Source organism: Hippoglossus stenolepis, chromosome 11, assembly GCF_022539355.2.
Source record: "Hippoglossus stenolepis isolate QCI-W04-F060 chromosome 11, HSTE1.2, whole genome shotgun sequence".
Taxonomy (NCBI): Eukaryota; Metazoa; Chordata; class Actinopteri; order Pleuronectiformes; family Pleuronectidae; genus Hippoglossus; species Hippoglossus stenolepis.
Window position 1 is genome coordinate 2615149 of NC_061493.1, and position 232100 is coordinate 2847248.

The following is a 232100-nucleotide window of genomic DNA, read 5'->3' on the forward strand; positions in this document are numbered from 1 at the left end:
CACATAGAGAACCTGAGGCTGATGTCCACCACCTATTTCCTAAGCTGAAATGATTATGATCTGATGAACTTTGAAGTAATAAACTTTTATTTTACCATGTAAAAGTCTGTGAAGGAGTTAACCTGGCACATGTATGACTTTACATATCTGTGTATTTGTGTTGAATGTTCCTCTAGGTGACTCAGACAGCCTGCACCTGTGGATGTCCAACATGAGACACAACTGGAATCCAACCAGAGGGTCATCACTTCAACACTGACTCCAGGTACAGACCTGTTTTCATAACTTACAAACAATCAAAGCAAAGTATTGCACATAATACATAATGCATTAAATTATATATGCAATACTATTAATGTGGAAGAACTCCATACTGTACATTCATTGTCTTGGTAGTGCACTGTTTAATCCAAAACCATATTCAAATGCAGAGTTGAATATCCACAGAAAATAAGGATACAAACTTTGTTCATAAGTAACACTTCCTCTACAATAATGCCATACTTTTATGTATCCTGTCATTTTATTAGTGACGGACGAGCCTGAAGGACACAGCTGTGCTGACTGTGTTCTGTCTCTTATGGCAAAGAAGAAAAATAAAACACTGGGTTTTTATCTAAAGTGTATCAAATCAGAAAGTAAAAGATAAACATTGTTCTGATAAGTGTTCATTTTTTTAACCAACCATAATGAATATAGAAATTAACTCTATTATCCATGACACTTAGCAATGACTGCCAACTCTAAACAGTTGCAGGCCATCTTTAGTTAAGGGAGGTAAACATGAAGTGTTGTGCAGATGAAGCTGGTGCAGGTCGTCCTCATGTTGACCAGCCTGAAGCTGCCGATCTCCACCATGTTGCTGCTGCCACAGTGGATGCTGAGGACATCAGGTGCTGCAGTGCTTCATCTAATGAAAAGAAGAAACTCACTATAAAAGGATGTTTTATGTTGTGTATGTTCCAGCAAAGACTGGTTCTTACAGTTTATTCTGTGTTCAGCAGGTGGAAGCACCACAGATTTCAGACAGAACCAATGTACTGGGCTCTGGGTTTGTACCTCATGGTTAAATGCACATATTGTAAGTCGCTTTGGATAAAGCATCAGCTAAATGAAATGTAATGTACTGAAAGAAATAAAACATTGTACAAATAGATAAAATGTCTTTCTACCTCATCTGTAATATTCAAGGTGATAATCTCTCACAGAGCTGTTGATAACAGTCCACATCAAGTCTCTCCACTTCTCAGTGTGGAAACATAATTATATAATAAATATGAGAACCAACAGTGGTGTGTGGAGATTATAATCATATCTAAACTGTCTAATTCACTGTAAATTCCATAACAGGCTAAATAAACAAGGTGGCAATAGTAATGGTGGTTATACCAGCCTGTATCAAACATTTGTGAAACATATAGTTACTATCACATGCAACTTACACATGTAGCGTATTGATATTAACTTATTATAAAATTAAAATCAAGTCACAACCAAACACACGACTCTGTAGTAGTGTAGTTAATTTGCTTCAATCTGTTCATTACACGTGTTAACCCTCCCGCTGTCCTGCCAGATACATCTGCCCATGTAAGGCAGCATGACTGTCACGTGTCACCCCTAATCCCATGCCTGGAGAGCTATCAGAGGTATGACGGCCCTGACGTCATTTGTCACGTGACCCTTGTCTTCCTAGCTAGGGAGGGATACATGTCATTACATGTCACAAATACACAGTGTTATCCCTGTTCCTATATGAGAGTCTCTGTTTCCTCTGTTTCATTGTGTTTATTCGGTGCATACACAATAAAGATGTACTACCACTCACGAACCGTTGTGCAGTGTTTCATTGTGTTTATTCGGTGCATACACATAATAAAGTCCTCCGTGAATCCCTGGATCGATCACGTGATACGGTGTACAGTTACGGTTTCCTCCCGTGCCCCTGTCCAAGCGGCGGCCGCGTCCCCCGAACCCGAGCTCGGCGCACGGGGGGCAGTAGGCACACGCGCATCGGTTGCAGATGTAGGCGTTACACCGACGGCACACAGTGCTCCTTTCCCAGCAGCTCGAGGAACAGCCTCCTCCTGTTCCGCTTGCCGGGCTCCAGTCTGGATGCGTCTCCCTCCATATCACGAAGGCGTTGTAGGCTGACACGTCGAGGATGTTGTGGAACACCGCCAGGGGCCAGCGCGCGGCCATTCTCCTGCAGCTGTACATGGCGATCAACTTGTCTAGGTTGTCCACACCACCTTTGTTGCGATTGTAGTCTAGGACGAGGGTCGGCTTCCTGTCCGCGCGGTCGCTCACCTCTGCCTTTGCGTGCAGCGTGCTCAGGAGCAGCATGGGTTTCCCGGTCCTCTTGGGGAGGTAGGACACTAGAGCGGCGGTGGGCGTGAAGGCGAACCTGGACGAGAACACGTCTCTCCCCTTGGACACGAGCAGCGCGGGCGGGAGCTTGGTCCTGTTCCTTCGAATCGTGCCCACCAGGGTGAGCCCCCTGAGCAGGAGCTGCTGGCCCAGTTCGTACGAGGTGAAGAAATTGTCGCAGGTGATGTTGCGCCCCCTCAGGCCCTCCGTTACATCGAGCACTACCCTCATCCCCTGGTTCTTCTCGGGGGCCCGCCAGCGGCTGGCTTCCCCGTGTACACTTGCATCTTCCAGGCGTAGCTGGATCTGGTGTCGCAGGCCACCCACGTCTTGATCTCGTATCTGGCCGGCTTGCCGTGCATGTACTGACCGAAAGGACAACGACCTTGGGACGACCACAAAAGAGACGCACGTCATCGGCGTTCGTCACTACTATATCGGTGTCGGAACTTGGCACTGACAATTGCTACTGCTACTACTACTGCTGCTGCTGCTGCTTGATGATGATACTACTGCTGCTGCTACTACTGCTGCTGCTACTACTGCTGCTACTACTGCTGCTACTGCTACAACTGCTGCTGCTACTACTACTGCTGCTGCTGCTACTACTACTACTACTACTACTTCTGAACCGACAGATCAGTTGCTCGTCCACCGTCACGTCGGGCCCGGGGTTGTAGAGGTATGGCAGCCGCTGTGCCCACTTGTCCCAGACCTCTCTCACGGCCGCCAGTTTGTCAGAGGTGCGTCTCGTCGGCCTCGTCTCGCGGTCGTCGAAGCGCAGTAGCCCCGAGTACGCGTAAAACACTTTGAGCGGCATCGTGGAGCGGAAGACGACCCTTCCACTATCAGCGTCCCACAGGCTGGCGGCGGCCTCGCCCCAGGACCTGTGCACGACCAGATCAGCAGCCCTACGTAGGCGCGCAGGTCGGTCTCGTCCATCCCTTTCCAGCCGTCTCCGTACCTTCGGAACCCCTGCAGGTTGGTCATGTCCAGGATGATCTTTTCCATATCCGGCGTGACGAACATGCGGAACGTCCCGAATGCCGCGGGATGGGAAGATAAGGTACAGGCTCAAGAAGCACGTGACTGCGGCAAGGAAAGGTCTCCCATGTAATATAAGATCTAAGAAAATGAAAAGTTGTAAATAAAATTGACCATGACCACTGGGTGTTTTCTATCTGTTGTGTATACCTGTTTGTCTTTTTACGCTGTATTTTTTATCCTCACATGGCATTAAGGGCAGCTTCACTAAATATAAACGGGGGTAGAAGTGCTCACAAAAGGTTTTTAGTATCAGAACTTTTGAAAGAAAAAAAGCTGGATGTTCTCTTTTTACAGGAGACCCACAGTGATTGCCTGGATGAGACAGACTGGGGAGTATGGTGGGGGGGGGGGGGCACGTACTCAGCCATGGCTCTAACCTGAGCGCTGGAGTCGCTGTTTTATTTTCTCACTCATTAAACATGAACATTTTATCCAGTACAGAGATCGTGGCAGGCAGGTTTCTGATTATAAGAGTGGAAATACACAATATTATTTTTAATTTGATCAACGTATATGCACAAAAACAAACTGTCAAATCCACCCGGTTGGTTTCACAGACCATCATTTAGTTTTAGTAGAGCTGCTTTTATCTCCTGCTAGAAAGCCTGGATCCTTCTGGCATTTTAATGTTAAGCTCTTAAATGATTTTAATTTCTGTGGGAATTTTAAACTGTTCTGGGCCAACTGGGGATCCAAGAAAGAGTCGTTTCCCTCCCTGAGTCAGTGGTGGGAGGTCGGCAAGGGTCAAATCAGGGTGTTCTGCCAGTAGTACACTTTCTACTCTACAGAAAACATTAAAAGAGCAATGGAGCAGCTAGAGGCAGATATAAAGGAGCTGGAGAGTGTATCTACTAACACGGAGCAATTAATAGTGAAAAGACAACAACTGAACTCCTTTCTCCAGGAGAAGGCCAAAGGAGCTCTGGTCCAAGCTCGTTTCCAACAATTAAGAGACATAGACGCACCTACCACCTTCTTTTTTAACCTGGAGAGATCCGTGGCCCAGGGGAAGCAGATGGTGTGTCTCCGGCTGCCGGGTGGGAATCTAACATCGGAACCAGCCGAGATGAGGAGACACGCGGTGGATTTCTATACCGACCTGTTTGGGGCAGAGGAATGTGACGTGGAAGCTGTTGTCGATTTGCTGCAAGACCTCCCACAGCTGAGTCCAGGTGAACGAGACACCCTGAGCTCCGACATCACTCTGGAGGAGCTGACCACTGCAGTGTCACAGATGGCTGCAGGCAAGGCACCAGGGTTGGACGGATTACCGGCAGATTTTTTACAACATTTCTGGAATATTATGGGACAGGACCTGCTGGATGTATTGAAGGAGTCGTTTGGGAAAGGACTTCTTCCAGCCTCCTGCAGACGTCATAGCCCTCCTGCCAAAAAAAGGGGATCTAACCCTGCTGAAAAACTGGAGACCCGTCTCTCTTTTATGTAGTAACTATAAGGTTTTATCTAAGGTGTTAGCAAATAGATTTAAGGTTTTTATGGAAGTGTTTATTGGTGCTGACCAATCGTATTGTGTACCAGGTAGGTCAATGCAGGACAATTTGTTTTTAATGAGACATTTTTGATTTGTGTACAACGTATAATATTAATATTGGCATTATTTCCATTGACCAGGAAAAAGCATTTGATCGTGTCGATCATTCATTTCTGTTTGCCACACTGCAGGCTTTTGGTGTCGGGGAGCACTTTCTGTCCTGGGTGAAATTATTATATAATGATAGGTGTTGTGTTGTGAAGGTGGGGGAGGGCTGAGCAGACCTGTACCAGTCAAAAGAGGGATCAGGCAGGGATGCCCCATCTCAGGCCAGCTCTACAGCGTGGCCATCGAACCTCTCCTGTGTCGGCTCAGGGCTCGGCTGAAAGGCCTGCGTCTGCCTGAGCTGGCTCACAGCCCCCCTATAATAGTATCAGCTTATGCTGACGACGTAAACGTCCTTGTCCAAGGTCAGGGGGACATCCAAGAATTAGAGGGCAGTCTGGCATTATATGAGAAGGCTACGACAGCAAAAGTGAACTGGGAAAAGAGTGGGGCGCAGGGAGAATACCCCGTCTCCCTGGGAACCTGACATGGGGAATAAGAGGGTTAAAAGTCCTCGGATTGCATCTAGGCAGTGAAGAAATAGAGAGGCAGAACTGGGAGGGAGTGCTGGGGAAGGTGCAAGCAAAGTTGTCAAAGTGGAAATGGTTGCTACCCCAGCTGTCCTACAGGGGAAGAACTCTGATAGTCAATAACCTGGTTGCAGCATCCCTGTGGCACAGACTCCAGGTGCTTACTCCTCCACCGGGACTGCAGAGGCTGCTGGTGGACTTCTTTTGGTCAGGTCATCACTGGGTGCGGGCGTCCGTTCTGTACCTCCCTGTGGCAGAGGGGGGCCATGGACTAATGGACATCATCTCCAGGACTGCTGCTTTTAGACTGCAGGCAGCCCAGAGGCTGCTGTACGGCTCCCCACTGTGCTGGTCGGCTGTGGCACGCCTGCTGCTCTGGAGAGCCGGGGGCCTCGGGTATGACAAGCAGCTGTTCCTGATGAACTCTCCTCAGCACAAACTGACTGGACTCACTTATTATTATACCTCTGTGATAGATGCCTGGAGGACTCTCAGCTTCACTAGGCCTCCTGACCCCACGCCTGGGATGTGGCTCTTTGAGGAGCCACTGTTTGACAATGGGTTCCTGGCCGACTCAGTCCTAACGTCAACATCAACATCAACTACGGTAAAGAACAAGTTCAGGGAGGCAGGTATAGTGAAGCTGGGCCACCTGACACGGACGTCACTTGAGAGGCTGGCGGAGGTGACGGGGATAAGATCCACCAGAGTGCTGCGGAGCCTCGTGGACGAGGTGTGGCAGTCACTGCCCCAGCCTCTTCGGACCTTCGCCCAGAGCCAAAGTCAGGCTGAGCAGTGGACAAAAATACAAGAGTACAGGTTTCCTATCCTGAATGTGAGTCCTGCTGTGGGGGAGTGGAGAGAAGAGAGCGGCCGACTGCTAACCCTCAGGACTCCAGCACTGGGCACCTTCAACACCTCTGGAGGGAAACAGCTGTACTGTAGCTGTGTGAAGGTCCCGAACCGCCGCTCTCTTGCAGGAGTCAGGGAGTCGAGATGGACTGAGGTTTTTGGCTCAGACTCTTCCCCTAGTGGCAGTTGGCGGGTCCTGTATAAACCCCCTGTGGAGAAACGGATGGCAGACATCCATGGGAGGATTATACATGGAGCTCTAGCTACAAACAGATACAGAGCTCACCTGGACCCAAGCACTGAGGGGTGTCCTTTCTGCTCACTGCCAGAGACCCTAGAACACCTAGTAGTGTCCTGTCCCCGATTAGCTAACTTTTAAACAACTGCAAGAGTGGGTGGGGGGTTTGAGAGAGGTTTTCTCTATGCCACTCTTTGTTTTTGGACCCAAATACATAGCAAGGAAAAAACACACTATGGTTTTAATGAATTTTCTCTTTTCAAATGCAAAGATAGCGACTTGGATAAGTCGGAAGAACAAAATGGCTGGGGGAGGCTGGACTGATCCACTGCGCTGTCTGAGGGGTTTGGTGGCAGCTCGGCTGAAGATCGAACATGCATACTTCAAACTGACGGACAATTTGGAGGGTTTCAGGGCTGTGTGGGGTGTTGGACAGGTCCTGTGCTCACTGGGGGACAGCCAGTCTCTGGTTTTAAATTTTTAGCAGAACATCTTTTAACTCTAGTGTTGGTGTATGATGTGTGTGTGTGTGCATGAAAGGAGTTATCCTTTCTGTTCACATAGTTGAATAATTAAGATTTACTTGACAAGGTGTCATAATTAAAGTTATTCAAAAGTCAAAGTCTCCTTCTTCTTCTTCTTCTTCTCCTCCTTCTTCTCCTTCTTCTCCTGTGTCTTCTTCTGCCGCTTCGGTGTCAAAGCAATCTGTCCTGTGAGAGCGAAGCCGCCCCCGGACCTCATTGTGACCCGAGAACACTCATGAGGACGGCAAGGAAAGGAGCCTATCGGCGTACCAGGGAAACCGACCGGCATTTAGTACCGTGTCGTGACACGCCTCCGGGCTCCCCGGGGAACAAAAACAAGTGTGGGTCACAGGGACCCGGCAGGACAGCGGGAGGGTTAAATAAACGGTAACTTTTATAACAATTACTTATTAAAAAACACTTGAGGCATGTAAGCATATTTGATATATGATATATGATTATGATAATAGATAAAGCAATAGGTTTTGTTGTTGTGTAGTTTCAAGGTTACTTACCTCTAGTGAGTTCGTTGTAAAGATCGCGACCATCCTGAAGCAACAACTTCGGTTTGCGGCCGCGGATAGCATGTAGCTATCCGTAGCCTAGCTCCTTAGCCTGAGCTAACCAGGTAACGTTGAGCTCTGCGGGCGTGGCTCAGCCTTCAGTCTTCACTCGCGCTCCTCCTCTTTGCCCATTTATTGGTTAGCCAGGAACTAGGAGGAGTCAGCACCGGCAAGATGGCGCCGGGTGAACGCCTACTACTAGCCTCATTTTCACTCTTCATAAACCAACGGGTGACGTCACGGACCCTACGTCCATTATATATACAGTCTATGACTGAACCTTTAACAGGAGACAAGAAGCAAACCTCACATCCCTGCCCCTTGCAATTTGATTTCCCAATAATTGAATCAGTGGACCAAAGTATCCCTTTATTTATTTAGTTGTTTCTTGTGTATTAAGAAAGCATGAATCTGTATATAATCAATTAAATTTTGCTGTTATTTTAGTAATTGAGAAAGATCTATAAATTGATACAAATAAAAAAGCATACCTTCATCACAGAAAATTTTGCTTGTTTTTTGTATTTTTCTGTAATTCTTTGTGTTATTATCACTATAGGTACACGGTTAACTAAGAGAAAAATGACCTGGATGGTCCCGGTTCTTGTCATTGATCTCGGTAAGCTAATAATCTGAAGCTAATGTAGCATGGTGTGTACAAGTACTACGACATGTGTATTGCCTATTGTAGAGAGCCTATTGTAGAGATTCTATGGAGAAATGCAGTTGTTCAATTCAGACAGCGAATTATAGCAGTAAGTGCTTGGTAACAACAATGCTATTGAAATGGTAACACTTTTACAATTTAGCTGATACTGTAGCAACTCTTTTATTTTCTAGTTACACATTTTTTCCATGTTATAAAGGCAGTGTTAACTGGTTAGTAGTACACGCTGACATAAGATGTTAAGATATTATATTGATGTTCATTATTATTGTACTGTTATTTTTGAAGATGTACTCTCACAAGAGAGAGGGCATTACAGAGCCATGGGTAACACCTGTGTTTTCCTAATACTAGATCAAGGTGATACTTAATACATTTGTCATAATGGTTCTATTAAGAAGTCATGATTAATTAGTATTATAATGTGTTGATGTATGCTGGTTATGATTCATATATTGATATTGGGACTTGAATTAGAGTGTAATGCAAGGCCTGAACATATTATCATTAAGTGTTATACAGTACGTTTAAATGTTATGTGAGTGTTATACTTTAGTATGATTGTTGTGAAACAAAAAGATCAAACAAACTCTTAAATTCCTGTTGCAAAAACAGGTCAGGTCTTATGGACAGAGTGAGAACAACTTTTGAAGATCCTTTCATATTGATGGCGAGCCTCCCAACGTCATTCCATCTGGAAGAGGATATCCATCGAATATTCCCTGTGGTGGTAGGGTGGTGCTAGTCACCCGGACTGCTACATACACTAATAAAGGGTGCACACTCTTTTAAGGAATTGTCACAGGACCAGTCACTGTCATTAGTGAGCCAGAGAATTGACAAAACACATCAAGACTGATCACAGGAAACAGACTTTAAAGACGACTGACGTAAAACGACTGATTTATTTTAAAGGGCCCAATTTTATTTTCATACAAATGTTTTTCCCAATGCTTGTGAATTATCACCTGCCACTTAAGTCAGTAAAGTTACATTTTGCATTTAATTGTTTGTGTATTGTGTGTACTTTAATTTATGGTTATTACAGTCTATGTCCCTCAGCTACTCATCGGACCTCGTAGATCGTAACCTGGCCACAAGTGGGTTACACTAACATATACAGTAAAGGACATTATAAGTATCCGTTTGTTGACATCATGCATATACGGCAGGCATTGCAGTATTCAAAAGAAACTAATTTGCATTATAAAGATGTAATGCCCAACTTTTTTCCAAAGTGATGCCCTAAATATTGAGATATTAGACAACATCTAATATTGTTTTTGATGAATGTGCAAAATTGTGTGTCGACATGTTGCAGTGTTGGTGTTGTGTACACAGCATTTGCAGCTTAACTGTATTGCTGTTATAGGAACATGGCTCCCTGAAGCCTTTCCAAGCGAATCTGTAAAGATTTAAGATATCATAACCGGCCTCGTAGTTTGTCTTATAGTAGCAGTAACCAGACATTGACAGACATACAAGAACAACAACATGGTGGAATTAGCATGTATATTGCAGATAATTTGACATCCCTTCTCTCCCAAGTCCAGGAGCATCTCTGGCTTTATTCATCGCTCAAGCAAAGCGACCAACAGACAACATGAGCTGCAGATGCAGCTGGACCTCCCCATGGACACCCTCATAACAGATATAAAAACAAGGTGGAACTATACATTCCATATGCTCCAGCAGCTGGTGGAGCAGCGCAGGGCTCTGCAGATTATGATCCAACATGGGTAAAGCTCCAACAATCATCTACCCAAATGAATTGAGGTTAGCATCAGACATGATGCTAACCTCATGTCACAGCGTGCAAACCTAAACCCTGCCACTCTCTCACTCACTCTCACCCACACACCCACACCACATAATTAACATTGTGTTTTACTTTGTGTAGAAATAAAAAATACATCACCCCCCCCAAAAAAACGACGACAGGTAGTAAAAAATCCCTGTGATCAGTCACACACACAAACAGCTCACTGTTTAAATGTAATTTTTAAAAAGTAAAAAAATAAAATATATAAAAGAAATTGTTGAGCATGAAAACTCATTGAGTATGTTGAGTATGAAAACCTGCATTTTACTTAATACTGCATGTGTTGTGTTTATTTATTCACTGAAGTTTATAAAAAACTTGTTCTGAATAGTTATCTTACTCTAGTGATCAGAAACATTGATCTGAAGCTCAATTCTAACGCTGCGCAGCGCCAAGGAAAGCTGTCCGGCTATGAAGACCATCATCATTTACCCCCGAACCCTTACATTGAAAGGAGCATACAACAACAAGTGGAGAAAGCAGAATCGCGGGCTGACCGGCGCGGAGAAATGCGTGTCGGTGTGAACAGCCAGGCAGCTGCACGCGCGAGATTTAACACTGTGCAGCGCTTCGGGGCGCTTCTGCGTCCGGTGAAAACCCGGCGTAAGGCCGTTCTGTAAAATAGTTCTCTAATAAACAATTGATATAGCAACTTCTGATCAACCCATATCCATGTCAGGCTTAAAATACCAACTTCCGGGTTAAGCCCCGCCCACTTCCGAGCACGAATACGGATACAGATAATTTAGTCGGTTGAACAGATACAGATAATGGTGTACTAGCTCATCCCTACTCGTCAGGCATTCTGTCATCAGAAGTTTGGAGCAGATTGGACCATGTATGTCTGAGATACAACAACTTACTGTTTCATGGGGAATCAGTAGGTGGCGCTATGACTGTAATTCAATAATGAAAGGCATGCTTGGACAATGCACAGTGGAGTTTTAAAAAAACGTCCTTTAAATGGCGAAGCAGTAGTTGGCGCTATGACCCTGATTTATATTTGACACATGAGCAGGCCGGGATTCTGATTATAGGTGAGTATTTTGGTGTTGATTGGACAATGCACAGTGGAGTTACAACAACTTCATTTTCACGCTGATCAGGAGGTGGCGCTATGACCCTGAGTTAATATTGACATATTGAGCTGTTCAGGCCTGGACTCTGATCATGTGACAGACTTTTGGGACTTATTGTACAATGCACAGAGGAGTTACAGCAATTTTGTGTGTCAGAACGACTTGTTTAAGTTTTATGCTACGCCACTAACATGGTGTTCAATGAAAACTCACAGTTCCCATTTAACTTCATCATCAATGTCTTGAGACCCTTCCGACAAAGTTTGACATGGTTGCGGTCAATTGACAAGGAGGAGTACATCAAAGTGTAAGACATGCAATAAACAAGACAATATCCTGTTGCCACCAGGGGGCGCTGTGATTGTAAGTCATGATTTCTGTGTAGATGTCATCAGGCCGGGACTCATGTAATACATGTCCAGTTTGGAGTCAATTGGACCATGTATGTCTGAGATACAACTACAACATGTGTAAAATGGTCGAAATGCGCACTAAATCCAAAATGTCTGACTCCCTGTTGCGTTTTTCATAATGCTCCTTAAGACTTTTTTGTTTGTGTGGTCATGATACACATGTGTGAAGATCGGTCAAAGCAAACTCAGGGGCTGCGTTTTAGGTGGCGCTGTTGAGCCATTTTGCCACGCCCATTTCAAATTTCTCCCGAATACGTACATTTTGGTCACTTTTGAATTTAAGGTAAGGTAAATTAATTGAAGAATTATTGTCAGTAATAGTAGAGTATGTGAGTAGGGATATTGTTTATCAAGCTGTCTTGTTGAAAATAATAGTCCACGATCAGCTGACACCACGATCAGGATCCACCATCACAATCAGATGCCACCATAATCCACAGTCCAACGTCATGATCCAGTGCCGCCATCAGGATCCACCATCACCATCAGCTTAGACCATCCTGCAGTTTCCTCTTTCTTAACATATGGATCGTTGAGCAAAGCTGCACAATGTTGTACTGACACATTCATAGACAGAATTAATTCAAAATGTAGAAATGTTCACCTTTTGTTAATACTGCTTTAGTTGTTACTTTTGACTTACAATTCTTATAAGGTCATATGTAAAGAGACAGTATTGTGTTTTTTTTGTAGTGGACTGTATTAAGGTGTTTCTGATATTATATCCCCCTCATAACTTCGAGAATTCATCTGTCTGCTTTTGCATATACACAACAGATTCTGCTGAATCCATTTTGACCACTGCACTCATTGTCCATGCTGGCTGTGAGTGATTTATACTCAAAGTTGCTGAAGGCGATTAAGGCAGCCATGGGTGAAGACTATGCAGAGAAGGGCCTGTGGAGGCCTGTGATTCAGGAGCTGGGACTGAGTCGAGACTCAAACCTCGGGGCAACCAGAGAAATATGCAGAGAAAATGCATCCACAGATGCAACACTTGGCATGAAGGAGGACTATCAGTGGACTAATGAACTGCAGCATGTGTGGTAAAACTAGAAACAAAAATACAACAATATTTCACTCTTGAAAACACTTATCGCCTTCATATTTACCATGTGCATTGTTGAGGAAGTCTTAACAACACGCACTTAGAAGTGCGGTGTTGAATTTGGTGCAATTTGGACATGCAATATGTTCAATATTATTAACAGAGTCTTGCTAATTGTTAAAATGCTAAGGACATATTTGTTAACAAATCATATCACAGACACACAAAAAACTATTTTGTTTGATGTAACATCTTTTGATTTGTTAAAAAAAATTGAGAAAATCTGCCTAAAAAGGCCTGTTCTCTATTGATCTGATTAATCAGACTAGGGAAAATAATAATAGTTAATATAGAGGCACATGAATAAGTTATCTTGAAAGGAGATAAGCATTGTTAGGGAAAATGAATGTTATACTGACAGGATGAAAATTAAATTACATATTTCATCAAAGATTTGTTTTTATCTTATTCTATACAAGAATTGGCTGCTCAGGAACAGACATGCATTTGGAAGCAGAGAAACTGATACTGTATATTGCCACTAGACTTTGCCCACCCTCGTCTCACTATTGACATCTTATGCCGCTGATGGTCTATTCCTTTTCATGATCATCTCTTAGTGGCCCATCACTTAGGCCACTCACACACTGTTATCCATTCATTTAAAAAATAATAAAAAAATAAATTTCACTGATATCTTGCCCTTCATTTGTTGTCCTCAGAGACCACCAATGTGGCCTGAGACACAGGCCGTCTCCATTAGAAGAGTCACCACTCTTCAACAAATGATAAAGTGCTAGTCTATCAGACCTTTGTGAACTTGCCTTTATGGGAACCTAAGCAGAATTTGATTTGGGGGCACCGCACCGCCTCACTGCCACCAATGTTTTATCATTCACACACTGTAAATCTAACAGACATTGTCAATTTCATTAGTTGTAGCTGTGTTGCTTATACCAATGCTAGCCTTTTTGCTTTTATGGTTTTTAATGTAAATAGGTAGCAAACTCACAATGCATTTATTGTAAAGGAGCTAACCACTCTAATTGCTTATATTAAAAAAAATGCAACATACAAAAGTGCAGAACAACAATCAACTACAAATGAAATTCAATAACTCAACTGCATCTTCTTTTATAAATAAAAAAAAGGCAACAGAATGACAAGTCAACTAAAAATAAATACTTCGATAATAATAATAATTTAGAAAAAACTCTTCTACTCTCATTCCTCCCTTTTACAAACTGCCTCAATATTCTACTTTCTACTTAGAATCTGTATTTTCTGGCTTCTCTGGAGGCAAAGTCATTTATGACATCACTGTAGGAGATCTGACAGCCAACTTTGTTGATGATACTAATAGTCTTTCTTTTGCCAAGTAAGACCTCAAGTAGGTCTTGATCAATTTGAGCTTAGAAAAGCTCCGTTCTGCTGAAGCAACAATCATAGGGAGAGTGCAGGCTATCTGGAGAGCTAACCAAAGATTTGGGTACAACTCACAGAATTTATTTTCAGACAGGTTAGTGAGAAGCTCAAATGAAGGACAATAATAAAGGTATGCAGGCTGGGCTGTTAGCAAAAAATGTCATTCACTTTTTATGTGCCTTGTGGAGCACATACCTTTAAATATAATGGTTCAGATGACGCTAAAGTGTCCAAGGATGACACATTTTTGGAATTGTGGAAAACTTTTACAAACTGTTCTCATGTTCTTCTCAAAGGTCGGCCTTCTTGCAAAATCATGTGCACATCACACTCAAGTCATGGAGTAACACAGGATGAGAGGGCCGGATTTAAAGCATTGAACCATTACGCTACCAAGTAGACAAGGTGAGAAAAGGTTTGTTGGAAGTCAGGGAACAGGCTAATGACTCTGTAGTGGAAGCTGATGCCCTCTCCCATGCTGAAGAAATTGTGTCATTTAGATTTCAAATTTGCTTCGTTGTCAGTATGAAACAACATGCAACTTGATGTTGCCGTGGCCAAACAAAGAAAATTAAATCAACTACAGGACGACTGGTTTTAATAATGCACGGGTCTCAGCAAAAGCAATTTTTAAATTTTAATTCATTGCTTACAAAGCAGCTGATGCAAGGAAGAGATTAGAAGTATCCCTTTTTAATGCTGAGGTAGATTTCAGCATCCAGTTTTATGAGGAACACTTTCAGTCCTTAGGGGAAGATAGACAATTTTGGAATGCTTCTCAACTTTAGCCAGCTTGATGCCCAGACACTGAGGGACCAGTATAAGCTTCTTGGAGACTAATGTAGTGGAAAAATAAGTAAGTGTTGTTGAAACCTATTTTGTAGTTAAAAAGTAAGCTTTTGCAGACCTGTCTAAATACCTTTATGACCTGTACTGTTTATGATCTGAACTTTTATGACCTGAAACCTTTATGACCTTTTTATTACTTATTTACTCTCCAAATAACTGAATTTATGTCTGCTTTATCTCCAAAGGAAACATGTAAATCAGTTTTTTGTGTCTTGATTCCTGTCTCAAACTGCGCCTACAGAACCAGTCTGAACTGGCTCAGAGAGACAGCCTTAGTTCTCCTATATACAATGCCTAAAAAGTATTCACCCCCCTTGGATGTTTCACCCTTTTGTTGCTTTTATACATGAAATCATGGTCAATATAATTTGGCTTTTTTGACAAGAATTTGCAAAAAAACCCTCTTTAATATCAAAGGAAAACAGATTTTTACAAAATAATGTCAATTAATTAAAAATATATAAGGTAAAGTAAATGATTGCATAAATATTCACCCCCTTCAGGTCAGTATTTGGTAGATGCACCTTTGGCTGCAATCACAGCACTGAGTCTGTGTGGATATGTCTCAATCAGGCTGGCACATCTGGACACTGCAATTTGTCTCCATTCTTCCTTGCAAAACAGCTCAAGCTCTGTCAGGTTGCTCGGGGATCGGGCGTGAACAGCTCTTTTCAAGTCCAGCCACAAATTCTCGATTGGATTGAGATCTGGGCTTTGACTTGGCCACTCCAGAACATTCACCTTGTTGTCTTTGAACCATTTCTGTGTAGCTTTTGCTGTATGCTTGGGGTCGTTGTCTTGCTGGAAAATAAATCTTCTCCCAAGTCGTAGTTCTCTTGCAGACTGAGTCAGATTATCCTCCAGGATTTGGCGATATTTTTCTGCATTCATGTTCCCCTCTACCTTTACAAGCCTTCCAGGGCCTGCTGCTGAGAAGCACCCCCAGAGCATGATGCTGCCACCACCATGCTTCACGGTGGAGATGGTGTGTTTGTGGTGATGTGCAGTGTTTGGTGTTCGCCAAACATAGAGTCTAGTCTGATGGCCAAAAAGCTCAATTTTTGTCTCATCAGACCAAAGAACCTGCTTCCAATTGACCTTGGAGTCTCCCACATGCCTTTGGGCGAATTCCAGGCGAGATTTCATATGAGCTTTTTTCAACAGTGGCTTTCTCTTTGCCACTCTCCCATACAGCTTCGACTGGTGAAGAACCCAGGCAACAGTTGTTGTATGTACAGTCTCTCCCATCTGAGCCACTGAAGCTTTGAACTCCTTCAGAGTGGTCGTAGGAGTCTTGGTGGTCTCCCTCACCAGTCTTCTTCTTGCCCGGTCACTCAGTTTGTGAGGACGGCCAGCTCTAGGCAGATTTAAACAAGTGCCATACTCCTTCCATTTCTTAATGATGGATTTAACTGAACTCTGTGGGACGTCCAGTGAGTTGGAAATCTTTTTGTAGCCATCTCCTGACTTATACTTTTCAATGATCTTTTCTCTGAGTTGCTTGGAGTGTTCTTTTGTCTTCATGTTGCAATTGTAGCAGGAACACTGATGAACCAGAGACTGGACCTCCCAGACACACGTGTTTTTATACTACAGTCACTTGACACACATCAACTGCACTCAGGTGATCTCCATTTCACTAATTGTCACACTGCTGGCATCAACTAGCTGGACCTCTGTTGAATTAGGTCAGTCACTTTAAAGGGGGTGAATATTTATGCAAACACTTATTTTACAATATATATTTTTAATTAATTGACATTAGTTTGTAAAAATCTGTTTTCACTTTGACATGAAAGAAGCTTTTTTTGCAAATTCTTGTCAAAAAAGCCAAATTATCAATAATCATACCATGATTTCATGTATAAAAGCAACAAAAGGGTGAAACATCCAAGGGGGTGAATACTTTTTATAGGCATTGTAATATCCTTGCATTTGACTGTTCTCCATCTTCACTCTGAGATCCCTGTGACTCTCTGTGTTGATCCTTTCTGCAGAAAGCCCCTATTAAAGTACACAAAGACAAATTTGGTGTTCCAGCCTCTTGTATTTTCAGATTTCCATCACACTAACTAAACCTGTGGAGAAGAGGCTGATGTTGATGGGAGTGAACTGGCTATATAGATGGAGAGCCTTCCAGAACTCCCCAGTGTAAACATGACCACATTTGACATAGATCTGTAATTCATGTGTTATTATAAAACAAAACAAAAAGTGTTTCGGTGTCAGAATCAAAAAACGGAAAACCAATCCTCAACTACCCGTTTTGGGTATTTTAGATTCGGATTCCTTAATTTTTTTTGGGGGGGTGCCTGAAGAAGGAAGACGCAGGTCAGGCAGTTAATTTTATTTCAAAATAAAAAACGGGTCCCAATTTTTTTTTCTATAAATTTATTTTTTCATTTGATTATGATATTTTTTTAAAGAATATAAGCATGAGGATAGAATGTCCAAGTTAACCAAAGGGCGCCTAATTCTAATTCCTAATTTTCGGATACTAGCAGAGTTAGACTTGAAAATGAAATGCGATCACCTAGGTTATTTATTAGTTTACAGTTTGCTAATGTAAGCTGAACATACTTTGAGTGAGCCAACTGAAGGCTTGTTTGAAGCATCTATCTGGCCAGTGAATGTTTATGGTAAAACCAACCATGCAAACATACCTTTATCTTGCTTTCTTTTATCTTTCTCTGCTTTCTTTTTCTTTGGTTCCACAGTGCATGACTATGTATCACTACAGTGCACATGCATGCGCAAGCATCAACGTGACACCAGCTCTCACAGTGTTAGCAGGAAATGATTAAACCAGTAGAATTAACTTACTTGTTCCTTAACATAATATTATGTTTTTATACGATTGCTGCAATTGATTTTATATTACCTTATTGCGGCCCCATCTTGTGTCCAACCCTTTACTCTACAGTGTTGTTTATTTAAATCAAGGTGTGCCCTTCCTGCTCTGTGGTTGGCTGAATTCAGGAAGGCTTGGCCTTCCTCATCTTCCCCAGCTGCTCATCTCCTGCTCCTGGTGCTTGTTCCCTGATTGGTCAGCCCAGTCCACTCTCCACCAATCTCTGAGATGCCATGAACCTGAAGAGTATATAAGCCCAGATCACCTGCCAGTCATGGCAGCTGCACTTGCCTAGCCACATATGCCTCTTGAATTACACTGCTTAACTTTGTTAGCATGTTATGTGTTGGTAACAAATGGGCATTAGTTAAACTTCACATTACTTTACTTGAGATTGAACCAGGGTACTAGTTTCAACACTAGTCTTACAGGTGCTGCCCTCTTGGTTCTTTTGTTTGAAATAATGTGTAGTCAAATTGTGAGATTTTTTTTTTTTCATTTCCTGATTTCTTTTTTCATTAATTAGTTAACTCTAGATTTAAAGTAGTCCTTTGGTTATTTGTTTCTTTGAGTCGGACAGCATCCTTTGGTCCTTTTTCCTTTATAGTTGCCTTACCTCTTGTAGTTCTGTAATATTGCTCCCATCTTTTGCAAAATATATAACTTAACTGATCAATAACATCTGGTTTTATGTTTCTCTTATCCACACAAGCTAACGGTTGTAACAATCCTAATATATCTTTAAAAAATCAATCTTTCTTGTGGGGCATTTCAAGGGTTCTTAGGGGCCTTCTCTTCTGGTGGCAACTGGGGCCCTAAGCAGTCGTTTGTTAACTTATTCGTCTGGCTGTCTCCTGTTTTGATGAAGACTTCTGTGGTGGTTCTGTAAAGCAAACACACAGGCTGTGTGTTTCAAGGAATATGGTTATATGATTTTTTTTTTTTAGGAACTGAATCTATGCAGAACTCTGCACTTCATGTAGTCTCATTTTATTCTGACACTTGACGACAGAATTGTGCAGCATTACTGGAAATTAATTTGGGAAACCACTGATGGTGGATGGAAACATGGATGCACAGTAGGAAGGCAACAACCAAACAGATGAACTATCATTATCATTAGCTGCTTTCAGACATGCACTGAACACCAGATATCCTGAGGATTTCTCCAGAGTTTCTCCTGCCATCCCCCCAAGTAACGCAAAAATTAAAAAAAAGATACAACAAAAATTTTAGGTTGAAAAAGAGCAGCCATACAAGGAAAACACACCAAAAAAGCTGTCAACTTGGAAAAACAGGATTTGAGAACTTTAGGTGAAAAGTTCCAATGCCCGTGTCGATGTGCCATAAACACAATTTTAATCTTTGTAAATTACGTCCTACCTCCTGAATATTCCAGCTGTACCATTAAGCCGTGATAAGGACAGGACATCTGGCCTATGGCTAAGTACTGGACAAGTCTTGTTGGACATGATGTATGAGTCCCACCTTTAAAGACTTGGGTCAATAGCAAAAGGGCAGTTGTTGATCAGGAGTTAGAATGATGCGACTGCTTTGCTCATTTTGTAGCTACCATTCTACCTTTCCTATAATAGCTGACAGCTCTATTCTCAATATATTGGAAATATGTCAGACTTTTCTGTACTTAGAGAATTTTACTGCTGACCAAGACAGCAGACTAACACTGAATAAACACTGAATCAATGTTAATGCATCAACAAAACTATCATTGAAACAATGAATTTAACATTGACTTACATCAGGTTTGGACTTATAATTAATATTATTTCAGTGATTAAGTATATTTTAGTTCAACTTAAGTCAAATTGATCATTGAACATGGAATAAACATTTTAACAATATCAAATCCTTGTTTATGTACAGCAGGGTGCTATGCGATTTGTCTGTTTGGACGAAACTGAAGTGCCTTAACATCTCTTTTAAATATGAGAAGCTATCCCTCAGGCCTCCATAAGCCCAACAGAGACTTCTGAGTTCACTTTTATACATTTTGAATTGACTGAGCCTGTGCAAACAACTCCCTGTCGGATATATTCACCTAATACACTTCTTTAGATATGACGATAAGCATGGTGCCCAAACTCTGTGCCAGTGGTTTTCGAGTTACAACCATAAGCTACTTTCCAACACACACTGAACTCCGCAGATCTTTACAATCAAATATGCAAAGAACGTGACAGTATTAACAACTATAAGACATTAATAATCCTGGACTGGTGGTAAGAGGACCAGCCAGACCACTCAGGTCAGCTCTTCTCACTAGTGTATTTAAGGTTTGAAACTTTCTTGAGAGCTCGGCTGCATCCAACTCCATTATTTTTTGAAAAACTTCAAAGGTGTAGCAGAGCTTTGATGGGTACCTCATATTAAAAGTGTAAAAAAAAGTCCAAACAGCACTGCAGCTGCAAGGGCCACATTCTCCAGATCTTGTAGCCCCACCACACCCTGGAGGATTATTCCCACATCATACAAGTCACTGCTTGGAGTTCCTCTGGAAACATAGATACCGACAGTTGTTCCTTCGCTCAGTGTGATGGCCTCAGTCATGTCCTGGTAAAAGGAAAATAACTTCTGAAAGAATAGGTTCATTTTTTTTATTACTCGGACCTCTTTCATACATATTTTATAAGCTACACATTATTTCAACCATTATCGACCATTAGCATGGGGAAAATGGCAGAAAAGAGTGACAGGACTATTAGAGGTGAGGAGGAGACCATCAATCTGTGTGTCTGTGGAGGTTGGATGTTGGGAGGAAATACAGGAAAATGACATAGAATTATGCAGAAGCACATCCCATGGTTCTCAGTCTGTGCTCTGTATCATGTGACCCGGTAATATACACTCACTTGCCTCTTTATTATGTACGCTTGTACGATCTAATGTGATCCAATACAAAGCTCTGCCATGAATCCTGCCTTTACAAAAATTGTACCTATGTTTATTATTGAGGTAGTAGTTTGCGGTGACGTTGAGCTTAACAGCATTAATATTTTTCACTATTTATGAATACATTTAACACAGTCATTCTTACCATTGCAACAAAATTTGTTGATTTCCTGCTACATTACTGACTCACTTTATCCCAACGTGAGCTCAAAAAGTTCATGTGCTCTCTCTGCATACAATGCCGTTTCTACACAATACAATAACATTTTGCTTCAGAGTATGAAACAACTTTGTAAAATGCACAAAAGATGCTTAAATAAATCTAACAGATGATCAGTCTCCTTTTTTTTTTCAGTGATTCTTCTCTAGTTTTGAGTTCTGCTACTGTCCATGTCACTACTAGTAGCATAAGGTGGTACCTGCAGCCCAATCAGGCTGCACAGGTAGTCCAGCTCCTCCAGGATGGCACGTCCATACGTGCGGTCTCAAGAAGGTTTGCTATGTCTCCCAGCACAGTCTCAAGAGTATGGAGAAGACACAAGGAGACTGGCTGTGACATGAGAAGAGCTGGACAGGGCTGTAGAAGGGCATCACCCAGTTTGGTGATGGGTCAGTGATGGTGTGGGGAGGCATATCCCTGGAGGGTCGCACAGACCTCCGTGTCATAGCTGGTACCCTGACTGCTGTTAGGTACCGGGATGAAATCCTCAGAGAGATTGTCAGACCTTATGCTGGTGCTGGGTTCCTCCTGGTGCAGGACAATGCCCGGCCTCATGGAGCCAGAGTGTGTAAGCAGTTCCTTGATGACGAAGGCATTGATGCCATTGACTGGCCCTCTCATTCCCCTTACCTAAATCCAATTGAGCACCTATGGGACATTATGTATCGGTGGATCCGACGCAGCCAAGTACGGCCACAGACTGTCCAGGAGCTCATTGATTCCCTGATCCAGGTCTGGGAGGAGATCCCCCAGGACACCATCCACTGACTCATCAGGAGCATGCCCAAGATGTTGTAGGGAGTGCATACAGGCAGCAAGGGCCACATTGAGTCACATTATGAGTTGCCGCAATGAAATTCATGCAAGTTGGATCAGCCTGTGATTACAATTTTTTACTTTGGTTTTCAGTGTGGTTTTGAATCCAGCCCTTGATGGGTAGAATATGTTGGTTTCCACTGACCATTTTTACGTAATTTTGTTCTCAACAAATTATACAATGTACATCGGTAAAGATTTTCAACTTGAATAATTCGTTCATCAAGATCTGATCGAGATTTAAGTGTTCCCTTATTTTTTTTTTGCTGTGTGTGTATATGTGCAAAGGCTTGCACCCTGCTAATGGGACTGAGGCTTGTCTTGAATCAGGAGTACCATACTAATCCGTAGAGATCCACAGCCCTTGTCATGATAATTTGTCACCAGTGGTTTCAACCCTTTCATATCATATTCCTGGTTTCAAAAGACACAAAGGAAATGTATGCCACTGCTCCGCAATCTCGGGTACAAATGCATTTCTGTGTTTCATATTAATGTTATTGTTAATAAGCATAGTTATAGGGAACACTTCCAGAGGCAGAGCTGCAGAGCTGCAGAGATCGCCAGGACCAGAGCACCTATGGGCAAACTAGTCAAAGAGAGCTGCCAAAGTTGTATATTGTAATTTACAGATCATTAAGTTTTCCTTCTCAATGCCCTTTCTTTTTTGTTGTCTTCAATTAGTTTGAAAGGAGGAGGCTGAGACAGGAATTAAGCACTGCATCATGGCTTCAGAGAGTGAGGAGCACTGTGACTGAAGGTGTGGTGGTACAGCATGAGATGTCATTTGCAAATGCTTACCTATCCTTTGAGTTATTTATGCACCTGTCCTGACCTATAATTACCTTCAATACCATTCAAACGCCTGTGTCTTCTCCTCTGACTGATAGTTCATGCAAAAAAATAGATTTGATTTGAATCGCTCCTGTGGATTTAGCTGAGTGATGCTTACAATGGAATTTTAGGTTGGGTTATTATAATAGTCTCATGGTAAAGTACAATGTGAAAGAGAACAATGCTTTGTGAAACCTTTCCAGTCGTTAGTAAAGGCAGTTATAGTAATGTCACTGTTGCAACACCTATATTTGTGTATTCAAATATTTGTTAGAATACATTACCCTAATTTTGTAGTTGTAGTTCCACCCTAATAAAGTGTTTACTCACAGATTTGTTACATTGTGTTCTGTTACAGATAACCGCTCATTAACAAGTTGATTATGTTCCTACTCTACCTTGGTGTCAATTTAAAGGAATGTTTCATAGGCATCTCCAAATAAATAATTTTTGCTAGATGTATAGAGACATGTGATCAAAGGTGTTTTAATGTTAAAAACTTGAAAATGGAATGAGAAAACATAATATTTTGACCTTTTTAAAGTTCAAATTGTACATAAGTGATATCTTATTAAAGTACTTCTTGTCTTTAAGGTGGTCTTTTTCAAACTGTATACTAAACTGGTAATCAGCACTAATTACTTCAATATGTTTTACTGAGATTCCTACAGTCGTGCATCTCTCTCTTCTGAGATGATCTAATACATATCTAGACACATGGGCCACAATGCAATTCAGAGAAGACACTTCTTAACATTGAATAGGCAGATAAAAAAAAAAAAAAGGATATTTAATAAAGGCCCAGGGATGACCAGGAGTAGTCACATCTCTTCGGTTAAAGGTAGGGTTATGTTTCCGATTCTTCACGTACCGATAGCCATCAATTAATAAAGTTGTCTAAAATAAAAAAACATGGTGTCTGTGGCCCTCGAAGGAGAATGATATGATCGGTCTGTGTTCCTGTCTCTGAGCAACCTGCCTGCCCGTCCTCTCACGTGTCTACTGGGGAGTCATATGCCACTGAAGCAGAGACAATGGCCTGAAGTTGGCAGGAGGGGTCGGCTTCTAGCAGTCATCAGGTCGTGTCCGATTATGTGTTTTGGGGGCGTAGCTTTAATGAGAGGGGGGCGGTGGGATGTATGGTTGACTAAACCTAGCATTAAAACTCATAATTCTTACATCCTCCTCCTGATTACTGAATGATAATAAAATGCATTACAGATGAGATGGCAAAATATTGCAACATTTTGATTACTGTACCTCACCACAACCAGTCCCACCCCCTGCAGGACACCATCACAGCACTGGGCAGCACAAGACCGATTCACCCTATGTGTCTGAAGGAGAGGTATCGCAGGTCGTTCCTTCCTGCAGCAGTAAGACTGGACAACCAGCTCTGCTCCCAGTGGGCCTCATTTACTAACATGTGTGCAAAATCGCCGCCGGATTCATGACACCGACGCAACCGCCGATTTTTGTTTTCACCCCCAATGCGTATGTTTGTGAATCAGAATCATTATAAATCCACAGGCGTGTTTCTGCTCTCTGCAATTAGCATACTGCCACGCCTCTTTCTCCATATAAGGACATCTGTTTGTCATGAAGAGAGCGGTGTGCTGAACAGTTGAAGTTATGAGAGACGGCCCCAAAAGGTAAAAAGACACAAGAATCTCACAACAGCAGAAATTCAAGGCGTCTGAGGTGGAAGACACAAAATACACTTTTCTGTAGCGTGCCCTCCGGAGTGACTGTTTAAAAACAAATAAAACCTGGGCTGCAATAACTGAGGTGAACATTTCTCTTAGATGCATCGCGAAGTGGACGTGGACTAATAACCACCGCTGCTCCAGGATCAGCACAGACGCACATTAAAGGTCCGGTCGCCATGTGTCAGTCTCTGTCGGAGTCTGCTTCCTCCTCAATCCTCTGACCTGCGCTCACTTTACACTTTAACAATAAACACCATCATTGATCACAAGTTGTTGGGACACGTACAGTGCTGATGTTTGCTTTGTGTTTGTTTGAGTCGCTCTAGAGTTTGAGACACAAGTTTAAACCTGTGACACAACACAAGATGTAACATGACGCGCACAGTCAGAACATCAGGGTTAAAGAGAGCGGAACAGGATGTGTGTGTGGAGGTGAGGGGGCTGGGAGAGCACCCTCACCTGCACCACAGAGGATCAATCAGCGCAGGTGAGAGCTGTTAGCTGATTGGTCCTCGTGCTTAAAAGGCAGCGTCTGCGCTGCCTCACGGAGGGACTCGGACACTGGAGACTCCCGGACACTCTCCGACAGAGACACTGAGCTGGAAAGCTCAGGGAGATTAAGTTTGTAGTTTGAATTTATGTTTGGATTCAATAAACATGTTAAAAGCAGAATGGTTCGTCTCTGGTTGTTGTGGTGAGAGCCACAATGTGATTATCAGTTTGTGTGTGGAGACGGACGAACACACACACCATAGTTCCTCCCCCAGATTACATCATTTGTGCGTACGCATGGTCTGAGGAAATCTTTACACTGTATATACGGGTTTAATTATATTTATCTTTTTTCTATATATTTGTATTTCTTTATATTCCTTCACCCAAGTACTGCATGCTGCTGCAACATTGCAAATTTCCCCATTGCGGGACTAATGAAGGACTTCTTAATCTTAGTTGCCCAGTCTTTATTTACACACATTGAACTATGTAAAGACTGACTACAGTTACTGGCTCCTGGCGGTTCTTTTACCTCAGGACATCCAATTGACAAGAACTACATAAGTTTAGTGTGGCAGTGGACCTTGCCACGGGGCTCTCACCACAACAACCAGAGACGAACCATTCACTTTTCAACATGTTTATTAAATCAACAAACATAAACTTAAATCAAACATAAAGCGACTAGCTTTGCAGCTTAGTGTCTCTGAGTCCTCTGGTTCGGGCAGTGTCGGAGTCATCTCAGACGCTGCCTTTTAAGTGTGAGGGCCAATCAGCTAACAGCTCTCACCTGCGCTGATTGACCCTCCATGGTGCAGGTGAGGGTGCTCTCCCAGCTGCTGTGGCCATTTACAAATCAGTTTTCTCTCTTTCTTGGTGTGGCTTTCAGAAATCATGCTGCAACAGACCCAAGTTGCCACGGTAATGGGCTATTACAACAGACAAAGGTGGCCATCAAATCAATTAATCAAATTTTACTTGTAGAGCCCATATTCACAAACCGCATATGTTAAATAAAGTGTAGGGATTTATGTAAAGGACAGGGACCAGATATGAGGAGGAAGGAGCCCAGGAAGTGTGATGTGAAAACATTTCTGGAGCATACAGCGCATGAACATGCTAAAAAGCCGGTAATTAGTACTTTAAGGTTTCATATTACAACATGTTATCAGAGTTAATTGTGTTACTAATGTGTTTTAGGTGGTGTCAGGGCTTGAGGGACAGATGTCTCGCACAGCTGTCAGCCGGCTGAAACAGCTGCCTGGTGTGTGACCCTACACTGCTGCAGGATGTATCTCACTGGGCCCAGTTGGTCATCGACACACACGCATACCTGGAGACACGCACATCTGCGAAACAGCTACTCTGCAATGAACCATTTAAATCATTTATCAGCGATGACCGAAACCCATGTCCACCAGAGGAGACGAACAAAGTATGTGGTATCTGAAAATAGATACGCTAAAAAATCTATGGTTTCACAAAAGTATACATGTATATGAAAAAATAATTCCTTAATTCTCTCAATCCTTCCACAAGCACATGGGTAGACCTGACAGCCTCACATATTTATAAAGAAAAGGCATGAAGAGGATTTCACGTATAAAATAATTCTTTACAGCTGCCACAACGAAGGGTCAAACTCCCGAAATATAGGTCCGATCAACATGAAACCTAATACTCAGCAACTGAAAATACTCCACATCTTTGCCTCTGGGTCCACTTTGTACATGTATGAACGTCATGTGATTTGAATGTATTATCTTCTTATTCCCAGTTTCTAAGAGTGACTTAATAATATTAGCATGTTGTTAGTATCAGCCGCACACAGTCCTCAAGCTCAACTGACAAAATCTGGACTTGTACTTGAATGTACATTTGTAAGACCAATATATTTCCTGCATGCAGAGAACATATCTTGTGTGTTCCAACATTCACCTTGTTACAGCCCTCACAACTCCCTTGGTGCCTGCTTACTCCTACATTTTCTTAAGTTTTGGGAAGAACTCCAGAGCCCAAGTTCCCCTCGCAATTATCTCCAGTCAGGCACCAGCAGCAAAGCCCCCAGCCTACACCAACAACATATTCCTAATTAGAAAGGTAGTGTCTGTTGCCTGTTCTCTCATTTAATAGCTCCTGTGACTAAAGTTTGTAACTCTGAAGTTTTCACTTGCAACTTGTGTGCCATTAATATTATATATTTTGCACAGTGTGTAAGGGGAATTTATGGGGCCTTAAAGTGGTCTCTAGCTCGTGCACCATATATGAGGTGTTCATTCTGTGCTGTTACTCTTAGTCCATCCTCCTGTTATCATTAGGACCCCTGCGTATTCCATTCTTCTATTGCGGCTTTGTGAAAACCACAATACATTTCAGTCAGAGAATAGTGTTGTGGCTCTGTGCTGACCAATAAGAAGACGTGTGCGTTTCTTGATGACCGGCTGTTCTCACACTGCCTCAAGAATCACAACCTGCAGATTTGTCATTTGCACTCAATAGTTCAAATGATGGCTCTTAATACAGGGGTCTGAATAAAATGGTCTCACAATTGATTCTTCTCAACCTTTCATTCGTCACTTATGACATATCATTGATATTTGAATTGAATACCCAACTGTGATCAATGAAGTCCCCCAGTTTGAGGATTCTCTCTGATATCTAGCTTAAGGAGAGTGATGGATGTTTTCAAATACACACTTGACTATTCTTTGAAACAGGACATTTAATGTTACATTTATGCTGTTTATTTAATTAAAATGTGTGTGATTTGAAATTATTTGGAAATTACCTGCCAATTCCAAGTTACTTAAAACGTCTAGCCTGTAAACTCCATGCATTGTACATAGTTGTATATGGGCAACTCAGTCCAGAGTCCTGTTCACTCATATCTTTCATTAAATGTATATTAGAAGATAAATATTGCTAAAGTTGTATGAAAAGCGATATATATTTTTGTTGGTCAAGAGTTTTCACGCACTTTTATATGGTGGTTTACTCACTTATTATTGTCTGATTTTTAAAGGTTTGAGTCAAATTCAACACCATTGTTTACTGAGTGTTATATTATTATAACAGGACACAGACATAAGGTGGACTTTTCCCTTTTAACAGCCAAACACAGATGAGCTGTAACCTAGGGCAACAGAGGGCTGTGTGTATAGTCATGTTGGTTTGTGACATGATGGTATGCCGAGTTCCATTACACCTCAGAGCTTAGATGACGTCACACCCGAATTACCTGGTTGATAGCATTCCAGTTCCAGCCAGCAAGATATTGTTAGCAAAAAGTGTTCATAATATCGCATTAGGCGGCTGCTGCTGTAGCTTGGACACAGTAGGCTCTGGAGGCGGCTGAAGCTTGGACACAGTGGGCTCTGGAGGCAGCTGATGCTGAGGCACAGGGCCCTGGAGCAGCTGCACAGGGGAGACTGGAAGGGGCGTCAGCCACACCCTCGAGCATGGAGGAGGAACTAGGGTGGCGCCTGCCGGGACCCCCGTTGCCAAAACAGGAGTGGTGCGCCCCAGCCAGGACTTGAGGTGGCTGCCTGTTAGCAGGCCGAAGAGGAAATTGGTTGAGGCTGATGGCTATTTTGCAGTGCATATGCGGGAGGACCCAAAAATGTAGAAGCAAGCCAGATAACAAAAAGTGACCTTTAATTAAGGCTAAGGTTCAAACAAAAATCCACAAAAAGAAGAAACACTGGAAACTAGAAAATGACTCAAAGAGGCTAAACTGAAAAAAACATGGAAAACACTAGGGAACTAGAGCAACTCACAAGTGCAGGATCTTAAGGTGAATGACGTGAAAGGTAATAACATAAGACGACGGACTGACAAGGACAAAGGGAAGCACGAAGACACACAGGGGAGGCAGGGATAATTGGACACAGGTGAAACACATGAGGAACAGGTACATACAATCACAGGGGGGAAACAGGACAAAGACAGGAAGTCAAGTTAGAAACACAAGAGGGCCAAAACTTCAAAATAAAGCAGGAAACACAGAACTCATAAATTAACATATGAACACAAACCTAAACACAAGGAAACACAGGAAAAGTCTATAAACAAAGAGTCTAACTCATCTAAGAGTTAAAGTCAAGAGAGTCACGACAGTTGATATAAGGAGGGGTGGCGAGGTGCCTCCGAACCTTTGAGTTGAAATTCTGACTAAAGGTTGCAACTTACGATTCTAGGGTTGAAAATTCCGACCTCCAAGGTTTAATTGAACGCGGCACAGGTGAACGGTCAGGCAAACACAGGTGGCTTGTTCGGTGTGTGGGCGTGTGCGTCCCCTGGAGGTTCAGAGAATACTGCAATGATCAATGCATAGGACGGTGTTTTTAGTGCCAGTGATGTCATTAAAGATTTAGTGCAGAGGCATTTAAACGCACAGCAACAGGGATGAAGATCTGTCACTTTTTCAAACATCTAGCAAATGGTAAATAGTGGTTTCTTGTTTTAGCAGTTAGTAAGATTAACAACATGCCTGTGTGAAGGCTTGATTTGTAAGACATTTTTCTTAGCCACATTTATTTAGGCTAGCAATCACAATTTAAACTTAATTTCATATGATGCTGTCTGGACATAAACTTGGCCATTTTCACAAAGAATGCACTGTGTATGTTATTATTACACATGCATTCATTTCAAAGCAGGATTTTACTGCTGTCTCTTAATATTTTTTGTGTGCAGAATTCTAAACTTATGAAGTAACTAGCAACTATAGCAAGATGCAAAATAATAAGAGTGAGTAAAACATTCTTGTTTTTTACCACTACAGCACTGATGATAGCAATGTGCCGAACAACGCATCTGACCACAGCTCACATTAAGACAATCATGGGCAATCAGATGGATGCAAGTGTTTTTACTATTTAAATAACTGAAGGCACTGAACGGAAAAATTAATAATAATAATTTAGCTAATCTGAGCAAAGTGATGTCGTCACGGAGGCTGACCCAAGGTGCTGCAGCTGGAGGAGAGCAACTGCGTGGTCTGACTGCAGATGGCGATGGGTTAAAGTCAGACAAAATTTCTAACCAGCATGCATTGTGTTAGGACCAGCATGCATCACTTTATGTCAGCGCTGTGCAGTTGGAAGCACCTTGTGTCTCGAGCTGGGCGAGGCTGAACCTACTTTCCATTCTCCCTCTTAATCCACTGCTTCTCTTCATCTCTGATTGCCAACTGTCTCTTGCCAGCTCGTTGTTGAACCCACAGAGAGAGAACATCTCTGCCAAACTCCTGCCTTGCTTTTCGTTGTTTTTTGTTAGTTATTGGATTTTGCCTCAACCGACTTACTTCTGTGCCTCAGACCTGCAACTCTCACCTGTGCCGCCCAGCTGTGTCCAGGATTGTCTTCCATCTCTCCTGCCGTTCCTGCACTCACAAGCTCCTGGTGCTGCTTCCGAAACCTGCCAAGCTTTGGCTCTCACCTTCCAGGACCCGCTTTGGGAGACCCTGCTCGGGCTACACCAACTCTGACCTATAGCCTGCCTGTCTGAAGATTCCCTTTGCTCAGCCCTTCACTAGCATAGGTCTCCTACTCCACCATTTACCTGCATATTGTCAATAAACGACCAAACCTTCCTCTGTGTTATGTGTCTGTATTGTGGGTCCAGTCCTTTTGTGAACATTGATCTTAATAGTTGCACAATATCACAGGTCCACTTATGACCTGATTGTCAATAATCTGCAATAGATCTACAGCTCCCTTTCAATATAGACTATCAAGGAACGTGTTATTAAGCTGACTGATTTTAAAATATGATGAAGCAGGACTATCTCCAACAGAAAAGAACATTTAAGTTATATAGTAAACGCTAATGACGAATCATAGATATGCAACATTGAATGTCAAACAAATCCAAGAGACAATATTGGGTGTTGGTTACTGAGTGGTCCCTGACTGATGATTTGAGTCTTCAACATGGATCAGCCCTATGATCCCAATGAAGGATTCTGACAGTAAATGTTTTTTATAGTGCTTATGTATATTTTACATATTTACAACAGCACTGTCCCAGCATATGGAGTGATACTGCATCACTGCTGTTATCAGACAACTAAAATGCTGAATGAGGACAGAAAAGGGTGACTATCAGGTCTGTGGAACATTACATCCATCATCCCCTAATGCATCTGACTACATTTTATAAGGATGAAAGTAAAACCAGAGTACTGAGAGGAAGGCTGTCATATTTCCACGGTGCTGCCACCCTAAAGGGGAGATGTCACGCATTCTTTTTGTGGAAGGTAGATTTAAATCTATCTACCTGGGGCCTCCTCTCCTTCTAAAAATAGCCATGCCAATCATGTTTATTCCTACAGGAAATTATGCATGTAGTCTGACGTGTCATACATTCTAACAACAAATAAAAGCTTGTGGAACATTTTGAATAGAGCATAATATTCAAGTAGCACAAAAGCTGGAAATGAAAATAAAATGTGGAGAAGGGACGTCAAGTTTGTGTAAGACGCTGGGTCTCAATTTGTAATGCGACTGACATGTGCGCACATTAAAGCAGTGAGAGGGATGACAGGGGCCGAGAAACCAAAAATTCAATAGGAAAGGAAGGAGTGACAGGGACCAGGAAAACAGTCCTTGCAGAGGAGGTAACTTGAGTAGTTCAATCAGGAGAGACTTGATTCACAATTTAACAATGTTTATTTTGACAAATGCACAGAAGTAATGTGAATATTTATAGTCTTTGGCATTTCAGACCCCTGTGTGATGTCATCAGGATTAGAAGGGGGTGGAGCAGAGCTTCGAACAGGAATACCCCCCCGGGGTCTAGACACTGGTGGTGGTTCATCAGTCAATCGTTTGTTTGGATGGCCCATATTATGAGCATTGTCCTGTTGGACTTTGCTAAGTGTGACATCCTCTGCCCTCAACCCTCAAGAGTAAGGAAAAAACGTAGAAAGCTCAGGAAGAGCCGCATGCGAGGGATCCCTCTTCCAGGACGGACAGAAGTGCAATGGCTACCACAGGCAGTCTTTAGATTTTTAGTCCGCGATCAGCTGCCACCATGATCGGGTGCCGTCATGATCCACTGACACTATTGGGATCCATCATCATGGACCATGATCGCTGCCAACACGATGTGGGATTATACAGTACATACAATCAGTTGAGGTCGGGATCCGGAAGAGGTGATGAATATTCTGCTGAAGGGTGGAGGAGGGGTTATGCGTGTCACTGAATGACGGCTGACTGCGGAAGAGAGAAGGGATTTTTAAAGTTTGACAGCTGCTGAATGATTGGCTGAAAGACACCGTGGCAGACCTGATTGGACATTTACGAATGCCCGCAATCAGCTGATCAATATGCAGGTTAAGTCTTCCTGACTGAACTTACGCTAAGCTTCATTTCAATCAGAAGAGACTTGATTCACAATTGAACAATGTTTATATGGCAGACCATGCCACGGGGCTCTCACCACAGCAGCCAGAGACGAACCATTTGGGTCTTAACATCTTTATTAAGTCCAGACACACACTTGAAGAAACCTAAAGCGACTAGCTTTACAGCTCAGTCGGTCTGTTCGAGAGTCTCCCAGTGTCCTGTGTGTCTGAGTTCCTGAGTGTTCTCCTGAGGCAGCCTTTTAAGCATGAGGACCAATCAGCTCTCACCTGTGCTGATTGCTCCTCTGTGGTGCAGGTGCTCTCCCAGCCCCCTCACCTCCAGTTTATTTTGACAAATGCACAGAAGTAATGTGAATGTTTATAGTCTTTGGCATTTTAGACCCCTGTGTGGTGTCATCAGGATTAGAAGGGGGTGGAGCAGTGCGTCCAACAGGAATACCCCCATAAGAATATTTGTAAATGAAACATATGTGCAGGAGTGATATGGGATCTAAAATGTAGAACATAACAAAAGGTTAGCAAGACCAAATATAAAAAATGCCAACAGAATTATAAATCGGTACAGCATTAGCAACAGAAATTAAGTCGCTTGACACCAAAAATAAAGGTCCGCTGGACCGAAAGTAGAATGCCGTGGTGAATGCAGGATCTAAATGTAGAACTTAATAAAAGGTCTGCAAGGACCGAACTTAAATAAAAGGTAATTTGACCAAACCGAAATTAAGTTCCAAGACCAAATAAAATAAAATGTCAACAGAAATTAAAAATGGTACAGCAACCGCAACAGAAATTAAGTCGCATGATAAACAAAAATGAAGGTCCGCTGGACCGAAAGTAAAGTACAGTGTGCAACACATACGTCGCGAAGCACGTATGGGGTCCTTCAGACCATGCAAGGTCACCAAGACCGAGTATGCAATGAGTGAGGAGGGCGCCCAGGTGTGTGTTTAAAGTTACCTGTATAGCTAGCACGACTCAGAAGACTGAACAGATAATACAAAACCACCACCAGTTATATGCATGACTTACCGACATCAGGGTTTTAGAGATCTTTGATTCGAAAGGTGGATATGGGAGGTGAAAGCAGAAGAAGACCATCTTCCTTGTAGTGAAGAAGAGGAAATAGCTTGGTTGGCTGCAGAAGTAGCAGCTCCTATCCTGAAAGAATGAGCTGAATGGGGCTCGGGCGATAGGTTGCTTTTAATGAGGATTTGTTTAAGATGATGATTGAACCAGGTTCTGGATAAAGGAAGTTTCCCAGGAATGAGGAATAGGGGACAACGGGGGCTAGTAGAAGGTCTGATTTTTAGAAAATTAATCATGGACTTAAATGGGCAGAAAAGTGAATCGATGCTAGCCACTATGATTGAACAAACACCGTTGCATTTAGAATGTTTAAGCTGGAGAATGTAGTGAGAAGAGTGAAAATTTAGGTCGGAGAAAAAAATGTCAACATCGGGATTAAATGTGATAAACTCCCCAATTCTTAAAAATCCGTAAAAAACTAATAGACATACAGCATTGAGTAGAGAATCTGCGTAAGGGGAAAACATGCCGTTTCTAAGCACTGACAGCATCCTGTGCAGAACAGTGTGATGGGCTGTCTACGGTCTGAAAGGGGAGGATAAACTTTTGAGATGCCTTTAAGTAGTAGTTTAACAGCCGGATTTGAAAATAAACTGGGGAAAGAAGGGTTGTGACATCTGGCGTTGAACTGTATTCCTGCTACTAGTCCTCGAATGTAAGTTGGTTTAAAGTGCCGGACGTCCATACAATAACAGATGAATGCACAAATTATGTTTATGTGGTACATGAACGGAGATACAGAACAAAGCAAAAGTGCTCCAGGCAAAATCGTACATTTTTAGGGTAGACATTGCTAGTCCTTTCCTAATGTAGACCCTGGCCGATTCTAGGTATTTAGACAGGGGTTCATTGTTTAATAGAGAGCAAGAAGGTAGACGTGCTGTGATTATGAAGTTGTGTGATGGCAGACCACGTGATACTTCTCATGAACGGTGTCAGGGACCGAGCAGGAAGACCAGAGAGCCACAGATAGTTTTCTTTGAAAAAAAATGTATTTTAATTTGGTTTTCATTAACAAAAATGCAAAGGGTCAAACTTCACCAATCTGGGCCAGCAAAAGACCAAACTAGCTTCCGGTACCCAGTGAGGCCAAGTTAACGTCACCACCAAAAAACTGCCTTTCAACTTACATAGGGGAGCATATATATTGGCGGATCAAGCCACTCAAAACACAAAAGGGGGGTAGAACTAGACATAATAATATTGAAAACAAACTACAGCCACAACTTAACACCCCAGTATAAGGCCGTATAATATTAACTTAGGAACAATAATTAAACATAAATATCAAAAAGTAGTCAAAGACATTAACAACTAAAAACCTAAATAAGGAAACAATATCCCTCCCCATGATTACAAGTGACATGGTGCAGTCCAATTAATGCTCAAAGCCATTTAAGGTTGTCTGCTGCAGCTGGGCCTCCTTTTGATGAATGGCCAGATGACTCCAGCAGCAACCCCCAGGAACTGGTAACTCAAAGAAAACTTGATTAATTATCAGAGAAAAGAAAGATATAAATAAATGAAGTATGTTGTATGAAACCAAAATCTGTGTCCAGTTATTTAATAAATGAAGTATGTTGTATTAAACCAAAATCTGTGTCCAGTTATTTATCTGTGATGTGGGTGTGTGTGCAAAGAGGAACAAACTAAGCAAATTAAGAAAGGTTACCACCATGTTAATGAGTTTCAGTGTTTGTGATGGTGCGGCCATCACAAACGGCATGATGATCTTACAAGAGGAACGCCCTTTGTTGATTATATTAACTACCGTTTTGTTGTCGCAAAAGATGCGTTTGCGTTCCCAATGCTGTCCCCAGATACGACATGCTACGGCAATGGGGTAAATTTCAAATAGTGGACGACAAGTTGTGTCTTGGGAAGGAGGGAGGCCAGCGGCTTGCGAACCACTGTCCTTGAAAGAAACCCCCAAAACCCACGGATGGGGCAGCATCCGTGAAGAACTGCAAGGAATCAGAGGAATGAACCAGGTCTTCGTAGAAGAAAGTGACGCCGTTCCAGTGATGGAGCCAGAAACGCAGGTCGGATCGGCACCCTTCATCGAGCGATATTTTGTCGTGTAAATTTGGCACGGAGGATGCCGTGTCTAAAAGACAGGAGATAAAGGAGCGTCCTTGAGGAATGACGCGCATTGCGAAGTTAAGGTGACTGAGGAGGGAGCGCAGCTGCTGCTTGGCGATGTTTTGGGAATGCGCTGTAATTTTTCTAATGGGAGGGACGCTTTCATTTCGATGGAATTTAGCGTGATGCCAAGGAATTCCAGATGTGTATCAGGGCCTATTGTTTTTTCATCTGACAGAGGAACGAAGAGGGATTGAAAGAAGCATTTAAGTTTGGAGAGGGCCCAGCCTGAATATTTTCTTGTGGCTATGCCTATGGTGTTTGAGTGAAACACGGAGAATGGAGATGATTGAAAGGGACCGATAATGTAGCCCTTTTTTACTTCTGTCTCGAGCAACTGAGAAACTATTTCTGGTTAATTTAAGGCGGACTGGAGATTTTTTGCCACGTATGTAACTGTGGGAGAGGAGAGGACCCCCACTCGGAAGCCCTGAGAAAGTCCTGTGATTAAATAGTTGGGGTGGCAAGACAATTCTGCTGCTAGATATTGGACGTTTATTGGTGTGGAGGGATGAGTGTTCAGAAGAGCTTTGAACCACGACGTTTCTGTGGCTGAGGTTGGTTCCGGAATGGGTTCGGACGTCTGGGACAGACGGACCTGGGATGAGCGTCTTGGCAGATGCTGCAAATGTGGAGAAATGGGCAGTTGGGGTATATACACAAACTCATGTTAAATTGATGGCAAATTGGTGGTTTGTTGAATTGATGCACCTGGTGGCCTAGACTGTCGGTGTGCTGAGAAGAGGATGAAAAGGGGATCTTGTTTTGGAACGGCACTGAAGGACAGAAGAGGTATGTGTGACCCACATTGCCGCAGGAATTACATGAAATCGCTTGAGCGCCTCCAGAGACCATAATGAGTAGTTTTGTGTCTAATTCGGACCAGTTAAGACATGTATTGTGTTATAGACAGCGCGGCTTTGCTTGAGAAAGCTTTGTGGTAATGGTAAAATATGTTTCTTCCATATCTTAAATTTAAGTCACCGATTAACATCAGGTAAGCGTCTAGTTCTTGAGCAGATTTTATCGCGGTAGATGCTAAAGGCAATGAGGAATTGTCCGATTGATAAGTCTCTGTTTATACGCGGATCCGTGGTTCTGAGCACGGCAGTGATGTTTTTCCCCCATGGCAATGGTTTTATCTCACTCCGGCGATGGCAGAATGAGGCGGACTAGGTTGATGTTTTTTCATTGTAATATTTTTTATCTGAGACGTGCGGAAATATTGGCTGACTGAGGTATGTATGGCCTACCTACAGCCGGTGCCGGGAAGGCTGAGGCCAAAGTGTGTTGGATGGTTTCGCTGGGCAGAGTGGATGTGTGCGTGGCTAGTTGCGCTAAGGAGACCTGTGGGGCGCTGATGTTCGCTGAGCATGAAGCGAAGTTTGCGGTGTTTTCAACGGTCTCCAGCCGGGTATCAATGTTCTGCAAGGTGGTTGTCAGGATGTTAACTGGAGCTGAAGTGGGTGTAGAAGCGCAAGATTGGGTAGATATGTTGCTGTAACAAACCTCTCTGTTACCGTGGGTTTCTTGTCATGAACACAAGGGACCACAGGTATGATTTCCTCAATGCGAGAGAGAGAGAGACATTAGTTGACCTGGAACACCTGTGCACAATCAGAGTCTCTCCCTGGCACCGATCCCAGAACCCCATCCCCACTCCCTCCCTCCTGCAGCCGACGCTGATCACGCCCCACTACCACATACCTCCACTCCCCTCTGAACGGGAGAGGAAGTCGGCCACAGCCATCTGCGCCCCTGGCCTATGGATTGGATATGCGTCAAACCGTGAGACATCGTTCACCTTGCGATAGTCCACACAGAAGCGTATATATACCCATCCTTCTTGTAGCCAAGAAGGATGGGTATATATACACGCTTCTGTGCACCAGGCGCTGTTGGACTCTTCTATTACCCCCATCTCGAGTATAGCTGCCAATTCTTTCTGAACAACTTTTCTTTTATGTTCAGAAAGCCGATAGGGTCGTAAACGTACAGTCACCCCAGGGGAAGTCTCAACGTGATGTTGTATGAGTTTTGTGCATCCTGGCAAGGGGGAAAACACGTCAGCAAATGCTGCTGCAACATGGCGATCTCTGCTCTCTGGGCCGAGGAGAGATGGTCATCGCAAGGGAACGAGGTCGGATTGACGGAATTTGGTACCTCAGGTCCCAACTCATCTCTTTCGCTCACCAGTGACACCAGAGAAACAGGCTCTGCCTCTCTCCATGTTTTTAGGAGGTTGAGGTGGTATATTTGTGTGGCTCCACCCCTGTCAGAACGCACAACCTCATAATCGACGTCCCCCACCCGCCGTGTGACCACGAAAGGGCCCTTGCCACTCGGCGAGTAATTTAGAGCTAGAAGAGGGGAGCAATACAAGTACTTTTTCTCCCGGTGTGAATTGTCTAAGCTTGGCTCCTCTGTTGTACAGGCGCTGTTGACATGCCAGGGCCTGGAGCAAATTCTCACGTGATAACTGCCCAAGTGTGTGGAGTTTTGCTCTAAGGTCCAGGACGTTCTGAATTTCATTCTTACTGGGGCTTGGACCTTCCTCCCAGTTTTCTCTAAGTAGGTCCAGTATGCCCCGTGGTATTCTGCCAAATAATAGTTCAAAGGGAGAGAATCCTGTGGAGGCCTGGCACACCTCCCGCACTGCGAACAACAGGATCAAGCCATTTAGCCCAATTGCGCTCGTCTTCGTGAATGAACTTACAAATCGTGGATTTTAACGTCTTATTCAGCCGCTCGACCAGACCATCAGTCTTTGGGTGGTACATGCTGGTCCGAATAGATTTAACTCCCAGTAATCCATACAGTTCCCTTAGTGTTCGTGACATAAACAAGGTGCCTTGGTCAGTCAGGATCTCTTTTGGGATCCTGACTCGGGAGATGACCTGAAACAGTGCCTGCGCAACACTCTTTGCAGAGATGGTCCGAGCGGCACTGCCTCTGGATATCGCGTTGCGTAATCCACCAGGACTAACACAAAGCGATACCCACATGCACTCGCGGGGAGCTGGTGGTGGTTGCGCCGGGCTATGGTGTTGAAGAGGGGCCCTTCGGCGAGGGGCTGGGGTCGGCCGGTTCGGTGTGGGGGCGAACGGCTGCCTCCGCCCTGGCCGCCAGGATGAACTACGAGGTGGTCCTCTGCCTGGGTGACGGCCGATTCCAGCGTTGCGGGTCAATGGTACCACACCCACGCTGATGTCCGGTCCGGGAGCCCCACTATAAACTGTTCCAACACCACCTTCCCCAGGATCTTGTCCTCCGTGGTGGAGCCCCCTGGCTGAAGCCACCGTGTCGCTGTGTCACGCAGCTGTTGGGCGTACGCGAACGGATGGTCCGTGATCCCCAGCCTGGCGTTCCGGAACCTCCGACGATGGTCCTACGGCGTCAACCCCAGCCTGCCCAGCCCTCCTCACGTGCCGGTAGTCTCCTCTCGCCGTCAACGGCAGCCCCAGCGCAGCGTCTGTGCCTCCCCTGACAGCAGGGGGAGAGACGCCTGTCCACACGCCTCCACCGTCGCCTCAAACATATCGAGGAAGGACTCAGGGTCGTCCGCCTCCAACATTTTGTGGAGGGTTATGCCTGCCAATGGGGAGCGGGCCGCGGGGGATGGAGCTACCATCGGCCGGATGAGGAGATGGTCCATCTGGGTCTGGAGCATCCCCAGGAACTGTCTATTGAAGTCCGCCTGCTCCCTTTGCATGGCCGCGACTTCCCCCACCATCTGTCCATAGTTGACGAAAATATAAATACAAAAAGTGAGAAACTGAAGCTCGGTACAAACCAACTGCAGCTTCTGCTCTGATCAAGAAGCTGCGGCGCTGATCTCTGAGCAGCTGTGACGAGAGAAACTCGGTGTTGTCACTGTTTCCACTGTTAAGAAGCAAGTAAGTGACTTACCGGCTGCTTCACGTGAACAAGCTCTGATCTCACTGTGTGTGTCTCTCTCTGAGTGAGTGAATGGGGGCCTGTGTGTGTGTGCGCTGTCCGGGAGCGCGCACACACTCGCCCGCTCCTGGTATTTCATGATGGCCTGATACGATGATTTAAAAAATGTACGGGAACGTGACGTTCACTCACGTTCATCCTATGAAAATTGATTCGTTAAGTTCACCGTTCGCAAGGACGTATTCAAACCATGTTTTTAATTCAATTATATATTTATTGAACTGATTAGAAAAAACTGTGCATTAGCTTTATTCTATGCTGGAAACTGACTGTTTGATTTAATAATGAGTAGCTGTCACTCTCAGTGAACAATATACAGAACATTCCCACTAACACAATGAATAAGGCTTTTAACAGCCAGTCTGCTTTCTTGACATCATCAGCCATTGATTTTTTTTTTCATCAGCCATTTGATCTCAATGTGGTTTGATTCCATAGCAAATCAAATCTAAATTATTTTATTCATAAGCACAAATTCACTTTCCTTCCTCGTCCTAGACTTGCTTTCATGTATTTTGTTCATCCAATTGGCTTCACCCTTGTCTTGTCTTGCAATTTGGACTTGCGATACCTTCAATATTAATACAAATTGAATAAACAGGCGACCGGCACTCTGTGGCAGTATGTGTGTTTGTCAAATTAACTACAGCAGCAATTGTCAACTGTGGCAAACATCGGTGCAGGATCATTTCGATTATTTTGTTTGATATCGGACTAACTTAGATATTAATGCTGCAATGCTTGATATCCTGCTGAATTACGGAGCTTTTATTTGGGAAAAGTTGTGAACTTGGGTCTGACGATAGTGTCATTGTTTTACAGAGCTCTAAAATACCTGACATGCATAAACCACACATGTGAGCAGTAATAAAGCAAATTCTATTTAATTTAAAGGAAAACTGAGTATAAAATTGGCATTGCACATAAATCAGATAGGATGAATGCAACCTCAGTCTACATCACAGTATTAAAAGCTCTGCACACACCATCCAGCACAAAGGGATAGAATATTGTAGAACTGTTTGAGGAGGACTCACTAATGTCAAAGAACAATTTTGACATCACCAGCACATGTTTTGGCTTCATTTTTTCACAATGGGAAGAGTTATAGCTGTATTGTCCATTTTTTACAGCAATTGTGGCATCATGCAACATAGCCTTAACCATAAACTTCATATATAATGTTAAATATACTGTATTAAAATTAGACTTACACATGAATGTATTACATTAGCTTATTTTTTCAATTCTTTGAGGTTATCTTGTAGTAGCCTGCTGGTCGAGTTTCGAGTGAGTGTTAATCTGCTAATTATTGCAACCGTGATACTAGAAAATGCAAACTAGTTAAATGTAGATACACTGTAATTTACCAGGTGGCATCTTTGTTGCATTTTTATACAATAAAACCTTGGTCCCACAAACACACACAGCTGGTCTATGTTTAGATGGAGACGAATACCCCTGCATCCTTGAGCTGTGTGTGTGTGTGTGTGTTTCTGCACTGGAGTCCTTTTGTTTCCACTGTCATAGAGAGGATATTTCCGAACTTGAGAAGATTTGCTCCATCTTCACTGTATTTGGTCTCTCCTGCAACAGTTGATATAAGGTGCTTGGTGAATCTGATGTGACTTCATGAATGGCTCTCTTGCTTTATTGACTGTGGTCATCTAAATCTAAAAGCACATCCATGTCCAAAGGTTACAATACTCATTTTACAACCTTTAACTTCCTATCCAGAGTCAGGTAGACAGATATCCAACATGCTTCTCTGCAAGTCCATCATATGGACTTTGTTCAACGACTTGCTTACAACTTGATTTCCCTGTCTCCAAGGGGCCTTGACATATTTTTGTGTCATTGCTTTTCCATGCTTTTATTTCATCTTCACTACATGACTGCAATTCAATTTGTTCAGAGTTAAGCCATAAAAGTACCTCATGCTTTCAGTTGAAAACACAATTTCTCTGCTTTTAGCACATGATAAGACAAGATCACATCATCATCCCAATCCAAGCCTCTCTTCACTAGACACTGGTCACTTTAAGAAGTAATATTTTACTGATCACCTAAAAAGCTGCCCTTGGTTCAGCTCCCAGCTCCTCGGTGAGCCAGCTAGAGTGCAGCTGTGAATCCTCCTGTGGGGCTCTGCGGGCTGTTCCTACAGGGGACAAGGCTCTGCGGGCTGTTCCTACAGGGGACAAGGCTCTGCGGGCTGTTCCTACAGGGGACAAGGCTCTGCTGGCTGTTCCTACAGGGGACAGGCTCTGCTGGCTGTTCCTACAGGGGACAAGGCTCTGCTGGCTGTTCCTACAGGGGACCAGCCTAGCCTGGGCCTCTCAGCTGTAGAACCTGCCTGAGGATCTGCAGCTGCAGCTGACATCGTTTAAATCACTTCCTAAAACATAACATGGGACCGCTGTGGCTCAGGAGGTAGAGCGGGTTGCCCACTAACCAGAAGGTAAGTTCAATTCACTTTTCCTTCCCCCTTTCACATGCATGCATTTGTCAGTATCTAGTGTGCGAGTGATAAGGTGCTGCACATAGATGCACTGTATGAATGTGTGTGTGAATGGGTTAATGGCAAAGCTGTACCGTGATCATTTACTTAACAACTTGCCTCATGCTGTGTTTTAATGCTGTATTTTAATGTAGTTTTTTGTATTGCTATTATATTTGTCAGTCTTAATCCTGTTTTTAAAAACGTAGAGCAATTTGTAACTGAGTTTTGAAATGTGCAGTAAGTTCTTATTTATCATGATTAAAAAAGATTAGTAACTATATTATTGACAAAGTTAAAATTGGTTTATCATAGAAGTTTAATGCTGATATTGACATGAATGTTGGCCAATAAGTTACCAGTTATCATACTAGAAAAATTAAAAGGGCAGTTTATTTTTCAACTTTAAAATGTCTCATTACCAAATGTGCAAGTTCCTTGCTTTCGAAAGTGTGACTTAATGTCAGGGTGCGCAAAATGGCAAACGTGAACCCAAAAGCACGACACTAGAGCAATCTTAGGAATAGCAAGAGTTCTTGTTTAATGGATAATCAGGGGTCAAAAGCCAGGCAGACAAAGCAAACAAATCCGATAGAGAGCAGGCAAAACGGGACTCAAGGGATAACGCTGGAAAGCTAGAAACACACTAGACGATCTGGCAGAGACCAGAGGAAATGAGCCGGTATATATACTGGGTGACTAATGACTGATGGAAAGCAGGTGAGTCTGGGGGTGGGGCAGGTAATGGGATCTGTGGGACGAGGTGATGCAGAGCAGGGGGGAGTGGCTGAATTCTGAAATGACATGAGAATTAGTACATGCAAAAAATAAGATAACAGACAATGAAAATGTTAAGAGCTGACTGAAGTTGTGACACTTAATCCACTTTTTTGTCCAATTGTCTAATAATCAATTGTTTTTCTCATATGTAATTCAAAAAAAGAATTGGCTGATATGCAATTTCATAATCAGATTGCAGCGGCACCCTTGCTGTATGTAATCACCCTCTCTCTCCCTGCGTTTATATGTCTCGATACTGACAGAACAAAATATCTATGCTGTGCTGGCAATGACTTGATTGACTGTTCTTTGTGTGTTAAAGTAATAACTGAAAAGATGGTTTCAAAAACTTGTTTGTTCACTCTTACTGAGATCCTGTATTATTATTATTATTGCATTAGTTACTCAAATGAGTTATGTAAACTCTAGTGTCCCCTGTGGATGACCCTCAGTGGCGTTTATTATTACCCTCATTAATTTAACTACATAATTTCCCAACAGTGCGCAGACGTTAAGGACAATTAGGTCTATACTGTCAGTAATTGTCAGAATGAGTAGAGTTGATTAGCAGCAAGTAGCATCGCAGCTATAACGCATCCAGTTGTGTGGATCATGTGTTCTGTCACAGCAAGTTCTCTTTTTTCACTCATCCATTTCACAAACGTCTGATGAAAAACAGACGTTTGTATTCTAATCATTGCAGATGTCTACACAGGCCACTCCCACTCCTGAGTTTTACTAGCATAACCAAAGTGTATACAGACACAGACAGAGCAATAGAGCTGCTTCTTCTCTGATTCTCTGCTACTCGCACTATGTCTTGTTTTTAGAAATACTGTGACATTTAACAGGAGAACTGCTAAATTATTGACCGCTAAATAACAAATTTACAAAGATGCAACGAAGAATCTTTAAGAATGGGTTACACATATTAACGGAAACTCTTCACATGTTTAGTGCAAAACAACATGAGACATTTATCACAGATTTGTAACTTCCTGAGTTACTTAGTGTGCATCTGGAAAAAGGCAAAAACTACAACTGGGACCACAATGCATTAGTGACATAGGTTTAGCGACTACATACCTTTTACCAACTGAAATGAAGTGGATTGAGTGTGAAGGTGCTCTTTCTGAGCATTGGAACATCAGCTGTCCACACTACTAAAGAGGATCCTGTATGAGTTTTAAAGTAAATGTTTGTACACAGAGGAACGACACAGGCTTAAAACAGGACCAGAAATCAAGAAGTGAGCTTGCATGCATCAACACACATTTGCATAAGTGCTGCAGGTCCCAGGCATTAAATCATGCAATTAGTTATTCTGACAAAAAGGCCAAATGAGCAGACAGGACAATGTCAGGCTGTTGCTGTGTTGACTCTCTGTAGCAGAATGATGAGAAAGACAAAGACATTCAATTCAATAAAAAAAATGTGTGTAGCGCCAAGTCATAACAAACATCATCTCACTTTACATAGTAAGGTCATGACATGCAAAATTACAGAGAAGTCTCCACAATGAGCAAACACTTTGGTGACTGTGAAGAAGAAACCTCTAGAAAAAACAGACTGAATGTGGGCAGACGTCTCTTTATAACAATAAGAACATGAAAGTCCATTAGCATGTTCCCAAATGCAATTTCAGATTTTTAACAAATATAATAATTCCCCATGCATATGTAAGTGAACTCAATTGGTTCACTTATGTGCAATGTAATTGTTGTTACTGGAGCTCTTGAGTTTTCAGCCCGACTGATTAAGGAGCAGATATACTCAAGCTAACACGGCCCACAGATGTTACAGTTCAGAGACACAAACTAAATATTCTTATAAATAAAAGTCAAATGAGCAGACAGGGCAACGTTAGGCTGTTGGTGCGTTGTCTCCCCGTAGTGGAATGACAAGACAACAAGTGGCAAAGCAGAGTTCCTGTCGGCTGCCAAACTCCCTGCTGCCACATCAGGACATTTTGGGGTATTGCTCAATAATTAAAAAGTCCACAAATACTGAGTAAAAGTCTCTAAAAAATAAACAACAAAAAAACGTGGCACATTGTTTTTGTGTGTCACATTATCACAAGGACAATGAAATTAGGCAACACCCCTTAGAGTGATATTACATCATGTGCACACAGTTAAACTTCATGCATCGACTGAAATGATAAGAAATTCTAACACGTTCCCAAGTCTGTTGTCTATCTTCAGTGTTAGCATGTGATGGGGATATTGGCACTCATGCAGTCGAACCAAGTGGCGCGTCTTTCTTGCATCAGAACTGAATTGAATTTTTTTCATTTGTACTGACAACATGAAATAACAAAGAGAATAACTCAGAAACATTTATGGATGTGACTCAGTGATTATTTCAGGAGGATGTATATTCCTTTATGCTAAAGAGAGCTTGTGTGCTCATAAATCACCATGCATGTAATTATATACTCTGTGCTGGAAGCTGCGGAGTTGAAAGTCTGACACGTTCTGCAGTTTGTGCAGTTTACAGCACAAATCCCTGCCATGCTGCTCCCACCAGAAGCTCTCATGAACACTGTTTTCTGCTCAAGTGTCAGTGCACACATCTCAATGCAATATCCTTTCCCCCCCCCAAATGTCATCAGAGGGGCTCCATAGTTTCCAACCTGATCGTGTTATATTTTAATGTTGTGAGTAGTTAATAGGTGACAGAGATACAATAAAATCTCCCTGGTCAGATTCAACCATGAACCATGGTTCATGCTTCACTACAAAAATAAGATCTCATGGCATTGTAACAAAATTATTTAAAATCTACTTTAAATTTGATTATGGTATGTTATGTTGAAAAAAATCAGTCCACCTTTACCTTACCTTTTGCCCCTCCGAGACATACTGTAGTGAGAGATGAAAAGAAGCTGGCAGAGAAGTGTATGAGCAAGCAGCAGAAATATAATATGAAAGTGTGTGAGGCCAATAATAATCTTGTGTGTGTGTGTGTGTGTGTGTGTGAGCAGCAATTCTTGGTGTAACTTGGCAGACTCAGAGGCTGCAGGCAGGCAGAGCAGGAAAGGACCATACACAGAATATATAGTATCCATAAAAAAGATTTGTTAAACTGCAGGTTTTTGAGATGTAAAAAGACTGAAACCAAGATAAGTCATTTCAGAACTTTTTATGTAACCTATGAAATTCAAGTGAAAAATATACTAAAACTGGAAATAAAAAACTTACAATAACATGTTTGCAAAAGTGTTTACACCTGTAAACCCTGACTTTGTTGATGCTGTTTTTGATTTGATCACAGCTCTCAGTCTTTTTTATTTGCCCACTCTTCCAGATCCATCAAACTGTGAGGGCATCTCCTGTGCACAGCCATCTCAAAGTCCCCACACAGCTTTCTCTCTTTTTCATTGTATTTTTGTAAGCACTGTTTATTTTCATTCATCAGAACAAATGACGGGTGTAAGAAACATTAGGTATGTTACATGGAGCCAAAGACCAAACAGAACAAAAACAATCCATATTGTTGCTCAGTCACCATAAACAGGACCAAAACACTTTAACTGGTTCCAGAGGGGAGGTTTGGACCTTTTCATAAATCAATCCAAAGAAAAATATGAAGCATGTAAATCATTTGACATTTGACAGCTTAAACACATTGTTTTCTCCTTCATTCCTAGTTTATTTCCTTCATCATTTGTCTCTTGTCTCTCATCTCCCTGCTCTCTCTCTCTCTCTCTCTCTCTCTCTCTCTCTCTCTCTCTCTCTCTCTCTCTCTCTCTCTCTCTTGTGTGTGTGTGTGTGTGTGTGTGTGTGTGTGTGTGTGTGTGTGTGTGTGTGTGTGTGTGTGTGTGTGTGTGTGTGTGTGTGTGTGTGTGTGTGTGTGTGTGTGTGTGTGTGTGTGTGTCTCAAACACTAACCGAAGTCAAAATGATTGGCTGAGTAGCATCATGTGGGATGATTCACGATTCAATACTTTATTGTCATGTGCACAACAATTACATTTAGCAGTCGCTGGCAATGAAATGCTTGCGTCACAGGCTTTCTTCTAACAATGCTCAAAATATTGCACAAGCAAAAAATAAAATAAAATATATTAAAAAATATACACCTAAAAAAAGTCGTGCAAAAATGGTAAGGTGCAGAGTTTAGAGGAATTATGGCAGATTGGAGGAGTTTAAAAGTCTTATGGCCTGGGGGATGAAACTGTCTCTGAGCCTGGTGGTGCGGGCCCGGATGCTGTGGTACCGTCGGCCAGATGGCAGCAAGCAGAACAGTTTATGGCTGGGGTGATAGGGATCTTTAATGATCCGGTTGGCCTTCTTCCTACACCGCTGGGTCTAGAGGTCCTCCATGGATGGCAGCCCCACCTGGTGATGTGCTGAGCAGACTTCACCACCCTCTGTAGAGCCTTACGGTTCAGGGCGGTGCAACTGCCGTACCAGGCGGCGTTGAGCCTCCGCAGCCTGCGGCGGAAGAAGATCCGCTGCCTGGCCATCTTCCTGATGGAGTCTTTGTGGTGAGTCCAGGTCAGGTCATCACTGATGTGAACCCTGGGGAACCTGAAGCTGCTGACTCGGCAATTGATGGAGAGGGAGGGGGGGCGTGTTCTACTCATTCCTGTAGTCCACGATCAGCTCCTTCGTTTTGCTGACGTTGAGATGGAGGTTGTTGTCCTGGCACCAAGATGTCAGGGCTCTGACCTCCTCTCTGTAGGACATCTCATTGTCGCCGGTGATCAGGCCTATGACCTAGGATGAGTTACAATATATGGAGTGGGTCTGTGAGATTTCTGGGCCACTTAAAGGGATGGCAGGTGTTAACAGATGAGTTTGAAATATGATTATTATTATTATAACCAGATCATTTCTGTGTGTGTGTGTGTGTGAACAAAATAACTGAACAACATTTGCAGATTTCACTTACTTGGTGGGAATATTATTTTAGAGGGTATCTCCAGATGATGAACTTTTGGAGCCAAACAGTCATATATCAAGGTCAAGGCAAAGATAATTAAGGTCCAAAAAACAAATTTTCGATAGTTTAAATTGAACAGGAACAGGAAATAATCTGTATTCTTATGATGTCATATGATAAGTGATGTCATAAAGAATTCAAAAAGTCAGAAAATGGCAACATGCATACTTCAAAGTAATACTTTACTAGACGAATAAACAGTAGAGGTTCATTGCAGCATATCTCCGTACTTTACATCTTCTCATGCTTTTCTGTAGCTGAATAATGTATTGCCATATATTAAAATATGAATAGTGATATTGAGTTAAGTAATTTGCAGTTTATTGATGAAATGGCAAGAAAAAAATCCTTTCATGGATGCCTAAACAGAAAACCCAGCAGGCTCATTCAAAGTTATAACATGAACTCTAGACGGGACATCTCCCCTCATTTGTTAGTTTCTCCCGTCTATCCCCGGAGTAATTTTGTCATTCAGAGGAGCTGGTGTCACCTCTAATAGGCAGAGAAAACAGCAGCTATAGAGACAACATTCCCACCAGGGGAACAGCTGATGATAACACTGGGCTTCTTGGTGACAGTTAAGCTATACAGCCCATAGACACTGAGAAAAACATACACTACATATCACTATTCTTTATGATGTATCCCATTCCCCAGGGGTGGGAAGACTGAGGCTATTGTCTTGCTCAAGTTTCATGATGACTCTTAACGTAGGCTTTCCATGAGTCATTTAGAACATTATTTCATGACTATCAGGAACAATTACAATTAACATAATGTGTGAAAAAGTGAAATTACCCAAATTATTCGTTAATTCCACCCATTCCTCGTCGGTGCCATCATAACCGTAAAATACATTTATCGACGGTCTTTGTTTTATCCTTCACATAGCATCACAGCGACAGACTGCAAGGGCGATGTCCTTATAGAGCAAATTTATGTATGTATATGTATCTATGTAAATGTATTAATTCCTATAAAGATAAGCAAGGGTTTAACATTATGGCATTGGTATTAGAGCCTAAAGAACTTGAAATAATCTTATATGAAAAAAAATGTGGAAGTCTTCACACTAAATCAAAATTTTCTTCTACAATATTAAGGAGTGATGTCAGAAATATCTTGGATCCTCTGTTAGGAATGCATTACCCTCTCTCTTCCCCAGGTGACGGATACAAAAGCCTGACCCACCCCTTCAGAGTTGGAGTTGCTCTGTAGACCCACAGGGCTATTTACCATGTTCTGAGATGGCTATTTGAATGTGAGCCCTTCTCCATGTCCATAGGCTACTTGTGGATTATTTTCCTTAGAAAATGTTTTAATTATTTTCTGCCTATAATTAATGAATATATCATATTCAAATTGAACTAAGAAAAAATTATATTTTCAGTTGATTGACATGTTTATTTCATGGTGAAATTAGGAACAAGCAAACACAATAACATATAAGTTAAATGTCAGAAATGTTTGTAATAGGTTCAGTATTGGAGGATGGAAGTGAGAATAAGCTGGGGAGGGAAGGAGGGAGGGATGCAGAGAAACATGGGGTGGTGTTCTGGATGGCTTGTTCTCACATGATAGAAAGCATCTTCCAATCGGTGCTGCAACTCTTAGCATATGTTTTCCATTTTAAATCCTCCTGAACCTGTGCTCTACATTTTTGCAGTACGCTGCTTATCATTTATTTGTTGACACCTCTGGCTTAGGCAGCACCCAACAACAGTAAGGGTGACTGTCCCTTCCAGACACAGAGCAACTCGCTCTTTGTGCAGTGGTTTCAGGCGAGGCCTTCCCTTGGAAGTAAAACCTCCTCAAACCATACGCAAATACAGGTCTAACGCAAGAACAGCTTGTCACGCCGTTGCAGGTAGGGATGGTGACAGCTGAATGAAATCAAGATGATTGTAATTATGAAACAAATAATTAAATGATATAATGTTCAACATTTGCTTATTAAAGGTAATTAGTCATAACTACAGACTCTTGGAAATGGAGAAAACATTTGCATCATGTCAACGTGTTGTGTCAACGCTGCCTCTTCCTCACGAGCGTGCACCTGCCACCTGAGTGTGGACACGTTAGTCGTGGCGAGCTGTGCCTTGTGCACCTTTCTTTGTGAGGTGCATGGGGAGACTCACCCAGAACTGCCTTTAGACAGATGTGTTAGGGTTCCCAGTGTCATGGTCTGCACCGTGGCCGCCCCTACCTCCTGTGTGTGTATGAATGTATATTTGTATGAATTCTGAATGGTGCAGCATGCGTGGGATGTATGTGTGTGATTGGTATGGCAGTTTTGGGCATGGGCGTGGTTTCTTCCTGCACATCCATGGCACACCTCCAGCTCATCTCCACAAATCATCTATCGCAGTATAAGAACCCTGGTCGTAACTCCACTCGTCGCCAGATTATAAAGTAAGACAATGCGGTACTATCTTCTGTATGGGCTCAATTCTGTTACCTGTCCGTGTGTACTCTCAGCTGCTGAGTTCCCGTATCTCTGCACTGCCTCAGGTGATTAACCTGCCTACCCACCCTCCCTGCCTGTTTTCCTGCCTGGACCACGTCTGCCTGTCACTTCAGACATGGGTGCATTCACTCTGCCCGAATACCTGCTTCCTGTTCTACGTCTATCACCACCAGGGGCGGCTCCTGGCATAGGCGACATAGGCGGTTGCCTAGGGCGCAAAATGCCGAGAGGGCGGCACAAGAGCCTGATTTATCATGACGTGATACGTGCAATGTTAACCAATGCAGTAACGTCACACCATCGTCCTCTAACCACGGGGACACACCGGAGGCAGAAGCGCCACAAAGCGCCTCGAAAAGCTGTGCGCCTCCTTTCCGCGCCCATGTTAATCAATCGGCCAATCAGAAATCTCGCCTAGGGCTCCAACATTGCCAGGGCCGGCACTGATCACCACACTTTGGCTACAGCTGCACCACAGCGCCCTGCCACTCTACATGGCATGCCACGCCATGGCTTTTTTATATTAAAAAGAAGGTTATATATTTAATACTTTTTGTGATGAAATGTAAACAAAAACTCGCAAATATTTCAGGTCAACTGTTGCTGCAGTCCAATAGCAGCTGGATTATTTGTTTATACATGCATTTGTGATACAGGACTTAAAATAAACTCCTATCTTGTCATCCATATTGGACATGAGCGCCACAGATTCCTGCATGGTGGTTGTGAACCCCTGCACTCGATTATGGATTATTGCAATTTATCCCAGAACTTTGAACTTTGTGCTACATGAATGGATTTCTTTATTACCTCCACCAAAGTGTTTTTGTTTTTTTTTCCTTTACTTCCTTTTCCGCATTAATATATATTATTTGACATCAACAATATGAAGAAAATAGCACAAACTCGCAAAATAAGGAGAGACTGACATTACTCTGCATGTTCAATAAATCAACCTACCATGGTGAGATAAAGACGCAGGATGCTTACATGAGTTATCAATAGCAGCACAGGAAATAGTGTCAAACCCACAACAAGACAGATTTAAGTTGCACTGAACATTTTTCTTTTCCACAAATGTATGGAGCTTGAAAATGTATATGTTTGGGTTTAGCTTTCTGATCAGTGTGGTTGACTTTGTTGTGTTCATTAACTGAATGTTGAAACCTAGTTGTTATATGATGTTAATGTGTTTTTGGTACAGGTCAGAGTAACATTGACTTTAGCAATTAACAACCTATCCTTTGTTACATCTAGCAGCCATCTGAATTCGCTACCATGAGGCTACTTCATCGGACAGACAGAAGAATAAAAAACGTCTCAGCTGTTAGCCAGTGTGACACAGGGCAGTTTGATTGTTGATCTTGTGAGTAAAATTGAAGGCTTGGTCAAACAAATTGAGGTGATTCTCATCTGCCCTCCATTTAAAACTAGTCACAGGTGACACCAACTGCCAGCCAGAGTCCAACTCGGATGTACCAGTTAACACCACTACAAATGTTGTACAATGTTCTAATTTATCTAAACTAGCCTCTAGAGATAACTGCAAAAATATCTCATAGAATACATACAAGAGCCCACTAGAATTTTTCTAAAAGGTCCACTAGGATCTTTTAAAGGACCACTAAAACCTCCAAAACCCCCCAGAATCTCCTAGAGGACCCATGGAACCTCCTCAATGGAAACAACATTGCAACATCCCCCTGAAAAGGGGCGGCTTACAATGCACCTGGAAGACCGTAAGCGTCTATGTGAGTATTCAATAAATAATGTTTTCAAATTGTATTCAGTTAATTTCTGTCTAAATAATAATACTTTTGGGTGTGTGGCACCGGCCAAACGAGAGTAAATGTAAGTGCTTAAACTTTTTACAACCATGGGACCTGAGGCTGCTCTTTAATTGGTTGTTGCAGATTTTCCATGGGACACAGCTCTCAGACACTTAGGCAATAGGCATTGATTTACATTTTTTACGTTGAGTTACTTCGGCTGAAAGCTGACTGGCAAAGATATGGTGACTTCACTTGAAACTGCGGGAAAATCCGGTAATTTCTTTACAAAAACACCCCAACAAGAAAAAAAGAGGATATAGGAGCTTAATCGATTTACAGATTCAGCAGCCGGCAAGTGATGAGGAAGGCTTACACCCGGGGCTTCTCCCGCTCTTGTTATGAGAAACTGAGGCTAACTGGATGTGGTGCAGGTAATGCCTTTTATTGCTTCCCCTGTTTGCTGTTTCAAAGTATTGGCAGGGAGGTTCTATGGACAACCACGGGGGTGCGAGACCTATAACATATCCCTGAAAAATCCAAACGGCATGAAAGTTGCCACAGTCATTTAAACAACAAAATGAGGCAAAAAATGTTTCGGCTAGACTCTTAAGACCTCTAGAATCTCCTTAAAGAACACTACATCTTCTTGAAAGACCCTCTACTGAAATCGTCCAATGATCACTTAAGCCTTCTAAAAAACCTAGAGGACCCCTACAGCCTTGACACTAATATGTCCAAAACTACATGTAGAACCTTCTCTATGGCCATTAGAGCCTCTAAAGAACCCCTACCAACTCCCTACCTCTAAATCCTTCTCCGTGACTCCAATCTACTACGACCACAACAAAGAACACCATAACCCCCTAAAGGACCTCTGAAACCTTAGATTTCCACTGAGCATTTAAACCCTCTAAGTGACCTTAAGACTCTCGCACTTACATCTGCTACTAAAACATTCTGTGACCACTAGAACCTCAATATAACGATCGACAGGGCCTTCTTTAGATTCAATTCAATTCAGCCTCAATCCAGGTTTTTTCCTTGAATGTGTCTCTCTCTTTTTTTCTTTCGATATATATATACAGTATATATATATATGTGTGTGTGTGTGTGTGTGTACTGTATGTAGAAGAGAGAGGAGATTCAACCAAAGAGCTGAGAGAGAGAGAGAGAGAGAGAGAGAGAGAGAGAGAGAGAGAGAGAGAGAGAGAGAGAGAGGTGGGGCAGAGGCGGTCTTTTATTCTCCTCAGTGCTACAGCCACACACAGCGAGAAAAAGAGAGAGAGGGAGAGAGCCAGTGGGAGTGGGGGATACACACTTCCTTGTCCTCAGTGTTGGGCAGATGTAGAGAGAGCAAGCAGCACCGAGAGACAGATGAGAGTGAAGCAGCAGGGCGAGTGGGAGCCTGAACACATCTGTCTGCACAAGGTAAAGAGCATCACTCCATTCAACACATACCTCTCTTTCTCTCCTCTCGTTTCTTTCTTTCTTCCTCCACATCTCTATCTTCCTTTGAATCCTGCTTCACTGCAGAGAAATGTTGTGGAAACTGCTGCAGATGTTGTTGTGTGTGTGTGAATGAAAAAGTGTTGGAAGAGCTCCCTACTTGTGTGTGTGTGTCAGAGAGAGAGAGACAGCTCGTCCATTGTGTGTGTATTATTTAGGAACATTTGTACGTGTGTTGGTGAATAAAAGACACTGCATCTGAGGAGGTGCTGGTTTTTGCCATAGAGAATAATCTTTGTCTTGTGCACTTGCGCTCGCTGTTTACACACATGCACACACACTTTTCTGTAGCCCCGTCAGCCAGTGTTATCGGTAGTGTTGTACACTGGGCAGTGCAGAGCTTAAAGGAAATCATTTGCACAGCCGACTGTGATCGATGTCTTGCAGTCCTGCTTGCAGACCAGGCAGCTGGGGCACCGTAGATTTTTGAAAGCACCCAACCTTATCTGTGGATTTGTCGAAGCCAATGAGACTGTGATATTTTTAAGCTCTGCTGACAAAAAGCTGAGACTTTTCTCAGTCACGCAAATGAGCGAAACATGTAAATCCCTCGGTGGATCAAGCTTCGGCTCTTATGTTAATGCAGCCAGTGAAAAGTTTTCAATGAGTAGAGCAGGAATGCTCTGGTTAATGTGCTGATCTCTGTTTGCTCTTTCATTTTTGGATCCATCTTTAGCTCATGACTGGTGATTTTTTTGTCATTTTAATAGAGATAAAAGATACAGCATGTGTGTTATCTCTACTTTTACTAATATTATTACTATTATCTGTGTGTCACATTTGATTCCCAACTGAATTTTAAAACACACGTCAATGAGATTAAATCCTGCTACTTCCACCTACAAAATATATCTCAAATTAAATCAGTTGTATCTCTCCCTGACTTAGAAAAGCTCTTACATGCCTTTGTCTTTTCCCGTCTGGACTATTGCAATTGATTTTAAGATTCTTTTAATAACTTTCAAAGCTCAACATGGGCTGGTCCCTACTTAAATTTTGCAGCCCTTGACTCCCTACAATCCTAGTCGCTACCTGAGATCGGCCAGCCTGTCCTTGTTAGCTGTCCCTAGGTCAAGGCTGGCTACTCAGGGGGACCAGGCTTTCTCTGTCAGGGCCCGAGGCTCTGGAACTCCCTGCCTGACGAGATCAGGCTCGCCCACTCACTACCTGTCTTTAAATCACTGCTCAAAACATATTTTTAGAGGGAAAACATTTTTCTTTCCTTTCCTTTTCATCTTACTTTCACTTGCAACTATATTTTATGTAGTTTCTTAAATGGTACAGCTTTTAACTTTAGTTTAAAAAGGCATATAGGTAATGATCTATATAGGTAAGCCACAAGACTACTGCCATACAAGCCAGTCAGATTTACCTTCAGCCTCAGCATTATTTATTTTATTATTTTACCATGTATTTTGTGAAGCACTTTGTAACCTTGTTTAGATAAGTGCTATATAAATTGAGTTAATATTATCATTATTATCACTGTATGTGTTTTGTAGCAGTTGGGATAGTTTGAGTTTCTCTAGGTGGCATTGCTTTTTTGCTGCTTGAAAAAAAAAAAATATTTATTTCGTTACAAAGAACATAGGTATAAAAAGATATAAACAAAGCAATGTTAGAACAACACAGCCCAACGGAAGACAGAGAAATGCATTACATGTAACATTAATATTACAGTTTTTGCCCCATGTGAAATATTTTGTTGGTTGTCCTAACAAGTTATTCTTCATAACAACACAGTTATATGTGTTAAATACATCTGTCTATATATCCATACTCGTCTTATTTCTCCACCACATTCAAACCGTAATTAGTGTTAATTTGCCCTAATTTACTTCTACAAAGTAAATATTAAATATTCCCTGTATTGACTTTGAATTAGTAAAAAAAATAAAGTATTCTGGCTTTACGTCTTACTTGCTGGTTGACATTATTTGGCTCAATTTGTTTTGACAAATATTGGATGGGTGCCTGTGAAGTTACAGAGATCCAGACCTCTCCAAGCAGCAGGTCGAGGTTTTCATTTATGAAATATCTGAACATCTACTGGATGGATCTGAAAATAATAACCCTGATACTACATTTATGGGCCCAGGGGGATGAATCCCAATTACTCCAATGTTCTTCTGACTGTTCCTTCAGCACCGCCATTTGTAGTTTTGTGAGGTGTTTCAGCTATTTAATGGTTTGTCTTGAAACTTGGCACATGCTTGTGTCTCCCTCTGGATTATTGGTAGTAACTTTGATAATCAAATACAATCCATTTCTCCAATGCCAAGTACCTGCAACATGAAAGTCACTAACATGCTAAACTATGATGTTATCAACCTAGAATTTGCATTTAGTTTAAAGCACTGCTATTTCAATTTACAGCTTCACAGAGCCTCATCGTTTATAATTGCTTCTTTTGTGAGGATTGAATGTATGTATAAGAAAGTTATTTTCTGACTGTGATCTTGGTCTCCACAGGTATTGAGTTGGATAAATGACTTAATGCCTCATTTAGTTACATAAACAAGATGTAACACATGAGTCATATTATTTTCAAATCCTATTTCATCTAACTTCATTCAAAGTTTACTTTAGAAGACCTGTGTGATTTAATCTACATGAATCCAGTCAGTCAGACTGATCATTTCATATTCCCAGCCCTTCTCCCAGGATTGCCTAAATAAGTACATTTGTGACACATTGTGTAGTTGTATTATAGAGCAGTGGTCACCAACCTCTTCAAGCCCAAGATCACTTAATTCCAAACATAAGCCCAGATCTACCACCCTGATATCTTCCAAAAAGCCCACTTAAGAGGGTCATATTTATTATTTTTACAATTCCTGTTAAAGGCTGAATGTACGAGCATTTAAATAAACGCAAAGACATGGAGTTATGCAACTATATCTATTCAATAAAATAATATGAATTCATATTTTTCAGCATCTGTTCAATGCACAATATTTAGCTTCTTAGTTCAACAATATGTTCTGCAGAGGAGCTGCTACTGCGGCAAAGTGTTTTCAAATTGGGTTTGCCTTGAAAATGGCCATAAATATGACTATTTCCTTGTATAAACGTAGTCCCTCAAATAAATACCAGCACTATACAGTATGAAGCCGTGCATCTTCCGCTCCTGTAAATTTCACAATAAAACCGCTTTTTTCAAAATAGAAGTCCAAATTGAAAGTGAAGGTTTTCGAGATTGACCAGTTGATAGACAGGTTGGTGACCTCTAGTATAGAGTCTACAATTATGTATTATTTCAATGCCCATACCCCTGAAGCATAATTCATTACTGGTGAGAGGCAAGCACTATACAGTTGATTATATTTTTAATATCTACAATCTTTTCATATCTTTGATCTCTGTCAGTTAGGGCAATAATAGCCCATAACACCATCATAAGTCATATATTCATCAGAGAAAAATCCAGGTATTTATGAGAATTGGCACAAACTGACCCCAAGGCCACCAGGGAATGTCCCGTTACTTCTGATGTCCTGTTTGTTTGTGAAAGCATTTAAATGTGGATTTACCTTTGTCAGATCTACTTCTAATGGTAGTTGATATCATTTGTATATGATCAGTACAATAGTGTCTTTTCTTTCCAAAGTCATGCTCCTTAGAGTATGGTAAATATTGGATGTGTGCCATGCTAATGAAATTACGCCAAAGAATGTCTTAAACTTCTTTTAGACATGCACTGAAATCTGGATAATCTCTGGACATACTTGTGGGAACGCAAATGTCCAGGTGAGAGGTACCAGACTTTTTCCAGAGTTTCTATGGGCGGCTGTGGCTGAGGGGTAGAGCGGTCGTCCTCCAACCTGAAGGTCGGCAGTTCGGTCCCCAGTCTTCCCCATCTGCATGCTGAAGTGTCCTTGGGCAAGATGCTGAACCCTGAATTGCCCCTCATAGAACAACAAAGTGCTGCTAATAGATGCACTGTATGAATGTGTGTGTGAATGGGTGAATGTAAAAACTGTACTGTAAAGAGCTTTGAGTGGTCATCAAGACAAGAAAAGCGCTATATAAATACAAAACCATTTACCCCCAGAAAATGCCAATATCTCACTAATATCTCTATCTATCAAATATGTCAGGATGAAAAAGTGCGGTACACGTAGAAGACACCAACACAAATGTCAATGGAGCTCTTGGTATAAGGGCTGAAGCAGATGTCAATGCGCTGTAAACAAAAACGTGATGACTGCAGCGTAATAAATACATTCATCCTGCCTCCTGTTTCTCCACACCTCACCTGAACATTCCAGAGATTTGTATATTGTGTGCATTTGTGAATGTGTTTGACCGGAGAATCTCCTGCTGCATTGTTCATGTGTGAAAGGAACTTCTCTGAGAAAGTCTTGACTCAATTATGTGGACATTGCCTGGAGGTCATGTTTTGGAAAAAGGCTTTAAAGAGACAGACCTTTAAAAAATGGTGACATTTTAAAGTCTCTAGTTCCAAATTCCTTTATCATTTTTGCTTTGTCGACAGCCCTTTCAATTCCTCCTATATTTATATTGTCCTTTATTTGTGCTATAGCCTGGTAAAGTTGTCACAGTCTTTAATTCATTTAGTCACACAAAGTTCATTAAAGGTGCCACGATAATCAGGAGGAATGTGAGGTTTAGAAAATAAATCCTTTTTTTTTTTACCAGGTTTTGCGTCTTATTTTCAGTAATGCCATAATCCAATGCAATTCAGACAGGGATTTTCATTCATGTCTTAGAACTCAGTTTATTTATATTGTTACAGAATTATTGTGGGTTGTGACTTTGTAATGGATCCAGCTTTAATAATTGCACTCCCGTGGAAGTGCCGTCTATGGAGCCATAAACACTTGTTAGAAATGAATTGAGTTTGCTTTAATTTCTCCCTTAATTACCCTCTGGTCAATGGGTCCTCACATTTTAGGAATTCCCCTTCTGCCTCCCTCTTATCTTTATAGAGTTTATTGTGCAATCCGATATGGGTTACTCATACTCATTTTCTGTTATGGCCCCATCAGAATGCGGAGGAAGGCTCACGTTCATTTCTTTCCACATTATTTCACAGAATGATAATAAAAAAAACTCAGCGTTCTAATTTGACCTACTTGTGAATTCAACAACACATGTTAGAATTAAATAAGTTGTCTGAAAATATTCTGGGTCTTCACCTCAAAGTCAAGAGCCCAGATAGTCACACAGAATGATATTATTCAATCATCAGTTTGATGGTACACTAAAGTAAGCATGGTTTAGTCTTCCAATCATGTTTACAACATATTACAGAATGCTTGCCCTTTAATGTAATTTGTAAGGCATACTATTGAGTCAGTCTGATGAATGAAGGCTCATGTTATTTTGCACAGCTTGGTTGTTACTCATGTCAGAGTAACAACCAGTCAGCAAGACCAAAATAACTGTGAATTTACAGTTCCAAAGAACTCCATTCACACCTTGTATTAAAATGTGTCTTGAGTTATCAGATTGCAATCACATTGAGATTGCCAACATGAAAGAACGGGTGTAAGAGCATTCCCAAGATACAACGAAGACAGCCCTGATCGGCTCTGGATGTGGTCAGTGATGCTCTGTGACCAAATGGAACACAAAGAGAACGATGGCAATGTCAATCCACGTACAGCATTTTAATGGATGGGAATAAATAAGGTTTCAAATAGGTGCTAGGCAGCTAGCAGTCGTTAGCGAGTAACCTGAACCAGTTCTCCGACCTTTGTTATGGTCATGGTGAAGACAAGATCATTGTCAAAGATGGCTTCGACCTCAGCTTTTAAAAAGCATGGAAACACAATAACACATAGCTTGCAACTTCCTCTTTTCTTTTGTTGTTGTTAGTTTTTTTGACTTGCACATTTAAGAGGAGGATGTGATGATTCGACAGTTGAATCTCATTGTGAACACCACAGACACAGATTAATCGGGCTAAAGTCAAAGCTGGATCTGAGACACATTGTAATTCCAGGTGTAAATAGTGTTTTCATTTTGTTGCATGCCAAACTTGTCCTCTTAAAATAGAATTAGCACCATATGAGGTGGTTTTTACCCTCTCTATTTTACCAAAGCATGGAGTGGGTTAAAAAAAAAGATAAATCTGCAGTGCTGTATAAGCTTGCATGCACACCAGAATGTTGCAGTGAAAAAAATTTAAATAAAAAAACTGTTAAAAGTGTAAATTCAGACTCAAGTTTTGGCTGAAGTGTCCCTCCATGGAAATTCTAAAAATGCCTTTAGAGCATTAAGACACACAGTTTTGTACTAAACTAGTTTACACAAACTACTCATTAATGTCACCATGTTCCAGAGACAGATGACACTGATTGGCTGTTCTAGTAGTTTTGTATATATTTGGTCATAAACCAAAGTGATGGACAGATTTTGACCCGGTGGGTGGCACTACATGGAAAGTCAAGGGATCACCAAAAGATCATTCTGACCAGCATCAGTGTTACTGTGTTTCAACTCAGCACGGACCAGTCCCACACAGTTCAATTCACTTAGGTTGTCTTTTGCTGTTACTCACACGCACATGCTTCTTTAACACACTCCACTGGCTCTTCCACTCCTCCGCTCCCTCTGGAGGGCTTAAAGTCCAGCTTCTTCAACAACGCAAACTCAAATATATATTCCCAAGAGGTGGGCAGCCGCTCTACCCCGGCTCCGTAGTGTTTGTTTTTGTGAGTGCTTGCGCGTGCGTATGTGTGTGTTTGTGTGTCATTGTCCAGGTCCAGCACCAGCATGCTACTGCCTCACAATAGAGTCAAAGCCTGTACGCATTAATGACTAAAGCACAGCATTAGGAATGTTTACCAAAAGCCCGATAGAATTTTTAACACATTTGCCGTGAACACTGTCAAATCTTGTGTCTACACATAGCTAAATCAAATGTTTTGATTTCACATCATGCTTTCATCGCTTAAGTAGAATTTACATAAAAAAAATATGACATATCCAATACACACTGTATGAAAGCCCATATTAATGAAATATAAGTTTTCCTAAATCCATTGATACCAATGAAAATTTTGAGATACAGTGATTTCTGTATACACACATACGTACATATTTATTAGCCACAATTAGTTAAAAAATAACAGTTTTGTGTCATCACATATAAAATAAACTTTAATCATTAAAAAGGTCTAACATGTTCACATGCCTCAGGAGTCCGGATGCTAAAGATCAAAAGGTTCCGTGAATGTATCGGTGGAGAACCTTCTCCTCCCGTTCACTTCCAATGGATTAAAAGCCAGTTTTTGCCATTCACACATTCACACACACATTGCTATAGTACATGTATATGCTATGTATATTAGAGGCAGCTTTGGGTTCAGTAACCAGCCCAGGAATGGAGCTGCCTGGGATTGAACCACCGACCGTGGGCGACCTGCTCTACCTCCTGAACCATAGCTTTCCAGACATTCCTGTGCTGAGCATGTCTCCTTGAGCAAGGAAGTGAACGCCTAACTGCTCCTGATGCTGTCTCCTTTGAGTGTGGATCTGTGTAAGAATGGATGAATAAGACATAGCTGAGGCACTTTGAGGGTTGAGAGTTTTAGGATTCAGGTTAGAAGTAAATGGTAAACGTGCCTCATAAAACCATTCTAATCTGATGGCAGCTCAGACAGCTGTTCACAGCTGTGAGGATCCTCACATTCCCCAAATGTCCTCTCTTTCCCTCTTGTCCTCACTCCAAAGGTCCAAGGCTTTGTTAAGACAGCAGGTTTCTCAAATCAGATCTTTAGGGACAGACTGTCCACACTGCTATTTGCAAGTGATCACATCAGATTTTTCTTTAGGCATCACCAGCCTGTCTGCATGTGTTACTGTATTAGCGACATAGGCGTCAGCAACTTCGTAGCTACTGCCACTCTGGGTTTGGTGCAGTTGTTGTGTGTTGCACAGTGAGAGACCTCAGATATTTGAGCAGCCAGTGTCTGAACTGAGATGCATCTGTGGAGATCTGATTAAAATGAAATTTAAAAGCTTTGGACTGTGGAGACATCTCATGTGGATTTTTGCTGTTCAGATTTTCTAAAACTGATCTGATCACACACACACACACACACACGCACAATTATTATACATACACTGTACAATAAGCAGCTTATATTGTTACTGCATTTGAAATGTTCTGAATACTCTTTTTGGACAACTATCTCGTGGAATATCTTAAGTTCATGACACATATGTATTTGATTTTAAAATCTAAGGTCAGATATTTTAAAGTTTGAATCTCTGTAACAAAGAGCCAGTTCATCTTTGAGATATGGAGATGTTTCACCTACCCTCAGGGGACTCTGGATGTGAGGTCAGAACCGCAGGTGCGACAGTCAAATCCCTTCTTAAACCTTCCTTCTTCACACCTTTTGTGTCTCAAATGTGTCTGAAGATTTCTGTGACTTTGTCGGGCAGCGGTGCGGAGGCGAGAGAACAGCCGCGGTTTGACTTTCTCTCTCTGAGCCCGGACATTTTCTTCTCTCCAGTTTTTACACTTCTGTTTCTGTCACTTCTCACATGTACGGCCGAGTGCAACACCATGGATGTGTTCCAGGAGAGACTGTGTGAAAGTGTGCGTCGTTATGCCCATGTGCATCGCCCTTCTCTCTCTGGTACAGCAGGCTTCTTGCTCTGCCTTCAAGTGTGGCCCCTGTCTGTGAAGCTATAAAAAGACACATGAGGTCGGACAACAAGTTTTTTTTAAGACAAAAAATAACCGAATGAAACGGGACTCCAGAGAGAGCGAAACATCAAATACAGATATTACACTATTGCAACAGAAAGCCTGAGAAACACAGCAACAAGCATTTAAATGGGATAATGTCTAAGAGGTCTCTTTGTTGAGATTCCTACAAGATGTGGAGACTCAACTCCACTGCTGCTGCTATTTTTAACAATAAAGCGAAAAAGCATGAAACTCAATACCACATATTCCTAAGAGCAGACCAAGATCTAGCTGACGGACTTGTCTGTTTACATCAGCTGACTAACAAATGCAAAAAGAGTGCAGTGACGAAAGCTGTCACGTGGCTCCCATGTGGATCACACTCTGCCCGGTGGACACGGCAACAGGGAACGATCGTGTCAGCCCAGACACATTAAAGTCTCTGCTCGTGAGGTTTGTGATGGCGCATACGGTTTCTTTACTTCTCTATTTAGCATCACTGCACCAAATCACAACATACATTATCTCAAGGCACTTTACAGAGTAAGCTTTAGAACTTATAGTGTTATAGAGGGAAACCCACAATTCCCACTATAAGCAAACGCTCGATGACAGTGGAACGATAAAACGAGCCTCTTAGAAGATAGAAATCTCAGAAAGAAACAGAGTCAGGGTAGGTCATGTTACCAATAACAGTAGCAGCCATGGTAGAGTCATGATAATCATAAGAATATTAGAGAGTGTAAGAGCTTCAGATCTGATTCAATTCAGTTTGATGTGTATTGCACCACAATATACATTATCTCAAAGCATTTCACAGAGTAAGGTCGAGCCCTCACAGTCATATAGAGAAACCCAACAGTTCTTACCATTAGCAAACACTTTGGTGACTGTGGAGAGAACAAACTCCCTTTTAACTAGACTTAATGTGGGTGGCCATTTGCCTTGACCGGTCGGGGTGAGTGGATAAAAATGGGGAAGCGAGGAGAGAAGGTGAGAAAAGAAGGGAGAGAAGAGAGAGAGAGGGAGGGAGACCAGGAACAGCTGTGTAACCATCACCATCAAGCTCTGTCAGACTGGTTATTTCACAGAAAGTGACATTTTAATGAGTGACAATTATACATGCAATGTAATTATAAACGATAGTGGCACAAATTATTATTAATATTAAATATATATTAACAATATTAATTGATTGAGTATAGTGTCATATCTGGATCCTGCAGCTCATGAGAGAGAGAGAGAGAGAGAGACCTGACTATCAGCTTTATCAAAGTGGAACCTTTTAAGCTTAACCCTAAATGTAGTGATGGTATCTGCCTCCAGAGTGGGAGCTGGTTCCACAGGAGAAGAGCCTGGTAGCTGAAGGCTCTGCCTCCCATCCCACTCTTAGGAACCACAAGTGAGCCTGTGTCTGGGGAACAAAGTGATCTACTGGGATAATATGAGCTGGGGCTTGATTGTTAAAGGTTTTGTACAGAAGGAGAAGCAGTTTGAATTGCATGGTGAATCTTACAGGGGGAACCTTTAGCTGATGATTGCTTTTACAGGTCAAGTCAGTTTATTAAAAGGACATTATTAGAGTTTTTCTAGAAGTGATTTTTCTTGGACGAAGGTTGAAAGAAGTGTTGCGTATATGGTTGAATGAGATTGTATATACAGCACTATGAGCTTTTAGGTCACGGTGAGTACTTCATATTCAGCTCTACTGTGACTAGGCAGCCAATGGAGAGAGCTCTGGTTGGGAGTGATATACATGTAATCAAATCCTCTGGTTATAGTTATAGATTCCTGCAGCAGAACATGCCACACAGACCAAGAAAGTTAGCACTGATCAAGCTTTGATGAGACAAATGCATGGATCAGAGTCTTTGTATTGGATAATTAATGGGATGGACGGATTAATGCTTGAGATGGTGAAACTCTTGACAGTAGATGGGATACTTTCTTCTTTCTCTTTCACAATATGCAGCTAATTTGGTTTGACAGTTATATACCCTAAATAAATATATATATATATATATATATATATATATGGTAAAGTCTCGACCTTACTGTATAAAGTGCCTTCAGTTTGCCCTTTAGGCCACAAACAAAAATTCCGCTAATTGCATAAACAGTATATATAAATACAGTATACAAACAGAAACTTTTGTATACTGTTATTTCAGTAACTTGAACTAAATCCACTATTATGATTAAAAAAAATATTGTGACATTATTTAACATCAATTGATTTTTTTGGCCATATTATGTCAAATGCAATGCAGTTAATCTGTACATTAGATCAAAGCAAACAGTGAAATGCCATGTGAGCTTTCATCTGTAAGGACAGGATGATATAAATCAATGTTAGGCTGAGGTGCAAGAAACACTGTACAGTCGGCTTTATTAGCATCAGAGAAAGATCATGGTTTGGGTTCAAATAAAGACTTCCTCTTCATCATGACTACAGTAATGAGTCTGTGGTTAGGGTCAGGCAGTGCCTGTGCTGGCCTATGTTGACTGTCAACTGGAAATGAGAGACAAACAGCAGTCTCCTGTGAAAGTCCCACATTCATCGATCCATTTTCAACATCACCATTCCTCCCTTGTTTCAGACACAACTAATTATTCTCCATCTAAACATCTGACATTAATGATTCTGAATGAATGATGATATGATTATATCATTTTTTCTCAGAGAGCGGTTCAGAAATCAAGATCAAAGTTATCTTTACTGTCACTGCACAAGTACAATGAAATGTTGGATGGAGAAGTTGCAAGAGCCTATCGACCAGAAACCAGAAATTATAAAGTGTAAAATAAGTTATAAAAAAATATATATAATTAACAATAAGATGTAATTGCTCTCACCCTGCCCTCAGGAAGATGTTACAGGTCAATAAAACTCAGACCTCCAGACTCATGAACAGTTTCTATCCTAAAGCAATTCAAACCCGAAATCAATACTCAAACGAATGTTGAAATGAAAACTGCCTACTACACCCCAACTGCACAATAACTTCTGTGGACTGTGCAGTAATCATATGTGATCCAAGCACTTTATACACCTACCTGTTATGTCTGTATGTCTCTGTGTATGGTGAAATGTGTTTGGAATGTGTATGACTGTGACTTTTTCTATATTTGCATACGTTCCTCAGCACCTTATGGAGTGGCACTATACATTTAATTGTATCACCATAAAATACCAATAAAGGCTTTCTATTCAAATGTTATTCTATTCTAATTATATTTTGTTATACCTTTTATGTTGTGGTTTTAAAGGTCTAGAGATATGAAAAATATAAACATAAGGCAAAATATTCTATAATATATAACATTTCATTTCATGTGGTCGATTATAATTTAAAAAACTAGTACATACAAAGTACACAAGTATTTATATGGGTTAGGGTTAGGTGGCTAACATATTGTGTTTATCAGCTCTTTATCTTGTATTTATCACATTACACACAGCAGCCCAGACCTGACTCTAATATATTACTGTTGTGACAACCCATTGTCATACAGTGATTTGTCACAGGTCACTGACTCGTCACTGAACATGCATTCACTCAGATCTCATCCGTGTAGGGAAGAAGGAGCAGGATGGGATGCATCTTTGCTTTTCTAGGACATTTTCATGAATTCCATTATAACCCCGGAGTTGTTCGTGAGCAGTGGGTATACGTAAACACAGTCACGAGAGAAGAGAGCACATCTGAATGAGTGTATTAAGAGTAATGAGCTGTCAATATATCTAAAAAAGAAAGACATGAGTAGGTGTTTGTGTCTGTGTGCACTTCAATGCAACATATTTTTATAATATGCTGCTGGCTACAAGCAGGTCCCAGTGTTTTTGTTTTGCGCTCTAGCAGCATGCACTGTAACCACATCACAGGAACACTGAGCTGAATGAGGGCACAGCAAAACACAGACGGCACCAATTGTCACATTTTACAGCAAATGAGCACCATCAGGATAAAGTGATGATACGTGGTACATGCTAATTGTATCCTCAGTGGCTTTCAAAGCACTGAAAACCCTGTTTTCTTTCTGTTTATTTTTAAGAGTGAGTTATTTCACATGGGAGACTCCTGCTTCTCTTCTTTTTCTCTGTTCTCTCCTCACTGGTTCGCAGTGGGAGGAGCTCTGTTAGAAAAAGGCTCGTGTCAAACACTGAAGCTCTGTCACTCACAGCTGCAATCAAACTGGAATCGAATGCATTAGACGAGAACCTTTTGTGGGTTGTCTGATCATTTTTAATCAGATTAGACCGAGTCAAAGTCCCGATGTACTGGAGCAGCTTCCTTGGAGTTACTGGGCGGCAAACTATAAATCTCTAACTATTTAATAATACCCCAAAAATCTTTGTAACCTTAAGTGTTGCAAATGTTGTCATAAATATTTAATATGAGGGAGAAATATTTAAATGTTTAAGCCAAGTTTTTAGCATTTGTAACTTTTCCAAATTAACATGTCTAAAAACAACCAGACCTGTTTTTTATTTTATATTTTTTATGTTATAATTTCAAATGTTTCAAAGGTTTCCAAACATAGTGACATCTGTAAGGTAATCTGTGGATGACACCATCTAGCGATGTAGTTGTCTTCCAGAAGAGTCTGAAGTGGAGAATGATGAGCTTGATAAGGGGAATGAGAAGACCTTCTGCAACGGGAGTTTTCAAACATCACCGTCTGACCGGGTGATCATGAGCCTCTCTGCCTTGATCAGCTCCACCCTGTGTGTCGGCTTCAGTAAATGCTTTCCCGCACTCGTACCATCACTCGGTGTTGATGGCGTTCACCATGTTCTACTTGTTGTTTTGCATCAGAATTTTAAGTCTTTATACTGTGGATGTCCTGTCAAAGCCACCATCTGTTTCTCTGTCACAGACATCAAACCACAAACCCTGCAATAGATGCAGTTTTTGGAAAGAACAGGGATACTGTGATCTCGACGAGCTTTTTCGAAACTTCAACAAATTTAAGCAATCTACATCTACAAGAGTCCTGCTGGAATGTGCTTCGGTTTACTATCCCCTCACCATTCATCCATCCACCTATCTAACCACGCATCCTCATCAATCAGTGCCTCTTCGTGGACGGCCCTGCATGCTGATAGAGCAGCACTGTACCATACATTCAGCCCATTCATCCATCCAAATGACATGCATCCTTAAAATGGATGGAAATGTGCAGCATCCTGCTACATTTACTTGCAACAAAGTGTTCCCATACAGCGTATCAAGCATTAACACGGCTTGCACTTGGTAATTGCTGTTCTATAATCAAACGTATCCAGAGAACCTGGCGGTGTAAGTGCAAAAGACTGGCTGCAGACAGGGTGTAAAACATCAACTCACCGTCCACCCGCTTCACATTTGTTATGCCCAACACTGCAACAGACCACACATTTGCATTTAGAGCAAGAACGAGTAACTTAAAAGAAAAAAATCATATATATACTCTCACACAATAAGTCTCTGAAGCAACTGACACAAGAAAATCTTGGGAAATTAAAGGGATTTTAATGGGAAATTATTGTGTAGAGCCTGTTTTGGTTCTGAGGCCATTGATGCAAAACATTTTCTTAAATCTGCTCTGAGTGCAGCTTATTCTCAAAATAGAAGTAACATGCATTTAATGTACTCCGGCATATAATTAACCAACTGTGTTGATTTACTCTAAAGTCATGTGGTGACAGCAGAACAACGACCTACTATCAATTGTTTTTGTTAACCTTCATATGATATTGTAGTGTCTTTTCCACACTATTTACAGTGATGTCTTTGTTATTGAAAGTATAAATCCACTGTTGTGTTACATAATAAAGAGGTAATGGGCATCATATTTAGCAAACAGATGATCTGCGGTAATCTTTGTTGGTTTGGATGTTTGTGCTCAGGATTGGATTGGGGATCAAACATGAAGGATGGACTTCAGAGGGTGTCATTTTCAATCACTTATGTTCTGTTTGCTAGTTTTGGTTAGCAGTTGGACAATTCAGCGGCGCTCACAAGTGCTGGATGTGCTCCCCCTCAGCAGACCTACCAACATTCAGCCATCACAACAAAGACGGGTTTTTAAAGAATCCTGAGCCAATATTGCCCCTCTCAGGCAGAGACTCAACTGAGGGGCAGAGTAACAGGAGGTTCGAGGTCAATGAGGATTGTTTTTAAATCGCAAATCGTACAACGCTATCTAGTGGAGTCTCAGAATAAAGGTATAAGATGGGAATAAGCCTTATATGTCCATTTTCTGCCTGAAGGATAGGGAATAGAACAAAATACCAGTAATTTTACCAACATGAATATGACTAAATAACCATTTTGTCTCAAAATCGTACCCTTTTAAAACAACGTGCAGCCTAGAACAAAGATCTGAGTAGAATAGTCTATACTTCCTCTGAGAGATGGTAGAGGCATCTCTAATAGTAGATTGCCCATCTCTCCTCCATTTTGATGCTGGAGCTTTATTTAGACAATGGCTAGCTGTTACATAGGGACGTGAAGACAAGAGACATTCTATATGAGTTATATACTCACAGGTCACTGGTGGTGATTATATTGGTTTGAATGATGATATCGGTGAGATTACATTTTAAAAGTTACATTTTGGGTTGCTAAGCGGCTACCAGCATAGAACGAACAATGTATTTTGCATGTGGCAAATTATGACATTATGAAGTCATATGGCTTTCGTGTTTCAAATGACACTGAATTCAGCTTAGGGATGATCATCATTAACTGCTAAACTGTGAACTGACAACAAGTATTAATGGTACCATCTGAGAGGGTCTCACTGTTAACAGACTGTCAACAGACTCCCCAGCATGTGGACATGTTGCTATGTCTGAATAAAAAAACAGTAGACAAGCTGTCTGCTGTGCTGAGGACTGAGGAAGGCCCGGCCTGTTTACAAGGACGGTTGATTACAGTGATTGTCTGCTGAACGTGCATGCTGTGTGCTCTTATGCACTCCAGCGTGACCCCCCCCCCATCCCCGTCGCAGGAACAAGCACAGTAAAAGCTGATTGTTGCCAGGTTCTGACAGCCGGGAAAATTAAAAAACTTTACGGATGTTTTGACAGTTCACTAGCATGGCAGGATTCCTCCCACTGCTGCCTATGGTTAGTCCGACTGTGACAGACGGGAAACCAATGTGTTTGTGAGAGAGAGCAGGGACAGAGCAACAGCTGCACAGTGAATACTATACACAGTCGGGCAATTAAACATTGGCACAAAACACTAAGTTATAAATGTGTTATGTTGTTATGGGAAGTATAAAAATGTTTTGATCATTATAAAACTGTGTTGGGACAAATGGAGCTATTGCAGTTAATTGCCATAGTGGCTGTTAATGTGAGACACTCACTGGCCCGTTGGTCAGTTTTATTCAGTTGTATCTGTTCACATCAGCTGCAGATGTGTCATGACTTTGTGAATCGTCATGTTCTATTGTTTGTGCTGCCTTTTGTACATGCAAAAATATACTTTTTTCTTTTTTAAGTTGTTCTGGTATTTCTTTTAATATCATAAACAGTGGTCCATATTAAATAGAACATTTTCAACTTGCTGGTGAATGGTAAATGGTTGATTAACGAGTGTTGGCTGTCAGTGAGAATTTTTTTTTTTTTTAAATGTAGCTGGTTATCCACTCGGAATAATGAATGGTTTCAGCACACCGACAGGCAAACATTAAATATAAATGTGACTCAAAGCTGCGAATTAAACAATGTGCCATGTAATGAGCCTCATTCAATCATATTTACATTTTACACTTGAATTAACTGCCGAGCACAAAGGACATTAGCAACTGTCTGCAAGAAACCTGCGAGCCAAGTTTCATGTTTAAATATAATTTCAAACTCACGCTCTCATTGAATGAAAGTATTTGCTGCGCCGTCCTTTACAAATCCTTTCAATAGTCAATACAATGTGTAAATATTTCCACTGCCTTTCCGTCTACCTGAAGCCTTTTCTGCAGTTATGGCTGTCTTCGCCCCCTCTGCTGCCGCGTTATGAAGATACAGTATTTACCTTTTAGGTTTCAGTGCATTTCACACACTTTCTTTATCTCCTTTCATGTATCTGAAGCTTCACTGCCAGTACCAGCGTTGAGCTGCACAGCAGGCTCTGAAAGCTCCCACAGGCAAACCATTCCAGGTGTCTTGTGGTTCTGGGGTCTGTATTGTAATTTTACAGTATACATCAGTCGGAAACTGCTGAATGAATCATTTAGTGAGGTGGTGGGAGAATAAGGATAAGTCTGGCAACGCCGCTGTTTCACAGTTACTACAGTCCTGCATCATGCATTGCTGGTTCTAACATATTTTTAAGTGGATTACACAAGTAAGTCTGATTGTGTGAATTAACCTTCACCACAGGAATGAAAACCACAACCCTGAAAGTGTGTGACTTATCACCTCGAGTAAAGGAGTGTGTGAAAGGAGAAGGATTAGAAAAAATTGATGAGCATAACTATTATGTATGTTGATAGAAACCTTGTTGTTATTCAAGTCACAGCCCCAGCCTTCCTTCTGAGGTCCGCTGTGTATTCCCCTCCAATTAGCATCATAATTAGCAACATTGGATGCTAATCCATGGCTAATTGGTTTTGATAGATCTCTAGAAACCAAAAGAAATTGTGTCACAGCCTCTGCCCTTGGATTGCAGCAGAAGGGTGGTTTCGTCTACTGTTTTCTATCTTGCTGTTCATGGGACGCATCACTTCAACTACAGTTCATTATTGTAAATACATTAGACTCCAACAGCTTTATCTCAGCCAATTTGTTTCCATCTTAATGTGTTAACCCGTTCAGGATTGCTGGAATCTGCATATGTACAACTTGCTTTTCTTCTTTGTGAGTAATTGTACTTTAAATGTGAACGTGATTGATTTAATTCGTATAGCTGGAAGAATCCTCTGTTCTCTCATTCTGTAACACACACACACACACAGATTACCCTTGCTAGGCCTCTATGTCTCAAGACAGTACTTTGGGTCCTGTTTTTTTCACGCTCTTTGGCTGTGAATTGTTTCTGCTCCAGAAGGCTGTAGAATAGTCTCATCCAGGGGAACGTGATACAGCAGCAGTTCCTGAAAGTGGATGTTTTTGCCATTGCAAAGCCAACTTTTCTGAACTTCCCTCACAGAAAAATGATAAGATACAGTGCACTATCCAGGGTGACGGGTGGTGAAGCAGATACCTTTTGTCCAGATGAAATTCAGTTAATCCAGCATGTTTCTTGGAATCACTAAAATAACCACAATGAAGATTTCCCTATGTTTGTTTGTTGTTTCAGTATGTACCTGGACATCTTTCCAAGTAAACCCAATGCTGATGTCAATTAAAACCAATAGCAAACATTTTAGGGCTCTGATATCAAAAACAAAACCATGACATTTCAGCTCTCTTGGTCCCACTGGTCATACCAGACAGAACCTGTGCTGATATTTGCTCCAGCAGATATGCATCTCTCCCCTCATCATGCTGTTCTATGTAACACACATATTTTAGCATGAAACCGTAAGTTGACAATACCCTGTGGTATGTTTCCAGCGTCCTGGGTGGTTAGAAATACATTTTTGTGGGAACTAGGCATTTTTGTGTTTGATACATTTCACATCTACTTGACTCCCCCTTATATAATCTTAATCTTAGAGGCTTACTTTAGTCACTTAACAGCCCAAGACCCCCTGGGCTGCAAGTCAATATGTGTGGTCAGCAAAAGATTAAACTGCAATCATTAGCAAAATTACATTCTGTGGATTTTGTTTGCTTGTTGTTGTTTTTTAATTGCTGCAATGAATGTTCAAGTGGATGGTTTGGAACCCAATGTTTATGAATTTTAAACCAGAAAACATGATTTACATCGACAATCACTGCTTAATTTGGACAATAGGCAAGTTCTTACAGCTGCCAAGTAGTTTACAGTGGTAGAAGTATGTCAACAGTATTGAATATGACTCTGCTTTGTATGAGTCTTATAGGAACGCATTTGCCAACAACCACTTTTGTCATCTAGCTTCCAGGATGTATTGGAATGTTCCAATGTTTTTTAAAGCTTCACTCTCTGCAGTACCTTCACATGGCAACTACAATGTAATTAAAAGTATTGTCCAACATCTTTGACCACATGTAGTGTATTCCAGCAATGTTTTGTTTGTTTTTGTGCACAAATATACAGGCCAGCATGTGGTGGGTATCATTGGCAGCAGGGGATGTGTATGCTATGGAAAACTACCGTCTGTGCAACACATAATTATTAGATGTATACACGTAAAAATGTATACATCTAATTAACTCATAATTTCTATATGATTCTGTTCAACCTTCATCACAACCCATCAAACCAGGCCCCATTATCTGCAGAAGCAGTTACATTCCACTGTAGCCAATGCAGCTTACCTCAACATACAGTACGTAGATGACTAGCCGCTTGGCATTATATGCATCAGTAATCTTCAGGTCATGTCACTGTTATACGGGTGATATGAAACAGGCTCAAAGCTGAAAACCCTGATGCTAAGCTCTCCTTTCCTGGTTTGAATACAGGATGGTGGATTGCTGAGACTGACCTCTTCCTCTTCTCAGCAGGTAATGAGAGGGCCAGTCAGAGAAGCCAAGTTATCACAGTTTGCAGTGTTTTCATTATCTAACCAGCGCTATTTAGTGCATGCTCTCTCTCACTACCGCAAGCTATGACTTGCTCACACTATGGTCCATAACATTGTTACTATCGACATAGTCAGTCAGACCTCATAGTTTCAGCTGCAGTTGTGGCATGCAATGAAATTATTTCTCTCACACAAGAACTTGTATTTCACTCTTACAATTGTGTACCTGTCACTCAGAATCTATTGCATGTGGAAGTGACCTTCGTGAACCTGCATGTGCATCCCGTTACCCCCATAAATAGAATTAATTCTGTGGGAAACGTTGAGTTTGGATAATGTCCACAGGTGAGATCTTAATATTCTTTTCGTGGACACCTGCCTGACTCTTATCTTTTTCTTGTTTTATCTACATTTTCTTTTTCTGCTATCCTCTATTGATGTCATTGTCAGAAGACAAATAGATTATTAAATATCCAGGTCGAGTTTTCTTCCTTCTTTTAGTCAATAATTCAATCAATAATATAATAACTGTCATTTATAAAGCACTTTTCAAGGTATCCAAGGCCACTTTACAGAAATAGTTGTTCCCAATGTTGAACAGCTTTTTCATTGACTTGAGGCTGCTTGAAGCACAAGCAGTCCTGTTTTATGCTCAGCACATGGCCAGTAATTGTGTCTGCAAAGAAAACTGAAAACCGCCACTGAAGACGATGGAGTGAAAATGATTTTGCTGGCATTTGGATCTTGGGGCCACCGGGGCTGGAATCCTTGTTGGTCTCTACCCCTGAGCCTTTTTGGTCAGTGCCCATTGAAAGTGGAGATATTTTGCATCCCTGGTTCACATATCTTTCTGAAGTTTTTAAGGTGAATTTTACAATGTAACGTTATCAAAATAAGTCAAGTTTGACTTTCCCATACAGACTAGAGCCACAACAATGAACTGAAGCTCATACTGGCCTCAAGTAGGGGGTCCTCTGTTACAAAGTGTTGGTACCTGATTATTTGGTATCCCAAAACAACAAGTTAGTATCTTTCAGATTACTACAACCTCTGAAGATGCAGAGGTGGAGCAGTGGATCAGTATAACTACTGTTTTAATGGAACACATTCCTGTGAGATGAAAAGGTACTAACAGGGTCATAATAAGAAGAAGATTAATTAGTTCATTGTTGTTGCAAATATTCATTTCTTGTTCACCAAAGGATTTCAAATTAAACAGGCTCCTAAATGAGGCGTGCTGTCGGTATCTGCCCTTTTCAGTCTCTAGCATTTTTTATTATATATACTTAAGAAAGACTGCAGGAATAAAGTCTAAATTCTATCACTCCTACCTTAGATATCTGTTTCCTTTGACAGTGTGACTGCACATAGACCACATATAGATTGTGTTCTATCTGTGGTGTCGGCAACAGCCAGAAGAACAATGCACAGGGGCTGGAGTCCTCCATGAGCAACATCATCGAGGGACCCTCAGGGCCGGCTGGTCTTGATAATGTGGGGAGCGCATGCTGCATTCTCATTGGACTCTCCCCAGCCTGACAAGTGTCCTCAGTCTGAAACACCCTTCTAAACTGTTCAAACTCTTTAACATTGATTCTAAAATTTACCAACCAGTCCATCACATTTGCTAGTTAGATAATTACACATGGCTGCTGACCTAACAGCTTGTCTCTTTTTACTTTGTACCCCATGAAACATTGTGCGCTCACACTATTCATGCTTCCTGTTGTTTTGTATAGATTTATTTAGAAGATCATAGTTTAATGGACTATGCTTATGAAAGGACCATTGAGCTGCACTTCGAACTGTCATGAGTGTCTTTTCAACGGTTTGTCGAATTGAAAGTTGTTCTAACTGGGTACTGTTTATGTGTGTTCTAAAATGAACTTTTCAAACACTACAGGATCAAATTCTGTTTTTGCAAGAGCCTGAGGTGTCTTTCTAGTTTGGCTTACTGTGTTAACATGTTTAAATTCAAACCATCTTCAAATGCTGTATTTAAGGACATTAGTGATACAAACAACAACTGTTTTGTTTTCAGTTCTCTTACTGAATTATTTAATTTAGATTTGATGCAATATACACAGAAGAAGAGTTGGTGAAATAAAAAGGTTAAAAATGAACGATTACAACTAATAAAACTAAATAATTTAGCTCATGCTGACTTTACCGTTGCCGTATATTGTTTTATTTTCCCAATGAAGTATTGGTAATATATTTTTGCTGCCTTTAACTAAAGAGACTGACTTAATTGTCACATTCATAATATGATCAATTGTGTTTTAAAAAGTGCTACTGCAACACAATAAAACATGGATCTAACCACACACACAATAGTCCTCATTAAACATGTTTAGCAGAGCCAGCAGTTGTATGTGTTTATAGTTCATCTGTCAGTGATGTGTCGTCGGAGCAACTTCTACTGTGACAGCTATAAACAGGGAGATCGCATGAATTTAGGTGCTACAAAAACGGCTCCCAAAAGGAAAGTGGTCACTGTCGGGTTTTATAACAGACGATCAGACTGAACAGCGACCTGTATGAAGAACCTGAGGCTGCAGGTTTTTTCAAGTGAAAAAATGTGTTTAAAATGAACAGAAACTTTTTACTTTCGACTTACTAACTCCACGGGAGGTTATGATAAGGCTAAGGTTAAGGAAGGGTTGAGGCACACTGGCAGTGAAAGCTGCCATTGGACGTAAATCTTGAGGTGCTGAATTGTCTAATATTGACAATTTACAGGGTTGGAATCCTGTAGATCCTCTTAAGAGGCAAGGCAAGGATAGGTACATTTATTTGACTAGCACAACAAGGCAATTCAAAGTGCTTTACATAAAATACAAAAGGCATCATGACAAATTTTTAAAGCAACATAAGACAATACAAAAAAGCATTTAAAAAAGAAATTAATAGATAAATACAATATGAATAGAATCAATAAATAGAATAAGAAATAAAAGAGTAATTATTTGATTTAATAAAAAGCTGTGGCAAACACGGAAAGACTTCGGCATTGATTTAAAAGAACTAAGATTTGGAGCTGAAGTGCAGTTCACTGGGAGCATGTTATGCAAAAGGTGGAGCATAACAGGGCTAAGTCTACTCACAGTCTGGAGTTACACGATGTAACCCAGCTGATTTTTTCTATTGTCCATTCTCCTTTCAAATTAATAATCCATGGGCACTAAGTACACAGGGTTTTCTCTCTTATTACAGCCTATTAGATCTATGAAGCTTCAGCGTGATCTTTCTGTACATATAATGCTGCCTGACTCCTGAGCTGTCAAAGTCATTCATGTAATTGCAGTAGTATGGCAGCTCTGTGCATTCGTAGGAACATGTATAATGAGCTCAGACCGAATGGCTGGCATCAAAGGGACTTGAGAAAAGCAGGTGGAACGTTGTATTATCCTCCAGAGATAAATGATTTATTGATTGATTGATAATGTGTTTACCCAGAGAGAGAGCAATGCTTGTTTTTAATATTTGAAGAGCTGTAATTTATTAATGTGCTCAAATTGAAACCGTTTTTCGGTTACAAATTTATTGTATACAGTGTATCTGCTGTTTTGCATCAATAAAAGAGAAATTCCAGCATTTCTGTTAATGGAGATGTTGTTTAAATTCTACCAAGGACACTGGTTTTCTGAGCCTTGAGGTATCATTAGTAAATCATTAGTCACAATCAAATAAATAGACCAATTAATTTCAAAATCCACCAACCCAATCCATTTTAATATGGCAGTGTATTAATATTGAAAGGGCCGAGTAAACAGCTTATATGTGATAGTTTCAAAAATAATCTCCTCCAGTACAAGGAGGCCCTCCATTAATATCATGTATTACATATCCACATGGTTTCTGGCACAAATAGCTCCTTAGCGCAAGTTAATGTATTCTCACTCTTTCTCGTGCTCATTTCATTATAAATCAATTACAGGTCTCACAAAACAGAGACAGAGGAAGAAATAAAAAGAGGAATCATTTCAGCAGAGGCTTCCGCAGCCAGGCTCCGTCACTGATGAAACAGTTATTGCTTGCATATTGTCTGTGCCCTATTTCTACATCTACATGCTTGCACATGAGGATGGTACAGCTGATAGGTGAAGTGATTTCAACTGAAAGTCCTGTAAAAACACAGACAGAGCATTTTGACAGGTGGATTTGAAGCTTTTGTCAGATGCTGTTATCAACTTTCTTCTCTGCTTGAAGTATGCAAATGTGCTCATTGTTAGAAGAGAAGACAAAAATCTGGATTGAACAAGTGGGTAAGTTAGTTTGCAGGAGAGTGGAAAAACTCAGTGACAGACAACGGTATATGTAAATCACAGTTCTTTAAAGGCGCTATTTGATACAAACTTTAGCATTGTTAATTTGAATTGGCAGATGTATACATGTAATTTCAGGGTCAAACTTCAGTTTGTTACTCACCAAGAGACTCTAGTCTCCATCAGGGCTAACTCACAATAATGGCAATACTCTTGATTTGCTCTAAGTATTGATAACTTATTAGTGTCTGATCACACGTTTTTTACACTGTTTGCAACGCCAGGACCCAATTCAATGCATGGCCCATTGTCACACTCCCAACAGCAACAGTTGTGCAGACAAATTTGCAGATGTCTTTGCCAGGAGAAAGAATATGGCTTCCCCTTACCACATCAGTGACTTTGTGTGTTCCTATGCTACAATGTTTGTCATCGTAATGTCATTGCCCAACTGAAAAATGGATGAACAATAAGATACACTGTCTTAAAAGAGAGTGAAGAAAGGTGGAAAAACACTGAAGTGAGGTTCAATCATTTACATAAAGGAACCATGTTCATGATAAGATGGTGAAGCTTGCTTCTCCCTGTTTTACACCCTGTTTTGGTCGTCAGGATGTAGATTAAACTATTGCCTTCATGTACTCCTGGGGTTGACTGCCTAGCCCATGTTTTTTTATTGTGCAAGTTTAGCACATCGTTTCAAGAATTCAGTCATTGTCTACCAAATGCTTCCCCATCTAGCACTCTTGACATATTACAACCTCTCTTTTTAAAGATGTTTTTAGTTCTTTATGTAGTAGTATTTAAAGCACACCAGTTTTCAACCACTCTTAAAAAAACAGTCACTGTCAATCTACATCCAAACTTCTTTTAATTTGTACAATCTTTGAAAAAGCAATATATAACTTTTACAGGCCCTGGACCAACAATGAAATCCAGTCTAGTTTTCAGGGTAAAATAAAGAAAACTGCTTTGCTCGTGGTTTCAAATGATAATATAATATAATGTGTGCCAATGCAAGGGCAGCCATTGACACTCTTGACCACTCAATTCTTCTTAGTATACTTGGAGGTATACCAGGGACTTCCCTTGACTGGTTTGCCGTCTATTAGTTGGAGAGGAGTTTTTCTGTGGCCACTGCTTATTATGTCTCTTCACATGCTTGGCTGAAATGGGGTGTAGCCCATGGCTCAATATTTGGTCCTATTCTTTTCTCCTTGCACATGCTACCATTTACTCACGTAATTTCCTGATTTTAGTGACTTTCTTACTGCTGTTATGCATATATATTTATACTCTTCCATTTTTATTTTTTTTGTAAACTTTGTATGGCTGTAGGACTGTAAGATAGCTGTAAAGGACAGGATCTCAGCTAACTTCCTCCAACTTCACAATAGCATCCTCATCATATACCTTAAGAGCCTTTCTAAGCAAACAAAACAACAGTGTGTTGATCTTTTTGCAGAAAATGTTCAGTAAACCCAGAAAAATCCAATCCTGTTTCCTCTAACCAAGAAACAAACTTGAGCGTTGTGTAACCGCTAAGCCCTGGATCTGCTGAATGGTTGTCGGTTGTCTGTTGTTCACACTGGCAATGTGCAGAGCTGCAATGTGAGGTTTCTGGTATGATTACTGTGTTTCCTCAAATAAAGGTATGTAGAGGGCGGACTCTACGGTACAAAGCCGTTCATCTCCTGGTCCCATACATAACAATAAAAACCTTGTTAACACAAATGAATGTAGTCAGAAATGCAAGAGTGCTTTACTTTGTAACAGGAACAGGAAGTGTTGCAAATATTTATGTTGCGACATATTCAACAGATAGTGGTCACTGTCCATTCTGCTGTGAACCATGAGCAGTACGCGGAGAAAACAGCCTTGATTCTCTAGAAGAGCAGCGCAGCTCATGCAGCCAGTGTGCATTACTTACGTATGATTCAAATAGGCTCAGCTTGATAGCAGAAAGGACAGGTTCATCTAAAAATTACATATTTATAGTGTGTATCTGAACTTTTCTTTATCTAGAGAAACTGACATGTATTATTATAGGATATTTTGTGAATTGATTTGAAATAATGAGTCTGTGAATGGCTGTGGACAAGGTTACAATTAGGCTTGTATCTAATTAAGGTACATTTATTTATAATCAATAATACACGACATTGTTAATATGTGAACATTTGATGAGATCATTTTTAACAACACTACCTGTCAGTCTAAGACTTCACACTTCAACATTTGATGGATAGCCATTGCCTTTTTTTGACAGCTATTGCATGGATACTCTGGAAATTTGGTACAGAAAGTCAAGGTAATTCAATGTAGAATCTATCAGTACAGCCTCACAGAGAATTGTGGTTTATACGAAATCATCTCTCCTGTTTATGAATATAATGTTTCAGCTCACTCGCACTGACAGTTTTCACTCTTTAAATTACTCCAATCATCTATAAAGGTGATGGGTCCCACTGAATTCTCATGGGACTGGAGGATAATCAAATTGTGTTGTTAGGATTAAGATAGGATGGGAACGGCAGCTGGCAGGGCTCATGAAGACACTTCCTACATTAATGTCCAACCAATTCAGCATTGCTTGTTTAGCTAAACCCGTCGGTCTTACATTAACTTTTTGGTTCAGTCACAGCACTCACACAAACAATGTTTCCGAAAAACAACTTTAAGAAGTCTGCAATAAACATTGAAATCAGTGACCAGCCAGTTAAGAAAGTTGAACAGAGGACTGATATAAAGCAAAAAAAAATGAATGTTGGACTTGACAATGTTAGGTATGCTGTGTCTGTCTTGTTTTGCAGAATCTTTTATTCATTTTTTTCCTTGCATTTAAATATGACCTTCCATAAATCGACATTATCTTCTTTAATAAGTGTTACATTACATTACATTACATGTCATTTGGCAGACGCTTTTATCCAAAGCGACTTACATTAAGTGCATTCATCATCTATGAAGGGCCATTTAGGGGTTCAGTATCTTGCCCAAGGACACTTCGGCATGCAGATGGGGAAGACTGAGGATTGAACGACCGCTCTACCCCTCAGCCACAGCCGCCTCTGTGTTGGCTTTGATGCTTGGTCTGCTTTAGAAAAACAAGTTTCCACTCTGAATGACAGTTGCATGATTATTTATTTGTTTATTTTAAGCAACATTGCTGAGTGATAGAATTTCTTGAAATTAGTCTTCTATAGATAATCGACTATCACCGAGATTTTCAAAGACAAAGCAACTATATAACATTACATTACATTTTATTTAGCTGATGCTGTAACTTGTTGTATTCAAGCAGAAACTTTTTATTTTACTTTATTGATTTTATTTTTATTTGTCAGATTTCAGGGGCTAGGATTAACTCTGATTGATTGATTTTCTTTTCTTCTTTCTTTCATTCAGGAAAGAAGACATTTGATGAGCCCAGACCCAACCATCTGCACCTGACTTTTGTTTTCAACATCAAAATACACTTCTGGCAGATTTTGGCCAGAAGAGATATTGCTGTGTTGAAGCACAAGTACACTATGGACTTAAGTTGTACCTACTTGGATCTTAATTTTACTTTTGGACAAAGGCTGTTTCTAGTCTGAACTTCTCATTAAAATCCAAATGGACTTCATGGGTATGAACAACGTTAGGAGGAAGAAAATGAAACCTCAAATTCCAAGTAACATCTAATGTCCACACATATTTTGAGTTGTGAACCAGATTATGGAGTTTGTTTTTATTTTTCTGAGGGAACTGTATGAAATGATTCTTTGGACTGCACCATGTGGGCATTCCTGGATACGCTGCACTGGAAAAAGGACTGCAAACCTGAGGGTTTGAGTGTATTTGTGGGCGTGTTTGTGTATGCCCTAGGTGGTCTGACACAGTGGAGGTGAGAGGGGAACACATTTCCAGACCATTTTTCTTTACAATGAGAGTTCCAGCCAGTGCGGCTGCAGTTTCCTGTCTTTGTCCTCTGGTGGTCTTCCTATGTGTTGTCTCCCAGAGTTGTTATGGGACCCGGGTCAATCTGAGCCCTCACACAAACCCCAACCTGTACCCAAACCAGAGACTGATATCAGTACCTGAACCAACCCCAATCCCAAGCAAAAGTCCTGACAAACATAAGACTGCTCTGATGCCCAGCCAACCCTTGAGCTCTGCCAAATATGTCTGGAGCAAGTTTCAGTTAAAGCCAAGACTTGATACTATGTTCTATCTCACAGACACCCATATGCCTAACCAGCCCAACCTTCTGTCAGCAATCTCTCAGGCTGCATCAAGCTCAAACACTAGACTCAAACACGGTTCTGATTCAAAGCAAGGGTTGCCATACAAATCAACATCTCAGCAGGTGGCAAGACACACCTTGAACAATCCCAAGCAAGCTTCAAACATCAACTCCAAAACCGTACCAAAACCAAGGCTTGGATCTTTGTTTCAGCCTAAGCCTAAGGCAGGTCCCAAGGTGACTGGGCCTAAGACTAATCCTGATTCAGTCCCCAGCACTAAATTATCTTCAATTTTCAGTCCTAATCAAAGGTCCAACACATCTGATAGGATGAGCCCAAGCACCTCCTACAATACCAGCCCAGCTTCGCTATCCAATCCCAAGTCTAATTCCAAAGTCAGACCTTCTTCGCAAACAAATACAAATGCAAAATCGGACGCAAAGATCACCCCCTCAATCTCCAGAACAGCCACCAGAGCACAAAGGAACCAGACCAAGTTGTTGGACACAGACAAGGATCCTCACCATCGGCCCAAGAGGGGCTGGATCTGGAACCAGTTCTTTGTTCTAGAGGAACATATTGGACCTGAGCCTCAGTATGTCGGAAAGGTAAGATATCTTAATTTTTCTACTTTGCAACCAGTAGATCTATTTTCCCTTTTTTCTTTTTAGAACATGTCTTGATCATTAATCAAGTACTTTTTTTACATTTCTTAAGCTTTCTTGTTTATCCCTTGTTAAAACCATTTCTCATGTGAGAGTGTATTCTGGATACATGCAGTGATTTCTCTATCCAATTCATTATCTTTTATTTTTCAGCAGAATCTTAAGTGTTTCCATACTGAGGCCCATTTTTAAACTCAGTATTACATGCAAAATATAGTAGTACACAACGTTAATGCCCCCAGTTATTTTTGTAATGAGTCACAAAAGTAGCAGTCACAGATAATGGTAGGAATAGAAGGTACTTTTAAAATGTTGCTCAAAGAGTTTGGTGACAGAAAGGCAGTCAGTGATCAAAATAAAAAGAGCTGTGAATTAAAAAAGAATTGGCATGGAGTGGGAAATGACATTGTATACTGCAGCCGAAATGAAATTTGCCATGGGAGGAGACCACAAGCAAAGGGCAGATCATTCCGGAGTTCGATTTAAAATATCTTACAGCTCCTCTATTATCTATACCACTTATCCTTAGAGGGTTGCAGGGGGACTGACGCTGATCCCTACTGACATTGGGCATGAGGCCACATAGAATTTCTTATGGCTAAGTGGCGAATCTGTAAAAATCGGAGGTACTTAAAATGTTTCAATTGCCTATTTCTTTATTGCTGTGTATTTTCAATGTATTATTCATAACATACTGTAACTGTATTCCAAAACAAAGTCATACTGTTGGCATCATTTCAAACATAGAGACACTCGTAGCCTCAAGCCTTCAGAAGTTTAATTGTTGTTATTTCAGCCCATATTTTGAAAAGGTCACAACATATTTTCTGAAGAGAATTCCAATAACTGCACAGCTGGTGAATAGGGTGGGAAATGCTGAATATTTAGGAGGAAAAACTGTTAGAAAGCTCACAGGTACAATCAATATATAAATGAATAAATACTTGAGCCCATTATCCAGTGCAGCCAACCTGGGGAAATCTCTCTGAGGGAGAGATTCTGTTTTTTTCAGTGTTTTCTACAGGACTCTCTGAATGTGAATGTAAAAATAACCTTGAAGCATGTGTGGTACACAGATAGAATGGCTCATCTTTGCATTTTTACTGCATACGCCGGCAACACACAAAACTCTCTTGCACCAAGTGTAGATTGTCCACAATGTTCCATTGTAGATATATAAAGCTGTACCCTCTTGAGTATTACAAGGCATCAAAGGGTTGGTAATCCAGTTAGACACAAATGCTACATACTGGAGAACCATCTCTTATCATATAACTAAAACATTTCACCAGAGAAACAGAGGCTTTTGCTGTCAGATGTTTAAAAATCCCAATCAAAAACCAGGACGCAAAGATTGTTACTTTCATCCAAATTACTGGTCTGAATCATTCCAATACAAATTTCATACACAGACAATACAGAGACATTTTTACGAGTCAAACCTTTTCTGGTAATAAGATGCCAACTCAGCATGGATTTTCGGTTTAAGGATTTACAATCAATCTGATGCTACTGCCTTCTGTCTACCCACTGCTGCTCAGTGGGTGGGAGGGACTGAGACATGGGTACCTTTTGGATTCACACATACTGTGTATTGCATTGAAAACTGGTTGTTAATTGCAGGTTGTTTTTGTGTAATTCTACTCAGACTGTTTTTCTAAACACCAAGGTTGCCGCAGAGATTTTTAAACATTACAGCTTTAAATGGAAGCCAAATAAATTATTTAGGACTTAAAGGATAGACAGACGACAAAATATGTGTTTAAATACAGCGTCCGCTTCCTGCGGGGGACCCGGTCCACGCAGAGGATGCCAGCTATTGCGTCACCAGCTTGTCCTGCTGTTAAAGACAAAGGATTAAACCAAATTTAGACACATTTAAACTTTCAAATGGTTTGTTTAGTCATGTGTCTATCTGAGGCACAGGCTGAGGAATAAAGGTTTTTGTGAACAGCCACTGAAAGTTATGTCGCTGCTGACAGCCACTGCTTCTGCTCAAAGCATTTCAAAATGCTCCACCTCAGCTTCCACTGCTGGAGAGTTAATGTGGTTGCTCCTAACTCCCTGTTGTGTTGAGCTCAATGTTTCCTAGGGTCAGGGTCAGATTATAGGATTAACTGAATTAACACACTCTTCCCTTTTCCCAAGTGGATCTGTAGTTGAATTATTTGTGGATATGATTTCATCACGGCATTTTAAACAGGACAAATTAGCCAAAACGTCTCCAACTGGTTTGTTTGTTTAAGAGTGTCATTCATCACTTCAGGAAAATCCTGTCAGCAGCAGTTTAAGCTGCACAGAGACAAATACCTCTGGCTAGGAATCTATGCTTTAATAGAAATAAAATCTCGAATGAGTGTGTTGTAGTTAAACATGATCCTGTTTCTCTTGTCAGACACTAAATGACCAAAAAACTGACATTTGATTTGTGGCTCACAAATACTGCCTAATGGCCAAAATAACACAAAGTCCCATGTTTCACTGACATGTCACTGTAACCTTACCCCGTGTGACACTGGTGGATTATTCAGACCCATGGTTACCTTAACCAAGGATAAAATCAAAAGACTCTCAGACCAGCAGTTCACAAACTTGTGAAACTTTAAAATTGTGTTATATACAAGGCAAATATACCAAGAAGATATTGCTGAGGAATTTTTTTCGAGTAACACAACCAATTGTTAGAGAGGAAAATGTTACTAAACAGCAGATCAATACGGTAAACAAACACACAAAGAAACCTTGAACAGAACCCAGAAGATAGGAAAAGGAACATTTTGTCCAGCACATTTACATAGTAATTGGCAGACATGTTCATTCACAGCTTTGAAGTGAGGTACAATTGAAGCAAATAGAAAAAGTGTTTTTGAAAAACAGACTCTTTTAAGTGCCAGATGGGGAGAAGACTTTTTTTTTAATTAGGTGCATGAGAATTTGTGGACAAATAGAAAAGTAGGTTAGAGGGCCATAACTTCCTAAATGTGGACACATTCAGGCATTGCACAACAGTGAACCAAACATTTTAAATCCTCAGGGTGAATGTGGGAATCACTTCTTTTTAATTGTGAAAATATGGCTGAAGATACAGAGCTAGAGAGAAGGTGTTTGGATTCCAAACAGGTTTCTCGGGGCAGACTTCTGTGCAATAGGTCAGTATTTAGATCGCATGGTGAGAAATGTATGGATACACTTAAAGGTCCGGTGTGTAAGATTTAGGTGAAATGGATCTATTGGCAGAAATTGAATACAAAATAATCCTAGTGATCTTTTCATGAGTTTGTTTCATAGAAATTGTACGAATGGTTGTTTTCTCTACCCTAGAATGGGCCCTTTATATTGAAATACTTTATATTTACATTGGGAGCGGGTCCTCTCTACAGAGACTGACATGCTTTTTACAGCAGCCCAAACTGGACAAACTAAACACCTTGAGTTTCAATGAAAACTGAAGGTTACCACAGGTTCTCTTTCTAATTGGAAGGGGAGGGTGAGGTGAGGGTTATTCAGCTGCAAAATGCAACTTCACCACTAGAGGTCACTAAATTCTACACACTGAACCTTTAAAAAAGTTGTTATACATCAGAAAAGAGAAGATAAGATGAGAGAGGATAAGATCATATTTTGGTTACAGCACCCTTTCCCGCTGAGACCCTTACATGATAAGTCGTAAAGATAAGGAATGGATGGATGGAAACTAATCCTTTATTAGTCCCACCACTATGGAGGAATTTGCAGTGTTACAGCAGCAACAGGGATTGTAAAAAATGGAAAGCATCAGTAGAACAAGTACGGTAATAAAATAGTAAACGTGCAATATACACATAAGGAAATAGGAAAATATAAAGTAGCTGTCATTTATACAATGCAAACAAGATTGTACATTAAAGATATTGAAATTGCAAGAGTAAGACATCATTAGTTTCTGACTGAACCTGAATATCTGACTGCTGAGGCACTGGAGAGTCTGAATGATTAACCTAGTTCAATAAAATACCTTATTGAATAAAATAACATGGTAAACAAATGGGAACAAGTGCGTGTAGAGGGTAAACAATTATAATCTACTTTGCTACATGGCTGGAGTTGGGTGCATTTGCTCAGGGTGTTCAAAAGCAGACACACTGTAGACGAATGATGAAATATAGATATAGGTGATGAAATTGATGAAATAGGTAGAGGAGATATTATCACCTCAAGCTTGCATCCAGGCAACAGGCTGTTGTTATTCAATCCACATACGTATGTGCACACACACACACACACACACACACACACACACACACACAAACACACACGGTAATCCTCCTCTCACTCCAAATCAGGCTTTGTGTCTGAAGCTGAGGGGAGGCTGTGGCACTGAAAAGTCAGGATGACACTGTTGCATCAAAATACCCCCAAAAGATGTTAACACATAAAGGTTGTGTACACAGTACTCATGTGTCACACTGTGCAACATGGCTAAAAATGGCTGTAAACATAAATTAACACGAGAGGAAGATTTCCATGAGTTGATCTATAGATCTGCAGTGAGACGTCATGGTGAAGACAGGCAATCCAGGCAACAAGCTGGTAAACATAGATTCAAATAATTGAGCAAAGCCCAGATAAACATTTACTGTAAATGTCACTTAAACATACTTTGAATGTAGAAAGTGACTGCAGAGGCAATGAAGAGTCCAGATGACATTGTTGATTGATCCAAACTAGAATTTATGACTTGAGACATAGTTTGTGCATCTTCCTGTGCAACATGAGGATATGACGGCCGCAGAGAGCGAGGCCTCTGAGCAGGCCGGGCTCCACTGCTTGTTCAGAAGTTCACTATTGACACTAATGCGACAAATGATTGGATAAAAAGGAGACAAGGCTCTGAGGACAAACTCACTAACGTGCTGCTAGAAACCAAGGTAGTTGCCTAACGAGCAGACAAATCAATCAATATACAAAGGACTTCAATATTGCTTGAAGGAAAAAGGTTTGAAATAATTCCATAGATTCAACTTTGATATTGCAGTGTAAAAATCTGAGCTCAATGTCCAAAGTCATTTTAAAGCAAAGAGCTCACTGCAACACTTTCTAAGGTTAAGTGCATTTTCCTCACATTTCCGTGTTATTAAAGGTCACTGTTAAAATACACAAGAAAGTTTCTTCATTATAGTGTGTCAGGTTGAGTTTATATACATAACATATTGTAAAAACAGAAGGGGGGATTGTCCAAATGTGCTTTCTAAGTAAACATGGACATAAGGAGTTACCACACATTTGCAAGGATCTAAGGAAACAGATGAAAACAATAAATTACTGAGATTCAAATGAAATCAAACTGATACATTTTGTATTTAGAAAACAGTATTTAGCAAAAATGGTAACAAGACAAAATTATATGATGAAAATAAGGACAAACTAAATTGGGTCAAGATTGATTAAACTACAAAGTGAAAAGAACAATCAATAAAAATAACAAATAAACTAAACAAAGAAATATGACACCAAGGAGAGTAAGAAGGCCATCTCTTGAATAAAATCATTAATATATTAAAATAGAGGAGACGGTATAAATAATGAATATCTGCCTGCAAAACATTTTACTATTTAAAGAGCTACTCACAGGTTGGCCACCTCAGTGAATCAGTGTGCAGGAAAATGATGCAGGGAACAGATTTTATATTTTTTCATTTTATTTGACATTCAAGAGGAAAAGAATGTACATTCATATGAATATGAAAACCACAGCTTTCAAAGTACGAGTGTGCTGGGCGTCCAAGAAGACAGGGATCAGGATGAATAACCTTCAATCTGGGAGAGATTCATTTGGGGAGTGAGTGGTGCCTAACAACAGCCAATTCACATCAAAGCAATGCAAAGTTCACTACAATTTTTTTTAATTTAAATTACATATTCAATTTAAATGCAACTTCATTATATAAGTTCAATGTAAAGGGTCAAATAGTGATTTGATTACATAAACTATATTTAAGTTTAACTTATACAAACAACTTTAATGTTTAATGTATGTGTTTATGTATTCATTTACCTTCATTTATTAAGATCACCCTCAAGTTATTTGATTTATTCACACATCGTCAACATGATATAAAAAACTTAAAAATGACCCTTTAAATTGAACTTACATATTATGAAATGTAACTGAAATACATGAAGTCAACTTTTTGGGCATTATTCTTTGTTTATCGTTTGAGTGTTGACATCAGAATACAACAAAACTAGAACTGGTTGTCTAATACCAGCAGGAGTTTTGATATTTACCCATTCCTAGTCCTTCTATTTAAGGGAAGAAGATGACCCAAACGAGGCCAGCAATAGGTTGTGTATGGGTCCAGCATTCAGGCCTGTAGCATCCTCTTGGTGTGCGCCATGCACACATGCACCCACCCACTGGTGGAGACTGTTGTGAAGGATGAATCATTTCCACATCCCTGTCGAGCACCACTGAACCCTGAGATGTACATTCATCTTTGTGATGAGGAGTTTGTGCACTGCAACCCAATAGTGTTGGCGTAAAAAAAAAGTACCCAGACAATGAATAATTCTTCTTCTGCTGAAGTTAAAATGTGCTGCTCCCATTTAAAAAGGTGGCACCAAAGACTTGACTTGACTCTTTCCTTAATGCATATCTGAATACATAAAAATATCAGTTTCACTTTAACTGCAGTGGGGAACAAAAGGCTTTCCTAAAAGGACCCTATCACATGCATGTTCAACAAGAAGCATCCTACAGGCTATTAGAAACAGGAGGTCATGGAGGTGCAGCACCTTTGGGCATGCAGAAGACAATACAGCCCTCCCAGGAAGTTACATTTAGACCGTGTCTAGACAGAAGGTCAGGCCAAGAGCAAGAGCATTATTATCATGCTGCTGCTAACACCCTCAGCTCCCTGTCTGCATGTTTATGTTTTTTTATTTAGTTTAGTAAACCAAAAACCCCGCCAGTCATTTTCAATTTATACAACTCAAAGCCTCATGTAAATAGAAATTAAATAATTCATCGTAAATGCCTGACATGGCCACTGGACAGGTCACCATGCGTGAATGCAGTGAGGCAGATCTAATGTGCACTGACAGTGATGCTGAACTCTTCATGAAGGTGAGGGCTTGAGCTGAGAGTGAGACCCTGGGGAGTTTCAGAGTCTTTCAGTGCGTGCGTGTGTGTTGTGTGTGTGTGTGTGTGTGTGTGTGTGTGTGTGTGTGTGTGTGTGTGTGTGTGTGCATGAAGGTTATGTTATGTGGCCGACTCACTGAAGGTGGAAACAGATGCGCTTAAGGTGCAAAATGCACGCATAAAGAGGACTGATACACACGCACTGACACACTCGGAGCTCCCCGGGGTGCTCTGACTCATTGTTTCGTAGGGTGCTGTGACAGCTGAGCTACGGTTTTTCTCACTCAGATGATGCCTCGCTTTCTATTGATTGCTCTGAGCATAACGGGGAGGCTGAGGTGCAGGCCCCGGCACCCAGTTCGACAACACACACATGCACGCACACACACAGGTGCACAGAAACTCACATAGTGCGGCTTGACGTTGACTGATGGAGAGAGCTATTCTGCTCAGGGGAAAGCAGGAGAATAGCACAGGTGGAGTAAGGTCAGTGAAGGATAGTGAAGAAGAGAGGAAAGCTGTAGCAGAAAGGATAAAAATGTAGATCAAAGAAATGACAGGAAAACAACGCAGCGCTTTGAGAACGAAACTACATCCACACTAAGCTGGAGAAATATAAAAATGCATGAGAACAACAAGTATGAACATTAGCATTTTCAGATATTAAAAAAAAAAAAACACTTAGAGGAAAAAAAAGGTCTAAATGTCTTCTCCATCCTCTTCTGGTTGCCAAATGTCCTACAAAGCTATAGCATCTGCTGAGGAGTGGGAGAAACAGTCGGGTGTGCTTGAATACAGCTCAACTCACCAATGAGTTGTTCTTACATGTCTGCCTTTCTCTCCCTGTTGTCAGACAAGTGGGTATAAAATAGTTATGTGAACACTACTTTTAAATAGCATTACCTGTTACATGAGGTAAACTGTTATGTAATCAACCGTAATCCGTGCATTGCCGGAGCAGACATTGATCAAACAAGTATGATCACGGAGCAAAAAAATGAAGTACAGCCACTCTCCTGTAATCAGCTGCCTGAGCTATAATCTTCAGGCTGAGGCATATTTAAGTCACAAATATGTAGACTTCACTTTTACTAAAGGAATGTTGGATTCATTCTTCACTTTTTTCTTTTGTCAATAAAAACCATGGAAATCCAATAAGAGACCAAATATATGGGTTCATTCTTTCAGTGTCCTTAAACAGCTGGCGTCGTAGGTTTTACCAAACCGTCCTCAAACAAGAAGAAAACGTGCATAGTCTGGGGACTATTTTCAGCTGAGGATTAATACTTGATCATTCTGTCTTCTGGTGAGTGTTAACAGGAGAACGTTCTGGACAAAGATGGAGCACTATGGCACAGAGACATAAGATAGATCATAGTTTGGACACACAGAAAATACTTGTTAGTCGGATACATTCATTGTTGATTTTTGACTTTTCATGGGATTTGTTGACAGTGAAAAAATGTTAGAATATCACCAGATATGCTGCTTAAAACGCGAGATTACAGAGAGTTTGAGGTGACAGAAAGTTCACTTCTTAAATTCACTGGCACCCAACAATGACTGTGTCTGAGCAGGCTTATGTGATTGTTTTCCGGAAGCTCTGTTTCCCTTATCCACATTGCAATGTGAGGCTGGTGTTTTAAGATGTATCCCCTCCGGAGACTTTTCAAAAGCTGTGGATTTCTTTTGTTAGTTTTTTCTTGGTGAAAATATGGGCTTAAACTTGATACAAGGTGAAAAAGTCAAGAACATGACAACATAAACATTTTCACATTTAGCTGCTAAAACAAACCTTAGAATGAAAAAAAACATTGGAAATGGAATATTTTAATTTGTAGGACTTGGAAGCTGAAACATTGTTGACAACGATCCGATGGTTTCTTTTATCCTGCATACCAGTCAAAAACACTAGCTCATATGCTAGAATGTATTTTATTATATGATCTTTACTTCTTGCCCCCCCCCCCAAAACAAAAAATACGTCAAAAAAATATTTCTTTTTTTCTTTCTTTTATTCGGATCCCCATTTAAACCAGCATAAGCATTAGCTATTCTTCCTGGGGTCCACCACACACACCGTCATACACACTACATAAACACAGCCACATAAACAAAAACATCTCATCTTATTAAATCCTTCCAGGAGATACAGAAGATAATCAAAATGTTCATATCTAACAGATATTAGGCAAAACACAAGAATTTATATATATATATAAGTCTTCAGAAATTTCATAAGACTCTTTCCCCTTTTCCTTCACACAGTTAAGTAACAAAAATTGACATCTAATAATAAGTTCTAATAAGTTATATATTTAGTTTTTACCTGTCAAATTCCTATTCTTTTTTAACAAGGTGCTGTTCCTGAACACCAGTTAGTGGGCGTACAAAGGCCAAGCAAAGGAATGAGAGGTGAGAAATTGAGGGGAGAGAAGTGAAAGAAGACAAGGATAGAAGAGGAGTGTTGGGCTCATGATGAGAGACAGGCCAGGTGAAAAGCAGGAGGCATGGTAGTTAGGAACAGAAGATGAAAGGCAATGCAAGGAGCGAAGTGTAAAGGTGAAGTGAGGTAAAGAGAGGAGAGGGGAGAAGGGATGATGAAAGGAGAGGAGATGAAGTGTGGCAACAGGTGAAAGGAGAGGAGGAAATTCGAGATGAAAATGAGAAGAAGAAAAAAAAAACACTTGGAGGAAAGACGCGTCTAAAGATGCCTCCAGGGCGTTGAATGGGACACAGTTGGCTTCTGAAACCTGAAGTACAGCCTCAGCACTCTTGGTCCTCTCTTTCAGACTCCATCTCCTGGACTGACTTTTCTATTTCAGCTCCGTCTCTTTTTTACTCTTATTCCAAACTCAGAGAAGCCAGCATAACAGTGACCAAGCGATGAAGCAAAACATATCAAGAGAAATTCGCCAGGCAGCTGTGAACCTATCCTTTATTGATATTACCTTTATAACCCCATGTTCTGTCAATCAAATTTCACATTTCTCCCTGTGCATGATTAAGCCTGGTTTGCCCCCTAAAGAGATTTATTCAGAAAGTCTTCAGCTGCTCTGATTTCTTTCGGCAACTGGGGGATAGCACTATCACTGCATTACAGAACCTTCACATCCAGGCAGGTCTCCTTTATAACCCTGTTCCCACCGTCGTTCAATTGCGTTTCCTTGATTCCATTACGATCTCCACAGAACCTGAGGTAAAGCCAGCATTGTTTAGGCTTTGAGGGCCAATAAGAGGCAATAAAACAGATGCTACACTTTGTGTTCGACTGTCTGACCAGATCCTCTCCCACTGAGAGGAGATGCCAGCAGCAGGCAGCCGGAGCAGCAGATTTAAACGGGCTGATAAATGCTGACCTTTACATTGGAATGCCCAAGGATGTTAGCTGCATTCACACATACCATGTTCTCCTCTCTGTCTCATTTGGCTATACAACTGTTAGAATAGGAGCTCTAGTTTAGGTCTCTCAAAAATGACATTACAAAAAAACAATAAACATTATTTTTGGCCATAAGATGCAGATTTGAGATGTAAATCAGTAGCATTAACACAACAGTTACCACAAGTAGTGGTAGTCTAATAAACAGGAATCAGTATAATAAATAACTAATACAGAATATTACAGTGAATCAGATGACCACATGCAAAGGGGTTTGTTTCCTTCAGCTTTTTACACATTGTGTATTTGTTTGACGGTAACAAATATGTGCTATTTGGATGTTATTGTACAGTTATGTGGTCAGAGACTTATAAGCCCTCACAAATGCACACAGTACATTTAAAAGTTCAATTTAATAAAAGTTGTATAGTGCCAAATCATATACAATTCTAATTAACATAGACATTCACCCAGCACTTAATTAGAAACACAATACTAATATTGGGTAGTTCCTTCCTTTGTTCCCAAACAGCCTTAGTTCTTCCTCTTGTTGATGCCACAAGATGCTGGAAACTTTTCTCTGAGGTTCTGCTCAATGACTGGATCCACATCAGGTGCCTGGGGATGGGGAGGTTGCTGAAGTTCCTTGATTGGGTTTCCAGGCTTGCTCTCCCTTTGTAGATCATTTTTGAGTCTAAATACTGTAGCAGTGTTCACAATGGAGTTCATTATTTTGTCCCCATTGAAGAGGAAGGCAGTTATTTAATCATGAAACCGGTCTAATGGTCAATGTAAGTTAAATTTCAAAAGGTTGTTGTTAACTTATAAACTTAAGAAACACTGTAGGAATGTAAGGGTTTGTCCATGTGAGAAACAATCATCCTATATCCTAGTTACACTAACTGCATTAATAGTTGCAAAAAATCTGCCATTGCCATAACACACACACACACACACACACACACACCCACACGCACACACACAAACACACACACAAACACACACCTTGACCTTTCCATCAAGCAGTGAGCAATAGTTGGGGGTTAGTACAGCTGAAGACACATTGGGGTTTTGTTCTAATCCAAATTTGCAGCTCAAATTTGTACATGTTTGCAGTGACTGGTTGAGAAGGAGGAAGAGTTACAGGCCATTTTGTTGTAATAATAACTATAATAATAATATTAATAATAATCTTCATTTGTATAGCATCTCTCATACAAGAAATGCAGCTCAAAATGCTTTACATACAATATAGATTATAATAAAAACATATAAAAAAAGAAATTTAAATAAGAACAGATTTTAAGAAACACCAGTACATGTTATAATGACATTAAAAACAAAAGAACAATTAATTAAAATAATAAAAAAAACTGAAAGGAAAGAAAGTGATACAAAATTGAAGCGTAATTTACAAAAGCTGCAGCTCTGATTTCCTTTCGGCTGCTTCGGGAACCTCTGATAGATTTGCTGCAGGTGATCTCAGTGTTCTAGAGGGAACATAGTTAACTAGAGAGTCAGCTATGTAACTGGGTCCGGAACCCATTCACAGCCTTGTCTGTAAGAAGGAGAACCTTAAAGTCAGTCCTGTGTGTAACAGGCAACCAGTGCAGAGCAGCTAGAACTGGTCTAATGTGTTCTCTCCTCTTGGTTCTGGTTAACAGCCGAGCTGCAGAGTTCTGAATGAGCTGGAGTCTCTCTATTATTTTCTTTGGGAGGCCTGTAAAAAGTGCATGACAGTAATCCAGTCCACTACAAAATAAGGCACGAATCAGCTTCTCAGCATCTGTCTGATTTATAAATGGCTGAACCTTTGCTCTGTTTCTAAGGTGGAAGAATGTGGTTTTGGTCAACTTGTTAATGTGGGCCTTGAAACTCAGTTCCGAGTCTAAGATAACACCTAGACTTGACACTTCTGATGTAATCCAAGGAGTTAGTTGACCCAGATACATTTCAAGCATTTCTCTTTTTTATTTTAGGCCAAGTTAAAGGATTTCTGTTTTGTCCTCATTAAGCTTTAGCAAATTATTACTTTTAATATTATTGATTTAGTGATGGAGTGCAGAGCGTTATCATCATTTTGCTCAGCAGCAACGTACAGTTGTGTATGATCTGCGTAATTGTGGAAACAAACAATGTGCTCTGATGATGTCACCCAGTGGCAGCATGTAAAGTTGTAGACGCTGTTGTGGTGCCTTTTAAATTAAACTATATCAAACATCACTATCAAAGATTGTTGATATCACATGATTCTGCAAAATTATTTGTTGCTAAACATGGTTCCTTGCTGGGAACTGATGGTTGTTGACCAAGCTCTTCAGCCTTCATTGTGTATACTAGACAAGAGATATTATATCTCCCCTGAGCTGAGCAACCTTTTTAGGACAGACTATAGCTACAGTGACCTCCTGGGAAAGTAATGACAATAGCAGGGGTTCGCTGGTTAGCTGTTGACTTCAGTAGAAGAAAATAAGTGATAGAAATAGAAGTGAAGGAAAGTCCTGGCAAAAAACTAGGGGTATGCTATTGGTATGTTAAGGCAACTTAAACAGATAGTTATCTGCTCATCACTAAGTCGATGGAGGGGTTGGGGAAGTGTCCCGAAGCCCCGACATTCGCTAGCATCGCTACTTCCAGTAGGTGACTTTCTTTGATAGAGAACCTTAAATTAAAAAGTTACACATGCATCCACAATTGTGTTTCCCACTTTGCATATCCTAACGGACACACAACTTGCTGCAATGACACTGAACATTGGAAGTGAATATCTGATATGAACACGGTGGGATGCTGAGATGACAGTGACTATCCTTACAAAGAAAATCAAATGTGTGTTCAAGTGACAAAGCCCTTGTGGTGTTGCAGCGTTGATGGACAGGTCAACAACGCTTGGTTAGGTTTGGAGAAAGATAACGGTGTGGGTCACAGTTGCTACTTTGTAAATGTTAGGGGGTATCAGTCATCATCAGTTCCATGACAACCGCTTGTCAATGCTGATCATTCTGAAATGTAAATCAGCACCGGCAAATGGACTCACATAGGCTGTCGATATGACTCCAAATCAATATCACAATTATTTCAAGCTTTAACCCTCCTCCCATGAGGCGCATCATTCGGCGCTGGTCAACGAGAGACTCTGCTCCTCTGCTCTTTCCTAATCACTTAGTGAGGAGGGAGGGCAAGCGGCGGGGTAATGACGCATATGAATATTATACTCCTGTTTGTACACAGCTTCCCTGCCAACAAATATATTGATTGAATAAATAATCAAAATAACAGGTCGGGAGATTAGACTAGTCTCTCCCCTAGTCTTGTTTTTAGCGATGTCCTGCCGCTGCATAATTATAACCAGCACTGCTCCAGAATCAGGACAGACGCTCATTAAAGGTCCGGTCATCCTTTGTCAGAGTGTCTGTCGGAGTCTGCTTCCTCCTCACTCCTCGTCTGACCTGCGCTCGCTTTACACTTTAACAATAAACACCATCACTGATCACAAGTTATTGAGACATGTACAGGACTGACGTTTAATTTGTTTTAGTTTGATTCGCTCTAGAGTTTATGAGACACATGTTTATTCCTGCTACACAACACGAGACGTGACACGACGCGCACAGCCAGGACATCAGGGTTGTGATGCAACGCTGGGTCTTAACTTCATTGTTGCAGAAGAAGCAACACTCTGTTTATCCAGGAACATAAATATGAATTCAGCAGGCTTTTATAAAGATCAGTTCTATGTGCCATTAGTGATTAGAAAACATCAGAGGAGCAGAGTCACTTGCTGACCAGCAGAGTAATGCACCTCAGTGCAGTGGCGCTGCCAAGGGGGGGCCAGGCAGGGCCACCTTGATACAGTAAAGGCTGTTATCAGAGGTCTAAGGTGAATGAATGTGAAGTCAGTGTGGAGAGCACTTACCACTGTCATACACTAACTGTTGTAGTCTGATATCTGAATTGAAAACCTTACTTTGTAAATTACAGCCCACTTGTAATAACCGTAACAGTCTATACTACTTTTTAAAGCACTTTCTAAATAAAAAGGGAGTTCATGTTTGTCCGAGTGATTTATTTTGTGGTGGCAAGCCCTTCAGGACATCTAATCTTGTCCTGTCCTTGGACATGCAGTGAAGTGCTGGCACTTACATAAGTGTGTCATGCAAAGATTGTAAAGAATACTGTGTCAGAGGAGAAGACCCTTTACCATTTAAGATAAATAATAAGAAAGAAATGAATTACATTAGAACAGTCCTCTGTATTAAAAAGTAGAATTTTGTCTCCAAATTAAAAAAAAGTAATTACATAATTTGTCCTCTATAATGACGTAAAGAAGAGTTACTGTATGTAAAGTGACACCCTTGTGATCAGGATGAAACAATCATTGTTTGACTTAATATAAGTGACTTATAGAGTTTACCAGGTTAAGATTGTGCTTTAGGTCACAAACACAACTTTGTTTAAGTCATAAAACATCATCATGTTTACAGTAATAACCAAGTGGCTCAGGTTCACATACAATCTTCATGCTTTAAGAAAAATCCTCAGTGTTTGCGTTGTCAGTATAACAACCCTTACTGCCCCCCCTCCTGACTGTATAACAACAACCTGGGCTCCACATGTCCTCCCTCCTCACTCCCCCACTGACCTGCGCTGGTCAGTGTTTGTTTGATTCGCTCTACAGTTTGGGAGACACATTGAAAAAAAAGTCCAACATTTTGTGCACTGCTATAATCAGAGTTCTAGTGCATTCATATGTAGAGCGTCAATATAATCAAAATATAATCATCACTATTGATGCCATAATTGTATCTATTTATTTAGCATAACACTGGGGGACTAGTTATAGGGGGGACCCCCAATTGCCACTGGGTATTTCGCACACTGTTTATAACCAATGCTGCCACATCGCTCCTTCTGTCAAATGCTTGTGTTCCACATCCTGATGGTGGACAAGTGTCAATCGCCCATAAAATTCTGTGCCGGAACCAAACACAAAGTAAACCATAGAAGCTTCAGATCAAGCTATTTCTTGAATGTGCGATTAACTCTTTTATTAACAAACTTGCACTCTTCAGCCACAAGATGTTCCCCAAATTAATACATACAAAACAAACAATAGTGTCATATTTTACCCCATTTTCCATCATTCGATGTTTGACTGACATTATGCTAATTAAGTCATCTCATAGCGCCCGACTGGAGAATTAGCACCAACTGTCTCTCGATTATCCCACGTACTGGAAACAAGCAATAATTAGCATTTTGTCAATTGTTCAGGAAACTTGTACACACCGGGCTTCAGGAAGGCACGATTTACTGCAGACCTATTAGATTCATTCTATATATGAGCCTAATTAATTCTAACTCACTGTATATAAAATGTACCTGTGGAGCAATGTGCACAGTCACACTCGCTCTTATAGCACAGCTGAACTTGAGTGCTGCCATGTTCCAACAATAGATTGTTCTCTAAATGTTAATGAGGCACTGAAAAATTGATGCAGAAGCATCGAAGGTAGAATTGTGCAGGCAACTATATTCTAAGTCTTGTGGGCAACTCTGGCTCAGGAGGAAGAGCAGGTCATCCTTGGGCAAAACACTCATCCCAAATTGCTCCTGACCGCTGCACCATGTGAATGGTGAGTGATAGAAAACGCACTGCTCATAGAAATGTTCTGGGTGAGTGTAACTTGTACTGTAAAGCACTGAGTATACTGTGAGTAGCCAAAAAAGGTTCGAAAAGTGCGACCTTCATGCTGTTCCTGTAAGGAAAGCAAGGGTCCAGCTGGTTGTGGCCATCTTTTAATGGCGACCCATTTTGTTGTTGTTGCGGTATATAACACATCTTGACAGCTGCGCAGAGTTAAGGTATCTATTAGTATCCATGGTGACGGCAACCTATGGTGGAAAGCGTGTCTCATAGTTTATTTGTTGTTTTATTCCCTCTGCCTGAATACTTAGTGCCCTCCGGAGCTACGAGTTTGACTACACACGGAATGACACTCATGCACAGTGAAGTGTTACGGAGGGGGATCAGTTTGGCAAATGGTCTTTGTTTCAAGCTTTGCTTTTCAGCTCATTCAACATACCCTGAAAAACATTTCAACTGAAAAAAGGGACGCCAACAGACAGCTGGGCTGAGGGGTAGAGCGGTCGTCCTCCAACCAGAAGGTCGGCAGTTTGATCCCCAGTCTTCCCCATCTGCATTCCGAAGTGTCTTCCTGAAGTGTGCTTTGAGTGGTTATCAAGACTAGAAAAGCGCTGTATAAATACAAACCATTTAACAGGTCACAGGCCTTTCATATCTAAGGCTGGTTTGGGAACCTACCTGGCTTAAGGATAGGTCATTCATAACTTCATTTAATTTATGGCCTACGTATCAATTTGATTTATATTTTCCATTATTTATTTATCGAAAAACACATTGATAGTGTGCAGATAGAGTATTTTGGATGTGTTAACTTTTAAGGTCTACATTTTGAACAACTCATACTGCAACTCCTTCCAAACTCCCACTGTGATACTTTTTCATGCACAGCAATGTCTGTTAAGTCGTTTTCCGACCTGACCGACGGTGTTTACCCACAGTTTGCCTTACACACATGCAGGCAGGAAACAACGTATTAACTCTGCTGCGGAGACCATGTGATGTCCTTGACAACACACAGACACCGATGTCAGCTCTTATCACCACAAACTCTCTAGACATCTTAGTCACTTCCAAGCGTGTCCCCACTCTGTCCTCTCACGGTGAATCCAGCGGGGATCCCCTGCAGTGTTCTCACATCGACTTCTCCTGGATTTCTATGGACTTTATAAAAAAGTCAGAAGAACTGCGAAGTTCAGTGCATGTTTGAAAGCAGCTTTATTGTACAGTACAACAGTAGGGAAGTCAGGAACTCACAAATGAATGACTAGGTAGAATTGACTGAAGTCAGAGGGTTCTTAGCTGAGCATAGAACCAGCAAGAAGCTTGGTTTGGTGAAATGTTATAAAACATGTCTAGCAGCACATTTAAAGCTCGTTGATTGCAGGTTGGAAAAGCAATGAAGCAGTCAGGGTTTCGTGGGTAGGATTAGCATCACATCTGCCTCCATAGACATGAAGAATAAAGATGGCAAAAGCAGTGGTGAGTTGGATGCAGTTGTACAAACTGTTGCAAGTCAGCAAACAAATTGTTAGCCCTCCAAATTGTTTCAGTTTTTGCATAAAACATTGACTTAAAATACACTGGCTGTGGAGACCAAACTCAGTGGGTCACTCTTGATGATGATGGTTATAGTATCACAATCTCATGGCGCAAGCACACATGGTTTTAATAGGACTGGGAGATGACACTCTGGTTCAAACACACCCTTGATAAATTGACTTTGAACAACCCTTCCTAATGAAATCACTAACATGAATATATTATTTCATTACATTACATTACATTTAGCTGACGCTTTTATCCAAAGCGACTTACGATAAGTGCATTAAACCATGAGGGTACAAACCCAGAACAACAGGAATCAAGCAAGTACAATTTTCTTCAAGAAAGCCAGACCACAAAGTGCTATATGTAAGTGCCATATAAGTGCTACTAAATATAGTATATATATTTTTTTTTATCCAAGGTGTAGTGGGAAGAGATGTGTCTTTAGTCTGCGGCGGGAGATGTGCAGACTTTCAGCCCTTGAACTAGCAAACATGGATTTGAATGCATTAGTACTTCTTAGAACATGAGCTTGGATTGTAAAAACAGAACCCTTGATCTTAAAAACACCAGGCCTTGCTCACCACCTGGCTAATACAATCCCTATGGTGAAGCATGGGGGTGGCAGCATCATGCTATTGTGGCTTCTCAGCAGTGGGACAGGGAGACCGGTCAGAATGACACAGGGGCAAGGGCTCATCTTTCAACACAACAATGATGCGGAGCAAACAGCCAAGACAATGCTGGAGTGGCTTCAGTGCAAGTCTCTGACTTTCCTTGAGTGGCCTTGATAAAACAATAACCACATAGAACATGTGTGGACAGATCTAGAGATTAAAGTTCAGACACTTCCCATCTGATCTGACAGAGCATGAGAGGATAAAACTGCCCACATGCACTGTGCAAAGCCTGCTGAGATTTAACCAAGACGAATGGATGCTGTGGGTGTTGGTAGAGGGGCTTCTACAAAATACTACATGCTTTGTTCTAAAAACATGTTTTCACTTTGAGATCGAGTGCAGATCGATTGATGAAAATTACATTTTTTAAACTATTAATTACAGTTGCAATCGGTAATGTTCAGTCCAGTGATTGTAACTTGAACTTTTTTCAAAGAGCGAGATTTGGTTTTGGATGACTCATAATCGGTTGAGTGATTCATGAAATGAACAAAGAAAATGAAAGATGTAGTATTCATGAGTAACAGGACATTTTGTTGATATAGTCATGTCACAATTATTCTGCTGTTTTTGAAGCCTTCTGCTAGTTTTATGGCCTAAAGTTGAGTTAAAACATGATTAAGCATTTGGGAACTCTATAACCATCCTTAATTTGCTATAAAGCCCACCCACAAAGATGTTCAAGGTGAGTTGCAATCATGGTAAAGACTAAGGACCTTTCACAAGAGCTGACAGAGGAAATTATTTCATTGCACCTTGAGGGCATGGGGTATAAGAACTCACACAAATGTAACATTCAAAGAGACACCATTGAGAGCATAAGGACGTTTAAAACTTGTGGCAGAGCAACATTTCATCGAGAGCTTTTAACAATTTAATCATGACAATTAAGAAAAAACCCTATGTCACTGCACAACACCTACAGGATGCCCTGATGAAGGCCGGGACAAGTGCTTCGGTGGTAACTACAGGACAAGCACTGAATAAACAAGGACTTAATGGCCAGACTCCAAGATGCACTCCACCCTCCACATCTCCAATTCAACCAAAGCTTGGTTGAGAAATAGATCCTGGAAATAGAGGCCTTTCAGTCGCTGGATTTAAATCCCATTGAAAATCTTTGCTGGGATTTAAAGAAAGCAGTTGCAGTGCAGAAGCCGTCAAACATCACTGAGCTTGGGGCTTTTGTAAAAAATGTGCAAAGATTCCAATAGAGAGGTGTAAGAAGCTTGTGAGCACTTTTTAGAAGTTTTAAAGGCAAAAGGATGCTCCACAAAGTACTTCAGCTGGGGGTTGAATAATAGTGGACATGCACATTTGCAAAAAAGAGATACAATCAAAGTTAGGTCAATTTATGTTTTCAAAATTACTTAAATATGTATCACTACACATTTCCTGTTGTGTAATGAGGCTTTTTGTCACATGCTATCATTTAGCCCAATTCACATCTCTAGAATGTCTTTTGAGGTGAGGGGGTGGAACATTTCCGATTGCAGATATATATGTACTCTAATATTGAGTTAAAGATTTGGAATACTGAAGCCACTGTATGAATTACCATTCACTCATGCTTTTTCTACATGTATTCATCCCTCTGTCGTTCACTTTTTGTTCATTCATATGTCTAATTAGCATCCCTTCTTCCATCCACTCTTTCATACTGATTTACCTCTTTGGCTTTATGTATGTCAAGCAAACCGAGCAGTCTTCTCGTCACTGCTCTGCCTCCCTTTCATCGGTGTAATCATGGCTGTGTGCACGTGTTGCCCTGTGGCAGACATCAGACGGGAGCTCTCCTTGGCCATTAGGCTGTCAAAGATTCAAAAGAGCCACATCCAGCACTGAATACATGGCGTTCTCCTCCTGCTCTCTTTCTTTCTCCACAGCACTCTCACCCACTTCATAAGTGTCAGTGTGGATTTGAAATGTCAACCATTTTGATGTTCCATCTTGTTGGTGTTTTCTGCGTGTCTGTCGCTGTTCTTACTCTGCTCTGCTGTCAGTGCTTACATTCACAACTGCACTCGAAATGTCAATAAAAATGTCTTTGGTTCTACACCAAAGCAGGACTTCATCCAAGTGTGGAACACTACCTGGTCTGAAAAACGAGTTCTACTGGTAGAAAGTAGTAGAATTCTTTCTGAATGTAAGTGGATTTTTCAGCTCATTGGCGTAGCTTCGGCACTGGAAGAGGTGACATGAGGATGACATTATAAAATGCCTACATTTTCTATTCTCAACTTCCCTTTGGCAATTCGTAAAACTCCCATAAGTGATCATACCAATAGTGGAATTTAGTTTTGACAAATGTGAGTTCGAGGTTTGTTGGTCAAAACCCAGTTGATTAAAAAAGATAGTGTGGAGTAGATTGTTGTGCAGCTGGTGACATTTAATATTAGATAATTATAGAGCTGTTTTTCATTGATCAAAATAAACACTGTTTTCAACAGTTTCTGCTCTGAGCTGTTTAAATGACAGACAATCTGTACAAACAATGATATGCACTTGAAATTACTTTTCATACATATTAACCAACTGTTGGAAAAGACAGATAGTAAATACAGTTGACTGTCGTTGTTTCAGAAATAAACTCAAAGCCAAATGGTGTCGGGTAAAGTATTTATTATATTGTAGACCTCCAAAAACCACATATCTGCAAAATGTCAAGTAAAACCATCTTGTTTCAGATGTAATGTATTTTTCAGTGAACCCTGTATGAATGATAATCTGTCCGTCTCTGATTCTATTGATTCACACTGGAAATTGCCCAATCTCATCACCTGAAAATGTTGTGTTGGTGCCATTGCCTTCAACATGGAATTTAATAATAATGATAATAATAAAAATAATGATCATCATCATATGCATTTTTAACAACATTGGCTGACAAAGTGTTGATATTGTCTGCACCTTTATAACAATACATAATAAAAGCAGCTATATAGAATACATTATTTTATATATCATTTATTTAGAAGAAACACATCTCAAACATATATACGTACAAACATATATAAGATATACAAGACCATTTTTTGAAATGAGAAAAGCGCTGGTGGAGGTACAATTGGCACTAAGACAAGAGGGTAATATCAACCATACACACAAATAATAATAATAATACAATTAATTATTATTAATAATAATAAAAGAAACAACAAAAATACAAGACACTTTGAAGACAATAACATACAAAGCACACTGTGTGCTACTGGCATAGGGTAAAGGACTCGTTTTTGAAATGTAATTTAACTTTGAAGGCATTGAGGGATTGTTTGATTTTCTTAATTCCATAAAGTATAAAACATCCCTTATCTATTGGATAAGGGAGGGGGGGGGGACAAGGCTCCTTCCCTGCATCAATGACACGTCTCGCAAAAAATGTGAGAAAAGCCACATGTTCAACAAAGTAGGATGGCAGTGAATGGGCAGTGGGCAGAACCCCAAACATGCCTACTAAGGGGGAGGGGAGGATGTTACCTGATGTGATGGCTTAGAGTAAGTCAAATACCCACTTCCAAAAATCGATACATTTTTAAATTAAATAATTAAAACATCTTCGGATCAGTTGTCCTTCTTTGCAAATCTGAACAGAATAAAGTTGGTCTTACAGTTTTTCAAAGGGCATGACATGTTATATCTGGCAGGGCAACAAACATATGTGTCGTCAGAGTGTGAAAGACATGTAATAGAACAGCGCTATATACAATACAACATTTAACACATCCACTATGTCAATACGGTTCCTAAAGCATAAAAACATGTACAAAAATCAAATATTTTATAAAATATTTCAAGTCAAAAAACATTAATATACCTTCTATCATATGATTCATGGATTGTGAAGGTTTTCCAGTTGTTTTCTTCATTCTTTTTTCTTTTTTTGGCTCTGAATGCTCAATTTGTTTCTGTATTTGTTGCTTGATTCGACTGAATTGTTTTGAGTGGTGTATGGTGACTGAAGCAATAAGCTTGGAGGTGTGTGTCGAACACATTTTGAAGACAGAATCTAAAGAAGGGGTCGGACTTGATAAGTTCATGCTTCATTCTGAATCGTTTCAGACATAAAATGTGCAACTGAAGTGTTGTTGTTTTTTCCTCGTCTAAAATGCCTGAATAAACTGTAATTTATTCATTCATAAACAAGATCAACACGATTTCAAGAGAAGCATTTGAAAGGACCTGTTGCAATTTAGTGAGAAAATTCATCCACGAGTGACAATATTTTAGTAATTGATATTTTGTTCTGCAAAATCACTAAAGAGCTTTTTTATTTAGGGAGGCGCAGTATCCAATAACAGATGGTTGGGTGTCCAGTCCAGTCTTTCTGAACTTAATTGTTAATTCCTATTGTTTTTATGACTGAATCTTCTCTCCCCATTTTGTTTCTTTGTGATACCAAAATGTTTTTAATCACATAAGTCTAAAAAAAATACAAAAAAATCACTTTTGGTTGATTAATCCGAGTTAAACTTTTGCTATCTTCCTAATTATTATCTTCAGTATCTTTGTGCAAACATAACAATATTTTCCCTGATCCAGGTCTTTTACCTCATCCTCCTACTGGCAGTGAACACACGATTGGCTGCAGTTAAAAAATGCTTACCTGTTATAAACGATTGCTTTGCAGGAAGCCAAAGTTTTGAGAAAACTGGAAGGCAGTTTTTACTCTTTGTCTGCTTTTTGTTCAGTTTGTATTTTCTGGGTTTGCTGTTCATTTGTCCATCATTGGTAAATCATCATTCAAACGTAGACCAACTACAAAGTCAGGTAAAAACCTCACTGCTTTTAAAACTGGCTCCCCTTCCCAATAGCAATGGGAAACAGAGTTAAACAAAGTGTCACCACTAGTAGCACTGCCATTCCACAACACAACATGTTCAGGTTTTGACAAAACGTAAATGTTATTATTTTAATATGTATAGAATCAACCAAGTAGAGAGCTTAAATGCATTTAAGCCAAATATAATGATTTATTTGTTGGACCTTGTATTACACAATGTCGGCTCTCTTCTTTTATGTGACATGGTAAATGGACTGCACTATTATGGCGTTCTAGTCTAAGTGACCACTCAAAGCCTTTTTCACTCAAACACACTTTCACAGACCACATCTTTGTGCAGCGCTGTTCTATTACACAACTTTCACACTTTGACGGCACATCAAATGACAAGTGTCTTGCCCAAGGACACTGCGGAATGTGGACTTGACCTGCTGTACCTCCTGGGCCACAGCTTACCCCTCTTATGTGACTACTTACGTCACATTTCACTCACATACAGTATGTGAGTGGTATAGAGACATTTAATGTGTACATTTGTAGAGATAAAGTATTTCTTTCCTTGAACCTGCGCCGCCTCCTGAGTGAGAAGGAGACGTATTCTCCTGATGTTGTGCAGCTCGTATCTACAGGAGCGTGTTGTTGCAGTAAGGGAGAGTTGACTGTCGAGTGTCACACCCAGGTTCCTAGCCGTCACACTAGCTGAAGAAAGGCTGTTAAGAGGATGTGGCTAAACATTGTATTCCCTGCCTCTCTGCCAAGGTCAGGTGGAGTTAGAGACATACAAATGGAGCAGTTACTAAACCACAAGGCATATCATATCATATCAGTTTGCAACTGTCTGAAAGATATGCTAATATATGAACCCATACCCCTCCTTTACATGCTCTCTTCTGCCTATAAGTAAACTATGTGCTTCACTTGAGGATCTCAATTCACTGGGTTCCTTCCCTATATGTATAGCTGGGTGAAGCAGCAAGAGCCTTTCTGCAAAAAAACCTTTTACTTCTTTGTAAATACAGGTGCAGAGTTGGTGTAAGGCTTGGGCACAGTATAGGCTTAGGTCAAGGTTAGGATTCGGGTTTTGGAAAGTAGCAGCCCGGTAAGGTGCAGGGTAAATCTCCAGAAGCTGAATGTAAGTCTATGTAATGAAACATGACTGTGTGTGTGTATGGGCTGTCAATTCAGCACTGGCTTGATGCCATAATTCTCTGTGAGAGAGACAGTGTGCATTCCCAAACATCAAAATAAGAGCTGTAGCCAACATGATGGGCTCTCTCCCCTGGACCCTGTCCACATTCACTCTTCATATGAGACCAGTCTCTCTCTCTCTCTCTCTCTCTCTCTCTCTCTCTCTCTCTCTCTCTCTCAGTGTGTGTTGCAGAGATCAGTTAACTAATCGCACCCTGTCCAGGGAATACACTTGCTGCCAAGAATTAAGGAGTGCTGCAGTGAGTGTGTATGCCTAATGTCTTGCCAGGCAAGTGTGTGTGTGTGTGTGCGTGTGTGTGTGCGTGTGCGTGTTTGTGTGTGTGCACGGTTCTGTGATCCCGGAGTGATTCTGATATTTTGGTTAGCGCTGCACCACAGCTAAACATGGCTGACACTCTCTCTCTCTGACAAGCTGGTGAAGGCTGATATCTGTTTGATGTGTGATTCATTTATGATTCATTCATTTATGATTCATTCAGTCTTCATACTCACATAAATGTGATATATATTCACATCTGGGAAAACCTCCTCTCTCTCTCCTTCCCTCTCTCTCTCAGGAACACGGCAGCAGTCTTCTGATAGTATCTCGTAGGTGGTAAAGAGGAACGGACAGGAGCTATACTCTGTGATACATGTTCACGATAAGAGCAGAAAAACATGTTCTTGATAGTAAGCTGGCACTTTCAGTTACTTGTGTATTATCCTATCATCAGTGGCATGAAAATCAATTTTCTGGTCATGGTGGAATGAAGGGTTTATGTAGTTTCTTTTCTCCTTTGTGATCCAGTAAAAATAGATTTTTACAAATACTTGTAATTCCTATAGGGTGGTCTAGGGTGGGGTACATTATGGCTACTCCACCAATGTTAACAATAGCCCCACTGTAGCCCCACTGAGAAATGTCAGATAAAATCCTTGTTTCTGTTATTTAGTTTCCCTCGTTTCCACAATGATCCAACAGTGCATCCAATTAGTGTTGCAACCTTCTAAGCACTGGGATCCCCAAGCTGAGTTCCTTCCCCTCTCAGGCAAAAAATGATCTTTATCACTCTCGTTTAGTCTGCTTTGGTGCTGTAGCAGTCGAATAAAAATGCATAGTTTCAGGGATCGGTAAACGTGGCAGGAAAATATTGTCATAATGCCGCCCAGTTCCACATTGACTTGTCACTGCAACTCACACTCATTCTCATACCTGTTTAATAATGGCAGTGTACTTAAGCCACCTGCACTCCGCTCATTCTTTCGTTGAATGCCTGCCTACACCACTCACCTGACAGCTATTCAGCTAGGTCAGCGACTCAGTGGCAAACAAACAGTATTTTACATTGAATTCAATATTTTATGTACATCACCTAGTCACAACACACATTGTCATGAGGCACTTAACATAGTAAGGTTGAGACCTTACAATGGTACAGGGAAAACCCAACAGTTCCCAACTGGTTGCTTTTTACAGACTTATTTGGACATCATGATGAGTTATAGTCTGCAGGTAACAAATGGACTGGTTTCTCAGCATCCACTTGAGACAGGATGTTGGGTTGAACACAACTATACAGTGGCATCTACTTCATTTTTTAAACAGACATTTGCTCATATGTCCAGTACTGCTCACATGGCACAAGTACATATTTTATTTTGCTATGTTTGCCTTTATTAGGTAGAGACAGTGAAAGACAGATAAGAAACTGGGTGTGAGAGTAAGGGAAGGACATGTAGTAAACAGTCAGGCCACCTGCCCTTTGGTCTTATTTCCTTATATATTGATAACATATTAGTAAACTTAACATTGTATGTACCAAGTTAATTATTGTTAATTGCTAACATTGCTAAAAATAATTTCCGTGTACACATGAGCGTTCAGGTTTCCCTGCTCCAGTGGATTTCTTTGCTGATTCTTTTTGCTAACGCTAACCACAATAGTAACAAGAGTAAGCAAAAATAGCTAATAGCTAACCCTACCATATGAGAGGATGACCAGTGTGGTAATGAAGTGTAACATTTGATACATCAGGTGTGGATCCCTCATTTTTCTGTCCAAACAAGAGTGCAGAGGAGGCTGGGACATGCTGCAGCTGTAACTGCTACACACTCACCTCCAGAACCTTCTGTGAGGGAAAGGTCTTGCTTTACAGTAGCAATGTGGAGACAGCAGAATGGGCAGTGTGGGCCAGACTATACTCTGGGATGAAATGAAATGTCTCCTCACCTGAACTCACTTACTTAGCTCCTCAACCTCCTTTCAGTCACTGTGATCAAATCCATGCATCGTCTGGTTGTGACTCAAAGGTTATAAAGGTAATGTTCACTCAAAATATGCATAATATGACAAATAACATAATTAAATCCTACTCACATTTTGAAATGATTGCTGTTCCAGTGTCATGTATATATATGCATGTCCTTATATAGCCATGCACTGTAGGCTTTGAAGTGCTTGGAAAGATAGGTCTGGATAGATTCGGGAAATCACTGATGATATTTTTCATTCTTCATCGACTCCAACTTCTTTGCTTCTGAAAAATAGTAAGGCCAATCCACATTTGAATTTTTCCAGAAAGGATACAACACACACCTGTTAATGGTATATTGAAGAAAAGTAGAAATCATGTGAAATACAAACCAGACATAAATTAATTCCATTAAAGCTGCATCTGCATACTGTTCCACTTTTGGATTCGGGAAGTGGCTTTTTTTTACAAATCAACATGAACCACTGCAGGGGACTCTTCTCAAACTTAAAATCTGGTTTATGCCTCTAACATTTATTTCTGTGAGAAAAAAAACACAACCTAAAAGATATGTCTTGCAATTCCTGTCAAGGTCCTTCTGCAAAAGAAAACAGAAAATATTCAAACTGCCTTATAACTTAAAAGAGTAGCAGTTTTGAATAATTCTGCTTGTGTCCAATGTGCTAAAATGCCAAGAGGAAGGTGGGCAATTTCTTGCACAGTTTCTAATTTAGAAATATGTCAAGTCCTATATCAATCCATAGAGTCCCTGTGAAAAGATGTCTATTAGTCAGTATTGCTTACAACGCTCCACCAAATCAAGTTTACATGTTGTTTTGTCATCTTGACTTGGACCATTTTATTGCTGTTAAGAGTCCGGAACACAGCATTAGTTCAGTGCCCTAGCATGGGAACATTTGCTAATTAGCACGATGCACAATTGATGCTGCTGGGAATGTCGTTGGTTATTTGGTCACAAACCATCATATTAGACACATGGCACTGAGCTGATGATGGCGCGAGGGGAAAAGACCGATTACAAACCATTTGCAGAGTATTCCTCAACGTTTTTAGAGCCTGCAAAAATATCTTCCCCTTTTCCAAGTCATTCTCCATGCTGCCTCTTAAATGAGCTTACAACAATTAGGAAATGTCATGTTTTGAGAGCATCTTGTGTCTTTGTGGTTACCACAGTTAAATAATCATATAGAAGGAGACCTATACTGACGGTGGTTTAAATATAAATCTCATATAGACTCCTTCAACTAATTGATTAGAACAGCTAGACACAACACTTCCCTATACCGATCTCTCTTTCCATTTTCCATATCATTCCCCTGCAATTGACTCAGCACAACTTTGAAGGATCTGGGTTCAGCCACAGCACTTTGCCCGAGGAAGTCAAGTTTTGAGGATAGTACTTGCTGAGAAAATCCACACAAACTGAACCACCACACATAAAGGCCCCATTACACAGTTTAATCTATTATTGACAGTGATGCACTGATGTTATACTGTTATATAAACTGGATAAAGTATATCTAATCAGAGTGAAACCACCTTATCATGTCTCAGCTCACACTGTTAGTGATGGAGCTTAGTGTAGCATGTCCTGTAAATCCCAACAGAAGGGAATTAACCTGTTTAAATTAATAACCATCACTTCCCGCCCGCCCACAAGCTTTTTGATTCATATTTCACACCCTCTTGAGCCTTTGTTCTTCAAACTGTGGAGAGACATGCACAAGGGGGAAATATTTTAGCCTCAAAATGTCAGTCGTTGCACTTTCCTCACCAGCTGCTGCTTAGAAACACTGTTGTTTCATGCTGCTGTATTTTTATCCTCCTCCCCTCTTGTCTTTGTCTTCTTCTGTCTCCTCTTTTTATTTTAAATGTTTTATTTTGTGCCAGGGAGATGGATTTCCTTTGTCTCTCTTTACACTGCCGTTCGAGCTGTTCAGCCAGCGCATTTCTGTTCTGCTCTCTCTGCAGCCCATCGTGCTGTGTCGTCTGTTTCTATTTCACTTTATGGTGCAGACGTTGTCAGATTTGCCTCCTTTGAATCTGTGTTTTCTCCAATAATGTTTTGGAAAGCAGAATGCGAGGAGGCATGCGGGTTGTTAGTATATGCATCATGCTCCTTAGTGCCTAAATTAAATTCTCCACCTTTGCAACTCTCCACACTGGAAAAGTGGATGTGCACCTTGAAACACTGAGTGATTTTGGAGTGAAATTGAAGTGTGAACATTTTTGAGAGGTGTGAGTAACCTGATCTGTGAGGTATAGATATATATTTGCCACATACACCACAGCCTTCTGAATTGAACAACTTGAAAAACTCATTTATTGAAAAATCATTATAAACGCCTCCTGGGAAAAAAAATTCGATATAAATAATTCAAAATGCTGAACTCTTATGTTCCTGGGAATACCAACATTGCCTCTACATGTAATCACCCGCATGGCTCTGAAAAATGAAATGTGATCTTGTATTTCATTGCAAAAGCTTTCAACAGGAGTTATATGAGTCCTCTTAATGGAGCCTCTATTTTCTGTAATACGCTCTTTAAGGGAATGGAAAGTCTCACAAACACTCCACACTGAGAGTTGCCTTGAGGAAGTTTGGTCATGAGTTCAGTTTGAGAGACTTTACAAGGTTGACATGCTCTGACAGCTCTGTCCCCTGTGTTCCTTCCTCTTTTGAACATTACCATAGGTACTGGAGGTCTTAAAGGCTTTTTTAAGGATCAGGCATTTTGAAGAGTATACCAATGATGTAGAATTGTGGGGTGAATGTAGTGCTGTTCATAAATTCAGGCTTCGACATGAAATAGTTTGGACTCGCAGATAAGCCCCTCAGCTCCTTGAATCCACTTTGTTTTCTGAAGGTAAAAGCCCGTCTTCTTCGTAAAAACCTTTCCTGAAATTTGAAAAACATCTCCTAACCTTTATGCTACTAAAGTAATGAAGTGTTTTTACATTCACCCGCAACTGAGATTAATCTACAGTTGATAATCATCAGGTCAAGTCAAGCAATTGTTACTTATGCCCAATATCAAAAGTTATAAATCTACAGAGTACAACAAGGTGGGAGATCAGAATATATTGCTTGGACAAAGAAATTCATAGACATCGGAGGTGGTTTTAACACAAGAGCCTCAAATAAGATAAAAGTTTGGAGGCTAACCTGAAAAGGCTTGTAGGTTTATGCCTGCACTCCCATATTGTGGGAAACATCATGAGCATTGGTTTCACGTAAACCAACTTATAAGGGAGGTATTAGTGAACAATGGGCTTGTTGTTGGTTAACGGGTTATCACAGTTTCATGTTTACACATCCAGGAGACACAGAGCTACATCAGCATTTATTTAGTCATTTCTGAGTCCACTTGGAGAGGGTCATTCATACATTCACTGTATTTTTAGCTCCGCTTTGGTCTCCTCAACTGCTGAATGCTCCACTCATCAAGGCTGATGGACGCAGGGTTTGAGGAACAGGAAACTGAAATAATGAGCCGAACGAGGCTACAGTACAGAGGGAATGATAACTTTGTGGGCTCAGCACTATGCGTCGCACACTTTACATTACAGTCGGCTCCATTGATCAATTGTTGATATATAAAAGTGTGTGTGTCTGTGTGTGTACGTAGGAAGAGTCTGTAGGGGAAAATGTCTGCGTTGACATTTTGTCCGCAGCAGTTACACCTTCCTTTTCATTGCAGTCATAACTGTATGGCAATTAAAGATAAGGAGTAATTACAAGATAATGTTGTGATTATCAGATCCTTTAAAGCAAAAAAGAGTCAATTTTTAAACCAGGGTCGTTCTGCTGGACCATAAGAATCACTTTTTTGCAAAATCCACTTCCTGTTTAATTTTGCATTAATATAACATTTCCTGTCGTCGAAGTTCCTACTTACCTGTCAATTTACCATCACACACCGTCACTTGATTAGTTTCCTGTCCCTGCACTTCCCAGCCAGGAAACCCCTTTAAAACGCCTTTCCATCTTCTGTTCTGCCTGATTTGCGTGTTTCCTTTGTTTTCCAGTGTTTGTCCTTGTGTAGCTTCCCTGTCTATGATCCTTGCTTGTGTTTCCGGACTTTCTGGGTGTTTGCTCGCCTCTTGCCAGTTTTGGTTGCTGAGTTTGAGTACTGACTCCTTGTGTTTGACCATTTGGACTGAGTGAGTAAAGCCAACGCCTTTTATCTTAAACCCTGGTTGAAAACTTGCTGCAATTAAAAGTGAATGGCTTGTAAGTTTTTCTGGAAAGTTTGTTTAAAATCTGATATCCCAATTTTATTTCTAAAGTGTTATCATAAATGTAAACAGCTCACATTTACCACCAACAGTTGACCACAAAGTCTTTTTTGAGGCCAAATCTTAAGCTCAGTAATTGGCACAAAAGAAAAAACTCATTTTTGTAAAATCATGTGTGACAGACTTGGAAGGCAGCCTGTACTGATAAACTAGGCCATCCAGCTATTAAGTGCATGCGATATGGAAATGCTCACACAGGATCTTATTGCAGACAACAGATCCGGAGCCATTAGTCAGTAACACACAAAAACAATCTGACAAATATACATGATGTAGTTTCACAGTTTGTTTCACTGCAACCCTGTCTTTTTAAAATTAAGTTTCTATGCACAATTCAATTATGCAAAACAGAATTCCGCGCCTTCGTACATCTCCTACAGCTATACTCAACCTCCAGACCCCTCAGATCCGACTGTGCCTTCGCTGTTAGAGCTCCATCCCTCTGGAACAGTTTGCCCTCCGCACTCAGCTCGGCAGAGTTTGTGGATTCCTTCCAAAAACTTTAAAAAACGAATTTCTTTCGCCTAACCTTCACAAAATGATGTCTCTTTATGATAAACTGTTCCTTATGTTTATATAGTTTGCTCGGTATATATTGTTATGTGTACACTTTGTCAGTTTTGTATATTGTTTGTTTTGCTTGTATCACTTTGTAAGTAGGATACCAGACTGGAATGTAAATAAATGGTTTGTGAATACAGCGCTATATGAATATATAGCGCTTTCCTAGTCACCACTCAAAGCGCTTTACAGTACAGTTTTTTACAATTTGTTTTTTTTCACCCATACACACACACATTCATACAAGGCATCTATGTGCAGCACTTTCTCTATTACACATCACTCAGACACTGTTGGCCCAGCCATCAGGGGCAGTTTGGGTCTTACTAGTATCTTGCCCAAGGGTACTTCGGCATGCGGAATGGGGAGACTGGGATGAAGCCGCCGAACCTTTTTCTTACCGCTCAACTTCCTGAGCCAAAAATACATGGGAGGAGGTGGACGAGCTCAGTCTGTTTGTCAGCGACAAAACTACTACGAATTTGTAGGAGTTTTTGATTCTCAGACCTCTCAGCCACGTATAGAATGACAAGGTTGTTTCATTTGTTTCTCTTCTCAGCCTGTTTTGTCCTTAGTAACATATGATCAATGTACCGAGTGAGGAAGTGCAGCAGCAAACAGTCCCCACATGGTAGAAGAAAACGTCTGGATTCCAGTATTAACGGGGCATGTTAATCAGCAGCTGTAGTATCATGGATAATTTAAGATAAGATTATGCCATTAAGGTAGTGTTACATTTCATCAAGCACTGAGTATATAGCTTCAAAGTCTGCTGCCACACTCAACAGTAGAGCTGCGATCATACTGAAATACTATTTATCAGGGTTTTTCACTTTCTCTGATACTTATCTGACTCTGTCTGTTCATCCTTAATTTGCTCATTCGGCTCAGGATGGACTGCATGTTGTAGAATGCGTTCTGTCACACTCTTCTTTTTTTCCATTTACTGAGACAGTAACTTGTTTCAGATACTGAACCTTTTGTACAGCCTGTCACACTCCAATCCTCCAGCGCTGCGGCTTCTCCTTCCCTGATTGGATGGTCGTGCCTCTCGTTGCCTGCTCCTCACCATTAACTGACCACTCATCCTGACACTTGGCTATTACTCTGTATTACATACTTGTCACACACTTTGCCGCTCCCCCTCCCTCACTCATTTTCTCCTTACATCTCCAGCTCCACTCCAACTCTGACAAGGGCGATGGCTCTGTGCGATACATCTTGTCCGGTGAGGGGGCCGGGTCCGTCTTTATCATTGATGAAACAACGGGTGACATCCAGGCTGCCAAGAGCCTGGACCGCGAGAGGAAGTCCCAGTATGTCCTACATGCAAGGGCCATCGATCGGCAGACAAACCGCTCACTGGAGGCAGAGTCAGAGTTCATCATCAAGGTCCAGGATGTCAATGACAATGCTCCAAGATTCCCCGATGGACCGTTCTCAGCCACTGTGCCCGAGATGTCTGACGTTGGTAAGACAGGTCCCTTACACAGACTCTGACTTAGTCAGGACAAACAAGTGTAATGAATAATGAACAGTATCAGTGCTGAAAATGACTAACCTAATTTAGAATTGTCATTATTAATGTAATCAGTACTTTTTATGGTATGACTAATTATCATGTCTAAAGGCCATGAGAGCTGTTTACCTGAAAAAAATCTACACTGCAAAAATAAGTAGCATTATTTAGGTAATTAAATGTTGCTTTAAGCTCTGCAGTACAACTTGCAAGTCATTGTGAGAAATAGAAAATAATCTTTTCTTCTGCCTTTACAGAGAACAAACATAATTGTTTAGTTTCAAAACAATCCCAAACACAAGTTTGCCATAACTTGATACTGACACATCAGAAGCCTATAGTTGCCCCTCTTCAGAAAACGTGTCTAGGTTTCTTACATCGGATTTGCTGAAAAGCTGAAACATGACACTGAACTGTTCTGTCCCTACTCTAAGCTGAACGAATATGTACCACTGTATCAGCTGCGTAAATATGAGGCCACCACCAAGTCACAGAGTTAAAACAGTAACTACAGTGGAAGCCGCTTATTGTGATCATGTTGGTCCCGGACCAACATGATCACTATAAGCGGTTTAGTACGATAAACAAATTGTGTAGCTTCTGTGTGATAGTCCCGGAACTCGAGTTAAAGGTAACACTGCGCAACACACACACATTTTTACTGTTCAAACATGTATGAAAAGACACCAAATGAAACCTGTAAGCGTATTACCTGATCACCATAACCAGATTACTTAAACAGCATTTGTATAGGAACGATTCTGTCCCAAGCTTTTCGATCCATATAAACAGTTGATCACTGTATCCATATGTGGTTTTCACTGTATTTTGTTCAGCAACTTTTGATCTTGGACATGTTGGATATCAGCCTCAGTTGGATAGCAGCTGTTTTATGCTGATGTTTGTTGCACAGTATATTTTTAGATATTTATTTTGGTAATGAAAACTGAAAAAGCTATTTATTGAAGTACCTGTATAAGTGGGTTTATATATGTTTATTTGAATCAAGAAATGTTTCTCTAATATGCCAGCAAAAAAACACATCAACACATGAGAATATACTCATGTTTTTACTTCTGACATAAGAGGAACTTAAATTACTTTACAAAAACAAATGTAAAAACAAATGATTGGAGGAAATGAAAACAGAATTGCTCCAGGCTGCTACTGGGTGGCTTTTTAGTGTTTGGAGCATTATTGAAATTGGACCACATTTTTCTTGTTTAGCGATTTTCATCATGTGTGTGTTCAGGGACACAAAACATCTCACCTGATTTTTTGATTTAAGAATTATTCACAGCACTTCCCCTGCTATGGAGATTAGTAGAAAGCCCCCCCCACTAATCCCCATCATAAATCAAGCAACATGACTTTGTAAAAAGAGACAGCTAACAGAGCATGACGACCAGCTGAACTCGTTGCAACATTTTACTCATTTCAGTCTCTACCTTCAGTTCCTGTCTTTGTCAAGCCAAGTCAATTTATTTTATTGAGCCCCAAATCATATGGGCATTCATCGATAGAACAACACCCTCCAATTTCCATTTTGAGATGGATAATAATATATAATGATAATAATCACAATAGTTGTAGGTCTAATATTAAGACTAATAATAATACTTGTAGTAGTCGGTGTTAAACAGGTGGCCTGTAGTCACAGAGGTAACCTCCACTCTGAAGGCAGAAGTACCTGCAGAAACTGGCAGAAAGTGACAGGAGACGGGACAGCACAAAACTACAAGAGTAAAAAGATGCAGCGTTAGTAACATGCATTAATGGGATGTGAATGTGTACAGATGGAGAGGGAGAGAAGGAGAGAGGAGCTTAGGGCATCATGAGAAGACCCCCAGCAGTCTAGGCCCACTGCGGCATTACGAAGGGACGCTTCAGGTCTCTCCTGAGCTCTTTAGTGCCAGACCATTAAGGGCCTTGAAGGTGAGGAGAATGATTTAAAATTCTATTCTGGATTTTAAAGGGAGCCAGTACAGGGAGGCTCATATGAGAGGAATTAGATCTCTCTTCCTAGTTCTCGTCAGTACTTGTGCTGCGGCATTTTATATCCACTGTAGAGTCTTTGGGGACTTGCTAGGGAGGCCTGATGATAATTAATTGCAACAATTCACCCTAGAAGTCACAAACACATGGGCTATTAAGTTTTTGTCTGTGTGCATAATGTGCATGATTCTGTACAATGTTGCATGTGTGAAAAACTGGATTTGGGATTACTGCCTGCCCCCCTCTGAATGTGTTTACCTGGTTTCTCCCTGGTTTTTTGACTTGTATCTATGCTATGGACTAAACCGTGTGTGTGGAGTGGTCCAGGACCTTGATACAGAACAGAACAACAAACATGGTTAATAGCAGATTAAGAGCAAGCTTTAGAAAGAGATGATTGATGTTAGGTTTATTAATAGCTTGATTAATAAGCTTGAATTTAAAATGGCTGCAACGCCTTCTGGACACATTCATCATGACACAACCCAGTTTCGGTGAGACAGAATAAATCAATTGGTGTTTTTGGACCAGAGGAACCTTTTAACAGTTGCAAGCACAGGGACTGATCGCAGTTCTAAGAACATTGTTTTAGCTCCTACTTCAGAGTAAGTTCTCTCCCACCACAAGAAAAAGTTTGATTGATGTAAGTATACAATGATTGGTCCAGACATGAATGTAAATTGATTGAAAGAAAGCATGAAGCACCAAATTCAGCCTTTGAAGAAAAAAAAAGGGTAAAATATTGGCCATGAGAACAAGAATGTGAAATCGTTTTTAGCTCATTCAAAACCAAAAAAAGTTGTCTGTTAATTTGCCCATGATAACACACAGCTCCAACCACGACGACCTCCACCTTATTGATGTTGCACAAAGAATTATATAACACTGTGCATTGAAGATAACACCAAATAGACCAAAACACTTATGGAAGTGAAGGGGGACTCTAACAGGAATGTAACAGCATCCCAGTGGGCCATCCCTCCCAAAAACAATGAATTCCCAACCCCAGTGAAATGATAAATATCTTACCATGTTCATCAAAGTGGAGCTCGAAGTAAAAAAAAAACTGGAGTTGACCCTTGTCTAGGTTAGAGCCAAAATTGAATGGGTTCTTTCTTGGCCCATGTCAATCAATCAATCAATCAAACAAATTGTATTGGTATAGCCCATATTCACAAATCACAGTTTGTCTCATAGGGCTTTAACAGGGTGTGACATCCTCTGCCCTTAACCCTCAACAAGAGGAAGGAAAAACTTTAAAAAAAAAACCTTCAACAGGGTAAAAAGAAGGTAGAAACCTCAGAGAGAGCCACATGTGAGGATCCCTCTCCCAGGACGGACAGAAGTGCAATAGATGTCAAGTGTAAAGGAGAACATCAGAAAGATAAAGGTATTTGCAGCATTGATAAGGGTAAACATTTTGAAGCATAACTGAAGGTCATGAATTGATGGATTATTGTCAGTAATGGTCGAGTATCTGAGGAGACATATTATATATCAAGCAGTCCTGCTGTAATCATAGTCTATGGTCAGCTGCCACCACGATCATGATCCACCATCAAGATCGGATGCCACTATAGTCCACAGTCATTGTCCACTGCCGCCATCAGGATCCACCATCAGCTGCCACCTCGATCGTGGTCCACCACCATTATCAGATGTCAACACGATACAGGATCCGCCATTATTATCACGATCAGCCAGCACGATACAGAATCCGCCATACTGGATCCACCATTACGATCACGATCTCTGATACGCGATCCACCATCATAATCCATGATGTGGCCGCAGCCGCAGGCCTGGATCTGCGGACGAATGTCCCTTTCTACCACTAAGTTTCATGAAAATATGTTTTGTAGTTTTTGTGTTATCCTGCTGACAAACAAATAACCAAACCAACCAAAGCATAACCTACTTGGTGGAGGTAATAGGAAAATTGTTGGTGACAAAAACATATTGGGTAGTGAAAAATTGTAAACACCTCAGGAACCCTAATTTTAAATGAACTTAACATTTTATGCACAGCAGGTTTGCCATGATGAATGAGATGGATAAAAGCTTTGGCTTCACCTGTCTGCTGCTACATGGTCAGGCTAATGGGCTGTGGCTCTTTACAAGAGCACTGCTGACAGCACACACTGCATTTCACTGCAGCTTGTACTTCGCATTCAGGGGGAAGTTCAGTATGTCACATTTACATAGAAACAAGATATTTTCATACCGTTAAAGAAAATAGATTGTGGCTTGAGTTTTCATTTCAGATTTTAATCAGATGCTAGTGCATCAGTAGTGACAGCAACATTATGTTTAGTGTTCAGGCATGCTTGTGATCTAATGTGTTTGGGAGGTTTGTTTTCTGAGCTAGAAAATGGGTACAAGGACCAGAGTTGCTCTTAAAATCACAGCCAATTTGATAAAAGCTATCATCTTATTTTAAGTAGAGATCATACAGATATTCGTGAAGTACACACAGGGGCAGATTTCCAGGGGGGGGACAGGGCCGTCCGGACCCCCCATCCAGAGAGTTGTCCGCCTCAATATCATTGCAAACATAAGCAATGATAATGTTAAATAGTGATACAATATTTACTTAACGCATGTTCACTAATTATGAATGCAAAATAATGCATTCTTATACCCTCTCCTTGCCTCACAGTAGTTTAGTCCACTGGGCACTGCTCCACCTCTCCGTGTCACACACATACACACTGTTTCTCTCTCTCTCTCTCTCTTTCTCTCTCTCTCTTTTTCTCTCTCACTTAGAGTCACGTCATCTCAGTGTTGACTGATTTCCTGAAAGTCGCAGCTTTACAACAGTTAACTAAAAGCAAAGAATGTGTCAGACATGTTACTTGATATCACTAAATAGAATAAAACACTTTTATATTTAATCAGATGGCATATTGTCTGTTTTACCTCACAATTGAATCTTGAATCTAACCTTGGCCACCTTGGTTTGTGCAGCAAATGTTCATAACTATGAATTTTCAACCGATTTTTGGGCCGTTCTCTTTGTTAAAAATGTCAGATATGTGTATTTTTCACAGAATGCTTGGTTCCATTATAAATGAAGGTTTTCATACAAAAATCTCTGAACTTTTCTCGATGAAAATACTATTTCTATAAATATGTAAAGGGATTGTTCACTGAAAAATGTAATTATTATCCACTCACCACTATGCCGATGGAGGGGTGGATGAAGTGTTTGAGTCCAGAAAACACTTAAGGAGTTTCGAAGGTAAACAGCCGAGGAGACCTCTTCTTCAGATGTAATAAAACAACAGAAAAAAAACATAACATGCCTCCATACTGCTCGTGTGGTGTCATCCAAGTGTCCTCAAGCCCCGACATTCAAATTCGACTCAAAACAGCGTCATTTACACCATGTTTTTAGCCTAAAAGTCTGCAACCAGAGGTAGCAATGCAAGCGGACCTAGCGATGCTAACACACGGCCCTCGCCTGCCTTCGGGCGAGGAGGATATCAGAGGACAATTAGGCTAAAAACACTGTGTAAATGACACCGTTTTAGCTCGAATTTGAATGTTGGGGCATCCGGACACATGGATGCAGTATACAAGCAGTATGGAGGCATTTTGTGTTTTATTTTCTGTATCACATTTGAAAAATTGATCACAAGCTACTTTAATTAAGAATTACTGAATTAAGTAAAAACACTGTTTACCCCTGAAACTCCACTTCACCCACCCCTCCATCTGCATAGTGGTGAGTAGATAATGAGTGAATTTTCATTTTTCGGTGAACTACCCCTTTAAGATTAACATACCTAAAACAAATATGTAAGTACATTATTATATATACATATAAAAATATATATTTATACACAGTACATTCTGTGGTCCCCTTTGGTGTCCTCTCCAGGAATTGCTGGAGTACACAAGACGAAAGATTGAAGGTCAACTTGACATTTTTTGACCACAGATGTTATTCAGTTAATGGTATTGGTACATTTCTTTGACATGGCTTGTAAGAGAACAATAATAATAGCTTGAATTTATATAGCGCCTTTCAAGAAAGCCAAGGACTCTTTAAATGTGTCCGTGGGGACAAAAGAGAAAATAAAATAAAATACTTAGCACAAAACAGGATATAAATAAACAGCACTAATGGCAGGGTGGATCATTAACTGAGGGCAAAGGCCTCATAGTGAACAGGTGGTGTTTGAGGAGTTTTTTAAAACTGTCCAGAGATGTAGCGTTGCAGATTTCGGTGGGGAGAGTTCCAGAGGGTGGGGATTGTGGCACAGAAGGCTCTCTCTCCAAACGTTTTGCAGTTTGGTGTTGGGGATGGAGAGCAAACCTGTGCTCAGGACACCTTCTGAGCGGAGTGTAGGGGTGGAGGAGGACAATGATTTGGCATATGATGACGTATATACTGAAGCATTTTGATGTGCAATGGCATGAAGGGGCTGCATACCAATGGTTTCCTATACGCCCTGGTCCTGATAACAGGCCTAAATTAAACTCGGCTGTTGTAGGTATGTGAGCTCTTTGCACACCACTGTCAGTACCTGTCAAAGATGAGAGATTAACCACAGATAAACGCTGTGCAACCACAAGTTAACAGCGCGTTTCTGCAGTTATATGGTGCTGTATGTTTTTGCTATTGAAGTTCATTCATTCACTGTCTTCGGCAGTGGAAACCAATGCCAATGTTAATTATTCTACTTCACTTCTATATCTTTGCTTCAATTGAAGTCGCATGTTAAACACTAAGGCTGGACCCTCTCAAAACTTTCTTATGGCGAGTCACTGTGCTCTGAAAAATAGTTTTTGCTCGGGGAGCACAACCTCTTTTCTTTACACAACTATGGCTGAATCTCTTGGCAAGTCATCACCACCTGCTCCCCTCAACATTAACTACACCAAAGCTCTCATTATTTTGGGGGGTTTTCCTTAATAATTATATCTAAAATAACAAATTTCGACTGGGCTGCCAGCCAACATCTATTCATCAGAGGTAAACTAACAATCTCACAGAGAGCTGACCATTGGGTTCAGAGTGGCCATCTGTCCTTTTCTTCCAGATGGTTTTGGGTGGTGTAACAGTCTTAAGCACATATCTCAGCCATTTGTTGTATTTGCAGTTAGAATCACTCTCACTGTGGACATGTTGAAATGTCTGTCATCAACTGTTGCCTCTCTCTCTCTGCAGCAATATTTTTCTTTTCTTCTCAGTCGGCTGTGGAGAACACAGAAACACCACCAGCGACATTTTCAATTTGATATAGCTCCTCATCTGTAGACTCCTTCTAATGTTCCACTGCATAACCAGCCGTTGCACTTTGGGTTTTTTTAAATGCCGTTAGAAGAAAATAATGTGAATAAATCTTCTCTGGGTCCATCTTACTACTCCAGCATATACTCATGTTAAATTGGTAGTGCAGCTCTGGGGCTATATGCAGTTAACTACACTGGCTCATTTAAGGGGCTGCTACTGTGTTTACTTAAGTTTTGACAAGCAGTGAAAATAGTTCATGTAAAATTTATGCTTTGTATAAAAGTTTAAATGTTTGGGTGTGGTGTTCTGTTGTACCAATAACAAGGATGTCACAGGGTCCGGGAGTACATCGGAACATTGCTGCAAGGTTCATTAAGTTAACCTGGGGTTGGTCTCCAGTGATGGCATCATTTAGCCTTAATCATATTACAGCATGGAGGCAAGCAGAGTTGTAGACCAGCATGTGCTTCATCAGTGGTGTGTGTACGCCAACATTTCAGACACATGCAAACTACTTAACATGATGATGAGCTTCTTTGTTGTATTTGGCTGAACGTGTGCCGCGGCTTGGCAAGAACAGACAAAGGATGTGGAGCACGTAAAAAAACAGTGTAAGAAATGGAGGTCCTTTTGCCTTGCATGAGTAGTTGGTACTATCGTGTTGTGGACAGTCTGCATGGTCACACATTTTGGGATGTGCCGAACACAAGTGTCGGTTTAAACCCTTATGAACTTGGACAGATAAAGACATTTGAAACACTTTAATATGATCTGCAGATCAAGGTGGCCACACATATGAGATTGAGACCCTGGTTGAAATATACTATAGTCTGTAATATTAGGTAAAGAAGTCACCCTACACCTACATTATTTATGTATGCCAGTGATTTGTCATGATCAAAACCTATTATTTTGTGGTCAGTACCAATCAACATCTAATCGTTCCTATTTGTTCCTTCTATGTGCAGGAACATCCATCTTTCAGGTGAAAGCCTTGGACGCAGACGACCCCACCTACGGGAACAGCGCCAAGATAGTTTATAGCATCCTGGAGGGACAACCCTACTTTTCTGTTGACCCCAAGACAGGTAAAAGTGCCTCTCTGTTTACTTGAAAGAGATCTTACCTGCTGCCTAGAGAAGGCTCAAACAGAAAGGCACAGTAGCTAGGGAGCACTTAGCACAAGCGGTGCTATTAACAAGCTACTGTTGCCCGAAAGCCGGGAAAGAACTGTGATTTTGACTTTGTTGTCCGAGTCCATTAAATGTTTGGGAAAAAGTTCCAGTGAACTGCTTTTAGCACTGGCGCCAAATCTGTTGGCGAGTAGCACAGGTGGCCTATCAGTAGACAGCCTCCACCTGCTCAGGGTTTTTTCTTTCTTTGCATGGTAAAAGAGCAGGTGCATTGCAGGTTACTTTCTTTGTATAGCTCACACATGTTCAGGAATCCCCGCTGAATTTTTGTTTACTCGTAACAATTATTCCTCAGGAAAGAACATGACTGATTTTATGACTTAATGTGACTGTAAATTTTTAAATTGTACGTAAATGCATTATGTTTATTCTCACAGATGAAAGCAACCATCTGTGAGAATAAACTTGGCCTCAATCATCGCACATCACAGTGCAGAGGTCCATTGAGCTGCTTAATAGCCCCCATGTCCCATGTAATATCTGGGATTTTCCCAGTGTTGCAAGTTTCGGTTTGACTACATCTGAGAGTGTATTGTCTCTATGAATTTATGCCATCAAAGGTTCAGTGGCAGCGGGGTCATGGTGCTGCATGAACCACAATGTCAATGGCTTCTGTCCCATGCGGCACCTTTTTATTGGATCTCTTTCAGTTTCCCTGTCACACCTTATTTTCTCTCATCGCTTTACTGTCAATGTCAGATTTCTGTATGTTCAAAAGTGCTGGAATTCTGTGTTCCTTTAGTGACACTTTTGCACAGCTGCTACTTTGACTTGCATATGTGATGTTGTTATTCAGGGATTCAGCAGTAAACATGCAGTGCATCCAGTTTTATAATTACTCTTATTCACAGATGTTTGCACATGTGTTAGAAAAAAAGTCAGCATCAGTGGAAACACTGAAACAAACAAGTTTACATATAAAAAAAACATTAATGGAAGTGACCCAAGAATGGAGCGCTAAAGAAACAGAAGCTAATCCAAATGTGGGCATCACTTTGGCTCTCTCCACCCATCCAAAGCACTTACATGTACATGTATTTCCCTGCCTTACTTTGCTAAAACACCTTTTGGTCCACTTACTCTCAAGATGGTATCCAAGTTCCTGCATACCGCTAATCATCTGTACTTGAGGTTTTAATGTAATTTCCCTCTTTTAGTGATGAATGGTTTAAATGGTTGAAGTATTGTTGCTAACCTTTGGTTGCATTGATCACCAAGGTTTTTTTCAGTCACATCCCCATGCTAGAAAACAATTATTACATTAAACTTAATGACAATGTCTGGAAGTTAATGCTGTCTACAAAGTATACCCATGACAAGAGTGGCTCAAGTTAGGATCCTGGAGCTTGGACATGTCAGTGACAGATGTATGCCTAAAATGACTGGTGGGAAATCCTGAAAACCAATAGAAATTGGGACAAAAATTCATCCATTCAAAATTGATGCAATTAATCAGAGACAGTGCAGGACTATATTTTCACTCTGTGACTTCCCTTGTTCCTTAGTTAATGCTGACTCAAAATGTTGCAGACATTTACCAGTTTTACCGACAATATATTTGTTCATTTGCACAGCTCTAATTGAATCCATGCAGACTCCACTATGTCTTCTTCCCGGATCGATGATAAGCGACGATGAATAAAAAACACATTCTTTACATGAACAGCTTTGTAGCCATTCCTTTATTCGTAGGCTAATGAAGATATAAAAGCTAATTACAGTTTGAATAGAAATATATTCTTGACTGTGACACAGATGTTGTTGTACTGATTTAATTACTGCTATGGAAATAATCACAATACTGAATGTTCTTATGCTCTTATAAGAGGCTACAGGCCATGTCACCTCCTCAATCCATTTAACTCAGCAACCAGCCTATATTTGTTCACATCCGAACTTCCACTCACCTCACATCTATTCAAACACTGTACAGCCTCGGAAGTCACACAACTGAGCTTAATTCTCGTACAATGGGATGTGTCAGGTGAAAGAAAGCTTGTGCATCTTTTAATTTAAAATGAAACAGTTTTTCTACTCGTACTAGTCATAGCTTTAAAATTGTACTTATTAAAATTATTTGCAACAAAGCTTCAGGGAACTATGTGCATTGTAAATCAAGTGACTGTTGCGGGTAACATGCAGAGCAGACATGAAATAAGCTTTCTGTCTAGCTCTGTCTTTCCCAAACAAAAGCTTTCCCAGGCATGATACTATGTCCATAAAAGACACAAGGGAACAGGCCTTGTAGAGACGGTGTACAGAGAATATTGAAGTGTCCTCAGTGTGCTTTTCAAAGCATATTCCATTCAATGTGACTGGAATTAACTGGAGCCAGAAAATGTTGCAGGCACCATATCTACGTGTGTGTGTGTGTGTGTGTGTGTGTGTGTGTGTGTGTGTGTGTGTGTGGGTTCGCTCATGTGTGACAGCTTCACAATGAGATAGACTTTATGTGGATCTAGCTATTTTAGTGTGGCACCATTTCATTTATGTTAAGTATCACTTATTGTGTTCCCTATTGAGTACAATAGAAAATACTGCATGTCTGTTTACTGCCTCTGGCGGAACAGAATATGATAGATATAGTGATACATTCCTTCTCAAATAACACACTCTGCACCCAGAACAAAGGCTTTCCTTGATGTGGTTGCCATATATTCCCATTCACTTTGGTAGTCTAACAATGGCATGTGCTCCTATCTCTAAAACACTATCCGAAGAAGTGCAACTTAGTTTGTAATAACTTCTTTCTGTCCATTTATTTTTCATAATAAATGCAGAAAAGTAAATCAAACTGATAATATATATGAATCAATCTTATATCAAAGGCAGATGGCCGCCCACACTGGCTATTACAAATGTAGTTTTTCACATAGCTACTATAGCAGATATTGTGATATGTACTCCTGTCTAAAGTGATGCTATTCGAATTTGGTAAACTTAAGAAGTCTGTATAAGGATAATAATGGAACTGCCATTTGTATAAATGTATTTCTTGCATTGTGTTAGAGGATATAATAAATAGCATCCTGATTGTACAAACTGATGGGGAAATATTTTGGCAGCTACAGTATAGTTGCAGAGAGGCATAAAGGAAAGATTTACATTCATATCAATTTCCCTGAATGTGTCATTAAGTGAAACTCAGCCCCAAGCCTTTGGAGTATGAAATACTTACCCCCTGTCGATATTAGGGTGGCTCTGAAAAGTTTGTTTCTCTCTCATTGATGCTAGATGGCAGATGTAGTCAGGGTGGATTCACTGCACTTTTCCTGACTGCTAAAGTTTAAGCATTTTTTATGGGGGAAGAAAAAGTATAAAATATATAGAGAAACTTCTCAAAGCAGCTCTGCAGACTAATCCACGTCTCCGCTGTCAGCATTTTCAGAACACTCGTATTTTTCTCAGTTTTCGTATTGATCGTCCCACACAAACCGTGTGTGTGTGTGTGTATGTTGATTTGTAGCTACATGACAGGGCGCCCACATTCTATTGTTCATTTTGTCAATTAGTTCCTGATCTGGGTGTCGCACAGACCCAGAACACAACGCAGGTTTTTTAGCAGCAGTCTTTGCTCTGTGCACTGTAGGCTGTGCTCTGTTCTTGTGTTGGTATCAGCACTTTTATGCACACACTGTTCCTGCAAACCTTCACAGTTCTTCCCAAGTCAAGGACAGACTCGATGAGGGCCCCAGTGGGACTGCATTATGTGGATGCACTGTCAGAACATCTAGGCTGAATCTACAAGTCCAAAGGAGTCAGCACTTACCACAAACCACTCAGCTCCTACAGATCTCAGGTCATAAAACCAGAGGAAACACTGGTTAACAAATGATACATAGGCTCTGTCTTGAGCTTTTAGAATGAGTGTATCCTTCACCCCAGCTTGATCATGTTAACTAAACCTTAAAGGGATAGTTCACCGAAATATTCACTCATTATCTACTCACCACTATGCCGATGGGGGGCGGGTGAAGTGTTTGAATCCACAAAACACCTTTGAAGTTACAGAGGTAAACAGTGTTTACCGCCAAATCCAATACAATCAAAGTTACTGGTGAAAACGTCTTCAAACGTAAAATAAACAACGGAAAAAAACATGAATTGCCTGCATACTGCTCCTGTGGTGGCATCCAAGTGTCCGTAAGCGACAGCATTCAAATTTGACTTAAAACAAGGTCATTTACACCGTGTTTTAGGCTTAAATATCCGCTGTGATCCACACGTGAACCCATCTCCAGAGGAGGATATCAGATCCTTATATTTATGTCTTTATGTCTTATACAGATTTTTAAAGCATTATATAATGAATTAACAATGGATTTATGAACCCAACAAACATACATCAATGTGATAAGAACTCCTAAATAAACAGTAACCATCTGGGGGGGAAACATAATTGTCTGTGTACTATGACATTTCAGTTTGGCCCATGTTCCATTCGCTAACATGGAGCATGTGGGGTTTAGGACCTATACTGCAGCCAGCCAACAGGTGGAGGTCCAGATTATTTGGCTCCGCTTTCGGGGACTGTCGCAATGTCCATCTTCAAATACAGTCGATGACAGCACTCCACTGAATTGAGCAGGTCACAAAATGGCTCCCAGGAAAATGTGAGGAATCGACCATGCATATGTATGATCACAAAAAAAAAACAATATTTATGCAAGGATGTTTGCTTTCAAGTATCTATTTTTCAACTGTAGTCTAATTGTAGTAATATTAATATCACAGTAACAAACATTTGTTATCAGTAGTGATGTGACAGAGGTAGCAAACTGGTCACTGGCAGCACCAGTGTCAATGCTGTTGATATACCTGGATCTATCAAGCCTCTTTGAGAGCAAATCACTTAATGAGGACTATAAAGACTGAAGCTTTGTATTCTGGTTTGTTTTAGATACCTGAAGCGTTTTCTGAATTCGGCGCTTCAGCTCTGCTGGAAATGTCTCATCTATCTTTCATGAGTCATCCGCAGAAATAAGAAAAAATACAGCCCGAGACAATACAATGCACTCAGGAATCCAAGGTTCATCGGCATCATTAACTGCGTTAAACTGCAATTTCTCCTGGTGGGAGGTTGGCTAATAAAAACTGCGGACTGAATGGGCACAGCAACCGCTGCCGTCCCCACCACAAGCATATGCTCCCTTCTCTACCTTGTTTTCTAACATGCCATTTCTTCAATCTCTTTCTGCTCTCCCCTCGCCCTCCTCCCATTATTCTCGTCTGCTGTCCTGTCTCCTTGCCAGCAGAGGATGGCATACCACCCGGAGGGATTATGTGATTTGCTCTGTTTTTGAAGAAGTCGAGCCACCTAAAAAGAAAATGTGTGATTTAGTGAGAGGATCCACTCGCAGTCCAGTGCAAAGTCTGACACAGTTAATGCCCTCATCTAGGTGGTCTACAGAGACTCCCACTAGGCAAGGTCAGCCACAAGAGCACACACACAGAGGCATTCAGGAAGCCTGATAACCTTCCTCGCATGCACAGGCACATTTGTGAAGAGGGGTGTTTGCCACTGGCTTTTCAATTTATTGTGAGTTATCTTTTTCTGTTTGAATACAGTCAGCCCTATATGCCTCTACACTGCAGATATTAGTCGCTGTTTCATTTCTATCTGCCTTTCATCTTTTTCTAAACCTTATTTTTGCTCTTCTTGTATGTATTTCTCAGGGTGTGTGTGTGTGTGTGTGTGTGTGTGTGTTCCTGCTGAATGCTAAGAGACTGTTTAACATGGTGCAGGGTGCTCAGACTGGCAGCAGATTAAGGCAGGTGGCTGGATTAATGAAACGTCAACACAGAACTTTAATGTCTAGACAGCGGACTTCAGATAGTTGCTGAACACAGGCAACTAAGAAATGACTGCACATCTCTACAGTCTTTCAATGGGCACATTACAGTTAAAGGTTCTAAGTAGGTTTTTTTGCTGCTTCAGCATCACCATCTGTCTCCCGTGGTGGGAGCAACACCAATGTTTACTCTTGTTTTGCTGCCATTTCTATAATTCCCTTGCTTCTGCTCAAGTTGTAGGGACATGGCAAGCTCAATAGCATGCTAACTTCTACTGAAGTAAGTATCCTAACTAGCCTATAGTGTCTGTAATACCACTTTGCAATCTTGTAGTGTCCAGGCTGGCCCACATTTGAATGGAGAAGTAAGGCTGCCTTTAGGGCAGTGGTCACAAACCTTTCGCCCAAGATCACTTTTTTAATACTAAACGTAAGCCGAGATCTACCACCCTGACATCTTCCAAAAAAAAACCTTAGGAGGGTCATATTTCTTTTTTTGCAATTTTTTTAAAGGCTCAATGTACAAGCATAAATATACACAAAGAAAGGCAGTCATGCTACTTATATATTCAATGCACAATATTTAGCTTTACAGTTTAACAATATGTTCTGCAGAGTTCTGCTACTGCAGCACAATGTTTTTACAAAGGCTTTGACTTGAATATATGTATAAAAGTAGTAGTAGCGTGTACTCAAATAAATACACTTGTATTTATACAGTATGCAAATTGTTCACCATAAAACCCCCTTTATTTTACACAAATGAATGGATTTATTTTGAAACACATACAGTAAGTGTTGCAACCATTTATGTTTGTTACATAAATTCATCAGATAAACATTACAACTCAGGTGAAAGATCATTTTCTCAGTTTATTCTGCTGTGAAACACAATGTTTAACTGTCTATGTCACAAACGTATTTCCACACTTCCACACTTCCCGAAACCAGTTTCAAAGTAAAAGCACTCAGTGTTTCAATTTCTGAATCCATTCATCTGTTTTAACGGGACTTTAAGTGTTATCGCAAGGAAAATGCAGTAGATAAACCAGCAGCTCCGCCGCCAGTAGTGCACACGCTGCCAGTGTGAACAACAGACAAACTGACACACAGCGGATCTGTGGCGCAACCGCAGCCAGCAAGTCCAGAGCGGGGATTGACAGTGAAAACTGTCGAGATCAACCAGTTGAAAGCGAGCGACCACTGCTTTTGGGTCTCTTCTAACATAGATAGAAATGGCTGTTACTTTTTACCACTGGAGACACAACACATGTCCAAATGGATCATATATACCCTTCATATTTGTGTATATTGAATAGCATTGGGTATTGTTTTTTCAATGTTATAAATGTAGTGGTCAAAAGTTTGGGGTGACAGTTGAATGCCAATCGGGTTCACCACATATATCCAGAATAAACGGGACGGGAGGCTGACGATTCCAGAAATAGACAATTTATTCAATTCTGACACATAATTAAAAAATACTGATCAAACAGCACAGGATCATGTGCAAAGTATGGAGTACTGGCCTGTACGTGATATAAATAACAAATGAAAAAAAGAGAATTTAAAGGCTCAAGACCCAATTTAACAAAGCTAAATAACCAATGCGTAAAACGAGCACAGCACACTTTAAGAATCCTAACACTGGTTGGATTGCACCAGTGGATTATCACTGCAGGCGATATTATACCATGAAGTAACAGAAGAGGGCCTCTAGTTTACGGAGCCAATAACTCACCAATATTCAAGCCACTACACCAGGATTGCACAGTACCTATCAACCATATTGCACGTTGCCCATAGAACCAAGAACAAAATAAAACAAAGAAACCAGAAATCAAACAAATTAATCAGAAAGAAAACTAATTATAAACAAGGCCAAATAATCTCAATGAAATCTTGATGTGGGAAAAAACAGTGACCGTGAATATCCTGCCTGAAGGCAGCCCTATGAAACAGACATGTCGTATTAGGTCACACAATTATTAAGCAAGGTTATCAAAATGTTTCAAAACATTATCAAACATAAAACACATCATTATGCAATACCTTCAATTCATTCCGATAAAACAGAGACCCACGCCGTCCTTATTGTCTTGACGACAAGTATTAAAACAGGAAAAGAGAATTACACTTAATGTCACAGACATATAATAGTGTAGACTCTGGATACATGTCCGGTGCGTCACTTACAATTATCGTTACCACTAGTTTGACGCTGATACCGTCTCACACACACAAACACACACAGCTGTACTCTGTGAACAGAAATGCGCTTCATGTTTACGCAATGTTTTCTGCGTTATCTCCATTTACTTTAAAGTGACTTTCAGTTAATAAAACTTACCGCAACAAACATTTGGCGTCCACACTGCACTTCCTCACAGGACCGGCAGTGGAGAGAGAGAAAGAGGGAGAGAGCTACTACGGTGTCACTAAATAAACTTCCGTCCTATAGGCATCGCCGTTCTGTCAGGTAAATTAGAGCTGTGATCTTATATCTACAATGACATATAAACATAACTGGGAAAGTAACACTGCTAAAATTATCCTGTTTTAGCTAAAGCTTTTATTAAGGATTAACCCCATTACATAAATACACATTATTTTAGAATTATTATAAATGTATTCTAAATTTAATGATTAGCTAGGTTCGATTTGTCTGTAACAATTCCAAAATATGTGATTGATCAAATTTGAGGATGGTTGTGGCTAGATAGAGCAGGTCATCCATTTATCTGAAGTCTATTCTATCATCAATTAAGAGATTGATATTTTATAAGAGCTGAAAACCCCCGGCTGCACCTTGCATGCTGCAAAGGTAAATCTACATGTAGACATAGGGTCATTCCCCTGACAAATGAAACAAACTGCTGGTCCCTCAACTAGCGTGGAGTCTCTCGGAATAACTCGTGTCAGTGTCGTGATGAGAGCTATTCTCCCTTTAGAGAAGTTGCAGCGCATCATGCACATCTCTGGAGTGTAAACATCACAAAAGGCAGCTTTTGTCCTTGCTCGGTCATTTAAACTTTGTAATTTCCCAAGGGCGCTTCTTCATCTCCTGTCTGCTCAAGTTTGCCACTTCAATGCCCAACACTGTCTGACTAGATGCAAAGATTTATGATCCTGGTTGTATCACTGTTCTGTCTGGATATTGTCCATTCCTGTGACTTTCAAATTCATTGGGATACAGTGTGAGCCATGTGTTTCAGGGTGTAATATCTGGTTTGCAGATGGTAAACTAAGGTCACACCTCCTACCTTGATTTGATCCTGATCCTAAGACATACATGGCTATCTATTACCCACAACTTATCACTGCTTAGCACATTCCAGGTCACATGAATGTTATAGCAGATATGCCAGCCTAGCTCCAAAAGTTCCCGTTTTCAGACATAATCCTGTCCTAAACCACACTCCTATAGTTAATCTCCTAGAGTCGGCAAAATATCATACGAGAAAGAATCTGGCTCCTTCTATCCTAAATTCATATGACTTTGCCTGGAGGATGTTTGCCTCACACTTGGTCTCAGTCAGCATGCTGCTCATCCCATTCTCATCTCGTCTGTGTTTTGCTTTCATATGCTGTTGCAAAGCTGGAAGAAAATTAAAGCTCCCATATATTCACAGTGGTGGCAGCTGGAATTCAGTTCAGTGCCGGATGCCGTGATCCCAGTTTCTCTTGTCTGTTTTCAAGTTCTGTAAATTTGTGAGGCATAGCTAAGCTCTTACCCCTTGTTTCACACAGTGGATGGCCTATTAACCTTTGCATGCTTCACAAGATGCTCTCCGCTCAATAGGCCGTGCTCCAGCACTATCACTTGCACTGACTCTAATCTCTGTCCACATTCCAAATTGAAATTAAAAAGGCTCTGAAAAGCAGCTGCCCCTCCGTCTTAACACCTGAACATCATCCTGTGTCTGTGTGCATATTTAATTATTAACTCAGGCAAGTGCCCCTTAAATGTGATCTCTCCACTCAGAAGTACTCATCCCACTCATTCAGGGTAGGTGGGTTGCAGTGGACCTTTGCCTTTGGCCTGACTGTGATGCCTGTCTGTCTCTGCAGTCATGACACCCATCCAGTGAGTGCTGGATACTGCTGCTGGGGGTTGATTCATCCAACCCATTTGTTTCCACTGTTACTTCACTGTAGTCCTTACTCTTGTTGAGGGTTAAGGGCAGAGGATGTCACACCTTGTTGTCCTATGAGCCCTATGAGACAAATATAATTTAACAAATAAAAACATAAAATTTGATTGATTGATTGATTGATTGCCCCAAACACCTCCCCAGCAGACTAAACCCCATCCCTTTGGCTTTATACATTTCTTTGGAAATTATCAGAGTTTAAAATCCATTCCCCCAACCTCTAATGGCCCTTAGCTTTTATACCAAGCAAAACCCACATTCCTCTGGCATCGAATAGCCTCAGCCCTATTGCAGGTTAAATGTCTATTCTTCTGGCCAACAGTGGCCATTTGCCTTTATCGCCAAGTTAAATAAAAGCATAAAAGCTTATTCTTACTGTATGTTAATACCCATTGAAACCCCATTCACCTGGCTTACAGTGAGCCTTTTGTCCCTATGTTTGATTTACAGGTATTTGTGTTTTCTCCTCTTTTATTGCAATATATTTAGAGCAATGACAGATGTGCTATTATTTCCTACTGGAACTAAATCGCCTACCCCATGTTGACAATGTTTTGATTATTTTGGGGGGTGGTACTGCTCAGAATTGGAGGGAATCAAACACTTGAATCAGGCCATGAATACAATGTTTCTAAATAGTTCACCTTTATTTAAGCTTGGCAGGAAAAAGCAGGCAAAGGATACACAGGAGGCAGAGTAGGGGAGCTGGCAGTGGTAACAGCCAAGTAGAACCCAAAAAAACAAACAAGGAACAGACAAAAGTCTGGGAACAAGCAGGAGGTCAAAACAGAAAACAGGCGAACAGGAACAGGTAAATGAGGCTGGTAAACTATGGCTGTGGTGGCACATTAAACCATCTGGCTGAGTGTAGCTGTGAAACGGTATTCACTAAGAAGTAAATGTGGAACAAGAAACAGGTTAAAAGGTGGGCGGCAAGGAGTCAGGTGGCTGGGAGGAGGGAAAGGCTTGGTTCACTGCAGTGCGGGGGGGTGACAGTCTGAAATGACAAGAGAGATTCTTGGCAGGGCAGCCGGAGAACGAATGAATAAATAAATGAACTGTGACGGGAAGATTCTTCCTATCTCCCATCTTCACTGGCCTACGCATGTTGAAGACGCACACTTCTCACATGGTCTAATCTTCTAAGTCCTGCTTTGTTGCAGCCTCAATATAACGTTCTTATACATGCTCTGTTGATATGTCCTTATTAAAATGAAGCTCTGGCAAAGGTTCAATCATATCTGTTCCCTGTTCCTTTGTATTCTCTTGTCCTGGTTTTACATATCCATCTACTCCATCACTTCCTCTTTGCTACACTGTCTCACTTCCCTTTTATTCACTGACATAGATCTATCAGTCTGGAGCAAGGGTCATCTTAAATGTCAATTGTTCAACCCCAATCAACATCTTACCCCACACAACGATTCAGGTGTGTCAGACATATAGTTCCATCTCTCATCTTCTGGCATTAGGCCACTGCAACCAGCCTCTAGGCCCCAGGGGATTCTTCTGGTCCTGTCTCTTTAATGGCCTGTGCACATTGAAGGTTTACACAACAAGGTGTAATTGCCAAAGTCCTACTCAGTTGTCAATATCAATGAATGTGCTCATGCACTCTGTATTGATCTCTTCTTATGAGACTACTTTGTCCACCTCAGCCTGTTGATGTCGTAGCGTGGCTCTCTTTAATGAAAGCCACTTTCTACAGTGCGACCATTTCACTCTATATGAGAGTGAAAATTAGAGGTAATTGACTCTGTTGTTGAAATACATGGATTCACTGCGCTCCCACAGTAATGAAGCTGTTGTCCCTCCTTGTCCTAGGAGTAAAACTCTACTTCTTATCTGGCAGTATTGATTTCACTGATTTAAAATAACAAATGACGCAGTTGGCAGACCTTCATCAGTAGAAGATTGTTCTCCCTGTATCCAGTCTCTGTACTCAGTCAAAGACTGTTTATGAAGTCAAAGAAATGCTGAATCACCAAACAGCTGGATTGACTTATTTTGTAGTCCCAACTACAACTCTCTAGGTAATTGCAATGTGTGGCACTGTGCCAACAAGTCCTCCAACCTAAACAACCATTTCAATGATTTGCCTCTGCCCTCTAATGTGACCCATGGTGCGCCTTCTGAAAAAACACACCCATGGTAACCGTTGTACCAGACCTTTGTCCTCAAGATATAGTTTGGGATGATAACTCTTGGTTCAGAAATCAACAGTGATTTCCTATTTCTTATGATTTACCCCCCCAACCTCCTCCCACCCAACAATGAAACCTAGGCTGCTTGCTCAGACGGCCTATATAGTCATTTTTACAGGTGAACAGCCTCCATTCTCCCAGTTAAAATTGAATATATATCAAAACTTTTGAATAGAGCACTTTTTGTGTTTGTGAATACTGGATTCATCAGGCCTTATTTAAATGCCCATTTAATGTAGAGGCACTGTGTATTCTCAGTGAAGTGAGAGTGAAACATTTGTATTCAAGAGACCACTGAATGTTAAACACACAAGTGCTCCGTTTTATGAAATCTCTCCCTGGTGTATTCACTTAAACATGTTGACTCACCTCACATCTTTGACAAATTTGCTCACTGTTCTACTGTATTTATTCAACCCAGACAGTCACCTACAAATGGAGCAAATAGCAGCTGCAATTTAGCTGGATATATCTGCACCAACTGTGTATGTGGGAGTTTCTTGTTTGTGTTCATCTCAGCCTCCGACTGATCTCAGAACTCACTTTCATGTCTCTGTGCTCTCTCCACTTCCCTTTCTGTACATGTATAAAGTGGATCCATTAATCCACTCTGAGGGTGTCTATTGACTTCATATGCAATCATGTTGTCAATAAAATCCGAGTTCTGAGCTCACCAAAGGAACTAATGTGACTATTCAATCTTTCTCTTGGCCCAAATTAACAATCAAATACCTAAAGAACAAATGACCTTAATTCCAATCAGACTGTACTGCCTTTTGTGTTGATGAGTAAATGCCGACGTTTGCATTTAACCAAAGGTGATTCAGCTCAGTCGACAATCTTAGTAAAAAATCTTAGTAAAACAGTTGAGCAAATACTTGGCAACTGGGATGAGAAAAAACCAGAGGAAACTTCTTACAGCAGACTCATGGTGGGGTTGAAAGAGGAGAAAAGATGGAGAGACGAGAGTTGGTGTGAAAGCGGAAGAGAGGGGGAGGGGGTGGAGAACAGTTGTGTAACTGTAACTAAGCACTGTCAGAGTGGTTGTGGTGATGATGATAATATTAATAGGGATACTTATAGATGTAATATTGTTATTAATTGCATTATCAATAATAATAATACTGGCAATAAATCATCGGCTAATACTAATAACAGTTGAGTGGTAGTGTCTGGATCCTGCAGCTCTGGAGTGGAGAGAGAGAGAGAGAGAGAGAGAGAGAGAGAGAGAGAGAGAGAGAGAGAGAGAACACAAAGTCAATGACATGCAGTGGCACATCCATCCAAATCATCCATCTGTCACACAGACCAGTCCAGGAGCTCAGTATACGAACTTGAACCTTACTATGAACCAGCTGAAACAGACATAATATTGAAATAAAATTGAACTCATATTTCTTTCTTTTTTTAATCTACAGACATGAAAATAATATTTTATTACTTTTTTAACGTCTTTGGGGAATAGCAGCTTCCTGCTGGTTAAAATGTAGGAAAACAATAATTTTGAGTCATCTTTGTGGAATACAGCAACCATCTGGGCATTAGGATGTAATTCCTATAAACAGAGGGAATCTGTGGTGAGCTAATTATAAAAGATGGCATACTCATCTCCCTAGCAGCAACATTTTGTGAGAGGACGGGTGGATTTTTATATTAAACTTTATTTTGCTGCCCATGGAAACATTAAAACCCCCCTCAGGACTCCCACCTACCCTGCTCGATCAACGTGATTCCCCCTTTATATGCTATACAAAGAGAGACAGGAAATGAATTTGAGGCTCTGGCCACACACTCAGCCAGCGTGTCTCTGAGGCTGGCAGCTGAATGCTAAAGGCTTGTTAAACAGGTTGCAACGGCATCTCAGTCAGCTGACGGATGAACTTAGCGGTGCAGGCAGGTGGGAGCCAAGCACAACATGTTTGTTGGAATTTAGTTGACATCAGTTGGAGAAGAGGGGAGGCAAGAGAGGAAGGAAGAGAGAGGAAGAGGAAGACACGGAGAAAAAAAAAGTATAAACTCAAATGAGGCCGGGAAGCTGTGAGAGGAGAAGGAATGAAATCGAAGAGACAGGGAATGAAGAAGAGTGGAAGAGTGGCCTGGAGAAACTCGTTTAGTAGGAAGGGTGGCCGAACTTCTCGTTTCTTTTTGTATGTAAATATTTCCATTTTTTACAAGCTACATATTAACAATTAGTACCACTGATGCTGAATGAGTGAAACAAGCACATCACAAACCCTGTGTTTCGTGTTACTAGGTTATTAGGCATGTCTAATACAACAGCCCTGCACTAAATCCTACACACATCAAGTTTGTAATATTCATCTTGTGTTGAGACTGTTTTGAAAGGTGATTCAATTTATAGGTCATGTTGGCTGCCATAGTTTTAGAGGTGCTAAATTGAACAGCAACACATTGTTCCTATCGTTTATCCCACTGATATCAGTAAAGGAGGAGTAAAATCCCATATCCTCCAGAGACTCAACCCATTGACTTGTGTTCTCTGTTCTTTTTTCACATGCATCTCATTTTACTCTTTTAAGTATTCTGTTGATCCTTGCTGTGTTGTAAAAAGAACATCCTGTGCTTTCCAGTGATAGTGGGATAGTCTGGGATACTGGCCATCCAAAATGGCGGGTAGATGTTATATGCATTTAATGGAAAGAGCAGAGGTAAGTGCTGTCATCTTGCCATGCTGACATCATTTGGAATGTGCTTGTATACCTTATTGAAATGCTCCCACAACCTTCGAGAGGATAAGTGGTATATATGGACTTTTGATGGAGTTTCCAGTACATTAGGCTCCAATAATAGGCCCACACCGCTCATTGTTGGAAACATAAAAGCTGCGTGATGAAGAGAGCTTTGAATTTTCAAAGCTGGATAAACAGCAAAGCGATATCCTTTGCAATATATACAGGACACCTGCACATACAAAGGTGTTGAGAAAACAAAAAACCTTTTCATACGTTTGAAAAGGTGCCATCACACCAAGTATACAGAAAACCAAAGTCTGTGGTCCCAAACTGGGAGCACTGGCAGCCAAGTTTCTCATCAGAGCCCAGCAGCTGTCGCTCATATCTACCTTGTCCCATACCAAGAGCCCAGAGATGGTACAAAAAAACAAGGGTTCAGAACTGTTATAAACCTTTAAATGATATGTTTGGAAATCAAATTAAATAAATCAAGTTAAAGTTCAAATCAATTCACATAGGTTTGCTTTAACTGAACTGAACTGATCTCTGCTTAATTTTTCTTTTACATAGACTATATTGCACTATATATTTTTTTCTATTTATACCATGCACCTTAAGGATTGCTGCTAAGTTTCGTACACTGTGCAATGAAAATAAAATGATTATATTCTATTCGTATATTTCTCCTGATTTCCTGTAGATTAGTTGTAAGTTATGACCTGCCACTTTATTATTTTATTTATTATAATATTATATTATATCATGCATTTTCAAAAAAGTAGAAGAATAAGAAAAATAAGAAAAGACACAATACCTTGCCTCCATGCCTTCTAATATAATTCCTACAGTCCCTTTCTTCCCCCTCCTCTTCCTTTCCGTCTACATTATCTTGGCGTTCATCGTGTTTCTTTGTCATTTCTCATTTTCGCTCCGCTTATTTAATAAGGTGATGCCAAAAGATAGCAGCTGCTAGCAGGTGCGTATCCTCAGTGTTTGTATGAACAAAACAAAAACAAACCAGGAAAATTGTTGTCATGGGATGCAGCAAACATCCATTCTTTCTTGCTCTTATCAGCATTATGCTGATGCTATAGAGTCATTTCCTTTCTGTGCAGCTCTCCAGTGGCCTTGGAATGGAGGTGCTTGCTCTGCGCCTTCATGCTTGTGTGAGCACGTGAATTATCAGGAGAGAAAAGGATGGCTAACCTTGGACATCCTCAAGTGGAGAGAATCTCAACATGAAAGCAAAACATTCAGGCTGACAAAAGGGCTAAATGGGCGTGTGTGTGTGTGTGTGTGTGTGTGTGTGTGTGTGTGTGTGTGTAGGGGGATCCTTGCAGTCTGAACTCCCTCTCTTTCTTGTCACTCCCCGTGTCTCACTCTTGCTTTCTTTTTATTCTGGTCTTTACTGGACACAAAAATAGAACATGGGATACCAGTGTTGAATTAGTGTGTGTTTCATGCTTAAAAGGTTAAAACTAATACATATACAAAATTCTAATATTTTATAATAAAGTATTAAGCTTGTTAATTCTGAATTCACCTTTGTGCCCAGTGGGGCACAACATGCCCTCCTCTGTTGACTCGCCACCAGTGCCTAGGATGATCCTTTTAGTGCAGTAGCATTATACTTTTACGTGGAGCTAATCTGTCACAATATCAGGTTTTACTGTGATTATCGTGATTAAAAGAATTAATGATAACATCATGATATTAATAGAACATTTTAAATAATTATAATAACAACAATGTTACCTCATTTTCAGATTTTTTGATCGTGTTTTATGTCAGTTTTTGTAATCATTCGCTTTACAAAATAGTAGGGACCAGTGGCAGACAACACATAGGGAGCACCGGGACATTTCCCAGTGGCCTAAAAATCCTTTGGGCCTTGAACTGGTAACATGACCAGCAATAATACAGCAAGCAGGAATGAGTTGCTGGACCTTTCAAATCCACTTATCTTGCAACCGATGTAATGATGCTGGACGTGACGTCTCTCTGCGGCACACATAGCAGCCCAGTGATATCTCATCTCCGCTATCTGAAATCGCTAAAGCAGCCGTGTACACACCTCTGATAGTATTATAACAAGTCGCTGGCGAAATGGAAGGTCGGGTCAGAAGAAAAGGAAAGGCGGAGAACAGAGGGAGAGAAATAAGAAAAGAAAAGCTTTTGCCTCAGATGCAGAAAAATACTGCAAAATAAGTGACACCAGGAAGGGACCAGCTCAGTTAAGTGACACTGTACAGCCCCACTGGACTGCAGTCAAACCGGCCTCCACTCATTTCACAGGTCGCATTGTTTCTAAGCATTAAGTTACAAGTATGTTTTCAAAATAAATGCGACCTTCCTCTAAGTTTAAATTTGTTCCGTCCTTGAATGCATGGATGAATCAATAAGGTAACAAATTAATTAAAATACACAAAATGATTTCAACTGATAGAAGTGTTGATAAATGATAAAAAATATATGATAAACAATTATGACTGCATGTGAAACTATTTCAGAGAAAATTTAAACTTATGATTTCTCATTACCACTGTGTGAATAATTTGTCAAACTTGATAGTGAAGAACTTAAATTCAAGCAACAAAATAACAGATTACCTCTTTCCACAGAGTAATTTCACTTCACAATGACAGTTCACCACCTCAGATTATCATATATATCATGACAATCTGATGTACAATTTCAAAATAAAAGAACTTATAATATATCTTCACTGTTTTGGTTGTGGCAATAAAGAAGTAGATTCTGATGGCACTTTTACCTTTCATTTAGCTGACGCTTTTATCCAAAGCGACTTACATAAATGCATACAACCATGAGGGTACAAATCCAGAACAGCAATAATATATAATACCGTGGTTTATTAGACGCAAGCAGTCGTGATTTTGTTGAGTGGTTAGCTCGCAGTGAGGGAGCAGCAAGCCGATTGGCAGATGCAGAGCGGAGTGGACAGGCTGGGGTGCAAGGTTTGACCATGTCCTGAATGTAGACTGGACCGATCTGTTAACAGCACAGTACTCAAGTACTAGTGTTTTGAAAAGGATGCGGGCAGCCACTGGTAACCAGTGAAGGGAGCGGAGGAGCGGAGGAGTGTGAGTGAACTTAGGTAGGTTGAAGACCAGTCGAGCTGCTGCATTCTGGATGAGCTGCAGAGGTCGGGTGGCACTAGCAGGTAGACCTGCCAGGAGGGAGTTGCAGTAGTCTAGGCATGAGATGACCAGCGCCTGGACCAGAACCTGCGCTGCCTCCTGAGTGAGAAGGGGATGTATTCTCCTGATGTTGTGCAGCATGTATCTACAGGAATGTGTTGTTGCAGTAATGTTGGCAGTAAGGGAGAGTTGACTGTCGAGTGTCACACCCAGGTTCCTAGCAGTCTGGGTGGGGGCTAACACGGAGTCGTCAATGGTAATAGTGAGGTACACTTGACAATAATGAGTTACTGCGCCGCCTACTTCTTTGCTAGTCTGGCATCATCAACAAATATGGTTACCCTAAAAAATTAGAAGTCTGGTGGTTTGCGTGACAAGGGTGGCTGGAAAGAAGTCAAATTCCCAACCTGAATTATTGTTCTCCTGCTATAGTGTGGTGTGTTAACACCAATGTTCCCATTAATAGATTATCATTCATAGTTGGAGTATTAAATACAATTTTATTTGCCGTGCCAGAGAGTCTGCATCTCCCACATACTACCACACGCAGACACCACTCGGACTGCACCACTCGTGTGTGTAGGCGCCTGGATGGTTCAGAAACAGAGTGGAAGAGGTCACAGACAAAACACATCAGTGTCTGAGAAAGAGAATATATAACTAGTACCTGCTATGTTGGAGTGTGAACCATGGAGTTGCCCTATTATGACGGAAATACATGTCAATTATTTAAGAGGCACTCGACTGTTTACACAACATGATCATATGCATAATAGTAATGTGATATAATTACTTGTTTAATACTGGTTTGTGGCTGCATCATTTCCTGATGGATGATCTATTGTAGACTTTCTTTAATACATTTCTCGTCTGTGCGATTAGTTCATACTGGAGATCTTAAATTCTGGCTCACAAAGACAGGAAACTGTGGTCTTATTTTTGAAATTGACTTTGTAATTTCCTCACCTGAAGAATGGACACGGCAGTTCCTGACAATAATTACTCAATAGGGAGGAAATAGAAAACATGTTGTGAACTATTTCCAGCAGAGGATTAATCCAAATTCGGTTGCTCGGGTGAGTATTTGGGGCAGCAGAACGGTGTCTGTGGGACTGAGTCAAAATGAACTAATGTGTGTCTTGATGGTGATGAAGGAACATGTCACTCAGTGTCTCTCAGTGATGTGTTATTAATAGATTTCCTCATATTTTTGGACAAAAATGGAGCTCTGATATATCTGGCCTTGGATACACACACATTTATAACACCACTTTAATCACTATCTATTATATCATGTCATTAAATTTCTATTTTGCTGATGTCAAAGGCTGATTCCAGGTCAAAGTGATTGATTTTATAGACAGTACAATTTATTTTTATTATAATTTTTTTTTGTAATTATACAAAATAAATAATCAAAGTCACAGATTATAAAAAACATACTTTAATAGAGAGCATTGACGATATTTATGGATACGGACCAAACCAGGTAATGGTGACGTGAGCAACCTGCCTGCAGCACTTAGTTTGCACAAGAAAGCTGTCATTTTGTATTTTCCTCTGCTCACAAAGTATTAATTTACCTTGGTTAAAATAACCAAGGTTCAGTGTCTTACATCAGCTGCTGCAGGGGATGTTTCTGTTAAGGAGTTGGATACTTGTAGTGATCAGCCCAAACACAATTATCTCTAACTCTGCTGCTTGATTGCAGTTTTACTGCTCTTTTCCAGGTTTGGCTGAGCACCACATGGACATACAGGGTCAGATACTGTTGTTGGTGGAGGGTTAGGGTTAAATATGTCTGTGTTCTGGTTGATGTGGCAAATGTTAGCCTATGGCACATGGACACGTTTTTCCTGTGCGCAGTTCCTGCAGCGCACAAAACACTGACACACACACAAGATGACGTGTGTCACATAATATATTCTGTGTGCCGTTCACATCAATGTGCTGCAGCTCTCTTTAGCTCAACGTGTTCTCATGTTCAGAAAACACATCACCTTCCTCGTACTGTCCATTGCTGCCGCTCCTCTTTTCAACGCCTGTCTAAAATAGCTTGATTTGGGGTCCTGTCTTTTTAAGGCCAGATAAAGCGGTAAAGGCCAGTCTGGTCTGATTGGCCAGCTAGCCCACTTTATTGTGATTGGTCAACGGTTTCCAGCGAGGAGCTCTCTTTACCACAGACTTTGGGCGATGGAGACCTTCACAAAAAAACAAAACATAGAACACATTAGAGAAAAAGGACAAACTGAGAACAAAACCCATTAATTCTCCTTTAAGTCTGTAGACTGTGCTGCTCTTCATCATGTGGAGCCTCCGTCTGCCTCTGTTTTGGGTCATTATGTTGCCGTAGGACCTGACCAACCAGTCTGATTATACTGTGTTTCCCTTTTTTTTTCTCACCACTCTGATAGAAACAAACACAACAACCTCCACATACAGAACTACATCCAGTATTGTCATAATAATAATGTACATAACATTATATAATAATAATAATAAATCTAGTTTTATCCAACACTGTACTTTGTAGCGATGGAGAGTAGGTAAGGCTTGATGACTTACCTCACCTGTAGTCAGTGTTTGCATTCTTTTTTTTTACTTCCATTGCTGCAGGAAAGCTGAAGTTTCATCTATATGATGTTTCAGTTTTTGGTAACAAAACTTTTTTTCATGCAGTTTTAAAATGACATGATTTAAAGTGGACTTGAACTTGGTGTGTACCTGAGTGTTTTATAAATAACTATACTCCTCTTAATGACGCACTGAATTTATTTAGATCAGTAAATGTACAAACTGCCAAACATTGATATTACGACAGGACATTTATATGTGCGTTACTAGCATGTGACTGTTATCTAATCAGGTCTATACTGTATGGAACAGTGTGAACCTGTGTAATCATGTGGAGAACCTGAATCTCCTTTCTTTACAGTTCAGCACTGCAGTCCTCTCCATATGGAGAGCATATGGTTCAGTGGGCCCAGGTGCAACATGTAGAGATACAAACTGGAGTATCTGACTGTTCACTCCTATGTAACTGACCAGCGCAGTCTTTCCCCTGCCTCTCAAACAATGGTTATATTGAGATTTAAGTGATCTGCCTCCAGTGTGAGGTTGACATTTATTACTGATTATGAGGCAGATCTTAGCTTTGTAATGGAGGCTCCTAAACTAAACTGTTTTGATTAATGTCAGACTCTATCAGCGTGATTCCTGAATCACTGCCAACAACTCTGGTTATTTCAGCAGTTCTTGTACAGGAGGCCTGATGCTGTTAACTGTTGTGTATTCTCTCATGTGTAACAGTTCAGGGAGGCACAGACAAATGATGCTGTCCTGCTTGACAAGAGCATCATCAAACAGCTGTGGTCGTGGACAAATGACATGTTGTTTCATTTGAAGGACTTGTTGCTAAAGGCAGGATTGTTAATAGTGGGCACAGGGTGAAAGACCTGACACCGATGAAGGTACAAATAGGCATATTGGTCAATACTTTACAACTTTCCCTCAAGGCAGTGGTGTGACACAACATGAAATATGGAGCGGACTGAGCGGTAAAACAGCTGATACAGCGGTGAAATAAATTAGATGCTATAATACCTAAGATGTCTGTGACAGAAAAGTCACGTCAGAAGTCTTTTTAACGTACAAACTGCTGATCTCCTGGGATTTTCACTCACAACAGTCTCCGGGGGGTTTTTCTCAGAATGATGAGGAAAATCTTTCTGCTGAGGCTGCACATGGTAGAGTCACAATCTGGAGTCAACAGCATGAATCCATGGAGCCAACCTGCCTCTTGTGAACAGTGCAGGCTGCTGCTGGAGGTGTGATGGTGTAGAGGAGGATTTCTTGACACACTTATATCCCCTAATATCATTTATCACGGTTCGAATGTAACAGTGTATCTGCGTACTGTTGGTGACCATGTTCATCCCTTCATGGTCCCAGTTCACCATCTTCTAATGGACTCTTGCTGCAGCACAATTGTCCATGTCACAGAAACACTCGTAAGATAAAACAAAAGCATTGCTTGCTTCTTGAGAGTGACAATAATCAGTGAACTGTCTCTTTCTTGATTTGAACACAATAACATCAGGTGTTTCTTTGCAACTACAGTGGTTAATATGCTGCTCCTTTCTCTGCTTTAACGTTAATTGCATCACACACACTCTACCTTTGCCTACTTTCTACAATATGCTTGTATTTCCATTTTTCTAGTTCCAAAAATCCTGTAGCAGTAGTGGCAGCCTAGTTGCCAAAGAATTTAATTTAATCATTCGAGAAATGTTGAAAGATTAATAACTAAATAATACATTTAAGATGTTAAATACCTGTGCCGACAATCCCCTAAGAACATGAAAGCAGACACTATTCCTATTCGTAGCTTCCCTTCCCCCTAGCTTTCTGATCTGTGTCTGTCTCTAAAGAAGTGAAAAATATCCTCCCCTTATCTGTTCCTCCGCTCTTCCTCACTCTCTGTCTGCGTGCGACAGATTACAGTAAAAAATGGGACTGGGGCAAGCATTAGAAAGCTGCATTCATAATGTCAAGTGCTCTTTACTGAGTAGAATTTGCAATCAAATGCATTTCCCTTGCATACAATCCTTGTATTCTTTGGGCTGCTCTCATTTCAGAGCGGAGCGGGCGGCAGGATGTGCACGGCTCAAGGTCTTTTTTTGGTTTTCTGCTGGTGGAGGCCAGTTTTATGTCATTCTGTCAAAAGTACTGAAGCATGGATTATACAGCCGTCTGGGAAAAGATGTCCCTTCCAATCAAATTCAAGATTGGCACAAAAAACATAAACACATCAAAATAAAACCTAGTGAAAACTAATTCCACCAGTCTCAGTGCTGATCTTACTCCCTGTCTGATTTAGCAGAGTTGATCTATGCCTCCACCCCTGCTAACACAAGATTCCGCCAGTCCATGGCTACTTTTTTTTTACTCTCTCTCTCTCTCTCTCTCTCTCTCTCTCTCTCTCTTACCAGTCCCCTACTCTCATTTTCAGACGCTCTCTACTTCCTTTTGTCCTCTGTCTTGCTCGCTCACTCACTCACTCACTCACTCACTCACTCATGCACTCACTTACTCAGTCCCTGTCTGTCGCTCCGGATATGTCCCTCCCCCGGTCCCTCTGTGTAGTACAGGTGCATAATGTGTGCTGCCTGTCCTGACCAGGCTGCACTGTATCTCTGTGCTCAGTCTAAAGGGGCTGATAAGGCCAGATGGCTCTCTGCTTTGTAAGCCTGTGAAGCGAGTAATGCAGTGGAGCAGAGCCTCCAGGCTCAACACTGCCTTCATCTCATGTGGGAGAAGTGTGTGTAGGGTAAGGGTAGAAAGGGTGTGTGTGTGTTTGTGTGTGTGTGTGGTTCTGTCCTCGTTAGAACCAGTTCAGACCTTCTAAGTGTGAATGTATTTCAGAATGAGGTCATTTTGACTAGATTTCACTCCTTCAGGCTGCTACTTTTGCCGTTACCTTTGTTTTGCATGCTTGAAACTCGATCTCTTAAAATCACCCACCTCGAAAATAAACCGTACGGCGCACAGAAAATATTCCTTTTGAATATAGTACATGTGTGACTTACTGCATTTCCAGTAATTGGCCTCAGAAGACAAGTGGACTGCAAGTGCATTTTCAGAACACACTCAAATAATGAGCTCATCCACTGGCTCATGCCACTGTGACTCAGTTGCTCTTTTGGTGTGAAGTACACCTGAAGAGGAACAGTAACACAGCAACAGTCAGTCGACGGAACTCGTCTGAAAGTAGAACATAAGAGAAAACACATGTTTATGGCATCATAGGTGTCAACTATAAATACAGTTGTTAGTCCATTAGTTTTACTGTGTGTGAAATAAGAGAGTGAGACTTTGACATTCTATTTAATAGTTGCCGCGCATAAATAATTAACTTAAATTAAATATAAAACAGGACATGAAAATTTAAACCCCAAATTAGTCACAAAGTTATTTTCAATAATATACACTCAAAGTAAATAACACAATAGAGGGGTTTATTATAAAATTCAGAGGATGCACATGCTTAGAGATTAATTTATATTCAGGAGGGGTAATGTCTCCCCTGCCTGTTATGAACTCTGAATGCCATTCTAGTTTCATATGTGAATACATTTTTGTAATACCTTGTTTGAAAGCTCTGGAGGTCCTCTTAAGTACTTTTTTGTTGTTGCAGCAGAAAGCATTCAACATCTTAGCTGCTATCTAGCAGCTGTCTTGTTCCACCATAGTAACATGTAGTCTGTGGGTCAAAAAACAAACATGCATGGACAACTGGAGGCTAATTTTTCAGAACAAAAGTCCACTGATATGTGTAAATATGTGTCTTAACTGCAAAAGGTCTAGGAATAATGAGCAGAAGGAAAACTCAAGAGTATTCTCTTTACAATGATACCATGAATATGCATGAGCTCTGAACGTTTTTAGAATGATAAACAGTATCCAGTTTTAAAAATGTGAACAAATGCACATATAGTTGTTATGACATGATCCTTAAGGGATTCGTGCGAGTGGGAGCACAGACTGTGTGGGTTGTGTCCAAGCACACACATGAGCACACACATGCTATTTTGGTTCATGTATGTGCTGCAGCACAAAGTGCAAAAGGGCTGAGTGAAGGTGAATATACTAGGTCAGAGGGGGTGGTGATTAATAAACACTCTCTGCCTGTCTCTGTACTCTGACTACATGTACAGATGCTCCCTCTCTACACGTGATATAACCTGGTTATATATACACCCGGTGTTAATATGTGTCCACGGTGAGATTGTATCGCTCTGTCCAGCTCACGGCACCACCTCCTCTCGTTTGCACAGGTCCCCAAAAAAAAATTTAAGAATTGGGAATTGATAGTCATTCATGAAGCTGTGTTTTTGTGTTTGTCTGCCTTTCAATTGGTCTCGTCTTCACTCCGTCCACACGTGTCTGCTTCCTTTGTTTACTGGCTAATGGCTGCCAAGCTGTGTCGAACCATCGTCACATGCTATTATGTATTACTGCCCGTATTGATCGCTTCGCGTCCCACCTCTGGTAGTTTGGCCAAACGGATCACAATCTATTTTCAGTGCATCTTGGGTATATTAACACCTGCACCTTTAAGTGGTCAAGCGCTATCCAATTGTAATCCAATCACCCACATCACATTCTAAGGCCAGGGGGATTTGGGATGTCTGAAACAGCAGCTAAAAAAAAAAAAATTACCATGACTTCTCCAGCAAATCATACAAGTTTTATCAACTGTTGGCATAAATAGCATAAACAGGGACAGTACCAAGTTTTAGCCAGCTAGTGATATGTATATATGTGATTTAAATGCAGCTTTGCGTAGTTCACTTTTCAAAATAGGTCCTTATTTATCTTAGACGACCTGTTATGCAGACGCTCAGTTGAGGCGTCTGAGGAGTGTAACAGGCAATATTAGCTACTGCTCCCTTTAGAGGACTCTTTAAAAGCCTACTATGTTCTAATTGGCCAAACATCTGGAGGCTTGCCGAGGGGTATTACACTGAGCACTCAAGAGCACCGCTTCTTCCTCTGTAAAACTGTAAAACAAAGTAACTAGTAGTAACTGAAGCTGAGGAGGAGCCGTGCCTGGAGAGGATTACCGTATAGAGAAATCCATGACGAGCTGAAGTAGAACAAACGTTGCCTTCTGCGGAGTGTGGAGCATGAGTTTTTGTCCTACTGGGATTATTTTACCACATTATTTAAAAACTTTAGCCATGTTCAATACAGTGTTTCCCATTTATTATCTAGACCGTTATGGCTCAAGTTTTCACTGCCCCAATTTCACAATGAACAAAGTCATTTTTTTACTTATCATAATAACATGAGAGATCTCTAACTTGGTGTGTACAGCACTATTTGCAGCCATGCTCTCTGTGGTGCTGTTGAGCTACTGCATGCTTGCACTATGATCCATTATGTGTTCACCATCCAGGCAAAAAATCCGACCTCATCGTTTAGGCTGCAGTTGTGGCATGCAATACAGTTCTTTCTCTTAACTTATCTCCCACTATTTAGTATGTGTACCTGTCACTCGGAATCTGTTGCACGTGCGAGTGACCTAGATGCGCAAGGACTTGCACCCGCGTTACCACCATCAATTGAATTAATTTAGCAGGAAACGCTATAATATGAACATGTACATGACAGAATTTAGGGAAAAGCATAATAGATCCCCTCTAATGAAGGCAGACTGGGTTGTTGATCATGCAGCATGAACTGAAAAGCATTTCATAGAACATAAAGCAGCTGTGGATAACAGATACAGCAATAATCACTTACATCCCTTTATAGATCATTGCAGACTAATTTGCAGATGTTCCTGTGAGACCTCATTAACTGTATGCAGATTTTAAAGGCATCTGCTGAGTGGGGATTGTCTAATTAAATTAGTTTATTAACATTTTCTGCATCATTCTGGTGTTGCTCTGCATATGCTCGAAGTATTTTGTTTCTTCTTGAGGGCAAAATCATCAAATTAGTTGCAGATTGACTCTGCATTCCAGACATGATTCTGAGACATTTGTTTCCAGCACTTCTACCAAAATACCAACAACTGGCAACAACTGGATGAACGTCCCACCTGTTTGTTCCCCTCCAGCCCCCCTGTGCTCTGCACACAGGCACCAAAATAACACTCAGACAGGCAAAATTAATTTTAAGGTCAGAAAATAGTAAACAGTTGTATAACACCTGGCATTTCACCACCACAAAATGGCCCAGTAGTATATAATGTATATAAGTACCCCACTGTGCAAAATAATTGAACCAATTTATCTCAGATACAGAGTCTGTAAAGTAGTAACCAGGAAGCTCCACTTCCTGCTGTAGGAAAGGAGAAAGCAAGAAAGGACATCACCTTGTAGTTTATATGGCATTCAATGCAGGCTGAACCGCTCTCTGCCTGTGAATTAATGCTTGGATCTCAAGAGCAATATCTCCTGCAGGTTAGATGTGTATGTTCTGAGGGGGAGGAGGCTGGTAGCTACATTTTAAGATATGTGTATTTGAAGAGTATAACCTGCAGGACTGAGATTAGTGTAAAAAGTGGTTGGGAACAACCCTCTGATCTGAAGTCTCAATATGGCTGTCACTTTAGCTTTCAGTTGCTTTAAAACACTTTGGTAACACAGAGTACAACATTAGAAGTCCAACATCTCGAGATCATTTTAAAGTTTAAACAAATTCAGGAGTGACACTATGTTGAATCCTTCCTCTCATAGACTCCCATTAAAAAAGATGCTCTCAAAAGGATGTAAAGCCACAGTAATAAATCACCTTGGCTCAGACCACAGGTCATATTGAATTTGAACAGGGCGCTGCACTGTGTACCAACACACATGACACTAGTGACTTTTGTTTACACACATTACATTGCACATTGCACATTCTCATTGCACTCCTGTTTTGCATTTTGCATTTACTTTATTTTTTTTCTATATATATCTTTTATATCTTTTTATTTTATATTTGTTTTTTTCATGTGTGTAGTACTTATTGTGTTTTTATGTTTTATGTTCCTTGTATGCACCTATATACCAAGGCAAATTCCAGGTAGGTGTAAACCTACTTGGCAATAAATACTTCTAATTCTGATTCTGATTCTTTAAATCTCTCATGAGGTATTGTTTTCTGTTGAAGCACAGATTGTGCTTGTACAACATGTATGGAGAGACATCAAACTAAAATTCTATAATGGAGCCCTAAAATGGCAAAATACTTAGATAACTTAAAGATAATTTGTCACAGGTAAAAATTTGCCTCACAGCCACTACTTTTTAAACTAAGTTTAAGTATTTGAGTATAGTTTTACTGCAGGCCTTAACTCATGGTGGAGTATTTTTACACTTTTACTTAAGCAAGTGATCTTCTCCCACCATTGATCCTAGACATAAAACCTTTTAGTACAATGTAGCCTTGTATATAACTGAATCCTGATGGAAAGGCTTGGACATTGGTCGGGTGATTTTGTGAGCAACCTGGACTGGTTCTCTTTGATAGTAGTTTGTCTTTGTTGTTCTTCTGTGTCGTGTGGTGAGCCCAAGGGTTCTGTCTTGGGTCCTATACAATTTCACTTGTATATGTGTCCTTTCAGTCATATCATTTTAGCAAATACAGGTAAAGTATCTCTTACCAGTGTAATGCTGGTTTTCAACTGTATGTCTCTCTTAAGCCTGATGAAACTGACATACTTTCTTTCATAGAGGACCAGTTGGTTAACAACTTCAAACAGCTAAATGAGTGAGGGATGATTGATTGCTCACACGACTCTTATAAGTTTTTATCAGTTCAACACTGTGGAATGCTTTTTAGACATATAGTCTGCAGTCTCTGTTGAAGAGGCCTTTAAGAATTTGGAGACCCATTTATTCAAACTGGCCTTCAACTCACTTATGGGGTTTGGTCTTTTTAATGTTTCTTTCTGTTTCTTATGTTATACTGTTTCTTTTGTGGTTTCATCTTTAATAATATTACTCTGTGACTTCTCTGGGAGAAAGCAGCTGCTCTGAATAGTCTTGTGATCCATTTAGAGTCAGATAGTCACTTGGCCACAGAGGTAATCTTGAAAATAACATACCTGTCTCCAAGAATTTGAATTCATGTAAATGTTTCCATCATTTACGTGTTGTGGCGTGATCTGATATACACAGTTATGCTACATATTTGTGTTCAAATATGAAACATAATTCATTTCAAACTTACCTGCTACAGGAGGAAACACATTGTTTCTTGGCTGCACGTCTTGACTACAAAATTATTTTAAATGGATACATCTAAAATGTATTGTTTTATGGTGCTGACTGAGCAGCCCTCTAAAATATCTTTTTAGTCAATTTTGCTCATCAACTATGTAAAAATTACATTTAAATTTGTATTTATTTTATCAGTCATCCATTTTTGAGATCTGAGACTATGCAGTTGTTTATCAAATATTAATATGCATAGATGATGAAAAAACATTTCACCAGACTCATTGTATAGTGACAGGGATGATTTTTACTATACATGTATATACTGTAAAAAGTGTTGTACCAAATAGGACTGAGCAAACAATAAGCAAACAGGAATACAAGCTGTGTCAAACCTATTTTTAGTTTTCAAGTTCTCCAGATATAAAAAACATTTCCTCAAACAATTTAATAATACAATGGGTGATTAGATCAAATTAAATAAGACAAAGGTATTCTAATTAAATTGCCTTTAATATTGATAATGCCAACTATATTTCATGAGGCAATGTAAAACATGAAAAGTGAAATATATTATTAACTAGTAAAATGTATCTGGTCTGTGGAGTGAATTTAGAATGAGCCCAGGAAATTGACAATGTTACAGTTCAAAATAGACATCAGTAATTGTAAAAGTAATAATAAGGAGCATGCAATACTTAAAATGTAAGGAGATATAAAATATATAAATTGAATATAAAACTCATATACCGGGTAACAGAATATGTGCAGTGTGAACATATGCTCAGTGAAATAGATTGCACATTAGCCATTGAATTTCACAGACAGATATGAATATTGCCCAGTTAACAAGTGAAACTTGAGTTAAAGTGCAGAAGTCCATTAAAGGTGTGAGTGGTCTACTGGGAGCACGGCTGGTTGTACAGTCTTACTGCTGCAGGAAGGAACGACCTGCGTTACCTCTCCCTCAGACACTTAGGGTGGATCAGTCCGTGGCTGAAGGAGCTGCCCAGTGCTGTGATGGTGTCCTGCAGGGGGTGGGACTGGTTGTCCATCAGAGAAGACAGCTTCACCATCATCCTCCTCTGTTAAACCACCTCCACTGGGTTAAGGGTGGATGGAGCTGGCCCTCCTAATCAGTCTATCCGGTCTCTTCCTGTCAGCAGTGGAAATGCTGCTGCCCCAGTAAACTACTCCAAAGAAGATGGCCGATGAAAAAAAACAATAAAAAAAGAATCAAGTTAGACGTAGTTAGAAAGAAAAAAAAGCTATAAGTGAGCGAGAGCTGCCGTAACAGGCTGCCACTGGAGAGGCACCATAATGCACCAGCAACATAAATGCCACACTTAGTGACTGCCTGCATCTAGAAGCCACAGGGGCTAACAATTTAGAAAATCAACAGTTTGTAACATAATGCAAGAAATGAAAAGACATAAAAAGCAAAGGTGAGACTGTTGGTATTATCGACACTTCAATAGAATGGCACTCTGTTGAGTGCAACAGTCCCCTTAAAAAATCCCATTTAAATCCACTATATCCAAATTTGTAATTGGATCACAGACACACTCATGGATATCAGTTCCCTCAATATGTAAGTTTTCATTTATCAAAAATAATGGGGGGGAAAACACCCTTTTAACATTAAAGCATGTGATTTAAAAAATGGGCTCTTCTTTTGAACATTGTAAAAACAACCCCATTTTTGAAGTCAGCTATTTTTACCTGGTAAGCATCAGCATGTTAGCATTGCCATCCAACTGGGAGTGTTTGTCTTTCCAACATCAATGTGCAATTGACTCAATAATCCAGAGACCTCACAGAAACACTTTCAATTAAGTATTCAATGCCATACTAGTACAGGGTAGTTCCTCCATTTTCTCTCAGCTCCCTTAAAGGGATGGTTCACCAAAAAATGAAAAGTCACTCATTATCTCCTCACCACTATACAGATGGGGGGGGTGGCTTTAGGAGTTTCAGGGGTAAACAGTGTTGCAGCCAAATCCAATTCATTTGAAGTAAATGGTAACCGATTCTTCAAACTTAAAAAACCCAGGAAAAAACTGAAAACTCCTCTATACTGCTCCTGTAGTGTCATCCAAGTGTCCGCATGCTCCAACATTCAAATCCGTCGAGAGATGACGGAACATTTTTCAGTGTAATTTCTTCTGTAATATTTCTATTTTATGAATAAGTTTCAAAAGAGTACAGAAGAAATTACATGTGTTATTTTTGTCATTTATCTTTAAAACCTTGCTAAAAAGCCAAATTTTTTTAGTACTCTTATTTGGTGAATTAATCCTTGAGTCAATTTAATCAGCATTGATAAACAGTTATAATGATGTACTTTTATAACATATTACCAGATTAAACATTGTGTTAACCTTTTCTACTCTGCCCTCTCATCTTTATAACAGGTATCATCCGAACAGCAATGTCCAACATGGACCGAGAGAGAAGGGATCACTACGCTCTGGTGATCCAGGCCAAAGACATGGCGGGCTCTGTTGGAGGACTGTCCGGATCCACTACGGTCAACATCACCCTCACTGATGTCAACGACAACCCCCCAAAGTTTCCACAGAGTAAGTTTCCAACCTTGCTCCTTCACGATACACAGTTTATCTCTGACAGCAACAAGGGCCGCCTAATCTTTCTCCTGTGTTGATGCACCAAATGTTTTGTTGTTGTGGTTCAGTAACTCAGAGAAGTAGATGCATGATTAAAGATTTGATCTTGATATACATACATTGAGAGAGTGTCTCTCCATTAACCTTGGAAAAGTGTAGCCTCAGCAGCATTCTACTGCATGCACAGGAAATTCAGCAGGAAGAGGAATCATTTGAAGAAGGTGTGGAGCTATTGATGGTTGTTTATCACAGTGTCCAATGCTGCAACTGGGGAAACAAACCTGAAAGGGATGGTTCACAGCAAAATGAAAATTCACTCATTATACAGTACTCACCACTATGCCGAGGGAGGAGTGGGTGAAGTGTTTGATTCCGCAAAGTCTCAGGGGGTAAACAGCGTTGCAGCCACATCCAATCCAATTGAAGTTAATTGGACCTCTTCTTCAGACTTCAGACAACAGAATATAAACATAACTTCCATACTGCTCCTGTGGTGTCATCCAAGTGTCCGTAAGCCCGAAAAAATACTTGGCTCGAAACAGAATAATTTACACCATGTGTTTAGCCTAAATGTGCTCTGATATCCTCCTCTGAGCCGCGTTCACGTTCTCAAGGACACACCGGAAAACCGCACACACTCTCGCCCAAGGGCACGTGCAGGGTGTGCATTTGCATCGCTACGGACGCTAGCATCGCTTAAGCTTAAAACACGGTGTAAATGAGGCCGTTTAAAGTTGAATTCGAATGTCGGGGCTTGCAGACATTGCTCGTGTGGATGACACCACACGAGCAGTATGGAGGTATGTTTTACTACGTCTGTAGAAAGGGTCACTATGGCTGCAACACTGTTTTGTGGACTCAAACACTTCACCCAACCCCTCCAATCGGCAAAATAGTGAGTAGATAATGAGTGAATTTACATTTTTCGGTGAACTATCCCTTTAAGCTTGTTTTTCATCAACCTGCAAAATGAGAGCTGTTTCTACAACAAAGTGACCAACACCTGATAATGTCCCATGTAGTTCCACAAAAATCTACTGTGCTTCCATTGTAAAGTTGGAAAACACAGACAGCTTCTATTCCACATGTGGACGCAGGTCAAATCCACAGAATATTCAAAGATATATAACTAAACATGACAGGTCACAGTATGAAAACCTCTCCACAGCTAGCCACGTTTTTAGGATAAGCTACATTGTTTACCTTGAGCCCCGTTTTGCTTTTAAAGCAGTAGGTGTTGGGAGCACAGCCTCAGTGGGGGTCTCTGAGCGCACCTGCAATCTTGTTTCCTGAATACGCAGCAGCGGCCCATGAGTGTGATGTGCAGAGACATGTGTGGTTATTCTGTGGCAATGGTTTAGTGCTGTTGGCATGTTAAACACAGTGGACGGCAGTGCCTCATCTCACTGTACTGTGTGTGTAGAGTTAACAACACACAGTATCTGCCCTGCTGCCTGCCGATGGTTGCAGGGATTTCATGAAGAGGAAACTTGCAGGACAGAGCAGCCGTAGGTAACAAATACTATAATGTTAAAGATAAATGCAAACTGATGTGCTGATGTTCCACATTAGGTGCTATTTTTTTTTAACACGGATTAAAAATGTTCTTTTGGCTAGAGAGGAGCACCGTTCTGTTACTTTCATTCATTGTTCACACCTGGCATTAGGATGTGTCCTACATGTGTCTCCGGAGACCCTGTGGTTTGTGATTTGATATCATTTCCCACGCTTGAAGACCAAATGATGTTGTTTAGCCAGACTTACTGTACAGCTTTTTTGCTGCCTCAATTCGATTGTTTTTCTATTGTACTTTCCCAGTCTTATACACCACTTAAAGCATTTTACACTTTAAGTTAGATTCACCCATTTGTGCCACATCACTCGAGCTAAATGGGAGTTCAGTTACTTTGCCCCGCTCGCCATGTTCAGCTGTTGCAAAATATTATAATGTTACTCAATACTAAATAGGCTTTAAAAAACTATAAATGTTATGCTGTTGATTTGAATGTATCATACAAAAAAAATGGCTGAGAGTTTGTCACTTGCTATAAGGCAGCTTTTATCAGCATAGTCCAGATTTAATTAGAGCACTTCCAAACAAATAAAAAATAGATTAACAGTCCACACACACACACACACACACACACACACACACACACACACAGAGTCGTGTCTCAGTGACTGAAGTGAACATTACACCGTCTTACATTATTTTCGTGGGAACCTACTGTAACCTTAACCTCACCATTAGATTTGATTATTTACGTTGCTCTTGTCACCTAAGGAAGACAAGTTACTGTGATTTGACCTAAAACAGATTTAGGTCCCCACAACATGAGCAATATCACACACACACACACACACACGCACACACTAAGGCCCAATCCCATTTCACCTCTTAGCCCTACCCCTCCGTTTTGTGTGTTCGCAAGGTCCAGCGACATTATTCATCTTTCATTGCCACATTCAAAATCAGAGCAAACAGCAGGGGGAAAGGTTGTTATGGTAAAATAGCAACAGGATGGAAAACACTGAGCTTCCTGAGAAGTGAAAATGGAGGAGTAACCAAATGACTTATGTAAAACTTTGCTGTGTTGCTAAATGTTTGCTTGTTGTGATAGTTTGCCATTAACCCCTTGTCCATATTGATCAGACTCCTACTGGCTCAATGGAACAATACTGCAGAGCAAAGCTTAAAGCCAGCCTCTGTTCATGTGCACCAAATTATGTTTGGCTATCTTTAACCAAATTAGATTTCTTATCTTGCATGTGACATTGACTTTAACTACAAAAATTTAAGTTTCAAACCTGTGTGTTACTGAAATTATCGGCTAAAACATCACCATTTTAATGCCACCATCAGGTTGCCTGAGTATTGGATACGTTTGGTGTGTTTGAGATCCGGCCACTTTAAGCAGATAATCATCATCAATCATAAATAATGAAGATAACCATCAAATTCAAATATTGGACTGTTGTGTTGCTGTTGCAGAGAGTTACCAGATGTATGTACCAGAGCTGGCTCCATTAGGGAAGACAGTGGGCCGGATCAGAGCCAACGATGAGGACGAGGGGCAGAATGCGGAGATGACCTACAGCATCACTAATGCAGACGCAGCCTCCATCTTCACCATCACCACTGATGCTGACGGCAGGGAGGGAATCATTCAACTCAAGCAGGTCGGAATCAGAGATCACGACCCACACACTGATGCCTAGAGAAGTATGGAAGTTTAGAACATGACTGTTTAAGATGGAGCAGGAAAGAACAGACTGACACTTTCTTCTTTAGCTCGTGCTTTCATCTCTTTCACAACTGTCCTGGCAGCCCAGTTTGACCAGCACTGTGATTCTTCATCCTTTTAAAACTCAGGCATGTGTAATTCTCCACATGGATTCATCCTTTTAAAACTCAGGCATGTGTAATTCTCCACATGGATTCAACAGTCCTACAGTTGTGGCTAAAATACTGTGATTGGCTTGTCCTGTAATTGCAGTGCACGATATTTAACACAGAAAAGTGAAGTTGGGCATGGTTCTATTTTCCAGATGTGGGCAGCAGTGCACATTAAGCAGCTGTGTGTTTAAAGACAAAATCATTAAGTATCAAAGTAAAACCGGAAGTGACACAAAACATGAAACAGGAAATGCTGAGAGTGTGTGTGTGTAACCATGACACACCATTCACATTATAATATATCTCTTATTATAAGATCTGTAGTAATGTAAATTATACTAGGTACGTGATTGTGTGTATATTGCACTACGTTTGTAAAGTACAGTGGATCTAGTTAATGATGTGGTTAGGGGGATTATTCTTGAATTTATTTCTTACTTTGCTTCATTATTCCAGGATGTGTTGGTGAGTGACCAACACAAGGTCATTGACAGAATTTCTTTAAATTTGGTAGAAATATTTACTTGTACTCAAGGATAAACGGATCTGATTTTGATGGTCAAAGGTCCCGCTGGCCTCACAAAGTCTGTGTATGTTTTTTATCTTAAGATCAGCTTGAGGAATTGGTACAAACTTTCACTTGAACTCAAAGATAAACTGATTTTGTTGCCTAGTGGTGAAACGTTAAGGTCACAGCTAACTCTCATAGAAATATGAATACATAAACTGCACTGGTTGGCGGAGGCATACAACTGCAGTGCGGTAATTCTATATCCTTTTTCCTTTGCATTAGCAATCAGCTTGAGAAAACCAACGTGATACATGCACCACTACTGTTGTTCGATTTAGTGTAGAGATGACTCTCAGCGTGGTCCTGAATCACAGCGCCACTGCAGTTTTATGACGCATCTTCCTAAACATAAAGACATAAAACTAAATGGGAAAATCTAATCTTCTCTCAATGTGCATCTTTTCATTTTTTTGGCACGAAACAAAACTTTAGTAAGTTACTGTACAAAACACCAACTAGAACTGCACTCAGTAGATTGCATATCTCCTACAAGGCCCAACAGTCCCCTTATGAAACCATATTTAATTCACAAGATCTGCATTTTTATTTAGATCTGCACCATATTCCACACACACGCATAAATATCAGTCCACTAAACATGCCTGCTATTTTTCATGATCATTTCATCCTGGATCTGATCCGGATCTGCAGCAATGTTTTATGGGTTCTTTCCCAACCTATACCCAATCCTCCCACCAAGTTTCATAATAATCCATCCAGTTTTTGTATAATTCTGCTAACTTACAACAAAACTGAAACAAAGACATAACCTCCTTGTCAGAAATAGAAAGAGAGTTGATGATTTGACATTCTGAGTCACATGGGCTGGGCAATGAGTGAGCTACTCATATTGGAGACACCAACATTTCATTTAAGTGCAAGTGGCCTCAAATTTGTATTTTACGTTCACTTTACACTTTACTTCTTTTCAATAAATACTGACTGGGCAGGAAAGGGAATTTGAGAGCCTGGCATGTGTGGATTTGCAGAGACAGTTCTTTGAATGTGTCGGATTAACCTCGGTAGCTTTTGAACTATAACAAGAGGGGAACCTGTCCTCTGGATTTTCACAGCCACAGGTAAAAAAGTGTTTTTTATTTTCTTTGTACTTGTTTTCCAGCTGTTCAAACTTTAGAACAGAGGAAGAAAAAAGGAAGAGTCCATAATTGTTTTCTCTCTCTCGCCACAGTTTAACGTTTGCTTTTGTCAGCATGAAGTAATACTTTGTAACCTGGGGACATCAAACTTTTTTGTGAAAAATTATGTATAGATTTTTTTGTGGGGACCATTGCTGCAAAGAAAGTCTACAGAATAAAGTTTGTTCACAGAAAAGCACTGTGAAGTTTATTCATCATCAAAACCAATTCAATCTTGGATTTTTTTGTGCAACAATTCTGTCAAAATTGTCCAACCAAGAATGCCAGGTAGAGTGAAATTGTCCGACTCTCAATCTCGTGCTCCATGAAGGTGTTGTTTTTTTTTACCTTGAAGTACACTTACTGGAAACCGGTGTTTTGCTGAAGTGATAAACAAAATAAAATAAAAAAATTCAAGCACAAATGATGTTGTCCTGCTGAAGCTGGAACCCAGGGAATCTTTCAAGCAACAAAACGTCTAAGCACAGGCAGGGGCTTTTTGAGTCAGAGCGCAGGGTTTCGATTGAAAGCAGTAGAAATCTGAGTGTGAAGTAAAAATAAACATTTCATTAACCCATCCATCAGTACTATTGCAAACCAAACTAAACCAGTCTTTCCATGGCCGGTGTAGGCCTTGAAACCAGACTGGTTTGTGTCATTTCTACTTTATCTATCCTGTGAAATGTGTCCTCAGTGTGATTAATATGTTTTCGGTTTCCCCTGCAGACCCTGAACTATGAGAAGAGAAAAGTGCACACGCTCAATATTGAAGGCTCTAACACACACCCAGACTCCCGCTTCTCCCACTTGGGACCATTTAAGGATTCCACATCGCTGCGGGTCATTGTGGGGGATGTGGATGAGCCTCCTGTCTTCTCCATGGATTACTACATTATGGATGTGTATGAAAACTCACCTGCCGGCACCCAGGTCGGCACTGTGACTGCCGTGGACCCGGACAGCACCAACAGCGCTGTCAGGTAAAAGGAAACAGGAGGAGACGTGAAGCGTGTGCAAGTGTTTTCTCGTGTGTATGTCTTGAATAATTTGGAGTCCAGGGGTCCCAACAAGAAAAGAGGCTTCAGGTTCACTGAGGTATTCCACCACTCTGTAAATACTCCATTTCTTGTGTCTGTTTTGGCACAGGACCAAGTGCCCAGTGGGGCTTTCTCTCATCCCCCGTCCCCTCAGTATCGGCAAGTAGAAGGAACAGTGTGTTATGATAATTACTGTGGCTCAGTCTGTGCTAACTCGCAGGTGAACAATGGCCACGGGCCAAGCCCAAAAATTCCCCTGTAGTTTGATGCTCTCTTTCTCTTTTTGTAGCTAACTGATACTGGTGTGCATTGGGCCTGATCTTATCTGGATTTGTAGCCTAGTGTTTTGGCACTTGGGAGTTGTCCTGGGCAGGAGCTGCGCTTGTAAACACAGTTTTATTCCAGGGCCATCACATTGGAGTTGTTGACATCAGAGAGACTTTGTTCGCAAGGTCCCACGACAGGACTATTGTGCTGTCTTTGAAGATTGACTTGTCCACTATCCTTAAAAAACATATCCACAATTTACAGTCCATCCTAGTGCTCAGCGCCATTACAGGATGTAGTGTTCCCTGTGTACAGGAGACATGTAGCAATGTGGACTGTAAAGGTGTGGAGATAAAGGTGACTGATGGGCATGTAGCACTCCTGAGCTTTATAACTATAACCGATCTTTTCATAACCTTGAACAGGCTTTCAAGTTGCCTTACTGTAGCCATTCGGAATATATGTGTTTACCAAACTGTTGTTGAAATATCTCTTAACCAGGGATATGTCAATTTTAATAATGTTATTATATATATATACATTTAACAGCTCAGCAACCACTCACTTACTATTACAAATCACATTCCCAGTGATTCTCACATTCACACTGAAAAACATGTCACCACGAAGGCTCACTGCATCCAGGATGTTAAAGGGAATTCATGATGAAAATCCTACTGTATCATCAGCTCTATAATCATTGGAAATAGGGCTGGAAGATATGGCCAAAAAGTTTAATACTTGTTCAAAACTCTTTTTTTCCAGTTTGGGAGTCATGATTTCAATCTTTTATTTTTCCCTTCAAAATACAGCGAGACTTGAAACGTAAATTTTACAAGAATTTAAGATTTGCGGAAGAAAAACAAAGGAGATGCTCTACCTGAAACGCAGTCATCAAATGCAGGTTCTTCCACACAGCTGTGCACTGGCAGTACTTGTAACTTCAATAAAGTAGACTACGCACATCCACTGTAATGATCATTCTCAGCAAGCAGCTTATCACAACCCATAGTTGCATTTTATGATCAGGCTACCTCTAGCGGCTGTAGTAATTATGGTGGGAACAAGGGAGGAAGTCAGGTAGGGAAATATAAAGTGCAACAGTGTTAGGAGGAAGGAGGATCTTTATAGGCATTACATCAGGAGCAGCTCCTCTGGGTCACATCACAGCATAGACACAAACAACCTTCCTGCAGAAGTACCATGACTATGTATATAATATATACCTATATTTACAACAGTTTTCCTCTTAAATTTCACCCAGGTGGTCTACCTAAATTCAAATAAATTTCTGATATAAATATTCTTGTAAATTCGTTGGACTTAAGGGTCCAGGGTGTAGCATTTAGTGACGTCTTGCAGTGAAGTTGCATATTGACACCAACTGAAACCCCTCACTCCATCCCTCCATTTCCAAGGGTGTTTGAAAACTGCAGTGGCCTAACATAAAGAGTGTGAAAGCCTTTTCATGGTTTAATAAGTAGCAGTAGTAAGTAAGTGAATCAAACTGTAACTCATCATCCATTTTTTTATGGCTAGACTTGATCTATCCATGATACAAGGAAGCAATGAGACAGAGCAGGGCGTCTGACGGAGAGTACAGGAACTTGGTTTGGGTCCTGAGGAGTCGTAGCATTTATTTACTGACAAATAGCATAAACTGTGCATACATCTCCACTACTAGTTCAAAACTACACTACTAACTTGTAACTCTACTCACCCACCTACCACACAACTTCTCATTCTGAACTAACCCTTAAAGCAGCTGCACTGTGTAAGAATATTCAGTGTCAAACCTTTACACTTACTGCACTTTACACAGATGATGAATCCGTGTAATTTGCTTGTTTACCTACTGCCCACATACTTGCTACACACATCTGTACACATGTCTATAGGTTTGATCTTCAACATGCAAAAGTCTAAAAAAGATTCTGCAGTCACTACAGCTTAACAAACATCAAACTACGTGTTCTGAGATCATCTGCCCTGGCTGCCATGTTGGCATGCCAGTGGTATGGGTATATTACATGTTGACCCTCGGGTGTTTCAGAGGCTCAAAAAACAAGAACCAGTGATGTAAAGCTTTAACATGTTACATCAAAAAGACAGGGCTTCAAAATTCATAACCTCCATCAATGTATTGGTGTTGACGACTTTCTGTGGACCTCTGTGTCGCACAAGGATCATGTGGCAATGGCTCCTGTGTTATCTTATGATCTCAAAAGTTGTGTATTTAAAAACAGCTACATTTGATCTTCTCTATCACAGGTACTTCATAGACAATGAAGAGGATAGACCTTTGTTTTTCACCATTGGGGTGAACAGCGGCATCATCAGGACTACTGGGGTTCTGGACCGGGAAGACAGGGCGTGGCATAACATCACGGTGATGGCTGCAGAAGTTGGTAAGTTCCCAGCAACAGCACACAACATCAAACTGTCACACTGTTTTCTCTGTATAGCCATCCACCAGCAGGACACCCATTTATTTCTCCCTCCAGCTTTCAAACAGTGATCCCTCCATCAAGCTATTCATCCTTTCTTCACTGCATGTGTCCTTAAAGTGATCCCAACATGCCCCGAGTTGTTTGTTTGAGTGTGTTGCACTTTTTTCACGACATCTAACTTTTTTCTACTATCGAGGTTAAATTTATTTATTTTATCTTCTTTTTGCAGGAGTTTCTGTTGAGTGTAATGAAAAACAAAACCAAAAAAAGGCCAGTTCCAGCCTTTAGTCGTTCTACTTTCACTTTTAAACACTTGCAATGTTCTATTTATGCCTGCTCCCTGCAGAAAAGACAAGTGGAAGGCTTTTAGCGTTGACTGGAAAAAAGAACAAAGTAAAAACCAGGGTAAAACTGATATTTCACAAAATACCTGTCAATTTCTTTCTTCTACTTCTAAAGCTGTGAAGCCTAACATCAACATTTTTATATCAGCAAATGGCTGTGTAATGTAAAAAACACTTGCTTAAAGTGACAACTGCTGTGTGTGACAGCATTTAATTATCAACAACTCTGCATTTCCCCTCAGCTCTACACGTCAGAGGGACCTTCTCCATGGAAGTGTATAGGGAGTGTATGCTTCCTAACAGCTGTGTCATTTTCCACAAATGCATGTTTTTTGGATTATGAAGAAAACTGTGTATATTTGCACTATAACTACCTAACCAGTACCTGCAGCAGACAAAGTTAGCTTCTCGCTGGTGAACGCAGATGAACCTTTAGCCACTGATGTTGCTCTGTGTCTGATGAATGTGTGTCAATGGGCATTATTTTGGATTATCAACCCAATACAATTTACATCTCAGTTTTGGATTGGTTGAAAATTGTACATTGTAATTGTGGCTCGTAAAACAAGCTTAACATTTTGGCTGGGCATTAATCCTTAAAAGACCTTTAAGTGAAATTTACACATGACTAAGTGGTGTGTTCTGAATTCTCTGTCCGATTTCTAGGCCTTAAAGTGAAATTATTTTCGGAAAGTTAATGCACAATTAGTAGTAATTAAATGTCAAACTTTTAAACACTGTAAAAATGCAGGAATCTAATTACGATTAATATCTTTGACAGTAAATGTATGGTGTTATGTAACACTCAAGTCGTTCCTTCGTCAAATATCAAGATTTTTTTAATTTGTAGAAATTCGCCCCTTTTCTTTACCATTTGGAAAAATCAACTCTCTCAAGTCCATGTTTTTCTTCTTCATTTTTGAGTTATTAATATTTCCTTCCCAGCTTCATTCCAAGAACTTTGTATGGGGAAAATGTGAGAGTCAGAAAAACTTTAAATACAATTCTCACAACACACATTTGATAGTTTTACAAGCTGCTGTGAAATGGTGGAGAAAATCAAAGTCAGACTGGAGAAATCTCTGTTACCGTGCTCACAAGTTTAAAATCTGGGACAGAAAGCAGATCTGCTAAAGCGGATTGGGGGGGGGGTGAGGATGTCTGGGGAGATCTGCAAGATATGGGGCAGCGAGACCATGAAGGGGTTTGAATGTGAGGAGGAGAATTTGAAAGTCTGTCTATAGGTCACAGGGAGCCTGAGAAGGAATGTTTGTGAATGGATTTAAAGCCAGTAATGATTCAAGCTGCAGTCCTGTGTGAGTTTTTTAGGGATGCCAGACAAGATGGCATTACAGTCGAGACATGACCTAAACATTAACCAGGATTTCAGTGCTGGGCCAAGTGAGTCCTGCTGCGAGACCGGCATTTTTATGATATGATAACAAGGCACTCAAAGCATATATGTTGAAATGGGGATGGAATCCTCAAGGACAAGGGTGAAACATATTTTGTCATCCGAAATTGTATCAGATACCCCCGGTGATGTTATATGGGAGAGAGTAGATGCTGCTTTAGTGGATCGTTATGTAGATTTGACATTTCCCTCTATTGGTTTGCTTGATAAAGAACATTCTCATATTGCGTTTTAATTTGCGGAATTCTGTGGAATTGACATTTAGAGATGTGACAGGGCCTCTGTGCAACACCACATAGATTGTGTCTGTGCTGAATGCATCTGAGGAATAGTTCTTTCTTTTTGATCCTCCCCTCTCCTCTTGCCAATTACCCTCTCTCCTACCCTTTAGTGCACAATAGTGTGAGTAATGAAGTGAGCGGGGGCATGCATAAATGCCAGGTGGCTCAGTCACCCTGATGCTGAGTCTCTGGGGATTAATCTAAGGACCAAGCCTCCCATGCAGGAAGGACACCTCACGTATAATTTAAGAATTTGAGATGTACTCCATGTCTATCCTCATGTGAACTAATGGGAATTCAATCTTAGTTTAAAATCTATCTCAATGGGAATAGAGGTTAGACAGTGGTGAATTAAAACATCTTTTTTCTCTCATACGACATGTTGGTGTTAAAGATAGAAAGGGAGAACATGTAATCTAGTTGGGTGCTGGCTCACGGGCAAAAAAATGTAAGAAAAACGTCCTTGCTATGTTTTTATTTTAAAGTCTACTACAGCCCTCTTTCTAAACCTGCCTGTTTGGAATGGACTGTTTGCTTGGCCTGTGTTAACACTCTGGAGCTTCTTCAGAATTATTCCTTGTCATCGGTAAGCCCTCTTTAAACAGGTCTACAAATTACTGTCACTCTTTTACTGCTTGTGTGTAGCATGTTGTGTGCATAAACATAAACAGTCTGTGGTCCAGAGTGAAGTCACAACACTGTTTTGATCCTACGGGGTTTATCTGCTATGAAAATTGAATTTATCTTTCATAAAAGAAAAGGGAATCTGCTTTATTACTCCTCACATGTATGGCTTATATGTACATTTGAATTAATTATTATTATAACTGGTAATCTCTTTATACCCTGAAGACAACTTGCTCAAGATTTGAGCGAAACTTGCAACAATCCAATTTAAGTGTCATCTCCCATTCTCCCTTAAAAATCATTGGCACCATGACGACTACTATAAGAGTAAAAACAATTATGAGCAGAATACCTGTGTGTGTAACAAATACAGTGTGGTGGACCTATGTTGTGCACCCGCCTAGGTGCATATTACCATCTTGATAATGAGACCTTAAAATAACAGTGACTTCTGACCAGGTTATTGTTGGTCAGTCATGAAAGCACTTTTCACTGCCTCAGTGCAGTACTCTGCTGGACGTGCCCTGACCACACCTCATTTAAAGATCAGATCACAAATAGGCCCTCAGATGGGTGCAGGTGCCTATTCCTTAGTAATTTAAACAATGTGGTCAATGGACGGGAAAAGAAGATTGTGTAGGTCTGAAACAAGCACAGACAGTTGTGTTGTGATGATTTATTCAAATAGTTTTAGGCCCAATCCCATTTCACCCCTTAGCCCTTACCCTTCGTTTTGCACGTTCACGTGTAGGGGTAGGCTGTCCCAATACCTGTTGGGATGGAGGGGAAAGCCCTAACTTGGCCCTTCAGACCCTCACTTCAAACCCAGGGCTGTGGAAATTTCCCAAACTGCCTTGTGAATCACCATCAAGCTGAGAGAGAGACCCACAAATGCAGCAATTTCTCCATTCATACGGATTTAAGAATTACGATAATGATTGTAATATCTTAGTTTAATATCGTTTCAATTAATTATGGTAATTATTTTCACAAAAACCTTTAAAAAAAGATCAGTAGCGTGATAGCGTTTTTTTTTTGCATGAGTGAAGTATTTTCACATAATTTCATGTCGTACCCCCCCTCTTTGAAGACACACAATTCACTTGATGAAACAAGGTTGTAGGGGTAGTGAGATGGGGTGAAATGGGATTGGGCCTTATTATTTAAAGGACTAAAAAAAAAATTTCCGCCAAATTTCTAAATCCAGTGTTTGACTGACAGCAGCTGTGAGGGGTATATCAGTGTCTCTGTTTGATTGACGGTAACTGCAGGGTCATCTGTGTTTGATAGACAGCAGCAGGGAACAATGGACAAACATCGTGTGTCAATGTGGCTACCTCAGTGAGTGCACATTGTGTACACTGGAGTTGTGCCTAAATTCTGTCATTATGCTGCTGTCACAAATCAAACCTGGCTGTTCATTATCACAACGCGTGAAATTAATTATCTTTCGCCAGAACATCGTCTGGCTGCTTTTCTCACTTGACATAAAAATGAACGTTTTAATTTCTTGTGTGTGGCCCTCTTTCAAATGACATGAATCTAATGCCATCATCAGCGCCACTGAATCCTTTTCCTCCATTTGTGCTGCCATTTTCACAAATTTGAAATCACATTGAAAATACAATGGTTGGCACTTCTCTTCTGTTATCTAAGATGGCCACTGTTGAGGATGAGAATCGGTAGCATTTCACTCAACTTTTTGACCGTTCTGAGAGAACCATCATTTTTGTCTTTGTCGGTTAATAGTGGAAATTAGACAGGTCAGGAAAGACAGATGAGGCAAAAACATTTTTTTCAGATTTCTTTATTTTGGTTTGGGGTTGTTCGTAGGAGGGATCGTGTTAATTTGGGTAAGAGCAGGAACTTTGTACCTGAAAAGAGAAGAGACTGTCCTTCCATCAAACACTCCTCAGCTACCAGAACCCAATTCAGGGAATCTTGGTTGGAGGAGAAGTGAAGTCCCTGAAGGAGTGACTAAATAAATAACTAAATGAGAAAAACGTGTTGATGAACATGTATTTCTTTTCTTGCAATGTGGACCAAGGACATCAACAGGGCTATTCTTGTACATTTTTAATAATTTGTTAACAAGTGAACAATGTGTATGGGAACTGTAAAAAAAAGGTGGGTGCTATATGATTTGCATCTCTCCAAGGACCTGGGGCTTTGGGAAGACAGACAGCACAATGCAACTGAGGAGAGCTACTGGCTCTGGCCGAGAAGATGGGACAAGGCATAGAGAGCAAGTAACTGTTGAAGTAGGTTAGCAGCATAGGGTGTGAGGGAGATGTCCCTGTTCCCTGCAACAAGGACAAGGGCCCAAAACTTCTAAGTGTGTTGGTCCCCAGCCAATGACCCTGCAGCTGACAGCAGGCACCAGAGGAGGTGTTAAAGGCCTGGAGACCACAGGATGAACAATAACCTGTACAAATTCAAATTTTAACTGATTTATAAGATATATTAACAAGCACAAGCATCTATTACTACGTAACCACAACACATAAGTTTAACAATGTCCCACAACAACAAAATAAGACAAAGATGTAGTAATAATATTAGTATTTTATTAGTATTATTGGTATTAAAAAGTATAAAAGAAGAGAGAGAAGATGTTTAAATACAAAATAAGGTAGAACAGGTGCAAGTAAATAAAATACTCCGATAACATAATAAGAAAAAAATACTTGCTCATGGGGTTAACTGTCCCTGACCCATTTCCCAGTCCTCCCTGACTATATTAAAGAATTGAAGTCTTACTTCATTGTAGAAATATCTGTTAATAGCTTCTCCACTCCATGCACACTGAAGACACATGGATTGATAACAGGAAGTAGAGACTTAAAGGGGACATAGCATGCCCATTTTACCACAAGTTGATATGGTTCCTTGGGGTCTTAATGAAATGTCTGTAACATACTTTGGTCAAAATACCACAAGGATCATTTACAACTGCACCATTTTTACCCTGTATAAAACAGCCCTCCACAGAGTGACCTGTTTTGAGTGCCTGTTCCTTTAAATGCTAATGAGCCAGCTCCCCTCCCCTCTCCCCATGATTTTAAACGATATAAATTACATATTTTATATGATATAAATTATCAAATATGCATCCCATACTTTGTATTCCCTTCTGTTGTCCTGGAGTTTTAATTTTCCCAATCACAGATAATTAAATGTCCCCTCTGCCCATCCACTACAAGCACACAAGCAGACAGACAGAGAGAGAAAGAGAGGTGGGGGCTATGAAGACCATCATTTACCCCGAACCCCGACATTCAACGGGTACAACAACAAGCGGAGAAAGCAGAATCGCGGGCTGACCTTATATATACAGTCTATGGGGCTGACCAGCGGAGAAATGCACGTCCCGTGTGAACAGCCAGGCGGCTGCGTGCTGGAGAACGGCGCTGCGCTGCCTCGCAGCGGCACTTCCGCGTCCGGTGTAAACCCAGCGTAACGAGTGGGGGGGCTCTGTGTGTTTGTGCCAGTGTTACAGTAGTGCTGAACACTGCGGAAGTCTTCCACACTGCTGGCTGTGTGGCGCTGACACAAATTCCAGCTCACGCATGGGAGAGCGAGCGGTCGCTCCCGAGCAGCTGCTGCAGCCTCCCAGTCCCAACGATCCAGACAAATGCCACATGTGAGTGAATCGCGGGCTGACCAGCGGAGAAATGCTCGTCCCGTGTGAACAGCCCGGCTGCGCGCTTGGGAACGGCGCTGCGCTGCCTCGCAGCCTCGCTGCCTCCGGTGTAAACCCACCGTAACGAGTGTGGGGGGGGACGGGGGGTGGGCCAAGACCATGTAGGGAGACTTCCAGTTCCTTGTTATGACACAAAACCCAGGAAGCTCAATCGAGTTGCTCAAGCATGACGTTTCTGACTTAGAGGAACCATAACAAAACGCGCGAGTGTTTTTTCCCCAGAGTTTTTGGGTTGGTAGACATGCCAGATACCCACATTAACCTGTAGAAGCACTAACAAAGTGGAATTTGCATGCTATGTCCCCTTTAATTAGGCATAACAGGTATGTGTACATTTTTTCTTACACCTATGGATCTCCCCTGCTCTCACCATTAACATCAGCACAGGCTTACATATGTGCTTTGCAGTGGTTTATAGCAGGCAGAAGGAGTAAAGGTCAACTTCACTGTGTTTGTAGTTGAGACCGGATAAAAAAAGTTCAGCTCCCTTGTGAATTAAGCAGAGAGGAGCGAGAGATTTTTCTCGATGCAGTATCTGACCTTCACCCCTGCCTATTACCTCGGGCCTGATCAGAAAGTGCCGCTCTTGCACTGGCGAGCTGCTCCCAAGATAAAACTACATAAGCCCTCTCTAATGGGATGAGCTGAGAGGCACCCAGAAAAGTAAAGCACAGAGGTTGAGAGGATTTAGACGAGGAGAGATCACAGCGAGGGAAGAGATGAGGAGATAAGGACAGAGTATGAAACAAGATGTCAGGTTTGCACTTTGAAGTTTGCTTTCCAAGAACTGTATGTTTAACCCCTTTGTGTCTAAAAGGAGTATGAGAGTAGAGAAAACTCTCTACGTATAATTTGTTTACAGTGAAGCCGTTTTCAGACATGACCTCCGGGTAAAACCGGACAATTGCCGACAGAGTTTACCCAGAGTTTGCATTCACACATATGCACAACGTGGCGGGACGTTTTCTGCACAGATGCGTTCACAGCAGCAAAAAATTCTCCGCATTATTCAGCTGACAGAGGCAGGAAGTGACATATAAACTCTGCTGCGTAGATCCCCTGCAGTGTTCCCACATCGACTTCTCCTGGATTTCTATGGACTTTATACGAGGAGTCCAGGCGGATAAACTCCGTAGAAAATGTGAAGCATCTCACTTCGGATATTTGCGTTCACAGATGCACATCTTCTGGAGAAAATATGGAAGGAGGCCAGTGCATGTCTGAAAGGAGCATAAGAGTTTTGATTCTTGCACTGTGAATCTGCCCTTTATCAACCCTAAACTAATCCTTTTAGTATTAATAAATCATATACAGCAGTTTTAAGGCACATTAAAGAATCGGAGAATGAGTGTCCATATAAAGAACACATTCTAGATCATGTTCAACATCACCACTTTTCAACCCTAACCTTTCATACACTTTTTGAAGGAAATGGAATGTTGGCAGAATTAATTCATCTTAATGTGAAAATGTTGTCAAAGTATCTGAGAATTCATGATACTGCTTGCATCAGTAACATACTCAATTTCCTTATGGGGTTGGGAAAGCTCGCGGTGCTGGTTTACCAAAAGGCCAACATGTCTTCAGAAAAGCCACACTCTTTCCATTAACCTTCCCACCGTGTTTTTATTATTTAACCCTAAACCGCAGATGTGACTGTGGATATGAATCCCACTCTGCGTTTTCACAGTACTCAACATGTTTACACCCACCATCTACCCCAACCACTTCCACTGGACTCCCATGGAGGTGGGAATACAAAATTAGTTTTGAGTATATGAGGGTGATTATAGGAGACGGGGGTTGAGAAGATTGTGTGGCTATGTTGAAAACACTGGGGGTTGGTGTTAGAGATAGATATGGCTGAATGTAACTTTTATCATAAATCTACACCCACTAGTAAACATACCATTGTTTATCAATATACTTGTCAAGCTTTTGTGTAATTTCGCCGCTTGAAAAGAGATTAATAAATCAACTGGATGGGGTAACTGGACTTCACTCAATGATAAGTCATAGAGCATTGCTTATGTTTTTATATTGGGCTAGGTAATAATTCGTGGCATAGTGCCTCTTTGTAAGTATGGTGAAAAATGGCACAACAATTTCATTGTATTGCATACATTGTAGTGTTTTACAGATATTTGTCAGGACTCAAGACATCAGTTTGAACAGCGTTAATCACATAGAAAAAACTGGAATGTCTGTCATTGTACCCAGGGCCCAAAAAACGGGTTAATTTAGCCATGTTGATCAAACCAAATGTCGGCCTGACCCATTGAGAAAAACGAAATAACACGAATTCTGATGTCACCCAGTAATTCTATTTAGGTTTGCTGTCCAGGCTGCATTTCCAATGCATTCCTTCCTAAGTATGTTATGCCTACACTCTCAAGAGATAATGAAGGAATTAAATCTCTGGAGGATTTGATTAGGGTAAAGAAAATCAAACTATAAAATGTCCCCTTCATTTGATATTATAGTCGTGGTGGCAGCGTATTATTATCAAACGTATTATCACTGTGTGTCGTCTCCTTCTGGTCAGCGGTGTGTGAGATATTGAATGTGACAGATGACTGAACAAACAAATGGAAGTTACAGACCCCACCCATTGCAAAGGAGATATGAAACATCACAATCGAAATGAAAGAGAAAATTGACAGATGAGATCTTGTTGACGTGACAGTGAAATTGCTGGTGAGAAACTTGTGGTGCTCATGCAAGCAACGCGAGTGAACACAACCCCGCAAATGTTCACCGGTTCTCCTTCAGAGAAGTGGAGGACCGGCTGAAGTCACTGCAGTTGCTGCGTTGTACCTGTTGTGGAAATGCTGGTCAGTTGTGGGTCCATGAGACCATCCAGGTGCACACAGCTTGAGGAACTGCCCAGTCTTCTGTAGGAGCTGCCTCCGGATAACTGCCATTTTCATCTTTACCTGCAGTGCTGATCTTTGTGTTCCCTACAGGTCTCCAATCACTGCTTAGTGGTGTCAATCAAAGAAACCTGAGGAATAAGCCTTCGTCTGTCACAGTATCATAGTGGTAAACATTGTCATTTTAAATGCAATTTCTATATTGCTTTGTGGGCATTTAAACTTGAGCAACTTTAAGAAATGTCAGTCTTCAACAAAGCACGTACAAAAGCACTGTGCACAGCCTGGACTATTTTAATAATGTCCCTATATTCTATTTTGACCTAGTGATGATTCATATTTGCTGATGAAGGTTAATTTCCTTTAGAAGCCTTGCACTCTGACACATTTTTCATTGACTCGGAATATAAAACATTATTACTTATTTTTTTAATTTGCACTCACTATGTTAACTGCATATGAGTGAATAAAACATGAGTGAAGAGTAAATGAATAATAACAAACAATACATTTAAATAGGCATGAACTGATCTAATTGAGGTGGAACTGTATTAACTCATTAAGTTAATCTTAGTTTAAAAGTTTGTCATGTCATTTAACTCAAATAACTATTCCATCAATGTTAAGATATCATGACTAACCAGTACTGCATTAGTATATACAATTAATTTAGTCCACAGAAGGTTGTTTGGTGTGAGTGGACATACACATTCATGCCCATGTTTTCCCATGATTTAACAGTTTTAAGTAACACTCCAAGAACTGCAGAAGTCAAAACGGTGGCAAAGGAGACTAGTTGGCATGGATGTAAAAACGTTTCACACTTTTCTATGCGTTAAACCTACCATAAGGAATGAAATCTATTTATCACTTTTCTTAAGGCTGCTGCACACTAAAGGATAATCGGGCCAGTTTTAGGACCTGATGTACTCCTTCTGACAATGGGGTGTGTTCCCAACCAAAGGTCCGCTGGTGCAGATTATCTGCCAAAATAAATGTCAAAATATCAAACATGTTTAAATTGATGATAATCGGCTCTGACAGAAAACCGTATTTATAAAGCGCTTTTCTAGTCTTGCTGAACACTCAAAGCTTTTTACATTGCAGTTTATTGCCATTCACCCATTCACACAAACATTCATACACAAACATTCATTCAGCTATACACAAACCGGAAGTTGCGTATAGCTGCGACTATAGGCAAGTGTAGCCTCTTTTTAGGGGTGCTCAAGTCAGTCCATCTTTGGGTTTTAAATATATTGAATTAATAAATTGCTCTTGTTGGGATGCTTCAATTTTACCTGACGAGTAGAAATCGTCATCTTCACCTGTCTCTCTACTGTTCTGCTGTGTGTGTGTGTGTGTGTGTGTGTGTGTGTGTGTAAGCACCACATCCACTCTTGGTGGAGAAAGAGAGAGAATGAAAGAGTGAGAGGCTACCTGGATCTAAATGACGCAAACTAATGAAACGAGTGCACGTACAATCAGTTAGTGGGAAAGTTAGAAACCTATAAAGTATGGTTATTGTTGCATGGTGAGAAACTACAACTGCATTTAACAATGGACAGCGTATGTAAGTGATGCACCTAATTATTTTAGTTGAAGTAATCACGATGTGTCTCATTAGGATAGAATTTCTACGATTTATTTTTAGAACATTTATGGCCAGTAAACTGAGGCATTAGAACTCTGCAAATCTGTCTGTTTTGTCTAAGATGCAACATGAACTTGCTAAGGCAGTAAAGATGTTAGCTGTGGTAAAAAGCCTTTAAAAATAAACCTATTTATACGACCCTGCAGACCATCTGGTTGACAGCACAAAGAGGGAGAGAGGAGGATAGAGAGACAGACAAAGAGAAAGAGCAGGATGGACTGAGAGCAAGAACCAGGTGAGAAAGTGTTAGCAGTTGTTTTGCCCACAGTCTATACCAAGGACTTATCAATGATTTTACGCTACTAAACACTTGTATACTGTTTCAACTGTGGCTTCTCCCCAACCTCTTCTTACATTTATTTTTAATGGAAGTATGTTTGCTTTATTTATGACCAGACTACTAGTATATATATTTTCTATTTCCATACAATATCCCAATAGGGAATTGGGTTGTATTGCGGCCATACAATGCTGGCTAGACCAGCTGTGGCTCTGGAGGTACACTGGGTCGTCAGTTAACCTGAGGTTGGCAGTTCGATGCTCGTATCCCCCATTCTGAATGCCGAAGTGTCCTTATGCAAGATACTAAACCCCAAATTGCCCCAATGTCTGTGATGACAGTGTATGAGTGATTTGTGATAGGTGCTGCACATAGATGCCTTGTATGATTGTGTGTGGTAATGGGTGTATGGCAAAACTGTACTGTAAAGAGCTTTGAGTAGTTATGAAGACTTGAAAAGCGCCATTTAATTACAGACCATTTACCATCTACAATACACTGACCACTGAATGAGAAGAGCCTTGTTACATCAGCGCCTGGGGTTAGCATCCACAGTCTGTAGTTAGGTTTAGACAACACATTTAGGTTCAGAATAATTTCTATAAGTATTATAGAATATCCTCAGTAAATCTGACAAGTCAGCCCTGCAGAAAGACCGCACATATAACTTGTTTTCGTAGAGAACATTAATTGATTAAAAGAGAGACATTGTGGGGTATGGAGGTGTTGAGTGGATCAATGCTGTGAGAAGTGTGAGAATGTTTTTGGTTCATTATTAAACTCTCCGCCATAGTGTGATGATAAACTGAGATGTTCAAGGCTCTATTTATAAAATCTATCTTCATGGTCTAAAGATATCCAAGTGTCTGTATTTAATATCTCTTAATTACTCATGGGTGCGTTCTGGGTGTTACGTGCAAAAAACCAATCCATCTACCTTTCCTTTTAAAAGCTAGGTAGGCTTGGGTTTGACAGGCGGTAAGAGAGGAGGCGTCTCTGCTGAGGACACAGGTCTGTTTAAATACCTGTGTATTGGCACAATTGGTCAAACAATTGGCTAGTTTCAATCGTCATTTGTGCTGTGTCTCATAATAACAGAGAAATACTGTGTTGGTGACTTCACAGCAGGTTTTTGTTGGTGTAACGTGCAAACACTGTTCACTGCCTCAAGAGAACAACGCATCGACAGTGCACCTGACCACACCTCATTTTAAAACAAACATCCCCATTGGTCCTCGAGTACAAGTGTATTCTGTGCTGAACAGGAAATGGATGACTGTGTCAGTCTGAAACCAGCAAAGACACTTGCATCGCCCTCCGCACCACATTGGGCCAGATGTAAGTTCATGTTCCTCCAGGGTTCTCTTCTGCAGCGTTTTTTGCTTTTCATCTTGACTGATGGTCGACATCATGTCTCATGGGGTTCTCTACCTGGTTTTAGGCACTGGTCCTTTGTGTGGAAACAATCTATTATTGGTCAGGACAGAAAACTGTGGTGTTGGAGCCTTAAAGTAGAAGACTACATGTGAGGTACGGCTTGACAGAATATTATCATCCGTAGGTTGTTGATCCATGTAATAACAAACGTCCAGGCTTCAAGAGGTAGCATCTTTTATATTATTTGAAGTGATAATGAAACAACTGTTGCCATTATATACAAATACACGTTCTAATGTGTTTGAAATGGATGAGGAGGTACTGTTGTTGTGTGGGAATCCGAAACCTTTTATCCAAAAAGTTCTGTGTATTTTCCACCCTACGACCAAGCCCCCATCCAGCTCCTGATTAATTTGTCCACCTTTGTTAGGAGACATAAATGTTAGATACACACATTTTAAACACTGTAACCACAGGGCCTTATGATTAATGAGTCACCAACATAGAGTATTTGCCATCTGTTCTTTCTCAATTTTCCCCGTTTTATGGTGTTTCATGTTTTTATTGGTGAGACCCTTTTCAGTAATTATGTATCACCTCGTCCACATCTGGATCTCCTCCAAACTGCGTGTGCTCTGAAAAACTGTGGTCTTTGTTAAATTATACATGTGATTATAATCGACTGTACATTATGGTAATGAAATGGCCTTTGAGCACCAGACGAGCTCCATGTAGAGGGTTATATAATGAGCTCATTGACTCAATGAAAGCCTTCAGACATTACCCAGGTGATCTTTGTACAGTCAATTACATCATAACGGCCGCACAAATGAAATGTGCCACATCAACATCAATCGATATTTATACATACCAAGAGTATTTATTTTTTCAAAAGTACAAAATGTTTTGTTTCTCCATCTTCCTCTCTTTTTTAAATCAATACTTTTTCTGTTTGTTGCTGCCTTTTTAGTCAAATGAGACTCTGTCATTTCGTGCAGTGAAGACTTTATTCTCATATTCTTTCGTTCTTTTTCTATTGTAGGACTTTTTTGTGCTCTCTGAAATCATAATGATTTTTAATTGTGTAGGAGTTTCCAATTATTTATTTGTAAAGCTTTTTCATGTTTTAGTTAAAATAAACAAACATTTTCTTACATTGGTATGACAGGTTACAAACGTCTCTTTCCTTACATCTGTCAGTCATTTTTCTCTCAATTGAAACAATGCATGATGGTACATATTGCTTGCTGCGTGGCCATCGGTTGTAAACTACTTTTCATTGTGGGATACTATGAGTCCATTATATAGGTTATAATAATTCTTAATACACATTTGGTCATGAAAACTCACTTTAAAGTGGATCGTAATAGAGAAATAGATAAAGATATAAAGATAGAGATTTCTTCATGTAAATTTATGCACAGCAGAATCAAAGATATACTTCTGTTGGTGAGGGTCATGTTAGTCTGGTTTATGTTAATGATCTCATTGACCTTGGTTTGTATGTATACTGTTAAATACAGCTGGTTTCTTCTGAATGGCAGCATTTTCCTCAGATCATATCCCATTTTTAATATACAGTGAGTGAATCTGCAGAACAAGAAAGAGCTTCTTTAAAACACATCAGGGAAAATGTACCCTGTAAAACAAAAAGTTCAGAACACTATATTTATCATGGACAGCTCAAATAGAAAAGCTGCACCCTTACTCCCATTGTCAATAGGAGACAAACATGTCTCTTCTTTGGCAATACAGAAGGGATTCAGCAGCTAATGCAGTTTCTTGTGTTCATTTTCAGATAACCCACGTATGGTGAGTCACGTCCCCGTCACAATCCAGGTCCTGGACGTCAATGACAACGTGCCGTCCATCTCTGGGGGCAACAGTGCCGTCATAGTGTGTACGAGCACCAAGAATGGACAGGTACGGTGCTGATTTAAGGAGAACAAAACACGTGTTTGGTTTACACTGATGATGTCAATTTCTTAAAATCTGATCATTAGCAAAAAGAAAACATTATTTATTATTTGTAACGCTTTGAGAACCTGCTTATGTGAGGGAAAAGGAATTCACATCTTGTTTGTCTTAATTGTTACATCGACTTTGGGGTGAGTAGGAAAAATCTGACCTGAAAATTCGCAAACTCACTGGAGGCAAAGTCCCAGGGGACATCTGTAGTGCACATCATCTCTCCCACGATGTTTCGCTTCAATAGCACCTCACAGCTTAGATAAAAGCAGAACACGTGTTACATAATAGAATGTGTGGTGTGAACCTGGATTTAAAAGTCCTGTGAGTTGTGTGGCAGGAATTTTTTTTTCTGTTTCACTTTAAGGGCCAATCTGTCCATCTTGCTCCCCAGGTGACATGTCTTTCACTCTCATCTTCATGATGCTGAGACTGTGGCTTGTATGGGTCCAGATGTATGGTTATACCTTAAAGATTCTGAGAAGAAGACACCAAACAGCCGAAGTCATGCTGTAGCCTGGGTGTGATAAATAAGAGGGCAGGCACAGCCACGTCTCCATCAGACAAGTCACCGTGCTGAAATATTTTCCACACAGAGCTACAGCAGCTCAGCTTGTTGTGTTGTGACTATATGATGTCATGTCATGGGATTTCACAATGCAGGGGTCATTAGCTAGATAAGATTATTTTTGTATGTACTGTATATATATATATGTGTGTGTATTAAAATTGTTCCCCAGAAAAGCAAATTATTCCCTGCTGAGGAACAATGACTGATCCTTTTCCCAAAAAAAATGATTTAGATTGTGACCTGTTTGAAATATCTTCAGTAGGAACTATCGTCTTTAGACTGAGAGCCACAAACAGACACTGAGAGATGGAGCAACACATAATTAGCTTTGGATGCACACCCAGACTTATCTTCAGGCATAGGTACACTGAAGAAACGCCATGACCATGAAGATGAAGGTACAGCCTTACAGCATGATCTGAGGGAACAAGCTCTCAAATTCAGGGTTATCTCCTGGTCCTGTCTTCCTCTCTGAGTTGATGTGCAGCATGAAGGAATTGAAACATATAGTACCAGGTCAAGTTGACTCTGCAGAAAAGGAAACGTCTCAACAGAACTCAGTTATGTTCATCCCTCAAACACACAAACATACAAAGTAGAGCACATAACACAATAATAAAACCACATTCCGCTGCTTTCTCTCTCTCTCTCACACACACACACACACACACACACACACACACACACACACACACACTGGCAAACACTCACTAATGTTGATCTGTAGCCTTTTTGTTGTGTGTCTGACACCATCAGTGGGGGATTTATCAGCTGAGCTGCAGACTTTGCAGCTTCTTGGACCCATAAATTATTCAGACTGTGGAGCGTGCTGATGCTTCCGCTGCTGGGCCAGATAGCAGCAGAGACGTTCATATTAAAACCTAAACGCGAGCCTGCCTCCCTGACACCCCCTCATCCCCGCCACCTCCCCCCCGCCAGCCTCTCTGCTCCAGAGCAGGCCCACTCTGAACCAGCAATGATAAAACACCTTTTTTTTTGTGTGCAAATCACAACAGCACACATCTGCATCACGGCAACTCCTGCACTCACATGTGTACACACAAAGGTGACGCATCACACACGCTCCCACTGTCTTATGTGTGTCGCCCCTTCTGTCTGCCGCCTTCTCTGCTTTTCGAGCAAATCCAAGCTCCAGTCTGCTTGTTTCCAGCGCATGCACTATATAATCATTTAGCTTGGCCACAGGCACATGCTTAGCACAGTCAGTGTCAAGGGACGGCTCTTTTCGTTACACTGCTGGTATTGCAATAAATTGACACAAGGAAATGCTCATGCTTGGCACATCAATCTGGTGTGACAAATTTCTGCTGCTGCATTTGGGGATTCACTTGTCTACTACATTTGCATAATTGGTTTCAAAGTGATGAGACTGGCTGTTTAGGTTGTGGGGCATACAGTACATTTAATATGCATCTCTTGTGTGCTGTAAGTACAAGCACACAAGTCCAAGGGCTCAGAATGCAAAGCGTCATTTGAGATTTCCACCTTCTTTTTTCAACACATGTACATGAGAAATGTCATGTAGAGGAATGTGACTGAAGTAGAAAAGATTAATTTCACGTTAATAATATTTATAATATTATATTTATTAGTAGATAATCTGCTGAAACTAAGAATTAAGGGGTTTTATTACCATAGTATGAGTGCTTTATATCGACACTGTGAGTGGGACCCCTCCCATGGAGTCTGCCGCGTTGCACCATGTTTATACAGTAGCCTGGAATGGACAAATCAAACACTGGTTCTAAAGGGGGCCTTTCACGTTCTTATATTATCTGAAGGCTAATGTTCGCTGCCTTTAGACATGCAGTAATCTCCAGATATTCTGCTGACATCCTCCGAAGGGGCAGAACGTGAGAGCACATTTGAGTTAGAGCCTGCGGACATTCTCCGGAGTTTCACCATCCAGCCCACTAGACTCTGGAGAATGTCAGAATGAGCGTATGTTTAGAATACAGCAGGAGAACCTCTGGAGGATTCACTGCAAGCGATCAGGCTTCACGACTAGAAGCCATTAAATTCTGCCGAAGAAATTTGGATTAAAACTCCTCTGAAAGGATCATCCAATAAATAGATTAACATAAATATGTCAATCTGTAAGCAAGCACCCTCCCACTAAGTTCCTCTCCGTCTTCCACTCGTGCTGACATCACGTAGAGGCAAAACCCAATGAGCTGTACTCAGATTTGGGGATTTAAATTCGAAGCGTCAGTTGAAAAGTTAGGTCAGAACACAACTAGGACAAGTTATCTGCATTCAGGCTGGTGCTGATTTCGATCTGTGGGTAAAACCTTCTTATTAAACCGTCAGAGGCTGATGGGTTTTGCTTGTCTTGAGCCGTCTGGAAATAAGGCTTTAAATGCTTCTTGCATCCATGGTCTCTTTACAATGAAACGTGATCTTTGACTAAGAGGCAGGGCAATAAGGAGATGAAATGATAGAGCAGATGATAGTTATATGGTAATTAGATGTGGGGAAATATTGTGTTCCATTTGCTTAAATATAAAGCAGCCTTGAGGCAGGCGACACTAGAGTGAAATGAAAGAAGAGACACAAGACATGGGCAGAATGAAAATGAGCATGGGATAAATTGAGACTGTAACAGGCCTGTTTGCATTCGTGAGTGTGGTGCGGGGGTGTCAGTCCAGGACAGGTGATTACAAGGCTTGGGGGGGTCATTACAGTATATTGGTAGAAAAAAAACAATTACTACTGTGAATCAAGCTGGTTGATTTATCCAAGTTCTGAGAGTCGAGCTTAAAAATGGTGAAAAAACCCTTGTTTGTAACCCAGTGAAGTATATTGCAGCCATCACCCCAAATACAGACTCACTGCTAATTCACAATTACCACAGACAAACCCAACAGCAGATCCACATAATGCTCAAAATTGAGATGCCATCTAATAGTTTACTTTGCATTTTCAGAAAAGCTTCAAAAGTAAAACTAATTAACGTCTTTTTTTTTGTTTAATAGACTCCAGAAATGACAAGAGGTCAAACTGGGTCCACTCAGACTGGAAAGAATTAAAACTGATTCTTTCCCTCTCTTTTTCTTACCAACTCTCATCAGGTGATTCAAACCATCCGAGCAACAGATCTGGACGACTTTGCGAATGGAAAGTTCTCCTTCTATGTGCCTGCTGAGCAGCCAGTTGATGGGAATTTTACCGTGAAGGACAATGGAGGTAAGACTTTAGTAAACAGGCAGGTGATTTAACATACAATATACAGTCAGTTATGAGTAATAACACGTTATAGCTACAGTACAGTAATACAGTCAGTACTAAGTAACACTTTATATTAAGGTACACTTATTCACCATTAACTAGTTGCTAATTAGGAGCATACTGGGTCTTTACTAGCCAGTATAAAGCACTAATTGTTGTAATCTGCATAACTCTTAAATATAGTGTAATCTTATGTAATAAACACAAACATAGTGCATATAGTTGCATGCCGAAGTGTCCTTGAACCCCAAATTGCCCTTCTCATAGATAAAGTGCTGCACATTGATGCACTGTATGAATGTGTGTGTGTGTGTGTGCGTGTGTGTGTGTGTGTGTGTGTGTGTGTGTGGGTGTGTGTGTGTGCGTGTGTGAATGTGAATGTAATGGATGGAGAAAGATTGCACTTTCAGTTAAAGGTTAATGAAGTCTACACTATATGTCTTCAAGTAGCTGAAAACTTTTCTGTATAAAACCAAGAACATGATCTCTCTGGAATGATTCTGTCTGGACAGAAGCATGACAAATTTGATGCTGCTTCAGTTAATGAGATTGGATTTTATAGGAAACAGTTGATGGAACGCACATTGAATATAATGACTCTGAACATATTAGTTTCACATTCAGTCTCAACATCTTGTGACTTATCAGAAAAGTGTAACTGCACTCTAAAATGTAACTTTTGATCTGTTAACTAAATTAGATGACTGTGCTTTGCCAAAACACAATAATACTGGTTTTGATATCACTTTTATCATCACATTTGTTAATAAAAAACTAGATTTATGGGTTCAAAACACTTCATAATGCCACTTAGTGTTTGAAACTATCTTGGACTTTGCAGGGCCAGGGCAAAGGCTGGTATCCCCCCTGCCACTGGTGACCACTTGTGGGTGGGAATCTGGAAAGCTGTGTTATTTTTTCGATTCTATGCTAAAACTCATAAACCACCACATTGTCTACGATTTAGAGACATTGCCCCTCCTCTCCTGCCCCTTGATTGTCTCTCTTACACGCTCACACCATTTAAACCATTGACTAAGACAGCCGCCTGTGCTGGTGGTTCAAACAGTTTGCTGTGACCGTGGTCTTGGCGGTCGGGAAACTCCGGAGGGGAGAAGCCTCTACTTTTGTCGTAAAAGGTTGTGTGTGTGCTGCTACTGGAGTTGTCGCTCATAGTAAGACAACCTAGATAACTTAGCTTTAGCATGGCAATTGGTATGTCTTATGTGTGTGTGTTTACAATGTCTGTGTGTGGGGCTAGGGGGGGAGGGAATTTGAATTGTATGCCTGACACACAAAGCTAGCAACTAGCTGGTGAACATAGAGGAACAATTTTTCACTCGATACCTATGATGTCAAAGCTAAAACAGAACTCCAGAGAACCTGTGTGGAGAACTTACAGAAGATCAACCAGTTCTAAGCATCATTTCCCTCTGGATACGATGCATAGGATTAAGGCCGAACGGTTTACTCTTGGTTTCATCATACAGAGACTCTCACTGTCTCGCAGTCCTTCAGCTTGTTTGCAAACTGTCACGGAGGAGAGGCGTCCATCTGGCCATTCTGCCATGCAGCCCATTGTCGGGTTCTTATTCCCCTCACTTACCAAACCCCTTCTCCACTGTTTTGGCAAAGCAGCCACCTCTATATTCTAATAAGAACTATGGAGGCCACTGAGGCTTTGTTTTTGCTCTGATACCGATTGTCAGCTGTGAGACCGTGTTTAGGTTAGGCTGGAAATGCATTTCAATGGATTTGACACAAGACTGCAAAATAAACCAATGTGAATCTTAATATTTTCTTAAGCACACAATAGATTCATCAGGTTGACACATGATTTGAATGCAAATTAATGCACTGTTGTGTGTTTGTTGGATATGTTAATAGGACACATTAAGAAGTTTGCCAGAGCAACTTTCTCTGGTGAAAACAGGTTGTGTTTTGGAGTTTCCTCTTCTGCCCTCATGTGACCCATAGAACACCTACAAAGGTCTGACCTTCAGTTATGCTTCAAAATGTTTACCCTTATCAATGCTGCTAAAACCTTTATCTTTCTGATGTTCTCCTTTACACTTGACATCTGTTGCACTTCTGTCCGTCCTGGGAGAGGGATCCCTCACATGTGGCTCTCTCTGAGGTTTCTACGTTCTTTTTACCCTGTTAAAAGGGTTTTTAAGTAGTTTTTCCTTACTCTTGTTGAGGGTTAAGGGCAGAGGATGTCACACCCTGTTAAAGCCCTATGAGACAAACTGTGATTTGTGAATATGGGCTATACAAATAAAATTTGATTGATGATTGATTGAGTCTCAGGACAGTGTTGTCATGGACAAAATTACCTTGATTGATCTTCATCACTCTAATGACAGACCACACAGTCAGATAGCATTTCCTGACTGCAGATCGGTGTTATGCTATTAATGGTTTAACACACCAATTAGAGATCAATCTGCTAAATGATGCATTCTGGGTAATTGTAAGTAATGTTGTGACAAAGATTACTTTGAATAAAATGTATGATCTCTGTCATTCTGCTGCATCGACTTGTGTCCTTAATATGTGTCTGACAATGTTGCAGGAGCCTAAATCCAATCTGGTGGAGTGCTCTACCCTAAACCCGGTTTACTCTGAACTATGGACAATGTCCGCACAATTGGGTCTGGACTTTCTCCGGAGTTTGCCTTTCCTTTCATTTTCCATTCTCCAGAGATTTTACTTGGCGGGAGAAACCTCTCACGTGCAGGGGCGGATCTAGGAGATGACAAGTTCCGTGGCTAAGCCCAGAGCACTGAGACCTAAAGCCAATTTTTGGGGGATAGTTCATTTGCACAGAATAAAATTTTACTGAATTGTATAACTACTGCAAACATGACATTCAATTTGAGATTTTATCTTTAATCTTTGCTCACTATCACGGTTGAAGTTTCACTCTTAATCACAAGTATTATAAATAAGATTCACTGTAAGGAGTAGTACTGCATAACGACATACACACATTTGGTTCTGCACACACAAGACGCCAGTCCAGTCAGAGAGAAATAACACAAAGTTGGAACTTATTTTTAAAAAGCACACAACTTAGTGTTAAATAGAGCACATATTTTGGACACAGGACCTTAATTTGTTACATATAACCTTGGATTCATTTGTCCTTAATGGAGATTGGCGGTCGCACTCTACATCTCCAGACCACACAATCGGTATCAGTTCGAATTCCTTTGAACTTGAAATTTAGTTAAATTTCTTATTTAGTTAACTGAACACAAATCACCTTTTGTGCTCTATTGAGCGATGGTTGCTGCTTCAGGCTTAGTTTGGTTTCTAGGCTGCGTTCGCACTAACATTAACATTTCTGACAGTACATTCATATCACATCACGACATCCTGACTAGTTCTGCTCTATGAATTACTGAAATTAACTAAAACGTACAATTCGTGCGAATCATCAACCCAGCTGAGCAGCTAGCTCAGCTGGATAATCCTCGTCATTCAGAGGAACACATTGGAGTGAGTGTTCTTCCCTCTGGACACACTGTCAGCACCAGTCCCACTTTATGACACTGTAAAAATAGATTCTGGGCTGTTGAGAAGACATTAGGGGCAGCAGCCGCAGAGGCCACCCCTAGCTCCGCCTCTGCTCACTTGTACATTGGCTTTCTCACATTTAGCCCCCAGAACGTCAAGAGATTATCCAGAGTTTAGTGCATGTCTGAAAGCAACTATAGTTATTGCAGCTCTGGTGTTTCCCACGTGGCTGTACAGCATATGCTGTGTAGTACACCAGCTCCAGGTAATTTACATATGGAGCATGAGATTGCCGCATAATGAAGCATGGCTCAGTGTTGCTGCTGCCAAAAAAGAAAACCTGCAGTGTGGGCTGTGTGTGGCTTCCACCTGTACAAACACAGTCTCCTGGCATCATTACCACCGAGTCTCGTCTCTTTGCTTTTGGTGGAACAGGTACCAGGCAACCCCCCCCCCCGCCTACTGAGATCTGCTTTAATGTCCAGGAGAAAACCTGCTGCACCGTTGCCTTGGTTACCAAGCAAGTGAAGTTGTCTGTTTATTTCCTCTCCCCATTTAGCTTTGCACTCTATCTGTCTTGAATAAAGAGGTCGGCCTTTAGTTTACAGGGATGTGTATCAGGTTGTATGATGTTCTTTGGCCTTTGGTCTTCTGTCTTTTGGTCTTTACCCTGACCCAGTGTCCCTGTATCCCTTTATCCATGTCTCACTTTCTCTTCCTCATCTTTTTTTCTCTCCAGTCTTTTTGGAAGTCGCCTGCGTTTGTTGTTGTTGCAGTTGCTTTCTGCATTTGACTTGAAACAGACACAGAAATGGGGAGAGTTGACAACAATCTCAGTAATGAGACGCGGTGACAAGTTTCGGACAGGGAAGTTGGACAGCACTCTGTGAGGCCACCACTGTGGGCAATTTGTTGTTGTTGTTGTTTACTTGTGCTCATAGAATACACACTACCGTCACGATGGCTACCTTGCAGGTAATCATTTGTCTGCTGTGGGAGGAAGCCAGCAAGTATTAAAAGATCATTTAGTGTGGGCCTCCTGCAAAATTCCAGTACTGACAGATATGTAATAAGGGAGAAAAACCACTGAAAGAAATGACGTGTATACCCCCTCCAAAAGAGCCAATTTTCTTATGCAATGTGATTCATAACCTTTCATATATTTAAGTTTAAGAGAAAGCCACCAAATGTTAAGTGGTTTTTAAAATCAGATTTTACTTTTTACGATTTATACATATCGTTCGTATGAATATTCCGAGTATATTTGTGGCTTTCTGTATTAATTTAGATGTGAGTCTGTTATCCTAAGGAACTGCCAAGGCAACATGGCGGCTGATTACTTGCCAATGAGGATACTGACACCAACATAATATAAAATGTCCATGGTTAAGTTAAACATGTCAGGGGGCCACATCCTTCGACTGTTCATTTGAAGACGATTGCATCACTGTGGTGTGACAAGGTTGTCCAATAACGCAGGTTTCTTCAATATACTGCAGAAGAATCCGTCCTTCAACTCCCAGTTATAAGAGGATCCAACAGCTGGGTCCTTCTAGGCCGAAGCTGTCCTTCGATTCCGTGTATCCTGATCACTTTGAAAAGAGGATATAGCAGACTCAAACAGTGGCCAAGGTTAAACTGGACCAAACTGTTATTTTGGTTCAGACTTTTTGTTCTCTGACGTAGACCATGTCCTTCAAAGGAGGAATTGAGAAACAGCAGACACCTTAAATCTTGTGCTTCTGCTTTTATTACACCTCAGTTGAGCCTGTTGGCACTGTAGGGGAGTTTTTTCTTTGAATAAGAGAGGTTGCCCAAAAAATCGGCAGATCCACACAAGCCTTTTTTCAATCCAAACGAAACATAAAAATTCAGAGCTTCAGTAATCTTAGTTTCTTCCATCACTGGAACTGTCACTGGTACTTGCTCTCTTGGTTTCTCTGTGTAAAAACTATATATGTACAGCCAGAGTAGCATGTCATTAATGTGGGCAGCAGAAAGAGCCCAACAGCAAACCGGTGAGAATTAAACTTAAGTGGGAAAAAAAGGAAAAGTCTCCAAATTAAGAGACTGTTTGTAGAACACACCCTGAATCATTGTGTGAATCAACACAGCAGTCCAGCTGCTGTGTCTCTACAGACTGTTGAAAAGACACAACTTGGAAAAACATATGTCTGGTACCAATGTGCAGCGACACCCACAGGTCACAGCTGGGCTGTGGCTGAGGGGTAGAGCGGTCGTCCAGAAGGTCGGCAGTTTGATCCCAGTCTTCGCCATCTGCATGCCGAAGTGTCTCTGGGCAAGATGCTGAACCCCCGAATTGCCCCTCATAGAAAGTGCTGCTAACAGATGCACTGTATGAATGTGTGTGTGAATGGGTGAATGGCAAAACTTGACTGTAAAGTGCTTTGAGCGGTCATCAAGATTAGAAAAGTTCTATATAAATACAAACCATTAAGCTGTGTATAGTTATATACTTAGGTCTATACCAAACTAAGAATTTTGTCAGTGGATGAGGATGGCAAATATTTTTTCCTATTTCTATATCGATATTCAATCAACGCTATGTAGAATTCCCAGATTTTCAAAGAGGGTTTGGTGAGACATATAAAATATTAGACAATAATAGAGTAAACAAGCCAAGTTAACGCTCTGAGCTAATGCAAGCTAACTATGTTAATGAAACCTTTTTTTCCCCTGACACTAGATTTCATAGACAGTATCCTGCTTCTCACTCACACTCACATCCACAGCTGCCTGTGTGTGTCTGTTCTTCACCAAGTGGGCAGGGCTGCAATGTAGGGGAAGGATTTTACCCCAAAAGGTTCGACTCGAATCTTAGTTGACTGGGTGATCGACAACTGATGATTAGAATCTTCGCCCTTATTTCTTGGCAGATGTTTTAACAGTCACAGATGTGACAGTGAGGAGGACGGTGGTGCAGTGGTCAGCACTATTGCCTTACAGCAATAGTGGTCAGGAGTTTGCAAGTTCTCCTTGTGCATGCATGGGTTTCCTCACGGTACTGTGATGGTACATACAAAAAAAAAATTTCTGAAAATGAGAAAAAGCCCTGTGATCTCGGTTTATCATGGTTTCAAGCTTTTGCATCACCAACCCATAAAATATATCCCTTAAAGTAAAGCAACCTGAGGGGAGGACAGAAACTGTGCCTCTTGTTGTTGCAGAGTTTGATAGCCACTGTGAAACAACTCTTAAATCTTAACTTCATAGCCTGTTATGCTGTTTTACATTATGATGGCAAAGGTAATCAGTTGCTGAATTATGTGTAAAAAGAATGTAATGTATAAATGAATGATTGAGTCAAATTCCATTTACCTTTTGTGGTCGGCACTCAAGGGGTTTGTCAAGTTGTGCATCAAGTCACTGTATTTCTGTATAAACCAGATAATGATCTTACCTTTACCTTAACCAGAGTCTAAACCTACCATACAAAAGTGTAATAATGCCATAGTACATGGTGTATTGTAGGCTATATCAAGATGAGTTATTTTAGTACGTCATCAGTGAACATTTGACTCATTTTACCATTTTACTGTCTATAATATTACAGAGCTGATGTATTCCTCAGATTAGTATGTGGTCACGATGTCCTATTAGCTGTTTCTGTTGTCCCACAAGCGGATTTAGAACTCACGGAAATAATCAAGATAGTTTATTCATGATGAAAAACATACACAGTAACAATCCCACAGTTGTCACACCTTGAGGCTCTTTTGATTTGAACATGTTAGTTGCTGCTGCAGGGAAGATCAGAGCGTTAGCTGGAAGGATACAGGTTATGGTTCCTCTGTGAGGTGTTCTGCGATCAAATAGTACAGTTGTTATGATTAAACTCTACTTTATTTACTTACTTACTTACTTACTTACTCAAAATACTTTGAATCATTTAGCAAGCAGCATTTTTTCCCTCAGGGAGGTTATGTTTTCACTCCTCATTTTGGTTTACATTACATTTTGTTTGTAAGCAAGAATACACTAAAACTACTGGATGGATTAGAGAGGTTGCAGAACAGAAACCTCTGACAAGAAGGAGCTTGTGAACTAAGTGATTAAAAGCCCTCTGCACAAATCAAGATCAGTGACGTTTCACAAATTGCTCGTTGCAGGAGATCAGATGCACCGACCAGGCCTGAGCGGCTCGCACAAAATGTATACGACTGATGATTGGACAGTGAAGTTTGATTTATTAATAATAAAACATTTCTCATCATTGCACCATTAGAAATCCTAATGGTTGTTTACCAGTTTTATGTGGCTCTGGGGTAAATCTGGTTGGTACGGGGAGTTCAATCCCCCCTAAGATTCCTTGTGGATCACACGCTGCAATATTGAACTGATCATTTTAAAATTCCAAAATGTGAACAGCCACAATCTGCTGTTTTATTTAAAGCACATGCGAGTAAGGTGCATTACCGAACAAAGGTGCTAACTTAGGTCTATATGGCATTTCATTTACCCAGGGGCAAACAAGGCAATAATTGTTACTGTATGACGAGTGGCTTAGTACATCTAAAAACTGTAAAAAGACAAGAAGCTAATTCTCTGTTCAAGCAAAAGACGAGTTACACCAGACTCCTTGTCCCATTCTTCTTTTTTCACATTATCTCTGTGTGCACACGTGTGCTGTTAATTTATCGAACTATAATGTATGGAGTCCCAGTCGATTCTTTCCCTCCTTCCCCCCCTGCCCTCTTCACGGTCACCTCTGGAACTTAATGAAGCCAAATTAAAGATCTAGTTGTTCTCACTTACATGTTCTTCTCTCGCGAATGGCAGACATCAGAGCGGATAAAAAAAATCTATAGAAATGTGTCTCAACAGAGGTAATTGCAAGCTGGCTGCTGATAAAATCTACAGCTATGGGCTATTTGAAGCAGGCAGGATCCTCGGCCAGCCATTACTTGAGAATTGATGGTATTTAGGAAAGCTGTAGGGTCCCGGTTGAATGAGGTTTGTAATGTTCTGCACTTCAAGCTCAACAGCTGACGCTGGATGAAAAACGGAGACAAGCAGCTCTTATCTAGTTGTTATGGTGTGATGTGGGCTTACACCAGCTTTGCTTGTACCTCCATTACACACACACATATTACAGTCTGTCGCCTGCTGTTTTTCTTGTGCAGAGACTGGAGTATAAATCAAATTGAATCGAATTATAGGGCTCGTGTTAATAAGCCATATGGATCATTTTGTGGGTTTACTGGGCACTGCTATTATCCTGTCGCTTTATAACCTCATTTTACCTCCAGCGACTTTCTCCTGCTTTTTAGCTCCAAATCTCATTTCCTAAAATGGCCTCACTCCTTTCCTCTTTCCCTCCTTTCACTCATTTTTTTAATTCTTCTCTTTCACACACACACACACACACTACTCTCCCCCTTACTCCTCCCTCAGTTTCTCCCTCTCTTGACTCTCCCTCCATCTGTCATTTGAACATATTTCCTCCTCCCCCTCTCTCCAGGGCTGTTGCAGTTGTTTCCCGTCATCACACTTGTGCTTCGTGTATCACCACTTTCTCTTCCCCTTCCCACCACCTCTCAGTCGGGAGAGGATCGATGCTGCTGTTGAGAGAGTGCACCTCTGCTCCACTTTCTGCCAATTATATGTGGTTTACTAATTCAGTTTTTGTCCTTTAATCTTCTCCTGAGTGTCAGCGCGTCCTCCTCTCCGACCTCCCACACCCCTTGTTGCATTGTACACTAACAGCATGGCCGACACAGAGGGATACAGCTTGCATCTTGTTCTATGTTCTGATCATATGTCGACGAATTATCACAACAATAAAGGTTCAAAATTAGATATGGAGCTTTGGCATCATCTCTGATCAGCAATTACCTTTCTGAAAACATTTCTTTTACATTAGAAGAACATTTTTCAGATTAAATTATACCAGAGCTTTTCTACCATTTACTTCAGAGACACAGGGGGGACTATTATCTGAGCGATTTATAGTAAAAGGAACAAAGATCTTTTTGGAACAGTATATGGATGATTACAAAGAAAATGTTTGAAAATAAGTGTGAATTCAAGAGAGAGAAGCCATGTGAGAGCATCAAGTGTTGTACAGGGCCCTGAAGACCCCAGTTATGACACCTCATGAAAAGTCTCATCTACCTCATTAATAAACAACTAGAGACCCACATCACACCTACTGGTTTTAGGCAGGATTGTTGAAAAAGTTGTTTTTCAGTGCTATATAAATACAAGCAACAGTTTCTATAATTCAGTTATTTTCATGTGACTGCGGAATATTGCAGTATGGGACATCAAATGCAATTGTTTGATAATCTAACACGATGACAGGCAGTTTTAAGGTTTTAATAAGTGCATTGTTGATAAGTAACACGGTTCAAATGAGTAAATACATAACTGCAAGTTAGCACAGAATCCTTGGACTGCTGCTCTGAAAAGTATTGATAACATAGCCGACTGTTATAGCGTGGAGCTTTACCGGTGTAACTGGACTACCTTTAAAATGTTGATGTAAACTTTATTTAAAAACACAATCCTGGTTATGACACTGAAGTACCCCCATTAATGAATATATATCTTCCAGAAATGTCTGTTTGTGTGTGGCTCGTATATCTCAAGAACAGTTCATTTTATTGGCTATGATTCAGGCTTGTTAGGCCCTAAGGAAGTGCAGTGTTGAATTTCTGTGAGATTTAGACATAGGATACGTTCAATATTAATGAACCTTTCAAATAAACAGGTGACCGGCGTTCTGCAGAAACAACAGCTGGGGTAGGGTTATAAACATAAGTCATCAAAGTTTAACGTGTGTTTCCATCCTTCTGTTTCCGACTAAAATCCAGTGAATTGGGGACAGCTTATCCAATTGAGGACAAAAGTCAAGTCCTTTGATAAATTAAGATGCCTACGTGTGTGTGTGTGTGTGTGTGTGTGTGTGTGTGTGTGTGTGTGTGTGTGTTCACCCAGAGGCGCCATGCAAGTCAACAGGACACACTATGTAAATGAAGATATAAAGATGTGCAGAGTCCAGCGGGCACTGCCGGAATACATTACAAATTCCCCACACAAATGCAAACACATATATACACATGCCTCTGTCTGCTAGCTGACGTGCTTGATCATAGCTGGGAGCTCCCCAGGGCAGTTGGGCTGTACAATGCTTTGTAAAGATACACTCTTAATACATATTCAACAGTTGTGTGTATCTGCTCTCAACCACCTCAATTTATTCATTGTCATGATGACCAGCATCACTGCGTTGAATGTCAAGTGGAACAGGCCTGAAGACATTTAGAATGACATGAACAGACATAGATATAGATATATAGATATATATATACTTTACATGTCCGGTTGTATATGACTCATTGATCAAAATTCTCAATAAATCCTGACTCCAAAGTTTAGATAAATGGGATGTAGGGGGATCAACATTTACAAAAAATATAATTAGATATTTAAATGGCATTGGACGAATGGTGTCTGGTCAGATACTGTATAAATCTTGGACACTTCCTTGGTTTTCCGTCAGATGCTCTGACACACTCCTTGTTTCTATAGCGTTCTCTGTTGCTACAGTTCCTTTTCAGCGCTGACAAATTTGCTGGTTGAAATAAATTGCATCTCTACCATTGTTCAAGCTGTGTATCCTCTGTTTACATCATCTGAATACATAGAACATGAGTGATTTCAATGAGTTCTAGCCCTATATATATTTATACGGCATCACAAAGGGCTCATTCCAGGCTAGGTCACAGTTCTGGATTTGTGGCAAGCCACTTTTAAATAACGCCAGTTACTTCATCTTTGGCCTGGGCTGCGTCTAATGCACCATGACTCCACATATTGAGGAACTGCCCGAGCAACTTCAAAGAGATTGAAGTACACGAGCATCAGTACGCAACTGAACATGAGCCGAAACACACATGAAGCCGTGGTTAGGAGGCATAGGCACATCCCACGTAATTCATCATTTATTCAACTTTGCATCGTAAAACAGACATTCAGGTGATTCTGACACCAGGAGGACAAAACTGCACCAAACTGTAAGATTAAACTTCACTTAGGACACTAGGTTCAGATGCAGCCAAAATAATTGAGCATGCCTGGTGTAAACCTGGCCAAACCTAGCAACAACAGGTTTGTTTACCCTGATACAAAATGAGAAGAGGACCTCCAGTGACAAGAGATGTTAAAGGAGAGGAATTTCCCAGTATAGAGCAACAAAAGCCCTCCAGCAAAGAGCAGCATTAAAGAAACACCCCTGATGGCAGAACATCTCTCCAAAGATTATCATTTGTTCCCAGGACGACTGCATCTGTCGTCAGAGATTGTATCGAATTACTCTTGATTCTTTGATAGAGATAATCAATTATTAATATTGTTATTAGTCAAATTTTTAAGTTAACCGTTTTCATCTTCTTTGGCTAAAAATAACTACAATTGTATTAAATGCTCATAATTTGAAATGGTTACTGATAATAAGCACCTTTGTACTTAGGAATTTTGATGTATGCTGCATTTCTTCAATTGTATGTCTGAAATACCCCATTTTAGTCATTAAAGTCAATTATGTGCCCTGCTCCTACTGTGCTCTACAAAATCATGTGGAGTGGTCCGTGATTATGGTTTCTATTTTTACTGAGCTTTCTGATTCAACTAATGTACTTGCCTAAAGTACCGTTTCTTTTTTAATCCACCTTTCTCCCTTCTCTCTCACATCATTCAACCTCTCTTCTATCATTCTCTTATCTTTCTTCCTTCATCCATCTCACCATCATCTTTCATACACCTTCTTTCCTTGCCCGCCTGCCTGCTACAGACAACACTGCCAGTATAGTGTCTCGTCGGCGTGAAGGTTTCAGCCAGGACAGAGACCCGGAGTTCTTCAGCCTGTTGGTGGTGGTGGCCGATGGCGGCGAGCCTCCTCTAAGCAGCACCACTACACTCTCCCTCAGGGTGTGTGTTTGTCAGGGGAACACCAGGGGTCGCAACAGCCACAACATCTGTCAGGCCCAGGCCTTCCTGTCCTCAGCTGGTCTCAGCACCGGGGCCTTTGTTGCCATACTGCTGTGTATCGTCATATTATTAGGTAAGTTAGTGGTTGCATATGTCATGTACCACATGCCTCACCCACAACATGGCCAATGGATTCCAGTTCCAATAGTACAACATTAGTCCATTAGCACAACTGGAAGTATTGGTGGTTCCATCTATTTGTATCCAGCTTTGCAGCACTGTTCTGAGGGTAAATACAATTTGTCCAATAACTGACTATAAAGAAAAGTTCTGGAAAAATGATAACTGATAGGATCAATAAACCAGCTACAGAGTGAAGCTTTCATTTCTATATAAACTAAACACCTCATTAGGTATGTAACAAAAAAGTCTTTCAGCTGCATGAACACAATTGTGTTTTGATCTGTGGTCAAGGAGTTGGTTCATAGTGTGATCTGTGTATGTATGTAACTTCAGCCGTGATGTAACAGATGGACAGGTTTTGGGGCAGCAGTTTGTACCTGCTGTCTCTGTAGTCCACTGCATTGGATATAAATGGCCTTTCTCCAAAAAAACACTGATTTCCATTTGATGGCTCGACCCCTGATCAATGGCTGCTGTGAGTGGTTTGGGTCTGGTGGTCATAGATTCATGTTGTCTGTTTGTAATGTTGATCCAGTTTCTGGTCCAGGGTCCTCGCTCTTTCACTGATGTCCCTTATAGGTTTCATGTGTGATGATGAGGATGACTTCACGCATCTCAGTGGGGTTCCTGTCTTGAGGGTGTGAGAGATCTGGATTTGTTGAATGGTTCTTGGAAAGTGCAGGCTCCTTGTTAGTTGAGGATTTGTCAGATGTTCAGTCCATCTACCAAAGGGAACCCCTCTTGGATGATTCAGTTGTTTGGTTCTGCTTTACCTGCATCTTTTCAAGTCTTAAACTGGTGTGATATTCTCATCATTCATTCCCCACTTATCTTGGAATGTGCCACAGATATGATGTGCTACCCTCCTCCTCTCTTTGAGAAGATTTTGAAATTCTCACCACTTTTCTTTTAAAGTCATAAGTTAAATGTTTATAGTTAAGGCTTCAATTATATTATTATTATTCAATTATAGTCCCTGTCTGGAGGGTTTCCTTCATCTTCCAACATATACAACCACTTGACAGTGAAGTGACTTTTTGAAAAATTATATTTTTTTGTTATACACAATGTATACAATGAAACACTTCCAAAAGTACTGGTGGAAACTGTATTTCCCACTCTCCATTTCATGCTTAAAAACATATTACCTCAGGTACCATGCTTACTTGGCCCTTACAGCTCAACAGGAAGTAGAACACTGTGGAAAGTAGAACTATGAATTAGTTGCTTGGAATAGTAAGGAAACAACCCCAGACACTGGTGATAGTAATAAGAAACGGAGCATGAGATCGGGGCTTCTCATGAGAGGCTTCTGATCTGAGGGTGTGATAGGAGGCTCCTTCATATGCGGCAAAGAAATGCCTCCTTCCATTGCTGAATCATCAGTGATCCTATGGGCGGATGCTTCTCCAGCCAACCTATATCCCAGGGTTGCGAGCTTCTGATAAAGAGCCAAGCTGCAGCAAGTGAAGTAGCTTAAAGAAGAATGCAACCATAGGCGCCGATATATGTTTCTGCCGGTGGATGCTCAAAACAGTTGAATGCCCCAAGGATTTAACCCTTCTGCAAAAACCATAGCCTACAAAATTCGATGCTATTCGTCTTTGAAAAAGTTATCAAACTTACGCATTTCAGCACAATAGTACATTACAGGGGGGCCGACGAACACACACACAAAATGTTTACGGGGTTTAAACAAGGTTTAACTAAAGTAAATGAAATGAATGAGTAATCTGTATTTATATAGCGCTTTTCTAGTCTTGATGACCACTCAATGTGCTTCACAGTACAGTTTTACATTCACCCATTCACACACACACATTCATTCAGTGCATCGACTGTATGTGCAGCACTTTCTCTATGAGAAGGGGCAATTTGGGGTTCAGTATCCAAGGACACTTCAGCATGCGGACAAGTCAAGACTGGAGGACGACCACTCTAACCCCTGAGCCACAGCCTCCCCCAAAGTAACAATCAATGCTGCCAAAATAGATTCACATGAAGATATATCATGGGCCACCTGCGCACCACAAATACGACACCACAGTCGCCACAGATCGAAACTGAAGGTGTTGGAAGTCACTAAATCATAATATAACTTTCAGCACAATGGACAGCTCCACTCATTATTTGATCACTACCAAACCTTTAATAAAACAGATGTTATCGAAGTTTAGACTTTAACTAATGATACACACCATGAAATACACGGAAATAACCAATGCCGCCAAGTAAAAAGGCTCACATGAACATAAATCATAGGTCAAGTGATGGAAACCAATCTGACACCACTGTGGCTCTCCGTTCTTATAATACACTTAAAAACAACACAGTACAATAGTGTGGGCCACAGGCCAAACAACAATAACAACATAACAGTTAGCTATATTCTACAAGCCAAACAAGTTATGTTGTTACACACGCAACGAAAGCATACAAGTAGACAGTCAAATTGTCAATTAACCTTGGTTGAGCGGTAGAGCGTTAGTCCTCCAACCAGAAGGTCAGTGGTTTAATCCCAGTCTTCCCCATTTACATGCAAGATGCTGAACCCTGAATGGCCCCTCATAGAAAAAAGTGCATAGATACACTTTACGAATGGGTGAATGGAACTGTCAAGTACTTTGAGTGGTTCTCAAGACTAGAAAAGCTCTATATAAATAAAGATCATTTACCATTTAACCATCAACACACAGCTGCTAAATAGTAAACAGAATTTTTCATTCAGCAGGAAAGTGTTACTCAGCCGTGCACTTAATGAATTCATCTGCCATCGGATCCAGGTTCCCTTTTTATTTAAAAAAAATGAAAATGACCAGGATGTTACAGGGACAGTGAGGGTTTCGTTTGTTGGGTGATCTCTGGCAACACGGTTCTCAAGTGCTCTCCCTGGTTGTCTTTAAGAAAATCCACTACATCCTGAAAAGGCACAAGGCAGACTCCTCATTGTTTCGCTACATCCGTGCACATAGCATGATGGAGGGTCAACCAGACTTCATTCCGGAAAACAAAAGCCTCAACACATGGGTTTGACTGCAGAAGGACTAAATCTGCGATCCAGGGATGTTGATGCTGTATCCATGAGCTTGAAGTACTTTACATTTCTTCTGGCGTTTGAGAGGGCAGCTGGGGACACATAGAGGGAATCCTCCATAGAACAGGCCGTCTCATTTCAGTTCGACCTCCGACCTGAGAAGGATGTGGCCCCCAGACTTTGGAATTCAGCTGAGAAATTGAGATGGTGCAGAGGTGAAGGTGGTAGAATATTCACGGTGCTGAAATGACGGCTGAAGAGAGATCGAATAAACCTCTTACGTGGCTTCATGTAATTTTTGTTTAAGACCCAAAGAGGTATTATTATTTAATATTTTACTAAACAGAGCAAAAAATCTGACTCAGTGCTTTTGTTAAAATACTTCATTTTACCTTCTAGCCACCTTCATTGTTCTATTTTGTAGTCATCAATCTTTTCATGTTAAAAGTGGAGCTGTTCTTGTTCTCTTCTACATTTTTGTCACTAAACATGAAAGCTTATTCTCGCTCTCTACACAGCCTGGCCTAGACTGAACACTTGGTAGACTATGATACATTCTCTTAAATAATCTCCTTAAAACGAATGAAGCTCTTGGTTCATTCACAAGTATTATGAAGTGCGTCTTAATCCTCTAATATTTTTGCATTAATTTGTATTATACTGTTATTGAATGTCCCTGGTTTTCTCTAATATTCTCTATATGTCAACTTTTTCCTTTTATCCTTTCTTTTTCCCTTTCCCTTTTCCTTTTCCTTTTCCCCAGCCATAGTGATACTGTTCACACAGCTACGAAATAAAAAGGCGAGCAAAGAACCCTTGATTCTGTCTGAAGAGGACATCAGAGAAAACGTGGTGACCTACGACGACGAAGGAGGCGGGGAGGAGGACACTGAGGCGTTTGACATTGCTGCCCTTCGAAACCCCAAAGTCTCTGAGTCCCACAGGAAGTTCCACGCCTACCTCGGCCAAAGACCAAGCCTATGCAGAGAGGACGACGAGGTCGAGGATGACGAGGAGGGGTCTGTGGTGGTGAGGAGGAGGAGAGCTCAGCAGGTAGATTATGGGAACTACAGCCCAGAGTCCGAACATGCCTGGTTTATCATTGACTGCATTCCTCGAGAGCTCAGCCAATCAGCACCTTCGCTTCTACTGGATGGTCACGACATAATTCAGCAGATCCTCCAGCAAAAGGTGGCTGAAGCGGACTCTAACACGCGGGGCCCACCGTATGATTCACTTCAGACATACGCCTATGAAGGCCTTGGCTCCTTGGCCGGGTCAGTCAGCTCTTTGGGCCTGACAGCGGGAGTGCCCGAACTAAACTATGCCGACTTTGAGGACTGGAACCCAGAGAGGGAAACGCTGGAACAAGTAGCGGGAGAATAGCTGGCTGCAGGCCAAGCTAACCCAGAATCCTGAAGAAATCATCCAAAAGTTCTTTTTTTAACTTTTGGCCAGATTGTTTGGAGTAAATTACTTTTACTTGTGCCATTTAAAGTGCGAGGACGCAAAATGACTGCTGCAAAAGGCTGGCCATCAGGAACTGTGGTATTGTGTTTAATCTGTGGATAAGCCATTTCGATCCAACAGCAGAGAAGAGCACACACTGGCTGAGGGGAAACTGGGATAATACTCTTGCTTGAGTGCTGCGATGAGGGACAGAATGCTAAACGACAGAAGACAAGTGTTTTAAAATGAAAAGTCAATTTGCATACACTTTTCTCCCTCTGCTCTGCTTGTTAGGTGAGTGAGTGTGAAAAGTACAGCTAGTCCTAAACCCAAAGGATCCTGCTCTTTATCTTAGCTGTGGCTGACACTCCAGTCATTTAGAAACCTTGCACATCTCGACTGGCCACAGCAAACTGGTTTGGAGCACGATGACCCAGGGTGTGAGTCTGCACGTGGTTGATTTATTGGGAAAATTAAGTTTTATTGATTTGTTTTGCAAATTATTAAAACAATCATGAGGCTGGCTGGGATATATGTGATGTCTATAAACAAAGAGAAAGCTGATGGTCTTACTGACAGGTGCACTCAAAGTAAGTTACAGGCCCTACCCCTAATAATTTTATTATTATTATATTATTATTATTATTATTATTAACTAATTCTTTAAAGTCAAACTTAATTAGAATTTCAGTTCCTCCAATATGTTTACCTGCACATAGTGTGAATAGGACCCTGAAGCATCAGCTTCCTGGGTAATGCCAATTAGCTAATCCACATTTCAGTTTCATGATCATGATCTGAGTCAAAACCTAGAACCAACTCTAGCCACTGCACAAACTTAACTCATCCGAAGCTATCATAAATGCTAAATGTTAATTGTTTTCCCCAATTTTAAGGAGACATGTTATGCTTATATTCAGGTTCATAATTCAAATTTGGGTTGTATTATGTTCTCATGTTCATAAAACACATCACTTTACTCATATTGTCTCTGCCGACCTTTTACATGCACAAAAACCTATATATAACACACAGGAAATAAATATTGACAAAGCACAATATGTCAAGAGGACTTTGAAGGCATCAATCTCTGAATTACCCACGTTCTAAAACCTTTCTGTTTTTAACTGGTTTTGATCCTTCAATTCATCCACTGGCTGATTATCACCAGGCAACATAACAACAATTATCACAGCTTTGCTATAAATACTTGACAAGGTGTCAGTAGAACCTGATGAGCCCATTGGGTTTGCTCTCAATTACCACCTGTTACTGATTTTAATGATAACAAAAAACATAGGTCATTTTTAATTGACCTCATGATCAAGTGTGACAGACTGTGTCTCATCTCTTGGTAACATGTTTGTCAATGTGTCAACAATGTGTTTAATCTGATTGCAGGAGTTGTTTAGACAAGACTGTTGTACTTTGTAATTGTCTTTTCCGAAACATTCTATTGACAGTCTCCAACTTTAATTCAAAACTACAGACCAAATATTTCTGGCAGCAGTGAAGCTTTGCTACTAGCATTTCTTTGTATTTTACACACATTTATTTTTTTTAAAGAAAATTAAGTGTACAAAATTTTGTTCAGTTTTCACTTTGCTTTCTTGCATCAATTTCAGATCTGGACAATTCTATTCCCGGGTCGATACAGTTGCCATAATGGTTGTTTCTGTTGTCATCACTCTTGACAGTAAACCTGCCCAACCAACCACAGTCATTTGAAGTCAGTTTCATGTTGTTTTGTCCCACATCGGCCTCTAATCAGGCAGAGAACAGGAAGCAGAGCTCATGATAATGGCTACACATGACATTTTATTAAAGTTGCTGCAGTGGATAAGGGCTGCAAGAAATTCTTCTGAGCTGTAACCAAGACAGAAGTGGAAAGTAGGTACAAGGACATTGAGAGTGACACTGAAGAGGAGTCCTTGGTAACACTGATGAGTGACAAGTTCATGATTAGAACTAACTCCCCACCCCTCAATTGTTTCTCACTCTAATCCTGCTGATATCTGTAAATATGGAAATTTATATTTCAGTATGCATTTTTTTTCCACTGGACTGAAGGCGGTGAGAGGACTGTATCTTTTCTGAGTGGAAATAAATAAATACGGCAACAGAGGAATATGATGAGGAAGATGGAAGAAATTAAGCCTATTTTCCCTGGTGTATATTTTTTTTCGATGAATAAAAAAGACCAGTGGTTTCAGAAAAAGCCGTTTGATTATGTGCATGAATTTGTTTTTGATCCACACTGTATGTGCAAAACTTTGAAAGTGCCAATTTTTTTTACTTATTTTTCTATGAATAGGTCTGGGATTCTCATTACGTGCTGGGATGAATATGTCTTTTCTCGACGCGCCAACTGACACTGCACTTTCTGTAAAAAAAACAAAAAAAAAACACTCTTCTTGCTTCTCTTTCTTTATTTTCCAGTGATTAACAGAAATAAACGCCTCACAGAGACGGCATGAAAAGTTTTTAATTGGAGCCTCAGCATTATTCTACATGTAATCACTGGCTTCAAATGGGTCTGAGTGCAGCTCTTACAGTTATCAGGGGATTTGTAAATATGCAGGTAACAGCTTGTCTACTGGTGAACCTTCATGCCTCCTCCCTGGAGGCCCAATGAGTGACATCAATTAATCACCCTTAAAGTCTTTTGTAAAGCTGTCCCAATAATTACCAGCCTCTATTATGGGTTTGTTACTTAGAATCAGCAGTTTTTTAACATGCTGATAATCATTATATTGCGGTGCATAAAAAAAATTATGATTCTTAATTCAGCTTCACGCCGCATCTGCTTTTATTTCATTTTTAGAAGAGGATGCTTAGGTTTGCTATTTTTAAAAGGTTTGCTAATTTCTTGGATAAAGGCAAATGAGAAGGAAAGGTTTCTCAACAAAAGATCATTCTAAAAAAAGCTCTGGCGTCACACAACTAAATGTTTAAGCACCTTCCCTTGCTTGTGCTGCTTATTTGTGGTAATTTGGGGGTTTACTTACTTGTCTTTGAAAACAACAGTGACCTTAACACACACAGACACACAGTCAGTGTGGCTGGTATAATAGCGGGGCTGAATGTATGAATTATTCATGAGAAATGTAATTGGGCTTCTGGGTGTAGACAGCATTTAAAGGGCTGCACAGGGTAACTTGCAAATTCCAGCACTGTAACCAGCACTCTGATTAATGGGATTTCCAATGCCACTGTTCCTCTGCCAGATGCACACTTAACAAAGCCATTAATGTTCTCAACAACAGTTTCCATAAGCATGAGCATCTCATATAGTTAAGATTTTACTCTGTTACCAGAGGCACAAACAACACCCACCATTACTTCCTGAACTTACAAATTACCAGTGTGAGTTTGTGAGTGTGAGTTTGTATGGAAGTCATGAATTCATTTGTTTCTGTGCTCTTCTGTTTTTGAATGCCTCTGCACCAGCAGCAGCCAGTGGCCGGAGACTTTATGTTTTCGGGGTTGTCCGTCCATCCGTCTGTCTCATTCTCGCCTTGAGGGAATTTCTTCAAATCTGGTACAAATATTCACTTGGACTCAACCTGATTAGATTTTGGTGGTCAAAGGCCAAAAGGTCAAGTTCACATGACCTTGCATTATATTGAACAGAATATATCAGGAATGCCCGAAGGGAATTTCATTACATGTGGCACAAACATTCACTTAGACCACTGCTTTTCAAAGTGGGGGTCGCCAGGGGGCTCCAGGGGGGTTGCGGAAACTGTAAGGGAAAAGGGGGGACAATGTGACAATAAAAACAAAATTATTAAATTAAATATGTTTTCTAGATGTTATTAATCACTGCATATCGAAAGTGTCCCTGGATGCCAATCTTTTTTTTCTTCTAATGCCAATCTTTTAATAAAAAAAACCCACACACCGCTCAAGCCAATCAGAATCGAGCAGCCGCTGCATCAGAGAGTTGCTGTGTGCCTGAGACATAGCTAGCTACCTAGGCAAAGATGGACACATTTTGTGGCCACGGGTCAAAGGTCACTGTGACCTCACAAAGCAAATGTGTTGGCTTGTGAATGCGATATCTGTGGAACTCCTTGAGGCAATTCTATTACATGTGGCACAAACATTCACTTGAATTTGAATCTCATTTTTGTAGCCTAAGGTCAAGATCATGGAGGCCTCACAAAGTGTGTTTATGTTTTTCTTGAACATAATATCTTAAGATCGGGTTAACGTGGTACAAATATTCCATTGGACTCAAAGATAAAGTCGTTACAATTCAGTGTTCAAAGGTCAAAGGTCAAAGGTCAAATTGAGCTTATATGAATCTGGAAAGAAAAGCATGTTGAAACTGCACTGGTTGGCGAAGGCATACAACCGCAGTGTGTTCATTCTAGTTTAAGCCTGTTTCACAAAACTCAACTTAGTCCCAGTCTCTCCGGGCCACCAGAGATCCCACTAGTGATCACTCCTCGATCCTCGCTTGACCCACAAGTCGTTTTGGGTCAATCAAGAACGGCGTTTCAAGTCTCTCATTTAAGATTAATAACAGAGCCATAGCTGTCTCATTCTGTCATTTCCTTTTATTTTGGGATAATATTGTTGTCTTTCCTCTAATCTTTACCTGTGTCTTTTCACGCTCCTTTAGTGGCAGGGACCAAGATCAAATTACAACGACACAAGTCAGAAGGGTGTGAACGCAGTTAAGGGAATTGGGACGTGTCTCTGGTTCTGGCTGTATTAACTCTGGATTTTCCTATTCAGCAGTGAGCACTTTCACACAAGAGAGCAAGAGTATTTATTATGAGAGAAGGTGAAACCCCTGGGGAAATAATGTCAGGCTGTAAAGAAATATTAATTTCTAGTGTATATAGTATGAGTGCACAAAGGAGAATAGGTAGGTACAGAAAGAGTATTAGAAATTTGCAAATATTAAGGGAGAACTGCTGATTTAACACAGGTCTTGGGAATGACTATGTGTAAAAAAAAGTTGTATAAAGTCTTGGGTTGGCAAGAACAATGTTGGATAGAGTGGAATGGGGGGAAAAAAGAAGATATTTCTAATTCACAGTTTCTTTTTTAAGTTAAAGGTACAAATATTAAATGTAAAGTCTCATATTGGTCTTCTTTAGTAAGGCTGTGCTTTTCACAGCTGTGGTTTTTCTGTATCTGTATGGAATACTACTGTAATAAATAACAATACAGTACCCTATAACCAAAGATAAACTGCTGACAGTCTAACTATGTGAAAAAAAACGCTTTCAGTAAGGATATTGATCCTCGAAAAAGATGCAGTACATCACACTCAAATTTGAATATCTTCGGGAGATGATAATATTGGGACACTGTGGTTGTTTCAACACAAAGCCCCAGGTCTTCTGTGTCCGTACAGGCTGCTTTTTATGACCCATAGTTATGTTCATTAGTAAGGCGACCTATAAAGGCCTAAATAATTACGGCAGGATGAGTCAACAGAGCTGGTCCAACAAAACAGAGAACTTTGACAGGGGGGACGTCTGTTAATTTCCCATGGGAAACCTGGAAGTGAATGTTGATTCTCTGCTCCTTGACCCTTCCACAACCCTAACCACATGCTTATTATTGAACCCAAGATGGTCGCACCACCGACCTTCTGATTAGACCCTCTCTACATCCTGAGCAACAATGAACGACTCCAGGATTTTTCTGTGATCTGGTCATCAAGTAGACTGTTGACAGAAGTTAATGCCAAAGACAGCTGGTTAACCGACCGGCCAGACGGGGGCTGGAACTTTGACCTTTGCAGAGGGACAGGGATGGGATTCTACAAGGATCGTGGGCCCTCAGGTGGGACCATGGGACGCCTGATCTAGTTTGACTCTCTGGTGGGACAGCGACACTGACTATGTTTACATAGACACCAATAATTTGACTATTGACCTTATTAAGAATCAGACATTATTTCGATTATGGAGTTTGCATTAGTTGCTGATAGAATACTCCATTCATATTCTGTTTACATGTTACAGAGCATTGTCTGATTATGACTTATCTCATTGCTTCCACTAGCCATTATGTCCCACATTATTCAGCCAGTTCTAAAACCCCAACCTGAAATAGTTTAATGTATGATGCTCCCTTATACCATTTTGGGTGCTTTCTTTCTAATTTTGCAAAGGCTACAACTCCTTTGCTGTCGCGAAAAATCATCAATGAAAAAGGTAAATGAATGTTTTGCCACCAAAACGTGTGAACATAATGCAAAGTAGTTGCATCAATATATTGTAATTTAGTACTGTGTAAGACAAAGCCCTGATTTTAAGCTGTTATTTATCACATGGGCCTGTTTGATGAATTAGAATCAGTGAATCATTACACCTTGTATCTGCTATTACAATGCTGTACAGTACAGTCACTTTGAATCACCACATCTCATCATTAGAGCAAGATCTTCTCCTTCATTTGTCATCACCCAGTACAAGCTGGTAAATTAAGTCTGTATTTTCAGCCGATTAGTTATGGATTTATTGATCTATCCCTTATAAAGTCTATATGCTTTATAAAGTTGAAACAAAGCGGTTTAAATATTAATGTTATAATTGTGTATGCTGTGTGGATATCCCTCTTATTTACTCAGTCCCCACTTTCTGGCTTCCACAGTTATTTTATCTTCCTCTTTCCCTCTCACTGTTCCTTCCAGTGACTGCGTGCAGTGTCAGTGTCCCAAATACATTAGTGAGGCTTTATTGTCTCCTCTAGTCCCTGTTGTCTAACTGGATTAGAAGTGACTCCGACAGAGAGGAGGACAAATTGCGTTAGAGTTCCCTCCATTTTATCCGTGTTGTGAAGACTCAAGAAAATCAAAGATTGATGAGTTGAGCTTCACAGAGAATTGCTGCTGGTTTACAAAGTTAGTCCTGCTAAAAGGAACAGCTGATTTGAACCACAGTGAGACTAATGTAATGGTAAACGGGTGATCCGTAGAAAACAACAAGCTTACAAACCGCATACTGTCTTGCACGCTTCTTTTGCATAAACAGACATTAACGTATGGTTGTGAGGAGGTGAGCTCTGACTACTGATGTCCAAATCACACCCTGTTGGATCTGAACATACCATCCCCTCACACTTTTATTTAATGCACCTATGTTCCCAGTAAAAGTGGTTTAAAAAAAATGTGACGTTGCTTCAAAATCAATCAGATGTGTCAAACGTGTAGCAAGGCTTCACGTACTTAAACTAAATCCAGACCTGTCTCTCAGGGAAGGACTGGTTATAAAAAGCAGCTGACTAATAGCAACTGAATAAAATATATGTGGGCATATATTGATGCTAATCAATTCAAATGAATTAAAAGACTGACGCAGCAGCCTCTAGGATGTTTGCAGGTGATTCAAAAGGTGATTGAAGTGGATCTGAGTGCCTCCTACATCTCACTGGGCTCAAGGTAACTTGAGAGTCTCCAAGGCAGATCATAGCACAGTGTCTGGTGCTAGAAGGGCACAGATCTGGAGTGGAGAGACTTAGGCTAATAGAGGTAGGTAAACATGTTTGTCTGAGAGCTGTGGTATTTAAATATGCCCCCAATTACTGACATAATACACTCCCTGTGGGCCGCACATGATGAATATCAAAGGAATCACATATTCAAAACAAACAAATAGCAACATTTTCTCTCTCTCTCTCTACTTATGAAACGTACTGTGTGGTGTAGACCTGCATTCAATTTGAGCAATTTCATTATATTTCATATGTATTATTATATTATATAAACATATATTTTGATGCATTTGTGAAAGATGTATTTAAGAATGGCAGGACGGTGCCTTTCTTCAATGAATCGGAGAATTACGTTTGCACCTTCACACCATAGATGTGACTTTATTAACCTGTGTGGGTTTAAAAGTGTTTGTAAGATTACATTTTGATTCAAGCCTCTACTTCTATAATCCACGTTTCTGACACCACAAATAAACAATTAGGGTCCTACACTTACAGGGTTCTGCACTAACAGGCCGCTGGTTCATTCAAACATTTACAAAAACATTTCTCTATACAGTTTGAAGTATGTTTGCATGTTGCAATGATGTAGCTCTGCATTATGTAATTATGACGTTGCTGAATTCATTCTTTGATATTAACCCCACCAACAAAGAATTTGAGGTTGATTATACTTCATCACATATATCATCACAGATACATATTTATCAGTGAGATGTTGTTAAATATTTTAAACAAAGATGCTGTGAATGACAAACAAAACATCTCTGGCTTCACATTCCTTTTGTATTTTGAGTTAAATGGTAAATGATTTGTTTTCATGCTGCACTTTTCTAGCCTCACATCTATGCCTCACTTTCTCTATCATACGCCAGTCCTGCACTGCTGGCACAGCCGTCAGAAGCAACTTAGGGTTTAGTGTCTTGCCCAAGGACAATTTGTCACGCGCAATGGAGGACCCAGGGATCGAACCACGGCCATCTAGTTAATGGACGACCCACTTTACCTCCCTAAGCCACCCTTTAGAGCACAGTTACACTACAAAGTCATCTGGGGGTTGGAAGTACTGTACTTTGCTCCATTGCCTTTGCAAAGGAGGTTATGTTTTCCTTCCTGTTTTAGGTCTGAGTGCAGGATTTCTAAAAAACTACTCAATTGATTCCCATGAAAGTTTAACGAGGGGTGGGGCTTGACCCGAGAAAGTTATTATAATTTTGGAGTAGAGGTAAAAAGGTGGTTTCTTTAACATGGTGAGATAGGGCGGTGATCTGTTCAAGTACAATTACATTTTATACACAAGAACTATAATGCAATTCTTAATGTCGTTTCAATTTATTCTGAAATAATTCTCTGATGTGTTAAATGTGTCTCGTGAAACTTTCTTCTCTCATTGGGCCTCTCTCCTAATCCATTTGTGAAAAAGAGGAGGAATTTATACGTGACAATTTGGTCATAGTTAGTTCTTTCAACCTTGCTGTGCTTTTATATTTTGTTGGTTTCAATGTCTCTGCTCAGTTGGTGTAGGAGGACTAAAGAGAATTGTTCTTGCCTTCATACTTTATTTACCAAGAAAAGTTTGAAAGAAAATCTGTTCAGCTGTAACACTGTCTGCTATTTGTCCAACATTTGTGCTGCCATGAGGTGTCACTGAAAAAAATAAATAAAATAAAAATAAATAGACATTTTAAATCCTTGCCACCCATGCAAGAATCTTTTATCCAATTTAAAATTCAGAGCTACTTTTTCTGTACTCACAGCACAGTTTACACCATGTGACTGTGTTAAGCCTGAAATGTGTGGAAAGGCCACTTGACAGCATGCATTGCTTCCATCTGCTCCATTATGTGGAGTATCCATTTGGGTGGAGGTCAGACCACTTCAACCCATGATCGGAAAGTGTCAGAGTAAAGGCTCCCTCTTTTCCTGCGCTCATACCAGAACAAGATGTGCTATAAATAATGAACTGCACCATGGCTTGTGATTATACCTGGGCAGAGGATGGAGCCCTGCCACTCTACAGCAGACAGGAAGGTAATTACCTACATCTACAGAGGGAAACGTGGGATAGGATAAGGCTGGCCCGGCTGTGGTGGTGGGAGCGAGATGTGATCAGAGACTATTATAGCCTCTCTGATGAAACAATATTCCTGATAGCGGTGCCTGGGATTGGCCCAGAGACTGCAGATACCCGAACAGAGGAGAGGACATCTGAGAAGGAAGTTTACAAAAAATGAAATCATTTTTATCACAGTGCGTCATTACATTTCTACTATTCAATGTCTTTATATTACAATTACCAGGAGTTGAGCAGTTTTTTTAGCGTCTTTCAGTTCATTGTTTTGGTTGGCCAAGTCTCATTGTGCTCATCAACCTCCTGCTGGTCTCAGTGAAAAATTCTGATAAGCTGCCCAGTATCAGACTGTCACAATTCCCTCTTCGGCCTCTTCAGTTCCCTCCTCCAGAACTGCCTATTCAGTTTTCCGGACACTGTTTTTTTCCACATTTTAAACTTTGTTTCACTCAGCGGTGGAAGTAGAGGGAGACTTCGGTGAGCTCAGGGGTCTGATGCCTGCAAGGATAAACATGGCGGAAAGCACCCATCAACCCCTCCTCCTGCCCTGGACATGCAGCTGGCCAACACATTTAACATCCTGAGCCTGCAGGAGTCCGTCCGTCCGTCCGTCCCCCCCCCCCCTGCAGCTGCCTCCAACTAACCTGTGTCCTCAGATGTTCTTTCTCGGGCCCACTGCCCGCCCTCGGTGCTTGTGGTCGGCACTTCTATGGTCTGGCAAGTGGTGGTATGTGATGGCCAGACTTTCTGTTATCCAGGTGCTTGTGTGGAGGACATGGCACCAACTGCTCTGTTACTGTCTGAACAACATATATCTGGCTCTGTAGTCGTTGGCAGCAGGCAGTCACGGCTTCTCAAATAGGATTCTAATACGCCTGACAGACAGCCTGCTGGACACTGGGAAGCAGGTAATCATCTCTGCTTCGCTCCCCCCGCTTCGTTTTGTTTATGTGAATTTCTGTCATTTACGCCAACGTCAGGTCTGGCTGAAAGGTTTTTCTGCTTGAACAGAGATGTCCCATTTGTTGACAATTTAACAGGCCTCAGCTCTTTAAACGAGACGGTCTCCACCCTTCCCTGGATGGAAGAATGTATACAGAGATAGATACAAGGACAATCTGGTTAAGACTGCTACCTCACCTCTCCAGTCTTGTCAAGTCTTTTCCTGCCACAGCAAAGAGGCTGTTTTCTGTGACAAAGATCATAAACCTGCTGTGGGCGGCCTGATAGCCAAATGGTTGAGGAGGAAACCACATGGACACGTTTACCCTGAGCAGCGAGTGCCCTTTTCAAATCTCAGGATTGAGCTAAAAAGCCAGATATTTTCCTCAGGAGTTGGTTGAGACCAAATGGAGAGCTACAAAAGAGTGAACCATGGTTAAGTTCGTTGGGTGGACAGAAACATGACTTTATAATTGATACATGGTTTGTGATTAAGGCCATTCCAACCTGAACTCCCCCGATCTCGTCCGCTCTTGGAAGCTAAGCAGGGCTGGGCCTGGTTAGTACTTGGATAGGAGACTGCCAGGGAGTACCAGGTGGTATAAGGTCGGGTGGCTTTGTCTCAGGAGTTAGAGCAGGTCCATTTACCAGAACTTTGGCGGTTCGATACCCGTCTCATTCCAGAGTGTCCTTGCTGCAGTGTCCTTGGGCAAGATAAGTGCCGCTCATAGATGAACTGCATGAATGTGTGTGTGAATGGCAAACATGTACTGTAGAGTACTTTGAGTGGTCATCAAGACTAGAAAAGTGCTATATGAACACAGAACAGTATTTATTGATGATGTTAATTTGTTTACTCAATATAGATGAGACAACAACGTGATGATTTTATAAAAAAATAATAACAATGATAATATAAATAATAATAAACTTTATTCAAATAGTACTTTTCTTATCAATGGTTCAAAGTGCTCAGCAAAACGTTGAACGGTAAGTTACACCGTCCTCATGTTTGTTCAAGTTTTAGCAGGACAGTCGGCCAATGTAGGAGTATCGCCCCGCGTTACAGTACGGAGTTTCACAATGGAGTTTCACAACGGAGTTTCACAACGGAGTTTCAATCTGAGCACACCGGCGCGGCACGTCAGAAGAAATAAAGCGTAACCGCTGGTCTCGAACAATAACGTTCTTAGGAGGAATGTGCACGGACACATTATCTTACTTGTATCCCTCCACGCTTCAGTGTTTCTTCAGTGTTGTTCGTTGTGGTTAGCCTGTGGTTAGCCGGGGGAGGAAGTACGAAATGAGACGTTTTGATAACATATTTCTTAGAATGGACTGAGTGAAAAAGTCCGCGGAGTGACTGTTTTCATACTTTGAGGGTCCCTACTGACCCCCTTCAAGTCATTACAGATAGTAAAAGCCCAGAAAATGTATTTTACACAATATGGGCCCTTTGACATTGTTAGATATACAGATATTTTACTTTTTGTTCACAACTTTTATTTGCAGAATCCGAGTGGCCAAACAGGTTAACAGGTAAAACATATTTAAATCTGTGACTGTGGCACATTTCCGTGTTCACACGGTATTATCTCATGATAATTTAAATGTCTAGTTTTGTTTACTCATTTTAGACTAAGAACATGCTTAATCACATTAAGCTCATTTATTTTTTTCTGAAAAATAATTCTCACTTTTTACTGACACACACCAGTAGCCCACAACTTGTAGAGACCATTTCATCCAGATATCATCAGTCATGTAATATGTGTTTGCTTGTTAAGCCATTTTATTTCAAGTCTTTAAGAAATTTTCACTCACAGGAAAAAGCAGGGCTGCTATTCCAACAGAGCAACTGCAGTACAGTTGTTATTTCAAATGCTAATTAATTTTCTTGCAGCAGCAATATATAGGCCAAGTATAGGAATTCAGAGCTGCTTTCTTTTCTGTTGTCAGTGTTGACTTTGCTGACTTTCACCTCAGAGCTGCAGCCCCTTCAGGGATATTGTAAAACAACTGCCTCAATTCTGGTTCATGTTTTCTTTCCAGTCATTGATGCTACGTCCTATCCACAGATATTATGTTTTATGCCCCCAGTTTTACATCTCTATTCTCTTAAAATCCGGCTCCAGCTGAACACACCCCAGATTGTTTTAAAAAATTTAAATTACACTACGCTCTCACTGCAAGCCTTAGTGGTAAGGCTTTTATGTAGCACATTATCCTTTAAAATGTGACCTGAATCAGACTCCAGTGTGAACTGGTCATGGCCCTGATGTGACCTGCATGCGCAGAAGAACAAGACTTCACACGCAGCACACTGTGTAAGAAAGTAGACAAGGAGGCCACAGATGTGGGCGTTTAAGGTTACATTTTTCTCTTGATATGTGTTCAAACACAGACCGGTTACGATACGACCGCTCATGTTTTGCTTGAACAGACATTTCACCCCAAGTGAAGTCTAAAACCTGACTGACTACCTCTGTTGCAGCTGTCTTCCATGTTTGTTTTCACTGGGCTACTCCCGCCCGCCCCTTCGCCTGCACAAGGTTATGAGGAATGTTGATGTAGAGTGAGGTAAAAGTCACATTGAATTCGGATACGGGTCACATGGCTGTTCAGACAGAGGTTACATTTGAAAAAATCTGATCTGTATCTGATTTAAAACCACATATGAAAGTAGCCCAAATCTGATTTTAAAAGATCCGATTCCATGTGATTTGTGCATTTGTCATTAAACCATCAGATCTGGGTCACATAGTGGGGGGGAAATCTGATTCAGGCCACTTGGGCCAGCTTTGTGAACGTAGTGTTAGACACCTGTCTATTGGTTTAATCCTAAAGTCCTCACAATAATTGCAGAAAAGCTGTGTAATTAACGAGTCGAACAAAGCAAGATGGTGGATGATGGATGAGCCTAAGAAAGGAAATACTGTGATTCGTTTTGATATCCCAGATTCTAACATTAAGGAAGGAACACCAGGTCTCTTAACAGCACGAGGGTTGTTAGCTGTTGTGATATCATTACTGTGGAATATGCAAAGTAAAGCAGACAGAGTGTCCTATTAACATCAGAGTCATTGTCAGCACTGGTATGACTGTATTCAATGTCATCCCAGAAAAGACCCAATGAAAGACTCAGTACTCTTCTCATTGAGCAATAAGAGTTTGAAAACACTGAAATAGCAGGTTTTCTTTTCTTCTTTTTTTTGTAAACAGATCCATGTAGATAATTGTTGCTGGACTTTCATTCACTGGATAACACAGTAGGACCACAGCTTGAAGTCAACATTGGTGTTTTACAAAATAGACCATTTAGAGACTCCAAAAGGATCCAAGGTCACATACTTATCTGCTCGTCTCAAAGACTTGAACATACATAACCTCTTAGATCTAATTGAAGTTGACACTTACATGACATATACAGACATTGTAGTGTCCTTTAACCTTCTTAAAAGTAAACTTTGGGCTCATAAAGAGTCAAAACAAGAGGTTTGGTGGAACATCTGATAATATATATATATATATATATATATATATATATAACAGAACACAGCAAACTACATCAAACTATCTGCATTTACAGAAAACGATTTACATCTAACTAACGTCCTCAGGTATTTGGACAGCGTGTACTCTGAGAAAGACACAAACAGGACATGAAAGATCAGCAGAACAGGTTGTGTTTTCTGCACAACTTGGGTAAAGTTCTTTTTTCAGGTAAACAAATGAAAGAGATGGCAATCAGTAGAGCGCATTCCTCCGCCAAGGCAAAAACAATCCCACGTGTCTGTCTTGCTCTTATTTGCACCCAATTGGACGTATAGATATCAATTCCAAAATAGTCTGATTGCTTACATCAACATCTGAAATGCTGTGAACAACATAAATATCCTCCCTCTCAGGGGTAACAATTATAAACTTCCATAAGGAACTAAGTACATTTGATCACATGTGCACCACAGACAGACAGTGACAACAAAGAGAGAGAGAGAGAGAGAGAGAGAGAGAGAGAGAGAGAGAGAGAGAGAGAAAGAACATTTCTCTAAGGGGAACATGAGAAAGGCCCGAGCAGAGCAGCATAACCGACTCAGACGAAGAGCCTAACCTTTTGGAAAACAATTGTTTGGCTCACTGGTAAATCTAAAAACCCATTTGAGGAGAGACTGGGGAGAGTGGGAGGTTTGGAAATGGAGTTTCATCATGACTATTGTAAGAGTGGCAGGTCTCACAACACAACATTGTCAGTCCAACCATTTCTGGGCAGCAACTTGGCAACATATTATACTCTGTACATTTGACTGGAGAAGATGAACGAATCCAGTTCATTTAGTTAAGTTTGTTAACACTGTAAGATAAGTATGGAATTACTACCACCATCACCATGTTCAGGCACACTACTTGACACTAGTTCGGATGCACCAAATGAACATCCTCATCATTCAAACATCATATTGTCGTAGGTGATATCATCAGAGACGAAGACTGCAAGCAATTCCGTTAGCCTGGGCAATTCCACTTTAACTTATTCTATTGTTTAAACTTCCTGCAGGTGGTCAGAAAGTCCAAACTATCCAAAAAAGTGTGTTCACAATGCAAACAAAGCCAACCATTGTTTAGTTAGCAAGATAGATAGATAGATAGATAGATAGATAGATAGATAGATAGATAGATAGATAGATAGATAGATAGATAGATAGATAGATAGGTAACCTCTTTTGGACGCACTAAGTTTTGGTCTGTTTAGTGGAACTGTGTTCCGAGGCACCTTTCACACCTTTAATTTTGGTTTGGACTTATATCAAAAATCTAAATCTACAGAGCAAAGGGAAGGCGTGAAAGCACCCTAAGAGGAGTTTGTTGCCAGAGTGGCTTTTTCAAAACCACAGATTTTTAGCCTAGTCTTCCAGCTTATTCCAGTGTCTGCTAACTTGCTGTCTGCTCCCGAGTCACCTAACTTCCAGTCTGCTACCCATCAGCCAGTGATAGCCAAGAGCTAGCTCCAGTCTTCTGCTTCTCAGACATTAAAGCTAGCTTGGCCCTCTAGCCACAAGCCTGAAACCTAGTTGACGAGGCTCAAGCCAGCTAGTTTCCAGCCTATACTCCAGGCAGCTAGCCTCTTATCTGCTTCCGACCCTAAAGACCTTGAGCATTCCCATTTTCCTAATAAATCTAAGTCTGGAGTCCCAGGTGATGTTTCTCTACACTGCTTCCAAGCAGCAGTGCTCTCAGAGCTGCCACTGTTGTGCGTATGCTATGTTCCAGAGTCTTTTAATACTTTAAAATGATCTCGTGATCAGCTAAGTGACTGACATGTTGAGGTTGTTTGGGTTCTGCGAGATGATTATCCAATTTATTGTACTGTCAAATAAGGGCAAATGTCTTTCTATCTTTGAAGCTTTTCTCTCATTATCTCTAGCTCATGAATAAACTTGTCAATATTGCTTCCATGCATCACATCTATATCTACACCTATCATGTAATGTTTCTCCTTGTGCGTGCAGCTGTTTTAAATATGGATAACAGACTCTGTTGCAGGTCTGCTTTTTAATGGGGAGTACAGCAGCTTTTTCAGGATAATGCCAATTAGTCGTGTCTAATTCTCAAAATGTAACTATAACAACATACAGCTGAATTCACTCGATGTAAATGTAACAGTGATTGTAGACTATTAAGTCTTGCTCATAGTGGGGGATTTTCAATGGAAGCCTTATTAGTATGTCCAACTTCCCTGATGACTGGTTCATTCATCTACTTCCATTTCAAGCTTTATCATTCCTCACGTTCATCCCTTCCTTTGTGACTTGAGTTCAGCCCTTTCTCTATTTGTCCGTGACAAATTTGTCAACTTTTCATTCTGTGATTATAATTTGTATGACATTTTGAGGCTACCGCTGTTGCCATCTTTATGAACAGTTACCATGGTTACAGGTTTCTCTCACAAAGTGTCCATGTCACTCTGCTCTTTCCAAAGTGTCTGTTTTCTGTCTGTTTTTTCTACCTCTGTTTAATTCTCAGTGGATTTGGGATTAATTTACTCACAGATGACCTCAGATTACATCACTGATGGTCACATATCTTTAAAAGGTGAATCTCACAAGCAGCAGTGCAGATGAATCATATTCTTAACAGGATATTATGAGCAGTTTATGTGTCATGACTCTGAGCCTTGTGTATCTGAAGAGCTTTTGGATTTGACACTTTTGATGATGGACATTTCCCTTGGTCTGGATTTGGCTTGTGTTTAAAAGTTCAATCCTGGGTTCTGGTTCCTTTTTGATTGTGAAATCGTGTGTGTCCGTGCCTTTATTTCCTGCGTTTGTCCTGTTTTCCCGCTCTTGTGATCGTCTGCACCTGTTCCTAATGTGTGTCATCTGTGATCGATCATCCCTGCCCCCTTGTGTACATAAGTCTCTGTGCTTCCTTTTGTCTTTGTCAGTTCGTCTTGACATCTTGTTCCTCGTGGTCCTTTCAGTTGAGCTTTTTGCAGTCTTTTTCTGGATGTGCAATTTTGGACTTTGTTTTTTTTAATCCTGTTTTGCTGCAAGTAGCTTTTTCTACCTAAACCAGGCTCTTGCACTTGGGTCGTCCTGCTTTCCTTATCCTGACAGTATGGATCAGGAGCAACAGTATGACTCCACAGATGCAGGTTGTTGAATAAGACTTATTATTATCCTTTATGTATTTGTTTCAAAGGTTACTTGTACTGTTCTTTTAGTCTCATTTTCATTGCTAAAAGACTAGATAGACTTTTTTTTAAATTTTTGTCTTAAATAATTACCAGCACTACCTGAGGCTGGTCAGTGTCCTGACCTGCTAGCTCAAGTCGGGGACAGGATCTGTCTCCCGAGACTTTCATTGCCTAGCTCACTAGGTTTCAAGGTATCACATAATATTTTATTTTATGCCTAAAAGAAGTTGCATTAACTTTGTATGTAATCTCATTGTGAAAATAATTTGCTTTCTATTTGGTGTGAACGCACCATAAGGGAATTCTCACACATACAGTACGTCTCTTGCATGATGTTCAACTTTGATCTGCAACATGTATACACACACTTATGTAATGAAATCTGTTCCAAAGTAAGATGTTCATCTGTTTATCAACCTCACTACCCATGTTTATGCCTCCTCCGCCATCAGTCTTTCAACCTCCAGGATAATGAGGGCCAGGGTCTTGTTTACTGTGTAGGTTTTCCCACTATTTGTCTGCAGACGATCCTATAATGATGAATATATTTGCTCCTTTTTGGGGATTATCCAAATAAAACTTTTTAATCATAAAAAATTAACAGCTGCATGCTGGTCCATTCCTCCCACTCAAACCATCAACCACCCTCAAGTACAACACTGATTTAATTGTTTTCACTGTGAAAGATTAATTTTTTTGTTTTTAAGCCATTCAAATACAATCTGAAAAAACAAACAATTGAGCGGTCCCCTTTTAACGTCTTCAAAATGTAACTTGTTTAATCAGTCCTCTTGTTTACTGCTATTAACAGTCTTTTGAAATCATGGTCATGTCCTTTTCTTTTTTTTTAAGCAACATCTTGAAATGCACATGCTTGATCTATAATAAGTCATATCTGTACGCTAAAAATACTGGCACCTGCTAAGTGTTGAGGAATTTTTTCACCATCCTCACACATTACTGTATATGCCACTATATATAATATATATAATGTATATTACACTTTATATATGTACACCATTGAGAGAGTGGGGCCTGCCTCGTTCCAAACATACTCCCTTCTCTCACTAAGCAGTACCCAAGGTCAGGTTATAGATAAAGGACCAACCAACAGAACATTGTAGTGTCTACATCGAGGGACTTTCATATCTAACTCAGATGCTCCAGACAGAGAGACACCAACTTCAACTCTTTTGCATATTTCACCAGTGGTAAGACGTAAGGACACAATGTGATTTCTGAATGCATACTTTAGGCTTAACTATCCAATAGGATGCGAACACCTACATGTAACATAGAGAGTGACATCAATTCTAGCCATTCATGGATGTGCTGTTAGAATGGGTGATGCAAGTAGAGGGAGATATACTGGGATGCTGTGGGAGACATCTTCAGACTTGGGGGGTGACAATTGCTCATGTTACTCTGTTAGCGTTTGTATATTGTTCCACCTTCTGGTCTCCTTGATGCATCAAGTCTACATTAAAATCTTCTGCATAAGACATCAGCTGCTGCCTGAGTTCTCCTTTCACCAGCTTCCAGGAAACCTCCATAACACTTAGCATTGTAGTGTAGCAATATAAAGATACTGAATTGTGGTTTAAGTACAATTGAAAGTGGGATGTTTATTTTCCAACAGCCTGTTGCTATTGAACAGTTCCCTCCTCTTAATATTGTCCTCAGTTTTTAGCCCATTTTACCTCAACTTCTTTTACCCCCTTCTTTATTAAAAGCAAGGATCAGGTCGCGCCCGCTCTTTGTTATTCATTTCTAAACTTGAATGGGAATTGATCATTAATTTCACAAGCCTTGTCACCAGATACTGATTTACACCTTCCCAGAGTGAATGACTGAATCAATTGAATGATTTGTATAATTGAACAGATCCGGGGCAATAAGGGTCAAGTGTGGTAATGAACAATTACATCATGTTCTATTCCTGAAAACAGATGAAGGTGGAGCAGGATGAGCGTGACTCATGTAGAAAAATATTGTTATTAAACTACTCATTTACATCTGATCCTATAAACTCTCACCTCGCTGTCACAAGTAGATGTACTGCAACAGCACTGATGATGATATGACCAAGTTCATTTGAGACACGTGGACATCTGATGTACTTAGAGCTGTCCTCCTTGTAATTGCATCACTTGAGATGCAAGTTAATACCAGGTCTAAATGGGGCCTCTTTGTTTGTGCAAATCAATGTCCATCCACATAATAATCCAGATCTGGTGAGAGCTATTCCAGTCGGAACACATGACAAGGTTGTGATGACAGTTTTGCCATTAGCCTATTCACACACACACATTCATACAGTGCGTCAATGTGCAGCACTTTATCTATCACACACCGTCAGCACAGCTGTCAGGGGCACTTTGGTGTTTGATGGATTGCACAAGGATACTTCGACACGTGGAATGGGATTGAACCGCCAACCCTCTGGTTAGTGGACAACCCACTCTATCTGTGGCTCTACCTCCTGAGCTCAGTCAGTGGCTCTCTAATCAACTTTAATAACATCAATCACTGTTTGTCTTTTTTTCATTTAGCAGTGCTTCAAATGTACTTGGTATCCAAGGCCCTGTTAAAGCAGTCCGAGGGAAGGAGACCACATTATATTACTGTGTATCACCATCAAACCATGTCTGCATGTGAATGAAAGCATTCCAGAAGCAAAAATCATGTTCAGCAGCTTACTTCAGTTTGTCAGACGACTTAAGACAACTTCTGAAAAATGGAGAAACAACATTAGCAAAAGAATGACCCAGTTGGGAAACGTCGAAGCTGTCAAAACTGAGTTTCTAATACGTCTTGCCCAGAATAACTATTGTGTATGGAACTAGGACACCGCTTTCATGTATGAAGCGATCCGACAATAATCAGGAGGCATGATATCTAACACTCAGTGGGGGGTTGAATTCAAGACCAGTCCAAATAATTTGATCTTGAGATGTGCATCACTTCAATTACCCCCCCCCTCCATCCCCATTTTTACCTTTACTAGAATGGCACACTGGCAATTGTCCCTTGCTGCTTTTCTCTGCAGGCAGCCAGCAGGGAGTAAACCTACATTACAAATGTCACTGGAAGCTGTATAACAAGATCTGGTTAAGAGGTACCATCCCATCCAGACTAGTGAATTATGCATTGCCAGTAAAAAAGAGGGACACGTTGCATTTTTAGGTTTCATTATAGGTGAGAATTTGAACTGGAAATCACATAAGAATTACACAAAGGGGAAAATATCTCTCTATATAGCTCTGTTACACAAAGTAAAGGATTCATTGATAATAAAGCATTGTGCATTTGATGTAACTCTATGATTGTTCCATATCTGACCTACGGTGTTGAGGTTTGGGCAAGTGCTTGCAAAACATACTCATTCAGTTTTCATTGTACAAAAAAGAGCGATCAGAATCATCAGTAGAAGTCGATATAGAGATCCATCAAACCCATTATTGGCTGGTGGTTTTATATAAGGCAATTATAACTTAAAAGGAACAGAGATCTTTAAAGAAACGAGATTTAGCACCAAATTAATAGAACATTGCATTACAGTGAAAGGGATCAATTTATGGATCAATCTCAACAATGAAACCAAAGAATCTAAAGCAAAACAAAGGTTATCTATATATATATAAAACAATTAAAGCCAGTATGATGAGTAAATAAAATGAAATGTGTTAATACATTTTTGTTTTGTTGTGACAGGTAAATTATTTTGTGAACATCTTTGAATGGTGTAAAATCAATTGTAACTTAGGAACTAATAGAGAGGGATGTGAGAGGCTGTGTTGGCCTGCAGCTATTTTCATTTTGAATCTTATTGAATTATTTGCTTTGCTAATTAATAAATTAGTTTGGTAATAAACGTATATTTATGAAACATTTATCACAGCACACTGTTTTGTTGTATGTATGGTTATGAGTATCTACAGTATGGTTCTAAAGTTATTCTAAGGGGAAAAGAGAGAGATGAGGCAGGGGTGTGGGGGGGGGGGCTTGTTATAAGTGGTGCTATAAGGAGCGCAGCAGGGGAGCTGTGTGTAATAGCACACTTACAGGCTGCTACGGCAGAAAGGAGGAGGAGAGGGAGATAGAAGTTCTTGAAGAAAACACTTCACATGAGTGAGGGGAAGCAAGTGGACACGAGAGTATAAATCAGTGGGGGCTGATGCACGTGTACTCCAAAATCCAAAATACAGGCTACCAAAAATAAAGTACATACATGCCTGTCTCAAGGTATTACAACAAGCTAATACTACAACATGCAATCACAGTGTAAAGTAGCAGGAAAGATGGCCATGGTCCAAGCTCTTTGTCTCGTTTGCTTCTCGAATGGTATTATATTTTAACAACTTTGTTTGTTAGCGTCCAATAACCGTATATAACTAAATAAATGCCTCAAAATGGTCAACTCGTGGGTTGAGGTTATGACTCCAGAAGTTTTCGTTTTCTGTTCTGTGTATGACTCATGTACCATATGTCCGTGCATCAAGGTAAAATGTGTCACAGTGGCTGGTGTTTTAAATGATGTGGTCAAGCCATTTAACCCGGCCCATGCGCAAGACATTAATCACCACCACAACTGAAACACGTGCCGTGGGTGTTGTGGGTTTTCAGGCATATTTAGTCTAAAAATGTGCTTTATTTGGGAGAAAAATAAAAATAACAATTCTTTGTATTACAATAGGATCCTGGCAATGGTTGGTGCTCAGGCCTTAAAAACAAGTTTGGGGGCCTCCATAAAATTTCTGAGTATGAACAGTAATGCATTATTTACATGTATTTTCATTGTGTGTATGCCAGTTTTTGCCTTATTCTTTCAGTGCAACCCTGGTGGTTTCAAGCTCACCTGGGAGTAAAGAAAAAATAAACAAAAAAATATACTGTCAGGAAGGAAGAGGGCTGGTTTTCATATCTTTGGAATACAACAGGTACAACACTTTAGTTTAATTTCTACTCTATATTGATATCAGTATACAAATGTGCAAGGAGATTTGTAAAACAAGTCTGATTCTAAATTAAAGTAAGTAGAGAACAAAAAAGAACAATATATATTGAAACAAAAGACATTAATTAATGAGTCAAATGTAAAATGGTCATCGTGTTCAGTGTATCTGCTGAGATTCTCTGCATCACCCACAGTGTACAGGTAACAAGGGACGTAGAGCGATGCAGACAGTCTGTGGTACTGTGAGCATATTGCTCCTTCATGTCTGGTTGGATATATATCAATCAATCAATCAATCAATCAAATTTTATTTGTATAGCCCATATTCACAAATCACAGTTTGTCTCATAGGGCTTTAACAGGGTGTGACATCCTCTGCTCTTAACCCTCAACAAGAGTCAGGAAAAACTACTAAAAAACCCTTTTAACAGGGTAAAAAGAACGTAGAAACCTCAGAGAGAGCCACATGTGAGGGATCCCTCTCCCAGGACGGACAGAAGTGCAATGGATGTCAAGTGTAAAGGAGAACATCACCAAGATAAGGGTTTTAGCAGCATTGATAAGGGTAAACATTTTGAAGCATAACTGGAGGTCAGTGAATTGATGGATTATTGTCAGTAATGGTCGAGTATCTGAGGAGAAATACTATGTATCGAGCAGTCCTGCTGTAATCATAGTCTATGGTCAGCAGCCAGCAAGATCATGATCCACCATCAAGATCGGATGCCACTATAGTCCACATATATGGCTCCAGCAGCTGATCATTCCCTCCAATCACAATCTATATGTTTCATAAACAGAATCGGCGGAGTAGGCAAAAATGATTTTGCTGGTCTCTGCAGACCCTTGTCCTCCTCAGAGACCCAACAATCCGCGTACTGCTGGATCCTCTAAGAACACTGATGTCATGTTTCAAAGGAAGTTATTGGTCAGTGGGCGGTGGTTTTGTACGGGTTGATCTCTTATCTTCATTTAACCTGCTCTGGAGCAGGTTAAAGATAAGGTTCCATAGTGTACCTTTGTGTACTGTTTGATGCTGGGCAGGCCGTGTGCAGCGTGTGATTTGGTGGAGAAAATTAGTTGTTGCAAGATATTTACAAATTAGTGATGGTGTAACTGCATACATGGTAGGCATGGTGCTGTGTGCTGACACCTCCAATCAGATGGTAATGCAATGTTTGATTCGTAGTTTACTGATGAAACATCCAGCTGCCTTCAATCTGAAAAGCAGCTCAACCATGATATGATGTTTGAGGGAATGCTGCCATCAAGTGTTCAGAGGGAAGCTACATCAGCCAGGAAGGAAAGGTGGATTTAAAAGGATAATTTAAAATAACCCTGTCTGAGGTAAGTCTAAAATTGTTATTTATGTCCTCTGTTTAACATGCTTCAGTTTACAGATTGCAGGTTGATGTTATCCTTTTCATCTGATATTAATACCTTGATTTTCAGATGCCGCTGAAGGTGATTACATTGTCAATGAGCAGATGTCCCTGTAACTCATAAGAGACTGAACAAGGCACATAAATAAAGCCATTCTACATATACAGTACGTGTGTGTGTGTGTGTGTGTGTGTGTGTGTGTGTGTGTGTGTGTGTGTGTGTGTGTGTGTGTGTGTGTGTGTGTGTGTGTGTGTGTGTGTGTGTGTGTGTGTGTGTGTGCCCGCCCGCATACGAACAGTTGTGGCCAACAGTAAATTCGTCCACTTGCAGTGTTGTGCATGAACGTGTTCATTGAACTGGGGCCATCTTGGGAGAAAGGTGAGGTTTGTAATTCCCTCGTGTGAAGTCCTTCACATGGCAGCAGTTGCGTTGGCTTTGGACCGCCCCTCGACTGAAACGACTGACACAGCCAGCGATGACCTCTTCTTTTGGTAGCCTCAACGTACGCTGCAGAGTCTTTAAAGACTTGGTCAAACAGGACCTCCATCAGTTCCTGGATGTAACCTGGAAAACATTTGTAGAGCGATGTTTGTAAAATATTTTATTCATTCATATTTTATAGATCGGCTTCCCTGAAGAGCTGGTTGCTTTAGGGTGATCAGCATTTTCATTGATGTGCATTGCAGACAGGTACAACCTGAAAAACAAAGAAATCTGTGTAAATTACCGAACTGAGACTTTAAACAGCAGGTCAACCAAACATAGAGCCCTTGCAGAGCAAATCAACTCATGACAAACAGAAAAGGATCTTGCACCTTGTGGGGTCCTGATGATTACATGTGAACTTTCAATGTTCACTGCTGAAACCACCCATCATGTAAATAGCTGTGTTCGGTAGCCATTGATTTTAATTAATTAATTTATTACCGAATTAAATTCTTTATAAATGTGGTCACATGTTTCTTACATTGTGAATGTCCCCCATAAAATATAGATTTACAAATATGTCTAGTAAATATTACATTAACTATCCTATACATTATAAATGTCTTTCCTGCATAACATTATTTGAGGCAAACCCAAGGACCCTCGAACATTGTGAAATGAATCCAAAGTCTGGTGGTGCAGGCTCAACTTCTCCACATCCTTCAGGATCCTTTGAAGTAATATTGAACCTGATTTTTTCAGACAAAAAAAGAACAGAAAATTATTTTCTTGATATGTATTATTAGCCTGTTACAGAGAACCGATGACACACATTACTGTGTGTAAACATTACGTTACACAGTTGCAATCCCTGAAAATACACTGATAGAACACAAATATAGTTGGAGCACTGTGCAACATATATAGTACACACCTGGCTACAACCACTGTTGGCTTCAGTGGATGTTCTTCATGCGTGTGGACATCTTGGAGGTGGTTCACAAGAGATCAGATGTGATGTCCCCTGCAGATAAAAAGAAATGTATGGGACCAGGTAAGGACTTCGCATTATAAACTGTAAAGTCAAAACAAAGACACAGCAGCCTTGTATGTGCTTTACTGTCTAACACATCTGTGAACAGGATTATTGTAGCGGGGGGGGGGGATTATTGTTATTCTAACAACCACTATGAACGACTTGTTTATCTCTTGCAAGATAAATGAGAGCCAGAGTTGCTGTATCCTTTATGATGCTACCTACATACACTTTTAAACTACCACACACGCACTAAACATGCACATCTGTGTGTTCGGAGGCTGGACTGGTACCGGCTGGCTTGTTCTGAGAGAAGAGTGAGGGAGGGGCCTCAAACATTGCTACATCAGAGAATCAGGAATTTTTGAATCAAGCTGTTTCAAGGATAAATTTCTTGGAACAGAGGAAAAAGTCCGTCGACTGATTGTATTTGTAAAAAATTGGACAGTAACTCCTGACCCCTTCAAGTATTTACTGATATTAAAAGACCAGTTTAAGGTACTTTCTGAGACTTTTTGGTGACCATGTGCAATATGTGTGTATGAAAATGGAATGCATTTATTTATGTGAATTTATGTTGTGTTAGTACACTGTATTAATATCAGATGAAAAGGAAGTGTACAGTGCATTTTCTTTTATTCTGTCTCAAATAGAGATGAAGGGAGGTCTTTAGGGCAGCTGTAAGAGTTTCTCTCCCACTTCATGTATCTGCCCTCAGACCAGGGAGACAGACAGTGTGCTTTGAAATGACAAATCATTAAATATTCTGAGAAATATCAATCACACTGCGGTTGTAATGCCATCTCAGAATAGTAAGGAAAAGCCCAAGAGTAATTCCACCTGCGCATCTGGCAATTATCAACCAAATGTCCGATATAATTTAACAAATCATGGAGCAGATGGCTGCATCCAATTCGAAATCTGGGTCAACGAATTGCAATTTTCCTCAGGTAGGAAGTTGTATCCCAAAAGATAGATACAATAAAGAACTATTTGAGGAAGGGGGGAAAGTATTTTTCTTTATGTCAGAAGAAATATAAAGATCCTGTCCCATGATATTTGTGGCCACAAATTCATAATCCATAAGAACAAGATAACAAGTCATTGTCATGCTTTGCTAATGTGTGATGGAAGTGGCCACAAGAGAATTATTGTTAGTCATCACCATGGAAAGACTGATCGACTAACTGGTGATCACAGTAGCTTCTTGTTGTATACAGAATACTTATTTACACTCATTTACACTATTTACACTCATAATTTCAATCAACTTTTTGTCTGCCCTTCTCCTCTGCATCTCTTCCATCAACTGGTCAAGTGGCAGATCAGCATTTAAAGGACAGTATAAACATATTCATAATATTGACTGTGGCCATTTTCTAGATTCTGGGACTGGTGGCACTGACTGCATTTATTTATGTCCGATTCTATGGTCTGCAGCAGTCATTCTCAAGAGTACACATACCCCTATGGGTACTTTGCAGAACTGCAGTAAAAAATGTAAACGTAAGTTCAATAAACCACATTTTATAGTCAATATTCCTATTTCCAATGTTATCGTTTCTCAAGTCACGTTCATGATGACGTTTGTTGACTGTGAATGGGAAGCCAGTTTTAATTCTGAATAACAAAATCAACAAAAAAAGATTTGTGGTTAAAAAGTAGCAGCGATTCACCTGAAAACAAGAAAAGAGAAGTGAAAAAGAAAGTGAAAACAGGGCCAACAAAATAATGCCAGTATCAGGAAGAATATGCTTTCATGGGATTTACTTCGACGAGCTGCAATCCGGCCAAAGCATTGTGCATTTTTTGCGGGGGGAAAAGTTAGCTAACAGTTGCATGAAGCCAGCGCACCTCCAACAACATCTCAGCACAAAACATCAATGCCATGTCGGTAAGCCACCAGAGTTTTTCAAGGGAACCTTTTCTGACTTCAGAGCATCCTAAGAAACAACGCGAGAAGTCTCCACAACATCAGCCAAAGCACTTAAGGCTTCTTGCATTGGACATTTATCAATTTGTAATAATATTTGACAGTGAATTTTAATGATATTACTTCATGTAACGAACTGTAATGAATGTACACATATCACATTCTCCAGGGACCTGTACTACAAACCTGGTTCAACATACCCAGGATATCTTTCCAATATCTTGGTAAACTTAACAATCTCAATTTAGGCTAAGCGGTCACATGAAGCAGGTTATCAACTCGGTAGGTCAAGCCAGGTTTTCCCCATCAAGATTTGAGCGTGTGCAAATGAAAGGGTTTACTGCATATGACAAATCCCAGACATGGACAAGTGAACTGAGAGCAGAGCCGCGAGGATCAAACTTTTAAATTAGAAAATTACTAGGAGAACAAACACATTGTCCGGACTAAAAGAAACACAGTTACAGCTGCTAAATGCAGGAAGAACAACTGGTAAAAACTCTCCAATTGTGTGTATGTGTAAATTAGGGAGCCCCCTGGTGACATTTGATTAAAAAAATATCGGGACCACGACATAATAACATCTGGGAACAAGATATGAATCCATTCTTTACTCACAAGACCTGTCGAACCGAAGTGAAGAAGCCTCTTGGATGATAGATGAAACGTTTCACTTAATCACATGATGTCGCCTCTATATTGAGCTTTAGTTTGACACACACTGTCTGCACTGACTCTGAGGACACACTGCGGTGGAAACGTTTGCGATAATTTGCCACTAAAAACATGAACCTCTTTTCGTGAGCCGTGGCGCCCAGAACGTGGTTTTTTCGCATTCGGAATTTGGGGATTGGCGCGGCGAATCTTGAAACAGAGAGATTATAGGGCGGCTGTGGCTCAGGGGTAGAGCAATCGTCCTCCAACCAGAAGGTCAGCGGTTTAAATCCCAGTCTTCCGAAGTTTGCTTGGGCTGAACCCCTCATAAAAACATTTACATATTAATGTTTGGGGAAGGGTGGAAGTAAAACTGTACTGTAAAGCACTATGGTAGTCAACAGTTTAAGTTTGTAACAATTCAGTTTCATTCCATAGTATAAGCATGTAAATGTAAGAAATTGTAACTTACTAAAATAAAGAAAAATCTGCATACATATATAGCAAATTCTGACACATTTCAGCTCAGTGTATAATATAGTAGTAGTATGCCATAACTGCTTGTATTACAGTTTGGTTACATACTAGTTAAAAACTCTATCATTAATTGATAAACATGCACACATTGAGCCTTGTGTCACAACAGGTGCAAGGCCAGAACACAACACATATTGTGTGGCATCACATAATGCACAAGAATATGCTCTAACGTTAATGACGTTATACTCTCATGTAAGTTGAATGAGGGAGCTACAGTAAGGTTATAATTATTCAAAATTCAATATAAACCGTATTTACTCGATTTATGTAACATCTCAAAAAGGTTAGTATAATGTACAGCCTTATGAGGAAAGCATAAATTGCAACGCCACTCAAAGTTGAAGTCCCGACTTGTGCACTCGGAGCAAAACCATCTACCCGGACCTAACGGAGAAGCAGTTGTCTGATGTCACACAACAGTAGTGGTGCTCATGGAGACGTAGGCTCGACACTGTAAACGTGAACTAAATAGCAATGTAAAGTTCATTTGCCCGTATTTGATTAAAATAATGCAAACTGTCATATAGCAAAACATATTCTGCATGTAAATCAATGTCAAAGTATGTTGCTAATGTTATTAAGTAGGCTAGCTGGTTACAGCTAACAATCTGAAGGACATTAAGAAATAGCCTAGCATTTATTGACTTGCCAATTACCCGCCCCTTTTTAAAGACAAATCCATTGTCTCATCCCCCTGGTTAACTCATCATCTTTAGAACTAGATGTTTATCATCAGAACTAAATACAAATATAGAAGGGATTTCCCCATTGCAGAACACGCACAAAATATTTTTCTCCACTTATATAAACTTTCCTCCACGATGCTGTAATCTCACCAGCTCCCTAACCATACATTAACCTTCACTAAAACGTAACCTCCTAACCTTAAAGCAGGAAGACAACTCCCCAGAAAGTGACTGTGTTCACTTCACTCTGTAGACTGCGGCAGATAAGGTTTATAATTGTGTCTCAAACATTTAATGACTTAATGTTCAAGGTCAACGGAGCAGATGATAACCTGCAGACACTTCACTTCTGGAATATGAAGGCAGATGTCCATTCATGAACAGAGTAAGGTGGCTGATAAGGGGGTAAACGTGTAATACTCAGTTTCTGACTTCTTTATTGGGCAGACTGCAGGAGATAAGGTTTGTAATTGCGTGTCTTACACTTAGACCTCACGTTCAAGGTCAACACAAGAGCTGATATCTCTGTGTCTGCCTCTTACTTACTGAAACGTCAAGGTGCTATTTTGGACATTATCTCTTTTTATTACCTATATACTTATTAGGTTATGTAAAGCATGCCAATCATGCGTTACGTAACCTTAACTTACGTAACTTTACATGTTCTAATATTTTCTTATATTTATGTTACCTTTATGCTACCTATGTTTCCTATTTTGAATTGTTGTGCCTACATTTTTTGATTTTTTTTTTTACATGTAATTAAAACTGTCATAGCCTGCCAACACACCTGCACAACTATTCATGAACAGACTAAAATGCTTGAAGGAGTAAAAGTGAAAAGGTAACTTCTCAACAACCCACGTGGACATAGAAGTCTAGCTTGCCAAAGTGTCTACGTTGTCAATGTCAAAACCTACTGCAACTGAAATGGACTGCTCAGCACACTGTAATCCCTAATAGTGTGTTGACCTTCAATCAAATCAGACCACACACACAACAGCCCTCCAGAGAGACGTGTTCCTTCTGACATCACTCTGTAAATCTTTGTATTGTGCTCTGATTGGCTGATCAAGTGATATGTTACCTAGTTTTTTGTTTTTTTTTAACACTCCTGTTTTTCTGCTCGTGTTCTCTCAACCCTTCAGATTACAATGTGATGGGACAGTATAGTAAAAAGTAAAAAGTAAATAGATTACATTCATTTATGGCTTTTCAATTCCTGACAACCACCCAAAGTGTTTTACATTACAGGTCACCTTCACTCATTCACGCACAAACTTGCCAAACTGGCTCTAACTGTATTGGCTCTCAGTCAGCGGCAACATCGTACTTCCTGTGCACTGGCCCAGGTGCAAACACTTTAGTGCAAAATTTGTGAGCACAGACACATTTTGCTGTGACAGCGCAAAATGAAAATGCAATTAAAGCCATACATTTTAAGACCAGTTACTCATAAAATACTTCATAAATAAACAAGTATAAAACATCCTAACCCTTAAAATAATCATAAAAGCATAAAACACATAAAATGAACCCAATAGACAAAACCCTTCCACGTGTAGGGGGAAATGCAGCATCAACAAACGACCGTCTTGATCAACTGCTTCAAGTGCATTACAAACATCTGCTTTATTGCTTTCTTAAAGCTATAGAGTGGCCTGCTGTGCTTTTTTAAGTTAATAAGACAGACTGCTTTAGGATATGTACTATTCTGGAACCTAGATATTATGGTCACAATGATTCTTAGTCTAGAAAGACAGAAAATTAAAAAAGTTTTAGCTGTGTGTGAAGAATCTTAATATTTTACGGCCATCTTTTGTAATCTAGCTGAATAGATTTCCACTTGGGGCAGGAGACAGTATTTTTGGTTGACACACAATTTTTATATTGGTAAGGGTGCTCTCACTGCTGCCTTATGTGACAACGCCATACCACTCCTGGATACGCCGCATTTCTTCTGTTGTCTTTAAAAGATGTCTCTGGTATACTTTCTTGAGAATAGCTGTGGATGTGTTAGTCCATTTCAAGGTGGAGAAGATTGTCATTCTGTGGAACCTGTAGTTGAGTACTTTAGTGTTGTAGATGACAAAGGATGGGTGTTTCAATAGATGGGTACTCCAAATTTTTAAGTTCCTGGGTTTCATGAGATGTGATCTGGAACACATATGCTAAGAGAAAAACAAGGCCCAAAATAAGTTTTCATGTGAGTGTATGTGGAGGGATGCTCAGCGTCACTTATGTGAACTAAGATATATAGGTTTATCATGTCACTTATCCAGATCCTCTCCAAAATGTTCGGTCATGCCCCACTCCTCACAAAATGTCATGGAAATCGGTTTTGTAGTTTTTGAGTCACGCTCCTGAGAGACGAATAAACAAACAAACAACCTCCTTCGTGCAAGTAACATTTAGTATGTGTACACACCTAAAACCACAACACGTCATAATATGCCACCCTGACGTGTTTCACTGCACCTCCAGGACATTATAATGTGACTATTATGAAAGCAGATTCAAGACATCAAAAGGCCTTTTAAATACCAGCTGTGCACGATGTTACAAATTACAAATTACAAATGTCTCAGAGTTGCACAGATGAAGTTCAGTCCAATTCAGTTTTATTTGTATGGCTCCAATTCACAACATACTTTATCTCAGTACATAGTAAGGACCTCACAAGATTCGGGAGAAACTCAACAGCTCCCACAACAAGCACTCACTCAGGCTCAGTGTTAGCGGACATCTGCCTTGACCGGTTGAGATGAGAGGATGAAAATGGGACCGAGAGGAGAGAAGACAAAGAGGGTTACATAGATTGATGGGTTCATTCATTAAAGTTTCTTCCTCCTGCATTTTTAGCACATGAACCTACACGCACCAGAGACTGTTAATGTGAGGCTTCAGTTTAAGGTTTTCCCAGAAGATCTTTTCTTTTTTTACATGTAAATGCATGTCAAACCAAGCACTGTCCTACCAATGGTCTTGCAATATTCTGCTGACCTGCAGGTGGCAGTAAGTCACTTAGATGCTAAAATGTGCCAACAAATCTAATCATTCACACGCACACATTCAAACAGTGCATCTGTGAACAGCACTTTCTCTATAGCACATCACCCACACACTGTAGGTATCATGCATGGTACAAGGAAGAAGAACTCTGAAAGATAATAACATACTTTAAATACTTTTAAATACTTTAGATTTGACTTTCAAATGATTTATGAAGAAGGAAACATACCCAAATCATTTGTTTCACACACACACACTTTAAACAACAGCTGTTCACAATCATATAAGATATAAACTGAAGCTAAAAGACTCAGAGAGGATACAAGTTCATATTGTTTGCACACTTTAGAACGACATGCAAATGAAACTCACCTATTTCGTTGCACTGATCATCCTAGTTCTAACATTAAAACATTGAACCTATTCAACTTTTAATACTTCCCAATACCTCTCAACCTTCCCGAAAAGGCCTACTTCCTTAATTTACAGAGTTTTAAAAATGGTTGCATGAGCTGATTTTTATTTTGTTGTTCCACTGCAGAACATCATTCTGGATTCACATAACATAGAACAGTGCACAGTGCTGAACTGAACAGTATCAGGATAAGATAAGGAGGAAGAGCAGTAGAAGTTACATAAGGTCAAGGTCAGAAATATGTATCTTGTGTACTTCAGAATGAGGCTGTTGTCGGCCCACACAAGGAAGTTAGCGCTTTGCAACACATTTCACAGCTTTTGTATCATTTACGTTTATCATGTATCTGATAGTGTTACACAGCCAAATCAAACAACACTTGGAAAAGCCAAAACATTGAGGGAGACCACACAGATCTTGAGGGTTTTTAAGAATAATAACTTTATTTATCGAACAACAAATGTTATATAAGTCAAACACCAAACCCTGATGGCTGAGAGAAGAGAGAGAGGGATAACTGATCTCTCCAGGGGACCTTTCTATTCGTGGTAGGTGTGCCTCCTCCACTCCTCACTCCCCTGCCACTCTGACATCCTCCTCAACAGGGAAGAAGGAAAAAAACACAAGAGGCACAAGCAGGGCTCATGACAGCGAGCTTTCAGCTGAAGCATACAAGTTGCTCAACTACTCATATAGAACTAAAAAAGTATTTATTCACATTTATTTATGTCTTTCATACTTGGTGATGTGTTTTGAGTGGGTATTTTGTCTTGTGTGTGTTTTGGTGAGCTTGCTAAGACAAATTCCAACCAACTTTGTTGATACAGTAATAAAGGATTGAATCTTGAACCTTTTTCTTGTCTATTTCTCTAAAAAATTGTGCAAGTATCTCTGCCACTCTCGTCTCTTGTCAACATTGTGTGAGTGTTTGAGTAGACATTATTTAAATT

The 232100-nt window shown here is 40.6% G+C and overlaps 1 protein-coding gene and 1 pseudogene across 1 annotated transcript; both read left to right on the forward strand.

Moving 5' to 3' along the window:
* The first annotated feature begins 53180 nt into the window (after nucleotides 1–53180).
* Nucleotides 53181–201158, forward strand: LOC118117164 (cadherin-18). The gene is made up of 12 exons (XM_035169184.2): nucleotides 53181–53309; nucleotides 80343–81771; nucleotides 114483–114777; nucleotides 123031–123150; nucleotides 154389–154556; nucleotides 157594–157781; nucleotides 160432–160685; nucleotides 163281–163417; nucleotides 177811–177935; nucleotides 181644–181758; nucleotides 194138–194407; nucleotides 198255–201158. Exons 2-12 carry the CDS (start codon nucleotides 80863–80865, stop codon nucleotides 198875–198877), a joined length of 3204 nt encoding a protein of 1067 aa, XP_035025075.2. The 5' UTR covers nucleotides 53181–53309; nucleotides 80343–80862; the 3' UTR covers nucleotides 198878–201158.
* Nucleotides 201159–209903: 8745 nt separating this feature from the next.
* On the forward strand, nucleotides 209904–210022 carry LOC124854496 (annotated as a pseudogene).
* The last annotated feature ends 22078 nt before the right edge of the window (nucleotides 210023–232100 follow it).

Coding starts and splice junctions, on each gene's coding strand:
- LOC118117164 (XM_035169184.2), top strand. CDS start 80,863: ATGAGAGTTCCAGCCAGTGCGGCTGCAGTTTCCTGTCTTTGTCCTCTG. Junction 81,772..114,482: donor AGCCTCAGTATGTCGGAAAG/GTAAGATATCTT, acceptor TTACATCTCCAG/CTCCACTCCAACTCTGACAA. Junction 157,782..160,431: donor GAATCATTCAACTCAAGCAG/GTCGGAATCAGA, acceptor TTTCCCCTGCAG/ACCCTGAACTATGAGAAGAG.